A 213,401-nucleotide genomic window follows, 5' to 3' on the forward strand; every position below is an offset into this window, starting at 1 on the left:
AAAAAAAAAAAAAAATTACACACACAAAAATTTTAAAACTAGGTCCTCTTTCCAGGTGTATAGAGCAAAGGCTAAGATGAGGCTTTCCATAAAACATGATCACAGCTATTAAAAAAGAGTGCAGGGGTGCCTGAGTGGTTCAGTTGGTTGAGTGTCTGACACTTGGTTTTGACTCAGGTCATGATCTCACGGTTTGTGGGGTCGACTCCATATTGGGCTCCGTGCTGACAACGCGGGGCAGGCTTGAGATTCTCTCTCCTTCTCTCTCTGCCCCTCCCTTGCTTGTGCTCTCTCCCCGCCTCTCTCTCTCTCCCTCAAAAATAAATAAATAGACTTAAAAAGAAAAGAGTGCAGTAGCTTCACTGTGAAGAGACACAACGTATTTTTAAGTAAAAACCAAATTGCAAATACAAGGTAGATGTGTATAATAGGTATTGAAGTGATATTTGATATTAGATAATTATTTACATAATTATAAGGAGAGACATGTGGAAGACTATCAAATTGTGGGGTGGGAAGGAATGGAGTAGAAAAGGACCATCACGCTTTTACACTCTTGTTTAGCGCGTAATTTGAATGTTTTCACACAAGCTGGTAGTGAATGGTGAGTTTCACAAAACATTTAACGAAGAAAAAATGTGGGGGAAATTACATTGCAAAATGCTATGAACCATGTACTTTTTTGCATACCCGAATGCAATTTTCATCTCGGGATGCTGTCTTCATCAGCCTACAACGTGAATGCTTTGGCAGAGGGATATTATTAAACTATGTCCCACCAGGACAAAAATTCAAAACAAAGACTCAAGAAACTAGGTAAAAGAACAAGGCTACAGTCTCTTGGAAATAAGTGTGCCGCCCCCATCCCAAACAAATTCTCACAAAGGTTCCCTGTCATGATTTGAGTTTTTAGGTCGGTACAATCTACAGGCGGTAACTTCAGACTTTGACGTGAGAGAAGTGAATTTGTCTAAAACAATGGATGTGAGAGAGGCAGTGACTAATATGCCTGCACACGCGCACCTAGCAGAGTGGGAGAAAGATCTTTCTTCTTCTTCCCCCGCCTCAGACCAGGTTCACGGAAGGACACAACCAGACAGAGAGAGCCCCACTGAAGTGTGATCGTGTAATCACAGAGAAGAAACGTTGCAGAAGACACAAGAGCAAAAACACCTTCAACTGGTTTATAGACGTTGCTATCACCCGTCACTGCCTCATCAGGAGACGGAAGAAATAATCTGAGTTTTCTCAATATTTCCAGGACAATTCTCCAGGGTGCCTTCTCTTCCTCTGAAGAGAAAGAACAAATTTCTCAAGGAGTAATCAAGCCCAAGCGACACAGCTAGGGGGAGGCCAGCACACCCCATGGCCATCAGTGAGGTGCCAGGCCAGTGCTGACTGCCATCTTGACCCAATAAGGACCCCAAAACACAAACCCACCACTTGAAGTGGGGGCTACTTAGACTGTAATGCACTGGCACTCCAAATTGGCATGGAGTTGGAGTGTGAAGTTTAGTAAGTAAAAACTACAAAGAACATAAAATGGAAAGTCACTAAGTAATACAACAAATACTAAACATATGGAAAAACATTCAACCTCCTCAGAAACCCCCAAAATGGAAGTTTAAACAGTGAGACAGTACAAGTTGGCGATTACCCTTGGTAAGGTCTCCCCAAAGACCCCATCTGAATTCCAACCCCAGGTCCAGCATTTCTGAACCATGTGACCTTAGGCAAATGGCTCCATCTCTCCGTGCCTCAGTTTCCTCGCATTAACTTGGGGATACCTACTGTTACTCTCTCCTAGCTTTGTAAAGAAGGCTGTATCAGATGATGCACTCAACGTGCTCCACAGTGTTTGCACAAAATGAGCACTCACTATCTGTTAGTCATTGTTGATGGTTACAAGAATTAGATCTAGAAAAAACAGTCATAATAAATAACAGGCATAATAAATGCCAGAAGTGGAAGGAGCACATTCACACCTGTGGGCATAGCCCACTCGGAAAACAATTTGACACAATGTGTCAAGAAGTCATGACACTATTAAGCCGTTTAGATCGTCCCTAAGGAAATAACATAAAAGAGAAAACCCAAAGATGCACGCTCAAGTCTTATGTACAAAGATAAAAAATTGAAATAATGTAAATATTAATAATAATTACACGAGTAATTCAGTCAATATAACACTTGAACTCAATATTTTGTTGCCACTAAGACTTACAATTAAGAAAAGCATCTAGTGGGGCGCCTGGGTGGCTCAGTCGGTTAAGCGGCCGACTTCGGCTCAGGTCATGATCTCACGGTCCGTGAGTTCGAGCCCCGCGTCGGGCTCTGTGCTGACAGCCCAGAGCCTGGAGCCTGTTTCAGATTCTGTGTCTCCCTCTCTCTGACCCTCCCCCATTCATGCTCTGTCTCTCTCTGTCTCAAAAATAAAATAAATGTTAAAAAAAATTTAAAAAAAGAAAAAAAGGAAAGCATCTAGTAACAAGGGATACGAGCTCAGGTTGTAATACGAAAGAGGCAGAACATAAGCAATATGTATTTTACCACTGAGGTTACAACCACATTAAAAAGTAAAACATGTGACTCCCCCTCATCCTCAGCTCACCCACCCAACCACTCGCGAGCCCCAGTCAATACCTCCAGATGAAAAAAAAAAAAAAAAAAAAAGAAACAAGACCTCCAGATGAGTTGCTCTGGGTCCTGTCCTTTCCTATTAGCCCCATGCCACTGCCTTGAGAACGTCACCTTTTCTCACAGGAAGAACAAGAGAGAGCTTTTGAAGGGGTTTCTTTTCTTCAGCTGAAAAATCAGAGCCAACGATCACACCACTGAGTCTTGTGAAAGACTCATCTGGGACTCCCAGTGGCCGGATGATAAAGCCAAGACCCTAAGCCTACCTCACCTGCCTTTCTGCCACTTATGTTTATCTTCCGCCCCATACCTACCCCGGTATCAGATGTACAGCAGGAGCTCAATGAACATCTGCTAAAGTATGGGTTTTGTGTTTGTTTCTTTTCTTTAATGTGGATATGCAGTTGGCTGTGTTCATAACACGCAGAAGTCTGTATTTTCCCCCTTGACTCGGACAGACAACAGAACAGCCCTCCCTGTGGCCTCCATGTTCTGGTATAGCCACATAGCAGCCAAGAACATTCTGCTTCCTCACTGTGGTGAGGGGGACATGTCTGTACAAGGCACCCAGCTGGGTTGTTTTTCTGAGAACCTAAGAAAAGATTACAGGACAAACTGCACACCAAAGATCCTAATTGCTATTTTTAAAAAGTCAAGAGAGAAATGAGCAAAACAACATCCCCAAAACTCAGAAGGCTATGTGGATGTCTTCAAACTTTAATCTGACATGTTTGTAATACCAGGATGACCATTGCATTGTTTTGGTTCAATGGCCACCAATGACAAAGTTGTGTTATGTTTCTCTCTGTGTGGAAACTGCCCATTTAATGCATGTGAAATACAGGGTTCCAACCCATCATCAATGTGTATAAAAAGCCCATTGTGTACAAGACACCAAGAAGGGCATAAAAAGGTACATGGCATGGTCCCTGAGCTCAGAAAGCATAATATAAACCAAGAAGATAGCTTCACGACCCACTGTGTAAAGTGCCAGACTCCAAGAGTTCAGAGGAGGGTAATCTTGTTGTGAGAGAGGTTGATCAAACTTTCACAAAGGAGCTGGGGCTTGAGCTGGGTCTCAAGGGATCGGCAGGATTCAGATAGCTATGGAGAACAGGGAGGGCATCATGTGGGGACCTCAGCATCAGCAATAGCTTACTAGTAAGGAATCTGAGTTAGGCAGGAAGTCACCAAGGTGATTGAATGCCTGGGGATATTTAGGACTGGAGTATGATGGGTCTTGAGTACAATGCTAAACAGTGAGAACGTGATCCTGGAAACAATCAGAAAATGCTGAATGAAGTAGAGACAGACTCTGTGATGCTTCTGAAAGATTCGCCTTGGCCATTGCATAAAAGGAATTGGAGGAGAGACAGACAAGGAGAGAAAGCTTTGCTTTAACGTGCTACATTTTTGTCCAAAGAGGCCTTTTATCGTTTGTTGATGAATCACCAATTCAGAAATGGTAAATCAAATAAAACACCCAGGTAGGTGGGGATGAGACAGAGCTGTCACTGTCCTTTTCCATCAGACTTCCTTAATGTTTCTGAGCTGAGTGCTTGGGAGCAATCTCTAAGACTTCTGGAATACTTGGCATGCTTCATCACCTCTCCTCTCCTCCACATCTTCCTGCCACTGGATATGCCCAGAAACATGGCCCAGGCTTCAGTCAACCATAGGAGGAAACAGAAATCATACTGCTACCAAAGGAATGAATGTTTTTCAAGATTCCAAGAAAAACCTTAGCTGAGGGCCCAAGACATTTCTCCGTCACGACCTCAGAGCAAAGTAGAGGGGTACAAGGACAACTGATACAGCATTATCTCTAAAAGCAAAACTTTGGAAACAACATAAATGTCCTCCTATAGTGAACCACTAGGCACTATTATAAAGACTGAGGAAGTCATCTGTATGCTCACTTGGGAAGATCTCCAAGAAATAATGTTAGGTGAAAAAAGCAGGCAGAAATTCATTTCCTTTTTTTTAATGTTTATTTATTTATTTTTGAGGTAATAATTTATTTTTGAGACCACGAGTAGGCAGAAAGAGAGAGAGGGAGAGGGAGAGAGAAAATCCCAAGCAGCCTCCATGCTGTCATCGCAGACGTGGGGCTCAATCCCATGAACCACGAGATCACGACCTAAGCCAAAATCAAGAGGTGGACGCTTAACCAACTGAGCCACCCAGGCGTCCCAGAAATTCACTTCTAATATGGCAGTGTGAGCCCTTTCCAGGTCAACCCTCCCACAGATCACAGCTGTAAACTTTAGGCAAAATACAAAAAAACAACTACTGAGAATTCTGGAGAGTAAAAACAAACAGATAGATTACAGAGTAGCCACTGGCACAGGGTGAATTTCCCGAATTTTTTTTCCTGTTTATTTTCCCCCTGAACGCAGGCCACGGTTGAGGAGCAGTGCAGCATGGGTGGCTAAAACTGAGAGAAAACCTGTTATTTTTCTGGCTAAAGGGACTAGGAAAATAAGTAAAGGCAACTACTGTCACAAGAGTATGAGGAGAAATCCTAGAGAGGCAAGAGTAGAAGAAGGGGAACCCCTGAGCCTGTGCAATAACTCTGGATGAATCTCAGGCCGACCACGAGGCCAGCATGCATTGGAGGGACAAAGCAGTGCAGCAAAACTTAAAGAGTTGAACTAAGACAAACCCACAGAAGCTAAGACAAAGTTCAAGGTTGGGCCTTGAGTCTAACCAAGTTCATTGTCTCCTAAAATAAACCACCAACTTTCCTCAGAAGAATATAACATTTGGAAAAAAAAGAATGTAACGTAACTCAGAGTCCCCAAAACATAATATTCATAATGCCCAGGATATAATCCACAGTTACTCATTTTATGAAGAACCAGGAAAATCTCACTTTCAATAAGTGCCTACCTTAAAATGATCCAGATATTGAAATTATCAGATAAGGGCTTTCAAGAAAATATTCAGTTGATCCTGAACAATGCCGAGGTTAGGGGCACCAACCCCCTGCACAACTGAAAATCCACATACAACTTTTGACTCTCCAAAGACTAAACTACTAATAGATTACTATTGACTGAAAGGCTTACCAATAACATAAACTGTCAATTAACACATATCTTGGATGATATATGCATTATATATTGTATTCTTATAATAAAGTGCACTAGAGAAAAGACAATGTTAAGAAAATCATAAGCAAGAAAATACATTTACAGTACTGTGCCATATTTTTTTAATCCATGTATAAGTAGATCTGTACTATTCAAACCCATGTTGTTAAGAGTTAACTCAATAACCATATTCCATGAGATCAAAGAAAATACACTCTAATTAATGAAAAGACAGGAAATTTCACCAGAGAAATGAAAGATAAATACAAAAAACAAATGAATATTTTAGTATGGAATAACACAATATCTGAAAATAAAACAGGTTTATGGATAGGCTTAACAGCAGAAACGAAATGCCTAAAGAGTCAGTGATGGGGCGCCTGGGTAGTTCAGTCAGTTAAGCGTCCGACTTCAGCTCAGATCATGATCTCAAAGTTCATGAGTTCGAGCCCCACGTTAGGCTCTGTGCTGACAGCTCAGAGCCTGGAGTTTGCTTCGTATTCTGTGTCTCCCTCTTTTTCTACCTTCCCCTACTCATGCTCTGTCTCTCTCTCTCTGAAAAATAAACATTAAAAAAAAGTCAGTGAGCTTGAAGATGGATTAATATAAATTATCCAAATGAAAGGGGAAAAAAGATTTTGAAAAATGAACATCAAAGAAGATATAAAGAAATAGAGAGATATTCTATGTTCATATATCAAAAGACTCAATATTGTTAATCTGTCAATTCTTAAGATCCCAATACAATCTCAGTCAAGTTCCTAAGAAATTATTCTATCGATGTTGACAAATCTAAAAATTATATAAAAAAGCACAGGACCTAGAAGAGCCAAAAACAATGAGGAAGAACAATAAAGTTGAAGAACGCATACTATCTCATTTCAAGACTCCAGTAATTAAGACAGCATGGTATTGGAGAAAAAGCAGACACATAGATCAATGGAATTGAACAGAGAGCCTATAAATAGCCCCACACAAATATAGTCAACTGAGTTCTGATAAAGCTGTAAAGGCAATTCAACTGAGAAAGGATCACCTTTTTTGATAAATGGTGCTGCAACAGTTGGACATCCATGTATGAAAGAAAGAACGAAAGAAAGAAAGAAAGAAAGAAAGAAAGAAAGAAAGAAAGAAAGACAGACACAGATCTTACACCTTAAACAAAATTAACTTAAAATGGGTCACAAACCTAAATGTAAAATGCAAAGCCATTAAATTATTGGAAGAAAACATAGGAGAAAATCTATATGACCTTGGGTTTATGTTGAGTTGTGGACACACCAACAAAAACAATCCATAAAAGAAAAATAAATCAACCGAGCTTTTTTTAAAATTTAAAGCTTCTGCTCTATCAAAGATACTTTGTTAAGAGAATGAAAACCGTAAGTTAGGAGGAAATCTTTGCAAAACACATATATGATAATGGATTGATATCCAAAATAGCCAAACAACTCTAACACTCAACAATAAAACAACTCAAAAATGGGCAAAAGATTTAAAGAGACACTGCCAAAAAAATATACAGAGAGAAAATAAGCATATGAAAAGCTGCTCAACTTCATATGTCATCAGGGAAATGCAAATTAAAACAACAATTAAATACAACCACACACCTATTAGAATGGCTAAAATCCAAAACACTGACAATAACTGGCAAAAATCCAGAGCAACAGGAACTTTCTCATTTATTGCTAGTAAGAATACAAACTGACAGAGCCACTTTGGAAGACAGCTTGGCAGTTTCTTACAAAGCTGAACATAGTTCTACCACACAGTTCAGCAATAGCACTCCTAGGTATTTAGCCAAACGATTTGAAAACTTATATCCACACAAAAATCTACATGTAAATGTTTATAGCAGCTTATAATTACCAAAAACTAGAAGCAACCAAGATGTCCTTCAATCGGTGAATGGATTAAAAACAAATGTGGTACCTTTAGGGGTGCCTGGGTGGTTCAGTCGGTTAAGCGTCCGACTTCGGCTCAGGTCATGATCTCACAGTTCGTGAGCTTGAGCCCTGCATCGGACTCTGTGCTGACAGCTCAGAGCCTGGAGCCTCCTTCAAATTCTTTGTCTCCCTGTCTCTCTGCCTCTCCCCCATCTGCACTCTGTCTCTCTCTCAAAAATAACAAGTAAACAGTAAAAAAAAAAAACAAAAAACTGTGGTACCTTTACGAGGTAGAACAGTATTTAGCAATAAAAGCCATGCAAGAACATCGATGAATCTTAAATGCATATCGCCAAGTGAGAGAAGCCAGTCTAAAAAGGCTATACGCTGTGTGATTATATGTACATGACATTCTGGAAAAGGTAAAACTGTAGCTGGTAATCAGATTAGTGGTTGCCAGAGGTTTGGGAAGGGGAGTGAACTAAACCGGGGAAGCACAGGGTATTATTATTCGGGGGTGGTGAAACTATTCTGGATGATATTGTCATGGTAGGTACATGAAACTATATATTTGTCAAAACACATAGAACTTTACAGCACAAAAAACTAAACTGAAAGTATGCAATTTTTAAAAAATCATGTAAAAGTTAAGGAGATTGCAGAATGGAATTCAGACTGTGACAAAAGAATCTATCGCAAATGTAGAAAACCACCTCGCTGAAGGGGGAGGGAGATAAAGTTACTGAAACGACCTCACTGAAGGGAGTGGGAGATAGAGGTACAGAAATAAGTGACTTAGGAATTGAGTGTAGAATGTAAAGCTAAAAGCAAAATAAACTGCACATAAGCACTGTACTCTGGATGATAAAATTGTTTCCCATGGGCGAATGAGGTAGCAATTCTGAAACCACCATGCATGCATACTGGAATTGAACAATTAAATAAATAGATGGCAAATGGCTGAAGCTAGGTTTCTCACCATTGAAGCAGGCGGTGGCAGACAATCTAGAGGAAAAGTTTAGAATATATCCTATCCATGTGGTGATGGATTAGAGCTGAGACATCAGTATGAACTCAATTTTAGCTTCATATAGATACAAACAGATACAAACCTGTATACACATAGGTTAGCATAAAGACATATTTCCTTGCTCTATCAACTGGGAGGCCCTGGAAGTAACAACATTCTAGTAGCAACAAAAACACTTAGCACCCAAATCTTGGTTTCTAAAACCATTCTCCAACAAAAGGAACCAGGGGTCCTTGAAAAATGACTGATCATAGGACTGGGGTACATGACCATGACACCAGGGATTTTGAGAGCCCAGGTTTAATGGATTGCACTTGTCGTAACAGTCTGAGTAAAATCCAGCTTAGGAGGTATGACAGCCATTTTTTCCACAAAATTTTCCATACAGATGCCTTATACTTTTTTGAAAATGAGATGTGAAAGTGAGTCATATATGTTCTTCATTAGAAGTTCCTAACATACTCTGGGTATTCAACAACGGCAGAAGGAGGAAAGATTTCCCTCAGACCCAGCGTCCCTTTGTCCCATTCCCTCTCACCCTCATCTCCCGGGCTCCCTTGTTTCACACCTCCCCAGCAGCCATCATCTCACTCTGTTTTTCTGCAACCCAATTTCCAAATCGGGACCAATCCAACCATCTCATTTCCCTACCACTGCCCCCAATACTACCTACATCATCATACTGCCTGGTCACAAATGTGTGTTACATCACAGCAAGCCACTCAAGACTGGGTCTTCAATGATCTCCACAAGCCCTCTTCTTTTTTGCCTCTCTTCTTCCCACCCTATCACCTTCCAGGGCTATAAACACTGGGCATCCTGGTGCAAAGTTTCCGACTCACCCCTGATCTTCTTCCTCATACCTTGACTTAACTCTGCATTCCTGAGAGAATAGAAATAGTTGGTTAGAGTGTTCTCAATTTTTTTGCCCCTGCTGGAAGATTCTTTGTCTCCTCCTCTCTTCAGACTTTCTGTCCCTCCTGTCTCTAAAGAAGAAACATCTGCTTTGGCTTCAGCATCATTCCTCCATCCGTGTATTAATGGCTTGTCATATGTCTCCCTGTGACCTTCCCACCAGGCAATCCCCCTCTCTCTGGCAGCATCGATCTCTCCCTTCCTACTTCCTCTTTCCCCTCTGGGTTCAGACATGCTCAAGTTACTCCTACCTCTAAAACACCACTCCTCCACCCCACAGGCATTTCAACTCTGGTCCCATATCACCTCCCTTGTTTGAAGGCATGACACAGGATATGGTCCCACACAGGCAGGAGTTCAAATTCAACTCCACCACTTACCAGGTAGGTAACACTGGGGAATAACCAAGACTGTGCTAAAGCCTATGGAGGGACCCCTGCATGTTGGGCGCCATGTGAAGGACATCACTTAAAATAAGACGATAGCTTATGGAATCCCATCAACATCCTCAGGAAACTGGGCCATTATATGTTGTTTAGAGAAGAAAAACCAAGTAATCTGTACAAGTATGTGCAGCTAATAAAAGCAGAGGTGGAACTCAAACAGCTTGTCTCACACTAAAGCCAACATTCTGTCTCCCACGAAGCCTAATACCCTGGTCCTCAGCCCCTTATCTATAGAATATCAACATTCTGGTCTCCCTTGTGGAACTCCTATAAGAATGAAAGGAAATGGGGTATGGGGAACACTTAGCAAAATGGCTGGTACTCAAAAAATGAACGTCATTCACCAAATGGTGATGATTACTGTGGATTCACTGGCCACACATTCCTTCTTGAAATTCTCTCCTCTTGCCTTCCGCAAAGATTTAATCTTCTAGTTTTCTTCCCACTTCCTGACCAATCTCTTGCATTCCCCCACCATGCCCTTTAGCTTATCCTTTAAACGTAGGCTTTTCCAGAGTCCCTCATGACTATTTCTTCCTGCACGATGTCACCTACTCTTCCCAGCTTCGGCCAATGCATCCCAGAGCCTCCCCACTCCTGCCTGATGCTTCTGCAAACTCATGCTTTCCTCCCTATACCTGTTCCTCCTCTGTGTTCTCCATTCTAAACCAAGGTGTTCCCTGGACTGCAAGCTAATTCTCATCACTTCCTTCCTTACAAACCATCAGTAGAGCCCCATTGCCAAAAAAAATAATAATAATAAAATGCAAAATCTTTAACAAAGCAAGAAAAGCCCTCCATCATCTGATCCGAACCTGCTTCCCAGCTGCCTCCGATAGCCCCAGTTTATTAGATGGTTGCTATCCTGCCTCTCCATCCCAAGATCTTCTCTCTTCCCGGCTAAATGCCCCCAGATGTTCTAGTAGTTCCTAGCACGGCGTGGTGTCAAATCCTTTTACTATCCTGGGTATCGTCTCCAGACTGGCTCCATTTGTCTGGGTCTCGATTTACAAACCAAGTCCAGAAATCAACCTTACTCCAGGCAGTGAGCAGAACTATCCCCTCCAATGTTCTGAAAATTATGCTTCTTAAAACCCAATGTGTTCTCCCCATGCCCACCCAGCTGGCCTCTAACTGCAGCATGGTAGCCAAGTCAGCTGTGCTCGTTACAAGCTTCAACGTGCTCCCAGGACACCAATGTCGGTGTAGGATCCTTTCAGGTCTCCACCCTGCTCTTCCAGCAGGACTGAAAACCCCTTAAGTGCAAGGACTTTTATTATGCTCTGTCCTCCACAACATACAATATGGTCATGTCTTTGGCCTGTATAGTAGACTAAAGCAAATAAACGAGAAGATTTGTAAGGTCATATATGAAAGTGAAGCTGTGTCAGAAGAAAGGCCGTCCTTAAACTAACTCCCCCATTTTTAAATTCCACTTACTTTAAAACCGGAGTGTAGGCGCAGAGTATACTTTTGTATTAAGCGCCTCTTGTGATCTGATGCTCAGCGTTGTGCCACGACAAGGACAAAACTGTCCTCTAAATTTAGGAGATCTCTCATGGCAGGAGAAGGTATTATTTGGCTGACAAGAGGAGTTCTTTTAAAAGAAATGTCTGGAGTGTGCATTGAAACAAAGCGTAGATCAGATGCCAAATGCAAGAAAGAGAAAGCGCTGTGGTGAACCAGCCCCTTAGCGCCTTATACCATGACAGTTATTTATTCAAGCATGAAAACTGGGACATTGTTCTTACAATGCTAATTAGACAAAGAAATGAGATATGCAAATATTTTTAAAAAGTCTACTCACCACAACATTCTCATCAGATGAAAATTAATCAAGAAATCATGGCCCAATAGGGTCGCTTTGGTGCTAATGCCCATCACCCTGACTGCCTGACCTATGATGTCCCTGCCAACAAAAATCAAGTTTGAGTCTAAGATCATTCCCAAAAACCTAGAGATAGACAGGATCTAATCCTCAGAATATCACCTGGGCCAAGTGGGCTCAAAGGTCAGTGTTTATCCAAGCAAGAGGCATGAAAGTTTCCAGAAATCTAAGATGCCACACTTTGTATATGTGTGTTTGTGTGGGTGTGTGTGTTTACTGAGAGAGAGGGGGTGCAAGTAAGTGAAGGTGGAGAGAGAGAGGGAGAGAAAAAGAGAGAGAGAGAGAGAAGTGGGTCTCATCAGAAGTGGGGCTCGTGTTCACAAGAAGTGGGGCTCGGGTTCACCCAAAGCAGGGCCTGTGCTCACCTGATGTGGGACTCAAACTCACAAACCATGAGATCATGACCTGAGCTAAAGTCAGATGCTTAACCGACTGAGCCACCCAGGTGCCCTAAGCTGCTGCACTTTGGGTCCCCTTGTCTGACACTCCTTCTCCAGTGCAGCCTCAAAATAGAGGGTCTTTCAAGTAGCGACTGAATGGATAGAAAAACAAGATCTATGTATATGCTGCCTACTTCAGACCTAAAGACAGATACAGATTGAAGGTAAAGGAATGGAAAAAGATATTCCATGCAAATGTACGCAAAAAAAAAAAAAAAAAAAAAGCTGGGGCAGCAACACATACTAGACAAAACAAAACAGACTTTAAAACAAAGACTGTAAAAAGAGGTAATGAAAGGCATTGCTAATGATAAAGGGATCAGGCCAACAAGAGGATATAACAATTGTAAATATCCATGTACCCAAATAGGAGCACCTAAATATATATATAGCAAATATCCACAGACATCAAGGGAGAAATTGACAGTAATATAATAATAATAGGCACTTTAACACCCTACTTAAATCAATGGATAGAACATCCAGACGCAAAATCAATAAGGAAACAGTGGCTTTGAATGATACATTAGACTAGATGGACTTAATAGATATATACGAAACATTCCAAGCAAAAATAGCAGAATACACATTCTTTTAAAATGCACATGTAACATTCTCCAGGACAGATCACATGTTGGGCCACAAAACAAGTCTCAATAAATTTAAGAAGACAAATCATATCAAGCATCTTTTCTGACCACAACAGTAAAGAACTAGAAAGCAATTACAAGAAATAAACTGGAAAAGACACAAACATATGCAGATTAAAAAACATGCTACTAAACAACTAATGGGTCAATGAAGAAATCAGAGAGGAAATTAAAAAAAAAAAAAACCAACTTTGAAACAAATGAAAATGAAAACACAGTGGTTCAAAATCTTTGGGATGTAACAAAAGCAGCTCTAAGAGGAAAATTTATAGCAATACAGGCCCATCTCAAGAAACAAAGATCAAATACACAATCTAACCTTACACCCAAAGGATGTAAAAGAAAAAGAAGAACAAAGATCACAGTTAGTAAAAGGAAGGAAATAATAAAGATTAGAATGAAAATAAATTAAATAGTGACTGAAAAAAATCAGTAGAAAAGATTAATGAAACTAAGAGCTGGGTCTTTGAAAAGATAAACAAAATTGATAAACCATTAGCCAGACTCATCAATAAGAAAAGAGAGAGGATGCAAATAAATAAAATCAGGAAGGAAAAAAAAAGAAGTTACCACTCACACTGCAGAAATACAAAAGATTAAGAGACAGCTACAAAAAAGTTTACACTAACAAACTGGGCAGCCTAGAAGAAATGGATAAATTCCTAAAAACATGTATCTTCCAAGGCAGAATAAGAAAAAAATAGAAAATCTGAATAGGTCAATTACTGGTAATGAAATTGAATCAGTAATCACAACACTCCCAACAAACAAAAGTCTGGGACCAGATGGCTTCACAAGTAAATTTTACCAAATATTTTAAGAAGATTTAATGGATTGAAAAGGAAGGAACGCTTCCAAATTCATTTTAAAAACCAGCATTACCCTGATACCAAAATCAGACAGAGGCACTACAAAAAAAAAAAAAAAAAAAGTAAAAGGAAATTATAGCCTAATATCCCTGATGAGCATAGATGCAAAAGTCATCAACAAAATATTAGCAAACTTAATTCAACAATATGTTTGAGAGCGTTTGCCACAATCAAGTGGGATTTATTCAGGAGACACGATGATTCAATATCTGCAATTAAGTCAATGTGATATACCACGATAACAAAATGAAGGATAAAAATCATATCATCTCAATAGACACAGGGGGAAAAAAAACTTTTGACAAGATTGAATATCCATTCATGATAAAAACTCCCAACAAAGTGGGCATAGGGGCGCCTGGCTGACTCAGTGGAGCGTGTGACTTTTAATCTCAGGGTCATGGATTCAAGCCCCACATTGGGTGTAGAAGTTACTTAAAAAAATAAAAATCTTAAAAGAAAAAGTGGGTATAGAAGAAACACACTTCAACATACTAAAGGCCATATATGACAAATCCACAGTAACATAATACTCAGAGGTAAAAAGCCAAAAGCTTTTTTTTTCTAAGACCAGAAACAAGACAAGGTTGTCCACTCTCATTACTTTTATTCAATGTCGCACTTAAAGTCCTAGACCCAGCCATAAGACAAGAAAAAGAAATTAAAAGGCATCCAAATTAGTAACGAAGAAGTAAAACTGTCCCTATTTGCAGATGACATGATACCACATCTAGAAAACCCTAAAGACTCCACCAAAAAACTTTCAGAACTAATACATGAATTCAGCTAAGTTAAAGGATACAAAATTAATATACAGAAACTTCTGTATATTGTTTCTCTACGCTAATGACAAACTAGCAGAAAGAGAAATTAAGAAAATAACTCTATTTACAATAAAATAAAATATCTAGGAATAATTTAATTTAAAAAATAAATTTAAGGAGGTGAGAGACATGTACTCTGTAAATTATAAGACACTGAAGAAACAAACTAAAGAGGACACAAATAAATGGAACACATCCATAGAATGAAAGAATTAATATTGTGAAAATATCCATACTACCCAAAGCAATCTACAGATTCAATTCAATCCCTATCAAAATAGCAACAGTATTTTCACAGAACTAGAACCACTATCTTAAAATTTGTATGCAACCACAAAAGACCCCAAACAGCCAGGGCAATCTCAAAAAAAAGAAGAACAAAGCTGGAGAAATCACAAGCCCAGATTTCAAACAATACTACAAAGCTATATTATTCAAAACAGCATGGTACTGGCATAAAAATAAAATAGACACATAAATCAATAGAACAGAATAGAGAACTGAGAAACAAACCCACACTTATATGGTCAATTGATATACAACAAAGAGGCAAGAATTTACAATGAGAAGGGGCACTTGGGTGGCTCAGTCGGTTAAGTGTCCAACTATTGGTTTCGACTCAGGTCGTGATCTCACAGTTCGTGAGTTTGAGCCCCACATCAGGATCTGGACTGGCAATGCAAAGCCTGCTTGGGATCCTCTCTCTCCCTCTCTCTGCCCCTCCCCTGCTTGTGCTCGCTCTCTCTCTGAAAATAAATAAACTTAAAAAAAAAGAATATACAGTGGAAAAAAGACTATCTTTTATAAGTGGTGTTGAGAAAACTGGACAGCTACATATAAAAGAATGAAGCTAGACCTCTTTCTTATACCATACACAAAAATAAACTCAAAATGGATAGGGTCCTAAATGTGAGACCTAAACTATAAATTTCCTAAAGGGAAACATAGGCACTAAACTGTTGGACATTGGTCTTAGCAATATTTTTTTGGATCTTTCTCCCCAGACAAGGGCAACAAAAACAAAAATTAAAAAACTGGGACTACATCAAACTAAAAAGCTGTTGCACAACAAAGGAAACCATCAACAAAACAAAAAGCCAACCCACTGAATGGGAGAGGCCATTTGCAAACAGTATTTCTGAAAAGGGGTTAATATCCAAAGCGTATAAAGAATTCATACAACTCAACACCAAAGAAAACAAACAATCTGATTTAAAAATGGGCAGAAGACCTGAACAGACATTTCTCCAAAGAAGACATGCAGATGGCCAACAAAAACATGGAAAGATGCTCAACATCGCTCATCATCAGGGAAACACAAATCAAAACCACAATGAGATATCCTCCCACACCAGTCAAAATGGCTACTATCAAAAAGACAAAAAACATAAGTGTTTGCGAGAATGTGGAGAAAACGGAACCCTTACGCAAATTGGTGCAGCCACTATGGAAAACAGTATAGAGGTTCCTCAAAAATTAAAAACAGAAATATGTGCGACCCGGTAATTCCGCTTCTGAGTATTTACCGGAAGAAAAAGAAAAACACTAATTCAAAAAGACATGTGCTATTGTTACAGCATTGTCTACCACAGCCAAGATATGGAAGCAACCTAAGTGTCCACCGATAGATGACCAGGCAAAGAAGATGTGGTACGTAAATACCACAATGGATTCAGCCATGAAAAGGACGAAATCTTGCGATTCATGATGCGGATAGACCTAGGGGGTATTATGCTAAGTGAAATAAGTCGGACAGAGAAAGACGAATGGCGTCTTATTTCACTTACATATGGGATCCAAAAAACAAAACAAATGAACAAACAAAAAAAACAGAAAGACTCATTAAGGACAGAGAAAAAAAAACTGGTGGTTGCCGGAGAGGAGGGGCAGGGGGGCACGACACAGGTGAGGGGGATTAAAAGTTACAAAATTCCAGTTATAAATAAGTCTCGGGGATGAAAAGTACAACATAGGGAAGATAGTCAGTGATATTATAATAACTTTGCAGGGTGGCAGACGGTGGCCACACTTCCCGTTGAGTGCAGAGTAAAGTACGTAAATGTCAAATCACTGTGTTGTATACCTGAAGCTAATATACTATCGTATGTCAACTATACTTCAGGTAAAAAGAGAAAGATTTTTTATTTTTTTTTTAATTTTTTTTTTAACGTTTCTTTCTTTTTGAGACAGAGAGAGACAGAGCATGAACAGGGGAGGGGCAGAGAGAGAGGGAGGCACAGAATCTGAAACAGGCTCCAGGCTCTGAGCGGTCAGCACAGAGCCCGACGTGGGGCCCGAACTCACGGACCGTGAGATCATGACCTGAGCTGAAGTCGGACGCTTAACCGACCAAGCCACCCAGGCGCCCCAAGAGAAAGATTTTTTTAAAAGGGGGTCTTTGACAAGAGCTGTTCAAGAGGGACCCTCAAGCCATTCGAGGGCGAGGTGGGCACAACACTGCATTGCCCCACATGAGCCGTGTGCCCTTGCCAAGCTACCTTAGCTCACAGGGCCTCTGTCTTCTCATCTGTAAAGTGGGAACCAGGGTAGAGCTGTCATGAGCGCTGGGTGAGAAAATGCACACGCAGCATCGCGCGTCTGGCCCGTCAGTGAGCGGTCAGCACATGGCAGCTCCCTTTCCCTGCTCCTGGACTTCCTTAGAGCAAAGATGCTGGTGAGGGGCTGGGGAGTCCCCGGGGCTGAATCAGTTCACAGATATTTATCGAGGGCCTTCTCGGCACCTGCCGCTGCGTGAGGCCCCCCGTCCTCTAGCAGATGCCAGTCTAACTGCCAGACGGAGAAGCAGGCAACAGTTGACATCTGGGGCCCCACACGCGAGGTGCCGTGAGGGCTCCACGCAGGAAGGGCAGCTGCAAGGGCGGGGAAATTTCCTGAGGAAAGGACAGCTACCCTTGGACAGAATGGCTGAATGGCAAAGGAGATGGGGAAGTCATGGGCAGAGCCCAGATGTTCCAAGGTGTGGCCCGTCGGAGGAACTTCAGTCGGATCTGTAGTGCTGAGTATGAGATCATTTCTGTCGCCCAGAAAGAATCCCCCTTAACCCGGCTCCTCCAGGCTGGGACCGGGGCCGTGCTCTGAAGCTTTAATCCTGTTACTCGGCCATCTCTAGAGAATGAGAGACCATCCCCAGACCTGTGCGTCATCTGCCCAGAATAGCACTCCAGTCACACTGACAATGTCGTCAGACCCATGAGGCTCACCCATGAGCAATCTGCAAGGGTGAGCCAGGGAGCAAATGAGCTCTGCAGGAAATAAAAAAACCCCAAATAGTCTCTGCCTGTATAGACGCCTTCATGGACTGAATATACCCTGATGTGGGCAAGCTCCAGAGTTATAAAATGAAAGTCTGGTACACACACAGAAGAAATGGAGAATATCTGCTTTTAATTTTTTTAAAGATTCAGATCAGGGTCCACTGCCCTTAATTCATTTAAAATGCCACCAAATGACATGCATCTGATCTCCATGGAGCTGTCATCTGGACTGACTTCTTCTCCATCAAAGAAGCCTTCCCTTCATCCCTATATCCATCCATCCATCCATTCATTCACTATGTGCTTACTTAGTGCCAACCCCTGTCCTAAGTTCAGAGGGGACAACAGTGACCAAGAAGACACAGATCCTCCTCTCTTAAAGCTGACATTCCCAAAGACTGACCTCCCAGGTCAGGCACCCCAGGCAAGACCTACTTGCTTCTGAGTTTTCTGAGCAGCAAATAGAGGTGATTCCATAGAAGCCCTCAGGCACTCCACCCAGGGCCAACCTTGCAGGCAGGGAGTGTCCATTCTTCAGTTTACGTCTTCCTGCTCCAGCCACACGTCTCCAAACTGTGGTCAAGTCTCATCCAGAGGGATTCCCTACAACGCAGGCAGGATTTCCCCCTACCCTAAACCGTGTAATAATGTAGTAGGGCCACATATCCTCACAGGAGCAGGGGACTGTGCTTAAATATGGCCAACATCCCTCCCTTTTATGGTCCCTACATTGCGTTTTACAAGGCACCCCCACCTGGCTTTTATGCTAATTGAGAAATAAAGCAAGTAACAGTGGACACAGGCCAAAATATCGCCTTTCTTATTGATTCAAGCCAGGCTAGAGGAAGCGGACTCGCTCATACCGCAGCCCAGCCTCAGACGCACTTGTCCGTGCAGTCCCAGCAACGCTAGACAGCAAGGCCTCCCCATGAGAAGGGGCCAGCCCTCAACACCAGCTCCTTGAGGAAGGGGGAAGGGTGACAGCAGGCCTCCAAAAATGCCAAGGTATTGATCTCCAGCTTTCCAGCGAGGTAGGTCACCGCACAACCCCTGTGGTAGTATAAGTAAAGGGTAGAGTCAAGCCAGGTGTATATTTAAAGGAAACTTTCTATCGGTGGGAGCAGAGGAGGCAACTCCTTCTTAACTCCCTGAATGAATTCAAGTCACGCAGTCACCAAAGCCAGACCTGCTGTCATCCTTGGTCTCTCACATCTAATCATCTCCAATATCCTCTCTATTCTGTCCTTCCCATAAACACCTTATTCTTTCCCTCACCCCTTCCATACCAACGGTGTAGCATGTCTTACTTGGACCACTATCCTAGTCCCAACTCTGGACCCTTCACCCTCTCTATCTTCCACCCATCTGCCATGACAGTCTATCTAAAATGCAATTCTGGTCACGTTCTTACCCCGCATGCAACCCTTCCTTCGCAGGTTCTCCATGGCTCACGAGCCCTTTTCCATTATGGCCCCAGCTTACCCGCCAGCTTGGTTAGGGGGGTGGGTAACCACTATGACTTCTCAAGCAGGCCATACGAACTCTGGCCACACAGAGCCTTCTGTTCATCCACAATGGGCTTCATTGGTTTACCCCCTGTGCCTTCATGCATGGTCTCCCCTCTGCCTGGAATGTTCTTCCTCCACTTTATTTCCCAAGCAGTTTCTACTTATCCTTGAAAAGTCAGTGTAAAGTCTTTGGGGGAACACTCCTCTGAATGGCTTACGCTGAGCCTGGTGGCCCTTGGCCTGGTCCTGCTAATAACCCCATCTTAGCACTAACCTCACATTGATTGTAATTGATGAGTTCCAGTCTCTATGCCCCCCAATCCTCTCTCTCTCTACTTGATCCCAACTGACCCTGTAGGGGAAAAAAACTGAGAATTTAGAGAAGAGAACTCTGAAAAAAATCTCCAACTGATCTCTATAGAGAGATTACAGAATTACTGCATCTAAAAAACAAAAACATATACCTATAGAAAATGAATAGTTAAGAGAAAGAGCTCTTAAAAATTAAAAATAATTACACAGGGGCACCTGGGTGGCTCAGTCAGTTAAGTGTCCGACTTCAGCTCAGGTCATGATCTCGTGGTTCATGGGTTCAAGCCCACATCAGGCTCTGTGCTGACAGCTCAGAGCTTGGAGCCTGCTTCAGATTCTGTGTCTCCCTCTCTCTCTGCCCCTCCCCACTCGTGCTCTCTCTCTCTCTCTCTCTCTCTTTGCCTCTGTCTCTCTCTCTCTCAAAAGTATAAACATTTAAAAAAATTAAATAAAATAAAAATAAAAATCGTCCCACTGAACTGAGCTCAGAGTTGTACACACTCAACAAATGTTCACTATGAATGGACCTTTGGCCCATAAAAGAAGGACACTGGATACAAAGGCTGGGTCAGCCTGTCTCCCCTCCCCAGTCCTGCTCCCAGCACACAGACAGATGGATGCTCAGGACCACTGTGACACACGGCGATCATGCAAAGTAGACAGTGCCGCTAAAAAACAAATCAGGTCCCAGGCCACAGTGGAGAAAGAAGCCGGGATTCTGGCCCAGCCGCTAACCATTTGGCATCTGCCAGATCCCAGTCTCAGTGGAACTGCCACGTTTTTAAATGGAGACAAATTCCTTTTTTAATTTTTGGTTTGGTTTGGTTAACCAAAGCAAATACGATCGTGCGCCAAAGTGGTCCCAGGGTGTCGGTGAGCAGGGTCCGGGCCGGGCTCACAGAACTCCTTGCTTGAGGATTGAAAAAGCCATCCCGGTGCGGGCAAAGGGCAGGACCCCAGCGGCGGGCTGCCGCCTTGTGAGGCCCGGTGGACCCAGCGCGAGCTGTTACCATTTTTCCATGTCTCCGTTTTCTCATCTGGAAGACGGGGATGGTGACGGCACCCATCTCACAGGGCTGCCGTGACAACTAAAGGAGTGACGACGTATAAAACGCTCAGGGAGGCACTCAGTACGTGGAGTTATTATCTGGTGACGGCTTGAGCTCCTGTCGCCTTTTTCTCTGAGAGCCTACCAACGCACAGATTCATCCACAGGGACGGAAGAATGGAGTTAATGAAATGTGGAGGAAGGAAAAGGTACGGAGGCCTGCACGGGCATTTGTGCTACACGGAGTATCAAGTTTCCGGTAGACAAGCTCCTAAGGACAGCAAGCCAGCCATTCATCATCCACACTTGACCTCCCGGCTGGTGCAAATGATGCTCCCCGGAGACGGACAACAGGCCGATGACGCTCCTCACAGCCGCAGCCTGGGCGCTCTTTCTACCTGTCCTAGGTGAGCGGGCTGCGAGAGCCGAGGAAGGCAAGCCCGAGGCAGGACCCGGGCTCAGAGCAGCTTGGAAGCAGTCTACACTGGCAACAGCGTCACCGCCGCTCTCAGCGCCGCCACGGCCACAGTGCAGGGTTTGAGGAGACTGGGGTTTCCTACAAGGTTTTCTCAGCCTCTGATGACTTAGTTCACGAGAGCTCTGTTCCTTGAAATGTTCTCAGAGTCACAGACATCTCACATTCCTTGGCCACATCAAAGGGGGAGGGATGCCCAAGGCTTTCCTCTCCTACGGCACGGAAAAACTCCATATACCACCTGCGCTCGCGGGCTGTCCACCTGCAGATGTGACCTGGAGACTTTGCTCAGTGCTGGAGGGCTGGAGGTCAACTTCTAGGTCTTTGTGCCTGAGAGACCCGGAGACCTCATTTAGAAATGGCTGCACCGGACTCTTATCTCTGAGGTCGCTTCCAACCATAAAAATCTCAGGGCTCCTTCTATGAAGGGTTATTCTCCATACCATCGCCACGCCCTCTCCCCTCCTGCCAGTGTAACCCCTGGAGGCCTCCTCACAGGGAGCCCCTCACAGTGCTGAAGTATCTCAGTTCCCTGGCTACACCAGGAGCTCCCGGGGGGCACACACCTGCTCCCGGTCGGCTCCGCTCACTTACCCACAGCGTCTCATCCAACATGGGCTCACAGAATCGAAGTACATTCGAAACGGTAATTCTTTAAAATAACCACTTCAAAAATTCACGTCATGTGCTCCTTCTCTGTAGTTGTACTGGATCCTTAGCTCTTTGCTCTTTGAGGGAAAAGGCAGCAGATGTGCCTTTTAAAGAATCAATGTTTAAATTTCAGTTGTTAAAAATGCAAACTGCCATGGAAACACCACAGATAAAATTTTTCACCATTTTCACGCCCGCCCCAAATGCTGCAAACTTATTTTTTAAGACATTTGTGAGTCAAATTATATCCTGAAGAGTCATCCAGATAACTGCATCCTACATACAATCTTGGTCTTGAGCCAGACGGTTACTCAGCTGATGCACCCCCATTCTCCTTATATTGACCACTTTGTAATAATCAGCACTCATAGCTGACAAGGCGCTAAACTGATGAGAGCAACAAAATCCCAGCCTTTTCTTCCATACAAAAGCAAAGAAATAGAAAAGAAAAATAATCTGCAAGTCATTAGTGGTATTTGCTACCCTCTGGCGGTCAACCTGGGGAAGAAGTTTCTACACCAGAAAACTGGAAACTATTTCACAGATGGCCCCTCTGAGGCTCACCCAGCTCAAACCCTTTATCCATCCCATGGGTCTTCCCCGGCATTGGAACAAGTCCTGCTACTCTGCCCCTTACACCTGTGTATGTATGTGTGAGGACGCTAGAGAAAGAATAATGCCAACCTGAGTAGAACGAGATGAGCAATGTGAATCTACTTCCTCAAAGCATACACGTCTAAAAAGACAAGTATACAACTGACACAGGATGAGCTCCATTTTCAGTGCTCCAACTCTCTGTGATACCAAATGACTGGCCACATCACAAAAGTGTCAACGGAATAAACATCAGTCAACTTTGCCTCCTGAATTTCAATGATACACACACTTGTGAGCATCACACATTTTCAAGACATTACTCTAGGGAACCCATCTCCTCCCCTCACTCTACCCTCCATTATTCCATGCCTCTTGACAAGGCAGAAGTCTCAGTGCGATCATTGTCAGAGTACTTCCATTTCCATCCAATCCCATTCAGTTTAGTCCCCACCCCAAGCCCTCGTGGGTACAAGACCCTACAGAGATGCTTCTTAGTCCTTACTGTTGGGTGAGGGCCAGGCTCTGGAGGATGGTGTATGCCTCTGACTCCTCCTGACACACTCTTGCCTAGGGAGTTTTTCTAAAATATGGTATCCATTAGAAAGGTGACTGCTTTTCTTTAGAACATTCTATAGCTCCCCGTTAACTATGAAATCTTTCATGAATGGATCACCCTTGTGTTCAGAGTCTTTGAAGTGGGATGGGTGGGTAGATGGGTGAATGAATGGATGGATGGATGAATGGATGGGTGGATGGATGGATGGATGGATGGATAGGTGAGTGGATCAGTGGATAAACAGATGGATGAATGGGTGAGCTGGATGGACAGATAGATGGACAGACAGATGGATGAATGGACAGGTGGGTCTATAGTGTGAAGATTGACAGGCTGATTGATGAGTGGATGGATGGATGGATAGATGGATGGAGAGGTGAGTGGAAGGAAGGAAGGAAGGAAGGAAGGGAGGAAGGAAGGAGGGAAGGATAAAAAGACTGCATGACTTTTAGTGCTCTACTAGGACCTACACTAAAGCTGAATAAAAAGACATGGTCTCTGCCCACTAAATGTTCTATTTATAATGATAAAAATAAGATCAAACTGAGTGACAAGAAGGAGAGGTAAACATAAAATGATTCCAGAAGAAAACTACAGTGGGTGACCTCCTAGCAAGAATTAAACAGACAAAAACTTGATATTATCATAGTGGTAGCCACAGAAATTGAGGTTATTAATTTTAGGGACTGAGGGAGCATCAACTCGGGGAAAAATGTCATAGCATCTGGTTCATGGCTGTCAGGGCAGGCAAACTGTCACACTCTGACACGAGCTGCCCAACCCCAGCCCCAGCCAGTGACTAAAGCACACAGAGCCAGATGCAGGAGCCAGCACCAGGGTAAGAACACTCACATCCCAGACATCTCTGAGGATGTGTCAAAGCCTGGGTGAAGGGGAAGCCCCAAGCTAAGGCCAGAGAACAGCAGGAACACACAGCCTGCTCAGCTGTGTTCACCCAACACGCCATCACGCCCCTTGTGGTTTAAAGAGCTCACTTTGACTCAGAAGGCTCATTTACCCCCTACCTCTTCTTCTTTGTCGTTCTAATTCTCCATGAACCCTTACAGTCAAAGGTCTTGAAAAGGTTATTCAAGGCCAGGATATCCCCGCACTCCCATCAATAGGGGAGAGAGAGACTCTCTTGAAAACGTGGACCCTACCACCTTCCTCAGGCCCTTTATTCATGTCCAACAAGGCTCACTATCAGAAAAGATCATGTTCCCGTCACAAGTTCTGAGTGTCCCACATGAAACCATTTTCTTCCCTTTGCTCTCCCTTCAGCCGCAGGAAGTGGGAAAAGCTATCCACCATCATACATACCGCAACCTTTTATGACTCAGAGAGGGTCATTCACTCTCTCCACTCTTCTCTCAAGACCATGTGTCCTTCACTGCACCCCAGGAAGACAGTCAGATGGCATGGACCTCACTGCTCTCCATCCCATATCCACAGACACCCATGACCACAGACATTTTCCAGCCACATCCAGCTTCAGCCTCATAATTCTCCACTGTCAGCTCAAGCACCAGTACCACAAAGGGCTGAGCATGGGTTATAAACCCAGTTTGGTATCCCCACAACCTCAGAGGTCATTTTCATGATCTACATTCCTGACCTTGATCACATAAGCCCCCACATCCCTTATAATAATAATAGCAGCCTCTGCGTATTGACGATTTAGTGTATGCCTGCACCCTAGAAGCCCTTTACAGGTGCTGACCCACTCAGGCCTGTATTACAACAGCTCTACGAGGCAGTGCTGTGTTTCTTTTTAGGGGCGTGGCGAGGCTCAGTGACTTGCCAAGGTCATGCAGAGGCAGGCTGCAAATCCAAGAGGCTGGTTCCGGAGTCCATGCTGTTAATGGCCTCTGGAGTAAGCACAACATTCCAGCTGTTTCCATGCATGTCACTCCCACACATCTCAACCGAACAACTTTATATGGGGCATCTTCCCTCTGCCTGCCTCAGCACTGGCACTAGGATAAGGCGAGAAGGAGGAGCACGGCTCCCAGCAGCTGCAGACCTGGTTGGCGGCTGTGGTGAGGATCTTCCTCAGCCAACAACTCACAGGCCAGCTCATGGCCTTCTGTGGCCCAAAGCTGTAACTCAGCTAATTGGGCAGCTCATGAACATGCCTGAGAACCTCCAGCTTCTTAGGTTTCATGTAGTGCATTTGGGCTGCCCCTGTTCCCACTGAAGTCAACCGTATCTTTCAATAATATCTACATGTCAATCTTATCTACACAACATACTAGGGTATGACCTTCCTTCCGTCTCCCTTACCAAGGACCAGCAGAGTCAGCCTATGTATATTCAATGCCCACCTTGGACAGATTCCTTTAACCTCCTCATGCCTCAGTTTCCCCATATACCAACGGAACTCTCTCAGAGCTGTTGTGAGGAGAAAGAAGTTAACACCTGTAAAGCACATATTACATGTAGAGTCCGAAGGAAGGGGTTAGCAACATCCTTCTTCCCTGCCACCCTGGAATGGGTCGAGGGGTTGGGGTGTGGGGCATGAGAATAAACACGTGTTGAATGCTTAGTTCACAAATCAGTTTGTGGATTCTGATGCATTCTTCATTCGTTCTGTCAACTCCTACTCGCTGTGCTCCTACTATGTGCCCTACCATGTGGGAAGCTGAACACTCAGCCGTGAATGAAGCCGGCAGGGCCCGCACTGCAATGAGCTTTTAGGCTAGCAAGGATGCAGAAACGGCCTATCATGTCTTTAGCTGGTCGTAACCATAATAAATGCTGCAAGGGGGAGTGCAGTGCCTTGGGCACATGACAGAAGCACCACCCGTAGGCTGTGACCTTTCTGAAGAAGGGACACTCGCCTGAGCTCTGACATGTACACAAAAACTCACCAAGTGAAAAGTGGGGGTGGGCTTGCTAGGCAGCACAACAGCATGTGAGAAGGAGGGTGGAGTGAGAAGTCATGCAAGTCACTAGAGACCAGAAGAGAACTTGGGCCATGATCCTAGGGGCCCTCGGAGGCCAGGAGGGTGACAAGGTGGCTGGGACAGGGCTGGAAAGTTACAACGGTAGGCATCCGCTCTGCACAAGGGTTCTCCAAGTGCGGTGCCCAACCAGTAAAGGCAGCATCACCTGGGAACTTGCTGCAAATGCAGGCTCCCCAGCCCCTCCCAGAGCGGCTCAGGACTCTGGGGGAGAGACCCCGCTTCTGTGCAATACCTACTTTAAAAGACTAGGGAGGGGCTCAGTCGGTTAAGCGTCTGACTTTGGCTCAGGGGTCATGATCTCACTGTCCATGAGTTCGGGCTCTGTGCGGACAGCTCGGACGGAGCCTGGAGCCTGCTTCGGATTCTGTCTCCCTCGCTCTCTGCCCCTCCCCCGATTGCTCTCTCTCTCTCTCAAAAACAAATGAACGTCAAAAAAAGAAAAAGACTAGGGAAGACCCTTAGGCGAGCGGGGAGCGGCTTGTCTTATGCTGAAATATCTACTTCCACACAAAATTAACCCAAAACGATGGGCTAGACCTCCTTCACATTTCACACTCCCTCTACTTCTGCCTCCAAACTCACGGTGACTTTCCCCCACTTCCCTCCTCCTTCTGGAAAGGCCTCCCAGCCTCCCCACTTCAGCTACAGAGCCCTCCCAAGCCCCCACCTCCCACCCCTGCCAAACGTCTTGGTTTCCTTTTCCTTTTGTTCCTGCTAATCACTTAATCTGGCACAGCACTCTGGACACAAATTGGAGGAAGGCTATTAAGGCAAGCCTTTAAGAGAAAAATCTGAAAATGCTGAGAAACTATGGAAATGAGAGAGAACCATGAAGAATAAGACATCTGGGCAAAGTTTAAAAGGACAGGGCATGCTCAGCCTTGAGCAAAATGTCACCATGGGGAGCCGCGGTGACAGTTTTCTAATACATGAGGAATGCACGGAGGAGAAAAGGATCCATTTTTCCACTCATCAGCGAGAGCAGAACAAGCAGGGCCGTCTTAGGTTTCAGCCGAGAAAACATCTGTCATGCGTTTGAGCCCTAGGAGAGGAGGAGTTGCCAAGAGGACGGGTGAGATCATCCTCGCCCGAGACGCGCGCGATGAGATCACAGTGGCCAGGGTCGCTGTCCATCAGGGCTGAGCGCAGCGGGGGCACCCGAACCATGCAGAGTCGCAGGCTCCGTGAGCGGGTCTCCCTGTCACAGAGTCGACCTGCCTCCTGGGCAGGGCAGGTGCTGACTCACGGCCACTGCATTTTGCTTCAGATACAGAGGAATCCAAAGGAAACTACGCACTTCTGCAAAACGTCTCAGACTTGCCTCGTTACCTGCAGGCCAGGATTCCAGGCATCTGTTTTCCTGGAAAAGCCCATTTATTCCTTTCTTACAGCCAGCTGCTGTCTTCCCAGCAACAGCGGCACTGGCAACAGGCATCACGTCAGTAATGGCTCGGAGCTATTGAACATCTGCTCCGTGCCAGTGCTCTACACACCCCCCTCACTCATGCCTCACGGTTATCACAAGGCCCGTTTCACAGGCAAAGAAACTAAGGCTTAAGGAGGGCTCTTGATTTGCCCACGACCCCACTGCTGGTCATGTCCAGGCTGAGACTGGAGCCCTCGGTTTTCTGACTTCAGAGCCCATGATCAAGATAATGCCTCTACAGTGCCAGCGTTCAGTAGAATGGAGAATGCACACCTTTTAAAAAATCAGCCACTCTGGGGGCGCCGGGGAGGCTCAGCCGGTTAAGCGGCCGACTCTTGATTTGGACTCAGGTCATGATCTCACGAGTCATGAGTTCCAGCCCTGCGTCGGGCTCCCCGCTGACAGTGCAGAGCCTGCTTGGGATGCTCTCTCTCCCTCTCCCTGCCCGTCCCCTGCTCATGCTGTCTCTCTCTTTCTCTCTCTCTCTCAAAATCAAATAAACATAAAAGAAAAGAATCATCCACTCTGTCTCCTCTCTCCCATCTTCTTTGCTCCAGATCTGGTGATACTCAAAATCAAGTCTCTTCCAGAAGGTCTGCCACTTCCCCGTCTCTGCAGTCCTGATCCTGCCCCTCGGGACTCCAGCACTAGGCTGAATGAGCTAATGGGGCTGCCGGCAGCCTGGGCGTCCTTCACACAGCATCGCCCACTCGGAAACATAAAGCATAGGCTTTCTGCACCGCCTTCTAGCCGGGAGCCAGCAGGGGCCTTCGTGTTCACTGAGCACACTCTCCGCAAAGGGACCCCAAGGCTCCTGCCATCACAGGGGATATTATGCAGATACTGCCATCGAGGCACCAGCTGATCCTGAATCCGATTTTGTCCCATCTACAACGTAATCCTCAGCTCACTGGCTTCTCTCCTTTTGCCTCTTTCTGGAGTCTCGAAATGGCTGCAATGGTTTCTATGACAGACTTGAAGAAGAAGTCCTCCTCAGCACTCTGATGCTGTGCTGGATAGAGCCTTGGCCTCACCTCTGCACCCAGTTCATCACAAGCTCATTCATTTGTCAGATGATTCAGCTAAGGGGACCAACCAGCTGAGCCACTCCTGACGCGGGGCTTCAGAATTGAACACCCTTTAAGGGCCGCCGAAAAACAAGGGCGGGAAGCAGTGCCCATGGGCAGACTTGAGGTCACTGGCTCAGTACGGAGTGTGGGTGTTCACGGCATCACAGTCGTACCAGCTGACAGGAAACACAAAACACAGGGAAGCTCCTGTCAGGCAGGCTTCCTGGGAAGCCGGACCAACACAGTGGAAATGAGTAAAGAAGGATTTTCCTGCTAGTCAGACGACTTTGTGCTGATGTCAGGTGAATGAAATTTATTCCTTCTTGATGGAAAAATTGGATTCAAGCCACAATGTATATTCATGGGTTTCTTAATTTTTCTTCCAGCTCCACCAAGCTCAGTGGAGCTTAAAGCAGGCTTTTCCCTCATGCAAAGAGATGAAAAGGGCCCAGAGAACAGATAATGCTGAGCCTTGAGGAGGAGGAGGAGGAGGAGGAGGAGGAGGAGGAGGAGAAGGAGGAGGAGCAGGAGCCTTCCAGAACTTTCCTCTCTGGGCTGCTCTTTCCAAACTAGTTGGTATTGGGGAAGGTATGGGAGGAGGCGAGGTAGAGATGCCTTCCGGGGGTCTGGCTTCATGGACTCCAACCTGTGACGCTGAATGTCACACCCCAAAAAGCCACACGACCACCAAAGCTCCCCAGTAAACTCAGCTGAGATATGCCAGCCTTCCCTCACGTGTCGGCTTTTAGCTGCTTCTCCAGCAGATGCATCTGTTCTGAATGACCCGTTCCCCCAGGGTCAAAGTTTGTGGCTCTTTTGCCACAGTGCCTATGTTCCACCCACCATAATCAGCAGCACATCTAAGATGCCGATGGATAGGATCCCATGATAAGAAGGGTGCAGAAATGCTCTCTGGGTATGGCCCACTGGCGCTTCTCAGTATCTAACCATGAACCTTAGCCACATTATACCAACTGTGGCTCAGGAAACTCAGCTCCTGAAACTGTTACCCATCCCTGGAATAAGCAGAGAATAAACAGTGATGTAAATTCAAATCAGAGTCGACTACCTTCGTGGCACCCATAGCTTGGAAAGTCACAGCTAACCTTGAAGGGGTCGGCGCTGCCAGCATCCCGTTGAATCTTGCACTCTTGTTCTTAATAGGGGAAGGGGACCGCCCATCTGGAGCCACAGAGCCAAACCTAGGGTAGGGAAGAAGCAGGTGGAAAAGAGGGGCAGGGTTAACACAAAAGAAGAACTTGGCACCACTAGAAAGGATACCATATGCACACACAGGGATGTCCCACAGGTCTCTGGAACCACCCTCGCAAGATAGCAGAGTCAAGGGTGAGGCAAGATCTCCTCAGGAGACTCTGACAAAGGCATGACCCATGAAAAGTAAAAGCAGGTTCCCTGCCACCACCAGCCTGTGACTCAGTAGCGGCTCCGGGCAAAAAGAAGGATGAGGACCACCCTCATTGAGCCAACAGCGGAGCCCGAGTGTGAAGACCACACATCGATCCGCTTTTTTGTGGTTGATATACAATTCAAATACCATAAAATCCCTTCTAAAGCGTGCAATGCAATGGTTTTTAGCACCTTCACAAACTTGTACAACCATTACCACTATCCAACTCCACAACATTTCACCACCCCAAAAGGAACCTCACACTATTAGCGGTCACTCTCCATCACACCCCCAGGCCCTGGAAACCATGAAGCTGCTCTCTATCTCTGTGGATGTGTCTTCTCTGGACATTTCACATCAGCGGAATCATACCACGTGTGGCTTTTGTGTCTGCCTCCATTCACTCAGCTCACTGTGTTTAAGGTTCACGCGTGGTTTAGCATGTATCATATACTTCCTTCCTTTTCGTGGGCCAATGATATTCCATTGTCTGGAGTCACCGTATTTTGCTTATCCATTCATCCGTTGATCGGCACTTGGGTCGTTTCCCCTTCTACGGATACTATGAATATTTACGCTATGCACACGTGTGTACAAGTTTTTGGGCGGACGTGTTTTCAACTCTCTTGTGAACAATGTTCCCACACCTCCCCAGGAACAGAGCTGCCGCTGGCTCCTACGAAAATTTTGAACTTTTGAAGAAGTGCCAAACTCTTTTCCAAATCAGCAACACCATTTACATTCCCACCAGCAGCGTAGGAGGGTTTCCGTTTTTCCACATCCTCGCCAACCCTTATTATGGCCTGCCTCTTTTATTATAGCCATCTGAGCAGGTGCAAAATGGTGTCTCATTGCGGTTTTGATTGGCATTTCCCTAATGACAATGAGGCTGAGCATCTTTTCATGTGCTCAGTAGCCATTTGCATATCTTCTTGGGAGAAATGTCTATTCAGATCTTTGCTCATTTTTCAAATGGGTCATTTTTCTTTTTATTGTTGAACGGTAATAGTTCCTTTTGTATTCTGGATACTACATATGTATGGTTTGCAAATGACCTACATGGTATACACGTATCATATATATATTACAACATATGTGATTTCCAAATATTTTCTTCCATTCTGTGCATCGTCTTTTCACTTTCTTCATAGTGTCCTTTGAGTTGCAAAAGTTTTTTAATTTCACTCAAGTCTAATTTATCTCTGTTTTTGTTTGATTGTTTGTGCTTTGGTGCTTAAATTAAGGTCACAAAGATTCACACCCAAGTTTTCTTCTAAGAGCTTTACAGTTTTGGCCCTTACATTTACATCTATGATCTTTTTTTTTTTTTTTTTTGAGAGAGAGAGAGAGAATGAGAGAGCTTAAGTCAGGGAGAGGGGCAGAGGAGGAGGGGGGAAAGAGAGAGAGAGAGAGAGAGAGAGAGAGAGAGAGAGAGAGAATCTCCAGCAGGCTCCACCCTCAGTGCAGAGCCCGCTTGCAGGGTCGATCCCACAGTCCTGGGATCATGACCCGAGCTGAACTCAAGAGCTGGATGCCCAGGACACCCAACCGACTAAGCCACCCAGGCGCCTCTATCTGTGATCCATTTTGAGTTAATTTTTATATATGGGATGAGATAAGAGTCCAAATTCAGGCTTTTGCATGTGAATACCCAGTTGTCCCCACACTATTTCTTGAAAAGACTATTCTTTCCTCGTTAAATTGTCTTATCACCCTTGTTGAATATTTATTTCCCATAAATGTAAGAATTTATTCCTTGACTCTCCATTCTACTTCACTGTCTGCATACCTATCCTTATGCCAATACAGTGGTTTTTCTTTTTCTTTTTTGCCTCCCACCTGCTTTCAGGGGGATCCACTGTAATAATCACACTGTCTCAATTACTATAGATTTGTAATAAATTTTCAGATCAGAAGTGTGAGTCTCCTACTTTGTTCTTCTTTAGCAAGATTGTTTTGGCTATTCTGAATCTCTTGTGTTGCCATATAAATTTTAGGATCAGTTTCTCAATTTCTGAAAAAAAAAAAAAGGTAACTGGGATTTTCATAGGGATTCCAATGAATCTGAACATCTATTTATTGGAATACATTTTATCAACACCCCAAAAATGGGGCTCCTCCTTCAAAATACCTGTGTTGCGACTGCTGTTCTCTGGTATATTAGGGGGCAGTTTAAATACCAATGGAATGGCTTTAAAATCAAATCTTGCTTGGGGCACATGGGTGGCTCCATCGGTTAAGTGTCCTACTCTTGATTTAGGCTCAGGTCATGATCTCACGGTTCGTGGGATCACAATCTGAGTCAAAATCAAGAGTCATCAATCCCTGAGTCGAGTTCCACATTGACAGCCTGGACCCTGCTTGGGATTCTCTCTCTCTGCCTCTCCCCCGCTTGCGTGCGTGCTCTCTCTTGGGTGATCTCCCTCTCTCTCCCTCTCTCCCTCTCTCTCTCTCTCTCTCTCTCTCTGAAAATAAATAAACTGTAAATATAAAATAAAATCTTGCTTATCAAAAAAAATTCTATGTTATTCTCAAACCTCCTACAGATCATGTAGTTCACTATCACTTTTCTTTCTGGTTGAATCTAACTTTCTAATCTCGAGGGCATTGGATGAATGCTAAACCAATGGGTCCAGCTTCTGGCAGACTGGCCAGGCCACTAAGAGCTCATTAGAGTGGGTGAGACATGGGGAGCTCCACATGTGGCTTTCCTTCCCTCTTCCCCATCTCCCAGAGTGGAGTGCGGCTGATAAGTGGCCAGGAAATGTGCAGGCACCTCTGGGGAAGGCTGGCAGTCCTCAGGGCTGCTGTCACGGGCACAGATAGCTCCTGAGGGGGCCTAAGGGTTTCAGCACACATCAGGATCACTGCGAAGATGCTTTCGTTGTTTCTATTTTATTTCCTACCACTTCAGGGCAGGGGGAGGTGGGTAGTCAACAGAATTTGGTCCTTTTACAGTTTGTTTCCCACACATTTTTCTGAAACTTTTGGCATCTGCTGGCAAGGGCTTGCAGGCAATGAAAAGGAATGAAGTGTCAAAGAAAAATCTATCATAAAGCAGGGAGACAGCTGATTATGCACAGCTTGATTGATTGCTTTTTCACAGATTTCAATAGCACTGGAGGTCAGGATTTTCATCGGATACATGAAATGCTGTTGAGAAAAATAAAGGTAATTCGTGTTTCTTGGCCTTGGCAAAGCGTAATGTGAACCCCTAGAGCTCCACCCTCAAAGTGCGCCCGAAGAAGAAGCCTTCACCTCATCATTTAACCCACCCCTGACACCAGTGGGATGCTGGGAAATAGTGACACTGAGCATCTCTGACATTATCCATCCAAGTAGTACGGGTTACAACAGCCTATTAAGCTGAAAGGCGGTACCTTATCTCCTGCCACCCGCAAAGAAGACAAACACTACCTGGTGTATAATAGAAAAAAAAAATTTTTTTTCAAGGAAACAACCGAAATGCCCAACAATAAGGGATGGATTACATAAATCATAGATCACTTATTCAATAGTCTATCATGGCAATATTGAAAATGGTAATGTGTACACGTAATTACTGTTGCATAAAAACATTTGACATAATGTTAAACAGGAATTAAGAATTATAAAACATAGAATTTATAAGTGGATCTCATGCAGTAAAAATTAAACATACCTCTCTCCGTTGGTACATTAGCATGGAAAAAAAGTCTAGAGTTGCACATCAGAGTGTGTGCAACAATCATAAGTCTGGGTAACAGCATTCTGGGTAATATTCATTTATTTCTATTTCTGTATCCGCATTTTCCAGTGGGTAGTCAAGAGACTTCTGGGAATGGTTCAAAGACAGCCTAGACGTGCAGCCCGTGAGACGGAGATACCAGGCCTAGTTTGGGAGAGCAACGAGATCATACACACAGTCAACCTGAGTTAAAGAGAAAACTACTCACTTATCCAGAAGGTTCTCCCTTGGAATCCGAACCTCACAAAATATTAAAATCCCATTATCCACACCACGCAGGCCTAGAGAGAGCAGAAGAGAGCTGCAGGGGGCAAATCCATGCTAGCATCTGAACCACTACCCCTGCTCCTTCCCAGGCCTGTCTCCACTAAAACTCAAAACCCTTTTTTTCACTCCCAGAATGGCTGATGCTTCCCTATTTGGGGTGGGGGTGGGGATGCTCTCTGTTTTCTTGAGGAGCTGTGCCTTCTGTGCTCCTGGGCTCAGGTGGAGGATCTCGGTGCTGTGACTTGGAAAGGAAGAGCTCTAGGCAACAGAAGGAATGTCAGCCTGAACTCAGAGAAGGCAGGAAAGCTGCTTACTCCTCCGGTGATAGAGAAGTCAAATTTTTCCTCTTTCCCAGTGCTTCCTTCCCAGCACAAGGGGTACATGTGTGAAGCCAAGTGTCTAAAAAGACAAGAGAAAATGGCCACAAGAACAGCAGTGGGTGGCTGGGGTGACCCAACTCCCCAGAAGGTTCCTGAAAGCCCCTGGGCCCTTTTCCTAATGATACCTATCAGAGTCTGGGGTCTACTTTTTGTTCATTCTGCACTTAGAAAGATTTAATCTGAAGGGGAAAAAAAGTCTTTACTTAGTAAATGTCTTTATTTAGAACATCACCCCTTGACAAGGACACGGTTGCAGGTAGGAGCTTACAAGGAAACCAAAGCAGACTTTCTGAAGTTGCCTGTGTTTTCAATGTCTGGCACCACTTCACAAGAGCTGGGTCCTCTGCTCAAGAGGTGCTTTCAAGGGGCAAGGCCAGCAAGGGCCTCAGTCACCCCTGAGAGATACAATTAGAGCACTCACAACCCCACCCGCAGCCCATTCCAGCAGCCATGGCGGCGGTCAGTAAACACTGACAGGCCAAGGCGAGACTATCCCCTCCACCGAAGGATCGGCTTCTTGTCCCTCTTTTCTTTTTCTTCTTTCCTTTTTCTTCTCCCCACCTGTTTCTTTGGTTTGGTTTGGCCTTGGCTGTGGACAACCGGTGGAGCCCACGGGTATGGCCTGCTCTCACCAAGTGTTATAAATTGAATTGCGCCCCCGCCCTCCAAAATCCACACGTTCGAGTTCTAACCCCCAGTACTTATGAATGTGACCTTATTTGCAGATAGGGTCTTTACAGAGGTAACGAAGTTAAGAAAAGATCATTAGGGTTGCCCTAATCCAATGGACTGGTGTCCTTATTAAAAGGGGACATCTGAACACAGACACGCACACGAGAAGGGAGAACGCCATATAAGCATGGAGACAGCCACGGACAAGCCAAGGAGAGAGGCCTGGCACAGATTCCCCCTCACAGCCCTCAGAAGGAACCAACCCTGCCAGCACCTTGGCCTTGGACTTAGAGCCTCCAGAGCCGTGAGACAATACAGTGCTGTTGTTTAAGCCACTCAGCCTGCGGTACAACAGCCCCAGCAAACCGGGTCGGTCCTTAGGATTCATCAGGGGCCTCCTGGGCACCAACACCAGGCTGTGGCTCAGGGGCAGGAGAGAGAGCACCTCAACCCACCCTCTGAGAGCCCACACATCCAAGAAGAGGAAAGGAGGCAAAATTACCCAGGGCGAAGTTGCCTCGTGACTAGAAAATGCGAGAGGCTGGGAGAAAATGAGGCCAGTGCACATTCCTAAATGGCAATCCTCAACATTCCCCAACAGCTCTCACATAAAAGACTCTCATCGGGCTTCAAAATCAGAGTCTTCTCTGCCTTCACTGCTCTGGTGAATTATTATAGATCCTCCCTCGGGTTGGGGGAGGGAGGCAGGGAGCAGCAAAAGATGCAGATGAGGGTAGGAGGGGTCACCTGGGGACTCACCGTCTTTGTACATCGTATCAACGGCCGTCACTCCTGGGTACAAGCTTCCGTTTTCATCGCGGACAGGAACAGTGCAACAGTGGGGCCCTAAGGATGACAAAGAGACAGCGCGAAACTCTCTTTTCAGGGCACTTGCGTGGCTCAGTCAGTTAAGCATCTGACTAGATTTCAGCTCAGGTCACGATCTCATGGTTCAGGGGATCGAACTCCGAATCAGGCTTTGTGCTGCCAGTGCACAATCTGCTTGGGATTCTATCTCCCTCTCTCTCTGCCCCCCCCCCAACCCCCACTCGCTCTCTATCTCTCTCAAAAATAAATAAATAAGCATTAAAAAAAAATAAACTCTCTTTTCTAAAGATATAATTAGAGCTTTATTCATTTCCTGGGACAGTATACAATTGTGTTGATCCTGAAGCTCAGCCAGTTCTATGACTGAATCGTATACAGCAGTCCCCCCGCCCTTGTTCACAGGGATATGTTCCAAGACCCCAGTGAATGCCTGAAACCACAGATAGTACCAACCCCATCTATACATGCCATGCGTTTTCCTATACATACATACCTATGATAATGTTTAATTTAGGAATAAGGCCCAGTAAGAGATTAACAACAATAACTAATAATAAAATAGAACAATTATAACCCTATGCTATAGTAAGAGTTATGCGGGGGCCCCTGGGTGGCTCAGTTAGTTGAACGTCCAACTTCAGCTCAGGTCATGATCTCACAGTTCGTGAGTTCAAGCCCCACATGGGGCTCTCTGCTGTCAGCAGAAAACCCGCTTTAGATCCTCTGTCCCCCTCTCTCTGCCCCTCGCCCGCTTGTGCTCTCTCAAAAATAAATAAACATTTAAAAAAAAATTTTTTTTAACGTTTATTTATTTTTGAGACAGAGAGAGACAGAGCATGAACAGGGGAGGAGCAGAGAGAGAGGGAGACACAGAATCCGAAACAGGCTCCAGGCTCTGAGCTGTCAGCACAGAGTCCGACGCGGGGCTTGAACTCACGCGCCGTGAGATCATGACCTGAGCCAAAGTCAGACGCTTAACCGACCAAGCCACCCAGGCGCCCCTAAACATTTTTTAAAAAGAGGTACATGACTGTGCTCTCTCTGTCTCAAAATATCTTCTTACATTGCACTCACCCTTCTCTTGATGGTATGAGATGATGAGATGTGCGGGGAATGATGAGATGTGTGGGGAATGATGTAGGCCCTGGGATGCAGAGAACACTACTACTGACCCTCTGACCGCACGTCAGAAGAAGGATCATCTCTTTCCAGGCTACAGCTGACTGCAGGTAACGGAAACCACGGAAAGCAAAACTGTGGGTAAGTGGGGGGGGGGGGGAGGGACGGGACTAACTACTGTCATGCCAAAATGTAATCATAAATTTTGTCATCGTAAATATTTAAGAGATAAAGTTGGTACTGAATTTTATGCAAGCCAAAAACGGTGCCGTAAAATGCACTTTCAGGGTAAAGCACTTGCTGGAATCGTAAAGGAAATTATTCTCGCTTTCTGCGCCAGCAACAAACCTTGAGACCTTCCATTTATGATGAGCTGAGCAAACAGGGCCACGTAATTCCCACGCATCGCGTTTCGGACGAACATCTCAGCATTTTCACACGGCGTGTCAATTACGAACTCCTACACAGAAAAAGCGCATTCGAGTTTCTGCTTTCTTATGGCTCATTTCAACCCGTTGGCTCAGTGCAGTAAAGACTGTGAAATAGAACCACATCATGACCTCACAGCAGAGGAGCAGGCAAAACCCCCCAACCCCTGGTGATATATACTCTCACTCCCAAACACCCCACTGGCAAGGCTCACAGGGAAAGACGGGACATCTAATGACCTGGGACCCCTAGCTGGATGAGTCCACATCTATGTGTTTTATTTTGCCTGCTGGGCATTGCCCCTTCTGGCCAAATGACTTAGTTCCTCATGCCCTCCACTCTTGCCCAGGCTTAAAAATCCCTACCTCATTGATATGGGTCTGTTGTTTATTTTTTTTATTTTTAATTTTTTTTTTTTAACGTTTTTTATTTATTTTTTGGGGACAGAGAGAGGCAGAGCATGAACGGGGGAGGGTCAGAGAGAGAGGGAGACACAGAATCGGAAACAGGCTCCAGGCTCCGAGCCATCAGCCCAGAGCCTGACGCGGGGCTCGAACTCACGGACTGTGAGATCGTGACCTGGCTGAAGTCGGACGCTTAACCGACTGCGCCACCCAGGCGCCCCTGGGTCTGTTGTTTAAATAGCAACCAACTGAGGGCCAAAACCATATGCCTGGCTGATAGCAAGCCTAATAGACAACGATGACCTATTCCCACCATGGCTTAGAATCTCAGTCCACACAATTCTGATTTTTATAAAAAGAAAAAACCTCATTGGACCCTTAGGATGATCGTTTCAGAACCTGCCCCTCTGTTTTCCTGGTCAATGAAGATAATAATTAAAAGTTCCCCCAAATGCATAAGCCCTTAAACTGAAGCATTGGTAAATAACTCTCCATCTTATAAGGCAAAGAACCTTACAATATGCCACCAAGTTTGTCTCCACAGCGTGACCAAGGATTCCAGCCCCATACAGCCTGAGATAAACTTGGGTCAGAAGAACACACAGGGCTTTTGTTTTCAGGCTCTGTTCAATCTCGGTCTTCTCTTTCCCCCTCTCCAGAAGCCAGTACAGAATCCCAGTGGAAATGCTCCCCTTCACCTCTAATTCTGCCTGCCACCCGAGTTACCCTTCAACCTCTTGACAAGAAGGGACTGACAATAACTGTCAGCTCTGAATGTGGGGTCCCTGGGACAGGTCGGAGAATCCAGGGGCAACGGCAAAAGGGCAGGATTGCACCTTTAATTGGAGCTGACAGTATCGAAGATGTGGTTGAACTAAACCAACAAGCGACTGATTGTGTGAAGATTATCTCAGAATTCAGATTTTCAGGTGCATAGACTACACTTTCCCACTGGCCAAGAAATACACTCCTGAAGCCTAAGGAAACATTCTCTGACATATGTTTGCACAGGGAAACTTTTAACATGTGCGAGCGCTTTTCAGAAACGTAAGTGGACAAGCTGAATCTTTTTTTAAGAGAAGTCTCTGGAGACTGCCCTTGTCTTATCAGGTCAGCCAGGACTTCTCAAAGAAAGGAATTATTTGAGGCTGGATGCAGTAACAACAACAACAAAAACACCACACACACACACACACACACACGCACACGCACACGCACACACACAAAACATCAAAAAAAAAACCCCACAAAACCCCATGTGGTGAAGAGGTGCTTACCCCTGGAGGGTAGGAAGAGAAGTAGTAGAATGACCCTGTCCTGGCAGGAAAGATCTGGTGAGCTGGGGAAGAGGCAGGAGGCCATCCATCCCCGTACACATCTGATATACTCTGGGAAAGGAGGTTTGTCACTTCTGGCAAAGACACTTGATTTGGAAAGTTCGCATAAGCCAAAATGCTGGCATTAAAGCAGGATCTAAATAATGCACACCATGTGTGTTGGTTCCTACCATAATTAGTTGTTGAAGGCCAACCAATTGGTCAGTACTGTAAGCACTAAAACAAAACAAAACAAAACAAAAAAGTCTTTGGCCAGAGAGCTCTTAGCCTCATTCATTTTTGCTATTTAGCACAAAATGTAAAAATAAACCTCTCTCTGGCTTCTTAATTATCCGTACCACTAACCTAGCCACTGTCCAAAAAAATAAAAATAAAACAGCCAACCCACAGAGAAGAACAACCAAGAAAATGTAAGAGATTGGAACAGTCCTTGAGGGAGAGAGGGCTCATTCGATACGCTCTAGCATTTTAAAGGGGAAACGAGGGGGGAAACACAGAAAGCGATGAGGGAGAAACCCGTCCCCTCGCTCTGTCAGTTCTCAGTGGCTTGAGTTTATGATGGGCTCATTCTCTCTCTCACTCCTACCGGAGGCACAGCGCTCTCCAGAGTGTCCTCATCATTATGATTTCAACTTTGCGGCTCCCCTGCAGGAAGCGGCAGCTACCGAAGCACACCAGGTAGCTAAATCGTTTATGCTGCTTGGGGAAAAGGGGACCCACACGGGGAAGTGATTTTGGCGGGGAAAAAAAAAATAATAATTGTAAAAAGAAACAAATAAATAAGAACTCTGGATGCAGTTCCACCGCCCGCCCGCCCGCCCTTTAACAAGAGCAAGGTGACCTCAGTACCATGGTTTAGGGAGAGAAAAAACTGACCGACCTAAAACCCAAAAGATGTTCGGTCAGCATCCCGTCACTGGCAGAGGAGCTCAACTGTTAAGGGCAGTCCCACCCACTTGAACCAGACTCCCTCATTAACCACGTACTCAGAGCCCGTTTTTCCTACCCTCTGTGAGCCTCAGTTTCTCTGCCTAGAAAATAGGGACAATAATACCTTCCTATAAAACTATAGGATAGTTAACACAATGTTACATGTAGACTGCTTAGCCTGATGCCTAGCACACATGTGCTACATTACCAGAAGCGGCTTACCATCACGTTTACCGGATGGTTATTGCGAGGGAACACAGTAAACTAAACAGAAGGGGGTCGACACTGAGCCAGGCGCATAGCAAGCATTCAATAACTGTCAGTCCTTATTCTTGCTATGACCTTGGACATCAATGACTATTATAGAGAACTGTCACCTGGGCAGGACAGGATGAACATAGTCCCAAACAACCATCATTTGAATCTGTCATTCTAAACTCTGATCACCTCTATGGGGCGCCTGGGTGGCTCAGTCGGTTACGCGTCCGACTTCGGCTCGGGTCATGATCTCGCGGTTCGGGAGTTCGAGCCCCACGTCGGGCTCTGTGCTGACAGCCAGAGCCTGGAGCCTGCTTCGGATTCTGTGTCTCCCTCTCTCTCTGGCCCTTCCCCTCTCGAGCTCTGTCTCTCGCTCTTTCTCTCAAAAATAAATAAACATTTTAAAAAAATGTAAACTCTGATCACCTCTAATTAGCATTTGTGGGCCAGGAAAACCTGCTAACCAATATTCAGATTCTGAAAGACAAACTCAGAAAAAATGAAGAACAGACTGAGTAGCCATACCTACGCTCATGTACCATACTTGCACACATATATTTACCCAAACTCATTTCTAGAAAGAACTCCAAAATTTATGTATTCCTTTGTAGTTCTTAGGAAAGCCCAAAATCAAATAAGAAACTATGAAGGGGAGTGAAATAAATAAATAAATACTTTCTTTTTTTTTTTAATGTTTACTTATTTTTGAGAGAAAGAGACAAAGCATGAGTGGGAGAGGGGCAGAGAGAGAGGGAGACACAGAATCAAAAGCAGGCTCCAGGCTCCGAGCTGTCAGAACAGGGCCTGATGCGGGGCTCGAACTCACGAACTGTGAGATGAGATCATGACCTGAGCTGAGATGAGATCATGACCGACGCTTAAACGACTGAACCACCCAGGCACCCCAATAGTTACTTTCTTTGTTCAGGGGGAGCAGGCTACCCAGGCGCCCCTAGAGAGTCTTGATGAACTGTTTTTTATAAATGAGAATGGAAGGAAAACTAATAAAGTTCATCACGTACAGCAAACATAGTAAAAGTTAAGACCGTTTTGTGACATTCTGTTTTGGTTGCCATGTGAATTCTCACCCAGGTCACGGTTAAAAACACGGCCTAATGCCAGCAATGAGGGCGTGGCTCCCGGTAAGGATGCCCCAGCCCACACAGCACCCTCCTGCCACCCCGGGCAAAGGGGAGTGCAGACAAAAGCATCTCGTCCAGTCATTTACCTGCTGCTTTCGGGAAGGATGACAAAATGGCTCCAGTACTGTTCTCACAGAGTTGTCACAAGGCATCCAATTCATGAGTGCATGTGGAGAAAGTGGAGCGGCGCCCACACATAGTGGGCGCTGTGACTGTGTTGGCCGACATTGGACACGTGAAAGCTGAGCGTATGCCCACCTCCACTGAAGCACTTACCCATTTGTTCGAATCTGAGCACCTCACGCCAGACGGCACACACAGAGGATAAGAGGCTGGCCTCAGGAAGAAGGAGAGTCCTGTTCTGAACAGGTCTCCTGCCACCCTGAACTGCAGAATGATGGGCAGAATCCTCACCTGCGCAGAGAGGCCAAAGGTGGCTTGGATCTGGATCCCTCTCACGTCGCTCCCGTGGCCCCTCTCGGTCACTGCGAACATCCCAGTGTATTTCTGCCCCTGGAGTTTACCAGACAGTATAAGGGCATTAGCTAGTCAGGAGGTTGCTCTAACAGAGACTTCTCTGATGATCAAGAGTGTGAGTGAGAGGGGAAGAGGTGAATTGGAGAGAATTGTAAGAATTCAGCCCAGCGGCAGCTAATGTGATAACAATACAATTTTTAGAAGCTAGTCTTGAAATTCTCATTCTGAACAAGATTCTTGCCACCACCCATTCTCTGATTTCTTTTCTTGTTCTGCAAACATGCACACGCACACATCTAGCTACTGTGAACTTTTAAGGCTCTCCACGGAAGACATCTATTAAGATACGTGCCATACCTGGAGTGGCTGAAGCCACTTAGTCACATGTCCCGGGCTTCCAAGATTCCTGACTGCGCCACCAAATAGCCAGTGAATTATTCCACGCTGAAAACAAGCACAACATCGGCCATCGTTAGCAACAGTCAACAACTTAATGACAATGAAACCCCTGGTCAAGGGCCACTCAGGGAGCGTCTGTTCAGCTCATCAAGCCTTACGTAAGCCCCACCAGAAGCAAGGCATCCGTGCCCTTCCTTTCATTGCCTGGGAAGCTCCAGTCCCTGTCCGCAGACATAGCCCATGGTTCTGTCACTTGGAGAGGAGGACCCAGCACCACAAAGTGTCAGTTCTCCATCCTCAGGGCTGCCCAGTTCAGCCCATCAAATGACTCTTTTTGTCTTCTTTCACTTTCCTTTCTTTCATTTCATCATGGTGAGTACACTTTCTAATCCCCATTCCCTATTTCCCTTAACTCCCCACCCTTCTCCCCTCTGGTAACTATCAGTTTGTTCTCTATAGTTAGGAGTCTGTTTCTTGGTTTGTCCTCTCTCTCTCTCTCTCTCTCTCTCTCTCTCCCTCTCCCTCTCCCTCTCTCTCTTTTTCTTTCCCTTTGCTCATTTATTTCTTAAATTCCACATATAAGTGATATCATATGGTATTTGTCTTTCTCTGACTTATTTTGCTTAGCGTTACACTCTCTAGCTCTATCCATGGGGTTGCAAATGCAAGATTTCATCCTTTTTTATTGCTGAATAATATTCCATTATGTATATATACCACATCTTCCTTATCCCTTCATCTTTGGTGGGCACTTGAGCTGCTTCCATGGTTTGGCTATCGTGAATAATGCTGCAATAAATATAAGGGAGTACGTATCCCTTTGAATTACTCTTTCGGTATTCTTTGGGTAAATGCCTGGTAGTACAATTCCTGGATAGTAGGGTAGTTTTATTTTTAATTATTTTTTTAAGTTTATTTATTTTTGAGAGAGAGAGAGAGAGAGATAGAGCATGTGCCAGGGAGGGGCAGAGAGAGACACACACACAGAATCCAAAGCAGGCTCCAGGCTCTGAGCTGTCAGCACAGAGCCCGACGAGGGGCTCGAACTCATGAACCGTGAGATAATGACCTGAGCCTAAGTCGGCCGCTCAACCGACTGAGCCACCCAGGTGCCCCAGGGTAGTTCTATTTTTAACCTTTTGGGGAACTTCCAGACTGTTTTCCACAGTGGCTGCACCACTTTGCATTCACACCAACAGTGCAAGAAGGTTCCTTTTTCTCCACATCCTCACTAACACTTGTTTCTTGTGGTTTTGATTTTACCCATTCTGACAGGTGTGAGGTGATATCTCATTACACTTTTGATTTCCATTTCCCTGGTGATGAGTGATGTTGAGCCCCTTTTCATGTGTCTGTTGGCCATCTGTATGTCTTCTTTAGAAATGCCTGTTCATGTCTTCTGCCCATTTTTTAATTTGATTATTTGTTTTTTGGGTATTGAGTTGTATCAGCTCTTTATATATTTTGGACACTAATCCTTTATTGAATATGTCATTTGCAAATATCTTTTCCCATTCAGTAGGTTGACTTTAGTTTTGTTGATTGTTCCTTTGTTAACTGTGCAGAAACATTCTGTTCTGATGTTTTCCCAATAGTTCATTTTTGCTTTTATTTCCTTTTCCTCAGGAGACATAGCTAGAAAAACGTTGTCACAGCAAATGTCAGAGAGATTACTGCCTGTGCTCTCTTCTAGGGTTTTTATGGTTTCAGTTCTCACATTTAGGTCTCTAATCCATTTTGAGTTTATTTCTGTGTATGGTGAAATCAGGTGGTCCAGTTTGATTCTTTTCCACGTTGCTGTCCAGTTTCCCGACCACCATTTGTTGAAGAGACTTTTTCCCATTGTATATTCATTCCTCCTTTGTCAAAGATTAACTGACTGTATAATTGTGGGTTTAATTTTTGGGTTTTCTGTTCAAGTCCATTGACCTACATCTCTATCTTTGTGCCAGTACCATACTGTTTTAATTACTACCGCTTTGGGGGCGCCTGGGTGGCTCAGTCGGTTAAGCAGCCGACTTCGGCTCAGGTCATGATCTCGCGGTCCGTGAGTTCGAGCCCCGCGTCGCGCTCTGTGCTGACAGCTCAGAGCCTGGAGCCTGTTTCAGATTCTGTGTCTCCCTCTCGCTGACCCTCCCCTGTTCATGCTCTGTCTCTCTCTGTCTCAAAAATAAATAAAACGTTACCAAAAAAAAAAAAATTTAATTACTACCGCTTTGTGATATAACTTGAAATCTGGAATTATGACACCACCAGTTTTGTCTGTCTTTCAAATGACCCTTCTGAATGTTCAGTCTGCCTTGTCTGCTCAAGGGCTAGCTTAGTGCCTGGTACGTAGAAGATGTGCAGCAAAGTATTTGTGCACTGACCCCAGGCACTGGCCCAGCCTGCAGAGGTGAGCCCGGCCATGAGCAACAGGAAAGCTGATGGAAGATGCAATGCTGCAAAACGAGCAGGAACTCAGCCTGGGATGAGATGAGACAGCTTGGGCTCGAAGCCCAGCTCTGCTACCCACTGGCTGTGGGACCTTGGACGAATAGCAATCCTTATTCCCACTTCTGACGAAAGCAGTGAGCGATGAGCGCCCCCACTCTTACTGAGCCCTCAGCCTTCCGATCACTGAGCTTCACACACACAAGCTCGCTGATTCCCACAACCACCCTGGGAAAAACACATTATCACCCCCACGTGACAGATAAGGACACTGAGCTTCCAGAGAGGGGACTGGCCAGCCCAAGGCTGCACCCTGCGATGGCGAGCAGGGCTGGGGTCCCCACCCAAGCTGCCTCATGCCTAATAGCACTTCCTAAGGTTGCTGTGAGAATTCAGTGACGGTCAACTGCCAAGTACTTTGGTCATTTATAAACCCTGGGAAAGCGTTGCTGGCAAGGAGGAAGTGAAGGAGGGGAAAGATGAGGAGGAAGATGAGAAGGAAGGGTGACTGGAGTGAGGCCATTTGAAGGGAGCAGGGGACTGATGACAAAGACAGAAGAGCTCAGACAATGGCTGTGTTTGCAGGTTAGCACGCCTTCTCCTGTCCCAACCACACAGCCCCGGCTTTCCTCTGGGGAGCCCTCCTCCCCCACAATCAGTCCAAGTGGTTTGTGGCTGATGTTGACCTCCACCCCCAGCTCTAGAATAAGCCTGGGACCCAGGACTGGCCAATCTGCATAATATCATGGCCCTACGGGATGGCTTCAGCATAGACCCATGATCTGGATGGATCCAACCAGAGTGGGCTCTGGGACACATGGGTGGGCTAGTAGAGAAAAGCAGCTCTCTCTTTTTCAATGCAATGGACCTGGAAGAACGGAGGCCCAGTGCCGCTGGCCGCTCTTGCCTTCGCAAGAACTGGTATATGAAACCAACACATGAGGTCAAGGTGGGGAGAAGGAGAAAAGCAGAGACATGAGAGAGACCAGGTGCCACACGTCCACCCCTGAACCCTGATGCACTCTGGACTCTTCAAATACAGCAGCCCCTAGGTACCTTTTCTTCCTGGGGTCGCTATAATTGAATGAGCCTTAGCAGACAAAGTAACCCCAGGGAAGACCTTGCAGGAAGGGAAATGGTGGGAACAGAATCTTGAGATGCTCCTGTCCGGGAACTGGCACCAGCCTCGGGCGAGAACTAGTCCCTGTCCTCCACGTGCATGGTCAGCCTGGCACTCGCTGTCTTAAAGGGCACTTCAGCTTTAACGGCCTGACCAGGTGAAACGCTCTGACATCATGAAAGACAAATGGCATTAATAGCATCTGACATATGGAGTGCTTTCATTTGGAGAAGCATAAAGTATCCTCAGAAACGCTCAACACTCTGATGACTCAGCACTCCCTCCACAGAACCATTGTGATACACTGCTAATTCCAGCCTGGAAAGATGCAATCAACCCAAATAGTAATGTTTCCCCCATAAGCCATCTTGGAAATCAAGTTAAAGAAAAATGTTTTTCTAAAACTAAAACAGATTGAATTCTCTACCCCTAAATCTCTCTGGCGGGTGGCTAATGCATTCTTTACAAATATAGTCCTTTTCTAGATTTTAAATCCTTTCCTCCTCTTTAGAAAACGGGGGTGGGGCAAATATTTCATCCACATGTTGAAAACCTCCATTCATTAAATGCCATTAGTAGGAGTACTGGGCTGGTGAGTGAAACCTGTAGGTTTGCAGAAACCGCAGCAGTTAACAGAGGCGGTGTCTGCATGACCCCAATCCACACAGTCACTTAAAATGGGGGGATTTTCCCTCATGGGCTGGGCAGTGTGTTCCCAAAGCCACATTCTCTGAAACGCAGATAATCTGACCAAATGGGGCCGACGCAGGGGGAGCACCTGAGCATTCTATGCAGATGACTCCCTGGCCTAACATAAGCTTTCAGCAGGTGCCTCTCGTGAGTGGCATGGATCCCAGCCCAGCCGGCAAGGAGGTGCCCACGCTGCGGCCACTGAGGTGAGTCCGAGAGCAGTGGTCAGACTACGGTGGTGAAGGGGGTGAGAAGCAGAGGCAATCAAGGTAGATTCTGGAGACAGAGGTGATGGGCTGGATTTGGGAGAAGAAGGCAAGAGAGGGCTCCAGGTGACACCTGGGTTTTTGTCCCGAGTCTCCAGACGGATGGAGGCCCATTGCAGGGGTGGGGGATGCTTGCAGGAGCAGCCAGAGAGAAGGGAATGGATTCGCTAAGACAAGGACACAGAGATTGAATGAAGAAGGGCACTAAGCCATCATGAGGGCACAGGGCAAAGTGTCCTTTCAGAGAGCAGTGTCCACTGCTATCATCGTGCGCTGCGGGCACCCTGGCCTCCAGTCCACCTCGGTGGACAGGACCCAAAGAATTCCATTTGTTCTGAGAAGACCGAAGACAGCAGTGCTAAGGAAATGAGAAAAAGGGGAGGACACCTAACAAAAACTCTAAATCTGCGCGCACCTTGTGTTGTCTGGGAAAGCTCCCTCTTCTCCTTTCTCACTTATCTGGAGGAGGAAAAGGACAGCTACATCAGGGGCATGAGGTCATGACCACAACTTGTCCAGTGACGGCTGGCAGTAGCCTCTGGAGGCCACAACCAGAGCTTCCTGGGGGCTGGGAACTGCGGTCAGGACAGGCCGACAGGGTTCCAGAAGGGGGCTTCTTAACTTCCAAACGATGACTAGCAAGAAGTATAATCCCACCATGGCAGGGAAAGCTGGTGGGCTGGAGCTGGAACGCAGATCGACTTCACCTCAATCCACCAACGGAGCCACTACCTAGAAGACTGCCGGGAAGGGCTCTGGACCACGTCTTTTTTTTTTTTTGGGGGGGGGGGTACAGTCACCACCACTTATCGAACTCCTGCTACATGCCAGCCATGGCATGGAGCTCCTCATAGGCATCATCAATTTGAATCTGAACACAGCCTATGAATGGGCATTAGCAGGACCATCTTCACAGGAGAGAAAACCAAGGTCACCCATCATGAACTTAGATGTAGAAGGAGCATCCGTGAACTGTGATGGAGAGGTCCCAGAGACAGAAGGTAAACCCACGTCATTCTGACTGTCTCCGTGCCACGACGGACCAGGCAGGTTTGTCATGCAGGCCAGGAAGTCTGCCAGTGCCGCAGCTGTGATTAGGCCAGGCCCTTCCTACACAGTACTCCAACAGTGGTTCTCCTAAAGAACCTTCGAGTGCATTTAGAGTCTTTTCGTTCCAAGAGCAAATAAGGCACTGCAGGTGTTTTTTCAGACAATGGTGACCCCAGAAAGGATAATGCTATGCGGACTGCATTAGGTTCTCCCCAGAATTCATGTGCTGAAGCCTTAATCCTCAATGTGATGGTAGAAGGATATGGGGTCTTTGGGAACCAATTAAGTTGACAGTGGGGCCTTCATGATGGGATTAATGCCTTTATAAGAGATACCAGAGAGTGTTCTTTCTCTTTCTCTCTCTCTCTCTCTCTCTCTCCCTCTCTCGATCTCTCTGCCCAGTTCCATTGTGAAGACAGCAAGAAGGCAGCCATCTATAGGGAGAGAGTCCTCACCAGGAATTGAATCAGCTGGACCTTGATCTTGCCAGCCTCCAGAACTGTGAGAAAATAAATTTCCGTGGTTTAAGCCACACAATCTATATATTTTATGAAGGCAGCCCAAGCAAACTAAGACAGATAGTGGGCTGGTTCAAATAAGGAAGAAGGGGAACAGTCGTGGGGAAGAAGAAAAGGCAGCATGTCACATTTCTTTGGGCCCTAGAATCCTTCCAGATTGCATCAATGTGTCTGGTACAAGACCTTGGGCTGGCTCCCAAGCTAAAGCAGGGATTCAAAGCCCTGAGTAAAGGAAGTCTTCCCCTGGCGCCTCTCACTTTCCCACCCCCCTCGCTGTGAGTCGCTCTCAGAACCAGCCTTGACCCTGCCAACACTTGGCTGTGTTAGTCCAACTATGTTTGTCCAAAGCGCTCAGGGACACCCACAGCCTTTAGATAGCACAGACATGGAGGGAGAGAGAAAAGGGGCCCAGGCCTGTGGGCACAGATGACTTAGATGAACTGACACTGACACGTCCTTGACATCAAGTTGACAGCCAGCTCATGGGAAGGTGTAAAAGGAAAGCAGGCAGAGGCCAGCAGCTGCCCTTGGGCTGGCCGAGAGATCTGGGGATGCCCTGACCAGCCCAGGGCTCACAGGAATTGTATTCCCAGCACATCACATCTCCCTCCACTGCCCACAGGAAAGACAGCCTTGGCCCTTTTGTGCTAGGCTCAGGGGCACAGTCTACATGTTCCTCTAGCTGTCTGGGAGATCCAAGCACAAGAAAAACAAGTCCACTGCAATGACTGATGTGTGGGAAGGCAAACAGGGTTAATGGTAACTTTTGTTAAATTTTTAATGTTTCGTTTTTATTGTGATACAATGCATTTAAGATAAAGTTTGCATTTTAACCATTTTTAAGTATACAGTTCAGCGGTATTAATTAGATTCACACTGTTGTGCAACCATTGCCACTATCTACCTCCATAACTGTTCATCACCCCAAACAAAAACTCTGTGCCAATGAACTCCCCATTTTCCTGTTCCTTCGGCCTCTGGTAACCCATGATCTACTTTCTGTCTCTGTGAATTTGCCTATTCAAGAATCTTCATGTGAGGGGCGCCTGGGTGGCTCAGTCGGTTAAGCATCTGACTTCGGCTCAGGTCACGATCTCGTGGGCCGTGAGTTCAAGCCCCGCGTCAGGCTCTGTGCTGACTGCTCAGAGCCTGGAGCCTGTTTCAGATTCTGTGTCTCCCTCTCTCTCTGACCTCCCCCGTTCATGCTCTGTCTCTCTCTGTCTCAAAAATAAATAAACATTAAGAAAAAATTAAAAAAAAAAAGAATCTTCATGTGAGTGGAACCATCCAATATTTGTCCAGTTGTGTCTGGCTCCACGCAGCGTCATGTTTTCCAAGTTCATCCAGGTTGTAACATGGACCAGAAGTTCATCCCTTTTTATGGCCGAATAATATGCTGTCATGTGCATGGGCCATATTTTGTCTATCCATTCATGTGATGACAGACACTTGGTTTGTTTCCACCCTTTTAGCTGCTGTGAATAATGTTGTGATGAACTCCGGCATACAAGTTGGAGTCCCTACTTTCGATTCTTTCGGGTGTATACCTAGGAATGGATTTCCTGAGTCATGTGATAATTCTATGTGTAACCCTTCCGGTAACCGTTTTGATGCTATGTATTCTGTAATCGTTTCATTCTCATGTCCTGATAATATATAACAAGAACGCAGGGGATGAGCTTCTTCAAGAAGTTTGCCTTCTAGTGGTGCTAAGAGACCTACAGCAATTAGACACACAGATAAATGGGTAAGTTCAAAGCGGGCACATGCTGTGATAGAAAACTGTAAGGTACAAAGGTATGAAGACAGATGACCACAAGTAGAGGGAATTAAACTGCAGGCTTGAAGGGAGCTTCCCTGCGTGGAGGACACGTGGGCTGGGGCTTGAAGAAGGAGCAGGTGTCAGGCAGGTGAAGGAGGGGAAAAAAATCTATTCTAGGTGGTAGCAAGAGTGGTCCAAAGGTGGGTGACAGGAACAAAAGAATGTCAGGTCTCCTAGGGAGGAGGACAAAGTGATACAGCAGGTGTCTGGAGAAGTGAGTAGGGTCAAACCACATAAGGGCCCGTGGGCCATATTAAAAATAGGAGGGCTTCTCTAAAGCCTAAGGGGAAGGAGTTTTAAGCAGAGGAGTGGCATGATAAGAGAAGCATTTCTAAAGACCTGTTTCTTTAAATCTATTCAAATTTTCATCTAGGATACTCAGGAACCAAACTTTTGCGTGTGTTCATTCTATTTATTTGCGAGAGAAAAGAGAGTACGGGCAGGGAGGGGCAGAAAAAGAGGGTGGCAGAACCCCAGGCAGGCTCCGCACTGTCAGCACAGAGCCTGATGCGGGGCTCAAACCCACAAACCATGAGATCATGACCTGAGCCGAAATCAAGAGCCGGACGCTTAACCAATTGAGCCACCCAGGCACCCCAGGAGTAAAACTTTTTTAAAAGCCTTTTGTTTTGGAAAATTTTAACCAAAATACAAGAGTATAATGAACTCAACAATGACCAGCTTGTGGTCCCTTTTGCTGTGTCTTTTCCCCGATCCACTTTCCCATGCTACACCCCAGGTAATCCTGAACTTTACATCCTGTCATTCCATCCCTAAATATATCCCATACACCTGTAAAAGGGACTCCTTCTGAAAATGTAACCCTAAAACCATTACCCCACCTAAAAATATATTAATAATAATTCTTTAATATCACCAAATATCCAAAGTTCAAATTTCCCCCACTGACACATAGTTTTGTTTTTTGGGTTTTTTTTTTTTTTTTAGTTTGTTTGAACCAAAATCCAAAAAACGTCCACACATTGCAAGTGGTTGAAATGTTTCTTAAACCGCAGGCTGCCTCTCCCTTAGTTATTCAAACATCCCCTGTGCAATTCTATGCACTAGGATCCGTGCAAGACCCTAAAGCTGCCAAGGAGAGGGCTCCCCACCTAGAATGCTGGAATCGATGGTGATTTCTGCATGGTCACCCCTCACCACAGGCTTGCTGAAAAGAAGGCCGGTAGGGAGAAATACGGTAAAAACACAAAGTAAGGATCTTGAGTCTAGACCAGGGTCCCCTAGTATTTCTGAGAGGGAAATCCATCCGTTGTATCTCAGCTGGATTTCTTCCATCTGGAAGAAACAGCCAACCCATCCAGGAGGGAAGAGACCCTGCCTGGCTGAAATCACAGGGAAGCCATTCTCCCCCAAAGGGCCTAATGGTGGATGCCTTCACCACAGATGGCACTCACAAATTTCTTTGTTTTTAATTCCTACCCATTTTTAGGGGCATCGGGCTGGCTCAAAGAACACGCGACTCTTGATCTTGGAGTTGTGAGTTCAAGTCCCATGTGGGGTGTAGCGATTACTTTAAAACATAAAAATCTAAAAAACAAAAAATACAAATAACACAGTTCCTACCCATTTTTTAAATGTCTACACTGCAAAACAAAAATAACTGCCATTTTGGACTCACCAACGATTGACTTGGCTTCCTCTCTGTTCATTCTCTCTTTGTGTTCTAGGTATTTCTCCCCTTTGGGGACATCAGGACGGAATTTTTGGATGCAGGGACGTATTTTGAGGTGCAGTGGTGTCCAGGGAGGGAAAGGAGAGCATATACATATGCCACACAGATGACCCTCCGCTGGGGACTTCGGGGTACCATGAGGAGCCACAACCCTCACACTTCATGCATTATTCTGTTCACCTTTGGTGACCTGGGGACGTGCAAAGCAAGCCCACAGTGCAATGCCATTTTATTGCCCATTTGACCAGCAAAAATGGAGAAGCCTAAGAATTCCAAGTGTTGTAGTATATTCACGCAAAGGAATAGGAAAAATGGATGAACTTCCATCTGTATATCATTCTCAAAATGGCCAAACTAGAGAGACAGAGAATAGATTAGTAGTAGCCAAAGGACAGGGAGGGGGTGGAGACTGGGTGCAACCACAAACGGGTAGCACTAGACGTTTCTTTGTGGTCATGAAACAGTTCTAGATCTTGATTGGGGCGGTGGTGGTTGCATGAATCCACATATGGGACCAAACTGCATAGAACTACACACACACACACACACACACACACACACACGGGGTACATAAAAGCTAGTGAAATCTGAATAAGGTCTGTAGTCTAATACTGTACTAGTAGAGTACTATAGCAGGGTTGATTTCCTGGTTTTACATTGTGCTAAAAGCTAAAGAAGATGTCACCACCGAGGGAAGCTGGGTGAAGAGTTCATTTAACTCTCTTCTATTTTTGTAACTTCCTGTGAGCATTAGTATTTCAAAATAAAAAGATTAAAAAAAAAAAAAAACAAATACGAATGCAGTGGCATGCTATAATACGGATCGATCTTAGTGATAATATTTAAGTGAAGAATCACGAATGATTATGAAAATTTAGCTTTATAACGGGTGAAAATGATTGACACGGTGCAGTAAAACTAAACAAACAAACAAACACGAAAGAAAAAACAAATACAAGGTTGAATATAATGGGTAGAGAGGAATCAGGGCGAGGGGTCGTAAGGCGTACCATGTTGCGTCTATTCCAGTGAATAGACTGATACCTGTAGGGTTCCACTTTGTACCCCTTGCTGTTCAAAACTAGGTTACCAGCTCACCAAGGGTGGGGTGCCCAGAGCCTCTCACCTTTACTCCTGTGGCCATGTCCGCCATGGAAAGGACTTCTCCTATGGCCAGGCTCCGACTGACAAAATCCTTTGTGTTCTCTGCCTGAAAACGTGACAGACCCAACGTCAAGGTTTCCTTACGGTTTGAAATTAAGTAAATTAACATGCTAATTGAATTTAGTATTTTTTTATAATAAACGTTATGTTACTTTCATAATAAAAATTCAACACAATGAAAGCAAATTTTTGATTAAGAATACTTCCCATGACCCTACTGAAATAAATGTGTTCATGCAATGTCTTAATGTGGCCGTCTGGTCTCTGACACATCAGAGGAGAGTCAACTGCACCCGCGTGGAGGCCAGGCTCCTGGCAGACTGCCCTCGGGCCTCGTGCTGCCTTGACCAAGTTTGTCCCTCGCGGCTCCCAGGAACCTGACACCCCCCACACTTCTGCCTAGCAACGCGGGGCGCCACGGCCTCTTGGAGCCAAGGGACATTCCCACCAACAGGGGATGCCTGGCTCGGATCCCTGCGACAACCTTGATCTGAAGACAGAGGATCCGGAAGGTTTGGGAACACTGTGGACACAGAGAAAGCAATATTCTTCACTTTCCTTTCTAGACCTTCTCAGGGCTTTGATAAATAAACCGCAATGAGGTCCCGGTCCCCCTTCACTGCCCTCCTCTCTCTCGCTGTACACAACAGCCACAAATCCCAAAGTTCCATGAACACACTTCACCAGCCAGATAGGAGACAGGGCAGAACCCCTGTCGCTGTTTTATTTTTAAAATTCACGGGGCACCTGGGTGGCTCAGTGGGTTAAGCGCCGGACTCTTGGTTTCTGCTCAGATCATGAACTCGAGGTTTGTAATGAGTTCGAGCCCCGCATGGGGCTCTGTGCTGACAGCCCAGGGCTCGCTTGGGATTCTGTCTCCCTCTCTCTCTCTCTGCCCCTCCCTTGCTTGCTCTCTATCTCTCTCTCAAAATAAGTAAAAATAAACTCTAAAAAAATTCAGAAGCAGGCAGCATTTCCTTAGACGGTGGTTGGCCCCTGGGTGTGCAAATTGCAATTATCCATTGTTGGAATTAATGCTAGCCTTCCTTAATTCTCCAGTCTCTCCTGAGACCCAACCAACAGCGCTGGAGCTTGTTGCTTATTGCGTACATGTGTGTATACACGTGTGGTGTGTGCGCCTGTGTGGACATGTGCCTGAAAACTGCCCCACCAGCATCAGGATGGTAACCAACCTTCCCAGGGTGACTCTCAGTTTCCACAACGGCTTACGCTTTTTCCCCAGAATACACTAGGTTTTCCCCTCTTGTAGCTTTCTGCGATGTTTCTCTCGAGCATTATTAATTTTATCAAACAGCAAAACTGTCAAGATTTATGACTCTCACACTGGCTCCAACCCAATGCATCTTGTATTGATTAGGTCTTAAAATATCTCCAGGCTCGAGCATGAACCATTGCACGGCTCCAGCTTCAGCTCACACTGGAGAGTTAGTTACCAGCAAATAAGAAATTAAAAAAAAAAAAAAAAAAAAAAACCGTGGCAGGGATTCGCGGACTTTCTCTAAGGGCCCATGTGTCCTCTGTCCTGTGGATCTTCACAACTCTCTGTAAGAGGCTAAGAAGGACAGGAAGTACAGAGCTCATATCACAGAGAGAAAAGTCCGGGCTCAGGAGATCAAAAGACTCGTCCAACCAGGGTCACCTAGTAAGTGGGAAAGCAAGGGCCAGGGACAAGATCTTCACATTCCCCATGTGAACATCTGGTGCCCACCCCTCACTATTAAGCTTACAGAAGCCCCAGGACCCGGGTGATCTTTCTGAGAGTCACCCCACCCTACATCATTACAACAAACCCTTCCTCACATTAACCCGCCTGCTCTATTTTAGCCAAACCTAAACCATCAGGAGTAAGTAAATCCCTCAGAATCTCCGACTCTTCACAGTTTTCTTCATAGTTCATTCCTTCCATTGATACTGTTGATGCAAGAGCATGCATGCCTTTGTCATTAGCGCTGTGCAAGTGGTCGTTTGTGCTCACGAGTTCGAAATCGATTCAATCACGTTTGCTAAAGAATCAACCCCAAACTCAGCCATCTTGGTGCATTCTGAATTATTTATGATGATTATTTTCCTTCCCCAGTCTCTGCACGAGTCAGCAATCTTTGTTATTAGATCTGATGGGCAATGCCAATAGCAGTTTGCCATTAATCCTGTGATGGTGATTTAAGCATTCATTTGGATTGGTCTATTTTAAGACGTCAGGAAAAGCTCCAGAACTAAGACTAGGCTTAATTTGATGGACTGCCTCACTGGCATATATTTTAAACATCTTTTCCACACATAAACTCTTTCTTTTCTTCCATTCTTTCATTTCTGATTCATTTATTATTCTTAATTAAAGAATGTCTAATATAGACAAGGCCCCCCCTCTCATTCGACTGACAACATAATGGTGTCTGTACTGATAATGATCAATAAATAATCAACATGTGGGGCACCCAGGTGGCTCTGTCGGCTAAGCATCCAACTCTTGATCTTGACTCAGGTCATGATCTCATGGTTTGTGGGTTCAAGCCCCATGTTGGGCTCTGCGCTGACAGTGTGGAACCTATTTACATTTCTGCATAATAGATGGTCTCAAATGGAAGGAAGGTAGTTTCCTCTAAAATATTCCCCATTTCTTTGTAGACCACTTGATGTATCAGACCTTTGTGATGCAATATTCTGTTGTAAATCAAGTTCCACAAAAATGTACATTTTGGTTTTACAAGTCCAGACAGTCTCCAAAGACATATTTTTCTTCTTCAACTAAAATCAGCTTGATTCAGCACTGCTTGAGCTGTCTTTTCTCTGATATTAAATGACCCTCACCACCCCCTTTATAACGCATCTGCAACCCCAGTTAGGTGCCCAGACAAGGGTACCGGACAGAAAGAGGTTCCTGACATCAGTTTTCTATTATCAGTGCCCAAACTGGTATATTTGCTGCTTCTACCTTCTGGTTTCAATTTTCTATTTTAGTTATGTCTTCTCAGTCTTGTTGAATACATGTCCTTTGTTATAATTAGCCTTGAATTGTTTTAGAAAGAGAAAGAGCTAGAGTAGAATACACAAACAAAATAAATGGGCTTCAGGGATTCAGTCATCCGGGGCCTGCTCTCAATGCGACTCTTGCCTACTGGGCTAACTGGTCCTCAGCCCTCCCTTGAAAAGAGATCCCAAGTCCGGCCACTTCTTAACATCTCCCATCACCATCTTGTGCCTGGACTGTCCTAAAAAGCCCCTCAGCTGGCCTCCCTGCTTCTACTCTGCTCCAAACTTCAGACATTATGATATTTTTTTATTATTAAGGTAAAATTTACATATAGTGAAATGCCCAGAGCTTGAGCCCATGAGTTCTGGTCAGTTATCTACCTATATAACCATCATGCCAATTAAGATTATAGAATGTTTCCATCTGCCCCAGAAAGAGCCCTCATACCCCTTTTCAGAGTCCCTACCCCTACAGGCAACCACTGTTCTCGTGTTATTATCTATTAACCTTGCCTGTTGTTTAATTTACATAAATTGAATCATACAGGATGTACCTTTTTTGTGTCTGTCTTCTTTCATGCAAATAAGGCATCTCTGTTTGTGTGTTAGTAGTTCTTTCTTACCACTCAGTAGTTTTCCATCTATGAATATGCCACAGTTTGTCCAATCTCCTATTGATGAACATTGGTGTTCTTTCCAGTTTGGGGTGATTCAAACTGTAAAAGTCTTGTAGAAGTCTTTTTGTAGACATATGTTCCCATTTCTTTTGTCAAGTCCCAGGAACGCAATCGCCAGGTTAAAGGGTAGGTTTGTGTTTAGCATCGTAAATAGCTGCCAAACAGTTTTTCAAAACGGTTATACCATTTCACACTGCTATCAACAACATAGGAGACGTCTGGTTTCGGCACATCCTCATCGGTACTATGCAGCTTTTCCATTTTTAGCTTTTCTGGAGGGAATGAAATGTCATCACAGTATGGTTTAAATATGCATTTCTCAGATGACTACGGATCCTAAGAGTATCTGTACATGCTTATTGGCCATTTGTATACTTCCATAAAGTGTCTATTCAAGTCCTTTGCCCATTTTTTAAATTGGGTTATCTGGGAGTGCCTGGGTGCCTCAGCTGGCTAAGCATCCGACTTCAGCTCAGCTCATGAACTCACAGTTTGTGAGTTCGAGCCCCGGACCAGGATCTGTGTTGACAATGAGGAGCCTGCTTAGGATTCTCTGTTTTCTTCTCTCTCTGCCCCTCCCCTGCTGTGTCTTGAACTCACAAACCTCAAGATCATGACCTGAGGCAAAGTCAGACACTTAACTGACTAAGCCACCCAGGTGCCCCGAAAACAGCAAACATTTTGAAATTATCAGGTTATATCTCCTTTGTTCCCATAATAAAATCATAAAAATGTCCTTCTGTTCTCAGTACCATTCTATCCTCAGGAGTTCCCAATGCTAGAACTGATTCACTAAACAAATATTTATTGAACATCTCATATGTGTCATATCCTGAACTAGGTCCTGGAAATGTGACCATAAATAAGACCAATCTCTGCTGTCTAAAAATTTACATAGTTGGGGCACCTGGGTGGTTTCCCTGGTTAAGCATCTGATTTCAGCTCAGGTCATGATCTCACGGTTCATGAGTTCGAGCTCCACGCCAGGCTCTGTGTTGACAGCTCAGAGCCTGGAGTCTACTTCAGATTCTGTGTCTCCTCTCTCTGCCCCTCCCCTGCTCATGTGTTCTCTCTCTCTCTCTCTCAAAAATAAATAAACATTAAAAAAATTAAATTGGGTTTTTTGTCCTTTTATCATCGAGCGCTAGGAATTCTTTATGTAACATAGGTACAAATCCTTTGTATCTGGACATAATTTTTTCAAATATATCCATTGCAGATATCTTTTCCTAGTTTGTGGATTGCCCCTTTATTCTCTTAATGATGGCTTTCGATGAAAAACAGTCTTCGATTTTGATAAAGACCGATTTATCAGTTTTTTCTTTGACATGTTTAGCATTTGGGGTGGGGGAGGGTCCTCTCTAAGAAACCTCTGCCCACCCTAGGCCCAAAGGACATTTCTCCTTTGTTCTTTTGCAAACTTCGTAATTTTAGAATTTATGTTTAGGTGTATAATACGTCTCAAATTATTTTTGCGTGTACTATGAGATAGGGATCAAGGTAAACTTTCTTCTACATATTTATCTACTTGTTCCAGCACCATTAAAGAAAAGGCTTTTCTTTTCCCCTTGAATTGCCCTGGCAACATTGTTAAAAAATCCATCGTCATATATGTATGGGCTTATTTCAGGATTCTCCGTAATGTCCCATTAATCTACTTGTCTGTCCTTATACCAATACAACATCATCTTGAGTAGCTTTATAATAAGTCTTGAAATATGTAATGAAGGTCCTCCACAGGTGTCCTCTTTCAGGACTGCTTTCATGATTACAGATCTTTCACATTTCCGTATATGTTTTCTGAATCAACTGGTAAACTTTGATCAAGGCACTATACTATTTTAAAAATAAGCATCATGCGGTGCTGCCCCTGCCTCTCCCTTCCCCTACCTCCCACCCAACATTATGAAAACCCTCCAATGACTCCAGTTACTTTTGCAAGAAAATCCAACCTTCTGACCATGGCCTCCCCATCTGGTTCTTTTTATTCTCTGCTGGCTCCTTAGTCTCTGCTGATTCTCTGGGGGAGCCACACAGTAGGGTAGGGTGCTTGAGGAGAGTGCTGGGAGAATCCTGCGACAAAGGCCGTGCGTAACCACTGTACTTCTGTTCTCCCCAGGGGCCTTGACTACTCCAGGAAAGCCCAATGTCAGGAACAATGAAAGGTGCCGTGCCCACGGCTCTGTCTAAGGAGATTTATCTCCTTTCGCAACAACATCAGTGTGGTATTCTGACAGTTTAGGATTTTCCAGATTCTTGCGTTAAATTTAATGCCTCTTCTCTTCGCAGCACACGCTTCCTTACCAAATTCCTAGCTGCTTTGGAAATTTTGTGTTTGTCATTAATGTTATGACACAGCTTATCAGCATTGATGGCATGTAATGATGAACGTGTCATACTGATGACTAGCTTAAAAGGCACGAGCTTACTTTCATGTTAATGCAAAGTCTCTTTATAGTTTACATTAATTTTAGTGTAAAACAGTTTTCTACATGTTTGCAACACGAAAGATCATGTTGCCCGTGAAGAGAGACAGTTTTGCTTCTTTTCCAGTTTACCATGTTTGATTTTTTTTTTATTGTTCCCAATCATTTTATTACTCACCATGTTTGATTTTTATCTGCAGCGTCTACAACCATCTGACATATGAATTTACTTGTTGATTCTTTTATTGTCTGCCTCCTCCCAGGCTAAAATATAAGCTCCATAAAAACAAGTGGTTTTGGGGGCGCCTGGGTGGCTCAGTCGGTTAAGCGTCCGACTTCAGCTCAGGTCACGATCTCGCAGTTTGTGAGTTCAAGCCCCGCGTCGGGCTCTGGGCTGATGGCTCAGAGCCTGGAGCCTGCTTCTGATTCTGTGTCTCCCTCTCTCTCTGCCCCTTCCCCGTTCATGCTCTGTCTCTCTCTGTCCCAAAAATAAATAAACGTTAAAAAAAAAAAATTTTTTTTTAAAAAACAAGTGATTTTGGTCTGCTTTGTTCACTGCCTCTTGAACAATGCCTGGCTCATAGTAGGTGTTCAATAAATAGTTGTAAAACGAGTGAATCGCCTCACCTGCCACAGAGAAGGGACTTAGCAAATCACAGCAAGTAATAACTATTGTTATTTTAACATGATATTTCACCGTAAGAATAATAATTAAGCCCCAAAATAAGTTTTCATTGTGCCAAATTGTCTACAGTGCAATAAATAAAGAACACTGGGATTCCGGCTGCTCTGGAGTCCCTGGGTGGATCCCAACTCACTCCTGGCATCTTCTCTCAAATAATTCCTGTGGCCATCATAGATGACAACTCACTTTAAATGCCAATCTACACAGAGGAACTTCTGTAAACAGGCCACTCTGTCTTGTCATCTCTGCTCAAATCCTCCACAGCATCCCTTGTGGCCAGGGCTGGCCTGGCCAGACTGCTGGCCAAGTGGCCAGGGTCCAAGTCTGTAAAGCTGGAGCTGGGACAGGGCCTCCTGCCAAAGGCAGCACACAAGACTGAGAGCCAGGGGCAGCCTGTCACAGCCCACTAGGAAGAGCCTGGGTTCCAGTACAAACAGAAGCCAGAGGGCCAAGGGCAGAGCTAAGGCTAGAGTGTTAGAGCCAAGAGCTCAAAGCAGGCCAAGAACCAGTACAGGGAAGGGAGTGGGGGGGCAGGGGTGTGTACTTGGTCATGGTCTGCAGGACCTATCAGGGCTGGCACTGGTGTCTATGGGCAGCAGGGCAGGCCTGAGTAGGATGGGCTGGTGTAAAGGGCCTGTGGCAGAGTAGACATCCTCACCTTCACGGAATATTCTCTACTGAGCTCTTTCTCCACAACACACCTGTGGATTCTGTGTAACTTGCTGGGAAAGGCTACTCCTTTTCTCAGGGGTTAATTAGGAATGCAATCACTCTTCCCATTCCTAAATACCTTCTAAGGTGAGCTGATCTCAGAGTCTTACTCCATTTTAGATATGATCGCCCACTTGGTATTTCTTTAAAAACAAAGACAGGGGCGCCTGGGTGTCTCAGTCTATTGAGCGTCCGACTTCGGCTCAGGTCATGATCTCGCGGTCTGTGAGTTCGAGCCCCACGTCGGGCTCTGTGCCGACAGCTGGAGCCTGGAGCCTGCTTCGGATTCTGTGTCTCCCTCTCTCTCTGCCCCTCCCCCACTCACACTCTGTCTCTCTCTGTCTCAGAAGTAAACATTTAAAAAAAATTTTTTTAATAAAAAAAAAAGACAAAAACCATCTTAAACCTAGACTAAAATTCTGACCGAAATAATAATTATACTATGATAAATACAAATATAAAGCCACTAATCTCCTGCCAGTTCCCTTCAAACTGATCTGAGAGTGGACTTCCTGAGACGACAGTGGATGGTTTTAGATCAGTGGTTCTCAAACTTTATGGTCTCTGGACCCCTTTACATTCTTAAAAATTATTGAGGATTCCAAAGAGCTTTTGTTTATGCAGGTTATGTCTATCAAGATACCATACTAGTAATGCAAACTGAGAGGTTAAAAATTTTTTATTCATTTAAAAATAATAATACTATACCCATTACATGTAACTGACATGATTCTTATGAGAAATCACCATAACTGGGACACCTGGGTGGCTCAGTCAGCTGAACATCTGATTCTTGACTTCAACCCAGGTCATGATCTCGTGGTTCATGGGATAGAGCCCCCAGTAGAGCTCCACACTGTTAGTGCTTGGGACTCCCTCTCCCTCTCTCTCTGCCCCTCCCCTGCTCGTACTCTCTGTCTCTCTCAAAACAAATAAACGTTTTTTAAAAAACTTTTAAAAAGGGGCGCCTGGGTGGCTCAGTCAGTTAAAGTCCTGACTTTTGGTTTCAGCTCAGGCCATGATGTCACAGTTCATGAGTTCAAGCCCCACATTGGGCTCCATGCTGATGGTGTGGAGTCTGCTTGGGATTCTCTCTCTCTGCCCCTCCCCTGCGCAATCTCTCTTTCTCTCTCTCAATCTCTAAATAAAGTTACAAAGAAAGAAAGAAAGAAAGAAAGAGAACATTAAAAAAATAAAGAACTCCCAAACCAAAAAAATCAGTGAGAAGAATGACGTTGTTTTATATTTTTACAAATTATTTTAGCATCTGGCTTAACGAAAGACAGCTAAACTCTCATATTTGCTTCTGCGCTCAGTCTGCTGCCATATGTTGTTTTGGTTGAAGGTTATGATGAAAATCTGGTGTCACACACACGTAGTTGGACATCTACTTTTCAGGTAGTACCTGAAAGGGTCTTGGGTACCCCCACGGGTCCTCAGACCATACTTCCAGAGCCACGGGTTTAAATAATAATGACGCTGCCATGCCCAACACCCATGTGGGTCATGGGGATGAGGACAAGCAGAACTCGGGATGAGAGAGAAGATGTTGGGGTGGGGGAGGCAACGCAGGCATGGAATGGGTACTCCATTATTCAAATATCTGCCCTCACTCCTCACTCCTGTTAGCCAGGAACAGCTTGATCCCAACTGTCTTCCTCCTGGGGAAAGGAAACATTGGGACAGAGCATTCCTATAAGTCAGCCCTGAAACATGACTGGCAGAGACCAAGTGCTGAATGGGAACAATTTGGGGTAGACAGCAGAGTCTTGGGAAAGAAGGATAAGAGAGCAGTACTCAAGCCAGGATACACACTGGACCACTTGGGAAATTTAAATACTGATTGATTGAGTGAAAGCCTGGACGGCAGGAGTTTGGAAAGTTCCCCCAGACAATTCTAATGTGCGGCCAGGGATAAGAACGGCCAGGTTTAAGTGGGCTCAAAAAGCAGACCAGCTGGGTTCAAATCTGTGTTCCACTCATTACATATACAACTTAGTAGATGTATAACCTCGGGCCAATTACCCGTCTTCAATTTACTCATCTGTAAACTGGAAACACCATTATGGATGTTGTGGATATTAAGTGAGATCATCCATTTAAAGTTCTTGGTGCTGTGACTGGCATTAAATACGTACTCAGTAAGTCTGAGCTGTCATTATTGGGTATGGTGATTTTGGTGCAGGCCTTCAGCCTCAGTCGACCCCAGTTTCAGTGTTCCCATAAAGTAGATCTCCCGCCTAGGTCCTCTGTCTCCCCAACTCTGGAAATACAGGGAGTCGGTGGCTTCCCCCACCCAGGATTTCCACAGGGGAAGAAGAGGACAGTTGGCTTAGGGCCACAAATGTGGCATCACCAGAAACAGGCACGTGAGAAGTCAGCGAGGTGCAACGATGTTCACACTGTGCGTGTGCAGACACACTCTGTAGTCAGACTCGGATATTGTTTTTTCCTTTTGAAATTATTAGGACATCTCAAATCTACTGCAGATGGCAGAGGGGAAAACACAGAGTGGAAACATTTTAATGGCTTATTCTTGGCCGGTGGCCTGTCCATAGAGACCTGGAACGAATGAGACTCACTCCTCATTTGTCCTCAAGAACATCATCATTACACATTCCACACAGCATTCTGCCTTGGAGCTCATCGGATCATCCACAAAAGTTAACAGCAACACGAAACGGGGGCCAGGGAAGGATGGAAAGACCTGGAAAGCTCTCTGAACAGGCAGTATAGCCATGACTCAATATTTTTATTAAGAGGCAGAATGAATCATGTAACACTCCTTCTAGAATTACTGGACGTGGACAGCTCCTCCAGCTGTTTACAGGGCAGAATTTGAGAGCCTTCAAAAATAGATGTGCCGCTGAGTTTCGTGACATCCACCCAAAGAGATGAGCCTGCTGTGCTGATGACCGACTAGTTTAATTTCCTTCAGGTTCATTGGCTTTTGCGAATTCGCGCAGAGAAAAGCGCCAAATGGGCTGAAGTAAGTCACAGAAATGAACCGGAGGGATTGTCTGGGACCAATCTTGTGGCTCCTGGAGGAATAAACCTAATCAACCAGGACAGGGTTGTCCAGGCTGCCCAAGACCACGGAAGGAGCCACTGAAACAGCAAGATAATTGGATCCAGGGATCAACAGCTTCAGCAGGAGCAAGATTACACAGGCTAATCCTTCAGACTCAGTAGGATGAGCGGCAATTAGTAAACTTCATTAAGGGATCAACTGTCACATCCGGTCTTGAATACTGACACTGAGTGAGGCTATAGACATATTGGACTGATTAAGAGGAGACTGACCACGTGTCAAGATTTCACCTTCCATCTAGCCCCATGCCAGATGCACTGGAGACCAGACTCTCACTCATACAGTGGCTGAAATCGAAGAGGGTTGGGGTCTTTTGCTTTTTGTCTTTTTTCTTTGCCGGTTATATTCACAGCTCTGAACGTATGCTCAACTGAGAGGCAGTTTACTAGCCTAAAATCCACTTTGCCAAACTGCTTGGTATGAAATGATTTTTCAGGCTTTGCAAGCATGCTTCCCTCTGTTATGTGGGCATTTTCTTTCCACATGCTGTCCTTCTAAGTGTGCCCTTGTCACCTCGGAGGTGGCTACAGTACTCCCACAGGGGGTGCCAAAGCTCTACCTTTTGACAAGATGATGCTGGGTCCTGTCCTTGCTCAGGACAGCCAACCACAGGGGGTGGCAGGGTGGTGATCTATTCACCTCAGGTCCCCCACTGGCTCTGATCCACATTTCACAGAAACAAGCCTTCAATGGCCTCCAGAATGGGGAAGACCTCCACCCCCTCGGTCCTCAGACTCCCCTCCACAGCTTGCACTGGGCAGGAAAGAGCCAGGCTCACTGCAGGATAGGTTCCTGAAGCTTATTCCTCATTCAAGCCCCTTTCCTAGGGTCTCACTAGGAGTTTTGTTTTGTTTTGTTTTGTTTAATGAAAGTGTTAGGTTTAAGGAAGCTATGGAGTTGAATGAAATGGATGGAAATCAATTTTTTTAATATTTTTTTTGAGAGATAGTGCAAGCGGGGGGGGGGGGGGGGGGGGGGGGGGGGGGCAGAGAGAGAGGGAGACCAAGGATCCGAAGTGGGATCTTGCAGCCAGTAGAGAGCCCCACTTGGGGCTCAAACTCATGAACCCTGAGATCACGACCTGAGCCGAAGTCAGATCCTTAACCAACTGAGCCACCCAGGCACCCCTGGAAATCAATTTAAACTCGGCTAAAACATACAGCTCCTAATGTTCACTTCATGAAGGAGTTCTCTAATCACATATTCTTTATTTCCTTCTTTCTTTTTAATGAGGCTAAATTGACTAAAATAATTTCACTGAGTTTAGAATGGCAATGTTTAGACAAAAAAGACTCATACATTTTGGACAAGTCTAACTGCTTTAAAAGCCTATCAAATTAGTTCATTGCATTTCTCAGATATTTGAATTTATGCCCCAAATTACATTTCTTTTGCAAACAAATATGTCATTACTTCTGCTGAGTCCCCAGTTCTCTAGCCTGTGATCTTCAGAGACGTGAATGTGTGGGCCAAGGGAAGGAGATCAATTAGGTTACGGGGGAGTGGGGCAGGAAAAAAGGGCTGAAAGGGCACCTGGGTGGCTCAGTTGTTTACATGTCTGACTTCCACTCATGTCATGATTTCATAGATCGTGAATTCATGCCCGCACTGGGCTCTGTGCTGACAGCATGGAGCCTGCTTCAGATTTGCTGTCTCCCTCTCTCTCTGCCCCTTCCCACTCCCTCTCTCTCTCAAAAATAAATTAAAAAACATTAAAGAAAGAAAGAAAAAAGGGGCTGAAGAAGGCATTTCCCCATACCAATGACAGTTTTCCCTGGGACAAAATAAACGTCCTTCCACATGTCACAGAAGTAAACAACAAAAATAAAAATATTTTTCTTTCTCTTTCTGTCTCTCTGTCTCACTCATATACACATCACAAGCAAAATAACAATGAAACATACCTGTTCCTGAACTGCACGTTTTAACAGAGGTAGACCCATGACAAACTGCACTCTCTGAAATGTCAAAGCTCCTGTTTCATCCAGACTTAAATCATACCTGTGAAGAACAGATACAAAATGAGTGTTAAGGCACTGACTTGGTGACTCTGAGTAGAGCCTTTGGACCAAGGGATGTGACAGGGCAGACAGCTTTGTTACACCTCTTCCCTCTCTTATGTGATACTGCAGGTCAAAGGAGGCCAGCTATGTGTGTAACACAGACCATGTATTCAATATAGTGGGGTACAAATGGAATGAAAGACAGAAGGATTTCCTGACAGGGTGACTTTAAAACAAGACTCCAGCATCCCCTCTTCAGGTGCAAAAGATTTTCATGTACCCAAAATGACTCAAGAGCAGCTACTAGGGAGAGGGGGGGAGAAGAGAGTGACCTGTGTGGTACAAGGGGTGGACTGTACTGGCCATGAGGACTGTCACTTAGAGTTTCCTTCAAGAGAACCCAGAGTCGGGAGCAGTTTCCAAACAAGCTCCAGCTGCCATACCTTGGAAGTAGTAGTGGCATTCACCCCAGGCTACTTTCCTCTTGCCTGCTCCTAGCTATGATTGAGTAGGGTAACGTTCTAGATCAAGGCCATTATTGCCCAACAGGCAACTTATGTCAGGAGACCCCCCTCTGACACTGGCCCACTGAGACTTTCTTATAACTGCACTGTGCCCTTCTCTCTCATTCCACAGTGTCATCCCTGCCTGCACACACTCTGAAGCTTCTCTCCACCTCCTCCAGCTCCCTTACATTATCTTTCACAGACCCCAGCCCCTCCCATAAGTCACCCACTCATCTAGTCCCATCCTGGCATTTGCTTCTCAACAAACCTAAACTGACACAGAGGGGGAGATTCCACTCTTCCATCTAAAATGTTTAAATGCAAAGCATAACCTGAGCCTGGAAGAAACCTCATTCAGGTTTGACCCTTGGCTCTGTGTGACCAACATCAAGTGACCTGGCTTCCTAGTACCTCCATCCTCTCATCTGGAAGATGGGAAAGATAATTGCACATAACTCAGAGGATTGTCACCTCAAATGCTTATCCCAGTTCCCAGTGCTTGCATATATATATAGTAAGTGCTCAATAGTATTAACTCCATTCATACCCTTAGTTACCACCCTACCCCCCCCCAAACTCTGTTAGATCCATTTTTACAGTCTCAGCACCCAACCCAAGGCTGGCCACACTACGCTCCATTAAACTTATTTTCTTCCTATAGTTTCATGACCAGATCCTCGAGACAGCGTTCCCATGTATGTCCCAAAAGGCATGCCAAATACATATACTATCCCTATATAAAGTTCATTCCTAACAAGAAATACAAACTGCATGGGTGCAGGGTCCAAGTCTTGAACTGTCTAGCCCTCTGGACCGGCACAGTGTCTCACATTTCCTAAATACCTGCTGGTTGATTGCCTCAGACCAAACAAGAACCAATCTGATTATCTTGACTTTCTCCCATCCATTCAGCTGGCAGGTAACAAAAAATTCAAGGGGACCCACCATTCATCCTGGAATGTAAAATAAATGCCAACACTCACCCCCCAGAATGCCAGATGGACACAGAAACTCCCAACAGAAGAATCTTCTCTTTTTCTTTTTATGAGTCAGCTAGCAGACCTGATCTGAAAACCACTAGTGGGGATTTCAGTATACGCATTACTGCATTCAATCAACATTTTCCCTCAGGAGAACAGAAAACAAAAATTCCATTTTCAATGAAACTAGGAGTCAGGAAAAAATCTCCAGACACTCACATAGAGGTAATACCTGCTAATGCATCTGAATTGATGCAGGATTTGGGCAGGAGGAGGTGGAAAGAAGAACCACAGAAAGAGATATCACAGCACAAGGGCCAAACGGTGGCAAATCTTAAAACACACTGGCAAAAATGCGCTTCCTAATGTAAGACGTACACACTGAGATGTTTAACTCGGAGCTTTAATCTGGAAGAGCAAGATAAGGATGGCAATGAGCTAGCAGGTAAGAAGGCTCGCTGGTCCCTGAGCCAGGTTTAGGGTCTGGGCGGTGTGCAGAATCACAGGGACAGGCCATGTTTTAAAGAAGCAGTCTATCTCTGTGGCAGCAAGGAAGGGAAAAGGTTCTATGTTATGAAAAGGGACTACCCTGAACCACCATCCCAACTTCTCCTGCTCCCCAACCCTGAAACCTCTTAGAATAACCAGGCCAGGGGTACCTGGGTGGTTGGTTAAGCGTCTGACTCTTGATTTCAGCTCAGGTCATGATCTCATGGTTTTGTGGGTTTGAGCCCCACATCGGGCTCTGCGCACTGACCATGTGGGGCCTGCTTGGGATTCTCCCTCTCTCCCTCTCTCTCTGCCCCTCCCCTACTCGTGTTCTCTCTGACTCTCTCAAAATAAGTAAATAAACTTTAAAAAAGATAAACAAAGCAAAGAAAGCAGCAAAAATGAACTACTGGGACCTCATCAAAATAAAAAGCTTCTACACAGCGAAGGCAACAATCAGCAAAACTAAAAGGCAACTGACAGAATGGGAGAAGATATCTGCAAATGACACATCAGATAAAGGGTTACTATCCAAAATCTATAAAGAATTTATCAAACTCAACACCCAAAAAACAAATAATCCAGTGAAGAAATGGGCAAAAGCCATCAATAGACACTTCTCCAAAGAAGACATCCAGATGGCCAACCGACACATGAAAAAATGCTCAGCATCACTCATCATCAGGGAAATACAAATTAAAACCACAAAGAGATACCACCTCACACCTGTCAGAATGGCTAACATTAACAACTCGGGCAACAACAGATGTTGGTGAGGATGCGGAAAAAGAGGATCTCTTTTGCATTGTTGGTGGCAATGCAAGCTGGTGCAGCCACTCTGGAAAACAGTATGGAGGTTCCTCAAAAAACTAAAAATAGAACTACCCTACGACCCAGCAATTGCACTACTAGGCATTTATCCACGGGATACAGGTGTGCTGTTTCGCAGGGACACATGCACCCCCATGTTTATAGCAGCACTATCAACAATAGCCAAAGTATGGAAAGAGCCCAAATGTCCATCAATGGATGAATGGATAAAGAAAATGTGGTATACACACACACACACACACAATGGAGTATTACTTGGCAATCAAAAAGAATGAAATCTTGCCATTTGCAACTATGTGGATGGAACTGGAGGGTATTATGCTAGGTGAAATTAGTCAGTCAGAGAAAGACAAAAATCATATGACTTCACTCCTATGAAGACTTTAAGAGACAAAACAGATGAACATAAGGGAAGGGAAACAAAAATAATATAAAAACAGGGAGAGGGACAAAACAGAAGAGACTCATAAATGTGGAGAACAAACTGAGGGTTGCTGGAGGGGTTGTGGGAGGGGGCATGGGCTAAATGGGTAAGGGGCATTAAGGAATCTACTCCTGAAATCATTGTTGCACTATATGCTAACTAATTTGGATGTAAATTTTAAAAAACAATTAAATAAATAAAATAAGAAAAGAAAAGAATAGAAAAGAAAAGGTCAGGCCAGCAATCATCCAATTGTATTCAAGTAATCCAATTACAAGTAATAAAAAGATACTAGCATAGAATTGATACAATGATCCTATAAGAAAAGTGGAGAAAAAGAGCAGCAAATCCATTAACAAGGCAAAACACTACCAGAAAAAAGGTCTGGTCAAAAAATTGTGACCAAATATTATCTGTATGTTAAGTGGAACCAGTGGTGTAATAAAGCCAGCTTAAATCAGTTCATGGGATGCAACTGTTAGATGTTAAAGAATTTTTGTGAACTGGTTTTTAAACACAGCCATTATTAACCTATATGAAGTTACATTTCAATAAATTACATTTATAAATAAAGGCAATAAAGACTCAAACTCATCACTTCCTAATTATTTTGTCATATTTTACTATCATCTATGAGCTTAGGGTTATTTATGTCTATTGGTAGAAATTCTACATAATGGAGGACTTCTGGTTCTGCCAGAATGAAATAGCCCCATTTTTTCTCCCAGATTCTCCCTCTTACAAAGGAAAAAACCTGTGAACCGTACTCAATAAACAAACATAGGAAGATTCTGATAGGTGCAAAGAAGGCAGGCCACCTGGGGGCATTCAGGGCTTGAGGAATGGCATGTCAGGGGATTCTCTGAGTCTCCTTATTGTTTCCAGTCTATGCTGCACAAGATGCTTTAGAATCTTCTAACCCAGAATTTCCAGCAGGCAGAGACAAAAAATACTCCAAGAAAAGCCTGTTCTCCCTAGCTGAAGGATGTGAAAAGGGTCTAGAGTTGCTGGGCAAATATTAGACTATCTTTAGGAATGCAGGCGGGGGAAGCAAGCCACTGGCGACTGGCAGTGTGGGTGTGCAGTGGGGTTCATGGGCATCAGCGAGGACAGACCTTCAGAGCACACAGAGCACAGGGAGCTTGCAAAACTGTGGGCTCGGCAGAAGTCCAGCCTTAGCCTGATTCGATGGGACAGGCTGGAGTATAAATGGCACCACGGAGTTGTCCCATCCTGTCATTCAATCACGGGCAGAAAGCATAACCTCAGGCATTTCCTGGGACAGTAACTCCCATGAGTCCAGGACAATTCCCAGGAAGTTCAGCTGTGAGTTGATATCAGTCAACACTGACAGTAGCTACGAGATGAGTATACAGGTTTGGTGAAGGGATCAGGGTAGGGTGTTACCAGCAGTTGCTGAGCAGCTGACTAAAGAAGTTAGAAAAAAAAAATTAAACTAAAAGAAAGGAGAAAAAATAAATTATTAAAGGAAAAGTAGAAAAGCAATCAGAAGACAGAAAAAGTAATAACTAATAAATCCAAAATCTGGGCTCTGAAAAAAACCGTTCAGAGGTTGTTAAACATTACTCCGGCAGTATTAGCCAATGCAATTTGACAAGGGAAAGAAATTCGAGAAATTAAAATTTGAAAGAAACAGATAAAACTATGTACAGGTGATACACGTGTTCGATTGACTCTTTTAATGGCCCCTTTGCCAGATCTCCTCTGATCCCTGCGCTTTGACACTGCAGTTCTCCTAAAGAGGCAGACTATACTTCCTCACCCCTTGAATCTGGGCTTGGCCACATGATTTGCTTTGGTCATTAAGATATTGGTAGACTTGAGAAAAGCAAAGACTTGGGGCGCCTGGGTGGCTCAGTCGGTTAAGCGTCCGACTTCAGCTCAGGTCCTGATCTCATGGTTTGTGAGTTCGAGCCCCACGTCGGGCTCTGTGCTAAGAGCTCAGAGTCTGGAGCCTGCTTTGGATTCTGTGTCTCATTCTCTCTCTGCCCCTCCCCCACTTGTGCTCTGTCTCTCTCTGTCTCTCAAAAACAAAGAAAATTTTTAAAAAAGAAAGAAAAGTCTTAAAAAAGAGCTACTCCATTTCTCTTCCTCCCTTGCTCCTCTGCAATCCCATGGGAATATACTTGAGCTAATCTAAGAACATACCTGGGCTAGCTTGCCATGTGGAGGCAAGGTATAAACTGAGAGACATGTGAGGAAGAGCCTGGTTGTCTCATCCAAGGCCATTCTAGATCAGCTTACCTCCAGCAACCCCCAAACTGGAAGAGCCTAGGTAGCTTAGCCAGTTAAGCATACGACTCTTGACTGCGGCTCAGGTCATGATTTCACGATTGGTGAGACCAAGCCCCTCAGTGGGGTCCACACTAACAGTGAGGAGCCTGATCGGGATTCTCTCTCTCCCTCTCTCTCTCTCTCTGCCCGTCCCCAGCTTGCATGTACTCTCTTTCTGGCTCTCTCAAAATAAATGAATAAAAACTTAAAAAAAAAGAAAAGAAAACTGATACACGTGACTACATAATAACAAAAACTTTTGCATGGCAAAACACTGTAAGAATAGTCAAAAGACAAAGGACAAAATGCAACAAGATATTTATTACTGACGTCATTGCAAAGGGCCAGTCTCCCTAATTAAAGGGCTCCTATATAACTCATTAAAAACAGACCAACAAGTAGGCAAAGTATTTGAACAGATGGCCCACAGAATAAGGAATACAAATGACACAAATATATTTTTAACTCTCTGCTGTCATATGCAATAAAAGTTAACTACACTGAAATATCCATTTTTACCTATGATGTGAACAAATCTGGACAGTCTGGTAGCACCCTGTGTTGGTAAGGTTATGGAGACCAGATGCCCTTATGTGCTAGCCTAGGGGAGGCAGGGAGAGAGGTATAAATCGGTACGATTTATATGTACAGCAATTAGACATTATTTATCAAAACTACAAGTGTACCTACTTTTTGACTCAACAATTCCCCTTCCGGAAACTTTATTCTTTGGATTTTGTTACACATGTGAGGAGTAAGTTATAGAATCACATAAGCTATGGATCCTCTTTTTTAATAAACTCCAGTATTTATTCATTATAAACTCTGTAATCAAAAAGAAGAAGAAGAAGAAGAAGAAGGAGGAGGAGGAGGAGGAGGAGGAGAAGGAGAAGGAGAAGAAGAAAAGAGAAGAGAAAAGAAAAGAAAAGAAATGAAAAAAGAAAAGAAAAGAAAAGAAAAATGTGGATCAAGTGACCTTTCAAACTATAAAGACCACACAGTAAAGTCTATGGGAATGCCATGAAGTGGGTCACACAGACAAGATTCTAGAACAGAAGTATTAGCTATTTTCTTCCCATTTCCATTCCAGTCACTTTTTGATAAAATGGTTGTTATTCATCTATTTTAAAATTTTGGGAGCACCTGGGTGGCTCGGACGTTGTGGGGCATCCGAACTCTTGATCTCGACTCAGGTCATGATCTCAGCATGTGAGACAGAGCCCCGCGTCGGGCTCCACGCTGGGTGGGGAGCCTGCTGAAGAGTCTCTCCCTCTCCCTTTGCTCCTTCCCCACAACTTCTCCCTTTGCCTGCCTGCCTCTGTCTCTCTCTCTCTCTCCGTCTCAAAAATTTTTCTTAATTCACATCTATTCTCGCATTAAATTAAGCTTCCTGGGGCACCTGGGTGGCTCAGTCGGTTGAGCGTCCGACTTCGGCTCAGGTCATGATCTCACAGTTCGTGAGTTCGAGCCCCGCATCGGGCTCTGTGCTGACAGCTCGGAGCCTGGAGCCTGCTTCACATTCTGTGTCTCCCTCTCTCTCTGCCCCTCCCCTGCTCACGCTCTGTCTCTCTCTCTCTCTCTCTCTCTCTCTCTGTCAAAAATAAACATAAAAAAAAATTAAGCTTCCTGCTCATACTGACACTAAGCATCTCATAGCAGTGAAGTTTTAGTAATGATTTTGTGTCAGTCTGTGCAGAAAAATAAAACATACTGCAAGGTCAAGTGAGGATGGTTCATGCACAGATACTACACACACTGGCCAAAGCACCTGACAAATTATTAAAAACTATAAAATAAACTCAAGAAAACTGGGTGACTCTTAAATAGTTCCCAACTATTAAAACCTAAGTTGAAGAAATTCTGTATTCAAAAAAGAAAAATGCGGATCAAGAGACATTAAAGAACATTCCTCAATAGAGACAAGTTAGACATTTCAGTGAGAGGTCTACCCCATTCCCCTGCACACCCTCACTCCCAAAACGCACTACCAGAGATGTGTATAATATTACACGGGCCGAAACAGCAATTCAGCAGCACAACATTGCAAGCATCTAAAAGATGAGTGATTGAGTGAAGGACAGTGCATCCGTATAATGAGATTGTTACAGAAAAAGAAAGATCTCTCTACATGCCAACATAAGGAAATTGCCAAGATAAGTTTTAGAAAAAACATTTTTTTTCAACATTTTTTTTTTCAGAGACAGAGACAGAGCACGAGCAGGGGAGGGGCAGAGGGAGAGGGAGACACAGAATCCAAAGCGGGCTCCAGGCTCCGAGCTGTCAGCACAGAGTCCAACATGGGCTCAAACCCATGAACGCAAGATGATGACCCGAGCTGAAGTCAGATGCTCAACAGACTGAGCCACACAGACGCCCCATCAAGATACGTTTTAAATGAAAAAAGCAAGGTGCAAACAAGTGAATATATTACTTTTACTGTTAAAAAGCAGCAGGGGGAGAAGACTACATATTTGCTTGCATATATATTGTTGCTATTGTCATTCTCTTCAAGGACACACAGAAACTATTAACAGTGTTGACCGTTTGTGTATGTGGGGTGGAAATGGGGGAAACTTGGCAAATGGGAAATAGCACTCTACCTTTTTATGTCTTCTGACTTTTCAATCACATTGAGATGTATTTTTAAAAAACACATTTAAAAAAATATTTTAGGGGTGCGTGGGTGGCTCAGTTGGTTGAGCGTCCGACTCTTGATTTTGGCTCAGGCCATCATCTCATGGTCCGTGAGTTCAAGCCCCACAGTGGGCTCCATGCTGACAGTTTGGAACTTGCTTGGGATTCCCCCCCCTCCCCTCTCTCTCTCTCTCTCTCTCTCTGCCCCTCCCCTGTGCTCTCTTTCTCTCAAAAAACAAAACAAAACAAAACAAAACAAAAAAAACGGGGGGGGGGGGAAGGAGGCAAAGATAAAAGGTTTCTCTAAATGTGTATTAATTTTTTTAATTGTGCACTTAAAATGACCACTAGATGGCGATTGCTCTTCATTTGAACTGCCACCACGAGGCATTTAGGCAAGAAAGAAATTAAAGCAGGATGAAGAAGTCTTGGAAACTGCCTGAAACCTTGAGCATCTGACTATCTTAATAAAAATACCTAGATTCCTAACACTTTTCAATAAAAAAAAGTAACCACCTCGGCAATGGAAAAAAACGGGATTTTAAGAATAGCGCCCACCCTGAAACTCTCCAAATTTCTACACAACATGAATAACTGTGCGCTTTCAGTCTTTAAATATCAATCTCCACACCTAACAATTTTCATAGGCCACACCTCAGATGCTCTTTGCATAACAATGGGGCATAAATCATCCACCAGGATTATTTTGCGGTATTTCAACATACATAATTTCTCTGTCTTCTTCAATCCGTAAGATACGAAGATATGGCAAACATTATTCTCCATGCCTCAGACTGCGGACAGAGGCCCTGTGGAACTAAGAGCCTTGGCAGGCCCTGGGTGGATGGTGTGGGTGTCAGGATTAGGAGCTGTGGGACACCATGAGGACAGCTGTGGGGGTACACAGAGGGCCCAGCTCTGCCCCCAGCAGTCCCACCATCACCTGACTTATCTACTGGTGTTCTGTGTAGGATTTCGCTTGGAAGGAAGACGGTGCCATTACTAAGAACAAGCTTGAAACCCTCTGCCCCAGCATGTGCCACCAGCAAGAACTGAAACGAGGTACTAATGTCATCTTCCCTCGGAGAGGCGGGGGGTTTAGACACCCAGCAGAAGTCAGATACCTGTCTAGAGAGGCTGACGGTGTCTTACGAAGTTAAATGGAACTCAGCAATCCCATAGCAGGTATTTACCCGAGAGAAATGAAATCCGTTGTTTACACAAACACTTATACATGAATGTTCGCAGCCACTTGCCGACTGCCCCAAACTAGAAACAGTCTAAATGTCCCCCAAGTGGGGACTAAAGTGTGGTACATCTGTACAAGGTGGTATTGAGCAAAAAAAGGAGTGAACCACTGGTACACGCGACAACTTGAATGGATCTCAAAGGCATTGTGTCGAGTGAAAAAAAAAAAAGGCACATACTATATGATTCCAATTTTATAACATTCTCAAAAGGACAAATTATAGTGCTGAAGAATAGATCGGTGGCTGTCAGAGGAGAGAGTTACAGGGAGAATCTGACTCTAGAGGAGAAATGGGGGGGGGGGGGGGGTGCCTGGGTGGCTCAGTCGGTTGAACACCTGACTTCAACTCAGGTTGTGACCTTGAGGGGTTTGTGGGTGTGAGCCCCACGTCGGGCTCGCTGCTGTCAGTGAGGAGCCCACTTCGGATTCTCTGTTCCCTTCTCTCTCTGCCGCACCCCCACTTGTGTTCTCTCTCTCTCTCTCTTTCTCTCTCAAAAATACATAAACATTTTTTTTTAATTAAAGGAGGGATACCTGGGTGGCTTAGTTGGTTAAGCATCCAACTCTTGGTTTGGGCTCAGGTCATGATCTCATGGTTCGTGGGACGGAGCCCTAGGTCGGGCTCTGCACTGAAAGCGTGGAACCTGCTTGGGATTCTCTCTCTCCCTCTCTCTCTCTCTGCCCTTCCTCTGCTCATGCTCTTTCTCTCTCAAAATAAATAAATAAACATTCTTTTAAAAAAGAAAAATTATGGGGGCACCTGGGTGGCTCAGTCGGTTGAGCGTCTGACTTCAGCCCAGGTCATGATCTCACGGTTCGTGAGTTCGAGCCCCGCGTCGGGCTCTGTGCTGACAGCTCAGAGCCTGGAGCCTGCTTCCGATTCTGTGTCTCCCTCTCCCTCTCTGTCCCTCTCCCCATCAGTCTCTGTCTCTTTCCTCAAAAATAAATAAACGTTAAAAAAATTTTTTTAAGAAAAAAAAGAAAAATTATAAAAGAAGATGGACAAATTATAAAAGAAGATATACAAATGGCCAATAAGCACACGAGAAAGTGCTCAACAACACTGGTCACCACGGAAATGGAAATTAAAACCGTAATGAGATACCACTATACATCTGCCTGAATGGCTAGAAAAAAATAATAATAAAGCAAAATAAAATGCTAACAAGGATGAGGGGCCACTGAACTCATACTTTGTTGTGAAGATATATAATGATACAATCATTTTGGGAAAAGGCCTGTTAACTTCTCATAAAATTAAACATGTATCTACCCTATGGCTTAACAATTACACTCCTGGATATTTACCCAAAAGAAACAAAATGCTCACAAAATTCTTGTAGAACGTTCAAATCGGCTTTATTCATAACAGCCCCAAACTGGAAACAGCCCAGGTATCCATCACTAAGAGAACAGAGAAACAAACTGTGATTTATTATAAACTGTGATTTATTATATAAACTGTGATCCCATGGAATGGGATACTGCTTAGCAATAAAAAGGAATATACTACTGATACACATGCATGACGTGTATTAACCTAGAAAACATTATGCTGAGCTCTCTCGAATCACTTGTTCTGCAGGAAGCCAGCTGCCATGATATGAGGACACTCAAGTCGCTTCATGGAGAGTCCCACACGGGGAGAAATTGAGGCCTCCTACCAACAGTCATGTGGGTGGACCATCTTGAGAGTGGATCTTCCAGCCCCAGTCAAACCTCCATAGGACTTCAGACCTGAAGTCCTACGTGCAACCTCATGACAGACCCAGAGCCACCCAGCTAAGACGCTCTGAAATCCCAACCCACAGGAACCAGGTGAGATAATACATATTGCTTTTTATGATGCTAAGTTTTGAGGTCATGTGTGACATATCGATAAATAATACACGTGGCATTGTCATACACACACACACATACACACAACTGACGGGCAGGAACTAATATCTTATTTTTAAAACACTTTAACAATATGTAATACACCAAGAATAAGACATGAGTCATAAAATGATAGCCTAATGAATTAACACAAAGAAAACGCACCTATATAATCCTCATCCGCGTCAAAGAAAATCACACTATGTCACCAGCACACAGAATCTCCTCGTAATCTCCCTCTCAGTCATTACTCCCTCTCTCCTGCCCACTGCTGGCTGCGCTCTTGACCTGTAACTCCATCAATTATTTTTGACTGCTTCTGAATATTACAGAAATGAGATTAGACTCTATGTATTCTTTTGTGTCTCATTTCTTTTGCTCCACATGGCTAGTGAGATTTATCTTTGGAATCTACCGCAGCTGTGGCTCATTCATTTTCACTGCTGCACAGGATTACGTTGAATTAATATACCACCAAAGATATGCTGAGTGAACAGATCGTGCGACTCCACTTACATTAAACTCTAAAACAGACAAAATTAAAACATAGTAGGGGCGGGGGGATCCACAACAGTGGTTACCTCTGGGAAGATAAAAGCAAGGATTGAGCGGAAAGGGCATGAGGGAACTTTCTGGGGTGACAGTAACGTTCAATATTTTGATAGAGGTTTGAGTTGCATAGGCGTATGTAGGTGTCAAAACTCTGCGAGTGGACATTTAAGATTTTTGCATTGCATTGCATTTTAAGCAAAACACGACAAAACAAACACCTGAACACATTTTGAAGTCTCGTTCATGATACGCACACTGAATTATCTGGGGGGAGGGGGGACTTTGAAATGCATCCCAAGAGTGAATCATGGTGGATAGAGGGATGTGTAAATGAACAAACATGTAATATAGCAAATACAATAATATGTTCATGGTAGGATCTAGGTGGTGAGTATATGGAACTCAGTGTTAAAGTCTTTCAATTCTGTTATATGTTTAAATTTTTTAAATATAAAACTGGAAGAAAGTAGATGACCGGAAAGGGGAATTATGGTAGGGCATCATTTCCTTATGTAAAAATGAGACCTTCAAGGACAGATCTTGGTTTCTAAAAACTATTCTCAAATAAAAGGAACTTGGGCTCACTGGAGAAATGGGCAGAGAAAATACAAGATGAGCCCGGAACATCTTGCGGTATTAGAAAGTAAAGAAGTCCTTCAAAAAAAAGTCCCCCAAGGATGGAGGCGTGTCACGGGGACACAGGAGACGACTGAAAGAGCCCCCTGGGGTCAACACTGGAATGACGAGGACAGCAAAATCAATGACGTCCTACTGGACTGTAACACAGTCATAAAATAAATCTGCAGGAGTCCACAGTGATACAAATAGTTAAAATAAATAAATACATAGGGAAAAGAGATGAATAGCCTGAAATAATTTGTGTAGCTACCTCCCCCTCTAGCAGGTGGGGCTTCACCTGTCTCCACACCATTACTACTGTCCCATGAGCGTCGGCTGCGCTTAACGACCTGCTTGCAGAGGGGAACTGTCATTTTACAATGAAAAGATCTGATAAACACTACCCCGCCCGGGGTTTCAAGGTTAACATCGCCGCTGATGTTGATAGCATGTACCCCCTGTTATGACTGACGAGAAGGGTACTCGCCCTCATACTCTTCCCAAAAGCCCATAACCTCCATCTAGACATGAGAAAAACATCAGGCAGACCAAACTGAGGGTATTCAACAAAATACACGACCAAAGCTTTTCAAAAGTGTCGAGGTCAAGAAAAGCACGGGAAGACTGAGGATCCGTCACAGGTCAGAGGACGTTAAAGAGACATGACCACAAAACGTAATGTGGCATCTTGGATGGGAGCCTGGAACAGAAGTAAGACACTGGTGGAAAAAGTGAGAAAATTCTAATGCAGTCTAGAATTTAGGTAATAGTAATGAACCAGTGCTGCTTTCTTCGTTTTGACAAACGTACCGTGGTTGTGTCAGATGTTGACAACAGTGGAAACTTAATGAGGGGTATACGGGAACTCTATTTTCTTCACAATTTTTCTAAAAATTGAAAATTATTCCAAAATTAAGTCCATTTTGAAAAGAGACAAGAAACAAGGCGACAATAACAACAACAAAACAGATCTTGGTGCATTTTTTGAAAAACCTTGTAAAAACCCAACAAACCGAAAACCACTTTAAAAAAGCAGTTGTGTGTTATTTTTTTCCTCTCAAAATCTAAATCAAAAATCAGCTCTAGGGCAATGGAAAGCACATTTTCAGATACCAAATGTGAATGCCCTCCTGACAAGAAATATCCTTGGTGCCGAGCCTTATCCGGGCGGCACCCACGTTCTGGAGTGAATACTGACAAGAACTTGGAAATCAACTCTGGTGCCTCTGCTTCGCTAGCCTGTTCTTTTGTCCTGGTCCCTTTTATCATTGTGCTTCGGGAGACATCTCCAGCTTGGCCCAGGTTAAACTCCCTCGGTCACTCTCTTCTCGTTGAAAATGGCAAAAATCAAAACACTCCGTCTCCCTTAAGAAATGAGGCGGGACCCACTGCCAGGCCTTCGCACAAATGAAAGGCAGCGGTGAAGAACAGACCCCCAGAAGCAGCAAGAAGAGAAACCCTCAGTCTTCCAGTAAGTGCCACAGCTGCCTCACAACTTGACCTTCCACCTTCCAGAGCCTCCACCCACCCCCGGGAGCCCTCGCACAGCCTGGATGACCTGACCCTGAATGGAAACAGAAACCGTTAAATCATCCTGTGGTAAGTGTCAAAGACTAAGGCCCTGAACCAACAAGGGTGACAGAAAACGCTACGGGAAGGGTTTTCTAAGCACTGCGGTTTAATTGTAGCTGTGGGGTTCGCTCAACCACAGAGAAGTACACTTGCTCAGTGGCAAACTCCACGAAAGTAGCAGAAAGAAGGCAGGGAGAGAGAGAGAAAGGAGGGAGGCGGGAGAAAAGATCCTCCCGGCCAGAGACAGAAATGTGATGGGAATCCCGGGAGGCATTGCCAATCCACATTCCCGCATCCTAGGCCTGCCGGCCAGTAACTGCGGGTGAAGAGATGCCTCCTCTCCATCCTTCCTTTCGGTCTTCCTTCCCGCGCTTTCAGTAAGCGTCTGCACCACACCAAACACGGGGCACTCAAAACGGATCCGGCCTGTTCCTACCCTCAAGGAGCTCAGCCTCTAGACTGGAAGACACCGGAGGAGAAGGAGGGTCCCCAAACAGCATGACACTGAGAGAGCTTTCACACATTATCATTAAGACCTCCGGTGGCCAGAGAGCCGTTCCTGCCTCCCCAGGGACGGCAGGGTTGTTTTCTGCGGTAGAAAGCTTTCGGTTTAGCATTTACCTTTCCTTGGTTCTGTCAGACGGGCTGCCGGGGCAGTGAGAAGGCAGGGGAGCAAGAAGCGGGTCTCTCTGCAGGATCCGCTGAGAAGTGGGGTGTGTGTGGGCTGAGAGAGGAAGTCCCCAGGAGGGAGGGAGCAGGAAGGGGACGTAAGGAGGAAAGGGTCGGAAGGGAGCAGGAAGGAAGTGAAAGGAGATATATGACCAAATGAGCGGAAGACAGGAACAGGTACAATCACCCAAGACAAAAGATAGGAACTTTCAACAAACTCAGACATGCTCCCTCACTAGGTAAAGGTATGCGTGCCAGAGACTGCTGCTGGCTCGACCTTGCCCACCAGGACTCCTAGGGTGCCACACCAGCTCAGCCCGAGGGGTGGCTCTCATAGCTCCAGGCTATCATTGTGATCCCAGCCTCCAGGACGGCATCTGGCTTAGAAAGGAGACTTGAAATCTCAAACAAAGAGGATTATTTTGGGGGGTGCGAATAAGAGGTGCTGAGGCTAAAGTGACACAAGAGAGGTTGGTTGAGGAAACAGAAATGGGCGGGCAGCACCACTTAACTAAGTGTATTGGAGGATGGCTAGATCTGTGGTCGACAGGCATAAGCAGGCCTTGACGCCCTCCTAGGGCTGTGCCCTGCCCATGGAATGGTGGAGTCTGCTAGCTTGCTGGGCTTTGTGTTTCCAGCTGTGGTGACACTGTTGGTCACACAAAGGACGCTTTTGGTTGAACGTTATGGTACACATGGTCTGCAGGGGCCAAAGTGGAAACCCCTCGTCTTCAACAACAACCCGTTCGACAGCTATGTAGGAATCACCCTCAGTGGGCTAAGCAACATGCACAGGAGCCAGGGTCCCCTGCTGAACCTTGAGAGCCACCTATCCTCCTACCTGTCCATTTACAAGTAAATGGGAACCGGGACCCCCCCCCCCCCGCCCCGGGTGGCTCAGCCAGTTAAGCATCTGACTTTGGCTCAGGTCATGATCTCGCAGTTCACGAGTCCGAGCCCCATGTTGGGCTCTGTGCTGACAGCTCAGAGCCTGGAGCCTGCTTTGGATTCTGTGTCTCCCTCTCTCTCCGCCTCTCCCCCCTTCTGCGCACGCTCTCTCTCTCAAAAATAAAATAAAAACAGAAAAAAAATTTTTTTAAAAAAGCAAGTAAATGGGAACTGGAAAGATGGACATGGAAATTCCCTTGGGGGCTAATTACAACCCAGACTTCAAGGCCTGAGATCCTTCAAGGGTCAAGAAGAGGTTGAGTCAATACTCTCCCATGGCAGCCAAGGAGGAGGTGAGGAGAGCACTCAGGGACCAAGGAGTCTGCAGCGCCCTTAGTAAGCCCACAGACAGTTTCAGAACAAACAGAGGTTTGCACGTGCTCCATAAAGCCATCGTTACGAAGAGACTCACAGGCAATCAGAGCCCAATGCTTGGGCTCCTGACAGCACCACCCATGCACTTGAATTCCAGCCTCTGCTCCTGAAGCCAATGTGAGCTGTGTTTCCGTCTCCGCACCCGAAACAGGAGTGACTACCCACATGGGCCAACCAAGAACTGAAGAGAAACTGACAGCAGACAAAGGATAGCAACAACATATTGGCAGCCAAAAAGTGACCAGGCAGGTGAATGGGGAGCAGACATCGCAGAACAGAGAATGCCAAGTTTATGGGGCCGGGAAGTCAACCAGCTGGTACAACTGAACTCCACTAAGGCTTGGGGATTGGAGGCTCCAGGCACCTCTGACAGCTCCAAGTCCCCTCCCCCAGCTCATCACAGCCTGAAGGTTCACTGTCAGGAGAAGGAGACGTGAGAGAGCAACAGAGAAGACGCACACTGAGAACAGTGGGGCCAGGGGGAGACCCCTCAGCCAGAGGCCCCACTTACCAACATTGAGGACATAACCAAACATCAGGAATGGCCTGTACATCACGGGCAGCTTTGACAACTTCCCACCAGATGGCTATAAAGTGACTTGTTCTAACAAAATCAGAGTTAACATGCATTCTCCAGCAAACAGAAGTCAAATGTCTTAGGAGAGGAGCATTTTCTAGTTAGCCTAAAGTCATGTAGGGAGCAGCCCTGCTCACGGTCACTTTAGGCAGCCAGGATTATGACCTGTCTGTCCTTCATCCTCTACCCACCATTCCTCAGAAAACTAAAAGAGTCCTTTCTGGAGAAAGGAACTCTGTCCAAAACAAAACGTAATACTGATCTGTCACTGAAAGGGGCTACTCTGTGATCAGGAAAGCCTGTGGCCAGCAACCCTGCCTGTTTACAATCAGAACTTTACTTGTATTTTTTATTTTGCTCCTATTGTGAGCAAACAGCCAAGATGGACTAGACATTTAAGGAAAGCTTCACACACAAAAATCAGAGGTCAAAGGTACAAATGGAAAAAAAGAAAACCAAAGGAAACAGAGACAAAGCAGAGGAATAGAAAGGAACATCTAAAAATGTAAGAGATTTTGAAATCAGAAGACAAGAACAGGTGTTATTACAAAAAGGAACAAAGAGGGGCGCCTGGTAGGCTCAGTCATTTAAGCATCCGACTTTGGCTCAGGTCATGATCTCACGGTTCGTGAGTTCAAGCTCCACGTTTGTGCTGACAGCTGACAGGCTGACAGGTTGACAGCCTGAAGCCTGCTTCAGATTCTGTGTCTCCCTCTCTCTCTGTTCCTCCCATGCTCGCTCTCTCTCTCTCTCAAAAATAAATAAACATTAAAAAATATATATGACAGAAGATATTTTTAACTCAGGAAGAGTTGGAAGATAAGTAGAGAAAATCTCCCAGGAAGTAGAACAAAAAAATAAAGAATTAGATGATAAATAAGGAAGAAAGGATAAGAAAATCAAAGGACAAGGTCAGGGGTTTCAACATCTAAACAAAAGGAGTTCCAGATAATAGTGCAAATAACTGAAGAGTGTGAGTTTCCAGATTAAAGAGCCCATTACATGCCCGACACACTGAAAGCAAAAGACACCCACATCAGATCACTCTGTAAATGATGCAACACCCAGTGCTAAAGAAGAATGCTCATAATGCTGTGGCTTCCAAAAGGAAGAAAAAGAAGCCATTTATAAAAGGTCAGGGTGCAGAAGAGGTAATATCTGTTCATAGCAATGCTGGATACATAGCCAAAAGCAATGGCATGAAGCCTTTAAAAATCGGGGGGAAATTTTATTTCCAGCCTAGAATTCTATACCCAGAAGAACATTCAGTCAATTGGATGGTGAACATCTTCAGACATAAACATCTCAAAAATCTCCAAAAGTGACTTCTCTTATATTCTTTCTCAGGAAGCTATTAGATGAAAGACTGTTCTGGTTCTCCATAGCTGTGTAACAATGTACCCCAAAACTTAGCGGCTTAAAAGAGCAATGCATCAGTATTCTTCTATCTCTCTGCTTCCTATCGGGAATTTGGACACATGGGAACAAGTAGGGATGGCTTGTCTCTGCTTCACAGTGTCTGGAGCCCCAGCTCAGATGACTTCAACAGCTGAGAGCTGGAGCCATTAGGAATGGTTAGCAACTCTTCACCTCTCTTCCTGCAGCCTCTCTCCATGGACCAGCCACAGGCTAGCAGACCATTTTACATGGACGCTCAGGACCTCAAAAGACAGGAAGTGAAAGGTGTCAGTCTCTTCAGACCTGAGCCTGGCAACTAGCATGCTGTCACTTCAGCCATATTCTGTGGGCCAAAGCAGTCACAAAGCCACCCAGATTCAAGGGGAGGGGACACAACCACACTTCTCAGTGGGAGTAGCATTAAGGAATTTGTGGCCATACTCCACAAAGGGTAACTAAGAAAGAGAAAGCCTGGGAATACAGAGGAGATTCAAAGGCAATTCGTAAGATAATACTGAAGAAACACATAGAAAGCCAGTCCAGACAGAAGCCCCAGAAGGAGGTCTCCAGAAGGGATGTGTCCACAGGGGCTGGGGGAGTGGAATTGCCAATTACCTTACAGGTTTTACTAAGTTGAGAGGAGTGTAACCATTCTATACCAAACTGTGGTGTCAGTGATGAGTTTATAGAAAACTAAGCAAATGAACAAAGGAGAAACTGATAAAATGATAAAAAGTTATAAAAGAAAGGAAATGAAACACAGTGCACTATGGGGCACAGCTGGGAATAATATTTATATAGTCACAGCAATGTGAATACTGGATAGTGATTTAAATAAAAATGGTGACACGGTGATTTTCAGGGCATAGACAAAGAAAATGCAGCAGTGAGATCTTCGTTTTCTATAATAGTCATTATATAGTCAAGAAGTGGTGGTTTAAGTATGTTGTTTAGGTCGATTGGAGGATTAACACAACAATCTGCACAACCTGAACCACAGAAATCAGTGAACTTGGGGAGCAAGAAGGCGAGGGAAGGGAGGTGCTTTTGCGAGCAGAGAGAGGACAGAGACGGGGGGGGGGGGGGGGGGGGGGGGGGCAGAGAATACGGGAAAAGCACTCCTCCCAAAAAGCAGCTGGAGAGAAAGTGGAAAATTGGAAACAGCTGCAGGGACTAAACTAAAAAGGGAGAAAGGAGAAAGGAGTGGGTTTAAATTCCATTAAGACTGTAAACAAGGGGAGGGCAAAGGTTGCAACTCTGCAGCTCGATACCTGGTGGTGCTCTGGTAGGAAGGGCGAATCCCCAGGAACAGGGTGGGGTCCGGGAGGTTCTTGGGCCACACACGGAAAAACGGTTCCACTGCTGGAAGGACATTTGGTAGAGACTGTTGAAACCACCTGGTCCCAGCAGCCCCAGGAAACAGCCACATTCACTGGTACTGGAACAAGGTCATTAAGGGTGAAGCCTGGTGCCAGATGTGTGTTGTGATTTTCCATAATCCCTGAAAAGCTGCTGCTACACTATCTAGCAAACTTTTTCTGGGGCGGGCTGGCACCTGGCCGCAGCCTCGGGGCACCGGCAGCAGCAGGATCTGGCAAGTGTTCCTGGTTGCAGCCAGCATTCGGCCATTGCTCGGTGAGACCCTCCCATAGAGGGGCAGAACGGGTCAAAGCCACAGTCCTTCAGAAGTAAGGGGTCGGGGAAAACAGTCGCATCTGAGACAAAACTCAGGAGAAAGGTACTGCCTGGGGCCTGGTCATAGACAGAGAAAAAGCGGGGAGTGGACAAAAGCTAAAGACAGAAGACGGGTGCACGATGGCTGATCAAGGAGAAGAGTTCCAATACTAGGGACTGGGTAGCTGGGTGGCACCAGTTTCACCGCTCCCGCGCACGCACCTATGCAGGTACGAGTGCCACAACACTCCACCCCAGTAGGCTAGCAGCGTCATCTAGTGGAGAACGGAGCCGCTACACTGAGCCCCGCCCAAGTGGGCCAACCTCATTCCTCAAGAACACAAGTCTCACCGCCTACTTAGTTTATGGACTATAAAGCGCTACATAGTCTGACTTCTAGGGGAAAACAAAGTAATTTCAGTCCTATTTCAATCTATTAGCAGGTCCATCTATTCAATTTTCTTTCTTTTTTTTCTCTCTTTTACACTTCTTTTCTTTGTCTTGAATACAGAAAGAGAAAAAATTCATTTTTATTTTCAATTTTTATTAAAAATATTTTTCCTTAATTTTTTTACTATATTTTCTACTTTTGTGTAAGTTTTTTCAAATTCTATTTTACTTCCATCATTTTATTTTAGTCTATTTCAGTGTATTCAACTTTTCAAATTTTCAAACGATTTCCTTTTTTTTCTTTTTCTTTTTTGTCGTTTCCATTTCTTTTCTTTTTCTTGAATGCAGAAACAGAAAAACTTCATTTTTACTTTCAGTTTCTATTAAAAACATTTTCTTCCATTTTTTTACTACATTTTTTGCTATTATGTAAATTTTTTCAAACTCTATTTTACTTCCATCACTTTATTTTAGTCTACTACAGTGTATTCACTTCTTCAAATTTTCAAAACATTTCCTTTTTTTCTCTTTTTCGTTTCTTTTCTTTTTCTTGAATACAGAAAGTGAAAAAATTCATTTTTATTTTTAATTTTTATTAAAAATATTTTTCTTAAAATTTTTCTACTATATTCTTTACTTTTGTGTAAATTTTTTCAAATTCTATTTTACTCCCATCATCTCATTTTAGTCTACTTCAGTGTATTCATTTTTTCAAATTCTCAAACGATTTCCTCCCCCCCTTTTTTCTCTAAAACCACTTTCTGTCAAACCACTTTCAACACCCAGACCAAAACACACCCAGGATCTAGCATCATTTATTCGATCTGTGTGTGTGTGTGTGTGTGTGTGTTTAATTTTTTAATTTTAATATTTTTTAATTTTAATTTTTCTACCTCATTAATTCCTTTTCTCCCTTCAAAAATGACAAAACGAAGGAATTCACCCCAAAAGAAAGAGTACGAAGTAATGACAGCCAGGGATTTAACCAACACAGATACAAACAAGATGTGTGAACCAGAATTTAGAATCACGATAATAAGAATACTAGCTGGAGTCGAAAATAGATTAGAATCCCTTTCTGCAGAGATAAAAAGTAAAAAATAATCAGGATGAAATTAAAAATGCTATAACTGAGCTGCAATCATGGATGGATGCAGCAGTGGAAGGATGGATGAGGCAGAACAGACAATCAGTGATATAGAGGACAAACTTATAGAGAATAATGAAGCAGAAAAAAAGAGGAAGATTAAGGCAAAAGAGCACGATATAAGAATCAGAGAGATCAGTGACTCATTAAAAAGGAACAACATCAGAATCATAGGGGTCCCAGAAGAGGAAGAGAGAGAAATAGGGGTAGAAGCGTTATGCGAGCAAATCATAGCAGAAAACTTTCCTAACCTGGGGAAAGACACAGACATCAAAATCCAGGAAGCACAGAGGACCCCCATTAGATTCAACAAAAACCGACCATCAACAAGGCATATCATAGTCAAATTCACAAAATACTCAGGCAAGGAGAGAATCATGAAAGCAGCAAAGGAAAAAAAGTCCCTAACCTACAAGGGAAGACAGATGAGGTTTGCAGCAGACCTATCCACAGAAACTTGGCAGGCCAGAAAGGGGTGGCAGGATACATTCAATGTGCTGAATCAGAAAAATATGCAGCCAAGAATTCTTTATCCAGCAAGGCTGTCATTCAAAATAGGAGAGATAAGAAGTTTCCCAGACAAAAAAAAAAAATTAAAGGAGTCTGTGACCACTAAACCAGCCCTGCAAGAAATCTTAAGGGGGACTCTCTGAGGGGAGAAAAGATGAATATATATATAACTACCAAAAGCAACAAAGATTAGAAAGGACCAGAGAACACCACCAGAAACTCCAACTCTACAAGCATCATAATGGCAATAAATTCATATCTTTCAGTACTCACTCTAAACGTCAATGGACTCAATGCTCCAATCAAAAGACACAGGGTAACAAAATGCATAAGAAAACAAGATCCATCTATATGCTGTTTACAAGAAACCCACTTGAGACCTAAAGACACCTTCAGATTGAAAATAAGGGGATGGAGAACCATCTACCATGCTAATGGTCAACAAAAGAAAGCCAGAGTAGCCATACTTATATCAGACAACCTAGACTTTAAAATAAAGACTGTATCAAGAGATGCAGAAGGGCATTATATCATAATCAAGGGGTCTATCCACCAAGAAGACCTAACAATTGTAAACATTTATGCGGCAAATGTGGGAACACCCAAATATATACATCAATTAATCACAAACATAAAGAAACTCATCGATAGTAATACCATAATAGTAGGAGACTTCAACACCCTACTCACAGCAATGGACAGATCATCTAATCAAAAAATCAACAAGGAAACAATGGCTTTGAATGACATACTGGACCAGATGGACTTAACAGATATATTCAGAACATTTCATCCTAAAGCAGCAGAATATACATTCTTCTCCAGTGCACATGGAACGTTCTCCAGAATAGACCATATACTGGGACACGAATCAGCCCTAAGTAAGGACAAAAAAGATCGAGATCATACTGTGCGTATTTTCAGACCACAACACTATGAAACTCGAAATCAACCACAAGAAAAATTTGAAAAGGTAACAAATACTTGGAGACTGAAAAACATCATACTAAAGAATGAATGGGCTAACCAAGAAGTTAAAGAGGAAATTAAAAAGTATATGGAAGTCAATGAAAATGATAACACCACAACCCAAAAACTCTGGGATGCAGCGAAGGCGGTCATAAGAGGAATGTATATAGCAATCCACTCCTTCCTAAAGAAGGAAGAAAGATGTCAGATACATAACCTAACCTTACGCCTTAAAGAGCTGGAAAAAGAACAGCAAATAAAACCCCAAACCAGCAGAAGACAGGAAATAATAAAGATTAGAACGGAAATTAATGCTATCAAAACCAAAAAACAAAAAAAACAAAAAACAAAACAGAACAGAACAGATCAATGAAACCAGAAGCTGGTTATTTGAAAGAATTAACAAAATTGATAAACCACTAGCCAGTTGGATCAAAAAGAAAAAGGAAAGGACCCAAATAAATCAAGAATGAAAGAAAAGAGATCACAACCAACACAGCAGAAATAAAAACAATAATAAGAGAATATTATGAGCAATTACATTCCAATAAAATGGGCAATCTGTAAGAAATGGAAAAATTCCTAGAAACATATACATTACCAAAACTGAAACAGGAAGAAATAGGAAATTTGAACAGACCCATAACCAGTAAGGAAATCGAATTTGTAATCAAAAATCTGCTACCGGATCATGGTTTGTGGGTTCGAGCCCCATGCCGAGCCCTACATCGGGCTCCACGCTGCCAGTGCGGAGCCTGTTTGGGATTCTCTCTCCCTCTCTCTCTGCCCCTTCACCACTTGAGATCTCTCTCTCTTTCAAAAGCAAATAAATAAATCTTCCTCAAAAAAATTTTTAGTATATGTGCTGCCGAAGTGAGCACTTTAAATTTTTTAGTATTTATTTGTTTTTGACAGAAAGAGAGAGAGTGCGCGCACACACACGCATGAGCTGGGGAGGGGCAGAGAGAAAGAGACCCAGAATGTGAAGCAGGCTCTAGGCTCTGAGCTGTCAGCACAGGGCCTGATGCGGGGCTCGAACTCACGGACTGTGAGATCGTGACCTGAGCTGAAGTCAGACACTTAACCGACTGAGCCACCCAGGCACCCCAATAAATAAATTTTTTAAAAAGTGGTCAATCTGATTTTATGTGTATTTGACTACAATGAAAAAAGCAGTTGGAGGAGGGGACAGCTTAGGAACCTTTCAAGTTTTCCAAATTATTTGGCCTTTTGCGATGAGACGGGCTTCACGTATACTTGCATATGTAAAGAAGACTTAAGGGGAAAATTATCAACAGTTAGGAAGAGATGCATGCATTGCTCTAGGGAGAGGAAGCCAAGGGAGTAGAGAGAAAGAAGGGGTGAGGGGAGCCACCACATTGACACCAGGGAGGGGAACCCTGTGGAAGGGCAGGTAAAAGGTTTTAAGAGACCAGCAACATCTAGTGGGGCTTTGTAGGTTGTTGTCCTGAGGGACTTGTGCCATACCTACACACGTGCACACCCACTCACCAGCCCGGCCCTCAGGAAAGAGCTCCCGTTTGCCAAGAAACTCACTCAAAAACACGTTAAAAGCGTATCTCGTTTCACACGTTGCTTTTAAACATTCCTCGCAAACCCCAGTGAGGAACCTCGAGTCTCCCCAAATCCTCCCCCTGTCAAAATAAACAGCATGCTGTCACAGGGCAGCCTGGCCCTCAGCAACCGTGGTATCCCAGGGGCTGGGGGGACTCTCTAACGGAGTGGGACAGTGTGGAGTCAGCCTGACAAGCCAGTCTTTGGGAGACAGGGCAAGCCATTCCTTAGGAGGGGAGCCTGGACTGCGTCCACACCGCCCCTGGGAGCAGAGTGTAGAAGGCGAACCCCAGTGCTTGAGGAGGGTAGTCATCATGCGCACAGGAAATTACACAACCTCTGGTCTTTTAGAGGCAATCTATTTCCCAGCCTCTTATGTCCTGGGAGTGCCTGACCCCGTACAAACTTCCCACTGTACACACACACACACACACACACACACACACACACACATGGCACTCAGGGAACCTTGTGGCCACAGGCCACAAACCCTACCCCACCCCCAACACCATTTTAACTTCAAAAGCCTGAGGAGGAGGAGGACCAGACACCTCAGCAAATCAGTGACTAGAGAAGTTTTATTTCTGGTCTCCTATGGAGCGTTCTATTCTGGCAGAACGTTTAAAACATCAAGAAATGAGGATCGCTGTCTTCTAGCACGTGATAAGATCAAATCTGATAGTACAGCGTGACCTTTCGAATAGAGATCAGAATCTTGAATCACTTGGGAAAAACAATATGAAATTTAGTCTATGCTCTTATCACAACTCCAAACTTATGAAGCCAGTAAACGAGAACTGGAAAGAAGAGAAAAGTGTTTGTTAGCATAATGGTGTTCTTATCTTTTTCTTTTTTGGTGTTTTTCTTTTGGTGGGTTTTTTTTTTGGGGGGGGGGGGATGGGGTGGTATCACACCACAGCCAGCATCACTGAATACCTATTCATCAGTTTCTCATCCGAGCAACATAATAACCTAGTGGATATGCAAATGGCAGCTCAGTAAGGTGAAATCACTTGTTGACGGTCATACTGGGAAACAAGTCACCTGCTGGCTTTGTGACCTGCTGGTATGCCTTTCCCTCTATCCCTAAGCCAGTGGTGCAATCTCAGGGAAGTATTTCTACTTGGCCCAAGTCAGCAGTTTGAATATTAGAATTTTGTTCCATATTTTATTTATTTTTTAATGTTTATTTACTTATTTTGGAGAGAGAGAGAGAGAAAGAGGAAGAGAGCACAAGCAAGGGAGGGGCAGAGAGAGAGAGAGAGGGAGAGGGAGAGAGGATTCCAAGCAGGCTCCAGGCTCCTCGCTGTCAGCTCAGAGCCCAACGCAGGGCTCAAACCCAGGAACCGTGAGATCATAATCCGAGCTGGAGTTGGATGCTCAACTGACTGAGCCATTCAGGCACCCCTTGTTCCATATTTTAAACTGCAGTTCCTGGGGCACCTGGGTGGCTCTGTCGGTTAAGCGTCTGACTTCAGCTCAGGTCACAATTTCATGGTTCATTAGTTCGAGCCCCACATCGGGCTCTTTGCTGACAGCACGGAGCCTGGAGCCTGCTTTCGATTCTGTGTCTCCATCTCTCTCTGCTCCTCCCCTGCTCTCTCTCTCTTCTCAAGAATAAATAAACATTAAAACATTTTTTAAATAAATAAATAAATTGCAGTTCCCTAAACTGAAAAAGGCAAAGTGATAACAGCCTAGGAATGACACTGAGAAGACTGACGAGTACAGGAATAGAGACGTGTAGACATGTGTAGACAGGGCTGTAGCAGAGCAAAGTATGACTGAAAGGACCTCTTTGTACTCTTAAAAACGGTTGAGGCCTTCACATAAAAACCTGCACACAAGGCCACCTGGGTGGCTCAGTCAGTTGAGGGTCCGACTCTTGATTTCGGCTCAGGTCATGATCCCAAGGTCATGGGATCCAGCCCTGTTTAGGGCTCTGCGCTGAGCATGGAGTCTGCTTAAGATTCTCTCTCTCTCCCTCTGCCCCTCTCCCCTGCTCATGTGCTCTCTCTCTCTCTCTCTCTCTCTCTCTCTCTTAAATAAATAAACAAACAAACAAACAAACAAACCTGCACGCAGATGTTTATAGTAGCTTTATTGCTAACTGCCAAAACTTGGAAGCAGCCAAGATGCCCGTTAGTAGGTGAATGCATAGACAAACTGTGGCTCGTCCAGACAATGAAAGATTATTCAGCACTAAAAGGAAATGAGCTCTCAAGCCATGAAAAGGCATGGAGGAAGCTTCATTGCACATTACTAAGTGAAAGAAGCTAATGACGTATGACTCCAGCCACATGACATTCTGGAAAAGGCAAAACTATGGAGTAAAAAGTTCAGTGGTTGCCAGGGGTGGTTTGTGGGGAGAGATGAATAGGCAAAGCACAAAGGATCTTTAGGGCAGTGAAAATACTCTGTATAATAAACCATAATGATAAATGCGTACCATTATATATTTGCCTAAACCCATAGAATGTACAATGCTAACAGTAAGCCCTAACATAAACTATGGACTTGGGGTGATCATGATGTTCAATCTTGGTTAAAAAAAGTATCAATCTGGTGGGTGATGTTGATAATGGGGGAGACTATGCCTGTGTGGAGGCAGGCAAAATACGGAAAATCTCTGTATCTCTCTTCCAATATTGTTGTAAACCTAAAACTGCTCTAGAAGAAAAATAAACTCTTAAGAAATTATTGAGACCCTCAAGCATTTATTGATATTTACCACATTAGAAATTATGACAGAAAAATATTTAAATATATATTAAACCATTTGAAAGTAATGGGTGGCTCAGTCAGTTGAGCGTCTGACTTTGGCTCAGGTCACAATCTCGTGGTTTGTGGGTTTGGGCCCACACCAGGCTCTGTGCTGACAGCTCGGAGCCTAGAGCCTGCTTCAGATTCTGTGTCTCCCTCTCTCTCTGCCTCTCTCTCACTCTCTCTCTCAAAAATAAATAAACATTAAAAATTTTAAGAAAAAGAAAAGTAATAGTATTAAACTCATTAAATTTTTAATGAAAAAACTATATTTTCTAGCCTCCCCCCAAAATTTAGTAATAAGAGGCATTTTTTTTTTTTTTGCATTTTTACAAATCCCTTTAATGGAAGGGATTCATAGAAGATAGCTGGATTCTCTTGGGAATGCAAAAGCTGGTGCAGCTTGCATTACTCTGGAAAACAGTATGGAGGGCCCTCAAAAAACTAAAACTAGAACTACCCTACAACCCAGCAATGGCACTACTAGGCATTTATCCAAGGGATACAGGTGTGCTTTTCGAAGGGACACATGCACCCCCATGTTTACAGCAGCACTATCAACAATAGCCACTATCAACGTATGGAAAGAGCCCAAATGTCCATCCATGGATGAGTGGATAAAGAAAAGTGGTATGTATGTATGTGTATATATATACACACACACACACACACACACACACACACACACACACACACACACAATGGAGTATTACTTGGCAATCAAAAAGAATGAAATCTTGCCATATGCAACTACGTGGATGGAACCAGAGGGCATTATGCTAAGTGAAATTAGTCAGAGAAAGACAAATATCATATTACTTCACTCCTATGAGGACTTTAAGAGACAAAACAGATGAACATAAGGAAAGGGAAACAAAAATAATATAAAAACAGCGAGGGGGACAAAACAGAAGAGACTCATAAACATGGAGAACAAACTGAGGGTTACGGGAGGGGTTGTGGGAGGGGGGATGGGCTAAATGGGTAAGGGGCACTAAGGAATCTACTCCTGAAATCATTGTTGCACTATATACTAATTTGGATGTAAATTTAAAAAAATAAAAAATAAAACAAGTTAAAATTAAAAAAAAAAAAGAAGATAGCTGGATTCTCATATCTGCTTCTGTATTTAATCTGTTGGGATATTATACTTAATGTAGTCTCTGGAAACCACCACTGAACACTGTGAAAAAATGAGAGTGAAAACGCTAATAACATCTTAGCATTATTATCAAATTGGTTTTCCCTTTGAATCTCCTGAAACGATCTTGGGTACCCCTAGACCACACTTTGAAAACCATGACATAAAGAGAAAGCAGGGAAGACATTCCAGGACATACTCACCCTCTTACACGTCTCACATTTCATTGTCCCTAAGTCCACCCCCTTCCAGGGCAGGAACCCCAGCTTCTTCCCCAAGGGCAAGGCACCTGCTTCCACCTCAGCCCAGCTCATTCTTTAAAAATAAATACATACATACATACATACATACATACATACATACATAAATAAATAAATAAATAAAAATTTTAAAACCTAGGGGTGCCTGTCAAAAATTAGGCAGCTCCGCCGGTTAAGCACCTGACTTCGGCTCAGGTCATGATCTCGCGGTCAGTGGGTTCGATCCCCGCGTCCCCGCACCCGGCTCTGTGCTGACAGCTCAGAACCTGGAGCCTGCTTTGGATTCGGTCTCCCTCTCTTTCTGCCCCTTCCCAGCCCATGCTCTGTTCTCTCTGTCTCTCAAAAATGGGCAAACTTTAAAAAAAACTTAAAAAAAATTTTTTTTCATTTAATGTTTGTTTATTTTTGAAAGAGAGAGACAGAGCGTGAGCAGGGAGGGGCAGAGAGAGTGAGACACAGAAACCCAAGCAGGCTCCAGGCTCTTAGCTGTCAGCACAGGGAGGACATGGGGCTGGAACTCACGAACTTTGAGATCATAACCTGAGCCGAAATTGGACACTTAACCGAATGAGCCACCCAGGCACCCCTCAGCCCAGCTCATTCTTAAGACAGAAGCTCAAAGTGGGTGGACTGGGCACTGCCAGCTAGTTAATCTTCCTTCGCAACATACTGGCGTTTTTACTAAGGGCTTCCTTAAGCTACAACTCCAGAGCTTGGTTCTAAGAGTGGGCTTTTCAGACTGCCTGTGAAGGGGTGAGCTACCCAGCACAGGAGAAAGAGCCCACAATAGGACACACGTGCTGAGTTCTGGTTCTGACTGCCTGTCACTGAGTTCTCTCCATGGAACTTGAGCAGCACCCGCCCCTCTGTCCACTTCTCAGACCTGTCCCGGCATCAAATGACCTTGTGGACTTGAGCACCCCTTAGAACCAAGTACTGGGCCCCTGGGAGTCCGTCCCACCCCAGAGGCCCAGATATGCCCTGCGCAGGGCCAGTCCATCCCCGTGCCAATAAAAGTCCCTCTCTTCCAGGCAGACACCATCCACAGCCTAAGCTGTCTTGCCCGCTTCCTGCGCACCTGGCCGGGCGCACCCGGTGCACCCGTTGCGTAGCCGGTGGCACAATGACCCTGGTCGCCGTCCACGCCCACCCCATCCCGGATTTTCTGCCTCTTCTCCCACCACCCGGAGTGGGACACGAAGGGCGGGCATTCAAACAACTGAGGTCTAGAAACCGCGCCGAACCTTCCAGCCGCGACTCTCAGGAAATCACCGCGCCTGCGGCGGCGGGCCCACCCCTTCACTCTCCGCGTAGGAGGGAGCCGGCAGGCGGAGGCCACCCTCCCTGCGGGCCTGTGAGGTCCGCGGCCGTCTACGGTGCCCGCACCTCTGCGGAGGAGAGCCCACCGTCTGCACAGGGTAGGAGGGCGATGCCTCGTCCTGGCCCGGGGCACCCCGGACGGTGCCCCCGGGGACGCGCGGAGACCGAGGGCACACGGCCAGCCGGCCTGCGGCGGCACAGTACCTGTGGCGGAAGAGCGGGCTGCCTCCCAGGAGTCTGCGGGGCTCGTTCTTGAGACTCCAAAACTCGCCGTCCAGGTAGCGGTGCAGGGACGAGTCCCCGAGCCCCGGGTCCGGAGCCGGCTCCATCGCGCCGCCCGGCCTCCGGCTTTGCCGCGGGAACCCCAGGGGCCGTCTGCCCTCCGCGCCTCCTCCTCTGAGATGCCGGCACGTGCAGCCCGGAGCGCACGCCCTCTTATCCGCGCCGCCCGGGGGCGGTCTCCTCCCTCCGCAGCTACTTGTCCCCTGCCCCAGCCCCACCCCTTCCCAGCCGGCCTTCCCGGGACACTGCTCCCTGGGCACGAGGGACGAGCTGTCCAGAAAGTCGGGGCTCCTAGGGTGGTCTCTCGCCCTCCAGGAAGCTCAAAGTCCACCGCCTCGCCCTGGGGCTTTAGCTTCTACCGCCCATGCCATTTCAATTGTCCCCCCCCCGGTCTGGGGGTGCACCAGAAGCAAGTATTAGAACCCTAGAGAGGGAAACGGTCAGGTGGACGTGGGCACGGGAGTCCCGGCTGCTCAGAGCGGAGGCATTTTACTCAGCCGGCCTTGCGTGCCAGCCTCTTTGCCTGGCTCTCCGGGTCCGGTAAGGGACTGGTCTACCTCTGGCCCCAACTCAGCTGCTGCTCGGCTCAAATCCCTGCCCCACCTCCCCAGCCCCAAAATGGGACCTTTTATAGTGACCTCTAATATGACTGTAATCTGGGGGTAGCCAGCCTGCAGCCGGTGCGGTCCAGAGCAGCTGGGAGACGCAGGCAGAGCAAGACAACGGACAGGAACACGGAATTCCTCTCCCAGGACCCTCCTCTTGCGGTTTTGGGGCGTAGGAAAGGAGTTACAACCTAAGTGGCGATTTTTCATCCCTTTCCTCTGGATAACTCTCATCTTATTGATTCTTTTTTTGTTTTATTTTTTTATTCTGAGAGACAGAGAGAAAGCACGTGCGAGTGGGGGAGGAGCAGAGAGAGAGAGAGAGAGAGAGAGAGAGAGAGAGAGAGAGAGAGTCCCAAGCAGGCACCACGTGCAGACTCCAACATTTAACTGACTGAGCCACTCTGGCGCCCCTATTCTTTTGAATACAAAGGAAATGTTAGCCCTTTCCTTCCAAAAATCACTCTGCAAGGGAGGGAACTGCTGGGGATGCAGTGCAGCAGTTAGGAAGCTGTCTGCTGTCATTAGGTAAGCGGAGGTCATCTCTATCAGCTTCCTGTGGCCGTGTGGCAAATTACCACACACTGAGTGGCCGAAAACAACACAGATGTATCTTCTTAGAGTTCTGGAGGTCAGAAGTCAAAAATGGATCTCACAGGGCCGATCAAGGTCTTAGCAGAGCTTGACTCTGCTTCAGAGAAAAATCTTTCCTCATCTTTTCCAGCTTCTAGAAGCTACCTTCTTCATCCGTTGGCTCCTATTCCCTTCCTTCCTCCATCTTCAAAGTGCATCACAAAAACCTCTGCTTCTACTGCTCATTCCCTTCTTCTGATTTGACTTTCTTGCCTCCCTCTTACAAGGACGCTTGTGATTGCATTGAGCCCGCCCAAATAATCACATGAAGATAATCTCTATCTTATTTTTTTTAATGTTTATTTTTTTATTTTTGAGACAGAGAGAGACAGAGCATGAATGGGGGAGGGGCAGAGAGAGAGGGAGACACAGAATCCGAAGCAGGCTCCAGGCTCTGAGCCATCAGCCCAGAGCCCGACACGGGGCTCAAACTCCCGAACCGTGAGATCGTGACCTGAGCTGAAGTCCGACGCTCAACCGACTGAACCACCCAGGCGCCCCCAGATAATCTCTGTCTTAAAATCAGACACTTAAAATCACACCTGTAGCATCCCTTTTCCCATGTGAGGTAGCATACAGGTTCTGAGGATTAGGACATGAATATCTTTGGCAGGCCTTTTTAAAACAATTTTTTTTAATTTTTTTTTTCTTTTTCAGAGAGAGAGACAGAGAGAGTACAAGCAGGGGGGTGACAGAGAGAGAGGGAGGTACAGAATCTGCAGCAGGCTCCAAGCTCTGAGTTGTCAGCACGGACTCTGATGTGGGGCTCGAACTCATGAACTGTGAGATCATGACTTGAGCCAAATTCGGCTGCTTAACAACTGAGCCACCCAGGCGCCCTAAAATTTTTAAGTTATTTATTTATTTAGAGAGAGAGAGAGTGTGAGCAGGGGAGGGGCACAGAGAGAGGAAGAGAGAGAATCCAAGCAGTCTCTGTGCTGCCACCGCAGACCCCGATGCGGGGCTCGATCCCACAAGCCTCGAGATCATGACCTGAGCCGAGATCAAGAGTCGGACGCTTAACCGACTGAGCCACCCAGGTGCCCCTGGCGGGCCTGTATTCTGTCCGACATGACATCTGTGCAGCCCCAGGTGACAATACCCAAGCAAATGTGATGAAGAAGGGGCATTGTTTTTCTCATATAATGCGAGGGCTGGAAGTAGGAGAGTGCCCAGGGCTAGTTCAGTAGCTCTACTCAGGGACCGTGTTCTGTTTCCATCTTTTTGTTCTACTATCCTTTTTCAGTGTGTTATCTTTGTCTTTTTTTTTTTTTAATTTATCTCGTCTCATATCTTATCTCCTCCATCCATTGTTTGGATGTAGCAGCTCCAAACAACACATAGTGCCAAGCAGAAACTGGTGGGGGGTGAGGGGGGTTTCCTTCTATATCAGTCAGGATAGGATAGCAGTGAGAAACAACCCCCAAACCATTCCAGGTGTGCAGTGGTTGCAAACCACCCCCGAACATTAGGGTTTGTAAAGATAAGTGGGTATTTCTCACCCACGCCACATGAGGGTTCTGTTCCACGGTCCCTCCTTCCAGATCCCAGCAGACACAACGGCCACCATTGTGTGACCACACAGGCTCTTAAAGCTTCCAGCTCTCAAGGACACGTGTGACTTCCACTCACAATCCACCAGCCAAGGCAGTTCACTCTAACTGTATAGGAGAAGGAAGTACCATTCTGGCCATACTCAGAAAGCCAACACCCCAAATAATCTGCAAGCGGCACTAATAACTACTAAATCTACCCTCTTTGCCCACTAGGGACTACTAAACCTAGCTAAACATTTGTCTCACTCTTCCTTCCACAGGCAAGCTATACTCTTCACTCCTTAAAAGAGGCAACCAAATCCCCATTCTGTCACAACATCAAGTCCAAGGCCAGTGGGGGATGCCCAGTGGCTCTCCCTCAAGTCAGGGTGTGGTTCCTCTTGAGTCAGAGATCTGTAAGCTAAAAACAAGTTACTAAGTGCATGTAGATTGAGTGAGGGGGGGAAAAAAAAACAACCACAACCTTTGTTGTTGTTTGTTTGTTTGTTTTGGCTTAGTGTTGTAAGCCACTAAGATTTTTTGGAGCATTGTATGCTACCCCACTACAATCTAGTCTAGCCTCAAAGCTACTGGAAGAACGTTGCTGAAATTAAAAAAAAAAAAAAAAAATATATATATATATATATATATATATATATTTGGTTGGTTAAGCATCTGACTCTTGATTTCAGCTCAGGTCATGATCTCATAGTATATATATATATATATATATTTATATTTATATATATATATATATATTCACACACACATACACACACGCATGCACACACACACGCACACACACACACACACACACTGACTTAGGGACTGGGAGGGGCAGTGAGGATGCTGTTAACCAAAGCTGAACAGAAGGAAGTTCATGTCACACACAAAGTGGCAAACGTTTGATAAAACTGTGCCCAACAGACAATATAGCCAACGACCTCATTGCTCCCAGAGGAGAAGATGCTAAAAAGACAATGTTAGCATTGCTTGCTGGCTGCTGTTGGCTGTGTTTGACTAGCTATAATAAGAAAGAGATGAACTTAGAAAGAACTGAGCAGTTTGCAAGCAGTGATGAAACGGAATAGAGAGTCCACAAATCCAGGGATGTTCAGAGTTGGAAAAGGCAATGGCTCTCCAAGTTCTATCAGTAAAAGATAAAACAGAAGTGTTTTGAGCAATAAAGGCCAATTAAAACTCGGGAAACTCTAGCCTTTAGCCTCTTGTGGCAAGAGTCTGACCTATACCCCTGTTAAGACTTCTGGATGGATTTTTGGGGTTCCCAGCAAGTCACCTATCACTCTGGGGCCTGTTGGACCAAGCAACCCCCATCTGAAGAATCGCTAGCATGGCATCAGAGTACGAGAGTAGGTCAAATTGCCCATGGGCTTGATAAGGCGCCCCAAAGTGATGAGCACCAATCTGTTCACACGGCACACCTGCTCCAGGGAACAGAAAAGAGTTACCCTCTCAGGTGCCCAAAGTGGGGAGAATCAACAGCACTTGGCAACCAGCCCTAAGGAATCTTTCAAGGAAACTGAATCTGGGAAGGAATTTGGCAGGGAAGGTTGTCAAAGAAATGACCCGGTAGAATTGCCCTTAGGCCTCCTGGTCTTACCTGGGCCCTATGCCCGCTGTATTGTTTCCCATGGCTGCCTTAGCAAATTACCATGAACTGGGTGGCCGAAAACAACAGATATTTTTTCTTATTCTTTCATGGTCCTGGAAGCCAGCAGTTGGAAATCAAGGTGTCAGCAATGTGCCCTGTTCCTTCTGAAGACTCCAAGAAAGAATCCTTCCTTGCCTCTTGCTAGATTCTGGTGGCTCCTGACAGTCCTTGGTGCACCTTGGCTTATAGCTGCCTCCACAGTCACATGACCTTCTTCCCTGAGTCTTCAAATCTCCCTCTCCTTATTGAGGACATCAGTTAGGACCGACCCTGATCCAGTATGACCTCATCTTAACTTGACTACATCTGCAAAGACCCTATTTCCATATAAGGTCACATTCTGAGGTTCCTGGTGGACACGAACTTTTGAGGAACACTATTCAACCCTGCGTCCCCATCCAAAACCAATCACTAAAAATATGATAAAGCAATGGAAGGAAATGACCACTATCAGTTCAAATAACTGTTTTTCACATTGGCTGCACATTAGAGTAACCTTGGGTTTTTAAAAATTGCTCAGTAGTACAGACGCACTAAATAAATAAATAAATCCAATTTCTAGAGGTAGAGCCTAGGCGTCTGTATTTTTAAACCCCTGCCCCAAAGGTGATTCTAATGTGAAGCCATTGGCTTAAGCCGGTGGTTCACAGCCTTGCTGCACAGCAGACCGTTATGTGGTTAGGACAATTGGGAAAAATTAAACAAGATGGATGAAATAATATTATTGTATCATTGTTAATTTCCTGGTTTTGCTAATTGTACTGTAGATATATAAGTGAATGTTCTTGTTTCTAAGCATGCACATTGGGGGCCCCTGGGTGGCTCGGTTGGTTAAGCATCTGACTCTTGATTTCAGCTCAGGTCATGATCTCACAGTTTGTGCGTTTTTGAGCTCTGTGTTAGGCTCTGCACTGATGGTGTGGAGCCTGCTTGGGATTCTCTCTCTCCCTCTCTCTCTCTCCCCCTTCCATGCTTGCACACTCTCTCTCAAAATAAATAAACTTGAAAAAAAGGAATGCAAATTGAAGTATTTAGAGGTAAAAGGGCAGCTTTCTCTAAATGTCAGGGAAAAAACTGTGTATATATTATATAAACACACATATGCATATATGTAGGTACTATACACACACACACACACACACAAAGAGAGAGAGAGAGAGAGAGGAGGGAAAGGAGGGAGGGACGGAGAAGACATAAAATGTTGTCCCCCTAAAGTATGATACTAAGCAAAATAAGTCAGAGTCATGTATGATCTCACTCATGTGCAATTTAAGAAACAAAACAAATGATCAAAGGAAAAAGAGAGAGAGAGAGCGAGAAATCAAAAAACAGACTCTTAACTATAGAGAACAAACTGATGGTTTCCAGAGGGGAGGTGGGTGGAGGGATAAGGGAATAGGGAATGGGGATTAAAGAGCACATCAGGATGAAAAAAAAAATGGGGTCCCCTCGGACTGTCTAAAAGAACCAGGACTTTCTCAGTTATCAATAATAAAACTCAATTTGAACTCTCTTCGGCGAAATGGAAGTGCATCGGTTCACAAAATTTAAGGAAGGCTTGGACACCCTAACTGGGGAAGGGCAGGAGCGTGGCTGGTATCAGAAACAGCTGGGACCGGCTACTCCAAGTCCACCAGCATCTCTTCTCCTTCTTCCTCTTCCCCACCCCCCGCCTCCCCCTGCACAGTAGCCCACTCCTCAGGCAGGGCAGGTCTGAGTCCTTTATCAGGCAGCAGAAGGCTGGGGCAAGAGCCAGGGTCCCCACAGCTGGGCCTCAAGGGAAATGAAGGGAGCCAGCGGCACGGTCCTCGCAGAAAGATGCACTGGTCCACAGTGGACTGGGGATGGCATCTGGGGTTGTTTCCGGGGGCTACCCTATAGCCCTAGACCCTCCACGCAAGAGGGAGGCCATACACTGCTGCTGGGCGTACTCTGTGCTGCCCCCAGACCCTTGGCTCTTGTTTGAGAGGTGGGCCCTCGGCTAGAACATGTAAAGAGCATTCCCACATGCGGTGGCTCCTTGGATCTTGACACGGCCATGTCTCCTCTAGCTCCTTCTGCAGAGGAGGGACTGTCATGTTAGCTGACTGGCCCAAGGGCATGCTGCTCTCTGAGGCAGAGGACCCAGGGCTCTTAGATATACCCTATATCACATTACGCCAACAGGACTCACCCCAGGGCCTCGATGAATTTTCTGGATGCCACTTTCATGGACACCTAGGGCAAGAACTTTATGATCCAGGGCTCAGGGTTCTGTGGTGAGGCACAGACTGTTCTCAGGGGACTTCAGTTTGTTTTGCAGAAATCATGGAACCACAAAGTGTCAGCACGGGGGGCACCCTGGATCTTGTCCAGACAGTCCTCTCTTTTTAGATGAGGACATTGCAGGGCATGGCTTCTAATGGAGGAGTCTGGCCACTTTGCTAAGGTTTGAGGAGGGAAATGAGGCAACTTGGGAAACTGATTTACAGTGTCCCCCATGCTGCCCAGTACTCCCCGGTCTGACGACTTTGGGAAATCCAGTAATGGTAATAGCTCAGATTTACCTGGCCCTTGCCTCCCCTGCCTATGCAGAACCATGGCCCCTCCCTCTTATCTTGCCAAGGTTTCTGGGAGCATTGAGGAATCTCTCCCATGTGACCAGGAGCAGCTGTGCCACCTCCTCCATGGGGCACTCTCTGACCCGACATGGAGCCCCAGGGTGGTGTGTGGAGAAGGGGCCCAGGTGACATGGCTTCCCTTTATGTCATCACTTCGTGAACAGGGCCCTCAAGCATAGCCTGCAATGGGGAAACTGGCAGCTTATACTTCCTGCCTGTCTTGCCTCAGGAGCTAGACATGTGTCCAGGAGTAGGGAAGAGACAGATTCCAAAAATCACCACCACACTGTCCTCAGGAGTGCCCTCCCTTCTAAAGACCCATGGCTTCATTACAGACTCACCTCTGATGAGCCTGCCTCCTTTTTCCCCAGGATAAAGTCTGCAAACAGACTCGATGGGCTTACTGTAGGCTCCACCACCTTGCCGAGCACCGTGGCACATGCTGGGAACACCCATGGCAGGCAGTCTGACATCAGGGACTCTGGGCTTGACTCCCATGGATCCTCACTTTTGGAAGCAATCAGGCTGTGAACTGTCATGGTGCCTTTCCCTGGCTCCCCAGAGCAAGACCAGCCAGTTTTGACGCCAGCTGGATTTAAAAAAAATTTTTTTCAACGTTTATTTATTTTTGAGAGAGAGAGAGACAGAGCATGAGCAAGGGAGGGAGAGCAGAGAGAGACAGAGAGACACAGAATAGCTCCAGGCTCTGCCCCTGTCAGCACAGAGCCTGATGCGGGGCTCGAACTCACAAACCGCGAGATCATGACCCGAGCGGAAGTCGGATGCCTAACTGACTGAGCCACCCAGGCGCCCCGAGGCCAGCTGGATTTTTCATATCCCTCCTCCAAGAGACAAAGTCCTGGTCCAAGGCAGAGAGAGCTGCCCTATGTGAAGTCCATGGATTCCCCACACTGAGGATTTTCTCTGTGTGTTGCCATGCAAGGGATTGCCAGAGGTACTACGGATTAAAAAGCAAGTGAGGAACAATATGTAAAGTCTGCCATCGTTTGTATAATAGGAGGAATGTGTATATTGTACATTTATATTTTCCAAAAGAAATAAGGATACACCAAAAGCTAATAACATGTTGTAGATGTTGCCTATAGGAGGTGGGAGGGAATAGAGATGGAAAGTAAACTTCTCTGAATACACCTTGTTTTATAATGTCGACTTTGGAATTTGGTAAATATTTACATAACTTTAAAACATTAAATCTAGGGGCGCCTGGGTGGCTCAGTCAGTTAAGTGTCCGACTCTTGATTTCAGCTCAGGTCACCATCTCATGGTTGGTGAGATAGAGTCCCGCCTCGGGCTCTGCACTGACAGCGTGGAGCCTGCTTGGAGTCTCTCTCTCCCTCTCTCTCTCTGCCCATCCTCCACTCACATACTCTTTCTCTCTCAAAATAAATAAATAACCATTAAAAGAAAACACTAAATCTAACAGGAAAAAAAAAGTCGCTAAAAATCAAAAGCAAACTGAAACAAACGTATGCAATTCCATTCCATTGTGGCATAACCACAGGAGAAAAATTATTTCAGTTAACCTTACATTCATTACTTTGACTGTACAGCCCACTAGGAAGATAGCCCAATAAAGGCAAAAGAACGACAGTTGAGCCTTGAACAACACAGGGGTTAGTGATGTAGTGCATCAACATGCAAAGGCAAAGGGACTGCAAAGATACAAGGATACAAGATGACAGTATGAGGGTGACTGTAGGGACAGTGACCGCAAAAGTAGCAGGCCAGACAGAAAGCCTTATATGATAGAAATACAACTTAGGTAAATGCTGCAAAGGCTGAGTAGCCTCTTAAGGTTGACGTGTGTCTGGTAACATTACCTTCCTCCTTAGCCCAGGCATTATTAATTCAGGGAGATTACATCCACAAACCCAAACCTAACATTCAAAGTCTCATGTTCTGGGACAGGCCTGGGTGGCTCAGTGGGTTAAGCGTCCGACTTCAGCTCAGGTCATGATCTCATGGCTCGTGGGTTCAAGCCCCACATTAGGCTCTGTGCTGACAACTCAGAGCCTGGAGCCTGCCTCGGATTCTGTGACTCCCTCTCTCTCTGCCCCTTCCCCCTCACGTTCTGTCTCTCTCACTCTCAAAAAATGAATAAACTTAAAAAAAAAACAGAAAAAAGAAAGTCTCATGTTCTTATAAGGATTCTATCTGCCCAGAAGCTGCACCATCCAGGAGACCAATCCCTGATCCCTAAGTAACTCCAATGTTTTCCTTTTCCCTTTTTTTTTTAGGTTTATTTTTCAGAGAGAGAGAAAGAGAGAGAGAGAGAGAGAGCATGAGCACGAGCAGGGGAGGGGCAGAGAAGAGGGAAAGAGGAAATCCCAAGCAGGCTCTGCACTATCAGCACAGAGCCCAATGTGGGGGCTCAGACTCACCAACTGCGAGATCATGATCTGAGCAGAAATCAAGAGTCGGACGCTTAACCGACTGAACCACCCAGGCACCCCTCTTTTCCCCTTTAAAAAAGGTTTCTCTTCATTGTTCATTTTGTATAAAAACTTGCCACTTTCTCACATGCCTCACCATGCTCTGCACTCTTGAGAATGGAGACCGGCTGCTTTATGAAGTGTTAAATAAAGGCCGGATGGTCTAAACTGTCTTCATTTTAACACCACATACGTGTGAAAATGGGGCATCTGGTAAACCAGGTGACAAGTAACTCATGGTATCACTTCCGTTTCCTCATGCCGTTCCTTTGTCTCCGAAAGGACAAGCTATGGGACCCAATTCAGACGGCGACACACGGACAAGAATTGTGTCAGTGCTCAGCTGCGTACACATCTGTCAGGCCTGTCTCTGAAACGGATGCTTTGAAGTCACCGAGTCTGAGCCTTGATTTAGCTCTTTTCTCTAGCTTGGGAAGTGTCCAGCTCTTTGAAGGGACGGAAGCAAACCCAGTCTGAGCAAGAATACCAACTGGTTACCAATTTCATGAGAGGACAGAATTGCTTTCCCGAAAGTGCAGATGTTATAAAATAACAGAGGCTATTGATGCTAATGAAATTCTGAGCTTATGCTCAAAGATGCAGATCACCCCATGGTATAATAAAAAATTTGTCTGGTCTCAACCTGGGTTCCTGGCAGATCCTCAGAAACGTTTGAAACTCCTAAGTGACAGGAATCTTCGTTATGTTAATGAGGTGACCCTTGATGGGTCTCTGGATAGCTTCAGGATGGGGGCTGGTCAGCAGAAAGATACACCAATTGATTAGAAATTTGGGGCTTTGAGTCACAGGTTATGAAGCCAGTCCTCCCGACCTCAGGAGAGAGGAGGGTGATTGGGAGATGGACTTCACCCATGCGGCCAGCGATTTAATCAATCATTCTTACATAATGAAACTCCAGGCAAAACCCAGAACACTGAAGCTCCGTGGAGATTCCTCGTCGGTTAGCACATTGCTGTGCCACAAAAATAATGTACCTGACTCTGGGGAGAGAGGGCATGGAAGGGCCATGTCCAGGACTTTCCCAGACCTCACCCCGTATGTATTTTATAATAAAACCGTAGGGATGCCTGGGTGCCCCTGACTGAGGCAAACTGGGTGGCTCAGTCAATCAAGTGTCCGACTTCGGCTCAGGTCATGATCTCATGGTTCACAAGTTCGAGCCCCGCATCAGGCTCTGTGCTGACAGCTCAGAGCCTGGAATCTGCTTTGGATTCTGTCTTTCCCTCTCTCTCTCTCTCTCTGACCTTCCCCAGCTCTCTCTCTCTCTCTCTCTCTCTCTCTCTCTCAGAAAAATCATAATAAAACTGTAATTGTAAGTTTCCTGAGTTCTGTCATTCTAGTGAATTATCAAGGTTATGGGAACCCCTGACTTTGTAGCCAATCAGTCAGAAGTGTGGGTGGCTGAGAACCTCTGGCACTTGAGGCTGGCATCAGAAGTAAAGGTAGTCTTATAGTCTTTTAAGGTTTCTGGATCCAATTCCAACATGGCAAGGGGGGGATCCTCTCCCCCCTCTTCCACCACAACACCAAACAATTTCCAGATACCAGCAGGGTATCAGAAAAGTCAACTTAATTCTTAACACTATCTACCCAGATGTGACATGAGATTCCACAGGCTAAAGTTTCAGTCTTACAAGACTGTTTCCCACACCCACTTCAGATACCAGTCACAAGCCCTAGGTTGTTACCTGTGCTTCTAACTAACCAGCTACAGACTGGAGGTTCCAACCACCTCCTCCTTGGGTTTGATTAATTTGCTAGAGCAGCTCACAGAACTCAGGGAAACTCTTACTCACGTTTACCACTTTACTGAAGGTTATGATAAAGAATCTGAACCAACGGCTGGACGAAGGGATACAGAGGGCAAGGTCCCAAACAAAGGAGCTTCTGTCCTCATGGAGCTTGGTGCTATTTGGCTGCACATGGAAGCAGTCTGGTTCCTGAAGTGTGGACACTCTCTGGAAAAAAAAAAAAAAGACCAAAAGCTGCCCTCTTGGATTTATATGGAAGCTTCATTACACAGTCATGATTGACTAAGTCTTTAGCCATTGGCTGATTTTAACCTTCAGCCCCTCCCCTCTCCTGAGGTTGGGGCTGATGGGTGATGGTGGGATGGACTGAAAGTTCAAACCCTCCAATCACATAGTTGATGGTGGAAACCAGCTCCCATCCTTAGGTGCTTTCCAAAAGCCACCTCATTAACAGAACAAAAGACACCCTTACTATTTTCCTCATTGTCTCAAGGAAATCACAAAGGTTTTGTGAACTGAAAGCTAGACACTGCAGAAGACCAAATATACATGAGAAATATATACATATTTGACCACAGAGGCATCTTCTGAAGTCACAACCTACTCTCAGAAAAAAAACATTTTCCAAGAAAGGGTTCTACAGCTCTCTTCCTAGGTATCAACTTTATTCTTAATATTCCACAGTCTCTTAAAACACACAGGAGTTTGCTGTAACTATTCTAATTATAAATCTCCAATCTTATATGATGTTTCAGCAACACATCTAATACACTACTCTACGTTGCTCTAGATTCCCAGAGGAAGAAAGATATATGTGTATCTGTGACATGTTCATATGTCAGAGGCAAAACCTAGAGAAAAATAATCATTTTTCTTTTCTAAACAGAGCACTAACTTTGATATAATGTGCCAACCCAAGAGTTCAGGAATTAAGTGGAAAACCTTATGAGGTTATAGGATAGCAGAAGCCAGAGAAACACGAAGACAAGGAGGCAGATTTCTTTTTTCATTTTACAGATCAGGAAACCGAGAGCCAGATTAAGAATGTGAGTCATTTGCCCATTTGCTGCTCGTTGAGAAAGTTGGGGTTGGAGCTCATCCCCTGATGTGGCCCAGCATCCCTCCTCCAGTAAGCTTGGGGATTATGATATTGAAATAACAAGTCACTGAAAACCCAAATACAAATACTTTACCTAGTGGCCTTCTTAAACATTTAGAGAATCTATTAGTCAACTTACATATTAGCAATTTAATGTTGAAATTATTAGGAAAGTTTTAAAGAAAGAGAAAGTTGTGTGTACTTTACACATAACCAGACTTGCTGCTCCCAAAAGGCCCAATTACTATCATGATCAATTACAAACTCCTTAATCTAGCACTCAAAATTTAATATCAAAGTATCAAACTAGTCTTTCAAAAAGAATCTTCACTACTCTTAAATAGGAGTCTTCAAGGGTGATCTTTCAGTAACCCTGGTCTCCACCGAGAATGACCTCCTCCAGGATCTCCCCCAGTCCTGCCCCCTTTTGCCCCTCCTGCCCCTTTCCTTGGCCTTGGAGTTTGTCCCCACCTCACCTTCACCCCACCCCAACCAGGCCGTAGGCCACACCTGAGTGGAGGAAAAGACCCCTGACCATGTAGCCTGTGCTGTCCACGGACACCCCAGCCCTCCTTGGCTGGGCTATGGCTAATGTGGCAGTTTATGGGGATTTGGGCAATTTGTGAGGCCCTCAGAGCTCGTTTATTCTTTGTAATAGAATCGCTCTGAGCAGATTGCCACTGTGGAAGGCAAAAGTCTAACCCAACAAAACCCTTAAACCTTGTGTGCAGATGTCATGAGAAACTTCCAAAGCCACTTATTTTAAAAATGCTACAATAGCAAAGGAGAGATCCACCCCGTTTCAAGGCCCAATTCAAGCTCCACCTTCCCTATGAAGTTTTATGAGACAGGTCCATTTCCCCTCTCTCCTCTGGATCCCCTAGCAGATAATCTGAACACTAATATGGCACTTAATACATGTGTATGCCACCTTTAAATGGTTTTATATGACTGCATCTTCATCTCCCAGACAAAGCCACAAGTTTTCTTAAGGATCTGTTGGAGTTAGGCAAGGTTGCAATTGGGTATAAATCCAATGGCACCTGGTATATGATGGCTGCTCAATCAACATTTCCTAATTGATGACTGAGCCACTATCAGACGCCAATTGAAAAGCTGAATGAGTGCAACATCTGTTAATTCCTGTGACGGTTAGCAGAACCTAACATTGGTCTAAAGACCCTAGAGTGAGCACCCTCTGCGTTTTAAGCGCCACAAATCGGATTCTTGTGCACACTCAAGTTGGTCAAAACCATGGAAGGAATTCTGGACGGTGAAAGCATCAGGATTTCCAAAAGCTGCTATGTTTTCTTAAAGGTATTTAACTTAAGGGCCCTCAGAGAACAAACACCCGCAGAGCTTCTGTGAAAGGAAGGTAATCACAACAATAGCTCTCTATATTTTACTTGCATTGTCAAGTGGCTTTTGAAACAACCTGGAGAGGTAGAATGGGAAGTAATATGCATCAGCGTATTACGTATTTCTTCTTAGACAACTGGACTCCTTTACAAAGAGGTCTCTTCATTTATAATTCCCCAGAACTTGAGTCTCCGGAGCTCCTACTTCCACAGATGTTGAAAGTTTCCTGGTTGGCGTTCTATAATCTATCCAAACTCTTCCGTTCTTATTATAATTACCATTTGGATGTAGGTACAGCCCGCAGAACCTAGCCCTCCCACGCTCTGGGGGCACACCATATTGCTTTTCAGATCAGTTAAATCAAACCCAGAGGACTGCAAGGGTACTAACCCATCACCTTCATATGCCACATATAAAAACAGCCCTGAAGTGCCTACCGACGCGCCCTCACATTGCAGTTACTAAGCCAAAATCCTAGGGCTGCGCGGCACCACAAAACTCAACCCGCACTCAGCGGGCTCGGAGGTTTCGGTTCAACCCGGAAGAGGGGGGAAGTGGAAGGAACAGGCGGCGTGCGGAAGGGAGGAGGGACAAAGGTCTCCCGGCAACGGCCCCGGCGATTGGCCATCCTTCTGCAGCCTAGGCCAATGGCCAGACGCCTTGCAAACGCTTGTCGCTCCGAGTGCGGCTGCGCGGGAGATTCAAATCGTCGGCGGTTCCTCGCTGGGAGAGCGGCTGTGCTGCTGCTGGTCCGCGTCCTCTAGACATGGATAGCCCGGAAAATGTTTTTCAGTAAGTGTCGGTCTGGTGGCATGGGAGCGAGGTTGGGGCGCAGTCCCCGGCTGCGGGCCAAGGAGGAGGCTGCGGAACCTAGGATTCGGTGTCTGCAGGTCCTCGGCCCGGAGACCGCAGTCCTGCCTCCTTTTGCCCCTCCCGCCCCTTTCCTGGGCTGTAGTTTGTCACCTCCCCGCCCTCACTCCCACCCAGCTAGGCTGTGGGCCACTCGTGGTCGTGGAAAGGACCCCGGGGGGTGTAGCTGGAGGTGCCTGCTGAGAGCCCGGTCCCTGTCCTCCGAACTGCGGCCACGGCGGCACTTTAGGGGGGATTTGGCCAGCTCGGGAGACCCTCGGAGTTCTCGGTGACTGTTCTCGGAGTTCTCGGGGACCGCTCTGGGCAGATGGCCGCGGTGGGAGAAAAAAGTCTGACCCAACGAAAACCCTAAAGCTTGCGTGTAGGTTTCATGAGCTTTCAAAGCCACCTAATTTAAAACATTCTACAGCAGGGGAAGAACTTAAAATAACTCTTACCCATAATCCCACAATCAGTTTGAAAAAAGTCTTTGAATAACGTGAACTTAAAAAAAAAAAAGCTGTGCTTGTTGTCATTTATGTCAAACAGCTAACCCTTTTTTTTTAATCCCCCCACCTTTGCTTTATGACTTTAGGTGATTTATCTACATTGTTTCAAAAGCATTTTAAAACAGTCAAGTCCTATGTGACAGGAAGTAAAACTGGTTAGTTTTATCAGCCCTAGGATAATTTACTCTTGGGGATCAGAAGGCCCAGACCATTAAGTAAAACCAGGACAGAAATCTACTTTAAGACGTTTTCTTCAGCCTTCAACCTAGCCAGCAAGCTCTTTCACTTCTAGAAGCTTGTTTTCCCCATTTTAAAAGGGAAATCGGGTATTTCTGACCTTATTTTGGCTTTGCAAAGACCAATTTGCTCCAGCAAACTGGATGTTTTTAGTATTAATTTACAGTGTATTTTAGGTCATTTTACTAGGGAAATGTGGTTGGTATTGGAATGTGAAATGTTTGTTTGGAGCAGGCTATTATTAACATATATTTTGGGAGAAATGTGCTCACCTAGGAGGCGTGAGAAGGAGATTAAAACTTAGAAGTAATTTTTAATTTTTAAAAATAAGCAATACATTTATTTTTTTAAAAATATTTAGCAGGGCACCTGGGTGGGCCAGTTGGTTAAGCCCGATTCTTGGTGTATCTTAATGATAAAAAGGAGGTATGTGAAACTGAAGGGAAGAACATTCTAGGCAAAGGGAACAACAAGTGCAAAGAAGAGAAGCCTGTCTCCCTCAGGGAACAAAAATACCTTTATAGGGGCGCCTGGGTGGCTCAGTCGGTTAAGCATCCGGCTCTTGACCAAGGCTCAAGTCTTCATATCAAGGTTTCATGGGTTTGAGCCCCGCGTCGGGCTCGGCACTGACAGTGCAGAGCCTGCTTGGGATTCTCTGTCTTCCTCTCTCTCTGCCCCTTCCCCACTTGAGCTGTCTCTTTCTCAAAATAAACAAATAAACAAAACAAGACAAAAAAAGATTTAGAAAAGTATTCATTGAGATGTGTTATACCCGTCTACTCTCCCACCCCCATATGTAACCATTTTCCTATTTTTCAAATGTTTCTTGGTGCAGATACATTTAAATTATAATATTACATTAGTATATCTGTATATGCATATGTGTATGTGGGTGGGTGTGTATGTATATGCATGTACATTTCCAGTCTTGATTTCACATAAAATGTAGCAGACCATGTATACACTCCTTTTTTTTTTTTTTTAACAATATCCTTGGAGATCTCTATCAGTATATAGAGAGCTCTTTCTCAGCCTGTTTTACAAGTGCATATTTAATCTACCATAATTGACCTAAAAAGTCCCTCATTGATGGAGACTTGATTTGTTGACAGTCTTTTACTAAATAGTGCTGCAGTGAAAAATCTTGTACGTGTGGCATTTTGCACATACACAGATGTATCTGTCTCCTAGATTCCCAGTTAGTGGATTTGCCAGATCAAAAGTAAATCCGTCTGTAATTTTGGCAGATATTACCAGTTCCCTTGGCAGGGATGAAGAGCACTCCCACCTGCAAGCAAGCCCCCTTGCTTCATCTATTCACTGTTGCACATTTTTTTAGTTTTGCCAATCTGGTAGGTGAGAAATTTGGATCCGAGTGAGGTGAATTTCTTTTATGAGGGAGGTTGAGTATTTTCCTGTGGGATGTGTTTTATTTATTTATTTTTATTGTTCCCCCCTCCCCCCTGGTTTCTAGAAGCTTTGTTTTGTTACCCCAGTTTATCATTTTTCTTTTGATTCTGTTTGATGTTTTATTTGACATGTAGGTAGGAGTTTTTTTATTTATATATAGTTTGCTTTATCTAGCTTTTCTTTTGTGGCTTCTAGATGTTGAGTCCTAAGAAACATTGATTGCATTGGTATACTGAGATGATAGCTAGAAGAGAGTATTGCTTACAAATCCTTTTTTCAAAAAATCATGTAATTTCTCCAGTAGAAAACCAGGGATCTTTCTTAGCTTGACTCTCTCTCACACCCAGCAAGTCTCATTGTTTCTGTCTCCAAAACACCCCAAATCCCACACTGTACTGTTCCCACCCTGGTCCAGCTCACCACCCACTGGGACTGTAGTAGCTCCCTAACTGGTTTCCCACTTCTGTTCCCATTCCACCCCTCCTTGGCCTGGAGGGGCAGAATGGACATTTTAAAATGTAAATTACATTTTGTCACCCCCACCCTTCCAGCTCAGCACTCTTAAATAGCTGCTTGGCTGGCTCTCTGGCTGTCTGATCTAGTGTCATTCTCTCAGGGAGAATAGCCTTCCCTGACCAGTCTAAATATTCTAACTCTTACCACACTCTTCCCTCTTGTCCTGTTTTGTTTTATTTTGTTCCTAAGTGCTTAATGTCACCTGGCTTTATTTTAGGTGTTTATTTGTTTACCCCCTAGCACCGAAGTGCCCTTAGAGAAGAGAACATTGCTTTGCCTAGCTGTTTTTTTTTGTTTGTTTGTTTTTGTTTTTTTTTTTAAAGCTTGTGGTTGGGATGCAGAAGTAGCAGCAAGCTGAATTCTCTGGGAGCTGTAGTCGCTGATTTATGAACATTGCCATTATGTGTTCTTCATGATGGTAGTGACATTAGGCAGCCGTGCCAGGAGAAGGAGACTTTTAGGGCCTAAGGATAGAGTCTGGGACCCTCTCCCAGGCATCTCTTTCACAAGGGCTACCTTCAGGGGCTTGGGTTTTGCTTTCTTCTGGAAAAACACTGGATCTGAGTTTTGTGACAACTTCCAAGTGAATAATCTTTTAATTTTTAATATAGCATTTGAACTGATATTTCAGATATCAATTTTAAGGTTTGTAAATGATACATGTAAAATAAAATACATCTTTTGCTTTTAGGAATTATCCCTAATAGCTCATGTGCCTATTTTTCTCTGTTCTAGAATGTTTGAAGCCCATATGCAGAGCTACAAGGGTGATGACCCACTTGGTGAATGGGAAAGGTTAGCATTTAGTTTATTTTTTTCCTTTAAACAAACTATATGCTGGGGCGACTGACTATTGATTTTGGCTCAGGTCATGATCCCAGGGTCGTGGGATTGACTGAGCCCCTTATTCGCCTCTGCGCTGAGTGCAGAGCTTGCTTAAAGATTCCCTCTTTCTCTGGGGCACCTGAGTGGCTCAGTTGGTTAAGTATCTGGCTCTTGATTTCGGCTTAAGTCATGATCTCATAGTAGTGAGACTGAACCCCTCATGGGGCTCCTTGTTGAGTGTGGTGCCTGCTTGAGATTCTCTCTCTCTCCCTCTCCCTCCCTCCCTCTCCCTCTCTCCCCCTCTCTCCCCCTCTCTCCCCCTCTCTCCCCCTCTCTCCCCCTCTCTCCCCCTCTCTCCCCCCCTCTCCCTCTCCCTCTCTCTCTCTCCCTCTCTCTCTCTCCCTCTCCCTCTCTCTCTCTCCCTCTCCCTCTCCCTCTCTTCCTCTCCCTCTCTCCCCCTCTCCCCCTCTTTCTTTCCCTTCTGCCCTGCACACACACATGCACTCTCTAAAAAAAAAAAAAAAAGTCCCTCTTCCCAGCTCATGTTCTCTCCTTCTCTCAAATAAACGAACTATATGCTGACCTAAAAATTAATATTATCCATATTTTTCTAGTTACATACGGTGGGTAGAAGAGAATTTTCCTGAGAATAAGGAATACTTGACAACTTTATTAGAACATTTAATGAAAGAATTTTTAGATAAGAAGAAATACCACAATGACCCAAGATTCATCAGTTATTGTTTAAAATTTGTAAGTATACTTTCAGATGTATAATCAAATCTGTGATCATACTGTGTTTTTGCTTTTTCCCCCAGATTTTAAGATCATTTTAGACTGTCTTATTTTAATTCCTGTGTTTCCAATCATAAATTTTTAAAAGTTGTATGGCCAGAGACTTGTATTTTAGAACCTTTTGGCTTTTGTATTGTGGAGTCAGTCATTTAATTTTAAAACCTTCCTCTGTCTATCAAGTTGGTAGATAGAAACCACTAAATTAAAAGGTGTGTTGGATGAGAGGTGTGTTTAGGGATAGAAGGATAAGCAGACACTGCTAGGTATTCACAGGGTTCCTGGGAATAAATTAAATTCATTGTGAATAATTAAGAAAATATTAACTCTCAGTAACTAAATTTAGTACTGCCCCAGGAACAGGCTGCCTCAGTTTAGGCTTTAAAAGTTTGTGTCTTTACAGTCCTGAAATAAAGACTTTGGGGGCACAAGTTCTAGTAATCATAAACGGATAGAGTTAAGATGGATTTGTTCACTAAATTACAAGGTACTAGGATTAGAGGCGCCCTGTGGCACTTGGGCAAGCTCAGATTAAGACAACTGTAATACATCATGAGCCATGGAACCCAGTATCCTGGGAAATTGTGTGGGTAAGGAAAAGAAGGAGCTTAATTTTTAGGTTTGCTATCAGAGAGCCACACAAGCCTGCCCCTACAGCATATCCTGAACCCTCCACGAAGAGCAAACACTGGGGGTGACTGGGTGGCTCAGTGGGTTAAGCGTCCAACTTCAGCTCAGGTCATGATCTCACAGTTCTGGAGTTCGAGCCCCGTGTCGGGCTCTGTACTGACAGCCTGGAGCCTGCTTCGGATTCTGTGTCTCCCTCGCTCTCTGCCCCTCCCCTACTCACACTTTGTCGCTCTCTCTCTCTCTTAAAAATGAGTAAAATGAGTGAACATCGAAGGGAGCCGGGCTCCGGGCCCTACCTAGACCGGCAGTTCCTTCGTTCTTGTATCTGTTTGCTTTGGGTTTCTGTAGGCTGAGTACAACAGTGATCTTCATCAGTTTTTTGAGTTTCTGTACAACCATGGGATCGGAACCACGTCATCCCCTCTGTACGTAGCCTGGGCTGGGCATCTGGAAGGCCAGGGAGAGCTGCAGCATGCCAGTGCCATTTTTCGGAGAGGACTTCAACGCCAGGCCGAACCAAGAGAGCAGCTGCAACAACACTACAGGTAGTTTGAAAATAAAACCACAGAGTGTCCCCTGCTTTGAAGTGTAATGTTTGCTCTTAAAAATTTTTATTGCTTTGTTTGTACAGGGAAATCTTTCTCATTGTGAAAATGTGGATAATACACAATAGTATAAAGGAAAGGAAATTGCCCAGAAATATTACTGGCAACACTTTGGTGCGTTGCCTCCCAGTACCTTTTCCTACCCCTGTGTGCGTGTCCTTGTATTTGTATATTTTAACAGTAAATCGTATTGTTATGTCTGTTACGTATACTGGCCTTGATACTGCTCTTAAGAAATTATGGACTTTTATAGCACAACTTATAAAGCAGTTCTGAAATCTGTCCCAGAGTTATGTCATAATTTAACTGTTCTCCAAATGAACATTTAAGGTGTTTTCAACATTTTGATTTTTGTCAAGAACAACATAATGAGTATCTTAATGAATAACTATTTTTCACAACTTTTTTTTTCTATGATTAAATATACTTCATTTAGAAATGCTGACAATACAGAAAACTAAAGAAGCAGAAGAAACCTGGCGTTTTAGTTGACATGTTGTTCTCTGCTCGTTATAGGATTTACAGGCATGCTTTACATATATCTGCAGCTTCGTGTCAAGGTCTTTTTCCTTTACCATAGAGTTAGCTCCCAATAGATTGCCTATTTTCATCTCTTTCCTTCTGATAGAGTCTCAGAATTGAAATTATATAGTTAAAGGGTGAATGAAGAGTTTTTAAGGTTTGTGGTACATATAAGCACAGTCCCTGCTCAAAAGGTTATACCAGCTGGCCCCTCTCCAGAAGCATCTGAGATCACTTATCTCATTGTACCCCTTGCCAGACTTAATACACTCATTGTTTTCAACTTTGCTATAGCACTCATGTTCTTTTTAAACTTTATAAGGAGAATTTTCAAGCATGCATTTAAAAAAAATATAATGAACCTCCCCTTTGTCTGTCATGTACTTTTAGTAATTATTAACGTTTGATCATGTTTTTTCTATGCTGAAGAATTTAAAGCAAATCTAAGACAGCAAAATATTTTATTCCAGGGGCGCCTGGGTGGCTCAGTCGGTTAAGCATCCGACTTCGGCTCAGGTCACGATCTTGCGGTCCGTGAGTTCGAGCCCCGCGTCAGGCTCTGGGCTGATGGCTCAGAGCCTGGAGCCTGCATCCGATTCTGTGTCTCCCTCTCTCTCTGACCCTCCCCCATTCATGCTCTGTCTCTCTCTGTCTCAAAAATAAATAAACATTTAAAAAAAAAATAAAAAAAAAATATTTTATTCCAAATACATAAACATCTCTAGAAAGTGATTTTTTGTGCAGAAGCTTAGGCCATTTCACACCTAACAAATTTTAACTGTAATTCCTTAATATCTGTAATTTTCAGTTATTCCTCATAATGTAAAACATTGTGAGTTGTTTTTTTGTTTGTTTGCTTGCTTGCTTGCTTGCTTGCTTTGTTAACCACTGGTTTGTTTGAATTAAGAGTCACAAGATTTGGCATTTGGTTGTACATCTCTTATTCTCTTTATACTCTAGATTCTTGTTGATATCACCCAAAAATGTCAGGTTTAGAAGTTGCATTTTACTCAACAGGTGATTTGGTGTGCAAAGTTGCCATGAAATGATATATTTTAAAACTTCTCACAGCATGAACAATAATATATCTGCCATTTGGAGTGGTGGTCTAAGTTTTAGACTTCTTTCTTCTTAACATTACATTCATTATGGTCCAGATGTGTAGAATGCCTAAGATAAGGAGTTCAGACACCCCATGTTGTAACATTTGCAGACGATACACAGAGAAAGAGGGTACGTTTATTATATAAGTTTGAGAAATACGAACATAAACTAAACAGAAGGGGGAATTTTTCTAATACAGTAATTGGGTATGAAGGAAATCCCAGAATTTTTTTTTTTAATTTTGAAGCAATTCTAAAATTCAACTTTACATTCTCTCTCAACCTCAGTCTTTACTAGCTTATGATAAGCTGTCTTGATTGATCTAGATTGATCTAAATAGATTGATTTAGTTTTCACTGTAAGCTTATAATCTGTGTTGATGCCTTTACTCCTGCCACTTAGGTTATTTCAGGCACGCCTTGCTGAAACCCACTTGCCAACTCAAGGTAAAACAACGCTTTCTAAAAATGTCTAAATTGTTAATAATTTAGTCTGACTTGTGCTGGCTTTTTTTCCCTAAGAAAATAATTCATCCAGTATTTATTGATTGTATTGCCTTAGGTAATAGGGAAGGCACTCTGGTAATAATACCTAGCAAATATCCCTGGAGAGTAGAGCTCTGTCTTAGCAATTTAAAAGAGCAAACCCAAAAGAAAACTTGAATTCATTCTATTTTTAGGATTTAAAAAAATAATCAAAATTGGCCAAAAATAGAGGACAAGGCTTACTCTAGAGTCCATCTGTTCTGAATTGAATCAAATGTGTTTAATGCAACTTTTAAAGAAATGGTAGTCATATATTTTCTTAGAAATAAAGATTATGTTTCAGAAATAAGCATCAACTGTCCCATCCTGTTGTTTAAATTATCTCTAGAATATTTCTCTTATCTTCTTAAAAGTGTTTTAGTTACATTTTCTAAGACAGTGATCAATGAATTGATTTATTTCTTATGCTACTAATTGAAAGACCAGGGGAATATATTTGTAATAATTTTACTTAATGTGTTTTTATCCTTGTTTCTCTTTATTTCATCCTCCCCCCCCCCCGCCGCCCCCCTCTTCCCCCCCCCCCCCCCCCCCCCCCCCCCCCCCCCCAATAGCTAGAACCTTGGAACCTCTCCATAATGCTCAGATTTTAAATCAAATGGTGACATCAAAATCAAATCCAGGAAACAACTCAGCCTGCATTTCTAAGAATCAGGTAATAATGACATTTGTGGGTTGTGTGGAAACTGGGAATGGCATTGAATGGTCATCCAGCTCCCTTTTACATCCACTTTGACATCTCATTTGTTTGACCTTGTTCCTGTGACTCTAACCTCTCTGTCAGCCACCTGCACCTGTGGCCTGTCATCATCTACCACTGCTCACCTCAGATACCAGATTTAAATAACTTATCTGTTTATCTGACCTAGGGCCCCCCCACTTTTTCACCTTCTGTCTTTACTTCCTCCCCAGCAGCTTCTCTCCTCCTTGGTTCTACTGGTCTCCCTCACATGGGCCCATGAGCCCCTACATTAGATAATACCCACCTGGAAATTTCTGATCCCTGCTTAAAAAACTCAGGAGGTTGGGTCACCTGGGTGGCTCAGTCATTTAAGTGTCCAAGTGTCTTGGCTTCAGCTCAGGCCATGACTTCATGGTTAATGGGATCAAACCCCCATGTCAGGGGGAGCTGACAGCACAGAGCCTGCTTGGGATTCTCTCTCCCTCTCTCTGTCCTTCCCTTGCTCACATATGTTCCCTCTCTCTCTGTCTCAAAATAGATAAAAATAAACTTAAAAAAAAAAAAAAAACTCAGGAACTTGGAACAATAGTACCTATAACCTTAACCAGGGCTTTACTACTCCCCAGAAATTGTTTCCAGTTTCCTGGTTGACACTATGTTTTATGTATTTCCTACGTGTCCCATTTCACTGTCTAATGCCACATTATAATGATGTTAAACTTCTTTTCACTTTCCTCAAACTTAGGACCTGGTTGTCTCTAACCTTTCCTTTGGGAGCTGGCAAAAATACTATTTTAATGAGACAAAAGCCATTAGATGACATCTGTCAGTTTTCTGCCACCAACCAGTAAATGTAACTGCATCCCTCCCTGCCATCACAGTTGGGAAAGGTGGTCTTTCACTTGTGCTTGTTGTTCTTTGTTGAGATTTTTGCCCTATTGAGATCTCTTCTGCTCAAGTCTCTGCTTCCCCTAGCCTGTTTTCCAGTATCTTTCCTCTTTGTACTACGGTTTCTCTTTCAGTTTGCTAAGGACCTCCTTTAAGCTGACTCTAGCAGAAAGGCCTCTGTCCTTAGTGCATGTTACAAGTTTTATTCATATAACACATTCTTAGACGCAGAATATGCATTTCTCACTTTGATAGATACTCAAACTATCTCATTTTACATTCTACACATTTGCCAGCCTCATTGCTTCCTATTGCCCCAACTATGTGACTTTAAAAAAAATTTTTTTAATGCTCATTTATTTTTGAGAGAGAACGAGTGAGCGAGCAGGGGAGGGGCAGAGAGAGAGGAGAGACAGAATCCGAAGTGGGCTCCAAGCTCTGAGCTGTCAGCACAGAGCCCAATGTGGGGCTCAAACCCATAAACTGTGAGATCATGACCTGAGCTGAAGTCAGACGCTTAGCCGACTGAGCCACCCAGGCGCCCGACTATGTAAATTTTTAGACAGCAGAGATAGGTCTTATTTATGGTCACATTTCCAGGACCTAGCTCAGTTCAGGACATGTATAAGATGTTCAATAAATATTTGTTTGGTGAATCAGTCCTAGCATTGGGAACTCCTGAGGATAGAATAGTACCAGAAGGAAATTTTTATGATTTTTATTTCTATTAATATAGGATTTTGGAATATTAATCCCAGAACACATAGGCACTGTGGTCCAGCTCCTTGTCTGTTGATTGGAGGGAAATAAGTGCCCTTCTCTATTACCAAGTAGGAATTTTTCAAAATCATTTTCCTATTGGACTCTTAGTTACAAAAGTTGTAAGATTAATAATAATTGATTATGATTGAATTAATTATAATTTTAAAGAACATATATAAATCTAGTTACAGAACCCCTCTAACACTTTCTTATTGTTTTGTGAAATAATTTGGATGGCAGTTTCTTTTCAGATAAGTGAATGCTGATGTTCCCTTTCTGTCTTTTTAGGGCTCAGAAGTTTCTGGGGTGATTTCTTCAGCTTGCGATAAAGAGTCGAAAATGCAAGTATAATCAGTGCAATAATCTATTAATTAGTGTCATTCAAGAGCTGTTTTAGTACACTGTTGTAAATAATACATTTTTCCCCATTGTAGGGAGCAAAGGGTGATCATGATTTCCAAGTCAGGATATTCTGCACAACCGTCTCTAGCAGCCAAAGCTGATGTTCAGCAGGTTGTTATGTATTGCAAGGAGAAGCTTATTCGTGGAGAATCCGAATTTTCCTTTGAAGAGCTGAGAGCCCAGAAATACAATCAACGGAGAAAGCATGAGCAATGGGGTACTTGCAGTGTTGTGATCTGAGATACTCTAGTCACTTAAAATAATAACCTTGAGTAATTACCTTTTTAAACAGGTAATTGACTATGCCGAAAGAATCTGCAAAAAAGTCTCTAGCTCATGTATCTGAAGCCTAGAAATCTTTATTAAATGCAATTACTGAATGAAAAACATTCAGCAAAGAGCACGCACATACCTCAGACCTTTCCTGAAAAGTGTAGCGGCCACATTTGTCCAGGGAACTACATTGATGTCTTAACAGCAAAGCTCAGAGTTGATATAGCACTAATGTGGGTTAAGTAGATATACCAGCGTTGCCTTCGTTTTAGTGATATTTTAAGCTTTTAAATATTATCTGAATGGATTTGAACTTCTGTATACAGCAACTTTAAACCTGTAGGTCAGTTATTTGTACTGTGAAAGGATTAGGTTAGGAACTGGAATTGAGAAGAGATTTTCTAAAATCTGCAAGAACAACAAAGAAGACATTCAGAAGGAGCCCTCTGATCAAAGTGCCACATTATTTATGGCTGCGTACTAGGTCAAGTTTTGTTCCTCACAGAGAAAACCATGAGTGTTAACACCAAAGTTTGTGCTTGTCTTTGCTGTAACAACATGAACTTTAGAGAGGAAAGTGGAACTTTGTGCCACTCAGGGCTTTTATACCATCTAAGTCACGTGGACGAGAGCTGCTCTGCGTTGGCCTTTTTTGTTTATCATTTCTCATTTGTTCACCAACTGAGAGAACAGGCAGTTAACACTCATGGAGGACCCATTTTGTGCCATGCACAGATGCATTTTTCATGGAGGACCCATTTTGTGCCATGCACAGATGCATTTTTCTTTCACACACTAGGACGTAAAGTCTTAGCCAAAGGATCTGATTTGAATGTGATATGGCTACGTTAATTGCCTTTGCAAGTGAGACTTACTGCAGTACATGTGAGGCACTGAACTTTCAGGGTACCAGACTCCTCCTCCTCAGAAAGCACTGGAGATTTACATCTTTTATCTGTTCCACTTTCAAATGATATGTAGAATCATGACTTTTATAAAAAGTGATTATTATCATTGTGCTATTATCAAATATTTTTTATTGGTCAACATTGTAAATTTGTACCTTACAAGCTCTGAAATGAAAAATAACCATCCCAAAGGCAGGTAAAAATTATAATTAAAAGGTAATACACCTTTCAGTGCTAATAACCTAATATACATGGAAAAGACTAGTAAAAAAAAATTGCCATCTTAAAAATAACCTTTCACTCATTTCTGTGTATTCCTGTGATGACCTGAATTTAAACTTGCATGGAAACCATTTTTTCTTTCCTAAAGTAAATGAAGATAGACATTATATGAAAAGAAAAGAAGCAAATGCTTTTGAAGAACAACTGTTAAAACAGAAAATGGATGAACTTCATAAGAAGTTGCATCAGGTGGTGGAGACGTCCCAGGAGAACCTGCCTGCTTTTCCGGAAAGGTCTGAGGTATGTGCGTGCTCTTTGCTGAATGTTTTTCATTCAGCAACCAGTAACACTGATTTCTGTTTTTACTTGCTCCTTTCTGTGCTATATTTTTAGAGTTAATTCTGATGTTAATTTAGATACTAGCTTTCCAAATTTTTATGATTGGACACAGAAAGGTATTCAAAATGTAAAATGAGAAAAGGAAGTTACAAAGAGTATGCTTTTATATGTGTGTATGTATATACTTATGTGTTTATGTATTCATATATGTAGTCTTTTTTGGATTTTTTAATACAGTGACATAATTATATGATGAGAATATGAATTTAATAATTTAATTAATTAATTGTCTAGTTGTATTTTGCTTGCCATTGTTTCATGTTGGAAGCGGGGAGAGGTTATGGTATGTTAGAGTCACATGATTTTCTTAAAATTATTAAGGAATGGGGTTGATTGAGAATAAATTTAAGCTACATAATGGCTGCTTAAGTGATCACATAGTATATGTCTGCCTATGATACAGGATACAATGAAGATAAACACCTTAATTTTTTTTTAGAGTTTTCTTTTTATTTAAGAGCTTTATAGAGGTATAAATGACATATAATATATTACACATATTAGAAGTGTAAAATTTGCTAAGTTTTGACATGTATGTACACCAATAGAACTATCATCACAATCAAGATAGTGAACATATACATCACACCAAAAGTTTTCTTGCCCCTTTGTTCTTACAAAGTCATGCTACATTTGCCTTGCTTCCTAATGTATTCCAGGCATACAACCTTTCTTCTTTTTTGTTCCTTTGTTTTGTTTTGTTGTGTTTTGAATATAGTTCACACACAATGTTACATTAGTTTCAGGTGTGCAACGTAGTGATTCAACTTCTCTGTGTGTTATGCTGTGTTCACCACAAGTGTAGCTACCATCTTTCGCCGTAGGGTGCTGTTAAAATGCCATTGACTATGTTACCTCTACTGTACCTTTTATTCCTGTGGCTTATTCATTCCATAACTGAAAGTCTGTATCTCCCACTCCCCTTCACTCATTTTGCCTATCCCCTTACCTCCCTCCCCTTTGGCAGCCATAAGTTTTGTTCTCTGTATTTGTAGGTCTGATTCTGCTTTTTGTTTGTTTACTCCTTTGTTTTGGTTTTTTACTTCTACGTATGAGTGAAATCATATGGTATTTGCCTTTCTCTGTCTGATTTATCTCAGTACAATACCTTCTAGGTTCATCCTTTTTTTGTGGTGGCATAGTATTTCATTGTGTGTATATGTGGAATGTTATATACATACATACATACACGCACACATGCTACATCTTCCTTATCTGTTCATCTACCAAGGGACACTTAGGTTGTTTCCATATCTTGGCTGTTATAAATAATGCTGCAGTAAACATAGGGGTGTATATATCTTTTCAAATTACTGTTTTGTTTTCTTTGGATAAATATCCAGTAGTGAGATTACTGAACTATATGGTATTTCTATTTTTAATTTTTTGAGGAACCACCATACCGTTTTCCACAGTGGCTGCACCCATTTAATTTCCCACCAGCAGTGCACGAGGGTTCCACATCCTCTCCAACTCTTGCTATTTCCTGACATTTTTTCAATTTAATGTAATTTAACTTATTTTTTTTTAAGTTCATTCATTTTTTTTGAGAGAGAGAGAGCGGGACAGAGAGAGAGAATCTCAAGCAGACTCCACACTGGCAGTGCAGAGCCCGACCTGGGGCTTGAACTCATGAACCCTGAGATCATGACCTGAGCAGAAACCAAGAGTCGGACATTTAACTGATGGAGTCACCCAGGCACCCCTCCTGACTTTTTTATTTTAGCCATTCTGACAGGTGTGAGGGTGATATCTCATTGTGGTTTTGATTTGCATTTCCCTGATGATGAGTGGTGTTGAGCATCTTTTCATTTGTCTTTTGGCCATCTCAATGTCTTTTTTGGAAAAAATGTCTAGTCAGGTCCTATACCCATGTTTGGTTGTTGTGGTTTCTTTTTTTTTTTTTTTTTTTTTTTTTTTTTTTTTTTTTTGGTGTTGAGTTGTGCTCTTTATTTATTTTGGATACTAACCCCTTATTGGATATGTCATTTGCAAATATCTTCTCCCAGTAAGTTGCCTTTTTGTTTTGTTACAGTTTTGGGTTTTGGTTTTGGTTTTTGTTTTTTCTTGGTTTTTTTTTTTTTTTTTTTTTTTTTGATGTGAAAGATTTTTACTTTAATGTTGTCCCAATAGTTTATTTTTGCTTTTGTTTCCCTTGCCTCAGGAGACGTATTAGAGAAATAATGCTATGACCAGTGTCAGAGAAATTACTGTCTGTTCCATTCTAGGATTTTTATGGTTTCAGGTCTCACATTTAGGTCTTTAATCCATTTTGAGTCTACTTTTATGGATGGTGTAAGAAAGTGGTCTGGTTTCATTCTAGTAACACTTTAATTTCTTACATATTTTGAAAATTATAAAAATGCATGACTATGATTTTATAAAAGCAAAGATGTTATATATGTGGATGTGCATGTGTGTGTATAGTTACACGTATATAAATGAATGGTTACTAACTACGTAGTTTGCATTTTTCCGGAACTTTACTATGCATGAACACATAAATATGTATACAATTGACATATACAGGCTTATACAGTTAGCCTGTATAAGGCTTACTTTGTGCTTTTTCTACCTAACCCACCTTACGGATCTTTCCTTGTTATTACATAGAGATCCAACTGATTTTAATAGCATCACAGTCTACTCTCATACCTTTTAGGAAGGGCATGTGTCATGTGGAAACTATCATAAACCATGCTGCAGTGAGCATTCTTGTACATATGAGATGATTACTCTAGGAAAGACACAGAAAAGCAGAATTGCTGCTGAAGTTTGTGCACCTAAAATACTGCCCATCTGTCCTCCAAAAATTTACTGTTTTACACTCATAATAGTGAATAAAAGTACGTGTTTTTTGTATATGCTTGGCTAACATTACCTATCGTAAATATTTTTAACCATCTGATGTGTTTATTTCTAATCACAGGTAAATTTGGACTTTTAAAAATACATTTAGTGGCTGTTTTTTTTTTCTTAAAAACTTTTAAGAATTTTTTTAAATTAAATTTGTCTTTTTTTTCTTAAAATTAATTTTTTAAATTAAATTTGACTTTGTTCATTTTGCTATTGGATCGTTACATATTTTTCTTATTTAGTTGGATTTCCTTTTTTGTATAATTTGTTTTCCCTAGATAATTCCAAGAAATTGTTAAAATAATTGTTTCATTATTCTCCTGTGCTATATTTTTATGATACTTATCATTTATTTCTCTCTAAACTCTTGGGAGAAACTAGAAATATGTTTTCATTATGTTCAAGTACATCAGGTACGCTCTTAGTTTCACTTCTCTTGGCCACATGCCTCCCGGAACCATCTGTCTCTTCCACGCTGGCCTCCAAGCAGCTGTCCTCTCCTGACTCCTCTCCAGTGGTGTATCCCTGCTTATTTTCTAGTTCCTATGGCATTGTTTCCTTTTAACAACCCCATTTTGGTGGCACACAGTCCCTAGGAGCTTTTTTTAAAAAAAGCATATATGAGCGATTAGTTTTTTGAGATCTCTTGCTTGTACCCTCACACATGGGCGATAATTAGGCTGGATGCTATGTTCTCGAAGGGGAATCATTTTCCCTCAGAATTTTCTTAGTTCATGCTTTCAGCTCCACTTTCATTTCCATTCTGAGATGTATCTATATGTCTGAACTTTTCTCCTGATCAGCCTCCTCCAACTGTTGTTTTAGGTGTTAGAATTACTTTACCAACCTTTTGGTGAGGTTTTGGAGGTAGATGATAAAGCACATAGTTAAGCCACTGTCTTTAACCAGAAGCCTCCCTTTATGGAGCTTGCTTTTGTGTTGGGATAGCATAAGGATATATTTCCCAAACGGATTGTCAGTGGCCCCCAAATCATTTACTGAGCTACTCGACCTTTCCCCTTTGATTTAAAATATCTTTATCGCGTGCTAAATTTTTAATATACAAGATCTGTTTCTAAAATGTACCTTTGCTTTGGTTACTTACTAGGTTTCTTCTTGATCATTCCATATTGTATATTTACCATAGCTTTGTTGTAAGTTTTGATATCTGGTATGGAAAGTCTGATTATTCCTTTTCAAAACATGTTTTCAGAATTGAATATTATTATTAATTTTGATCTGTTTTTAGTTTGGTAGGTGAGAAAATGGGATAGGTCATTTCTGATTACTTTTTTTGATCACTAGTAAAAATGAACTTTTTATATTTTATCCATTTGTTTGTGAACTATTCTTGCCATAGAAGTTGGTGCCTTTTTTTTTTTTTTTAACAATTTGTGAGAATACTTTTATATGGTGAGGAATGAACTCTACTGTCTTTTAACTTTTTAACACAAGAGTGTGCAGTGACAGTCTAAGTGCACATGAGTCGAAAAACAAAGGTTTTAAGTCCAGAGCTTGTCAGCCTTCCCACTGTAAGCCATGTTTTTGTGGAAGCTATTGTTGCAAGTTAGATTCACATCTCCTCATCAGAGAGAAGATGGCTCCCAAGTGTATTTTAATGAAGGGAATACCATTATGAGCATTTGAGGGCATTGACTTATTGGTCCTTTCTCAAAATTAAGAGAAATAAGACAGTTCTTAAACACTGATAAAACTGTAGGGAGTCGTTATTTCCTATTTCAGGAAATAGGTGCTGCCCAGTTTTATCTGTGGTGAAGAAGCTACAAAAGCATCCATCATGTAAAGTGGTCCTTGTTGTTGTTGGCTGTACCTGAAGGGTGTGGGGATGCCACAAGGGGAGGGGAAGCTACTGATGACAGATGCCATTCTTTGCAAAGCTGTAGTACCTCATGAATGGTACTCTGGACTTCACGGCCTTGTTTTTGTTTGCTTAACTTGAAAGGTTAATCCGGCACGGATGGGGCCAAGTGTAGGCTCCCAGCAGGAACCGAGAGCTCTGTGTCTTCCAGCCATCAATCAGCAGACCTCAAAGAACATGGGGGAGAGACCCAGAGAGGCAACACCTGTTGCTCCTCCTATGGCAAATGCTGTCACTGCCGCTTTGGTGTCCCCAGCCATCAGCCAGAGTGTATCTCTTCCTGTTCCTCTGGCAGCCCAGCCAGTGACAGACTCCATGTTTCCAGTGGCCGGAAAAGATGACGGGTAAGGCGAAGGTCGTCCTAGAGACAATAGTGACGGGAGTGGCATTTGTCAGCTTCTTTACATGTTCTGCAGTTTCAAGAACAGTATATAAAAGATGAATGATTCCTGTTTTTACTGTAATCTGTAGATGGACATGTTGAAAAAGTTACCGAAATCGTCCCAAATCTTTCAGACTTACTACACTATTTTTCTTTTAGAGTGTTCATTTCATTTCATTTCATACTTCTCTCTTCCCTTAAGAATATTCAGTACCGGGGCGCCTGGGTGGCTCAGTCGGTTAGGCGTCCGTCTTAGGCTCAGGTCACGATCTCACGGTCCGTGGGTTCGAGCCCCGCGTCGGGCTCTGGGCTGATGGCTCAGAGCCTGGAGCCTGCTTCCGATTCTGTGTCTCCCTCTCTCTCTGCCCCTCCCCCGTTCATGCTCTGTCTCTCTCTCTGTCTCAAAAATAAATAAACGTTAAAAAAAAAAAAAAAAAGAATATTCAGTACCTGAAACTCACCGTTTTTTTTTTTTGTAACTGGAGAATGTACAGCTATTAACCTGTGATTAAACTGAAATGGCCTTTCTTACTGGCCTTGAATACATGTAGTGATTATTACTGTCCAGACACGTGTTCCTCACATGGGTTCTCCTGATCCTTCTAGCTTCCCACCAGGAGTAATTTGGGATTCATATCCATTACACGATATGCCAAAACCCATCTGTTGTACACTGCTTTGGGGATTTTTTTTTTCCCCAAATTTTGAGGGATTTTCCTAGATTTCATAAATTATAATTTATAAATAATAACTTACTTTGTTTAAATTTTTACCTCCCATGACTTCGGCACGCTCTTTCTCTCTTCTTACATACAGCAATTTTATTGATCCGTTAGAAAAAATGAGAGCGACCGTGTAACTTGTACCCTTCCCTTGGGCTAAACTCCTTAGCACAGATTATGGCTCATAAGGACCGGTTCTTCTCAATATCTGAGGTTAACTTTTATCAATGATTTCTCCTGGAAATAATATTTAAAATGCTTTTTCACTCACATTAGATTAATAATTCAGACCTGTGTCCTGTGTCATACAGTGTATGTCAAAAAAGAACTGTTGCATCGTTGGAGTCTATGACCTTATTAGTTCTTCACTGTTAACACAGTTATAAAATGATAAAAACAGGAGAGCAGTGACAGGCTCAAAAAGATGTTGCGTGTCCCATCCGCCCCAGCAGAGACAGAGTCATGAGGCTGGAGGGGCCAGACGAGCTGTCCCTATAAAACTGTGAAACTCTTTAACCTAATGAACATTCAGATCTCAGTCAGAAGCACCTCAGCTTGACCCTGACCCCGGCCCAGGCAAGGGACTGAATGGACCCTTGGTACTCTCACTAGCCAGGACAGCTTACCGTGGCAGAGAAAAGATGCCTTTGTCTGGAATCTCATGTAAGAACTCATGTTTTTAAGACAGTTTAGTGAGGATTTATAAAATTAAGTGTGTTGTACTTTTTACTTACACCCTAACGTGGTCCCTGCTAAGGGAATTTTAGCAATGTTAAATAGACAAGTGAGGTCCACTATCGTGACTGTACTTAAACTGTGATATAAATGTCTTGTGTGCCATCTTTTTTATTTCTCGAGAACTCTTAAAGTCGGCAGAACCATGCTATGTGGCTACTGGCTCAGCATCACAGCTAAAGCACACCAGTGCTTCCCATAGCATGACTGTGGCCAGCTGCATTGCTCACCAAGGCCTGGACCTGGGTGTGAGCCCTTTAGCCTATGTAATAAATGGGGTCATTCGAATTAGAGGCAGTTTTCCTGCCCTCCCAGATACAGGAGTGATTACATGATGTTAGAATACAGGCCCACTGTGTCAAGGCAACATGTAGTACCTGACCTTGATCTATAAGAATTCTTTTCTTCAAAAGGAAATGAAAGAAAAAATAAAACACTTTATTTACTTACACCTAAGCACTTCCGTCCGTACTTTAAGTAAACAGGCTTGTAATTGCTGACATTGTTTATTGTTTGTTTTGGGGAGTCAGTTTGTCTCAAGAGTGTTCTCTTTCAGATGTGTGGCTAAAAGTACTCATGAATTCAAACCACAGAGTGGAGCAGAGATAAAAGAAGGTAATGTTTAATTATATTAAATTTGTTTCTGACCTCTTTGCCCAGGCTTCTTGAGGTCACTCAGAGGTCTTTTGGGTGGCTGTGGCTCATGAAGACTTCAAGCCTTAATGAACTGGGGTGTTCACTTTCCAATTCTTAGAATTTAGGGGTTAGCGAAGCCCCAGACCATCTCAAGTAAAGGTAGAAATCTGCTTCTTGGTCATATCTTTTTAGGTAGAATCCTTTGGAAATTTGATTTCGTGAAACCTTTTTTATTAAATTTCTCAGCAGATTTACCTAAAACAAGAGTTATCTTTAATATATTGTGGGGTAGGAAAGGTAATTATAAGTTTAATTAGGAGGATTATACTTCTATTTGGTACTACTTTGTTAGAGGCATTTGCATACAAGGTAAGTTTTGTGAACAAAACAAGATACATCGATTGTGCAGTCACTTGCCCTGTGTGACTGGTATCCTCTCAAGTGACGGTTCAGTGGGGAGCAAAGCTGCTCGAAACAGCTGGGAACACCTGCATTTCACCAAGACTTCCCGAGCACCTGCCAGATGCCAGGTACTGTTCCAGGTAGTTAGGGATGGAGTTATAAACAGAAAAGACAAAACCTCCCACCCGTACAGAGGGGGAAAGGGAGTGTCAGGGGGAGGGAATTGAAATGTCAGAGGTGACCGGGAAAGATGCTCACAGAGTGATATTTTGGATAAAGTCCCAAAGGGGGGAGCTTCCCATGCAGCTAGCTTGGAAAACTTGTTTCAGGCGGAGAGAACAGCAAATGCAGAGCCCTGAGATGAGAAATCTCCCTGATGGTTTCTATGCACAGCGAAGAGGCTGAGGTGGCTGGAGTGAGTCAGAGGAAGAGGAGGAGGAAGATGAGGTCTGAGTGAGCAGGTCCCGCCCAGGCTTTACGGGGCCTTGTATGCCGTTGTCCGGGCTCCAGCTGAGTAAGATGGAAAGCCAGTCTTAAGATTCACTGTGTGACTATTAACATGTATTTCTTAGGGGACAGTGGAGCGAAGGGTGCAACTTATGACAAGGAGGCTGATTTGATCTGATCTGAGACCAAGCCGCTTCATCTCTTTGAACTGTCATTTCCTTTTCCATAAAAGGATAATTCTTGCCTTACCTACCTCATGGGACTATTATAAAAATAAAAGCGAAAGATATGTGAGCACTATAATAATAGAAGTCCTTAGTGGTAATTATCAGCAATAATAAAATGTTTTCATTGCAATGTTCCTTAAATTTTGTGCCTTCTAAATTGTTCTGATTTCTCTGCTGGTAATGCCTTTTGTCCCATTTCCTTTATAGGGTCTGAAACACATAAGGTTGTTAACACAGGTTCTTTTCACACAACTCCAAACACGTCACTGGGAATGGTTCAGGCAACCCCATCCAGGGTACAGCCATCACCCACTGTGCACACAAAAGAAGCATTAGGTAAAGCCTCTTGTTTGAATGTGTAGCATCTGGCGACAAATTAATGAAAGCTCTTTTGCAATCATGTTTACAGTTACTCTTTTTATTCTTCTAAGGTTTCATCATGAATATGTTTCAGGCTCCGACGCTTCCTGATATTTCTGATGACAAAGATGAATGGCCATCTCTAGATCAAAATGAAGATGCTTTTGAGGCCCAGTTTCAAAGTAATCATTTGTTAAAACACTGCTAAGTGTGTAGGCATTGTGGGTGGTTGCCACAGGAAATATCAAGGAATATACACGAAATTGCCCTTCCCTTGATTAGCTTGTCCCACAAGGGCAGACAATGCATGAAATAAAAAAATGTGATAGTGTTTGTAAAGGGACTAAATACATGTCACAGATTGGTTTTATTTCTTAGAAAATAATAGAAGGACAAAATCCTGGTGAGTAAGGAATGGCCAGGAAAAGCTGAGTACTTGAGGTATGACTTGAGCCTTGCCTGGCCCGAGTAATGGCCTGGGTGGAGTGTTGGAGCCCACATTTGTTGTCCCAGGTTTTATGCTGGAAGCCAGACCGAGATCATCATAAAGATAAATAGGATCATTAGTCTCGGGAGGCCTCAGAATATAAAGTTAAGAGGTCAATTCTTTCTTACAGGAAATGGAAAGAAAAGCCACAGAGAGCTTTTTTCAGTGAGTCAGGTGACCAGAGCAATGTTTTAGGAGAATGATGAATACCGTGCCTTGCGTGTAGCAGGAGCTCAAGACCTACAGGCTTGAGTGTTAAACCCTGTGACCACAGTTAAGTCCCTTCATCTCACTACAAAGTGACTTATCTTGTTACCTAGTATTTGAAAACTGTGTCAGTTCTTTTCTGTAAGCTGTTGTTCCATTTTATTTGTAGGTGAAGTTTAGCATAAAGTATAAATGTTTTTTCCTAATACAATAATAAAATGCTACTTTTTACTCCAATGCAGAAAATGCAAGTTCTTCTGGGGCTTGGGGAGTCAATAAGATCATCTCTTCTTTGTCATCTGCTTTTCCTGTGTTCGAGGATGGAAACAAGGAAAATTATGGGTAAAGACACATTTAATTATTGCTTTATCTTGTGTCTACCTGAGGAAACAGCCAGCCAGGTTTTTCTCCAGGTTTGGAAGAGATGTGGTGGACTGGAGGAGATGGGTGTTGTCAGAGGGACACGAGATGCCGGCAAAGGTTCCTCTGGGACTCAGGGTAGTGAGAAAACGTGGCTCACTGATCAGATGGCCTGGGTACCAGTGCCAGCTCTGCCACCGGCGAGCATTTTAACCACATGACTGGAAGATTCTTGCTAAAGTTGTCCAGATCTGCATTGGACACCAGAGTTATGAGAAAGCAGACCTCCCATAGCAAAAGCATGTGTTGACAGGAAAACAGTATGGTTACAAATTATCAGAGAACTGAAGGATTCTATAGATTTGAAGCTGAATTAGGTATGAATGAGTTTACCAGTACGCGTGTCCATACATGCTCTGTTTGTATTTGCAGGATTGGTAAAGTAGAAGAGGAGGTGGCTTATACTGGGTTATGCTACAGAGAGATGTTTTAAGCTGAAAGATCACCAGGGAGCCATATGTGGGGGTAAAATGGGGTAGCTCCAGGAATTTTCACAGTTTACAGTTTCAATCATGGAAAGAGAGGTGTCAGTGTGAATTAAGAGTATCGCGGTGTTGGAGAGATTCACACCGAGGCAGAAAGGAAACAGTCTGATCAGCTCAGAAGGAAGTTCCGTAGCTAGACCTAGTCTTAGACATAAGAAACACGATGTATGGCGTCCATGACCTTCTATTGGCGATAGCTCTACCTCTCTTTTTGTCCTATTTATAACTCAGTGTAGTAGAGATTTTATATGTTCTATCCTCTCTTAAGTTACTGTAGATCTATTTTTATGTGTACAGTCAAGTTAATTCAACTTGCATTCAGTTTTTCTACAACTACTGTAAAAGTAAGGAATGTGTAAATGTGTAAATAAGCAAATATCTTACTAGTCAAATAAGATAAATGGAAAATGTTTCTAACAGTCTTATTTACGTGGTAGTATCCCCTGTAGCATATTTTACAATTTGTAATTCTAGAAATCTTTCCTTAGATTACCACAGCCTAAAAATAAACCCACGGGAGCCAGGACCTTTGGAGAACGCTCTATGAGCAGATTTCCTTCAAAACCAAATGTGAGTAAATCACTGCCTCATCCACGAAGTTAGTCTTATATCTCTTTGCCCTTCATTTTACCAAATTATTATGTCAATCAAATGAGTTAGTGTATATTAAACAGTCCTGAAAAGTACAATGTAATATGAAGAGTGGGTTGGAACATTATTCTACAATTATTCAAGCATCTACTGTGTATCGTACACGGTGGTAGATACAGAAACTAAAAAATGATATGATCCTCACCCTCAAAGAGCCTTTCCTTTGGCAGGAGGAACCAGTGGGAGATATATTTTTTTCCAGACCCAAGAAGTGAGGCCTCCAGTGGAATGTTAGAAAACCCAAGTCTAAATTAAACTGGAAGGTCCTTCATCAGTGTAACTCAGCAGACAAGCGTCAGCGTTCTTCTGTCAGAGCAGCGAGGGTGCCCAGCCCATGGGCAGCTTCTGCTCTCGCCCTGAGTGTGTTATGTGGGTGCTGTGCTTTTCTCCACTCACCCAGCCCAGCCCTCTGACCGTGAGGGGTCAGACTCTAGCACTGAAATCTGTGCTAAACCCTGGTTCGTAGTTTTAATTCCACCGTGGATTCTGTTTTTGTTTTTGTTTTTTAATTTATTTATTTATTTATGTATTTATTTTGAGAGAGAGAGGGAGAGAGTAGGGCAGAGAGAGCAGAGAGAAGGAATTCCAAGCAGGCTCCGTGCTCTCAGCACAGGCCCAATACGAGGCTCGATTTCACGAACCCGTAAGATCATGACCTGAGCCAAAATCAAGAGTTGGTCGCTTAACTGACTGAGCCACCCAGGCGCCCCCACAGTGGATTCTCTGAACAAATTATCACTCAGTTCACTAATCCTTCTGATGAACTTTTTGGCCTTCTTAAAAACTTCCAAATAATGGACTGGATTTCAAATATAATGGCATCAATTCATAGATGCATTTCACCGAACTGTTCAACCAGATGTGTTTTGGCCAAAAAATCCATGATGAATGTTTTGCATCCTGTCCCTAAGCATAAGCCAATTGCTTTATCCTGTGTTCATCTGAAGAAACAACAGCCAGTGTTTCCTCCAGCATTGGAAGAGATATGGTGGCTATATAAAATCTGTGCACTGCATATTAAAACCATGGGTGGCATTTTATTGGCAACTAACGGGCTTTGCCTAGTGTAATTCTGACTCAGCAGTTTCTCTTTGTGTATAGACTCTAAAACTTGGCCATTGCATTTTTGGAGAAACAGTTAATTCTGAGGCTGAAGAAGAAAAATACAAGATGAGCTTAGAGCATCTCGTAGTGCCAGAAAGTAAGGAAGTGCTTTAAAAAAAAAAAAAAAAGATGGCATAACAAAAGAACTCAGGAGCCAACCTGAATACGCCAGTGGCCAAACCAGGCACAATCTGAACAGGAAAATAAATAGAATAAGGTAGTATCGGATTATAACCCAAGAAATAAAATAAATATCAACAATGATATAAATAAATGGGAGACAAGACAAAACAAAACTTCCTTACAGAAGAATTAATAAGTAGAAGTAAAAATGAGAAGTAATAAACATAGAAGGAATGAGTGGTAATAGAAAAAGCCATTAGAACACCACAGTAATCATTGTTCCAAGCTAGATCCATAAATGAATATTAAAATTAGTGAGTGAAACTTTAAGAAGGAACAAGGTATTTGTATAGCCTTGCAGTATCTCACTCACATTTTCAATGTGATTGTTTTAACATCTGTCCACAAATTCTTTGATATCCCTCCCTCCAGGAAGTGGATCTTCATTTACTTCCCCTTTTTTTTTTTTAAGTTTATTTATTTTTAGAGAGAGTGTGTGCATGGAGAAGAGGCAGAGACAGAGAATCCCATGCAGGCTCTGCACTGTCAGCACAGAGCCCAACACGGGGCTCGATCTCAGGAACCGTGAGATCATGACCTGAGCCACAATCAAGAGTCAGATGTTTGACTGAGCTACCCAGGCGCCCCATCTCCTTTTGAGTGTAGGCTAACTATGATTTGCTATGAATAAATAAGGGTCAGGAAAGGAAGAAATAGTTTCTTGCAGAGCAGAAACCCAGCAGACACTACCTTCGCCAGGTGATTGATTGGTTAATCTGCTTATTGGTTATTAGTGGTTATCCCCAGTAATAAGTTGTGTTGATATCATATATCTCCTAATAGGATGTAACAAGAAAGGGCGCTTTACCCCTGATATTCTTCCCTGAAATCAATATAACCCCAGTCTAAACATATGAAAGGCCAAATTTAAACCCAAATGGGAGGGACATTGTACACAGCTCCCAACCAGTATTCAAAAGTGTCCATGTGAGAAAGACTGAGACAGACCAATACACTGGCACAGATTAAAGGAGACTATATGCCACACGTGTCCTGGACTGGAGCCTGGAACAGAGAAGGAACATGTGGAAAAATGATAAAATCCAAATAGCATCTATAGGAGTAGTGTTTTTACAGATGCGCCAGGATTCTATAAGATGTTAACATCAGAGGAAGTTTGACGAAATGCACGTGGGAACTCTGTACTATCTTTGTAACTCTCCTATAAATCTAGGCTTTTCGAATTAAAAAATAAATCAATAAAAATTGGAACATAAAACGTGACCCTTGAATGCAGTGCGACTCCACTGGGGTGTGTCCCACTTCTGGGGAGAACGGAACCACAATGTCCTTGACTGTGTTAGCCAGGGGTGACATGTATTTTCTCTTTAATTCCTCATTTTTTGGGGGGCGGTGCCTGGGCCTCCGACTCCAACTCAGGTCACGATCTCACAGTCCGTGGGTTCAAGCCCCGCATCGGGCTCTGTGCTGACAGCTCAGAGCCTGGAGCCCGCTTGGGATTCTATGTCTCCCTGTCTCTCTGCCCCCCCCCCCCCCCCGGCTCACACACTGTCTCTGTGTCTCAAAAATAAATATACATTAAAAAAAAATACTTTAATTCCTCATTTTTTGAATCTTAAAAAGTATGAGTGTGTGACATTTTGTGGACAAAAGAAGGAGATTGCTGCTTTTTTTTCAGCTCATCTTTTGTTGCAGGAAGTACCTCACACTGAAGAGTTGTCAGATGATTCAACCGTATGGGGCATCCGCTGCAACAAAACCCTGGCGCCCAGTCCTAAGAGCCCGGGAGCCTTTACCTCTGCTGCACAGCTTGCATCTACTCCTTTCCACAAGCCACCAGGGGACTCCGTGCACGCTCTGGAAGACAAAGGTGTGTGTGGCACTACGTTAGCATGTTGTCTTCTGCCAGCTTCAGTTCTTGCACAATTAGCTTTCTTCTTGGAAATCCTAAATGGAAGTTGAAAAATTATAAAGAAGAAGCTTCAAGTCCATTTACTGTATTATTACATGTATGATTTTTTTCTTTTGGTATATTGTTTTCTTAAAGTCTGTGCATTTTAGAAATTTAATAACTTAGATTATAGGTGGAACAGGAGGAAAACCTATAGAAGCATTTGAACGTAGATATGCAAAGTCCAACCCATTTGTACAGGGTTTAGGTTTATGTTATGTTTACTGCAAACAAAATGACCACTATGGACAGGTCTATTTTAAGAGTATAAAATAGCAAATTTTAGTCCTTGGTGTATGTCTATAAATTTTACATTAGAATTACAGCCAAGTGCTACACTCAGGAAAATCAGATATTTTTTTTAATGACTGACCTCACGAGAGTAATAATAAAACTCACAGTCCTTATTTCCCCTAAACATAACACTCCTGTATCAAAGATCTTTATCTGAATTGAACCTTAATATAAGACATTGGCGTTGAGTGCAAATAATTATTACCAACCTATTAAAATTAAATACCAACCAATAAAATACATACAATAAGGTCTGGGACTACTTTACCATTTTGATGACTACTAATTTACTAGCCAAACTCCAATACTGCTGACACCTTAAAAAAAAACTTTTTTTTTTTTTAATGTTTATTTATTTTTGAGAGAGAGAAAGAGCACGAGCGGGGGAGGGACAGAGAGGGAGACAGAATCCAAAGCAGCCTCTAGGCTCTGAGCTGTCAGCACAGAGCCCGATGCAGGGCTCGAACCCGTGAGCTGTGAGATCACGACCTGAGCTGAAGTCGGACACTTAACCAACTAAGCCACCCAGGCGCCCCACTGATGACACTTTTATTAAAAATAGTAATTGTTCCCCAAAGCAATAATGAAAGAACGCTCAAAGAATTGCACTCTACTTCGTGGAAGTATATTGCACTATAAAGTCTGAGCCTGTAGACCTATACATTTTTAACTAAAGACTAAAAAGTTTCTCTTAGAGTACTAGCTCAGTATGTTACATTTCTTTTCTGGATTTTGAAGGAGAGTTCAGTTGAAACTTGGACAACTGCCAAGTGCCATCACAAGCTTGTCACTTTAATAAAAAAAATTTTTCCAAGTGTTTTCCATTTGGGAAAACTAGTTTACTCAGTAGAGTCTTTCAGAGAGTCAATATTGCCTGTTCTTGTAGTATTTGCACGTCGGTTAGATAAATAGAAGCTGGTGTTCTAGTTCTAAAAAGGATTAGCAGCTGTCTGGTGAGGCACTAGCTGATAGTTTAGTCCGGTGTAATACCTGGCGGTATGTAGTCTTAGCGTCATTGGTAGAGGTATACTCCAATGCCTTCCTAGCTTGTCTTTCCATAGACAGTTTTCATTGGTTTGCTTTTAGTTAAAGGGAGTGATGGTGAGTATTGCCAGGTAGCTTCCAGATACAAACACTCTAAATCAGTTTGACCAACTAAACACTAACGGACTAAATAAAGCAGTTACACAGAAGGACACGCAAATCTCCACCCCCACCCCCAAAAGCGTTGCAGCGTTTTACTCTCCACGTCCTTGTCTTCAGGTTCTCCTGAAGCAGGGTGTGCCCTCCACCATACCGGTAACCTCCGTAGGCTGCTCATCCTGCCCAGAACTGACTTGCCACCTCCCGACCCTTTTGAAGGATTGTATGGAGTTGAAATGCTCACAAATGGTAGTGGTGGTAAAAAAAATTTTAGTGATTTTTTTTTTCCCATTTTTAAACATTATGGAACATTTTACCATGGAATGCTATTTTGAAATTACAACGAAAGTTGGTATAAGAAGGAATCCTGGACTTTATAACCATATGAGGTCGTGTGTGTATGGACACACGCATGCATAACGTCTCTCTCTCATCTTCTCCATATTTCAGAAAACGTGGTAGCAAAACAGTGCCCCCACGTGACTCTGGATTCTCGCGAAGAAAACGTGGTGGAACCCTCAAAAGACAGAAAGTTCAGGTACTATGAGGGCACGTGTGCTTCTGTCACCCACTGTCGCTCTAGCTTTGCTTTTAGGATGTGGTGGAATACCTAATTCCCACCCTTCGAGGCAAACAGAGACTTCATGGACTCGCAGGGATAAGCCAGAAGGTACTCTCTCCATATGTACCATACGCTGGCCACATCAGGGCAGTGAGAGAAGCAGCTGGGGTAGCAGAGAGTCTATGGGAACAGTTCCTGTGACTGACTTCTACTCCTCTGGAGAACAGAGCCTACATACTCTGACCAGCGAAAGACCCTGGCGCGTGAAAACTACTGCGGAACCGGGCAAATGCGCATCTCTTTCTTTATATCCGTTCTAACTGAGAAAGGCAATAACTTTCTTTCAAGAGGAGTAAGATAGAATGTTTCGGCCTCCTAGGTATTGGTACAAAATGCAGATGCAGCATACGCTAGTGCTTTGCGGAAGTAAAGTTGCACTGTTTTGAATAGTCTGGGAAACGCAACAGACGCTAAGAGTAGCTGCAATTTTCAAGTATTTATTATATTCCCGTATGATGCTGACACTTTTTGTGCACTGTACCCTTTGGTTAATCCTTACAGTAAATTAATTGTAGGAACTATCCTTTTCATCGTTAGAGATGAAGAAACCAGGTCTAGAGAGTTAAAAGAAAAAAAAAAAAAATAGATGATCTATAGTCATACAACTTGTGATTGCAGCACTGGAATTTGAACCCATTTCTCTAGTTTCAAAAGCCTTGCTTGCTCTCACCACTATGCTGTGCCGCCTCTTCTTATTAAAAACCTCTTCTTAAAGCGAGACTCCGGCAAATAAATTGGACAAAAGACATGAGCAGAATTTACAAAAGAAAGAATGAGTAAACATGTAGAAAATGGTCAACTCCCTAATAATTAAAAAAAAAAACACGCAAATTAACAGATCTTGCCTTTTAATTTAAAATGCTGCTCGATAGGCCCACCAGCAATCTTCCCACCTGCAACTAAACGTCTGAATCACAAGACTGCCGTAAGCCACCCTTGGCATAACATAGACCTATACAGGACAAAAATCAGTTGCCAGGGTAATAACTGTCTTTGACCCTGTGAGATGATTAAGTTGCAAGGAAACACTTAAGACCGAGGGAACAGAAGTTCCCTGGCTTAGGAGCCTTATTTCCATGGGTGTTAGTGTGTCAGTGGCTCTTGCAACACTCAGTTTAGATTCCAGAGTCCCCACAAGGGACAGGCCTGTTCCAAGACTCGTCATACCTGAAGCCTGAAGCTGCGGATTCCCAGCGTATATTCCTAATTCTCTCGGTCTAGAATGCAGTTACCAATAATGGTTATTTTTTACCATAAGCAGTGTTGACAGTGATACTCTTACGTTTTCAGTTTTCAGGGGAGAAGAGCTAGAAAGTTACCAAAATTCAAATTCTCGTGGAGAAGGGAAAAGGGTTTTATTGATGACTTATGCACCCACAGTAATTGGGTACTCACATAACTTAATAGCAATACCTATGCGTTTGGAAGCAACTTTTTCTGTGTACATGGGTACCTCTACTATGTTTTGTTGTAATATGAAATATTGGAAATACTCCCATTTGACTACCACATTTTCTCCCAATAATAGATTTTGGTGGCTATGCTTATGGGATAGATTAAAATTGCCATGATCTGAAGAGGGAGGATTTATTTGTGTCCTCCTTCTATATGAAATGGCTGAACAGAAAATTAATTCAAATAAAATATTGACAATATTTACTAAAAACCAGGAAAGTGTTCTATTCCAGCATACACCCACTGGATTAGGTGGAGTGTGGTGATTCAAATCCATGCTAGGACTGTGGAGAAACCTGGCAGACACGACCTTTCCAAATGATCAAGGTTAATGTCACAAGTGATAGCTCATGGTAGTCATGCAATGAGAAGGGCACTCTACCTCTGGAATATTCTTCCCTAAAACCGATACTCACAGTCTAGTCATGAGGAAAACCTCCAAGAAACCTGAGTCGGGGGACACTCTACAAAATACCTGGCCAGTACTCCTAAAAAAGGACAAGGTCTTGGGAGAGTAGGAAACACTAAGAAACTGTCACAGATGAGAAGGGAGTAAGGAGACCTGACAACTGAATACAACACGGTACCCATGATCAGATCCGGGCGCAAATAAAGGGCCCTGTGGAAAAACTGGCAACATCCAAATGAAGTTTGGAGGTTAGTTAATAATATAACAAATGTTGGTTTATTGGTTTTGACAGGGAAGCCTCTGTAATGTGAAATGATAACACTAGAGGAAATTAGGCGAGGACTATTTGGGAATTCTTTATTATCCTTGCAACATTTCTTTAAATCTAAAATTATTCCTATTCCAAAATTAGTTTCTTTTTTTAAAAAATTCATAGTAAGAAAAATGCCTGTCAAGTAAGAATGAAGGGGCACCTGGGTGACTCAGTTGGTTAAGGGTCCGACTCTTGATTTCTGCTCAGGTTATGATCTCACAGTTCGTTAGTTTTCAGCTCCGCGTTGGGCTCTGCGTTGACAGTGCAGAGCCGGCTTGGGATTCTCTCTCTCTCCCTCCCTCTGCCCCTCCCCTGCTCATGTTCTCTCTCTCTCTCTCCCAAAAGAAATAAATAAACTTAAAAAAAAAAAATTAAGAGGGGCACCTGGGTGGCTCAGTTGGTCGAGTGACCAACTTCGGCTCAGGTCATGATCTCACAGTTTGTGGGTTTGAGCCCCGTATCGGGCTCTGTGCTGACAGCTCGGAGCCTGGAGCCTGATTCAGATTCTGTGTCTCCCCCTCTCTCTGCCCCTCCCCTGTTCATGCTCTCTCTCTCTCTCTTTATCTCTCTCTCTCTCAATAATAAATGAACGTTAAAAAAAATTTTTTTTAATTAAGAATGAAACATCAAGTTATATGTACAAAGTTCTTTTTCTCAAAATATACATTTTGTAAAAATTTATACATATGTTTGTGCATATGTGGATGTGAAGGTGGAGGAGAATTATGTGTATAAAAATACATACACAGTCAATTCTTATTATTTTCACTGGTTCTTTTGTATAAAGTCACTGCAAACTCTGAATTATCCAACACGGAACCATTTGTTATTCATAGGGGAGATACACAGGTTCCTGTGAGCCTCTGTTCACAACATTTTGTTTACAGACACCTTATTTAATAAACATTGTTGATTCGTTAACATTGAACTCAGGCCCACAGCACTATAACTCATACCTGAGCAAGGCTTATCCTAACATATTCTCCGTAAGACACATCACGGCCTTCTTGCACTTAGGCACACTAGAAAACACTTTAGCGTTGCGCTTGGGGAACATCCTAAACAGCGAAATCACCAACAAAAATTCAGAAAAACACGTTACTAAGTATACCATGCCACGGCACTTGTTTATACTGTGAGACCTGAGATAAGAATGCAGAGCATTGCCTTATTTCACTTCCCCTGGGAACGCGTGTGTTGGTGACTAAAACTTTTCACCATTCTGCATGTCTGTAAAAGCACCATGAGTATTGATTTGGGGTTTGCAAATGAGTTTTAGCATGTAGGTGAATTCACAAATATGGAACCCATGAATAATACAGATCAACTATATATGTGTATGTGTGTGCGTAAAGAAAGACACTGGTGTTAGGTTATTGGATTATGGCATTTTCTGTTTGTTTCAATGCTGTGAAAAAAGCCATTGGGATAAAGTTAAATAGTCAGTCTTGATAATAGTAGTGATACTTAGATGACACCTTGGGGAAATAAACCCATCCCTCCCAGTGTTTATCACTGAAGAATATCCAGTGTATTCCCTCACCTATTTATTGAATATATTTCCATGTCTTTGATTTTATTTCTGTTCATATTGTACTAGCTGTATTTGTAAGTATTTGTTTATCTGAAGAAAATGCTTTACTCAACTCTTTGTGAAGCAATTTTGAAATGTCATTCCCAGAATGGAAAGGAAACTGTTCTGTGGGACTTTTTGTGTGATCAAATGCAATAGACTTGTAATCACGTGGTGTTTTGTTTCCTCTTGTCTATCCCTTTAACACATTCAGTCCCATTCAAGAGAAAAGCCCAGAACCAGCGTTCCCTACAGATGTATCTTCAGCATCCGTGCTCCGTGTGAGCCAGCCTCCTGCAGACGGTGTGCTAACCAGTGAGGTACAGCAGAGCCTTGAGGCTTGTAAACTCATAGACACTGACCTCGCCGTTGCAGAAGATGCATCAGATGCCAGTGCTGGGCGCCAAGCAGAATGGATGCAGACTAATTCACTTGGGAATGTTGATGTTGCAAGTATGAACACATTCAGTCCTACTTGTGTCCCTGAATAAGGACAATAGCCTGGTGAAAGCTGTTCCATGAAAGAAGCTCAAAGAACAGGGACTTGAATGTCATTGAGTAGACCACAAGTTCAGACAAAACTTGCATACCGTGTCGGAGTGTGCTACAATGGTAGCATACTTGAAGGGCAACTGAATCTGTTTTAATTTTAGAAAGTATGAAAACAAATACTGTTGGAAGAGGGAGTTAGAATTGGAGGGTCTACTCTGTGCCAGGAATTTAATTTAAGACTGGTATCCCTATTTTACAGAAATGTAAACAGGCTCAGTGCTTAACTCCTTTCCCCTGGTTATTCAGAAACAGTCTTGGATAGTCTTGCACAGTGGCTAAGAGCACAGACTCTGAAGACTGACTAGGTTCTAGTCCTAGCTTCTCCTCTTAGGCAGTCACATGATCTTGGCCAAGAACGTTTCAATTCTCTGGCCCTCTTTCCTTTTCTGTAAAGTGGATGTGATGGTTCTACTTCAGAATCTTGTAAGGACCAAGTGAATTACTGAGCATAAAGTACTCAGAACAGTGTCCTACATAGGCTTAGCACTAAGTACATGGTCATTATGCTGGATTAGTCTTTGAAACTACCACTAAAAGCATTTTTAGGGGCGCCTGGGTGGCGCAGTCGGTTAAGCGTCCGACTTCAGCCAGGTCACGATCTCGCGGTCCGTGAGTTCGAGCCCCGCGTCAGGCTCTGGGCTGATGGCTCGGAGCCTGGAGCCTGCTTCCGATTCTGTGTCTCCCTCTCTCTCTGCCCCTCCCCCGTTCATGCTCTGTCTCTCTCTGTCCCAAAAATAAATTTAAAAAAAACGTTGAAAAAAAAAAAAATTTAAAAGCATTTTTATAGCATAAATTGGACAGAAACTTTATTCTTCCCTTTAGAAATTATTTCTCTTTTGTGAACCCAGAGTACATCTCATCCATGGAAATTGCTCATAGATAATATAAGTATCGAAAGGCATTGTGTTTTGTAGATCCGAGTGGGAAAGCAAGTTAAAGAATATATATCTGAGCATGTTAGGAGTAACTAAGATCCAGGTCTGCCTTTAAGACATAATTATGTTAAAGGCAGAATCTAGCAGTTCTGGGCAACTGTAGCAGGTGCCCTTGGTGTTCATTTCCTTTGTCACAACTACATACTGATCTGACTTTGTAGATCTAAAATAACAAATAATGAACTATGCAGAACTAGCTCTTTTGATATTTGAGAACGGTTATTATTTAAATCAGTGCTCTTTTAATGATGAAGCTTTTGAAGGCTTATTTAATGAATGTCTCCATTTGTTTTATCTATAGTTTCTTTGGGGAAATTCTTGGGTACTGAATTCATGTTCTTTTTTTGTTCCCATTCCTTCTAAGATTTGACTGTTGAGAATCCATGGGATGATAAATTGATTCTCAAACTTTTATCTGGGCTTTCTAAGCCGGTGAGATCCTATCCAAATACTTATGAATGGCAATGTAAACTTCCAGCCATCAAGCCCAAGACTGAGTTTCAACTGGGTAAGGACTATGTGGGTAACAAACTTTTAAACTCTTGTTTTTGTCTGGGAAGTTGATGGTAACCCATGCATGTGTGATTTCCCTTCTGGCACCACCCCTACACTCCCACCCCCACTTCGAGTAGTTTTATCTACAGGATAAAGCTGAGAGCATTTTGTTAAGCCAGAACTGTAGGAGTTTGATTGCTGTTGGGACTATAACTTACAGAGGGCAATTTGGCAATGTCTATCAAAGTAAAAAATGCATATACTTTTAGACATTCACTTTTAAGAATTTCCACAGATATGCTTGCATACGTTCAGAATGACATGTATGAGTGTAAAAACAGCAGATTGGAAACAACACAGGTGTCTATGTGACTGCTAAAGTAAATTATGGGACCTCTATAGGAAAATATGGCTTGCTCTATACTGATAGGTATGATGTCCAAAACAGGCTGTTAAGTGGAAGGGCCAACCTGTATTATATGCTGCCTTTCATTCCTTAAGAAGGGGGAAGATAATATATTCATATTTGGTACTATTTCCAGAGAACCCTTGAAACATACTCAAAACTAACAAATGGTTAATAGAGTGGATGTGGACAACAGTGGGAGCAAGACTTCTCACAATATACTTCACACACACATACACACACACACACACACATACACACACACACACAGGTTTCCCTGTTAACATCTTGTATTAGTGTGGTATATTTGTTAAGGTTGATGAGCCAGTATTAATAGATTATTATTAACTAAAGTCCATAGTTTACATTAGGGTTCATTCTTTGTGTTGTACAATCTATGGGCTTTGACAAATGCGTAATGACGTGTATCCATCATTATGGTATCATAAAGAATAGTTTCACTGCCCCCAAAATACCCTGTGCTCCATGTATTCGTCATCTCTTCCCTCCACCTGAAACCCTGGCAAACACTAATCTTTTAACTACTGTCTTCATAGTTTTGCCTTTTCCAGAATGTCATAGAGTTGTAATCATACTGTATGCAAGCTTTTCAGATTGGCTTCTTTCACGTAGCAGTATGCATTTAAGGTCCCTTGGTCTTCTCATGACTTAACAGTTCTTTCTCTACAATCACTGAGTAATACTCCATTGTGTGAATGTGCCATAATTTATTTATCTATTCACCTACTGAAGGACATCTTGGTTGCTTCCAAGTGTTGGCAATTATGAACAAACCACTGTAAACACTCATAGGCACTTTTTGTGTGGACATAAGTTTTCAGTTCATTTGGGTAAATACCAATGAGTTGTGATTGCTAGGACAGGTGGTAAGAGTATGTTTACTTCTGTAAGAAACTGCCAAACTGCCTTCAAATGGAGTTCGTACTATTTTGTATTCCCACCAGCAATGAATGAGAGTTCTGTTGCTCTGTATCCTCACCATCATTTGGTGGTGTCAGTAATTTGGGTTTTGGCCATTCTAATAGATGTGTATTAAAAGGCATTTCATTATTTTTCATTTGTGATTCCCTAATTATATAATGATGTTGCACATTTTTTCATATGTTTATTTGCCATCTGTATATCTTCTTTGGTGATGTGTATGTTCAGATCTTTTGCCCATTTTTTAAAAATCAGTTCATTTTCTTACTGAGTCTTTTCCCCCATTTTCTTAATCGAGTTTTGAGAGTTGTGTATTTTGGATAACCGTTATAAGTGTCTTGCAAAGATATTCTCTCAGTCTCTGGCTTGTCTTTTCATTCTATTAACTGTGTCTTGGGCAGAGCAGAAGTTTTTAAATTTTGTCAAGTTTATCAATAGATTTCTTTCATGGATCATGCTTTTGGTATGTGTCTAAGAGGTCATCAACAAACCCCAAGTCACCTACTTATTCCCCTGTGTTACCTTCTAGTAATGTTATAGTGTTATGTTTTACATTTATGTGTATGATTCATTTTGAGTAAACTTTTATGAAAGGTATAAGTTCTATGTCTAGATTCATTTTTGCATGTTGATGTCTAGTTTTTCATCACCATTTATTGAAAAGGCTATCTTTTCTTAATTGAATTGTCTTTGCTCTGTCAGTGATCAGTAGAGTATATTAGTTCGGCTGTGTTTCTGGGCTCTCTCTTCTATTCCATGATCTATTTGTCCAGACCACACTGCTCTGATTACTGTAGCCTTTATAGGAAGTCTTGATGTTGTGTCAGTCCTCCAAAGTGTTCTTCGTGTTCACTGTCTGGGCCTTTTCCCTTTCCACATAAACTTTAGAATCAGTATGTCAGTAGCCACAAAATAACTTGCAGGGATTTTGATTGGTATGGCCTTGAATCTCTAGATCAAGTTGGGAAGAAATGACATCTTGACAATCCTATCCATGTATGTGGACTATCTCTGTTTATTTGGATCTTCTTTTTTTTTTTTTTTTTAAATCAAAGTTTTATGGTTTTCCTTATATAGATCTTGTACATATTTTGTTAGATTAATACCTAAGTTACTTCGTTTTAGAAGATGCTTAAGTATTATGGTTTTTTTATTGTAAATTCCACTTACTAATTTCTAGTACATAGGAAAGCAATTGACTTATATGTTAACCTTGTATCCTGCAACCTTGCTATAATCATGTGTTAGTTACAGGAGATTTTTTTTTTGTTGATTCTTTGGGATTTTCTGGCTAGACAATGCTGTCATCTGTGTACGAGAACTGTTTTATTCCTTCCCCATCCATATACCTTTTATTTCCTTTTCTTGTTTGATTGCATCAGCTAAGACTTCCAGTATAATGTTGAGCAGGAGTGATAAGAGGAGAAATTCTTGTCTTGTTCCTGATCTTCGTGGGAAAACATTTATCTGTTTCTACCATTAAGTATGATGTTAGCAGTAGGTTTTTTGGTAGATGTTCTTTATTAAGTTGAGGAAGTTTCCCACTATTCCTACTTTGCAGAGAGCTGTTAATCATGAATGGGTGTTGTTGGATAAACAAACACTTTTCCTGTTTTTATGATAGGATCATGTGATTTTTCTTTTTAGTTTGTTGGTATGATAGGTTTATTCATTGATTTTGCAATATCGAACCAGCCTTGTATACCTGGATTAAATCCCACTTGGTCATGGTAAATAATTCTTTTTATACTTTTTTTTGGATTTCATTTGCTAATATTTGGTTGAGGATTTTTATATCTATGTTCATAAGAGATACTGTTCTGTAATTTTCTTGTGTTGTAACTGTCTGTTTCTGGTATTAGGGTAATGCTGGCCTCATAGAAGGGATTAGGAAGTATTCTATCTTCTATCCTCTGAAAGAGACTAGAGAATTGCTATAATTTCTTCCTTATATGTTTGGTAGAATTCACCAGTGGACCCATCTGGCCCTGGTGCTTTCTGTTTAGGAAAGCTGTTAAATATGAATTCAACTTTTTGTCTGTTTCTTCCTGTGTGAAGGAAGAAATTTCATCGAGGTGATCAAATTTGTGGGCACAGAGTTGTTCATAGTATTCCTTTATTAACATCTTTAATTCATGGGATCTTTAGTGATGTCCCCTCTTTCGTTTCTGATATTAGTATTTAATGTCCTTCCCCCTTTTTTTCCTTAGGTAACCTGGTAGGGGCTTATGGGTTTTACTGATCTTTTCAAAGAATCAGTTTTTTGTTTCATTGATATTCTCTGTTGATGTTCTGTTTTCAGTTTCACTGATACCTGCTATAATTACTTTTTTCTTCTGCTTGCTTTGGATTTAATTTTTTCTTTTCTAGTTTCCTAATGGTGGAAACTAAAGTTATTGATTTTAGGTCTTTCTTTTTTAACGTACACATTTAATCCTATAAATTGCCCTCTAAGCACTGCTTTTGCTGCATCCCACAATTTTAATAAATTGTGTTTCCATTTTCTTTTAATTCAAAATATTTTTAAATTTCTTCTTTGAATTATGTGTTGTCTAATCACCATGTGTTTTGGGGCTTTCCAGCTATCTTTCTTTATTGGTTACTAGTTTAATTCCACTGTGGTTGGAGCACCTACTTTGTATGATTTCTTTGTTGTTGTTGTTGTTGTTTTAATTTGGTAAAGGTGTGTTTTACGGCCCAGAATGGTCTGTCTTGGAGAGCGTTCCACGTGAGCTTGGAAAGAATGTATAGTGTGCTGTTGTCAGATGAAGTTTTCCATAAATGTGAATTAGATCCAGTTGATTGGTACTGCTGTTCGAGTCAGTCATGCCCTGACTGATTTTCTGCCTGTTGGATCTGTCGATTACTGAAAGACAGGTGTAGAAATCTCCAACTAGAATAGTGAATTCATCTGTTGTCCCTGCAGTCCTATCAATTTTTGCCTCACTATTTTGAGACTCTGTGTCAGACACATACAGATTAAGGAGTTATGACGTCTCGGAAAATTGATCCTTTATCATTATCTAATGCCCCTTTTAATGCCTGATCACTTTTCTTACTCTGAAGTCTGCTCTGTATGAAATTGGAATAGCTGCCCCAGCCTTCTGTTTATTAATTAACATGGCATATCTTCCTCCATCCCTTTACTTTTAACCCATCTGTGTCTTTATATTTAAGGTGTTTTTCTCATAGACAACATATAACTGGGTCTTGTATTCTTATCGCCTGTCATAGTTTCTGTTTTCATTGGTATATTTTTAGTCTATTGATCTTTAGACAGATTGTTGGTAGAGCTGGATTAATATCTACTATGCTTGTTGCTATTTTCTATTCACTGCCCTTGTTCTTTGTTCCCTTTTTTGTCTTCTTCTTTCTGCCTTCTCTGGTTTTATTTGGGTATTTACGTGATTTTGTTTTCTCAGTTAGCATATCAGTTATACTTCATTTTTAGTGGTTGCCCTAGAGTTTGCACTATACATTTAAAACTAACCCAAGTCCACCTGCAATGAACATTATACCAGTTCACAGGTAGTGCCAGGTACTTTATAACAGAATGTTACCAGTTCTTCCCTCCTGTCCCTTAGAACAGTAGTGTCACTCATTTCATTTGTCCTAAGCTGTACTTATTGCACACATTGTAGCAATTATTATTTTGAAGCGCTCCCTGCTAGACCCACTAAGAATAAGAAAAATAAAAGATTTTCTTTTATCTTCATTTACTCCTTTTCCTACACTCTTCTGATCTGAGTTTCTGACGTATTTCCTCTTCCTTCTGTCTGAAAAACTTCTTTTAACATTGCTTGCAAGGCAGGTTTGCTGGTGACACATTCCTTTAATCATTGTGTAAGCAAGTCTTTATTTCTTCACTTTTGAAGGGATAATGTCGCTGGATACAGAATTTTTGATTTGGGGGTTTTTCTTTCAACACTCACTCCACTCTCTTCTTGCTTGTGTGCTCTCCAAGGAGAAGTCCATGTAATTCTCATCCTTGCTGTTCTGTAGGTAGATGGTTTTGTCCCTCTGGCTTCTTTCACTGTTTCCTCCTTATCTGATTTTCTGCAGTTTGAATACAACTTGTCTAGGTGTAGACTTTTTGGTATTTTTCCTGCCTTGTATTCTCTGAGATTCCTAGATCCCTAATTTAGTGTCTGTCATTAATTTTGGGAATTTCTCAGCCATTATAACTCTAAATATTTTGTCTCTTCCTCTTTTTCTTCTGCCTGCTAATATTCCCATTACACATCTGTTACACCTATTGTAATTGTCCCACAATTCTTGAACATTCTTTTCTATCTTTTAATTTTATTTTTCTTTGCAAATCACGTTTGGAAGTTTCTGTCGACATACCTGCAAGCTGACTGATTCTATTCCCAGCCATGTACAGCCTATTGATGAGCCCATCAAAAACAGTCTTCATTTCTGTTATAAGTGGGGTATTTTTTTTTTTATTTCTAGCACTTACTTCCTTTTGATTCCTTCTCAGAGTTTCCATTTGCTTGTATTTCCCATCTGTTCTTGCATATTATCTCTTTTTTTTCATTACAACTTAGCATATTAATCATAATTTTTAAACAAAGTTCCTGGTCTTATCATTGCAAAATCTTTGCTGTATGTTTGTCTGGCTCTGATACTTGCCCTGTGTCTTCAAGCTGTGTTTTTGTCTCTTAGTATGCTTGTAATTTTTGTTAGCAGCCAGACCTGATGTACTGGGTAAAAGTACTGAGATAAAATAGGCCTTTGGTGTAAGATTTATGCTTCTCTGTCTTGAGATGAGGCTGCCTTTACTGTTTGTTACCACCATAGAGACTAAAGTTCCCATTTGTGTCCTTATTTCTGTCTCCCCTGTTGGCTTTGGGTTTCCCCTGAGGCTTGTTCTTTTTTTTTTTTTTTTTAATGTTTTGTTTGTTTCTTTGTTTGTTTGTTTTTGAGAGACAGAGAGAGAGACAGACAGAATGTGAGCAGGGGAGGGGCAGAGAGAGAGGGAGACACAGAACTTGAAGTGGGCTCCAGGTTCAGTGCTGTTAGCACTGAGGGCTTGAGCTCACAAATTATTAGATCATGACCTGAGCCGAAGTTGGACCCTGAACTGACTGAGCCACCCAGGCGCCCTGAGACTTGTTCTTAAATAAGGTCTGAGACGTTAGTTGTGCTGTAATCCCCCAGCTACTGGCTCCAGGGGTGCTTTCTGCTCCTGGGCTTATGCTCTGGCAAGCTCTTATTCTCTGTATCCACCAGTGGGGGCAGCAGTGTGCCCTGTGACCTCAGGTCTTTAATGGCTCTAACATGAGTTGTTGATTTTGGGTTTGTGTAGCTTTTTCTTTTTTTATTGTGGGGAGTGGAGTGATGACTTCCAAGTTCCTGAAAGTGCCACATTAGAAACTGTAAGTCTGCTCTTGTATATTTGATTTTGAACATGTGGATTTTTTTAAATTACTTTGAAAATCTATTGCAACTTTACCTTGGTAGTCTCTCCTCAAACCAGGAGTAACCCCAGTGTTAGAAAAATAGCAAGACCGATCCAATTTGAGGGACATTCTACAATTCACCTGACCAGTACTCCTTGGAAGTGTCATGGTCATCTAAAACCAAAAGTTGGAAGCTGTCACAGCCTGTCAGAGGCTGAGGAGATTTGATGTATTTGTCCTGGAACATTAAGGAAAAACTAGTGAAATCCAGATAGGCTTGGGCTTAGTAACATACCAGTGTGGGTTCTGTATTTGTAACAAATGTACCATCCTTATTGAAAGTTAACAATAACTGAGCCTGAGTGGCTCAGTCAGTTAAGCGTCCAACTTCGGCTCAGGTTGTGATCTCACAGTTCGTGAGTTCGAGCCCCGCGTTGGGCTCTGTGCTGACAGCTCGGAGCCTGGAGCCTGCTTCGGATTCTGTTTCTCCCTCTCTGTCTGCCCCTCCCTCACTCATGCTTTGTCTCTCAAAAATAAATAAATGTTTAAAAAATTTTTCAAAAAAAAAAAAAAGTTAACAATAGGGTTGCCTGGGTGGCTCAGTCAGTTAAGTCTCCAACTTTGGCTCAGGTCATGATCTCGTGGTTTGTGAGTTCAAGCCCCACGTCGGGCTCTGTGCTAACAGCTCAGAGCCTGGAGCCTGCTTTGGATTCTGTGTCTCCTCCTCTCTCTGCCCCTCCCCTGCTCATGCTCTGTCTCTCAGTAATAAATAAATGTTAAAAAAAAATACAGAAAAGAAAAGAAAGTTAACAATAGAGGAAACTAGATGCAGAGCAAACAAACTGTACTATCTTTGCAGCTTTTCTGTAAATTGAAAACTATCTAAAATAAAATTTTTACTTTAATAAAAAAATGTTAAGTATTCTATGAGAAATATTGGTACAGTTGTACTTTGCGCTTTGTGTCCCAGTGTAAAACACTTGGCGTTTTTCAAAGGTGTTCGTAGAGCTTTGTTCAGCACTTTACAGGATCAGCAGTCTTGCCAAGGACACAGTGCAGGTATCACCCCTTTAAACCTGAGAATATTGGCAAAGAGAGGATGTCTGCCCGCTCCTGCCGTAAAGTGGCAGGCCCGGCACCCAGCAGTGCTGCCTTTGGTCCCCCCACATGCCATGTAAAAAGGGAGGCTGTTTTATGGCAGGTGTTTAACTTTTGTTTAATGCAAGGAAAACATTTCCTGAGGGAGCTATATCCATTTTTATGTATGAAGGCAAACAAGCACCAAGAAAATTCTACAAATACACAATTTACCAAAAATGATGTTTTGAACCTTTTTTTCCCACTTTGACACGTCTGTCTTCTAAGGTTCTTTGCTGGTCTACGTCGATCACCTTCTTGGAGAAGGGGCCTTTGCCCAAGTCTATGAAGTTACCCATGGAGATATGAACGATGCCAAAAATAAACAGAAGTTCGTTTTAAAGGTAAATAATCTGAGCAGTTTTTTGTGTAGTGTACAAATGAATTTTAGAACTTGAGTTCGTCAGCCCCCTTTTTTCTCTCTCGAGACAACAGTGATTTCATTTGGGTCCGTAGTCCACAATTAAGAAACATAAACTGTCCAGCAAGGATTCGGGATGGCCTTGCCACAAATGACCTCACAGCAGACCCCATGCTTCGGCAACAGTCCGTAGCTTGTCATCACCTTCTACCGCACATCGTTTGTTGGGGTACACGTTGCTTTCTGGCTGTCATTTTCCAGAATGTGAGACTGGATGTGAATGTCACATACCTGACTTGCAGGTCCAGAAGCCTGCCAACCCCTGGGAATTCTACATCGGGACCCAGCTGATGGAGCGACTAAAGCCAAACACGCGACACATGTTCATCAAATTCTATTCCGCCCACTTATTCCAGAATGGCAGTGTGTTGGTAGGCGATCTCTACAGCTATGGCACGTTGCTGGTGAGTGAATTTGATGTGAACGTGATTTGGAAGTACGTTTTTGGCCTGTGCCCTGCTCGTACCTTTTGCGGTTGGAGCTTCTGTCGGAGTGGCAGGTGGGATTGTTTCATTAATCTCATTAATCCTGTGCAACCGATTCAGGATTCCACTCTCTGTTGTTTCTAGAATGCAATCAATCTCTATAAAAATACCCCCGAAAAGGTGATGCCTCAAGCTCTAGTCCTCTCTTTTGCGCTCAGAATGCTCTACATGATCGAACAAGTGCACAGCTGTGAAATTATTCATGGAGACATTAAGCCAGACAATTTCATACTTGGAAACAGGCAAGTGTTGCACTTTCAATGCAGTTCTGTTTCCCAGCAGCCTTCCATTATTTGTGCTCATGCCGCCTGGCCCTTGTTTGTCTTTAATATAGATTTTTGGAACAGGATGGTGACGACGATGATATATCTGCTGGCTTGGCATTGATTGACCTGGGGCAGAGTATAGATATGAAACTTTTTCCAAAAGGAACTACATTTACAGCAAGGTGTGAAACGTCTGGTTTTCAGTGCATTGAGATGCTCAGCAACAAACCATGGAACTACCAGGTACAGAACTGAAGTGAGAGAGTTGAGAATTGATTCCTTTATCATACTTACTATATTTTACAAATGAACTTGGGGATCTAGTTAGTTTGAGCCGGTCCCATCCTCTCCTGTGCTGGGAGTTAAGACCATGCTCAAGTGTTTTCAGTTGCACACATATTCCATGGCGAGAGGCTTCGGAGGGCAGGTGGAGACCAGCCACCAGAGCCGCAGGGGAGGGAGGTGGGAGGACTCCAGGCTGCCCGTGTGGAAGACAGGCTGGAGCACTGCGTTTGCCCCTAGACAGAACGGAGGACCTGAGAAGCACACAGTGGCTCAGGGAGAACGGCTTTCCCAGGGGCTGCCTCAAAAGGCGGTGGCCGGGAAGCCTCCAGCAAAGCCCACACAGGCATCACTCAGCAGGGCATTTCGGTGGGGGGTTGAATAAGCTATTTATTTATTTCTTCCAAAATTACTTAAAAATAAAAGCCTGTGGTTATCTACTTGCTGCGTAAGTTAGACCTCTTCATGTACTCTTGTGTGCGTGACTATTTTAGTCACACATGCCTTACGTTTCCTTTGTAGCTTGATTACTTTGGAGTGGCCGCAACAGTGTACTGCATGCTTTTTGGCACTTACATGAAAGTGAAAAATGAAGGAGGAGTTTGGAAGCCCGAAGGTCTTTTTAGGAGGTGAGTATTCGCGTTGGTGCCACAGTGAAAGACCACGCATGGTGGAATGTTGGGTCCATCTGGTGGAGAACAGATCTCTGCCGCTGCGTGGAAAAGCCCTGCCTTGGGAGGGGCGGTGAGGCAGCACAGTCCTGGACGCGGGGCACAGTGAGCAGGGTACAAAGCCCCGCTGCTGCTGTTCCCGGATCCCAGACGGTGTGGGGCAGCCAATGTTCTCCAGTGAAAGCTCCCGGCCACACAGTCAGCATCCTGTACGCCCTCAGATGTTCCTCTTTACCCTTTAGAGAGACCACCTGGTGTCACGGAGCCTCAAGCTTTTGCTGGTTTTCTCGCGTTTGTAAATGAGAATAATGCCGAGCGTACTTTCCTAAGATGTTGGCTTTTTTTTTTTTAACTTTTCTTAATGTTTGCTTATTTTTGAGAGGGAGAGAGACAGAGTGTAAGCAGGGAAAGGGCAGAGAGAGAGGGGGGGAGACACAGAATCAAGAGCAGGATCCAGGCTCTGAGTTCGAACACACAAACTGCAAGATCATGACCTGAGCCCAAGTCGGACGCTTAACCAACTGAGCCATCCAGGCGCCCCTCCTACGATGTTTCTCATAAGAAGCAAAGGAAATCATGTACGTGAAAGTGCTCTGTAAATTATGAAGTCATATGATGAGGCAGCTGTCTGTCACAGGATAGGCTTTTAGTTCCTATCTCTGTGTGACTGTAGTTTTTGTAAGACTATCTTCTCATCTATAAAATCATAGTGAAAATTGATGACTAGACTAGAGCTCTTTCTGGGAACATGGAAGGCTCTCTTAATAGTGTCATGTGAATAAGCTATAATAATGTTCAAGGATTTGGTACATGCAGATTCACTATATCAGTTAAGCTTCTCTTAACTTTTTTTGAGGTATAAAAACATATGCAGGAAAGGACACTTGCTTTTAGCGTGCAAAAAGTCTAATGGAGTTTCACATGTTTATCTTGAAGAAATTTAAGCTGGGACTCCCCCAGCCCTCCCACCCACACCCACACAGCCTGACCAAAAATACGAAAGCAGTTGGCGGTAATTTTACAAAATGGGGTGCCAGTTTATAAATAAGATTAGATCCAGGCCCTGAAGGAAAACTTATAGCTATGGTTTATTCTGCATAATGAGTCATCAAATTTAGTAAATACTCTATTCCTTCTCTTGCTCATAATCAAAGGACCAGAGGGTTATTCAGAAGGCTTCTGTCTCTGACCGCCAGTGTAGAGAAAAATCTTAACCCTCAGCAGGCCTGATAGTAATGGGCTGAATATTCTGTCTGAAACTCAAATCTCGTTGTATTCTGCTTTTGCCCCAGTGCCTTATCTCCATGCTGTGGGGTTTTCACAGTTAATTTTAATGATCACAGTAGTTGGAACTCTGAATCTGAACTCTATTCTGGGTAGTCCAGCCTGCCTACCTGGTCCCGGCACATACGCAGTTAGGCCCATCAGAACCATTCGGCCAGATTGGCAGATTCTGGGAGTATGGTATATAATGCTAGCCGAAAGCAGATCGATTTTCATAGATAGATAGATAGATAGATAGATAGATAGACAGACAGACAGACCGACCGACCGACCGACGGACAGTTCTTCACTGAAGAGCTATTATTTCTAAGCTACTTAAGTCATTTTTTTGGAGTAAGGTGTGTACATTTAATTAGATCTTCAGTTTCTCTTACCTATAATAGATTCCAATTCTTGGTGCATTATAATGTGTTTAGATGAAGTTCTATTCAGCCGTCCGAGCATGTAGAAGCCAGAGGCAGGAGTGAGGTGGCCCCACGTGTTGCACACTACATTTTGTCTTGTATCCATGCGTTGTCTCTCCAGGCTTCCTCATCTGGATATGTGGAGTGAATTTTTTCACATCATGTTGAATATTCCAGATTGTCATCATCTTCCATCTTTGGATTTGTTAAGGCAAAAGCTGAGGAAAACATTTCAACAACACTATACAAACAAGATTAAGACCCTACGTAACAGGCTGATCGTACTGCTCTTAGAATATAAGCGTTCTCGAAAATAAAATACGGACATTCCCTAAAAATCACTTTGTAAATGCTCACGTACTCACTTTGACCCTTGATGTTTTCCACACCTGTTGTTTATGTCAATATTTCTTAAAAATAAAGTCTACAACATATGTCCATGTGACCTAGTCATTACAAATATTTCAACAAAGTATAGCAGGCTGATGGGGCGGGTGGCACTTGAAATGCAAGCCTTCGTGAAAATAAGTTGATGTGCACATTCCCTGAAGTCACTTTTAATACCAACCTGTTCACTTTAGCCAAAAAGCCAAAAAGCAAGACAGCTTTTTACTAAGTTGAGGGTTTATATTTGTATAAAATAAACAAAAATTTTTCAAATGATATTCAAAGGACTTCAAATTTTTATGGATAGAATTTGACCGTTCTTTATTGTACCTGTTCTTCAGTGCTGTCCATAGGAAATATTACGGTTATAAATCTTAAGCTTCTTCCTCTTTTTTTTTTTTTTTTTTTTTTTTTGGAAAGTACCATTCAAAAGAGTATCCCCCATCTTGAAAATAGTCTCATAAGCTGTATAACAGGCAACTTAGCATTTTTTGACATTTAAAGCTGGAAGGGTCCTATAAACTGAACTGAACAGCCTTCCTCCAGGCCTTCCTCCTTCTTTCCTTAGCATTATGATGTAAAGAAAGTTGAGGCAACTCCCAATTCAGGAGCACAGTGAACCGCCTCCTCCCTTACTCCCACCCAGCAGGTACCCCATTCCAGAAGCAGCCATGACCCACTTTTAAATCTTTCCCAAAATGATTCTAAGCCTATTTCTGTACACTTTTCATATTTAACTAGCATAATTAGGGTTTTTTTTAATTTAATATATAGAATATTTACTACATAGAGGATGGTCTCATTTTTGTTAAGGACTGTATAATATTTTCGTTATAAGATGTATCTGTAAATTCCTAGAAACGAAATCGCTGGGTCAGAGGTGAATGCATTTAAACTTTTGTGTCAGGATCTCCAAATAGCCCCCATACAGGCTGCGCCAGCACGAATGAACATCTGTTCCCCTCCGCCTGCGCTACAAGCACGGATCAGGCTCTCCACATCCGCTGCTCTGACGTGGAAAAAATGGTATCTCCTTACTCTGTCCATTTGTATTCTCTTCTGAAATTAGGCCAAATATATTCAAGCTCTATGTGTGTTCTTCTTCTGTGAACTCTCTAGTCTTTGTCCCCTTTCCATTTTGATCTTTTTCAGGTGAACCTGAAGGAGCCCCTTTATGTGAGGTACAAATATTTGTCCCAGTTTGTCATCTGTCTCGGAACTCAAGATTTCTGTTTCCACGAATTTTTTTTTTTTTAAGATTTTTTTTTTTTAATGTTTTATTTATCTTTAAGACAGAGAGAGACAGAGCATGAGTGGGGATGGGGCAGAGAGAGAGGGAGACACAGAATCCGAAGCAGGCTCCAGGCTCCGAGCTGTCAGCACAGAGCCCTACGCGGGGCTCGAACTCACAAACCGCGAGATCGTGACCTGAGCTGAAGTCGGACGCTCATCCGACTGAGCCACCACCCAGGCGCCCCTGTTTCCACGAAGAAATTTTTGTTTTATACTCTGATTTATAAAGTTTCAAATGGCCTTTTTTGGCTTTTGTGTCTCAAAATGCCATTCTCAGTTGAGAAATACAAAAAAAAGTGCTGTCATTTTTTGATACTAGTACTCATTTAAATACTTAAGACTAGGGACGCCTGGGTGGCTCAGTCAGTTAAGCATCCCACTCCCGGTTTCGGCTCAGGCCCTGATCTCACGGTTAGTGAGTCGAGCCCCACGTCAGGCTCTGCACTGACAGCATGGAGCCTGCTTGGAATTCTGTCTCTCCTTTCTCTCTCCTGCCCCTCCCCTGCTCACGCTCTCTCACAATATAAATAAACATTTAAAAATATTTAAAATAAATACTTAAGACTTTTGACTGCTTAAATCAGATCTAGTTTCCTATTTTTTTCTAGGTGGTAGTTTGAGCATCTGAACCCTATTGGTTTCTGCAAAAAGCTTTTCAGATGGTTCTTTTGAAGTTTCCCAGTAACTAGTCATCACTACGAAAATCATGGGTTTTTTTAATTTTTTAACGTTTATTTATATTTGAGAGAGATAGAGATAGTGGGCGAGTGGGGGAAGGGCAGAGAGAGAGGGAAACAGAATTAGAAACAGGCTCCAGACTCTGAACTGTCAGCAGACAGCCCAACGTGGGGCTTGAACCCACGAAACATAAGATCACGACCTGAGCCGAAGTCGGACGTTTAACCAACTCAGCCACCCCAGGCGCCCCTTATGAAAATCATGTTTATGTCTTTCCCAATTTTTCGCTGGTGATTTTTCTCTCGCTGGCCTAGGACCACTAGGAAAGGGCTAAACAGTGGTGGCGCTGGGCAGCCCGGCCTCCTGCTTTAGCGGGAGCTCTTCTCATGTTTATCCAGTGAGCTCGCGATGCTGCCCTGTGGTAGGTGTTTTTAGTCACGTTGAAGAAGTACCCATCCATCTCTTCTCGCACAATGTATTAGGACACTTTTTTCTGGCCCATCTTCCCATCTGTATCGGTCCACCTCTCTGCCATTCCTCTGTGTGAATTTATTGATTTAACCAGTCCTCTATTTACAGACCATTGGTTTCACCGTTTTATTGCTACAAAAAAGTTGAGTGCGTGTGCAAATGTGTCTGCAGGATAAATTAATAGAATGGAATCCCAAAATATGCTTTATTTTGAAAATAAAAAATGTAATCTACATGACTGATTACACACTCAATCTGGAAGGAAGCTGAAAAGGGACAGACCTCCTCAAACAAACTAACATTACATTTATTCTGAAAGTGTCAAAATAACCGAGCACTGATAAACCAAGATTGTGGGGTGTTTTTTTTTTTCTTTCAAAAGTGGCTGTTTTCAAAGGAAAACAAGACAAGAAAAGATAAGGGTGCTGTTTACTAAACTAAGAGCGAAATGTGTCCATCTGGGAAAGGCCACTGTGGGTGCCTTCAGTCTTGGGCAGGGAGGACACTTGGTGTCCAGCCCCTATTAAAGAAAACTTTTTTTAATGTTTGTTTTTGAGAGAGAGATTGACAAGAGTGTGAGCAGGAGGGGCAGAGAGAGAGGGAGACACAGAATCCAAAGCAGGCTCCAGGCTTGGAGCTGTCAGCCTAGAGCTCGATGCTGGGCTGGAACTCGTGAACCACGAGATCATGACCTGAGCCAAAGTGGACGCTCAACCAACTGAGCCACCCAGGCACGCTGGCGTCCAGCCCCTACTGACTTGTCCTTTGTTCCCATCCACCCATTTGCTGTTACTGGGTTGTCAGCTTCTCTCACACTCCAAATATCGTCCATGCTATTCGCACCAACAACCTTGACCTGACCACAGTGTCGTCTCAGCACTGCCGTCGCCCATCTGGTGTCTGATCGATGCCAAGGGCTTTACTTAAATAAACTTCACAGTCTGATTTCCTAGCAACGGCCTTGTCTCCAGGGAGAAAGGCTCGATCTGAGCAAAGTAAGCTACTTTAAGCACTTCAGCCAAATAGTTTTCGTTTTGTTTTGTTTTATCCATTACCTAGTACAAACAATAGCAACCATCTTCATTTAATTATAAATCGGTTGTCCGGATTGCACACGCGCACACACACACGCACACATGCACTGTTTACCTGCACAAGGAAACAAGCTGTGCATCTAAAGGGCAACTGAAATGGATGAGGCATCCCAAGTCAGCTCTGGGAGGGAGGAAACTTCGGGCTCACTCCGCTAATGAGACCGAAGTTTCCCTGAGGACAGGGCTGGGTCTTATTCAATATCTGTGTCTCCTGAAAAGCTGAGCAGGGGTGCAAGTAATCCCAAGTGCTCAAACTTTGGCTTGACTCGGCATAGATTCCAATTTAATGTCTATCTTGGGTCCAGGCATTTCCTACTCATTCTTGGCCCCACGCTCCACATTCTAAGAAAAAAATCTGCTCACGTAGGAAGTTCGGAGATTACTGTTACCAGTGCCCTTTCCCTCTGGATTTTATCTGTGGTCTAACGCAATGATTCTAAAATTTACTTTTCCTAAGACGTGAAGGAACTACAAGCATAACTCCTGCCTATCAGAAGTAAGAGCCCCTGAAGAGCCGGGCATTTGGCCCAGTGTAAGTTCACCTGCAAAGCTATCACTCACACCTTTTTCTGCCATTCATCCCAGGAGGTCAGCGTCCTTGGTCGTCCATTTCCCTGATCCCTCAAGTCAGTCCACCTGTCTGTCGGCTCCATTCCAGAATGTTTCAGACAAACCCATTTCTGGGCTGGGTAGGCTACAGGCAGGCCAAGGTGCTGTAACGGAAAACCCACACACACAGTTTAGAGGAAACAGAAGTGATTTCAAGCTCCTGTTACAGTCTGGGGGTAAGCGATCCCATGCTGGCACTGACCCTGCCATCCTCCACAGAAGGCTTCCAGGATGTTCGAATTGCTGCCATTCTCAGTGGTGGAGAAGACACAGAGACTGCTCCCCAGGGCAAGACCTGTGAGGTGCAGGCCCCAGTTGGGCTCACGGCCCGGCAGGTCTGATCAGTCATGTCGTCCCATCCCCCTGCCGGGGAGACAGGAATGAAGTGTCCAGCTGGGAGACCGTGTGCCAAAACGTGGGGGTGACAAGTTCACTGAAAGGCAGAAGACAGACCTGGAGAAAGATGCCAATCACAGCCACAACTCCTTCCTGTTCCCCTTGCTCTGAGACTGTTCACGGAGGCGGGGGGGCCGTGGGGGCCCCCTAGTGGCCATGGGGGCTGCTGCACGTCCATAGTACCGGGATCCAGTCTCTCCTACCCAAGGGAGTCACACATGAAGAAAATTACGTGACAAGGTTTACTCTGTTACCGTTTAATGTTGAACACGTGGAACAATGTATAGGTCTATGAATAAGTAAAGCTTTCAATGAATCACGAAACGCTGATGGTACAGAACACTTGATAGCGTTTTGTGTGTGCGTATATACAAACACACATGTATCTCAATAAAAAACACTGGTAAGTAAAAAAAGATTCTTGAATAATACGTAGGAAAAACGTCATGACATCCCTCTTAGAATAAGAAATGCAATTACCTTTGGCCCTTGAATAACATGAGTTTGAACTATGCAGGTACACACATAAGCAGATTTTTTTTTTATAATTACAGTATGGTACTGTAAATGTATTTTACGTATGACTTTCTTTTGTTTTTAATTTATTTACTTAACCTCTACACCCAATGTGGGCCTCGAACTCACGACCCAGAGATCAAGAGTCTCGTGCTCCACCCACTGAGTCAGCCAGGCACCCCTTCCTTATGACTTCCTTAACATTTTCTTTTCTCTAGCTTACTTTATTGTAAGAATATAGTATATAATACACATAGCATGTGAATTGTGTGTTAATCAACTGTTTATGTTATTGGTAAGGCTTTTCTGGTCAACAGTAGGCTATTAGCAAAGTTTGGTCCGGGGGGGGGGGTGGCGCAGGGAGTCAAAAGTTTATGCAGACTTGCAACCCTACCCCCTCATGTTGCTCAAGGGTCAGCCGTATACCCTACATTCATATGCATGATACACATGACTGTAAATGGGTAGATCTGTTTCCAGAAGGATACACAACAAACTCAGCACCACCACTGGGAAGGGGGGTGTCCGATGGTCAGTGCAAGAATGAAGGGGAGGTGGGTGTCAGGAGAAGGAAGAAGAAAGAGCAACTTTTGTCTTTTTACTGTATTTCGGCATTGTTTTTTGGGTTGTTTTTTTTTTTTTTTTTTTTTTACAATGACTGCATAGTTTGTAATCGAAAAACGCCCGGCGTGTTTTCAAGTTAAAGAAATTAAGTTGTCACTCGATACATTTAGTGTCACACTTGACATCACAATAAATGTTAGATATACAAAGAAATAGGAGCAATCCGGAGGATGGCAGGGCTCCATGAATCCCCTCAGAGGGGTCAGCAATGCCCCACCTCCTGGGGAGCGTCATGGTAAGAAAATTCTAAAGCACCAACGCCGGACCCCAGGCGTGGCTTTAAACCAGGAACAGCAATCTGTAAGAGCAAACGCTGAAGCGGCTGGGTCGGGGTGCCACTCGTCCTCATCCTCCTTCACTCCTGCACTCCTGGGACGGAGGTACCATTTACCCCAAGTGCACGCGAGCAAATGGGGCACAGAGAGATGAAGTAGCACGCTCGGTGGGGAGCCGGGGTATGACACCGGGCGACCTGGCCCCAGGGTGGGTGCCCGAAACCCTGGCCCTGCTCCTACACCGGAGGTCACCCTCAGAAACAAGGAAAAGAAATCCCTCCCCAGCCAGCGTCAGATGTCACCCCTACGTGACACATGACTCAGGTCTCACTGCACCTCAGTCATTGGGCCCGTTTATAGTGGGGCCCGTGACAAGGTACAGAAGAATGAGTCATACCCTGACAACTCACAAAGGATTGCGCTCGCTCAAATGCACTTGCGAGGCACAACGGTCAGAGTCCTGGAGACGGAAGGCAGAATGGTGGTTTCCAGGGGGGGGGGGGGGGGGGGGGGGCGCGGAAAGAGGGGGTTGCCGTTGACCGGTTGCGGTTCCATTTGGGAAGCCAAAAAGTTCTGGAGACCCGTTGCACAACAGCGTCAATATGCTTAAAACTATAGAACTATATACGCTTCGACTTGGTTAGAATGGTAACTTTTATGTGATGGGTATTTTACCACAGTTAGAAATTCGGTTAATAAATAAGATAAATCCCTTTTAATTTCCCGGAAGGAGCACATCACCGCACTGGGGGACTTCCAGCTGGAGAAAGTGACCTCGGAGACTGATTTACTTAAAAGCTAGCTATCATTGTAATGTAATTAAAGAAGCTTTGAGGGGGGTGCCTGGGTGGCTCAGTCGGTGAAGCGTGCGACTTCGGCTCAGGTTCACAGGTTCAAGCCCCGCGTCGGGCTCTGTGCTGACAGCTCGGAGCCTAGAGCCTGCTTCAGTTTCTGTGTTTCCCTCTCTCTCTCTGCCTCTTCCCCCCCTCACGTTCTGTCTCTGTCTCTTAAAAATAAATAAACATTAAGTACCTTTGAGAGCCTTCCCTGGAAAAAGAAGCCACTGTCACAAAATTTTATTTTCACATTCATGTTTTCCTTCATTTTGAATAAACACCACATCTAAAAGCTACTGTATTAGATATATTCCTTTACCCTATGTAAGTATTCAAAATTCATTCACGTAACACTGTAGCATGTGATTTAATAGAATCGCAAAATATCACATAAAAATAAATGAAAAGCTTTTACACACCCACTGAAGGGACGTCACACGTGTAGGTCCATGTGTATGATCAGTGCCCCTCAAAATCTCTTCCAAGATTTCCCCCTCCTTACTGCCCTGATCAGACCTCAGAACAACCCCAGGCGGGGCACTCGGAAGCAGCCTTTCCACACCTTTCAGCTGGTGGCTCAGGGCAGGAGGGGCCGATGCGCAGGCTGGTCACAGCACAGAGCGACCTGGGCTGGGAAAATCACCTCTAGATAGAATAAGCCAGAAGGGATGGCCGCCTAGCTTGGTTTCCACGTGTGCACCCTTAAAGGTCCAGGATCACGCACTGTTTTCGAAATTGGGATTCTTGGGATACAGGTCACCGGGTGAAAAGTTCAGAATCTCATCCAAGGAAGGGCCTTCCTCCTCTGGGGCAATTTCAGACTCAAACATCTGCTGCAGCAAGGCGTCCACGGTCCTGTACTCTAGGAGGAGGGAGAAAGGCACACGGAACTGGCACGTGTTGGGGCCGGAAGGGGAAAACTCGGCCCGGGCAGAGCTGGGCTTTCCAGAAGGATGGCCCCTGAGTCGAAGACGACGCTCTAAGCATGGCTAGCCAAACGCTCTTTGGAAGAAAGGATAAAAAAGTCAGGAAAGAACCACTCATCTCTGCTGGTGCGGACCCCACTGCGCTCCTCAGCCACCCAGAGCTCTAGAGCCCGAGGAGAAGGTGCTCCCTGGAGGATGGGGGAGGGTGACGCCTGGTAAGGGCGCCCTGCTCACGCCACTGTTCCCGCAGGCCATGCTGAGCTGCTCACTCGGAGGTCGCGCCTCGGCCAGAGACCAAACTGACACGCAGGTTGCTGTGGGTTATTCAGCCAACCGCTAATTCGCTGAGAATAAAATGGCTAAAGAAATAGGTGTTGAGGGCCCCCACGTCCCGGGCACATCGTGAGGCCCTGGGGATACAGCGGAGGGCAAGAAGACATGGCCCTGCACCCGACGGGAAGCTTTGAGTCTACAAGGAAGACACGGTGACCAAACAGTCACTCAAAGATCAATGACAGGCAGCCAGCATGGCGAGTCACAGAGGGAAGGAAGAAAGGCTGAGAAAGAGAAGGAGAGACCAGGCATACATATGGGCTGCAGCGGCCACGACAAGGGACCTTGTCTTTTTGGTTTTGTTTTAATTTTTTTAATGTTTGAGAAAAGGCAAGCAGAGGAGGGGCAGAGAGAGAGGGAGACACAGAATCTGAAGCAGGCTCCAGGCTCTGAGCTGTCAGCACAAAGCCCGTCGCGGGGCTCGAACCCATGAACCGTGAGATCATGACCTGAGCCAAAGTTGGACGCCCAGCAGAATGAGCCACCCAGGCGCCCCTTGCCCTTGTCTTTATCCTTAAGACACCGAAGGTCAGATTTGCGTTCGGAAAACATCTCTCTGGCTGCAGTGAGGAGCGTGGATCGGAGGAAGTTTTGCATTGGGTTAAAACTTACTTTTTTAAAACAAGTTTACTTATTTTGAGAAAGAGAGAAAGAGAGCACAAGCAGGGGACGGGCAGAGAGAGAGGATCTGCGATAGCAGTGTGGAGCCCGACGTGGAGTTCGAACTCACAAACTGTGAGATCATGACCTGAGCCAAAATCAAGAGTCAGATGCTTAACCAACTGAGCCTCCTAGGCACCCTTAAAACTTACTTTTGGATGCAATTCTGAAGTACAAGCCTTTCAGGTCCTTCCTTTTGTTGTCTCCATCGTCCCCACTAAAGCCACTGTCCTTAGCATCCACGTTATCAACGAGCATCCCGTCCTGCATTTCTTCTCTTCAAGGAGGAAGAGACATGAACAGGGTCAGGTCCCTCAGCTGAGTCCCGCATGTGTCCTCCCAGCCGAGGCCCCGTGTTACTGTCCAGCCACATCCAGGGCTCCGGACAGTGAAGGTCCCGGAGAACTGACCCACAGGACCAGGCTGGGTGCCACGAGACACTTAGAGATTAAATGTGGCCAGTCTACTTCTAAAGTTATGTGAGCTACACGAAGGGGAACACACTACTCACTCTTGGATTCCCACTCCGAGCTCTTGAATCTTCTTCTCGATAGCAGTTTCTACTTCACTTTTCTCTAAGGAATATGCCACAAAAAATGCCTCCAAGATGAATGCTATGAAAATACTGGGAAAGAGGAAGAGGTAGAGGGCGTTAGCCGAGGTCCAGGTGACAGGGAAGCCTGGACCCAAAGAGTGTGTGAGCCTAAATAAAAAGGCAGCTTATTGTTGCAAAGAAAATACAACACAGAAGGGAGGAATGACAAACAGTATCTCTCGAGGGTTGGGCACAACTTTCATTCACTTGGAAAATCTTCTTTTAGAACCTCTTTAAACAGTGAATATTAAAAAAGAAAATGGGTTTGTTTCTAGGGGAAGCTTAGGCCAAGTATTTGTTGGTAGACAATTCTCTATGAATATGTCAAGTTTCTGCACAGTCTGGGCTGTCTGAGCAAAGGCACGGAGAGCCGACTCAGGAATGCTTGTCCCCGGAGACATTCCAGGATGTAAAGCTCAACAACGCCTCCCCTACAGAGACAGCCCAGGGCAGCAAAGACTCACCTTGCCCTCCCTGGGGGCCTGCTTCCACTCCAGGTGAAACTAAAGTCCCTTTCTCCCTCTCCAGAGGGGAGGATGGGCAGGTCCCCAGCCGCCCTATGTAAGATCAGTTTCCTCATTCTGGAGCTCCTTCCTGCATTCCCACCCCAGGCGGTGCTCACCACGCTGCTCATTGTGGACGAAGGTTCGGGGAACGGACACGGGATATTGCTCTGCCGCTGCTTTCGCCATGAGTAATACAGCGTCTTTGTCTCTGACCCAAGGTGCCGTACCTTCTACCTGTGTGTACGCGTGGTATATACGTGCGGATTGACCTGCTGGCGTGCAGGCAGGGAGGAATCTCAGACCCTTCACCTCTTCTGCCTTAACAGGGATGATGATGGAGCCCAGGGCGCCCACGGCGCCCACACACTTTTGAGAGGAGAGGACCAGGAACGTCCCTACAGCCTCCCACGTCGTTGGCCCTGACGGGTCCCAGAGCTCCAGCAACCTCTGTAAGAGCCACCCAGGGAGGTGTTTCTCTCTTGTTCCCACTACGTGTTCCATTCAGGCCGTGTAAGGACGAGCAGGCCTGATCGGAGCCACCCACGGGGTTTCTTCCCCTCCCCTCCTCGGCCAGGATTCTTGAGTCGTTCCCGAGCCAAAGTCAGTAAAGTGGTGGCTGGCCAAAGCAGGCCTGATGTGACAAGGACGGTGTGGTGCCGCGAGGTCACCCCAGGGGCTGCAGGTGCACCGCCGTGCGAGGGGTATGGCAGTCGGGAAACCTCTCTGGAAGAGCATTCCCGTGATCTAGGGGACCGGCATTCACAGGGATGCTCTAAAGGGATTCGGTCTGGGCGGGGGAGGGGAGGGAGACCGGCCAGGACCCCAGAGTCCTTCTGACCCCAACAACCTCTGAGACTATGAGATGCGTGTTATGCACAGAGGTGCACTGCACTGGCAGGCAACGAGGGCACAAATGTGGACACAAGTAAGACTTGTGTCCCTTCCAGTGCCGACCCACAACGTACAGCAGGTGGACGGAACACGGGAGAAGGGAGGTAAAGCGGTTGGTTACACGTGCTCAGGGAGGAGATGTGGAATCGGCCAGCGTGGCGGGAGCAGACTCACTTAACGATGAGAATGACGACCACGATGTGGAAGCCGATGAAGTACAGCTTTGCCGCCTGGTGAGTCACGAGGGCAAAGCCACCCGCGAGGAGTGGGAGGCTAAGGACGTCAACCTGCAGGGAACTCGGCAGGTGCCCCACCCCCCCCGCCCCCGATGCTCCTGGAAGTCACTTTCGGCGCCACCCCCCTGCCCCACCCCAAGAAGCCCCGGTGAGGCAGCCGGGCCCGTCTCAGAAAGGATATTGTGCCACTGGTTAACCACCGTGAGCTCCATCAGCACGATGAACGAGGAGGCCAGGTCGTTGAAGTTGTTCTTGCAGTACCTGTCTCGGGCAAATGCTGAATCTTTCAAGGCTGGGTTCCCACACACCAGAGCATCAGGACTGGTGAAATTCGGGTCAGAGAACCGGACTTTGCCATGGAATGCTTCCATCCCGATGATAGCGAACACGTAGTAGACCACCTAGGACGGCAGCACTGGTCACCAGGGGGCGCACTGAGCTGCAGAATCGCGGGGCGAGGGGCGTGCTGGAGAGGCGGGCTGGGGACATCGCTAGTCCGTGCGCCCAGCAGAAAGGGCTGCCCTCCCCAGCCGAGTCCCAGGCAGTGTCAGGGTGGACTGATCGGCTACTCTGCTGGAGAAGCCTGAGCTGTCCGTGGAGGGACAGAGGACACACGGCCAGCTGGACCACGCCGTGACCTCTCCCATGGGCTTATGCATCAGAACCAAAGCTTCTAGCAAGTTAGTGGGTTAAATACTCAATAAATAATGGTTGGTCCCCCAGGAAAAAAAAATAGTAACGTTGTGTCTTCACCCTGTTTTTTATACCAAAATAAATTCCAAAGGGTCGAAAGGGTCAAATGTAAAAAACAAACCATGAAGGAACTGGGGGAAAAGAAGTGCGTAGGGAAAGGCCCCACTAAGCATGACATAAAAACGAGATACTGTAAAATAAAAGACTAACAAATATGGCTATATAACTAATGTCAATTTTTATACAGCCCCCAAAATAGACAAATAACAAAACATACAAAATCTACAAAAAAAAAAAAACCCAAAAAGCTTTTAGGTAAGAAAGAAAAACTCAAAACACAAGTGACAGAGAAGGAAAAGTAATTACACTATAAACAACTTACCAATAGCCAATTTCCTTAATCGGCAAAACACTCCTGCAAATCATATTTAAGAACTAACAGAAGAATGGACCAAAGATACGAACACGCTGCTCACGGGAAGATAAGCAAAACTGTCCAAAAGAACATGGAGAAGGCGCTCAGCCTCATGAAATGCGAAAGACACGCATGTCAAAGCAACACGGTGCCATCTTCTCCCCTGTCAGACTGGAAAACAGGGCAGTGCTTAATGAACCCCTGGTTAGGGTGCAAAGGGCGCGGAGAAACAGGCTGTCACGCGCTGTCGTTTGGGGTACACAGGGAGCACTCTCTGGGAAGGCAACTGGCCACCAAGCCGTGCAAAGTTTGAACACATTTCCCTCTTGACCTAGCGGATCCGCGTACAGAAGCACACTAAGGGGCGGGTACAAGAATGGCCCTCACCACGTCAGTTGTGATGGCCACAAGGGGAGACCAACCTCAGAGGTCTGTCAGTAGAGGGGCTGGTCAGATGTGCTCCCGAGTCTCCTCTCCGGTGGGACCCTTAACCCTCACAGAGCCTACACGGACACACGTGAACTCCAGGACGTGGGACAAGGTTAGGAGGTGGAAGAAAGGTGTGCACACTTTTGTGGATCGTTCCATTTGACCGAACAATAAACTAGACACAGACATGCATGTCCGTGGTATGCTTGTTGCAGACACAGAGATATTTAGGAAGGGTAACAAGAAACACTGAATAGCGGTCGTATCTGGGAAAGAGGCAGGTGGGGGCTGGAAATGACTGGAAGTCCACCTTTCATTCTTCTGTACTAATAGGATTTCTCACTGTGATAACAGAAACAAAAAAGAAGAGTGTCCACCGGTATCCGAGCTCCCTCCTTCGCGGTGCGGAATCTCTCCTGAGCGGGAGACACCAGCCCCCTGGCCTCCCTGCGGTGGGATCTGAGGCCACAAGCAGGACGAAGAAGGATCTGAGGCCTGGGGCGGGAGCGGGGGCGGGAGGGGGGGGAACACAGCCATGAGCCGGAAGGAACCTACATCCCTGGGAAGCACCTGCCAGCCAGGAGGACCCGCCTAGACCGTGGGCGAGAAAGAAACTGTGACTGTGTTAAGCCGCGGAAGTTCTGGTGTCTATCCCAGTCGCCGGTGTACCTTAACTGGCACATGCCCAGGGTCTGCAGGCACCGGATAATTCAAAAAAAAGGAGTACTAGAAACCAGTGGGTCTCGTTTGCTTAATCGCCCTTTCTTTTCCTCACTTAAAATAAGGCTTACGGACAGTTGCCAAGAATGAGCATCTTACCGCTTACTTCACGTGGATCGGCACCAAGGACAAGCCACTTACCAAGACGAGTCCCCCGAACGTCAGTATCGTGGGCCCAATGTTAATTAAGGTCGTCACGATGACCCGGAACCTAGGATAAAACCGAGAGGCGGCCCAAGGGAAGCCGCAAGGTAAAACTGACGCCTGGCTGGCGGGTTTGGTTCAATATCCCTTCCCCCAGTCCTGGATCTGTTCTTTAAATCCTGTCAGGAGTTTGCCTTCTTAGCTGTGCACCATTGGGGGAGCCATTCAACCTCTCTGAGCTCCATCGTCATCACCTGTGGACAAAGGATGATAAAAGCCCCTACATCGAGGGCTGTCGGCGGGCACACTCAGGTTAGCGTTAGCTGCCGCCACAGCCGCCGTTACTCTGTCACCGTGCAGCCTGCGCAGTTGAGGGAAGGGGTCACAGGGATGATGAAAGTGGGTGACAGAAACTCCCTCAGGGAGCTGCCACGTGGGTGCTCGTCACCATCCTGACTTCCCTCCCTGCCCCACTGCCCCCCGGGCCCAAGCGAACGCCAGGTCCTCCGTACAGGTTACGTTCCGGCTTCGTAACGGGGAGGCGGGAGGGGTTTCCGGCCGGCTCCAGTGTGGGAACCACCAGAGTGCACGTCGCTCCATCTTTACCTCTGAATGCTGACAATGATCCTTAAGAGCCGGAGTATCCTCAAGATCAGCACAATATCCAGTATCTGCTGACTGTTGTATTTTCTTGCTAGGAAAAAAAAAAAAGAAACCCCACCATCACGTAACATTCCATTTTATGGGTGCCTCTGGCTCGTCCCTTTTATTCAGTGAGGTCTGAGACCCCGTAAGTACTGGGGAGAGATGCGGCTTCAAGACCAGGGCAGTGGCTCTGAGCAATGAGGAAGTAAGTGCTCCTGGAATCACTCACCCCCCCCCCCCCAGCCCACCCCCGCCAAAGCCACACCGGGCGTGCCCTCCCACCCCTAGAGCTAGAGAATCATGAGAGGAGGTGTAGACGTCAGACCGTCTTTAAGAAAGACTGTGGATCAGGTTCTACAGAACACATTTCAACAAGCCCTTCCTTCCCCAATATTCATTTCATAGAGTTATGTTAAGAGGCTGCACTATCTTGGGGCGCCTGGGTGGCTAAGTAGGTTAAGTGTCCGCATCTTGGTTTCAGCTCACGTCACGATCTCGTGGTTTGTTAGACGGAGCCCTGCGTTGGGGAGGCCCTCAGCACAGAGCCCGCTTGGGATTCTCTGTCTTCCTCTCTCTCGGCCCCCTCTCTCCTGTTAAAATAAATAAATAAAAAGAAGAAGAAGAAGAAGAAGAAGAAGAAGAAGAAGACGGAGGAGGAGGAGGAGGAGGAGGAGGAGGAGGAGGAGAGGAAGAGGACAAGGATGAGGGAGAAGAAGGAGAAGAAGTTGTTGCACTATCTCTCAATAACCCCTCTGTGTCCACCGGAAGGAGTGTGCACAATGGTGGTGGAATGTGTGTGCAGACACAAGAGGCCAGTGGGCAAGGGACAATGCAGAGTTCCGGCTACAGCTGGACCATGGGAGGGGACCCAGATGGGCAGGGGGCCAAGATGGACATGGAGGTTAAGCCATGAGACTGAGGGCAGTTTTGGAGAGGAGGTGACCAGATCCTTATCTGGTATGATGGATGCACACAAATGAAATCTCTAATATACAGCAAACCACAAACAAGGCTACCATCCCTCTCAGAACATGGCACGTTTTTCAACGAATTCTCTTGTATCTCCGCTGCCTCATCCCAAACACCTTAGTGGTGCACGGTGGATGTTCCACAAAGGCTACCAGTTGAATGCACGATCCCAGGAGGTGGTGAAGCCGAGAGCCCGTGGCACTGACCTGACTGAATGGTGGTGTTGGCCACAGTGGCCACCAAGGCCGCGATGATGATCAGCGTATCAAACCTAATGGTGCAGAAGCAAAGTTGGTGAAGGATCAAGGGAAGGGCCTGTCAGGACATAACTGATCCCAAGAAAACTTTAAATCGAGTCTCATGCGAAGCAATGAGCCGGCCATGAAACTGATCTCCATAATTTTTAGAACAGTGGAGATGAAGCAAGGAATACTACATTTGAATGATCCAATGACCATTCACTGGCTGCTCCAATGAACCACCCGAGGGAATTCACGGCAATCAACCAAGTCCTATCACTTTGTCTTACAAAACAATGATATACAGTAAAACCTTGGTTTGTGAGCATAATTCATTCCGGAAACATGTTTGCAATCCAAAGCCCTTGAATACCAAAGTGAAATTCAAGAACCACTGGCTCAGTTGTGATCACGTGATGTTCGGCGTCATGTACGACTCGTATTGCAAGACGTCGCTGGTTTATCAAGTTAAAATTTATCAGAAATGTCTGCCCATCTTGCGGAACACTCCAGAACAAGCTACTCGCAGTCCAAGGTTTTACCATGTCCTTGCAAGAATACTTTGACACATTTTCTGAACACATGGCATAATTTTTCTTGGTATTAACTTTACTGGGTACATTGCAACTTTTTAATTAAAGGGGACATTCATCACATCGTCACTTTCCTTCCTGACAGAAGTATCAAAGGACAGCCGTGCCACAGCACTGGACGAGAATAACTAGTTCCTCTTTGGCCACACATGCATCCCCAGTGACTTTCCTGGCACCGAGAGCAGCGACCACCAAGACCCAACCCCGCCAATGCACGCAGTGCATCTGAGATGGTCTACAGCATGTGGGTGATAGTTCAAGACCAGGAGGTACACAGCCTGGAGAAGAAAGGGCCACAGGTGACACACCCAATGTGGGAAAAAGCTTGCTGACGGTCTCACTGTCCAGCCACATCTGCCAACTTCTCTGATAAAAAGACCGCGGAGTGGGCTGAGGCAGCTATGGAAGGCACTGCCTCATTGGGTATGATGTTCTAAGATCCTTTCCGAATCTAGGATGTCATGATCTGCAATTCTCATTTTAGCTAGAGTCAGTTCAAACTCACATCATAAATAACAGCTTTGCCTGAACCAGATGTTTCCACACACACCCCCAAGATTTCCTTATAAGATGCCCCAAAACCAGGCAACTGGAGCTTGAAAAACTACGATATTCCGCACACTGAGAGAAAACCCCCTTTCGTCGCCCAGGGCCTCTGCCCCCTCCACCCCCTGCCACGCCAGAACACACATGCTCACCAGTTCCAGAACTGCCTTCTGCCAAAATAGGCTCTGGGCTCGTATGTGTACAGTTTCAGGAGAATTTCAATAATGTAGAGAGAAAGGAAAAGCCATTCTGCGTAGGAAATGAAGGGGTTTCTCTCATCCAGAGCAATGAATATGGCATTTATTAGAATGATGACATCATAAACCCAGACAAAAATCCTGCCACGAGGGAAGAAAAGAAGAGATCCCGTCATCACACATTTCCGTAAAAGGGGCATGTTCAGAGCCTTAGAGGGGCTACTTTGTTTCCCAGCAATGTGATGAATACGAGATGCCCCCAACCCCCGTCCCGCCAATGCACGCGCGCACACACATGCACACTTGTGACTCAAGTAAGTGAAGGTTCCGGCACGGCCAGGGTCCTGAAATTCACCTGCCAACCCTGATACTTGGTGTAGCCCTTCCGGCCAAGGAGAACATGAAGACTCAGCAAGCAGCGGGTATAGAGGCGTGCTTTTCCCAGGTTCCCCTCTGGGGGCACAGTCCCTGGATCAGGTGAAAGCTTAGGCAGAACTGGGGCAAGGAGAGGGTTTAGGGCTTAGCACGGGATCATTACACCTCTGCTACTTGTCCCTAGAAAATGAACATCCTTAACTAAGAAAGCTTCTGAAAGCCTCTTCACCCCTAAGGCACATAGCCTTCCAGGGGACTGGTATGTCCATCCTCCTCACCAAGTCTGGGGGGAGATGGGTGAAAAAATATGATAGCTGGGCTCTGACCCGACTCTTCAATTACAGAGCAGGCTTCTTTGCTTAGGTGTCTGTCCCTGTGCGTAAGAGAACACGGGGTGACCCTTGGGAAGACAAGAGGGGCTCCTACCCCACTGTTCTCTGTGAAGCTCTAGACCCAGGACCCAGCTCAGGATGCCACAGGTGGACACACAAACATCCAGTACATGAAACACATCAGTAATTCAAGGCTGGGAGTAATGGGAAGAAGTCTCTACATAAAGGGCTTTGATAAATACCAAATATGGACAGCGAAAAGGGATATGGGGTGCCTGCGTCACAGGCTGAGACACTTTCAAGGACTTCTGAACCATTCTCTTCTATGAAACACTAAATTCAGAGAGCAAGAGGACGAGCCTCTGATGATAGGGATACTCTGGGCCACGCATATGAAATATAATATCTGCAACCACAATGAATGCCTCTTTCCGGAGTCCATTTGCTTGAGAATAAAAGAACTGATGATCTTCTTGATGACCATTCCAATGACTCTAATTCAGGAGTTCTTACCACAGACTTTACAAAGTCAAAGTGCCATATCTGACATCAACTTCCTAATGACTCGAGATGAGGCTAGAACCTTCTGATTTCAGAGAGCGGTCAGTTTTTCTGGCTCAGACAGCACATCTAGTCTGTGGCCCTTGGGCATCTTTGGAAATAGGGCAGAAGGAAGCATAATCCAGAAGGCTGTCCTTTTGAATAAACACATCCAGAACCCTTTGCAAGCCTCCCTGAGAAACCAAAAGCAGCAAGCAGGGGGCTGATTTATAATTTCAAGAATGAAATGTATTCAGTCCAGACAGCATTTGCAAATGCCTCCATTTTGAAAGTAACTTGAGAGAAAACTGGCCCCATCTCACTTGCCTGTGCCGAACCATCCTCTGGACCAAGAGGCTTGCAGATGACCGGTATACCCGAGGCATCCAGTCTTCCAGTGGGTGTCTCCTGATGTTGATGGTGACCACCTGAATGTTGAGGAGATCGGCCAAGCGTAGAAAGCTCACTTTGTCTGCAATTAAAAAAAAAAGATCCCCAATACACAGCCACTGTGTCGCTAAGGTCCCAAGGGTGATACCAAATCAGCGTAGACTCTTGGATCTGTCTTGCCTAGGTGAAGATCTGAAGCTTCAAAGGGAAGGCCCAAGGCCAAGGAGTCAGCCAGTGCAGAGACCCCCATCTATACTCACTCAGACCTGCAATCAGCCCAAGGCAGCCAACCGAAGCATGTGATTTCGCCAGTTCACAGATGCCGCTGCCTCCCTCCCTGCCTTCCACCCACCTTCCTCCTCACGTGGGCCATCCCTGCTTTCTGCCTGACTTGCCTCTCCAGCCTCAACTCTCCTTCCCCTCTCTCTCCACCAAGCCTCCAAGGTAGGTGTCATCCACACCCTTCCCCTCAATCCCCAATCGTCTTCTCTTCCCCTTCTCAGGGATTCACTCAAACCAACAGCTTTCTCCACAAGTGGGCTCACCAGCCAGGCCAAGATTCGCCGGGGCTTTCTTGACCAACCTGGCCCCACATGACTGCTGAGCTGGTCTTCTCCAGACCCACCGAATGCCCAGGGCCAGCAGGCTCTTCTCCACCACCCCGAGTACCTCCCCCCTGCTAGACAGCTCAGATGCTGGCCAGGAGTCAACTGGGCTGGTCCTCAACCCTGTTCATGCGTGACCTCCTGCTCCATACAACCTAAAGAATATCACATCAACGGATCAAATCAGGATACGTAAAGAATGTTGCTGCTGCTTCTTGTAACCTCCTACAACTTCTTTCCAAGTTTTCTTTGAAAACAAAGTTTAGAAACGAAGTCAACGTTTGGACAATTTGAAGAAAGCTAAAGAAATTGCCAGTGCAGATCAGGTCTAGCTGAGACAACGGGCCAAGTTGGGGCGGGTGCTTTTAAATTTTTTTTTTTCAACGTTATTTATTTATTTTTGGGACAGAGAGAGACAGAGCATGAACGGGGGAGGGGCAGAGAGAGAGGGAGACACAGAATCGGAAACAGGCTCCAGGCTCCGAGCCATCAGCCCAGAGCCTGACGCGGGGCTCGAACTCACTGACCGCGAGATCGTGACCTGGCTGAAGTCGGACGCTTAACCGACTGCGCCACCCAGGCGCCCCCGGGGCGGGTGCTTTTAAATCCCAGAAGGCTTCTCATTCAGAGAGCCTGGCAGATGTCTGCAGCTCCATTCCAGTTTTCGGGAGTAAATGATGAATGATGGCTATACGCTTATCACCATAGCGTGGTTTATGCAAGAAAGACGATGAGGAATTGCCATCAGCCGAAACCCAGACTTCAGCCCCGTCAGAAGTGTGGCCTCATCTGAGCGAGGAGCCTGAATCAGACACAGACTTGAGTGATGTTACACACTCATGTTGCTATCTTCCCTAACAGTTTCGTGGTCCCAAGAACATGAAAGAACAGGAGTCCATCAAGTTAGATGAAAAAACACACATAGATAATCTTAGGATATCTAAGTTCCTGGGTCTTCAGAGTTAGAAGGAAAATATACATACATGTCTCAAAAGCCAAAGGCATGTAACACCTGCTCAGGCAGAAAGGTAGGCTTGGAGAATTAGGTGCCAGGGTATCTTGGATCCAGGGACCTGGATCACCATCAGTGGTTAGGGGGACAGTGACATGACAAGCATGGGTAGTAGCTGGGTGACCTACAGACAGGGAATCCAGTCAAAACATCATTCACTAAGTAACTTACACCAAAAGGGAATCTATTAGTCTCACTGGGTTCACATCTTTTAATCTGGAAGATTCAGTAGAACAAGAAAAAACAAAGAGAATCAAAACCATAGTAATTTTATGTTAAGAAGGCCCTTGTATCTATCTGGCATTCTATGTCGGAGATCAGAGGTCAGCTAACTTTTTCTTAAAGGGTCAGACAGTAAATAGGTTAGGTTTTGTAGGTCATGTGATCTCTGTTTTAACTACTCAGTTCTGCTGAGCAGCATGAAAGCAGCCATAAACAATACATAAATGAATGAGCATGGCTGTGTTCCAATAAAACGTTATTTACAGAAAGAGGTGGTGGGCCATATTTAGCCTGTGGACCATCGTCTGCCAACCCTTGCTGCAGATACATTATTCTCTCCGTATTCTCTTTGTTTTCTTCCCATATTTGTAAGTTTGTGCTTCTCAGTTTAATACTGGATTAAGTTTTAACACTGAGCACTAATAAAATTCCAGTGTTTAGCCTTAGAAACCACAATGCTCATAACTGCTGATGAGGCGGGAGAATGTTCAGAGAAGTATCGGAGACCACTGTGAAGCATGTAATTCTGGTCAACTTTTTGTTATTAAAACTGTCTTTGAAAGTATTAGTTGAACCCAGGAGACTTTTGGACAATCAGACATTAGAAAGTACTGCTATATCCCGTAAAATACAACCTATGATTCTTAAAAGCCAACAGATCTTATTGGCTGTCTTCTGTAAAGATGTGTCTGCCCTGGTAAAAATATTTATATTTTTAAAAATTAGTATTTATTTTTGAGAGAGAGAGAGAGAGCAAGATAGAACGTGAGCGGGGGAGGGGCAGAGAGAGAGACGGAGACACAGAATCCGAAACAGGCTCCGGGCTCTGAGCCGTCAGCACAGAGCCCGACGTGGGGCTTGAGCCCGTGAACCGTGAGATGGTGACCTGAGCCAAAGTCAGATGCTTAACTGACTGAGCCACCCAGGCGCCCCCCCCCCCACCCCGGTAACAATATTTACATCAACACCGCTGTTTGGTAAAAGGTAAAATGCTGGGAAGTCTGTTGAGCCATAAGCTCACTGGCACTTTCTTTTTGCCACATCTCTGAAGTGCTCAGAACTAAGGGCCGAGGACCCAGATTTCTCGCTGACTCCAAATCATGAGCCAGTCAGAAGACAGCAGGGTCCTGTGGGTATGTCTCGAGGGTGTATGCCTACCTCTTTCACTTGCCTCTAACCTGCTCAAAAGGTCATGAGCCGCTTCTGCTGAATGTCTGCAGGGCCACTAGGGAAGAAGAGAAATACATTCAGGTGAGTTGTGTCAATGTGGTGCCACCTGTGGCCTTGGAGCCTTAGACTAGGGGCTCACATGGCGTGAGCGGGGAAGTCTGCAGCAGATGAGATAAAACCACTGCAGTTCTGTCTTCCAGAACTGCAAATGCTCTCAAGTCTAAGCTTTTGACAAAGTGACAGTAGGACTCGAGGTTTCAAAGATTATCTGTGTGCAGGGCTGGGGGAGGTTAACCTTAGACAGAAGAAAGTTCTCAAGGAGGATAACAATCTACGGCCAGGAGCAGAAAACCAGGTCTTAGGAGCTGACCTGTGTCCCCTCCAAGTTAGCGTGTTCAAGTTTGAACTCCAAGGGCCTCGGAGAGTGACTACGTTTGGCGAGGGGCCTCTTCTAAAGAGGTAACTTAAAGTGACGCCATTGGGTTGGTTCTAATCCCGTATGACTGGAGTCCTCACAAGAGGAGATGATTAGGACCCAGACACACACAGAGGGAAGGCCACATGAAGACGCAGGAAGGCAATCATTGACAGCCAAGGGGAGAGGCCAACCCCTGGCAACTCGGTCCTGGACCTCCAGCCTCCAGAATCGTGAGAAAATAAATTTCTGTGGTTTAAGCCGCCCGGCATGTGGTACCTTGTCATGGTAGTGCTGCCGACCCCGCAGGGAAACATTTCCCAACGGATTGTTAATTTCGTTGTTTTAAGGCAAACACATCATTCCTTAACTTCCGAATAGAGACCTAAGAATTCTCCCAAGATGAAGAAATCAGTGGGGCGCCTGGGTGGCTCAGTCGGTGAAGCGGCCGACTTCGGCTCAAGTCACGATCTCAAAGGTCCGTGAGTTCAAGCCCTGTGTCGGGCTCTGTGCTGAAAGCTCAGAGCCTGGAGCCTGTTTCAGATTCTGTGTCTCCCTCTCTCTCTGACCCTCCCCCGTTCATGCTCTGTCTCTCTCGGTCTCAAAAATAAATAAAGGTTAAAAAAAAAAAGAAAAAAAAAAGAAATCAGTGAAAAATTCTTTACGCTTGAAATGTGCTATCCCTTAGAAAAATAAACAAAACTAACAAACAAAAACACCCTCCGGGGTGGGGGTGGGGGGCAGGAATGAACTTCAAGCTCCACGATTGCCTTTTCTTCTTCTAACAAAACCTGTGACAAATTCTTAGCTTGCACAAATATATTAAAAATGCTAGAGAAATTAAATATTATGTGAACCAATCTTAACATGATTCTCTGCCTGACAGATGTGCCTTCCGAATAAAACCCCCAATTAACAAACTGGTTTATAAAGTCCGGCCCCTACGATCATAAAATATATAAAACAATGAACTATTAATTTAAATAGCATTTCTATAATTTTTTAAGAAACTCAGATGGAAACCGTCACTTCATTTACTGTCCTTAGTGTCTGCACCTAGTTAAATTTTTTTTTTTTTACAAAGATGTGCAATTAACAATAGAGCCACAGTTAGTTAATTGCAGAGAGTCCATGGTGGGGAGGGAATAACCTTCATTATTATTATTTTTTTTTGGTAAAAAGATACATTTTATTTATTTTTATTATTTTATTTTATGGTTTATAATTTATTTGTTTTTTTTAATTTAAAAAAGACATTTTAAAGATCTGGTTAAAAAGTTTAAATCTAAAGACATTTGACTAAAACTTAAAACATTATAAAATTACTTCATTAATCAAACTAAAACAATTTAAAATTTTAATCCAAATTGATTTAATGCTCCCAATAAAGAAAAACTAGTAGACTAAGTTGTTTTATGATTTAGGGTTTAAAATGTGCTTCGTGTCTTTTTCCTGATTTTATTCAGTGTAAATAAAAACTGAAATATGGTATTTTAGTTCATGTAAAATTTCTTTTCTCCAAAGAGGCTAAAATGGCTGGAACTTCTCACACCCCTCATCCTTATCTTATAGGTCAGTGGGTGCCATGATCTCGGCTAATATCTAGGTGTTCATAAATCTAACCATGGGTTAAGAACCATGTGGCATAATATAAACTGTTGTGGCTTTAAAAGTTGGATCTTCATCAGTCAACTTGTGTAAATCTCACACAATATTGTAAATCACAAGGCCGTGGGGCACCTGGGTGGCTCAGTCGGTTAAGCATCCGACTTCGGCGCAGGTCATGATCTCAGAGTCCGTGGGTTCGAGCCCAGCGCCTGGAGCCTGCTTCAGATTCTGTATCTCCCTCTCTCTCTGCCTCTCCCCTGCTCACACTGTCTCTCTCTCAAAAATAAATAAACGTCAAAAAAAAATAATAAATAAATAAATAAATAAATAAATAAATCACAAGGCCCTGTAGAGTTACTCATTTCAACTATGTGGACACAGCATGTAGAGTTTTCTACTTCTCTGACAAATCCTTAATATCAGCAGTAGTGGATCAACTACTTATGGTTTCTTAAATGTATCTTCTAGGGGCGCCTGGGTGGCTCAGTCGGTTGAGTGTCTGATTACGGCCCAGGTCATGATCTTGCGATTCACAAGCTCGAGCCCCACATCGGGCTCTGTGCTGCCAGCTCAGAGCCTGAAGCCTGCTTCGGATTCTGTGTTTTCCTCTCTCTCTGCCCCTCCCCAGCTCACGCTCTCTCTCTCTCTCTCTCTCTCAAAAAAAAAAAAAAAATCACTGATTGAATTGGGGGCATTGGACTAATGAATGTTGAGATAAATAGCCAAGAATCTGGATTTACCTAAAGACTTCCAAAGAAATTAAAACGCTATGTCCCTATGTATAAATATATTTGTTCTTAGAACACCCACATTAAAATGTTATATAATAATTGTCTTACCTCATTCTATAAAAAAGAGTTTTCAAGCTTCAAATCACACTGGCATTTAAGCATATTCATTGGTATTGACTATATGTGTATGTCATGAACATTAACATGAATAGATAAAATTCACAACAGGCCCATTATACTCTTCGCATGAGGTAGGGAAGGTTGGTCATTTCCATCTCTATATTCTGCCCCAGGGAGCTGGATTTGGAGCCCTTTCCCGAGGAGATTCTCTTATTTCTCACAAGTCTGCAACACTTCTACTGACTTCCATTATCTCGAGGATGACTGTGGACCCCTGGAAGGACGTGAGGCCTCTCACTTCTGGAAGAGTTATAATGTCAACTGGTCCACACATTCCCCTTGCTATGGCTGTCCTTGGCCAGCCTGAAAACATTCTACAGCACAGCAGTCTTTGGTCATGCCTCTGTTCCCTTCCTCTGCTCCCTTTTGTCCCTGACCAGCCTCCTTTGGTAATTCTTACAGACCTCACCCTGTGCCAGATCACAACCCACATTCGGAGAAGAGCCTCTGCCGATGGACACGTGGTGGTGGTGGTGTTTTGTACACAGATCTTCACTGGCACTCTCGAGAAAGTTGTGCGGGAGCATCAAAGAGCTCCTCCCTCCTCTTCCTCATGTAATTCATGGAATGATACATCCAAACAAGTAGGGGTGCCATTAGAACTTGGATGTGTTTGGTAAGCTCCATATTTACCCTGCCACAGCTGAATGGTATCGTTTAAAAGCCAGCCTATTTATAGCCCAGAACATGGAAGAAGCTGTCAAGACAAAGAAAAGCAGTCCGTACTCCCACTTGGGAAACAACTACCAATAGTTGGACTGACTTTATCAACAAAGAAACGTTCGTGTGAGTATGTCCTAGTGACCATGTGTATCTTTTCTGGATGGGCAGGCGATACCCAAGTGCATAGGCCTCCCCATGCCTGACAGACAAAGACTCCGAAAAGACCCCAGCCCTAGGTTTGGAACACCTCACCTTTCAATGGCAATCCAGGAATTCACCTTACAGAAGGAATTGCAAAGAAATTTGAGAAAGCCCTGAAGATTCATCAACATGTTCAGAGTCCCAATCATCGAGAAGCAGCAGAGGTACTAAACCATCAGGGAAGAATTCTCAACACCAGAGGGGCCGAAGTCTGGGAACACCTGACTGAACCGACCAGCCACTCCACCCCGGTTGTGGGGTGGGACCTCCAAGGGGACCCAAGTCCCAACCCTCTCTTCTAAGTTCAAGAGCAGTGGTCCTCAAACAGATGTCCCTGGGCCACAGCTGGCCCTGTCCGTGTCTTCCCCACCCTCTGTGGGGTAAGTGCTGAATACAGAAACTTGTAGAACAATTGCCAGGATCTTGTCCACGGACTCTAATGATGAAAAAATGGGACTTGGACTTTACACTTTGTAACTTCATTTTTCTGAGTGTTGATTTTTGCTGTTTTACCAAAGTTATCAGTCCATGGCAGGTTGGACATGAAAAAGCACTGTGCTCAGGGGTTGCCCGGGCACCAGTCACCCTTCGCCACCATTAGCAGAACCCTAATCCCGGCATGCTGAAGGGCACAGGCAACCACCACCGGTCCCTAACGGGGGCCACCAAGGCAGTCATTCAGGCTCTGAGAAGCCTGGCTCCTGACCAGGCGCTCCGAGCCGCAACCTCGAGCTGGTGGCTGAGGAGACATGCTCAGGGCTCAGCAGGAAGCCAGATCCTGCTAATTCAAGAGGGCAAAGGCCTTCCTCCAGCCAAGGTCCAAAACTCTCACTGGAAGACGTGGGCACCACCCATTTAGCGGTACCTTACTACACACGTCTTTTCATTCTCCTTTTTGCATGTAAGTTCCAGAGAATCACTGTGCTTTCCTTCTCACACGTGCACAGAGCCCTAAGGAGGCCTCTGGCTCCTCTGGGACTAGTCTGAGAGTCCTCGTCTCATGTAAATTTACATCCTGTCACACTTACCGCTCCCTTTTGGTGGGTTTCCATCTAGACTTCTTTTGAAACAGGTGAAATGAGGGTGCTTCACAGTTTGGGATGTATTTTAGTCACCTCACATCTTTCTGAATTTCTGTCTTATCTTCACAGTCATTGTTAATGTCGCCCAAATTTCCCATTATGTGACTATCGGAATCTGGGGCAGTTTAGCACAATGATGCAAAACATGGGCCTTGGAGTCAGATGGCCTCTATCACTTTGCAGCTGCATGGCCTTGGGCAAACTGCTTAACCTCTCCCAGTCTCGGTCTCCACATTGACCAATGAGGATCACAAAAATCCCCCCCCTCAGTGAGTCAGGGGGAAGATCACGTACACACCACGTGCAGGAAACAATCATGACAATGGCTCACACACGATAAGCATGCCATAGATAGGAAGTGTTATTCATAATAGCCACCGACCATTAATACATGAATTTTAGGCTACTTTCAACCTTTTACTTTCAAATATGGAATGCAATGTAGACATTTCTTTCCACAGCTCTCTTCTGATTTTAGATTCTGTCCTTAAAGCAGAGTCAGTGGTGGAATGACCGTTACACGGTAAAGGCTTTGGGATGGCTCATGGTGACAACTCCCACGGGGACAGCCCTGTCAGAACACAGCTTTGAGGGCCCGAATTCCACTGGATTATTGCCAGCGGGGAGTGCCAATACACATTTTTATTTGCAAATTTAGGAAAACAAGAAAACAGTACTGCTGTTTTACGAATCACTTTTAGGAGCCACCCACTTCTTAAAAAATTTATTTATTTCTAATTTGGAGAGAGAGCACGAGTGGGGGGTTGAGAGAGAGAAACTCAAAGCAGGCTCCACGCTCAGTGCAGAGCCTGATGCAGGGCTCAATCCCACAACCCTGGGATCATGACCTGAGCCGAAATCAAGAGTCAGATGCTCAACCGACTGAGCCCCCCAGGTGCCCCAGGAGTTGCCTGCTCTGAACACAGCCAAGAGGAATGTCAGCGGCCAAGCCTTCTTACCCACGTGCCCCTTCTGTCCCTCGTCGGAGATCCTCAAGAGGAGCTCCAGGTGGGGACTGCTGATGTGTGGTGCCACGACCTTGGCCAGCCGCCTCCACTGGGCCTCCGTGACCACAAACTCTGTGCCCACCTTGACTTTCAGAATGTTGAACGCCTCTATCATTTTGTGACGTTTCAGGTACGCCAGTTTGCGAATCTCATTCTTTAAAAAATAGAATTGTGTTTTTTAAGAGAAAGATTCAAGAAAGCCTTGTTTCTTTACCCTAAACATTTCAAGGTAATTGAACAGCCAAAGAGAAGGCCCCGCTGGGTCTCTTAACATGCCGGGTATGTAATCCCTCCCCGGCTGCAGGTACACGCAGCTGACCCGTCTGCATAAACAGAACTCATCTTACCAAGTTCAAATGAGGGAGCCCGTGAAGGATAATCTGTGTGGTGAGAAACAGAGCAGCAGGAGGCAGACTGGTCCCAACTCCACTCTGCCCAGGAGGAAGGAAGCTTCCAGAAAGGAAGGAAATCGGGTGTGCTGCTGAGACACAGGGAGACCCCAGAGAGGGAGAAGATAGATCTACCATTAAGTCAATCAAGAAAGAGAAGGGAGGAGGAGAAAAGTCAGGGAAGTGAAACTAGGCCAGGAGTGGTCCGGAAGGAAGAGGTCCAGGGCAGGAAAGACAGCAGGGCCTGCCCGGAGCTGCCATCTGGCCTGAGCATAGGGAATCTTCCAGAAGCCGGGGGTGGGGGGTGGGGTGGGGTGGTGGTTTGCTGCACAGCCCTCCTCAGGTTACAATCAGCCACCTGATGCCCACTCCTATTGCTCCCCGTAATATTGTCATCACTTGATTGATTACACAGCTAGACTATAATTTTTTTTTAATTTTTTTGATGTTTATTTATTTTTGAGAGAGAGACACAGAGCGCAAGCAGGAAGGGGCAGACAGAGAGGGAGACACAGAATCTGAAGCAGGCTCTAGGCTCTGAGCTGTCAGCACAGAGCCTGACGCGGGACTCGAACTCACGAGCCATGAGATCATGACCTGAGCCGAAGTCCGACGTTTAACCGACTGAGTCACCCAGGCGCCCCAGAGGGGTGTGGGCTGTGTCTTAATCATTTTTGACTCCTCAGAATTTTGTGCGGTGCTGGGCACCTAAAGCACATTTAAGATGTTTGCTGACTGATCCCTGTTGCAGAAGATTACCCAAAGAAACACCTCCTTGGGGCTGAGGGAGGTACAGCAACAGTTCTTCCCAGCAGCAAAAAAAGAGGAGAAGCATACCAGACTCTCTGGGACAACCTCCTTCCACCCAGAGGGAGGAAGTTGAGATAGGAGGGTCTCTGGGAGGCCTGGCCTCTGGGGCAGGAGCAGCTCAAGTCCCGGCAGTACACAGACTGCTCAGGACGTGGACAAGCCAGTCACCTTCAAAGGCCATTTTGCCACCAACAGGCTCAGCCCCGCCACCTGCTTCTCCATAGTTGCAAACATTCAAGTTCTCCCTGAATTTCTCCTTGCTCCCCGGTGGGACCCTCCCTATGCAATGAAAAATTCAGAACAGAACCAAAAGGATCAGAAGCCAAAAGCCAATGTCTTCCCTTCAGGAAAATCATCCTTTGGTGAAAAGCTTCCCTGTGTAACTAGTTTTACAACAAGAAAAAACAACCCAGCAAAGATATGTGCAGTGGAGGGCGGGCAGGTGATGTGGCTGAGGCAGCCTGGTGGATTCCAGGCTGTAAATAAAACATCCTCCACCCCCAAGTACTCAGAAGCCTCCGCCCAACCAACGCCTCCAGGAATTCTCCAGACGTAAATCTAACAGGCAGGCACCGGGGCAGAAACCGCTGGCTTTAAGAAGTTTCTGCTCTTGCTGGAGAGGGAAAAAGGAGTGGAAGCTTGGAGAACATCCCGAACTCCCATTTTTAACAAAACCTTTCCAGGAACCATGAGCAATCGAATGCCTTAAAAGCAATGAGTACAGCAATAGCCTGCCACTGTACATAAAATTCAGAAACACTGTCAGACCCATTGCAAAGAATGGTAAAGAAGCATCTTAGCCAGCAGAATAGAGCAAGACACCAAATAAGTCTTCAGATTGGCCAAAGCGAAAAGAAAAAGCACCCTTTCAGATATTGAACCAATGCGTTTGCCGGCCTCCCTGGCACGGCACCCAGCCCGCGCGCCTATCCTCGCCTGCCCCCACCCCCCTTCCGCTCATGCACCTTACCTTTAAGTGCTTCCTATAATTGTTGTAGACCACGGCCAGAAAGACGGACATGAAGATGTAGGTATTGATGATGGTGTAGGTTATAAAGTACAGACAGTACCACCAGTTGAAGTTATAGGCAGGCATCCTAGAAGGACAGAATTATGTTGCACGGTTTTTCACAGCCTAGGTCCTTAGTGCATAAAAGGCTGACCTCAGCTGCCATCCCACATGGACAACCCACGGGCACGAGGCACGGCAAAAGCTTCTCTCACTCAGACTCTCCCCCATATGGCGCGGTCCCGTGTGATGGGGTCGCAAAGCCATCACCGCCCCTAGCGCGGAACAGCTGGCTCTAAACTTGCCTTCTGAATGTCTCAGTGCCTTTTCGAGGCAGCAGCTTTCAAAGCAAGTAGGACCTTGGCGATCTCCCGATCCCATCCCTTCCCTTCACACTGAGGGAGCCTCACTGTGGCTTCACAGTCGAAGCCTAAGAAAGGAGACCAACTTGCCCAGGACTATAGAAGGAATCGAAGCGTGGCCTGGGTTTATACTCAAGGCTCTTCGGGGACACCAGACTGCCTTGTTGGGGGGCGGGGCAGGGGAGGCAGATAATTTTCTAGCCACTCTGGGACAATGAGAAAGAAAGGAGCACCATTAATAATGGCACCAGGGTGAGAGGCATAAATCAGGTGTGTGTGCTCACTCCACCTTCAGTGGACATTGGATTTCATACAGGAGGGGGTGTTGGAGGCACTGGCATGGCCAGGGTCTGGGAGAAAGATCCAAGGGCACACAAGGAGGGCCACAACTTTCCCTTGTGTATGTTTTTCCCGAGCCAGGCCCAAGAGTGAGCAACAAGCCAGAGGAAGTCGATATGATGATCCCACACAGAACTAGAGGACAGAAAACCCGCCCTGCCCCGAAGTGCAGTATGGCCTGGTTGGGATTGACACTCGCATTGAGCCCTGTCCATGCCCTAGACCCCAAGGGGTATCTACTCAGTGTGGCACTCTTTAATAATTTTACTTCCCCAAACAAGCTTAATCCATAATATGAAGGACGTTAGGAAAGAAAATACATGATGTTTTCCTCCTAAGTGAAGTCCACGTGTGTAGAGAATTGGCATTGCAAAGGGGAAGGCAACAACTACTAACCTCTACATTCCTTTCCTGTCTCACCTAACCACAAAGGTGCATCAATGCTTGGGAGAACGAGCCACGATTCCTTTCGAAAGATGGCTTAGCTGTTTAAATTCAAGACGCAAAAAAATCCCAAATAGAAAGTAGGCTCCAATATTTAAGAGTTGTATCTCAAGAGATATCTCCTGCTGCTTTCAGCTTTTAAAAAAAAAAAAAATCATCTAAGCTTAGTTTTAGATAGACAGGGTAGGCTATTGTTAACGTAAACATGTTACATCCTTCAAAAATTTTTACACGAACGTGAATAAACGGAAGATCACTATTTGTCCCCTCTCAGCCCTGCCGGTGTTCAGAGACAGCTGCCTTTAACAAAGCGAATTCTGTCCTGGTAACAGGTGTCTATCCGTGAACATGAGCCAAGATGGACGTACATGACATCGGGGCTGTTCGCGGTAGTGACCAGCACGTAGAGCTCAAACACTATGTCCAGGATATTTGTGAAGTAGGGCAATCCTTCCACTGTTTTAAGACCCCTAAAGAGGAACCAAGAACACAAAGTGAAAAACACACACACATAAGTGAGGCTGTGGTTTCTGATACACTTTTCCCCTTCCAGAAGCACTCCTGGAGTGTTTGAACGAGGAAGATGGCACCCAGTGACAGATTCTGCCACCAACAGGCTGAACCCGAAGGGGGGGGGGGGGGGGGGGGGGGGGGGGCGGGATTCACAAGCAGAATCTTCCAGAGCAGCGTGCTCACCTATCCCCAAAAAGCTTCAAGGCCATAAGGGAGAATATCAGCACACTGAACATAAACAGAAGGAAGACGTAGAGAATATCGGGCAGAGTGTTCCGGATGCTTCTGAAAGTTCTTCGGATCTGTGGTGACAAAATTTTCATTTCGTTTACAAGAATCGGCTAATTTTCTGCAAAAACAAAAGTCAAGCCTTTGCATATCCTAAAGTATATCCTTCCTTACCTGACGACTTTCAGGGAAGTTAATTAGGAAGACTGGTCTTAAGGCCCTTGACCATCGAACGCTGTGGACGTTCACAGCTTCCAGGGACCCATAGATAATCAGATCAATCAAGGTCAGCTGTGAGAGACATGAAACAGAGAGGTCAGTGTCACACTGCTCCAGGACAGAGAAAGTGATGGTGGGGAGGCATGCTCACCGACCAGGAAGAGGGGTCACAAAGCAAGTTCCATAAACAGGATAATTCTAGTTGTGTGATGTAACATTAAAAGTAGCTGTTGTTTGTGCATTTATTATGTGCCGTGAAGCACAAAAAGCACCTTCCGTAATTATTCTATGTTATCCTCACCACACCCCTAAGGTGGGCACTATTCCTGGATGGAGACACTGGGGGCACAGAGAGGGTGAGCATGTGGCCCTGGTCACACAGCTAGTAGGGGGCAGAGCCAACCCTGGAACCCACGCAGTCTGACGTCAGAGCCCATGCGGTTACCTGCACAGTTACATGCTTCCACACTACATCCTAATTAGCTTTAACTTTTCTTCAATTTGACGTATAAAATTGTCTAGCCTGGTGACAGAGGTAAGAAAATCCTGATCCTTATTGTCAGGTTCGTGATCACCTAAGAACAGGGCAAAAGAAGAACCCAGTGTACTTTTAGGAAGATGTAAGTTAAAAAGAATAACCTCCATCGTCAAAAGTGTTAATTCAGCAAGCCACAGAGGACCCAGTGAGATCCGACACAGGGGCGGAGATGGGATGCAGCCATGGAAGGAAGCTGGTGCCCTGGGTGCTGGCGGGAGGGAACTATCGTGGCTGTCCAGGGGAGGGTGGGGACAGGCAGATCACCAGAGGTTATGGTGCTGGAGGAGGCTTCCTGGGTAAGCACTCCCTCATGTAATCTTAAAGCAAAGATAGAGGTTTGTTGTTGTTGTTGTTGTTGTTGTTTAAGTTTATTTATTGTTATTTTTGAGAGAAAGAGAGAGAGGGAGGGAGAGAGAGAAAATCCCAAGCAGGCTCCACACCGTCAGCCCGGAGCCTGACGTGGGGCTTGAACTCACAAACTGTGAGATCGTGACCTGACCCAAAATCAAGAATTGGCCTCTCTTAACTGACTGAGCCACCCGGGCGCCCCAATGACAGAGTCTTGAAAGAATAAAACTCAGGGGGTGCCTGGGTGGCTCAGTCTGACCCTTGATGTCAGTGCAGTTCATGGCCTCACGGTTCACGAGATGGAGTCCCGCGTTGGGCTCTGTGCTGATGGCCTGCTTGGGATTCTCTCTCTCTACTCTCCGTCTGACCCTCCCCTCAAAAGAAATAAACATTTTAAAAGAATAAAACTCAGAAAAATCAAGGGCCACAGCAGGAAGACATAGTAAAGGGACTCTCGGGGAGGAGCTGTCCTGGCATGTCTGGGAAGCCAAGGGTCCCGAGGGTGGGGGGGAGACGTGGCAGGAAGTGACAAGGACTAATGGCAAATGGCTTCGAGAACCAGGCTGAAAAGGTGAGTCTTATTCCCAGGGCCTGGAGAGCCTCGGAAGTCTTTCTTTTTTTATATTTTTTTTTTAAATTTTTTTTCAACGTTTTTTATTTATTTTTGGGACAGAGAGAGACAGAGCATGAACGGGGGAGGGGCAGAGAGAGAGGGAGACACAGAATCGGAAACAGGCTCCAGACTCCGAGCCATCAGCCCAGAGCCTGACGCGGGGCTCGAACTCACGGACCGCGAGATCGTGACCTGGCTGAAGTCGGACGCTTAACCGACTGCGCCATCCAGGCGCCCCTCGGAAGTCTTTCAAATAAGGGCGACGAGGGCAAAGGAGTGAAATCGCCCCAGCGACAGATGGAGGAAAGACCCGGACAAGGCAAGAGAACGCCCTCATTCAATTCACTCCATACTCGCAGTCACAGAGCGCCCCTCAGTGCAGGGTGTCACTGTAGCTCTGGAGACAGAGCGAGAGCCAGGCGGAAGGTGCCGGCCCTCACAAAGCACACATTCCAGAAGGAAAGAACGGTGCTGCTGATAAAGACGCTCTGCGACAGGTGGTGGTCCACGCTCTGGAGAAAACCCGGATGAGGCAAAGGCTGCGCAAGGGAGGCCTAAGGCAGTGCCAGCATGCATGGAGAGAGCAGGAGACAGGGAGGGTGGATGGGGGGGGGGGGGCAGTAATGAAGGGGGAGCACAGAGCCTCCGCCACAATAAGGACTTCGGCTTTTCTGGGACGGGAGATGGAAAGCATTGGATGATTTGAAGCAGGGGAGCACCGTGATGGGACTTAAATTTTATCAGTGCCTGCGCGCCCACATACTTGAGGCACTGTGCTAGGAGTTTTAGGAGATGAAGAGGTAAGGGGCCAAGTAAGGGGCCAAGTAAGGGGCCTAGTAAGGGGCCAAGCCGCAGACAGGGTCGTGGAAGACACACACAGTCTCCTTGGAGGAGATTAGCAGGAGTGTCTTCCTCTGTTTTATACAGTCTGTATTGTTTGGATTTCTTTCTTCCAGAAATAGCCTCCTCCTTCCCCTCCCACCCCGTCCCCCTGCCGTCCTGCATCAGGCAGCATGGTGTCACAGACTGAACCCAAGCCTGTGCTCATAGGTACCTATATTTAGACGCTCACAGTGCGCCTATATTTCTTTTCAGTAGCAGAAAATATTTCTAAAAATAAGAAAAGTACAGATAGGTAGTCTGCATATTCTGAGGGTTCAGCAGATGTGTGAAGGGAAGTCAAGTTAAGTATGTAGAACAAGGTGAGGAAAGACAGTGGACATTCCAGGCAAAAGAGCCACCGCAGGCAGGGGAGGAGCGAGTGGTATGTGCGTGGGGCAGCAGGCAAGTCGGTCCAGCTAGAGTGAAGAGGTCCCAACTAGAGTGAAGCACGTTTGCAGGACTGGGGGGCACTGAAGAGTCTTGGGGCGCTGACAGACGTTTTCCAGCAAGGGAGCGAAGTGATCTGAGACGTGCTTCCGGAGAATTAATCCCGCGGCAGCATCTAAAATGCACGTATCGGGCATCTGAGGTGGAGGTGACCACGACAGTTCCCGAAAGGGGTGACCAGGGCCTGTGCCACGACGTGGGAACAGAATGGCGTGCAACAAAGAGACAGCGTGTGGCCACATCAGAGACGACTGCGATAGTCCACGTGCGGAGAATGAAACGGGGCAAGAGGCGTCCTGAGGGGTCCTGGGGAGGCCGGATGCGAGAGAGGGGAGAATCTGGACTAGGAGGACGTGGTACTGGGTGTTGGGACGTAAGGCACCACCGGCAAGCAAACAGCCAGGGGAGGCGAGGGGTGAAAGGGCGTGGGTTTCGTCCCACGGTGTTTGCGTTGACACACAGATGTAGAAACGGCTGGCGAGCAGCGGGCCACAGGCAAAAGAAACTCAGAGGGGAAACCAGTATCGGCTACAGCACGGGGACCCCTACCTAGGAGTGTTCGTGAGGGCTCTGAGAATGGACGGCTTAGGGGCGTGCAGACTGAGCCGTGGGTGAACTGGAAAGAATGAGGGTTCAGGCAAGCCGGCTGCTGCGGTCGGTAATAAGCTAATTATCAAGTACCCTTAGCTAATCACTGAAGGGGCCTCTCTGCCCCTAACAGCAGCCTTTTGGAATTCCTTACCCTGCCCCTCTTGGCCTGACTGCTTAGCATATATCCTCCCAGATCTCTCTGTGAATGCGTACCATTCTCTCCTTTTTTTCTTTGCAACAAAACCGTGATCCAGCTCTGTGGTAACTGGTTCTTTTGGCTTCATGAATGGTAAGCACCTCGCCTTGGTAATAGACATTTGTCGCTTTCACACTAGTTTAAAGGGCTGAGTGGATGTGCCACGTTTCATTTAACACACATCGACTGTCGGGAAATCACGTTGTTACCAGTTTTTCCAGTATCAGGAACGGTTCAGCCACCGACCAATCTTGTAGCTAAACCTTTGAACACATCCTTCTCTCCTAACGATAAAGTCCCAGGAATAGAACTCCAGGGTGCAAGTGTTAAGCACCTTTAAGGCTTTTCAAAGAACTGCCAAACAGCCTTCGAGAAAGACAGCTTACTCGTCCCTCCAGGAGGGTATCAGGGGTTCTGTTTCCTCTCCATCTTGCTAACGCTGTTTTATAGGCAAACACATGGTATTTTATTGTTGTTTTGATATATATTTCTGAATTAGTGAAGCTGCACATTGTTTCATTATCTGCCATTATTTATATTTTTCTTGTAGGAGATGCCTTCACCTATTTTCAGCCCTGTTGGGGGCCTCTTTTTTTTCCCCCTTTTAATTTACAAGTGCTCTTGCTATGTTAAAACACAGCACTCGCACTGTCATACTTTGCCCTGTTTGTTCTTCATTTGGGGTCCGCTTGCATTTGTGCTAATGGTGTTTGCTGTGCCGACGTCTGTCATTGTTGATTTAACCAGATCAAATCTATTCAGGCTTTTGTCTTTATAGTTTCTGCCTTTGACCACAAAATCTTCAGGGTACTATAATGAGCACTCACCACGATGGTTACCATGATGCAGATGTTTTTCATATCCTTCCAGAAAACCATTTGAGGAGTGACTTTTGCAAAATGTACAAGTCTCCCAAAGAATGCAGTCAGACAGAGTACTTCTGCTAACGAGGTAGCCTGCACGCAGAAAACAGAGACTAAACACAGCGCCCCGCCTCTTGGAGGTTCAGCTTTAGCTCTCTCGCAACCCTCCCAGCCCCCCCAAGCCACCTTGATGCCCCCTCCAAGAATTAGCACTGTCCCTTTTGACTGCGGCAAATTGCAGTCAAATTCTGTGCTAGTTGGAATGGTTTCTTCCTCTTAAGAGGAAACCTGCCCTTGAGTCACGAATCCCATGACCCAACAGGCAGGGAGGGCTTCCTGGGAGGGGCTGGATCAGCAGGCAGAGCACCCAGAAGGCATTTCCCCAGAAGACGGGAGGTCTGGGACGGCAGACACAGGCATCTTCTGTGCTCTCCAATTTCAAGTTCATATTTAGAAAAGGCATCTAGAAGTTCAGTTTCTCTAACAGGAGAGTAACCTCCCAAAGACGTGTTTTGAGATGTGGGTCATTCCTTAGCCATCAGTGCCACTGCCACCCTCCGCCCATGTGTGGCTGGTTTAGAGGAAAGAAGGGAGGCCACTGAGACCCAGTGCCAAGTCCTGACCGTCTCCTCTGTAGGTTACAGGACACCAGCTCCAAAATCCCTACAGGCAGCTAGACTGGCAGCCTGTGATCGCAGCCCGGGCTTTCCTGTGATTCCCTGAGGCAGTAACTCCTCCCCAACAAGGACACTTGCCTTCATCAGGGGGTGAGGAGGGTGGCACAGTACGAAGAGATGGGGAGACTGGGCCCTGAAAGCAGCACTTGACACAGTCTTCCCCTCCCCACCCCAGCCTTCATGGGTCCTGGGCGTGGACATGGGCTACAGCCGCTTCCGCACCGTCTAGCCCTCAGCCTATTCATCCTCGAAGGACTCTAGAGACTCCCTGTCAAGGCCAGGCTTGCAACAGGGCCTGGGGCAATTCCAGGACACCTCTGCTCAAAATAAGATGTGCTTGGTAATGCTGCATCTGGGCCAAAGCCCCCCCATGACACATTCGATTCTAGAGACCAGAGGTCCAAACACCGGCTGAAGGAGCACCCTGAACTCAGCCAGCCTGAAGCTGTACGTGACCAAAAACAAACGGAAGGGTGAGGACTCGGGAAGAGAGGCAAGGGGCTGAGCAGACAACCCCAGGGAAGTCTCATCGCGTCCAGAGTGGGCCGTGCTAGGGAGGGACTGACCGTCTGGGTCTCTGAATGCACAGCTCTGCTTCTCCCAACTCTGGGGTTTGTTTTGATAGTCACTGGGCTACAAGTTTTCTATGCAGAGACTTCACTAATTGTAGCCTCTTCATCATAGAGAAGTGTGTTACACCATCACTTTGGTGGCCCCCGGTGAACCACGCTCCCAGTTTTCAGCCCCGTGTGCAGCGTCCTCCCATGTTGACTCGGGGCTCCGGCATCTCAGGGGCTTTGGCCGAGAGGACATCAACAAGCTGACGGAAGTGGAGGCTTGTACACTCGGATGCTCCTGCTTGGCCCTGCTCCTCCCCCACTGGGAGAAACCTACACCACCTGCAGCAGCTGCGTAACACAGCAGGGCACTTGGTCCACGGCTCCAGCCACGCAAGCTCCCAGCTCGCGGCCAGCAGCACCTGCCAGCCTCCAGAGATCCACGGAGCTTCCAGATATTGTTACCCCAGCTAACGACACAGGAGCAGGAAATCTTTCCGGCCTGGGCCCACTTACCCACAGAATCAGGGGAGGTGATAAAGATAGGGGTCAGTGAACTTTATCTGTTGAAGGACCAGACCGTAGATATTCTGGGCCTTGCCAGTCACCCTGTCTCTGAGACAACTGCAGGGGCAGCATCAAGTCGGGAAATTAACATGAGTGGATCATCAATTACATACTTGGACCGAGCCAGAGTAGCTGGTGAATTTGACGCGACTACTCAAAACCGTACGTGATCAGCTGCTAAGTGCCAATAAATAGTGATTTGGGACTACAAAAAAAAAAGCTGGAAACGTGGCAAGTACAACAAGTTGTGTATCACACTAAATTATGACATTGTCTACTCGCCCTTTCATGGATACGCTCTGAAAATATCACTTGTCTACCCAATTCATCCCTGCGGACACGGAAGACAAAAACCTCTACTCCATTTAAAATGCCTTATAGGGGCACCTGGGTGGATCAGTCGGTTAAGCGTCCGACTTCGGCTCAGGTCATGATCTTGCGGTTCGTGAGTTCAAGCCCCGCGCCGGGCTCTGTGCTGACAGCTCAGAGCCTGGAGCCTGTTTCAGATTCTGTGTCTCCCTCTCTCTCTCTGACCCTCCCCCGTTCATGTTCTGTCTCTCTCTGTCTCAAAAATAAATAAACGTTAAAAATAAATAAATAAATAAATAAATAAATAAAATGCCTTATAATTGAGACGGAAGCATCAGCTCAGCGAGTAAGCAGAGTTCTTCCAAAAAACCCCAGCAATGAAAATAAAACCTCATCCAAGGCACCTGTGTGGCTCGGTCAGGCAAACATCCCACTCTTGATTTTGGCCCCGGTCATGATCCCACAGTTCATGAGTTTGAGTTTGAGCCCAGAGTCAGGCTCTGCACTGACAGTAAGGAGCCCGCTTGGGATTCTCTGTCTCCCTCTCTTGGCCCCTCCCCTGTGCACACACAGGTGCGGACAAGCACCCTCTCTCTCTTTCTCTCTCTCTCTCAAAATAAACAAACATTTAAAAATAATAATAAAAGAAAACCACACTCGTATTTATTGAAATTTGGAAAAAAAAAAAAAAGGAAGAAGGCATGGGGCCCAACTCATCAATGACAAAGTCTGGTTAGCCATTTTGTTTTTAATCCTTACCAAGAAAGGCAGGGGAAACAGTGCCGGTTCTTCAAACAGGGCGAGAGAGAGGTCGACACAAATAAAGAAGTAGATGGCTACTTGCATTGTCCAGTGGTTATAAAAATAGTAAAGTCTGAAGATGAAAAGAATAAAGGTGTTTATATACAAGGAGCAGGAGTTACACAAAACTCACACTTCCCACTAAAAGACTAATGGTGGGCAAAATACAAAATAGGACTCTGGCCACATTTCCTTTAAATCTTAGGGAGCAAGGGACAGCACTGAATTGAGCGCACATTACAAAACACTAACAGAAAAAAAAAGGCAACAATAGTATCGCTTCTCAAACCACAGTCTCTTAACCGTCTCAAGCTATGATCAGTACCTCCGGCATAGTGGTTGTGACCGTAATAAAAAGAATACTTTCAGAGGACTTTGACCAGTGACCGGTCAGAGGGTGGGAGAGAAAAGGCATGATTCTTACGAAAAGAACAAATATATGGAATGCATCAGAAGGCACCAGAAAGAAAAAGAACAAGTCTTTTCGCCTAAGTGGCTCTAAGAGGACAACCTTGTCTACGAGGAAAGGATGATGTGATTCACTTCAGATGCCCTATCTCCTGCTCTATATGTTAGTCATGTACTCATTTATCTGTCCTTAATGTATTTATTGAGTGCTTCCCTATGTGTGAGACACCATGCTCTTATAACTTAAAAAAAAAAAAAAAAGCATTGGATGTTAGGATTTTATCCAAATCTCCATGCCTTATCCTAGAGACTTCTCAAAATGTTTGTGGAGACAATGTCTTCAGTTTGGGTTCAACTTCAAGACTGGTAAGTACTAAAGGACAGGTTGCTCTAGGAGACAGTTTAATACTTTATTTACCTGATGGCCCGAGGAGACGTTTCAAATGGAACATTTCTGTTGTACTGGGCATCAGAAACATAGGCAGCTGCCAGGAGAAGGTTCTGGTCCTCCTTGGGAGAAAGTAAGGAGAGAACAACAATCAGAGGAGGAAAGGACACTTCTCTTTTTCATGTATATGAACAAAAGGAAACCCTCCTCCCTCTCTCCCCGCACCACCTCACTCTCGCCAGAGGTAATCAACCTTCGGAGTACTGTATGTGTTTTCCTGGGCATTGGGACCTGAGGTGGGGCTGAGACACAGGCACGCTTAACCTTCCTGAATGCAAACTGTGTGCCCTGTAATGTGTGCTCTCAGAGGAAGAAACGAGAAAGCACTGAGTAGTACGTATAAATGTACTTAAATGGTACGTTTATACAAACATATATAGGGCTATATACACACAAACAGATAAACACAAAACTATATTTAGGGTACTTGATGAGTGGTTAGAGTGTTTTTCAAGGGTAGTAAATAAATAAATTATTGCCTTTTTTGATGACTTTTGAAGCTAACTCCTTCTCAAGGTATGAGCCCCGCTCTACATATACACATAATTTAAAAATAATAAAATTATTTTCATATGGTCCAAAGCTTATTTTTCTCACTCCATATATTCTGGACATTTTTTTTTCATGACAATATATACACACCTACCCTGTTCTTTTCAACAAATGCCTCTTCCTTTAAGTAGTGTCTCCCTTTACTCTCTATTTCAAACACAATTACATTGGATTTTTTAAAATATGTATTACACACAGACACACATGCATATCTTTGTGCCATATGAGTGTGCTTGTAGGACACAGCTGAACTTGTGGATGAAAGGTCTTTGCATTTTTTTATTTTGATAGATACCACCAAATTGTTTCCCCCAAAGTTACACCTTTGATATGACTCTAAATAGTACATGAGCACCATGTTTCCTGCTTCTCGCCAACATTCTTATAATTTAAAATGATTGATAATATCCAACCAGCCAGAGGGGCATCTTGAGATTTGACTTTACATCTCCTCATGACCAGTACAGCTGAGCCCCATGGGTGATGACTCACATTTCTGATTCTGTATAAATGAGATAAAGAACACATACAAACAGACTAGCTATTTAGACCTTCCTTCGTCCTCTAGGAGGAAAAAAACCCGATTATCCATTCGATTACCAGAGTTACCTCCTCAAAACACAGGACATCGTCCTGTATGGACTGGAATGGAGATCTACCGTTGGTCAAGCAAGCCAATTTTGCAAATGCATCTAGTATTCAGAGAGGTCAAAAGATTCCAAACTTTGGACAAAAGTATATATTTGTACACACTGTAGGACTGCATTTCCTAAATTTATTTCATATTGCAACACTTAAAAAAGTAAGTCATATTGCATTAAAAAACAAACATTTGTTACTAAGATAGGTCTTTTAAGAGACATTTCACCAAAGAAGATATATATATATATATATATATATATATATATATATGCATGGCAAATAAGCACATAAAAAGATGCTCAACATTTTTAGTCATGAGGGAAATACACATTTAAGCCACAATGAACTACCACTACATATCCACTAAGACTAAACAATGTCTAAAACTGAAGACTGACTCTGCCAAGAGCTCACATGGATGTAAAGCAACTAGAACTCTTACACAGTGTTGGTAGGAATGGAAAACGGTTCATTTACTTTGGCAAACAATTTGGTAATTTTGGGGCCATTCCGTTCCTAAGCATTTACCAAAGAGAAAGAAAGCATATGTCTACATAGAGACTTTACATCCAACCCAAGAATGTGGCTATGTGAGAACACCATTCCGAAGCTGTATGCAAATATTTGAAATAGTTGAAAACTAGAAACTTGAGAGGCGAAAACCAGAAACAACCAAAATGTCCACAGATACATGTATGGGTAAACAAAATGTGATATATGTATGCCATGGAAGACTACTCAGCAATAAAAAGGAATGAATTCCTGATAAACACAACATAATGGATGGATCTGAAAATAAGTTTTCTGTGAAAGAAGTTAACTCCTATCTCCCAAAGGAACACCTACTACACGAGTATATAAAACTCTAGAATATGCAAATGAATCTATGGCGGCAGAAACCAGATCAGTTGCCTGGGGACAGGGGGAGGAGGGGATGGAGAGAGGGGTGGGTTGCAAATAGGCATGAGGAAATCCGTAAGGGTGATGCAATCATTACCTTGAATGTGGTATTACTATCACAAGTGTTTTCCTTGTGATACCAAGGCTCACCAAGACTCATCAAACTACACTCTTCAAGTAAGTGTAGTTTAATGTATATCAATCATGGCTCACTAAAGCGGTTAAAAATTGCCCCAAAACAAAGATAAATGTTTTGATTAAAAATAGATGTGGAACAAAAGTCTCAAAGATGAATTAACCACTGTAAGAACCCATCACCTCCTGAGTCATGTGCATTCTCAGGGCTGGTGCAGCAAATTTTTAAAAGCAGGTTATTAAACACTAAAAAGTACCATACAAATGTGTTAAACACTTAACACACGTTTTTCTTTTTCATATTAAAAACATTTTAGTAGACAATCTCTTAATGCCAATTATTTTTCCATTGAACATCATGAACACTGAGGAACACTAGAGTCCCCCCAGGATATGCTCAGAAATCTATTTTAGATATAAAATCTCTGTCCCCGAGATTTTAAGAAAGTTTCATTAAGCCTCGTATCAATCATACTGGGACAGCAAAGAATTAAGATATTAAGGCCTTCATTTAAAAAATATATTTAGGGGGTGCCTGGGTGGCTCAGTCAGTTGAGCGTCTGACTTTGGCTCAGGTCATGATCTCACGGCTCGTGAGTTCGAGCCCCGCGTCGGGCTCTGTGCTGACAGCTCAGAGCCTGGAGCCTGTTTCGGATTCTGTGTCTCCCTCTCTCTCTGACCTTCCCCCATTCATGCTCTGTCTCTCTCTGTCTCAAAAATGAATAAACGTTAAAAAAAAAAATTTAAAAAAAAAATATATATATATATTTAGGATCACTTCTCGGCCTTTTGGCTAAGATCAAGTGTAAAAAACATATTTAGGGGCACTTGGGCGGTTCAGTCAGTTAAGTGTCCAACTCTTAATTCCAGCCCAGGTCATGAGATCAAGCCCCATGTTTATAGATACAGATATAGACATAGACATAGATATATTTAAAGCAAAATCTCTTAAAGCCAATTTAATTGTTCCCAATTTAAAAAGATGATGCTACTGGGGCACCTGGGTGGCTCAGTTAGTTAAATGTCCAACTTCAGCTCAGGTCATGATCTCATGATTCGTGGGTTCAAACCCCATGAATGGGTTCAAACCCCTGTGCTGACAGCTCAGAGCCTGGAACTGCTTCAGATTCTGTATCTCCCTCTCTCTCTCTGCCCCTCTCCCGCTTGTGCTCTGTCTCTCTCTCTCTCCCTCTCTCTCAAAAATAAGTAAACATTAAAAAATATCTTGGGGGTAGCCTGCGTGGCTCAGTCGGTTAAGCATCTGACTTCCACTCAGGTCATGATCTCACAGTTCGTGAGTTCGAGCCCCACATCAGGCTCTGTGCTGACAGCTCAGAGCCTGGAACCTGCTTCAGAGTCTGTGTCTCCATCTCTCTGCTCCTCCCCCACTCGCACTCTCTCTATCTCAAAAAAAAACAATTACTGAAAAAAAAAATGATACTACTAACATTCTTTCAGTCCCAGTGAAACAGTTTGTCCGCACAAAAGGAGTTTGACAATTGTGGATTTGAGATGCATCATCCACATGGCCTCCAGGCAGAAAACAGAAAAAAAAAAAATGCTCACCAGCAATCCCTCCTCACCCAGCTGGGCTCTGGGGGTCACCTCCATCAGTCATCACCCAGGCTCCCCACACTGAATGAATGATATAAGCACCGTGGCACCTCTTTCAACTCCCCCCTTGCCATCTGAATTCATACCTGTTATGTTTAAATATGCTGACACTTTCACAACAGCAAATTTACTTTTATATTGTTTCAGAGTTTTCCCACCCTTAGCTATTGCATTTCCGACATGTCTCTTTTTAAAACCTCATCTGCTCTGTCTTCTGCTCCTACCTATCTTCCCTCTCTCCATCCTGTTTGCATGCACCTCCTAAGGGTCCTTCCCATTTTTCCTTGGGAAGAAGTGCTCTTAACAGGCAACCTTACTATAATGGGCATTCTTACTGGTATTAAGGTCATTGGTATCTTTCCATAAAACAAATCATTTTCATCCAAGCCAAGAACGGGCTTGTGTCAGACATGCTGTTTCAAAACTGCATACTTCAAGTTTACATGGGAACCACTGCCCATATCTACCATGAAAACAGCAAAGACCAAATCGCAATGCCTCCCCCCCCATGCAGCTAATAGATGGTTTTGCACCTCAAAGCAGCAGCCCCCACCTAGGGAAGGCACCAATGGCTGCCAGGGGAGCAGTTCTAGAGCTCCCACCGCTCAGACCACCGCCTTCAGAGCTTTGCTTGTAAAGCTCTCGTTGCCCAGACCAACCACATCAGAATCTCAAGGAGGTGAGACCCAGGCTGAATTTGTAAAGTTCCCTGGGGGTTCCAGTATGCAGTCAAGATGGAAAATCACTGGTCTAAACGTGGCCATTTTACTACTGCTTCTTGTATGTTTTGCATCTTCATGGCGCTATGGCAATAACTGACTTCTCTTGACTTTCTTTTTTTCCTCTTCTCGAAGCTGTGACATTTCCTTTCCTGTCCCCGAGATTTAAAAATGCGTTTAAGATTTTTGTGTTTTCTCCTCTGGCCCTCTCAACCCTGTAAACCTGCATTCTGAGGAAAGGTGAATAACTTAGAATCACTTAGGGAGAGAGGGAAGAAAATGCACAGGGCAGGGTGGGAGGTGGGGGAGGGAATCATCATTTCCAGAGGCTCTCAGTAGAGAGCAAGGAAGTTCCTTCCCTAAGCCCCCAGTGTAGGAATAAACTGGAAGCTCCAGATACCTTTAAGTCAAACAAGAACCTTGACGAAGCTGTTGACAGAAGTGCTTTGAAAAAAGCCGATATGCCTTATTTAGATATAGAAGAAAATTAACCTAACCACAACCTAAGGTAAAAAGAAGTTGCCATAAATTTTAAGGAAAATTCCCTCGTCTCAGTTTTTCCCTCACTACAAGGACTGTACTTTCTGTCTGCCTCTCTCTCAGCCTCCCTTCTTTCCCCCCATAGGTTACAAGCACACGGATGCCTGGAACAGAGGTGATCGGTGCTTTCCTATCCAACTCCCATTCAAAAGCTTCTAGTGACTTCTCTTTGCATAGAGTGCCCACAGAATCAAATGTAAAATCTCTGGCTTGGCATTTAGGGGCTCCACAATCTCCCTTCTCTGACTTCTCTTTACACAGATTGCCCACAGAATCTAATGTGACATCTCTGGTTTGGCATTTAGGGGGTCCACAATCTCCCTCGTCTCCAACTTTGTCACCCTCAATTCCCTACAGAAACCCTCTTCTCTGGCCACAACTCGTGGGTGTGCCATCCACGGCCCCACCACCAGCCCCACTTCCGCGCCTGATCTCTTGTTCACGTAAAAACCAAGAGTATCCTTTCTAGAACTTTCCTTCTTTGGGGGCCCATCTCAAATCTCACTTCCTCTACGAAGACTGGAAATACCAGAAGTTTCCATTTCCAAGTGGAAAGACTGCCAGCAGAAGTCCGGGCTGTGAAGTATGTTGTGGACATTTCATATAAAGAAACAGCTAGCTGCTAAGGGTAAGCTGGGGCATAGCAGCCACGGGAAGATGGGTGAGAGAATAGATGGCAATTAGCTGTTAGTATAAACACCTCACGTCCCTCTGTGCAGAAAGACCAACAACCTGCAGGCCAAGGGCAGCCTAAAGATGTGTTTTGTTTGGCCCAGAGAGTGCTTTATGGACGCTGGCTACTAATTCAATTTTTTTTGTTTTTCTAAACTGGAGCTTACCCAAAAATTTGAACTTCTGGTTTCTCTTTGAAAGGTCATAACATCTGGCAATGCTGGGCTCTATTTCAATACGCTTTTGCTACCCACCCTGATACTCAGGTCACCTAAATAAACACTCATTATTTTTTCCAAGTTCGGTGGGTCAGCCAGGCAGCCCATCTGGTCCAGGTCAACTCAGCTGATCTGTATGGCCATCTGGAGGAGATGGTCTAGAACAGCCACACTCACGTGTCTCAGCCATGTGCGCCAGGCAGCAGGCTGGCCACGGCTCTTCCACACGTCGGTGGTCAAAGGATTTCCAGGAGCATCAGGAGGGCAAGAACCGATGCTCAAGTGTTTTTCATATCCCTGCTTGTGTCACATCTGCTAATGTCGCATTGGCCAAAGCAAGTCGCCTGGCCAATGGTCTCAAGGGCTGGAGAAACTGACTCCACCTCCTGATGTAAGGACACTGCAAATGGGGCCGTGTCCAGGATAGGAAGAGTTTGTGGCCATTTTTACAATCTGTGATAGGCCGTGTAGCCACAACCAACCGGAAGTAGATAACCGTGGTCTTCCTGGGGCAAAAAACACGCCCTCCGTGTCACCACAAGCCCCACTCTCCTCCCCAACTGAGTCATTCCCACCTAGGCCACTGGTTTTATGTTCCTCTCTGGCCCCTGTGGACACTTCAGTTTAAGACTCCCTGATTTAACCAATACTCTCCCAAGCCTTCCCGGGTACTCCCATTTTCCTCCTGCAAAAAAAACTTCTCTGCAAATCACTATAAGGCAACACCGGGAAGACCAGAGCCTGAAGACACGGTAATCTAAGACTTGAAGGAAAAGGTTTAAGAATAGGGAGCATTCCAAGAGAAGCACATAAGATATTAAGAGGTGATCACGAAGGTCACAAAGTAACAGCATACAGGACATGGGCTCTCAACCTTGGCTGTGCTTTCAATACTTGGGAGCTTTAAAGTGACTGTTACCCAGACCATACTCAGACCAATCACATCAGAATCTCGAGGGGTAGGGCCTGCCTGAACCCAGATACGCTTCTAAAAACTCCCCAGGTAATTATAACCAGCAGTAAGGCTGAGAATCATTAGCATTGGATTATTTCAATTTCACAGCTGGAACTGTTGGGAAAAGCACCAAAGGAGTGGATTGCCATTTTAGAATCTGCCAAAATAAACAGCAGGCAGAAAAAGGTTCTAAAAAACTGCTTGAAAGGAGAGGGTGGAAATGGCATTTCAGATGACTAGGCAGTTTTTTATTCAGTGACCCAAAACTAATCATGCCATCGTAGCTACCAAGTGTCTGAGGTCAGAGCCTTGGCTTAATGACTCAATCATCGCTGTTATCTCGGAAAATGAGGGGTTCTGCTGAGAATTACCAGCTGGTACCAGGCTCCTCACCTTTTCTGCCTGCTCCCCTGGGCTGTTTTCAGCCTTCCTTGCATTTCTTGAGGTCTCAAATTACTCGTGTCTTTACATTCTTCTCTTATTCAGACAAAGAAACATTAAATACACACAGGGAGGATATGGACAGTCTCAGGCTACAGTTCTTGCTACAGAAAATTCTGGTGATCACAGGTCCATCATTGTGCAGAAGGAGAGGGGCAGGGCCTGTTCGGTCAACCAAGAATCCTTCCCCTCCTCTCTCTCCTTGACCTGCCTTCCTCTACCTGTTCTCTTAAGGAGACGTGGCAGAATTCACCTGTTATAAGTGGCCAGATCAGCAGGCCAAAGACGCAGGCCAATGCACCAGGCGGGTCTTTTAAATCCTACGCCACAGAGCCTGCCCCGTGGGCCCTCTTCAGCAGGCTACAGGAGCCCACTGAGGAGAGGCAGGGGCTTTACCAGAACAGCCCAGAGCTGAAGACGCCAGCTCAAGAAGGAGAAGAAGGGACTAAAACACCCTTCACCTCCCACACACTTGCACAACCAGAAGGAAATCCAGCAGGTATGAATGTTCCCCGAGAAGCCTGGCTGTCATTACCGTGGGCCAGGCACAGTGCCCTGAGCCTGACTGATACGGCCTTCACACTCCTCTGAGGTGGGTGTGAATTATCATCCCACCTTACAGAGGGGGAAAACAGAGGCTCGACCAGATCATGGGCCCCCCCTCATCTTGTCATTCACAGTTAGGGTTTCCTGAATCAAGCGGGGGCTTCCTATCACTGGAGCTCTGCCTCCCTCTCCGCTCTGAGTGCTTGTCCAGAGAAAGGCAACAGTCCAGGAATGACTGCTTGGAAGCTCCACGTCTTCCAAAGAAGTGCAGAGCTGAGCACATCTGCTTCGTCCCGCGGGGATCAGAAGAGCCGGCGCTGCATCAGCACTCCCAGACCCACATCCTGCAGCCTTCTTCCCGGGCGTTTCCCTGCAATGGGACCCTCGGATGTTTTCCTGCCGCCATGGAGCACAGTGCGGCGAGCACGGGCCACCCAGACCCGGGGACGCGCGGGGACGCGCTTCATTGGTCCTGGACCCCCAAACGGAGCCCGGGCGCCGGTCCCAGCCCGGGCCCCGTCCGGGGGAGGCGGCTCCGGGCGGGCTAAGGCGGCGCGGGGTTGACAGCCCCCCTACCGACTGCAGCGTGCAGGGCTGCGGCCCGGGGCGCGGATCCCGAGAGCCGCGGCCGCCCGTGCGCCTTCCAGCGGAGCAGCGCCGGGTGCCAGGGCTCCCGCGGCCCAGAGGACGGAGTAAGCCCCGGGGCGGAGGGGCTCTTCGCCCGCCTCCCCACACGGGGCCCTCACTCCCAGCGGCCGGCGCCGGCTTTGCGCGAGGTCGCGCTCTACCCGGGAGCTCCGGGGGTGTCCGCGCGGGGAGGGAAACCTCGGGGCCGGAGACTCTGCCGTCGGCGCACGCCGCCAGCCCTCGGGGCGTCCTGCGAGCGCGGCGGCCGTCGCCCCCTTACCTCCTGCGCGGGCTGCTCCTCCGACGGCTGCCGGCGCAGGCGGCGCACGCCCGCGGCTCGGCCGGCCCCGGGCATCTCGGCGGCGGCGCGACGGGCCGGGGTGCGGGAGCGTCGGGACCGCCGGGACCGCCGCGGCGGACTCTGTCCTCGGGCCCCCGGAGGCCCGCGCTGGGCGCGCTCCGCTCGGCTCTTCACGTGACCGCGGAGGGGGACGGCCCGCGGCGGCCCCGAGGGCGAAGGACCAGGGGTGGCGGGGGTGGCGGGCGCGGCGGGCTTCCAGGCTCCGGCCCCTTCCCCGCCCGGCCTCCCGGCCGCGCTCCGGAGCCAGGGGCGGGGACGCGGAGCCGGCAGGGGCGGGAGCGGGCCGCTGAGGGGGCGCCGGGGACGAGCTCCGGCTGGTGGCGGCGCGGGTTAGAGGCCACCCTGGCATAAGGCCCCAACCGTGTGCCGTGGGCGCACCAGCAAAATAGTTGGTCGGAGAAGTCAATGAGTGAATGTAGAGTCAGTGGCTGCCACTGGCGAGGGCCCAGTAAACGCGGATTCCCTCCCTCCCCGTCCTCGTGGAGACCCCGGGAAAACTGGGTGTGGACTCAGTGGGGCCTCCCAGGGCAGATACTTTCAGGGAGGGCGCACAGACCCTCCTCCCTTCCCCCAGGGTGCCCCCAGTTCCAGCTTGGCCAGGAACTCAGTTTTGCCAGAGATGATGAACTTTCCAGAGAAAGAAAAAATGCAGATTTTCATGAAACTGTTTCTGATTTTTTTTTAATGTTGTCATGAATTTATTATGATAGTACACATAAAATACTTGAGGCCAATTCTTGGATGAGCCTTGGCCAGCAGGGCAGGTGGCCCTGGACCCAGTACCAACCGACTCCGCTGACACTTCTCAGAGAAGGAAAAGCCTGGCAGGGCTGGGACTGGCCCTGGTCACCCAGCAGGAAGCCTGGTATCCTCCCAGGTGGTTCATCAGGACCCTGTGCTATAGGTATTGATGGCTGCCAAGGTCCAGCTCCAGAACTGAAGCATGCAGAATCATGTCCCCCACCCCAGCCTTGGCAAAAGTTTCCACATCCTAATCCCTGGGACTGTTACTTTACTCTCAGAAGAGATTCAGGTCACTAATCAGTTGGCCTTAAAATACAGAGATTATTCTGGATTATCTAGGTTGGCCCAATGAAATCACATGAGCCCTTAAAAGCAGAAGAGAAAAGCAGAAGAGGAGGTGAGAGATTGGAAGGAAGCCCAGGAAGGGCTCAATGTGCCTGGCCAGGATGCTAATACCTTGAAGATAGAGGGGAACTTCAAGGAACTGAATTCTGCCAATGCTCTGAATGAACCTAGAAGCAAATTCTTCCCCCACAACCTCCAGAAAGGAAGACAGCCAGGCCCACTCCTTTGTGTCAGCCATGTGAAACTCGGGGCATCGTCTCATGTCTATATATTGTCTCATATGAGATACTAAAAGGATGTTGCTTTAAGCTCCTAAATTTGTGGCAATTTGTTACACCACAGTAGAAAATGAATACAGGACGCCAGCCTGCATTTCAATGCGAGAGTCCAGTTCTGGCCGTGAGGTTGGCCTGCAGTGAGAACACCATGTGGCCCCTGTTCCTTCGTGGGCATGCCAGGCACTGGTTGCCATCACCCACCTGCTCTGATTGTCCCCACACAGTTCTAATATCACATCCCCTGCAAGCCCTTCCTCCACTTCTCCCAGCCTGTGGGTCACTTCCTCTCTGTGGTCCCATGCTCTTCATGAAAACAACCACAAGCTGCCTCAGTTCTTCTATTCTTATATCCCATCCCACCCCACTAGGCCACAAGCACCTGGCCGAGGAGGGGGCAGAAAACTTTCATCGTTGAATCCCCACCTCCTGGGGATGGTAAGTAGGTGAAATGCCAAAGCAGAATTCACACCAGCTTGTCACGAATGACCCGTGTCTACAGGATGTCTGAAATAGTTCTTAGAATGTTTATTGTGAGGATCACCATAAAACTCTGCATGCTCTTGAGAAAAGACAATTATTCTGTTTCTATCCTAAGTGGTGACTGATAATATGTAAAATGGCATATCTTTTTTTGTATAATGTAAATGTATTCATTGTAAAGAGTTGAAACAACTAATCAAAGATAACCACCATTAGCCAGTTTTGGTGATCTTCCTTCTCTACATCTCTCTTTACCTGCATACACTTGAACATGCTTGTGTGCAGCTCTGTGCAAATGAAAAGTACTCCTACCCTGAAGACACTGCTGACCCCCGACCTACTATCCACACCCTGCCGACCCAGGAACCCAGACTCGGTCAGGCCGCCACCCCATCTCCCACTAGAGGATGATCCTGTTTGGTTTAGGCCAATGTACACAGGGTGTTTTCCTGGCAACAGTTGATCGGTCTCAGGGAAATATGTGACTCAAGTGAGCTCAGCCTGGCTAAAAAGAAGCTATGGCCCCCAAGGAGAGGCTTCTTTCTCTCTCTTCCCTCCCCTTGTCCTATGAATGTAATATAAAAAACATGCATTCCCAGCAGCCACTGGCAAGCACCTTACAGTCACCCTCTGGTAAGGATGACTGTGCAAGGTGGCACGGTAGACAGGTGCAAGCAGCCGGGTCTCTGATGGCCTCATGGAAAGACTAGATTTTGGCACCTTCCTCCCCAGAACCACCTGACCTTTGAACTTAGAATTACATGAGCTATATTATACAGCCCAGGAGACAGAATGAACTTGGTCTGTATGGCTGATAGGAAAAAAATCTACAAGATGTTAGACGAGGGTGGGGGGAGTACCCTCCATAAATTTTGGTATCTTTTGTATAAGTTTTTAAAGGATGCATATACCTATATTTTCTGATAAATGAATAAAATATTTCCCTAGAAGCATCCATAAGGAAACTGTCATCAGTGCTGAACTTTTGAGCACACAGCAGGGAGTAGAAACTTGAAGGGAGAGAGAACTTTTCCTCTTACATTTTCCTACAAGGTTTCATTTTTCACTATATTTCTATTTTACTTTTATGACAACATACAGTAAAATCAACAGGGATGTACAGATAGAGTTTAAATAGCAATTTTGTCTATTTAATGAAAAAAACCCCATTTTCTATAATGGAAAAAAATTAAAATTCCGGTAGTTGCACCAGAGAAAGCCTGTTCCTGGCAGCATCTCTCCTGGTGGAGAGAATGCACCCCTGCGGGGTAAGAATGAATCAGATTTAGAAAGCACAGCCTTTAGATGCCAATTCCCTAAAAGCGCACCCCGTAACAGTCCTTTAAGGGTACTGTAAACCTTTCCTGGGGCTGTCATAACAAAATACCACGGACCGGGGGGCTTAAACAATAGAAATTTGCTTTCTCATAGTTCTGGCATCTAGAAGTCAAGATCAAGGTGTTGGAGGGTGGGTTTCATCTGAGGTCTCTCTCTTTGGCTTGTAGATGGCCGTCTTCTGCCTGTGTCCTCACAATGTTTCCTCTGTGCATGTCAGCATCCAAATTTCTACTTCGTACAAGGACAGCAGTCTTGACTTTGACATATGAATCTGGTTGGGGGGGCGGGGGGGGCACAATTAAGCCAATAACAGGCACTGATTACCATCCCCACTTTAGAGCCAAGGAAACAGGCTCAGAGAGGAGAATCAACGTGCCCCAGGCCACACAGCTTCAAAGTGGTGGCACTGAGGTCACAGACCCAGAACTACTGGCCCAGAGGCTCGGAATTACCACTCTGCTCTGTATAGGAGTAGCTATTAGGTAGTTTCCATTGAGAAAGTAAAGTAAGTCCATATTTAACCAAAGGATCTGCCTAATTCTGTTTGCCAGTTATCTCCTAGAATCCCATGAGATTTGGCACAATGTTTTAAACACTGCAGTGCAGTGATCAGGATATAAGGGTCATAGTTGACAGTAGAGGGTGAATCTTCTCAACTCATTGACGTGCCAGTGCGCCTGCAAGGCCCGCACTGTCTTTGACCCCTCTCTTTCTCCTTCCTCTTATTCCCTCTGTCCCAGCCTCATTGCCCTCCTTTCTGATTCTCAAACATTCCACAAGGGCTTAGCTCCAAGCCATTCCCTGAACCTGGGTTACTCACTCTCAGCACCCACCTGCCCAACTCCCCATCCATCCCTTCTAGTGTTTGTTCAGATCCCACTTTCTCAGGGAAATGGGCCCTGACCATCTTACTTAATTCTTCAATCCACTCCTGCCCTCCTGCTGCCCTCCTTTCCTGATCTTTTACTTTCCTGCATTGCCCTTCTCACCTCTGCCATGCCAGATTATTTTTAATCTCTTATGTTTCTTATTTAGTGTCTGTTTATGCTTGATAGAGCTTAATCTCCATAAGGGTGGAAATCTTTATTTTGTCCACAAATATTTCCCAAGCTGCTGCAACAGTGTCTAGAAAATAGAAGGTTTTCTAAAATTTTTTTTTAATGTTTATTTATTTTTGAGACAGAGAGAGACAGAGCATGAACAGGGGAGGGTCAGAGAGAGGGAGACACAGAATCTGAAACAGGCCCCAGGCTCTGAGCTGTCAGCCCAGTGCCCGACACGGGGCTTGAACTCACGGACCGCGAGATCATGACCCGAGCTGAAGTCGGCCGCTTAACCAACTGAGCCACCCAGGCGCCCCGAAAATAGAAGGTTTTCAATAGGTATTAGTTGAGTGAGAATTTTTAGAAGTGGTGGGAAATGGTTTCAATCAATCCCTTGCAATTAACCACAGAAAAGAGGGTGTATGAGGCTGTTCTGTGCCTCGGGTTCCAAAAGGACACTATTTTCTCAAGGCTCCCTCCTCCCCTCCTTTAGGAAGCCCAGAGCCCCATTTTGTATCTTGCCTGTGCCCTGATGGGGAGATGATCACTTGTTTATTCTCCCTCACACAGAAGGGCCGTTGCCAGAGCTGCAGTCTAACCTAGCTATGTATCCTTGGAACCATGAGAGATTCCAAAAATAAAGTCTGCAGCCTAAAATGCTGGTTTGTTAAAAATCGAGAAGTTTATAAATGGAGGCCCAGTACTAGAAGAGAAAAAAACTATAGGGACAGAAATCTAATCAGTGTTTCCCAGGAACACTGGAAGGAAGGGATTTCGCTGCAAAGGGATCATAAACTTTCGGGGTGTTGGAAATATTTTATATCTTGATTGTGCTGGCTCATACATCGGTCACATCTTGTTGAATTATAAAAAGGGTAAATTTTACTGTGTGTCAAGTATGCTTCACTAAATTTGACCTACAAAGATACTATGGAGGTGGGGCATCGTGTAAGAACAAGATGTAACAGGACTGGCCATGAGTTGAGGAGGATGAGTGATGAGTACACCTACCTGTTTCTGTATATACTTGAAATTTTCCATATTGAAAATTTTAAAATAAAACGCACCTAACAAATACATGCAAGCAACAGAAAGCAATAAAACTGTACTGAAAAAAACTAAAGAGGATTGGTTTTCAATAAGGGTATCAAGACCAGTAGGTGGGGGAAAGACCGCTCACTTTAACAAATGGTGCTGGAACAAGTGAATATCTGCATGTAAAAGAATGAAAGTGGGCCTGGCTGGCTCAGTCGGTTAAGCATCTCACTCTTGATTTCAGCTCGGGTCATCATCCCAGGGTCGGTTAAGCATCTCACTCTTGATTTCAGCTCGGGTCATCATCCCAGGGTCGTGGGATTGAGCCCCGTGTTGGGCTCTGTGCTGAGTGTAGAGCCTGCTTGAGGTTCTCTGTCTCTCCCTCTGCCCTTCTCCCCTGCTTGCATATGTGCTGGTTCTCCCTCTCTCTCTCTCTATCTCTCTAAAATAAATAAAACAAAATAAAAAATAAAATAAAATAATGAAAGTGGACACTTAATTCACTCCACATATAAATATTAACTCAAAATGAATCCAAGACTTACATTAAAAAGCTAAAACTATAAAATTCTTAGAAGAAAGACACAGGGGCAAATCTTTATGACCTTGGATTTGGCAATGGGTCCTTTAATATGGCACCAAAAGCACAAACAACCAAAGAAAAAATAGATAAATAAAAAATAGATAAGTAAGACTTCATCAAAATGCAAAACTTTTGTGCATGAAAGAGCATTATTCACTGAGTGAAAAGGCAACCCATAGAATGGAAGCAAATACTGTATCTGAAATCACATACAGGTATCCTCTGCTTTTTGAATGTTATCAGGCCACTTAGCTTTTTTTTTTTTTAACATTTATTCATTTTTTGAGAGACAGAGTGTGAGATGGGGAGACGCAGAGGGGGAGGGAGACGGAGACACAGAATTTGAAGCAGGCTCTGAGCTCTGAGCTGTCAGCACAGAGCCCGACACGGGGCTCGAACCCACGAACTGTGAGATCACCACCTGAGCTGAAATCAGCGGCTTAACCGTCTGAGCCATCCAGGCCCCCCCAGGCCAGTTAGGCTTTTTGAAAGACCTACATTAGTACCTGTTTTCACTAACCAAAGAGGATTTTCATTTTTATGAAAAAGATGAAAAGCAAAAATAGCATTCAGCATTGGTTTTGCAATGAGCTGTTGCAGAGGCAGTACGTAGCCCAAGCAGCGAGGGTGTCCCTCCCAAACTCCTTCCGTAGGAACTACACTCAGAGTCTCAGCATCCGGCCACCATAGTTATGAACTCTTTCTTTGAACATAAGTGCTTTATCTCAACTTACTTTGTACATCCATTAGCAAGATGTGTCCTAAAGTATCTGAAAAGGCTGAGAGATTATTTTTGGGCCCAAGAACGCTCAAAACTTTTTCCATAGAAGTTGACTTTTAAACAACATGGGTATGAACTGTGTGGGCCCACTTATACACAGATTTTTGGAGGGATAAATACAGCATGGTACTGTAAATGTATTTTCTCTTATGACTTTTCTTAGTAATATTTGTTTCTAGCTCACTTTACTATAAGAATATAGCATATAATACATATAACATGCAAAATATGTGTTAATCAACTGTTTATGTTATCGCTAAGACTTCCAGTCAACAATAGGCTCTTAGTACTTATGTTTTCAGGGAGTCAAAAGTTATACGTGGATTTTTGACTACATGGGGGGTTGACGCTCCTCACTCCCATGTTGCTCAAGGGTCAACTATAAATTAATAGTAACCACTTCTTCACTTTACGCCATTTCAGATTTCATAGGAATATTCTGGTTTGGGGTAGTGGGAAAAATCTGTATCTGATAAGGGTCTAGTATTCAAAACATATAGAGAACTCTTACAACTCATCAATAAAAAAAACAAACAAACAGGAACCCCATTTTTTCAAATGCTTTGAGAAAGGACTTTTTTTCCAAAGAAGGTAAAGAAATGGATACAACACTTGAAAATATTCAACATTATTCATTGTTAGGAAAATGCAAATCAAAATCACTATGATATACCACTTCACATTCAGGAGGATATCCATAACAAAACAAAAAAGTAGAACAAAGTTGGAGGACTCACATTTCCTGATTTTTAAAATTACTACAAAGCTACATTAATCAGCGTGGTACTGGCGTAAGGACAGACAGATAGATCAAAGGAATAGAATACAAAGTCTGAAAACAGAGTCTTGCATATATGATCAATTGATTTTCAACAAGGGTCAAGACCATTCAACGAGAGATGACAGTCTTCTCAACAAATGGATATCCACATGCAAAAGAATGAGGTTGGATCCTTACCTCATAACATATATAAAAATTAATGTGGGGCGCCTGGGTAGCTCAGTCGGTTAAACATCTGACTTTGGCTCAGGTCATGACCTCAAGGGTTGTGGGTTCAAGCCCCGTGTCAGGCTCTGTGCTGACAGCTCTGTGTCTCCCTCTCTCTCTGCTCCTCCCCCACTCACACTCTGTCTCTCTTTCTCTCAAAAATAAACATTACAAAAAATTTTAAAAATAAATAAACAAAAATTAGCACAAAATGGATCAAAAACCTAAATGTAAGAGATAAAACTATAAAATTTTTAGAGAAGAACATATGGGAACATCTTTATGACATTGGATCCGCAATGATTTCATGGATAGGACACCAAAAGCTCAGGCAACAACAAAAATAGGCAAATTGGACAAAATGTAAAACTTTTGTGCCTCAAAGGATATTATTAAGATTGTAAAAAGACAACCCCCAGGATAGGAGAAGATATATGCAAAGTGTATATCTGATAAGGGATTAATATCCAAAATATATAAAGAGCCATTAAATTCAACAACAAAAACAACAAAAAAAACAACCCAATACAAAATGGGCAAAAAAAACCCTTGAATAGACTTCTCTTCAAAGAAGATATACAAATGGCCAATAGGCACATGCAAGTATGTTCAACATCATTAATAGGGAAATGCAAATTAAAACCACAATGAGATACTACCTCATACCCATGAGGATGGCTATTAGAAAAAAGAAAAAGAGAGGAAGAAAGAAAGAAAGAAAGAAAGATAAAATAAGGAAGGAAGGAAGGA

The 213,401-nt window shown here is 44.6% G+C and overlaps 3 protein-coding genes and 1 non-coding gene across 8 annotated transcripts; 2 read left to right on the forward strand and 2 right to left on the reverse strand.

Annotated features, from left to right (window-relative positions):
• Positions 1 to 26,515: 26,515 nt before the first annotated feature.
• ACOXL (acyl-CoA oxidase like) lies at positions 26,516 to 110,056 on the reverse strand. 4 transcript variants are annotated; one of them, XM_049652174.1, is made up of 10 exons: positions 109,876 to 110,056; positions 107,026 to 107,187; positions 65,586 to 65,682; positions 53,063 to 53,146; positions 42,303 to 42,389; positions 41,883 to 41,981; positions 37,317 to 37,428; positions 35,781 to 35,867; positions 33,911 to 33,983; positions 26,516 to 29,769 (listed from the first exon to the last, which is right to left on the reverse strand). In XM_049652174.1, the coding sequence occupies exons 3-10, from the start codon at positions 65,622 to 65,624 to the stop codon at positions 29,574 to 29,576; spliced, it is 777 nt and encodes a 258-aa protein (XP_049508131.1). In that variant the 5' UTR covers positions 65,625 to 65,682; positions 107,026 to 107,187; positions 109,876 to 110,056; the 3' UTR covers positions 26,516 to 29,573. The 4 variants fall into 4 exon arrangements, with proteins under 4 accessions (XP_049508131.1, XP_049508130.1, XP_049508129.1 ...); XM_049652173.1 differs by having other exon boundaries at positions 109,515 to 110,056; XM_049652172.1 differs by lacking the exons at positions 107,026 to 107,187; positions 109,876 to 110,056 and adding an exon at positions 95,633 to 95,840.
• A 58-nt stretch (positions 110,057 to 110,114) lies between these two features.
• Positions 110,115 to 156,552, forward strand: BUB1 (BUB1 mitotic checkpoint serine/threonine kinase). The gene is made up of 25 exons (XM_049652164.1): positions 110,115 to 110,230; positions 113,695 to 113,754; positions 114,399 to 114,537; positions 115,555 to 115,751; positions 117,840 to 117,883; positions 118,537 to 118,637; positions 120,603 to 120,659; positions 120,753 to 120,933; positions 122,268 to 122,419; positions 127,338 to 127,597; positions 129,649 to 129,707; positions 131,012 to 131,140; positions 131,236 to 131,346; positions 132,101 to 132,200; positions 133,252 to 133,333; positions 136,358 to 136,532; positions 138,501 to 138,588; positions 142,637 to 142,875; positions 144,274 to 144,417; positions 152,523 to 152,638; positions 152,958 to 153,119; positions 153,285 to 153,442; positions 153,535 to 153,709; positions 154,271 to 154,377; positions 156,229 to 156,552. The coding sequence occupies exons 1-25, from the start codon at positions 110,205 to 110,207 to the stop codon at positions 156,422 to 156,424; spliced, it is 3,258 nt and encodes a 1,085-aa protein (XP_049508121.1). The 5' UTR covers positions 110,115 to 110,204; the 3' UTR covers positions 156,425 to 156,552.
• Positions 140,164 to 140,303, forward strand: LOC125937839 (small nucleolar RNA SNORA29). Its single transcript, XR_007462526.1, has one exon. It is a non-coding gene; the product is annotated as a small nucleolar RNA SNORA29 (small nucleolar RNA).
• A 7,326-nt stretch (positions 156,553 to 163,878) lies between the features above and the next one.
• Positions 163,879 to 205,266, reverse strand: LOC125937455 (two pore calcium channel protein 1-like). Of its 2 annotated transcripts, none has more exons than XM_049652165.1 (19): positions 204,956 to 205,266; positions 196,085 to 196,176; positions 195,217 to 195,331; positions 192,312 to 192,440; positions 187,825 to 187,941; positions 187,606 to 187,724; positions 187,278 to 187,379; positions 185,726 to 185,852; positions 183,509 to 183,710; positions 174,598 to 174,742; positions 172,979 to 173,164; positions 171,655 to 171,719; positions 170,441 to 170,528; positions 169,832 to 169,901; positions 167,623 to 167,834; positions 167,372 to 167,470; positions 165,717 to 165,830; positions 165,358 to 165,482; positions 163,879 to 164,148 (listed from the first exon to the last, which is right to left on the reverse strand). In XM_049652165.1, the coding sequence occupies exons 1-19, from the start codon at positions 205,028 to 205,030 to the stop codon at positions 164,003 to 164,005; spliced, it is 2,328 nt and encodes a 775-aa protein (XP_049508122.1). In that variant the 5' UTR covers positions 205,031 to 205,266; the 3' UTR covers positions 163,879 to 164,002. The 2 variants fall into 2 exon arrangements, with proteins under 2 accessions (XP_049508122.1, XP_049508123.1); XM_049652166.1 differs by lacking the exon at positions 204,956 to 205,266 and adding an exon at positions 203,455 to 204,018.
• Positions 205,267 to 213,401: the final 8,135 nt, after the last annotated feature.

The sequence above is a fragment of the Panthera uncia genome (genome assembly GCF_023721935.1).
Source record: "Panthera uncia isolate 11264 chromosome A3 unlocalized genomic scaffold, Puncia_PCG_1.0 HiC_scaffold_12, whole genome shotgun sequence".
NCBI lineage: Eukaryota > Metazoa > Chordata > Mammalia > Carnivora > Felidae > Panthera > Panthera uncia.

Bases quoted from the DNA above. Each gene is read 5' to 3' on its own strand.
- LOC125937455 (XM_049652165.1), bottom strand. From the start codon at position 205,030: ATGCCCGGGGCCGGCCGAGCCGCGGGCGTGCGCCGCCTGCGCCGGCAG. The intron at 196,177-204,955 runs GTAAGGGGGCGA...CTTTCTCCCAAG, and splicing joins AGGAGCAGCCCGCGCAGGAG to GAGGACCAGAACCTTCTCCT. The intron at 183,711-185,725 runs GTAAGGTGCATG...TATTTTTTAAAG, and splicing joins ATTATAGGAAGCACTTAAAG to AATGAGATTCGCAAACTGGC.
- ACOXL (XM_049652172.1), bottom strand. From the start codon at position 95,757: ATGGAGCCGGCTCCGGACCCGGGGCTCGGGGACTCGTCCCTGCACCGC. The intron at 33,984-35,780 runs GTGAGTCCCCAG...TGCTCTCTCTAG, and splicing joins TGATACGATGTACAAAGACG to GCCTGCGTGGTGTGGATAAT. The intron at 29,770-33,910 runs GTGAGTAGTTTT...TCCCTACCCTAG, and splicing joins AGGGAGAACCTTCTGGATAA to GTTTGGCTCTGTGGCTCCAG.
- BUB1 (XM_049652164.1), top strand. From the start codon at position 110,205: ATGGATAGCCCGGAAAATGTTTTTCA. The intron at 115,752-117,839 runs GTAGTTTGAAAA...CCTGCCACTTAG, and splicing joins CAGCTGCAACAACACTACAG to GTTATTTCAGGCACGCCTTG. The intron at 153,443-153,534 runs GCAAGTGTTGCA...TCTTTAATATAG, and splicing joins AATTTCATACTTGGAAACAG to ATTTTTGGAACAGGATGGTG.